Here is a 265,543-nt window from a genome sequence, read left to right as displayed (position 1 = left end):
CCTCCCCTCCCCTTGCCCCCCCACCCCCCACCCCACCCCCCCGCACTGGTATGGCAACCAACTTGGCCCAGCTGGCTGAGGACTTTTCCAATTTAAGCACGGAAAACCTCACATCCCTAGACCCTGCTCTTCCAGAGGACCCAGGTTTGATTCCTATCACCCACAGGCACAAACATAGAGCACAGACACACATTCAAGCAAAACACCCATGCACATCAAAATGAGTAAAAACTTACTTTTATCCATTAGTCTACTCTTCCAAGAAGTTAGGCATTTTGGATTTTGCTTCGGCACACAGAATATTTCCAAGTCAATTCTAGGCCAGCAGGATAGCCCATCAGGAAAAGGCACTTGTTGCAGAGGCCAATGACCAGAGTTCTAGCCCTAGAACCCACAATGGAAGGAGAGACCTGACTCCCCAAAGTTATCATCTGATCTCCACATGGATGTTATGGCACATGTGTGCTCCACTCACTCACATGCAGCATACACACAAAAAATAAATTCTGAGAATACATGTATACAAGAAAATCAGAACTTAACATGTTTAGGCCATTGTCAAGTGTTCTGTTACGATTTGTTCCATGGCAGATAAACAAAACAGATGCCAAAGATTAAGAAAAGTTTGAACGGTTGCCTAAATCCTATCTTTCAGTCTTTTGCATTTTGTTGCCGTTGGGCAGAGAATCAAAGCCAGGACCTTACCATGCTAAATAAGTGTTCTCCCACCCTGATCATTCTCTAGGTCTTTTTTCTCTTCTTCTTATGAAAGGTAGCCTATCATGTCGCAGTTTATTACAATTCTATAGTTTGTGAACTGCTTTATTTTAACGGCCTAGGCCTAGGAGGCCTCATTTCTGGAGAAGCACTGCCACCAAGTGGTAGGTCTCAGTCATGTGTCTCTGTCTCTGTTTGTCTCTCTCTGTCTCTGTCTGTCTCTCTGTCTCTGTCTCTCTCTCTCTGTCTCTCTCCCTCTCTCTCTCTCTCTCTCTCCTGTGATAGGGTTTCTCTGTGTAGCCCTGGCTATCCTGGAAGGCTTTCTGTACACCAGGCTGGCCTCAAACTCATAGAGATTTGCCTGCCTCTGCCTCTCAAGTGCTGGGATTAAAGGTGTGTGTGGCCACTGCCCGGTTTACTTTTTTTAATGTTAATTTAACCCCCCCCATTTTTTTTTAATTGGGGGACTAGGTGGACATGCCCTTGTGTGAGAGACCGACAACAATCTGCAGGATCTATTTTCTCCTTCTAGCATGTGGGTTCTGGGATTCTAATCCCCTAAAACTGGAATTACAGGTAGTTGTAAATCCCCAGGTGTGGGTGAAGGAAGTAAGCACTCTCGGTCTCCGCACCATCTTTCCGGCTCCCTTGCTCTATTTCTCATCTGAAGCCACTTAGAGAAGGCTTGGGTTGTGTACGAGTAGGAGAGTCGCTGTAAGATTAGTCAAAGAGTTATTTAAACTTGTCTTCGGTAGAATGACATATTTATATCATCCAGCAAAGGAGTTGAGAAAAAAATTCATACTTCAATTTCAAACATCTTTAAAGCTCTTGAGAATGTCCTCGTTAGAGGTTGCATCCGGCTTTCTTGCTTACCATACGTCCTAAGCAAAAAGGAAAAAAAAAGGTCATGCAAGAACTGAAGCATAATAGTTGCTTAATAGTTGACTGAATGATCAAAATGTCAAACTAAGAGCAGAAAATGACCGGGGCCTTTCTTCGAGGTGAGCCAGCATACTTTCTGTGTAGAGGCTCCTGTGCCACAGCTTTGTCCAACCTCAAGAACCTATAAAGCAGTCAGTCACCTGTTCATTCAACAAACCCCAAGCTCCTTTTTAAGAAGCCTATGTTAGACACGAAAAATGCAAAGACACGTAAAAGGCAATGTGTTCTCAGAGAGCCTCCCACTGCTGTTGGAGACAGGCAAGCAATATATGCAATATGTAAATGTGCGCAAGAGATTGTGGGGAACTGCGGGGAGAGACAGCTACAGCTGGTGGCAGACGATGGCGGGGCAAGGCAGGGGAAATGACTCACCAACTGCAGGTCAAAGACGAGTTAGTTCCCCAGGCTGGCGCAAAGAGGAGACAGCATTCCGTGTTCATACATGGGCTGGATAAAGCTTTCTGTGTTCAAGGAACTGAAAGTAGGTCACTAGGGCTCGAGCACAGGGTGTATGGAGGGTGGGAGGAGGGGTCAAAACGTCTGGAATGTTCTACTCAGAATTTAAACAGAATGAACTGGGCAGTTGAGAAGTAGAGGTGGAAGTCGTTAAGGAGAGTGGTACAGTCAAATATGTGCCTGAGACAGATAACCCCAGCAGTGTGTGGAAGATGAATTCAAAGGGGATTATACTGGCAGCAGAAAGACCTGTTGTCTCTGGGAGATTACGGGAACTTGATTTAGGTCAATGGTAGTAACAATGAAAGAGAAGGGATGATTGGAAAAAAAGAGACAAAATTAATAGTGCTTGGTCGATGATTAACCTTGAGGGTGAGGGAGAGTCAGGGTGACCCCAGTGATGTCCACATTTCCGGGTTGATGGTGACGAGCCGTGATACTCTCCATTGAAACTAAGAATGCATGTCACTAATTAAAAATTCACCCATCTCTCAGGAGGTGTGGGGAAGGAGGATTTTAAGCTTGAGGCCAGGGGAAGGAGGAGAAAGAAAGGGACAGATAAGAGAACAAAGAAAAGGGGGGATTTGAAATGTAGCCAGTTGCTGAGTTACTTGCCTAGCGAACCCGAGGCCCTGGATTCCATCCTTAGCGACACAATAACTCGGCATGGTGGCACACTTGCTATCCCAACATTAAGGAGAAGCTCTGCTTAGCAGTTTTTTGTGTTCTACTCACATAGTGTCTCTTCACTACTCCATTTCTTTCCTGGTTCCCTACCCAAGAAATACATAGAGCAGAAATTTCTCCGTCCTGGCTGGATTCAATTTTCTCAGGTGTTTTTAGGTCAGTGCAAAGAAAATGTATTGAGACATTAGTATCCCCAGCACTTGATCAATCAAATATATCAGCCTGGGCTTGAGAGATGGCTTAGCAGCTAAGAGCACTCTCTGCTCTTATAGAAGACCAGAAATCTGGGGCTGGAGAGATGGCTTAGTGGTTAAGAGCATTGCCTGCTCTTCCAAAGGTCCTGAGTTCAATTCCCAGCAACCACATGGTGGCTCACAACCATCTGTAATGAGGTCTGGTGCCCTCTTCTGGCCTGCAGACATACACACAGACAGAATATTGTATGCATAATAAATAAATAAATATATATGAAAAAGAAGACCAGAAATCTGTTCCCAACACCCACATCAGGTGGCTCACAACTGCCTATAACTCCAGCTTTAGGTGATCTGACATCCTCTTTTGTCTTCCATTGGCACTTGTACACACATGTGCATACTCACATATGTAAATAAACTACAGCTTTTAAATGTCTATGTTCCTATAGACAGGACATATATTCTGCATATATTCTCATGCATCATTATAGAATAGCTAATCATATATATATATATATATATGTATGTATACTTTGGTCATATAAACCTCAATCAATGTAGGGACTCTTATCTAGGTATCTTATCTATGTGTGCTTGAGGGAAAGGATTCCGCCACAGAATGACAAAGGTTGCTGGTCTGTTGCTACAGCCTATTTAATTCCAGTACCTGCTCTATTGATTGATTAAGGCCCAGCCCCTTTCAGACGTGTCAGATAACTAAAGTGTACTGAGAAAGACAGAGCCTCACAAGAATATAGCAATTCCTTTGCTTACAATATAGTTGGAATGTTTTCATAAAACAAGAGGTGGTACTGGACAGAATAGAACACTGTGCCCACCATAGGCCCAAAGGATGGCACCAACCAGAGATCTCTCGTGGCTTTCTTCATGACTCAGACTTGATTGACGTTTGGTGGGTGAGGCCAAGTTTGTTAAATGTCAATGAGAAATGCCCAGATAGGCAGAGAGGAAGAGGAGGGGAATATTTTAGGCAGGGAAAACAGGATGAGCAAAGGTGTGGAGGTAGGAAGGATACAAAGGTTTGAGAAGAGTGGGTGACTATGACGGAAAAAGAGACAGGGAGTGAATAAGACATAAAGGTTAAACCCAACTCTCTAAGAATCCACAGTGTTATCTGAGCCTGAATATCCACTAACTTGTGTCACCTTTCTTTGGGGATAAATTGTACACACAAAGCAGCGGATTAGGGAACATTTGGTGGCTGAGGATGATTCTTTTGGGTCATCCAGACCCAGTGAGCCTCCAGGTGAATGAACCATTTAAGTGAGCAAAGGTAAACCAGAGGGCCTGGCCAGCTGAATTCTGTCAGGATACAAAATTGTGGACGAACAAACGGCTGTTGTTTGCTATAAAGTCTCTGCTCTTACAGAGATTACATTTTTGTAGCTGGCAATAAGTGGACAAATAAATTAATAAGTAAATAAATAAATAAGTGCCTAGAAGAAAAATAACAAATGGCCGGGCGGTGGTGGCGCACGCCTTTAATCCCAGCACTCGGAAGACAGAGGCCGATGAATCTCTGTGAGTTTGAGGCCAGCCTGGTCTACAGAACAAGTTCCAGGACACCTAGGACTGTTACACAGAGAAACCCTGTCTCAAAAAACCAAAGGAAAAAAAAAGAGAAAAATAACAAATGACATGATTTTAGAGGATGCTAAGTGTACCTGAGGGCTAAAGGAAAAGACTTCTGCTTTACAGATCAAATGTTTAAAAAAGAATTGTGGCATGTGCGCGAGCATGTGTGTGTGTGTGTGTGTGTGTAGTGGCCATGTGGAAATTGGTTTTTTCCTTCTATCATGTCCAAGGATCAAACTCAGGTCGTTAGTCTAGTTGGCAAGCACTTTACCTCCTTAGCTTTCTCTCCAGCTCCAAGAGAAAACCAAGTCAATAAAGAAAAATACTGTCCAGGCAGTGGTGGCGCACGCCTTTAATCCCAATACGTGGGAGGCAGAGGCGGGTGGATCTCTGTGAGTTAGAGACCCGCCTGGTTTACAGCGCGAGTTCCAGGACAGGCTCCAAAGCTACACAAGAAACCCTCCCCACAAAAAAACAAAAACAAAAAAACAGAAAAAAAACAAGCAAACAAACAAAAAAGCAAAAAAAGAAAAAGATGGAAGTTTATTCAAAAGCGTCTGGAGAAAGTGGCTCAGATGTTAAGAGCATTGCTCTTGCAGAGGACCCAGGTTCAGTTCCCAGAATGCATGTGATGACTCGCTCCAGTTCAGGGGATCCAGCCCTCTTCTGACCTCTGCTGGCGCCCATGCATGTGGTGCACAGGTACACACAAGCAAAACACTTATATACATAAAATAAAAATAAAATCTTAAAAAAGAGGTGTTCATGCTTGATGACTCTTTACTGGCCTCAAACTCACAGAGTCTGCCTCCAGAGAGCTGGGATTAAAGGTGTGCACCACCACCACCTGGCCTTTGTTTATTTTTTAAAATTACTTATTTATTTCATGTGCATTGGTCTTTTGTCTGCATGTATGTCTGTATGAAAGTGTTGGATCCCCTAAAACTGGAGTCATAGACAGTTGTGACTTGCCATGTGAGTGATGTCAATTGAATCTAGGTCCTCTGAAAAGCGGTCAGTGCTCTTAACTGCTGAGCCATCTCTCCAGCCCACATTTATTGTTTGTTTGTTTGTTTAAATAAAGTTCTTTCCATAATGCTTTAAAGGTACTAGTTATTGTCTTCTGATCTCCATTTCTTTTGTTAAAAGATTATATATAATGTTCTATCTGCATGTATGTCTGCAGGCCAGAGAGGGTGCCAGATCTCATTACACATGATTGTGAGCTGCCATGTAGGAGCAGCCAGTGCTCTTAACCCCTGAGCCATCTCTCTAGCCCCTGATCTCCATTTCTTATAGTGTCCCTTTGTTTTATAATTATCCCATATATAATGTCTTTATCCTGCCAGCCTCCACCCTCTGCTACATTTAATGTTTTTTTTGGTTTTGGTTTTGGTTGGTTAGTTTTTTGAGATGAGGTCTCACTATGTGTTGTAGTAGCCCACTTGTTCGTTCCCGACTGCTCAGCCCTGAAATAACTACACAGAAACTATATTAATTAAATCACTGTTTGGCCTATTAGCTCTAGCTTCTTATTGGCTAGCTCTTACATATTAATTTAACCCATTTCTATTAATCTGTATATCACCACGTGCCTGTGGCTTACTGGCAAGTTTCCGGCTCATCTGTTCCCATCAGCGGCTACATGACATCTCCTTTCTCCACCTTCTTTCTCCCAGCATTCAGTTTAGTTTCCCACCTAACTTTACTCTACCCTATCTTAGGCCAAGGCATATTCTTTATTTGTTAACCAATAAAACATATACAGAAGGACTTCCCACACCAACTAGGGAATCTCAGCTGGCCTGTAACTCTCTACGTAGACCAGGCTGGCCTCAAACTCATAAAGATTCACCTGCTTCTATCTCTGCTAGGACTGAAAGTGTGCCCCACCACACCCTGCTTCCCCTCTGTTACTTTTAATACAGCTAACTGGGAACATGCATATCTGTGTATAGGTATGTAAATGCAGGTGCTTGCAGAGCTCAGAGGGGTTGGAGTCTCTTGACGAGATTTGTTTGTGTTGATTTCTCCGAGACCACCTACAGACTCTCACCTCGAATCAGTAGAGCATGAGACTCTTAATCTCAGGGTCATGGGTTCGTGTCCCACGTTCGGTGTCAGATATTGTGATTTCTTTTTTCATTTTATTAAAAAAAATAAAACGGGAGTAATTATTAGGGAATAAAACAGTGATTCATGGAGCAATGGAGCCATGAACACCCGCCTCTCCCCAATTCCTAGATCGAGAAGACCCCACAGCCTCTTAGCTCCTCCCTTTTCTCCTCCTTGCATCCTTATAGCTCCCTCTGAATCCGTCAGGAATCTCTATGGTCCACTTCAGCCAGCTGAATGTGGACTCTGCCCCCCGACTTAAGGTTGAACTCTACTGGTGGTCTTGAAGCAATCAATACAAACAAATCTCCCCCAAAAGGATCCCCTGAGCTAGAGTTTCAGGTGGTTGTGAGTGGAAAACAAGCTGTGCTGGGAAAGCCAAGTGTGTAGAGATGATGCTAAAGACAAGCAAGCCTGTCCAGGCCCCGGAACTACAGCTCAGTTCAAATACCAGAAGACATAGAAACCTAAGTAGAAAGACCCAGGGATTAGAATGGGCTGAAGACAGGAGCTAAGTAGGAAGTGCCAGTCTGGGGCTTCCTTTTGTGACTCTGAAGGCTTACATAGAACAACGGAAGAAGGGGGCTTGGAAATGTAAGACTCCTTGTCCACTCCCCTTTCAGCCCCCACAGATTCCTTGTTCTGTAGTGAGGCATGGAAACGGTGAGTGCCCTGGAGAGCTGAACACCCTAGAAAATGAAGCCTCTATTGTGAAAGGCCATCAGCATAAACAGAAGATTCCAAACTTTTTTTTCATTTTGAGATAGCATCATCCTCTGTTTTACAAGCTGGCCTTGAACTCATTATCCTTCTGTCTTAGCCTTGAAAATGTGTCAGGACTGTGGCACCAGGCCAATTTTCTTTCTATTTTTAAATTTAACTTATTTTTAAAAAAGAAAACAAACTATCTTTTTTCATTTTACATACCAATCCCAGTTCTCTCTCCCTCCCTTCCTCCTGTCCCCTCTACCTATCCTCCCAACCCTCTCCATCCATTCCCCAGAGAGAAAAAGGCACATTGCTTTGGGGAAGCTCTAAGGCCCCTCTACTATATCCAGGATGAACAAGGTATCCATCCAAAGAGAATGGGTTTCCAAAAAGCCAGTGCAAGCAGTAGGGATAAGTCCTGGTGCCACTGCCAGTGACCCTGCAGTCTGCCCCAGCCATACAACTGTCACCCACATTCAGAGGGCCTAGTTTGACCTATGCTGGTTCCTCCTTTGTTGGCTGGAGTTGGTGAGCTCTCATTAGTTCATGTAAATTGTTTCAGTGGGTGTCCCCATCATGGTCTTGACCTCTTTGCTCATATTCTCACTCCTTCCATTCTGGACTTTGCGAGCTCAGTCCAGTGCTCCGCTGCGGATCTCCGCCTCTGTTTCCATCAGTTGCTGGATGAAGGTTCTATGGTGACATTTAAGAGATTCATCAATTTGACTACAGGGCAAGGACCAGGCCAATTTTCAATCAACTTTTATTTTTATTTTTAGTGATGTGTATGCATGTGTCTGCCTGTGGGTTTTTGGACATGCATGTAATGCCCAAAGAGGCCAGAAGATGGCATCAGATCCCCACACACCTATAATGGCAGCATTGGGGAGGTGGCAAGTTTGAGGCAGTCCTGGGCTATCTCACACATCACTGTCTCATGTTGTGAGGGAGGTAGGAGCTGGGCTATTTATACACAGATTCCAGAGAGCTTTTATGATGCAGTTTAATCTCTGGCACTCCAGGTCTAAGACTGAAATTTTTAGGGTGGCTTTTTTTTTTCTCTTTCTGGGAAAGCCCTCAGGCACAGAGAGGCAGATACCCCGAACATCGACAGCACCAAAATTTTGAAATGATTCCTAATACCTCTCCTTTTTTCACATGCCAAATTCGGCTCATCACCAAATTCTATCAGCTTTGTAATAAAGCCACAGCTGGGACTTATGGCCACACTCCTTCACCCAGGCCACTGTGATTGCTCCTTCTCCTGGGTCACTCTGCTTCTTCATCTTCCTGTTTTTGCCTCTGCTCCCCACATTGGTTTCCTAGAGCTGCCATAGCTGGATCGTCCAAGCAGCAGAAGTGCAGAAGGTGCACAGCTTCGCCGTGCTGCAGGCTAGAGGTCAAGGTCTTGGCCCGGCCACATTTCCTTTGATGACTGGAGAGTTCGCCAGCTTTCCTGGTCTTGTCTTGGCTTCTGGTGGTTTACCAATGATCTCGGAATCTTTGGCAGGTAGATGTCTCACTCCAAACATCTGTAACTCTAGCTGTCCTGGAATTCACTAGACACCAGGCTGTCCTCAAACTCACAGTTATCTACCTGCCTCCTGAGTGCTGGGTTTAACTCGGGAGGCAGAGGCAGGCGGATCTCTGTGAGTTCGAGACCAGCCTGACCAACTACAGAGCTAGTTCCAGGACAGGCTCCAAAGCCACAGAGAAACCCTATCTTGAAAAAAAAAAAGTGTATGCCACCACAGCCAGCGAATGCCAGTCATACTGGATTAGAATCCATCCTATAGATGCTATGTCATAATAATTAGTTGTATCTACAAAGATCCAATTTCCAAGTAAAATTTTGTTTGGTGCTACTAGGGGCTAGGAGTTTAGCTATCTTCTGTAAGGAACACTAGTCAACCAATTACATTCCTGCCCATTTCCATTGTCTATTCTTAAATCTTATTTATTTATGTATATGTGTGACTGCATGCATATGAGCCCCTTGGAGGTCAGAGGGCATCAGATCCAACAATGGAGTTACAAGCAATAAACTTTCTCTCTCTGGTTTTTTGAGACAGGGTTTCTCTGTGGCTTTGAAGCCTGTCCTGGAACTAGCTCTATAGATCAGGCTGGCCTAGAACTCACAGAGATCCGCCTGCTTCTGCCTCCTGAGTGCTGGGATTAAAGGCATGCACCACCATTGCCCAGCACAATAAACTCTCATAACTGCTGAGCTATCTCTCCAATACCCTTCATATTGTATTTTTAATTTTTTTTTGATTTTTCGAGACAGGGTTTCTCCGTAGCTTTTGGTTCCTGTCCTGGAACTAGCTCTTGTAGACCAGGCTGGCCTCGAACTCACAGAGATCCGCCTGCCTCTGCCTCCCGAGTGCTGGGATTAAAGGCGTGCGCCGCCACCGCCTGGCGTATTTTTAATTTTTTATTTATTTTTGAGACAGGGTCTCATGTAGCTCAGTCTAATTCTCAGCTATGTAATTAAAGATGAGCTTAATTTAATTTTTTTTGAGACAGGGTTTTTTTTGTTTTTTGTTTTTTGTTTTTTGTTTTTGTAGCCCCAGCTGTCCTGAAACTAACTTGATAAACCAGGCTGGCCTCAAACTTGGAAATCCATCTGACTCTGCCTCCAAAGGCATGGGCCACCACTTCCTGGCTGACCTTGAATATCTGATCTTCCTGCCTCTACCTCTTGTGTGTTGGGATTGCTGACATGTATCCCAGCACACCCGGTTTTTACAGTGCTGGAGATCAAGCCCAGATCTTTGAGCATGCTAGGCAAACCCTCTGCCAACTGAGCCACACTCCCAGCCCCAATTTTGATCCTTTCAAATAGCTAATGAGACTTTGGTTTCTGTTTAAATGTTCCCAATAGTTAAGAGTAAACATTCAAATCTTTAGATCGTCTATGACCTCCCTAATGTCAGCCTGTCCATCTTCTCTTCTCTGACTTTGTCTCTCATTCTCTTCATTCAGTCCATTTCAGTCCACAGCTTCATTGTACCTTGCAACCTTATGGTGAGCCATACTCTAAAGATTAAGTGTGTGTATTAAGTGAGGATGCTGAGAACTCTTTCCCCTTTTCGACATCAACGAGCATCATATTTCCCAGTTTGGAGATGGAAGATCTTCCCCAGGAAAATTAACTAAACCAAGAGAAAGCCCACGAAGTCCACAATGGGAAGTTGTAATGGTATTTTCTTTGTGTTTTAACAAATAAAGCTTGCCTAAAGCAGAGCTAAGCCACTAGAGGCCAGGGACTGATGGCACACACCTTTAATCCCAGGATTTGGGAGACGGAGGCAGACGGAGCTCTGTGAGTTCAAGGCTACCCTGGGCTACACAAGATGGGTGCAGAAACAGAGTCAGGTGGTGGCAACTCACACCTTTAATTTCAGTGTTTGGGATTCACACACCTTTAATCCCAGCACTAGGGAGATGGAGACAGGAGCGGTATGGCTGGGCAGAGAGAGGAATTTAAAAGGGAGGGGACAGGAACTCACTGGAGTGTGGAGTCTGAGGTTTGATGGAGAGATACAGTGCAGTCTAGGCAGGCTGAGGATCGCCCCTTTGGTCTGATCTTTGGTAGAGGTCTCTCTAATGGCTGGTTGCTCTGCTTCTCTGATCTTCAGCTTTAACCCCTATATCTGACTCTGGGTTCTGATTAATTAAGACCAACTAGAATTCGTGCTACAGGAAGTAAGTCTTCTCATGAAAAAGCCCAAAGAGACCGCCGTATTCGTAAAGGCCACTGGAAAATAAACCATGCCTCTGTGCACATATTCCAGCTGACTTTAATCAATGTCCCGCTCTCTGCTGGATGTGGTAGTACACATTTGTAACCCCAGCTCACAAAGAGCCAGGACAATGGCGTTTAAGGCCAGCGTCAGTTATTTGAGGAGTTGGAGCCAGCCTTGCCTACTTAACTAAACTATGAGGTAGAGATTTCTTAAAAGACAAAACAAACAAACAAACAAAACCCATATCCTCTAGGCTAGTGAGATGGCCCAGCAGTCAAGGACACCTGCTGCTCCTCCAAAGGACCTGAGTTCGATTCCCAGCACCTGTAACTCCAGTTCCAGGGGATCAGAGAAGCAGATCCAGTTCCTCTGGCCTTCTTGGGCACCAAGCATGCACATGTTGTACAGGTATATATACGGAAAAACATCTATACACATAAAATGTTTTTAAAAATAAAAGAGATAAAGATGCTACTCTTGAGGTCTGTGAGGTGGCTAAGTGGGTAAAAGCATGTGCTACTGAGACTGATGGCCTGCGTTTGATACAGAACACACCTGGTGGAAGCCAACTTCCACAAGTTGTTCTCTGACTCCATGCACGCATGTACTGTGTTACTTGCATGTGAATGCATACATGTGGATGTGTGCACATATGCACATAAACACACACACACACACACACACACACACAAGTAAGCATGTATAAAAAGAACTTAATGCCTCCCCAATCACCATCAAGCTCCTGCAGGATTCAGTAAGCTCCCACTCTTTTCTCTGTTATCGGGTAGTCTGGATTTCTCAAAATCAGTGCTGACACCCTGTCCTCAAACCTTTGTCTTTGCAACTAAAACTTCTGCCTTTGAGTTTGCACTCAGTTTTATTTCTGTAACCACTGGGGTGATCACAATCATCACCCACCCTGAATCATCAGCTGGCCAAGTGTGTCAATAAAGCACTCTGAAGGGACTGGTATCAGCACAAGACCAAGTAAGTTCTCGGTACAAAGGAGATTCATTTGCCTCAGAGAGACAAAGGGCAGGGAATAAAAGACTAAAGCACTGACAGCTGATCCCTGGGACTCCCCTGATATCCAATCTAGCTTACTTGGCAAGTTTCGAACCAATGAAAGACCCTGTCTCAAAATAATGATGAGTGGTACCCGAGGGATGCCACCCGAGGTTATTCTCTGACTTCATACACACATATACCTGCGCATAAGAAAAAAGAAATAAAAGAATGTGAAGAAATTAGAGCCTTCATAAACTGCCTGTAGGAATGCGGTGGCCACCAAGGAAGACAGTTTGCCAACAAATTCAATATAGAGTGATCATATAAGCCAGGAATAATTTCATCTCTAGCTGTATATCCAAAAGAAATGGAAATTTATGGTCACACAAAAAGTTGTGTATGAATGTTCACAATGGTGTTACAGTCAAAACGTGTACAACTCAAGTGTTAGCCAACTAATAGATTGATGGGGGAGTGTCATATCAATCTGTTGATTTCATTGTTTAAGCAATAAAGAAACTGCTAGGCCCATTTGATAGGCCCACCCTTAGGTGGGTGGAGTAAACAGAAGGGAAGGCTGGGAGGAAGAGGAAGTGAGGTCAGACTCGACAGCTCTCCTCTCCGGAGCAGACGCAGGAGAGACGCCATGCTACCTGCTCCAGGGAAGACGCACGCTATGAAGCTCCGACCCAGGATTGACTTAGGCTAGAATCTTCCCGGTAAGCGCACCTAGGGGCGCTACACAGATGATTAGAAATGGGCTAAATTAATATGTGAGAATTAGCCAGTAAGGGCTAGAGCTAAGGGCCAAAGCAGTGTTTAAATGAATACAGTGTCTGTGTAATTATTTCGGGGCATAAGCTAGCCGAGCCGGGCAGGCGGCTGGGGTTTTGGGGACACAGCCCAGCCGCCGCCCCATATTACTACAATAGATAAATAAAATGTGGTGGCAAAAGACCGGCAAGATTGCTCAGTGGGCTAAGCCCCCCTGCCCCCCGTGGCTGAGGACCTAAGTTGGATCCCTGGAACCTATGTAGTAGAAGGAGAAAACCAGCTCCCTCAAGTTATCCTTTGACCTGCATATGTGTGCTGTAGTATGTATGTATACCCAAACCAAACCAGGATAAATAAATGTGGTTAAATAAACCCCATATTTTTTTATGTCTATGTTCCCGTGTCTGTGTAAGTGTATGTCAAATTCCAGTGGATGCCTGCGGAGAGGCCAGAAGAGGGCGTTTTATTCCCTGGAGCTAAAGTTATAGATGGTTGTGAACCAGCTGACAGCTGGCACATGGAAGCTGGAACTGAACTCTGGTTCTCTGGAAGAGCAACAAATGCTCTCAATTACTGAACCATCTCTCCAGCTGCTGTAAACAAGTTTTTAAAATCTGGTATATTCATACAATAAAATATTTGTTATAAAACCAGTGATGTACTGATATATACTACAACATAGATGAATTTTGAAAATATGATAAGTGCCCAGCAGCAGTAGTGGTGCATGCCTTTAATCCTAACATTTGGGAGGCAGAAGCAGGTGGATTTCTGTGAGCTTGAGGCCAGCCTTGTTTTCAAAGCTAGTCCCAGAACATCCAGGGCTATTACACAAGAAATTCTGTCTCAAAAAACAAAACAAAACAAAAAATATGATGAGCTAAAGAAATCAGATATAAAAAGTCACAAATTCTATGATTTTGTGTATATGAAATGTCCAGAAGATGTGAAAATCCACAGAGACAAAGGTAGATTTATAGTTTTCAGGGGCTGTATGGAGGAATGGAGAGTGAGTAACTATAAGCCTTTTTGGGGGGTGATGAGAACATTCTGGAGTTCTAAATAGAGACATGCACCACAACTGCCCAGCTTGAGGTGATGCTTTCGACCAAACACCAAGTACCTCTCTTTGAGTGGTTCAGGTGCAGAATGTGTAAACATGTTTAGTCCCTGAGGGCTCTGCTCTCTCTTACACTGAGCTGAGATCATGAAGGCATTGTCTCTCAAGGGACAATCTCAGTAGTTCAACAGAGAGACTGCATTATGCATTTTGGCTGGAGAAGGACGAGGAACAAGAGGTAGCCATTATTGGGCATGGATTCACTAGATTCCAGACACACAAGAGCACATACTGGACTTAGAGGATTCAGCTTCCTCTTTGAGCAGGTGAGGGGACGTGCCCAAGGTACTTAGAGTTCATTAGTTATAGAATGGAAATTGGAGCCCAGACTCATCTGATTAAAACAAATCTGCACTCAGAGAAGCTGACACTTTGCCCAGCGAGTCTCATCTAGATTCTGACCCCAACACTTTACCATTCACATACTCATTTGTTCACTTATTGGGTCATTCCAGAAGCTCCGCCCCCCGAGGCAATGGGACCTCTACAGGAGCAGGTACAAGGGAGCCACCACTGAGAGAGCAGGCCCTAGCCAGAGTATCATTAAGTCATATTTTGAAAACCTGTACTCCACAAAATTGGAAAACTTAAAGAAAATGGACAATTTTCTGGATAAATGTCACTTAACCAAAATTAAATCAAGACCAGATAAGCAAATTAAATAGACCTATAACTGCTAAAGAAATAGAAACAGTCATCAAAAGTCTCCCAACCAAAAAAAAAATCCAAACAAACAAACAAACAAACACCAAAACCCCAGGGCCAGATGTTCAGTGTAGAATTCTACAAGATTTTAAAAGAAGAACAAATGCCAATACTCTTCAAATTGTCCCACACAATAGAAACAGAAGGAACATTGCCAAACTCTTTTTATGAGGCTACAATTACCCTGATACCCAAACTACAAAGGCATTACTAAGAAAGATAATTACAGAACAATCTTACTCATGAACATTGTGCAAAATACTGGCAAATCAAATGCAAGAACACATCAGAACCATCATCCACCATGATCAAGTAGGCTTCATCCCAGAGCTGCAGGGATGGTTCAACATATGAAAATCTGTCAGTGTAATCCACCATATAAACAAACTGAAAAAAAAACCCACAGGATTATCTCATTAGACGCTGAAAAAGCCTTTGACAAAATAAAATATCTCTTCATGATAAAGGTCTTGGAGAGAGCAGGAATACAAGGAACATACCTAAACATAACAAAGGCAATATACGGCAAGCCAACAGCCAACATCAAACTAAGTGGAGAGGAACTCAAAGCAATCCCACTCAAATCAGGAACAAGACGAGATTGTCCACTCTCTCCATATGTATTCAATACTGTTCTTGAGGTCCTAGCTAGAGCAATAAGACAACAAAAGTAGATCAAGGGGATACAAATCGGAAAAGAAGTCAAACTCTCACTATTTGCTGATGATATGAGAGTTTACATAAGTGATCCCAAAAATTCTACCAAGGAACTTCTACAACTCATAAACACCTTCAGTAATGTAGCAGGATACAAGATTAACTCAAAAAAAAATCAGTAGCTCTCCTTTACACAGATGATAAATGGCCTGAGAAAGAAATCAGAGAAACATCACCCTTCACAATAGCAACAAATAACATATCTTGGAGTAACTCTAACCAAACAAGTGGAAGACTTGTATGACAACAACTTTAAATCTTTGAAGAAAGAAATTGAAGAAGACACTGGAAAATGGAAAGATCTCCCATGCTCTTGGGTAGACAGAATTAACATAGTAAAAAAACCGGCAATTTTACCAAAAGCAATTACAGATTGAATGCAATGCCCATCAAGATCCCAGGAAAATTCTTCACAGACCTCAAAAGAACAATGCTCAACTCCATATGGAAAAACAAAAACCTAGGAGAGCCAAAACAATCCTGTACAATAAAGGAACTTCTGGAGGCATCACAATCCCTGACTTCAAGCTCTACTACAGAGCTACAGTGCTGAAAACAGCCTGGTGTTGGCATAAAACCAGACAGGAAGACCAATGGAATTGAATTGAAGACCCAGATATCAATCCACACACCTACAAACATCTGATTTTTGACAAAGAAGCAAAAAATATAAAACGAAAAAAAAAGAAATCATATTCAACAAATGGTGCTGGCATAACTGGATATCAACATGTAGAAGAATGAAAATAGATCCATATCTATCGCCATGCACAAAACTCAAGTCCAAATAGATCAAAGACCTCAACACAAAACCAACCACACTGAACCTCACAGAAGAGAAAGTGGGAAGTACACTTGAACGTATTGGCACAGGAGACCACTTCCTAAATAGAACCCCCGTAGCACAGACACTGAGAGAAACAATTAATAAATGGGACCTCCTGAAACTGAGAAGCTTCTGTAAAGCAAAAGACATGGTCAACAAGACAAAACGGCAGACTTCAGAATGGGAAAAGATCTTCCACCAACCCCACATCATGGATCAAATTTACATGGGAAGACATACATGGATCTAATTTACATGGGAAGTAGAAAAAGACAAGATCTCTAGGCCTGTAGATGAGTTGATTGCATCACCGAAGAGGCCCTAGAGTGATGGCCAGGGGACAAGAGGACTTAATAGCAAAAAATAATAATTCAAGTATTGGCAGCAGAGGTAAATTCTCTACCCACCTCCTTCCTGGAATTGTGTGAGGTATGGAAAGGGGGGTGAGCAGCCACTGGCAGAGAGATCTGAAGGGGAAGTGGTATTGAGGCACAGCTTCTCAACCACAACAGGAAGCAGAGGGTCGGCTTCCTGAACTGATGAGACACATGGTATTTATTGACTATAGAACTGCATTAGGAAGGGTCACTAGGAAGAGGGTAAAGCGTGCCTCAGAGGGAGCGAGTTTGAGAACAGAATGGAGACCATGGAGTCGCCAACGAAGACAAGGCTGAGATATTTGAGCAGATGCAACACTGCAGTCCTGACCGGAACCACACATTTCACGTTCTGGTTTCTAAACTAAAGAGAACACTCTTTTCAAATGGAGAGAACAAGTGGTAGTCAGGGAAGGGTCCACGAATAAGAAGATAGAAATGTAGATTCCAAGCCGGGCGATGGTGGCGCACGCCTTTAATCCCAGCACTCGGGAGGCAGAGGTAGGCGGATCTCTGTGAGTTCGAGACCAGCCTGGTCTACAGAGCTAGTTCCAGGACAGGCTCCAAAGCCACAGAGAAACCCTATCTCAAAAAACCAAAAAAAAAAAAAAAAAAAAAAAGAAATGTAGATTCCAGAAATAGGAATGTAAAAATAAAGAAATATAAAGTCGGAAGCTTAGGAGAATGAGAGCAAGCTGTTAGCAGCTTTCTCAGAAGCTTAAGGATCAACTATAATCAGTGAGTTACTTTGCTTTACAACCCATAGCTCTGTCTGCAAGGCTGAAGCAGCCCTCTGCAAACTGAGGGACAGCTTTTAGATAACTCCCGCCCCCCCGCCACTCATGACCAGCAATTGATGGGAGCTGAGTTAGCTTTAAAATGATGGGATGTACCTGACTTTTTGGTTGTTCTTTTTCCCTTACCCTTCCCTGCTACACAAAACTGGCGGTATCAGGGGAGTGTAGAGCTTTGGTAAACACCATCAGAAAGTGCCAGAAGAACACAATGGACTAAATACAAACACTAGTTTACCTAAAAAAAAAAAAAAAAAAAAAAAACCTCTGTTAATGGAAATTGCAAAGAAGGGTAATTTATATCTGAGTTTTACCTGAACATTGTAAAAATTCCCTTATTATTGCCTAATGCTTGCTGCTTCTTGCTATAAAAAGGAAGAGTCTGGGAACTATCCTTTGCCACATCCTTACAAGTTCTGTGGTCTCAGCTAGCTGATGAGCTGATAAGCTTTTTGAGCCCCATGGAGATTTTTGTTTTTTTTGTTTTTTTTTTTTTTGGTTTTTTGGTTTTTCTCAAGACAGGGTTTCTCTGTGGTTTTGGGAGCCTGTCCTGGAACTAGCTCTTGTAGACCAGGCTGGTCTCGAACTCACAGAGATCCGCCTGCCTCTGCCTCCCAAGTGCTGGGATTAAAGGCGTGCGCCACCACCGCCCGGCCATGGAGATTTTTGTAATTTTGTATTTTTTCTGGAATAAAGTTTGCTTCTGGTCTAATAGACTTCGGTGGTCTGTCCCCCATCTTTGCACGGGCCCAACAGTCAGGGTGCCTAAACAATGAGGAGAGATTTTGTTAGGAGGTAGGGCTGGGAGAGTCTGCCTCAAACCAGGCCAACAATGTTTAAATAGTTTTATTTTGAGACAGGGTCTCATGTAGTTCAGGCTAGTTCAGTGTGTGGGTAAGGATGACTTTGAACTTCTAATTCTCCTGCCTCTACCTAAGTGCTAAGATTTCAGACATCTTAGCTACCATGTCCAGTTTATGTAGTGTAGAGGATTGAACCCAGGACTCTTGCATGCTAGACAAGGCCTCTACAGACTAAAGCTTCATCCCTAACTCCACCAACCTTGCTTAAATTGTATGAGGAAGTGCCGTGGGGTGGGGAAGGGAGGTCCGCTAACTGGATTGAACTCAGGTCAAGCTTAGAAACTGACTGAGCTATCTCCCTTGCCTACATTTATTTCATAAATACTTTTTGCTGTCCCTGTTTTTTTTTGAGACAATGCCTCTCTCTCTTTTTAAAGATTTATTTATTTTATGTTTATGAGAGCTCTGTCTGCACATACAGCTGCATGCATGAGAACCATCTTGGGTGGTTGCTGGAAATTGAACAGCTAGTGCTCTTAACTGCTGAGCCGTCTCTCCAGCCTGAGACAGTACCTTTTAAAGCATAGGCTGGCCTTGAACTCTTCTCCATCCTCCTGCCTCCATCCCCCAAGGGCTCCACCATATAAGATCTGGTGCATTTATTTATTTAAAATAATTTAAAGCATTTGTGAATGCATGCATGTATTATACGTGTATCCATGGCACTCATGTGGAGGTCAGAGGACAACTTTCAAAACTCAGTTATCTCCTTCCACCCTATTGGCCTTGGGGATCGAACTCAGGTTGTCAGGGTATATATAAAGTGCCTTTACCCACTGAGCATTCTTCCTCATAAGAAGCAGTTAGGGGCTGTAGAGATAGCTTAGAGGTTAAGGACACTTGTTGCTCTTGCAGAGAACCCAGGTTCGATTCCTGGCCTCTACGGAGCTCACACTATCTCTGACTCTGGTTCCATGGGATCCGATGCGGTCTTCTGGCCTCCCAAGGAACAAATATATATATGCAGGCAAAACACCTATACACATAAAACAAAAATAAATCTAAAAATAGGAGCTACCAAGGGAATGCCATGTGATCACACAGGAAGACAAACATCTACAACCAAAGGAGAAAAATCTCAGAAGAACCTGAGTATCCGTGCCTTGATCTTATTAGGATTTCAGTCTCCAACGCCGAGAGAAAATGCATTTCCATTATATTAAGCTACGCAGTCTGTGGTACTCAATGGTGGTCCTAGCAAACTAGAACGAGGGTGTTGTGCCTTTCAAACTAATGGACCGCGCTGTCCCTATTCAGTTGACTAGACTCCCCATGGTCCGGTGTTAACTGGAAGCCCTGACTGGAACCCTTAAGGATTTTGGATCTGCTGGGATACATGCTGCCTTGGAGTGGGTCGCTGCAAAGGCTTGGTGACATGATGACCAGTCTTGGGACCCAGAACCTCACCCCTTTCCCTGCACAGGGAAGGAAGGTGACTGGCGGTGTGTGCCCTGTTGGGTGAAGGAATGAATGAAGGGCGGCTGTGCCTGAGGTATCCAGGGGTGAGAGGGAAGAGGCCATCTGTGGAGGGGAGAGAGATGCCCGAGGAGGAGAGTCTCAGGACGCAGAGGACAGTTGCCTGTGGGACAGCAAGGACTAGAAACCAGCGGCTTTGAGAGGAGGAGTGGCCGAGGAGCGGCCGGCGGGCGAGCCGGCGAGAGCTCGACGCGTCCTCTGGGCTCGGCCCTCAGGGCGCGCGCCCGTCCCAGCCGCACCCCGCCCCCTGCCCCCGGCCGGCTCGCTGGACCTCACGCGCTGCGGGGCCGCGCACGCCCCCTTCGCCGGCCGGGACCCCGGGTGCGCGCGCTCGGCGCCCCCCCCCCCCCGCCTGGCGGGCGCGCGCCGCCTCCCGCTCCCGCTCCAGCTGGCGGCGGCGGCGGCGGGGATTGTTTTTGTTGTCGCTGAGGCCGGAAGAGCCTTGAGAGAGCCGGGTCCCGGTTCCCGGGGCCGGGCGCCGCCGCCGCCCCCTGCCCAGCGCCCGCGTCTTCGCGGCGCCGCCTCAGCGCCAATATTCCCGAGAGCAAGCGTTACACGGCGGCGGCGGCGGCGGCGGCGGGGCCCGGAGCGGGAGGCGCCGGGGACCAGAGCGAGGCGGCCCCCGTCGCCGCCATGGAGGCGCTGGGACCCGGTGAGGAGCGCGCTCAGGCCGGGGCCGGGATCCGGGGCTCGGGAGGGCGGACAGAGCGGCGGATGGGACTGTCGCTGCCCCGCCGCCGCTTGCGGGGACCCGGATGCGGGTTTCCAGGCCCCGGGAAGGAAGGGACCCCATGCCCTCGTCCCCGGGGGGCGGGGACCGCGCCCCAGCTGAAGACACTGGGTCTCTTCTAGACCCCTCTGGAGGAGGTCTGAGGGAGGGAGCTCAGGAGCTGCCCCGAGTCGGCCGAGGGAGGGCGGACCGGACCCGACCTCAGAGCTGTTCGCGGTCGCCGTGAGGCCAGCCGGGGCCTCAAAAGGGACCGTGTGTCCGGTGCAGGCGGAGGCCTGGCCCAAACCTGGGAGGCCTCCTACCTTCGACCTAGGGTGTTCTTGGCGTGGGGCCAAATCCCTTTTTTTCCTCTCAGAGGACGAAGAGAGACCCCTTCACCCCGTCCCTGACAGCCAAAGCGGGAAATGTCCGTTCTTTTTCCACGGCCCTGAAGTTTGGTGTCTGTCAGTTTGTCAGTCCCAGAGTGCTGTGGACTACACCCTGATGACAGGGGAATTGTCAGCCAGGACTCTCCAACACCATTGAACTGGCTTAGGAGTGGTTGTGAGGATCCAGCGAGAAAGTGTTTTTGAAGCTGTGATTCCTTGAGGGTATGGGTGGCCCCTGGTTATCGCTCTCTCTGCCCCAATCCTAGGAAGCTTTTCAGACTCTCAGGAATGCTCTGCGGTTGCAGCCTGGTGCTCCTGTCACAAGCCCCAACAGGTTGCTAATGACTTGGCTAAGTAGGACAAGGTTTAGGGGCAGTGAGGAATTAATTTGCATATTCAACCCTTGTCTATATAGTGGACTTAGTTGTATGCTTTTTAAGTACATAGAAAATTAGATTTTTTTTGAATTTGGAAACTGCAGGTTTGTTTACTTGGAACATGTTTGCGTAACTGAGTAATTAAACCCTATCTTCATTTGCTGCTTGAAATTGAAACGGAATTCAGGGGCCGGCATATTCAAATTTCATAGACCTTTTAAAAATAAATTGGCTTAGCTGGGCACGGTGGCATATGCTTATACTCCAAACGGTTGGGAGGTGGAGGCGGAAGATCAGGAGTTCAAGGACAGCCTCGGTTTGTTTGAGTGAGTTTGAGGTCAGCCTGGGCTACTTGAGACCCTGGCTATAAACAGATCGGAGCCTGCTGTATTGTTGCATACTTACCATCTCAGCATTTGCAAGGCTGAGGAAAAAAGAATCGCAAGAGTTGGAAGGCAGCTTGGCCTATATAGACTCTGTCCAAAAGAAAATGCCGCATTGGTTAGTTATAATTATATATTTGATAAACCCCAACATAGTATGCTAAGCTACTTCAGATGTGTTCCCTCGATAAAAGCAGGCTTATGACCTTAGGACTACCAAAGTTCCACCCAAATCTAATATAGTAATTTCATACTTGTATTGCCCCCACCCCCTGCCTCCATTTTCACACAACTTAATTCCATTGTACTTCAATTTCCTCTTCTTTAAAACAAGGCTAAGATGTGCTATAAGACCGATGTGAGAATGAAATGAGCCGACTAATACAGATGCCCAACAAATGTTTCTTCTCTTCCCTCCCATGAGTAACTTACAACTGAAGCAACTGTTGCAGTTACTTACTGATACAGAGACTATGTAACTATGTGTACAAGCTGGATGTCATGAAAAGAATCAACATGGTGAAATAAGGAACTGCCCAGGACACCAGCTACGCACCCTCTGGTTTGATTTTAGTTTTTTACCGTCTGAGGACTAGCAGTTTTCTTAGAACTGCTCAATTTGTAGGGAACAAATATTCATTAATCTTATTTAAAAGACACCGATGATTAAGTGAAGATTTTACATAGATCTTCTCTGCTGAGTAATATGTTCCTGTCTGAGGTATAGACTCTTGTTTTGGTATCTGACTACCTTGGAAACCTAGTTAGTAACAAGTAATAACAGTTGCTTGTTGAACATGGAATCAGAACAAAGGGAGTGGATGGGTCTTGTGGGATGTTGCTTCCAGGCTGTTGTAGAACGGGAGAAGCACTTTTACTTCCATTAGAGCATGCCTAGGTCTAGTGTGTTGAATCTTTTGAGGGGTGGGGTTTCAAGATAGGGTTTCTCTGTGTGACAGCTCTGGCTGTCCTGGAACTCACTCTGTAGACCAGCTGTCCCTGAACTCACAGAGATTCTCCTGTCTCTGCCTCCTGAGTGTTGGGATTAAAGGCATGTGCCACCACCGCCCAGCTGTGTTGGATCTTCTGCACCTGAACAATCCCTGGTGGCCTTAGTCCTGCTTACTTCTCTGTCACTACCCGGGTTCATCTCCTGTCAGTAACTTAGAAAAGTAGATGACTTTTATCATTCATTTGGGTTATAGTGATTATAACCTTAACTTCTGCATGGTTCTTTTTTGTTTTTTTTTTAAGTTGTTTTGCTTTTTTTGTGGTTTTTGTAGTGCTTGGGATGGAGCCCAGGCCCCATGAATGATAGACACTGCCCTATCACTGAGCTGCTGTCTTGCAGCCCTTTGTAGTGCTTTATAATTTGTAAATACTTTTATATGGGCTGGGGAAATGACTGCGTGGTTAAGAGTACTGGCTGCTCTTCCAGAGAACCTGGGTTCAGTTCCCAGCACCCATATAGTGGCTTGAAACTGAAACTCTAGTTCTAGGAGACCTGAGGCTGCCTTCTAGCCTCCGTGGGCAGTGCATATATATGGAGCACAGATATATGTTGATGGAAGTTTCTGTCCCAGCCACTCCTGTGGCTGTTCAGTCCCAAATAAACACAGAGGCCTATATTAATTATAAATTGTTTGGCCTATTAGCTCAGGCCTATTATTAGTTAGCTATTACAATTTAAGTTAACCCATAATTCTTATCTATGTTTAGCCAAGTGACTTGATACCTTTTCTCAGTAAGGCATTCTCATCTTGCTTCCTCTGTGTCTGGCTTGTGACTGTGTCTCTGCCTTTCCTCTCCCAGAATTCTCCTCGTCTGGTCACCCCATTTCTTGCCTGGCTACTGGCCAATCAGTGTTTTATTAAACCTATATGAGTGACAGATCTTTATAGTATACAAAACATTATCCCACAGCAGACATACATGCAGGAAAAGCATCCACACACCTAAAAATAATTTTAAAAAAGAAAATACCTTAATAATTATGAGTTCATTTGAGCCAGACCAGATGACTTTTAACTGTAAACCTAGCACTTGGAAGGCTGAAGTAGAGGGATTGTTATGAGCCCAAAGCCTAGGCTACCGAGTAAGACCCTATCAAAACAAAAAACAAGAATGAAGAACCTTATAATCCAACCACCCAACCAACCAAAGCCTATTAGTTCATTTGGTCCTTTGGGAAGTAGACAAGGCAGGTATCTGTCCTCATTTTATAGATGAAAAGATGAGGATCAAAGAGTGTAAATGACTACATCAAGACTCAAAGCTCCATGGGGAGGTGAGGACCAGAGTGTGGGATGTCTCTTCCCTACTTTAACACCCTCTTTCTTTGAGGATGATTTAACTCAATATGCTTTGTTTTCAGAAAATGTAATTGTTTTGACTGTCAAAAAGGTGTAGGGTTGCCACCAATATAAAACCAGAATATCTGTGGGCATTATATCACCTTTATGCAGCTGTCATTATAATAGTTAACACTTGGGCTGGAGAGATGGCTCAGAGGTTAAGAGCATTGCCTGCTCTTCCAAAGGTCCTGAGTTCAATTCCCAGCAACCACATGGTGGCTCACAACCATCTGTAATGAGGTCTGGTGCCCTATGTAATGAGGTCTGGTGCCCTCTTCTGGCCTGCAGGCGTACACACAGACAGAATATTGTATACATAATAAATAAATAAATATTAAAAAAATAATAGTTAACACTTATTGGATGCATAGCTGTTACAAAATGCTATGTTAAGCCTTTTATAGACATCATCTCCAGGTATCCTCACTACAGTATTGTGAGATAGATGTACATATTACCACATACCCCTGTTTTATAGAAGAGGAAGCTGAGATATAAAGTTAGCAGGTAGGCCCAACACCATACAACTAGGAAGTGGTAAGACCAGAACCAAACCTGAACCCAACTATTTTAGTTCCTGAGGCTTAGGCACTATGCTTTATTGTTTTACTAGTTTTCCTAATTCAAAGAAAGGGGATTAAATTTTTAGAGTAGCTCACATAACCTTTCTCTTGTCAAAAAAGCAAAACAAACAAACCAAAAAAAAAAAAAAAAAGAAACCCCAACAAAACAAAACACAAAACAACCCAAAACCAGCGACATGGGGCTGGAAAGAGATGGCTCAGTGGTGAAGAACATTCCTTTAGAGGACCTGCGTTCAATCCCCGCACTCACATGGGAGCTAGCAATCATCTCTAACTCTAGTTCCAAGAGGACCTGATGCCCTGTGCTGGAAACACACACATATAAAATAAAATAAACCTCAAAAAAAGAAAAAGAAAGAAAAAGAGACATAAAACATTTTACTCTAATTTTTTTGATGCTAAGGATCAGGCCAGGGGATCATCTTGTACTACCTGTAGGGGCATCCTGTACCAACGAGCCATACTTCCAACCTTCTGTTGAATCTCTGTTATTTCAGAAACTCTGCCTATCCCTTAGTATAGATAATGAAATAATCTGTGAAATCTGGGGAAGAAATGGGAGGCCTTGATCCAGATTCATAGGCCACTCATTTGATCAAAGTTTCAGCTACCAAATTCCTCTTATTAGATTGCTTCTAATTGTATGTTATGATGATTGCTTAAGTGTATCTTTTGCAAGGCTGACGTATCTATATGATTTAATTGGGTTGATTGGTAATTGCCTTATCACACTCAGAATAAATCTTTGTGCATCACAATAGTATTTTTCATATGCTATGTGCTTTTTCTTTTTTGAAAAACAATTGCCACATTTTGCATATTAGGGCTGAAATTTCTGTTTTGTTTTTACCTGGAACTAATTATTTATCCATATTTATCGAATCTATACAACTTGCTGGGTGAAGAGTTAGGTATCGCGGGAACCATAAAATGGAACTCTAGTTCTTACGAGAATTTATGAGTCTACTATAGAAGATGAAATAATTGAACAGCTTACTCCTTTTTAAAATTGTGTGTGTGTGTGTGTCTGCACGCACACATGTGCGTGCACATGCGTGCATGAATCAATCTGTTACTCTTTTCACCATGTGGTTATAGGGATCAAACTCAAGTTCGGGTGCCTTTACTTGCTGTGCCGTCTTGCTGGTCCACAAGTGATTTCTTATACTTGAGCTAAGTCCTACCCAGTGCACAGGGTTTTGTGTATACAGGGGATGGATCTTTCTCAGGAAGTTGCATCTGAGTTACATTTAGAAGTTTTGAATTTAGGAAGAAAATGAACAAAAATTGAATAATGTGAAGAAATATTCAGTACTTTACCTATTATATTAGTGTATAGTGATTTATCAATACAAATTTCATGAAGATATTTGCTGTGGTGTCCTTAAGTGATGTTGGAACAGAGCAGGCAAATATTTCAAAGCTTTTCCTTTTTAGTGAATTGTGTTTGTTTTCAGTGAAATGTTACTTCAGTAAGAGAACTTGTAACTTTCCATTGTAACCACAACCTACTTTGCTCAGTTCCTATTCATAATGGAAAAGATACTTATTTTTTAGGCCAATGTCCACTTGATATTCTCGTTAGAGGGAGATTGGTTAGATAAGTATCTGCAGCCTGTGTCTACAAAATCCTTTCCAGATGAAGGTTAATAGATGTTCTGTTTTGAAATGGGGAATAGGAGTCAAAAGGGAGAAGGAAGACAGGCAGAGAGGAAGGGGAAAGGTGGTAAAATGAGTTGAATAAGTGATGAGTTATTTTGTTTATTCACTCCATAACTTTTAAGAGAATTAAATATGGTAATATTTTCTGTAGGGCTGGGGAGATGGCTTAGTGGGCGGTGCAAGCACAAGGACCTGAGTTTGGATTCCCAGCACCCACGTAAGAAGCACTCGGCAGAAATTGAAGGGACAGTGCTGAAACAGGCAGAACTTTGGAACTCCTGTTGGCTGTCCAGTCAAGGTTAACCAACAAGCTTTAGGTTCAGTGAGCGATCTTATCTCAGAAAGTAAGGTGGAGAGAGCTGGAGAGATGGTTCTCTGGTTAAAAAAACTTGTTGCTATTGTAGAGGACCCAGCTTGGTTTTTCAGCACCCACATGGTGACTCACAACCATCTGTAACTCCAGTTCCAGAGGGTCTGATGCCCATCTCTGATGTCCATAGGCACCAGGCACTCATGTGGTAAATCATACATATATACAGGCAAAATACTTATACACATAAAAAAATAAAATAAATATATCTTTAAAAAATAAGGTGGAGATTGATAGATGAGAATACCTGATGTTGACCTCTGGCCTTCATGCATGCACACACGGGCATGTAACATTTAACACATGCACATGTACACACACATGCGGGTGTGTGCATGTATATATATTGATATATAAATATTTATATGTATATATTTAAAAAATTTAAATGGGCTCTTCTGTGTGGCATATACGGGCCTCCAATTTGCAATGCTCCTGCTTCTTCTTCCTCCTGAATACTGAGAACATAGGCATGTAGTTTTTTTTTTAAAAAAAATTAATTCCTATTACATACCAACCACAGTTTCCCCTCCCTCCCCTCCTCCCCCTTTTCCCTCCTCTTCCCACCCATCCATACCTCAGAAAGGGTAAGGCCTCCCCATGGGGAGTCAGCAAAGCCTGGCACATTCAGTTGAGGCAGGACCAAGCCTTCCTGCCCCATATCAAGGTTGAACAATGCAGCCCACTATATGAAATGGGCTTCAGAAAGCCAGCCCATATAGGCATGTAATCTTGTGTGTTGTGATTGGAGAGCTTCTGACTGAGTACTATTAGTATTTTGACCTGGATGAGTCCTGCTCATGGGTGTTGGTAGCACTCCTGGTTGTGCAGACTACAATGTCTCTAGATACCTGCCTAATGTTCAGGTCAAGAGTCACTATTTTAGACCACTGATTTTGAGGGCTGGGGCCCTGATATTGAGTACATAATGTAGATTAGGTACATAGTAAATGAATTGGGTTCTTTGGTTTTTGAGACAGGTGTAGCCCTAGATGTTCACACAACTTGCTCTATAGACAAGGCTGACCTTGAACTCAGAGATCCTCCTGCCTCTGTCTCCTGAATTTTGGGATTAAAGGCATCTGCCACTACCTTCTGGTTTTCAATCAAGTTCTTGTTTGTTTGTTTGTTTAAACATTTTTTTATTTTGATTTTTTGAGACAGGGTTTCTCTGTGTAATAGCCCTAGCTGTCCTGGAACTAGCTCTTGTAGACATTTTTTTTAATGTTTTATTTATTTATTTATTATGTATACAGTGTTCTGTCTGTGTGTATGCCTGCAGGCCAGAAGAGGGCACCAGACCCCATTACGGATGGTTGTGAGCCACCATGTGGTTGCTGGGAATTGAACTCAGGACCTTTGGAAGAGCAGGCAATGCTCTTAACCACTGAGCCATCTCTCCAGCCCTCTTGTAGACATTTTTAATGATTTATTTATTCTTATTTTATGTGCATTGGTGTTTTGCCTGTATGTATGTCTGTGTGAAGGTGTCAGATCCCTTGGAACTGAAGTTACAGACAAAGTGAGTTTCCATGTAGATGTTGGTAATTGAATCTGGGTCCTTTGGAAGAGCAGCCAGTGTTGTTAACTGCTGAGTCATCTCCAGTCCTTGTTTTGGTTTTAAATTTTTTTTTTTTTTGAGAGGCCACTCTAGAGCCCAGGTATGACTGGTACTCACTCTGTAGCTCAGGCTAGCCTTAATGACAGTCTTTTGAGTGTTAGAATTACAGGTATGTATCCCACACCTGGCTAAATTGTCACAGTTCTAAGAATAGCAGATTATAGATTAGAAATTATATCTTAGTTGGTATTGTTTTGGTTTGATACTTTAAAAAAGTGACTTGATAAACTGCAGTTTAATCTCCTGCTGTTCGTATGGCATATAACAATGTAGGGCTGTTTGTAGGTAGTTAATGGCTGTTCTACAACTACAAGGGCTCTTGATGGCCCTAGGGTTTAGAGATTATTTCTTTTGTTTATTTAAGTGGTAGTAGGGATTGAACCTGAGCCTTGTACAAACTAACCAATACCATCACTGTGTTACATCTCTAGCTTTTTTTATTTTGTTTTGTTTAAACCCAGGATTAGGCAAGTGCTCTACCACTGAGATACATAATGCTTTTTGTTTTATTTATTTATTTCTTGAGACGGAGTCTCACTGTGTAGTTCTGTCCTAGAGCTCACTATGTAGACGAGGCTGTCCTTGAACTCACACAAATCCTTCTGCTTCTCTCTTCTAAGTGTCAGAATTAAAGGTTGCACCATCTCACCTAGCTCCTGGCTTTATTTTTTATTAATATTATTTTTTTTTAATTTTATTAATTCATTTGTATAAGTGTCTTGCCTCTATGTATGTCTGTGCTCCATGTGCATACCTGGTGCCCAAAGAGGCCAGAAGAGGGCATCAGACCACCTTGAACTAGAGTTACAGATGGTTGTGCACCACCATGTGAATTCTAGGAATCAAATTCAAGTCCTTTAAAAGAGCAGTCAGTGCTCTAAACGGCTAAACTATCTCTCTAGTTCCCTAATTATGTTAATGCATTCAGTGTGTGTGTGTTTGTGTGTGTGTGTGTAACACATCTTGCCAGTAGAGTCAGTTCCTTCTTTTGACTATATGGGTCCTGGGCATCAAAATGAGGTTGTCAGGCTTGGCAGCAGAGTTTTTATTTACTGAGCCATATCACCAGGACTGTTGTTAATTTTTTTGAGACAGGGTTCTGCCTTTAAGCTCTTAATTTTCCTCCCTTAGCATCTTGGGTGCTAGGATTACAGGTGTGTACCACCATGTGACCAGGCCTGGCTACATGTTATTTTTAAATGTATATAATTTTGTAAACCTCTGTATGAGATCAATTAATTATAACTGTCTAACTTTCATGTCCTTTATATTAAAAATAATAACATGGTCCTCCCTCCCTCTTTCTTCCTCTCTCTCTCTCTCTCTTTCTCTCTCTCTCTTTCTTTCTTTCCTTTCTGATACAGGGTTTCTCTGTAGCTTTTGGAGCCTGTCCTAGAACTTGCTCTGTAGACCAGGCTGGCCTCGAGCTCACAGAGATCTGCCTGAGGGCCCCCTCTACCTCCTGAGTGCTGGGATTAAAGCTGTGAACCACCACTGCCTGGCCAACATGGCTATTTCTAAGTACCTAGAAATCTAGATAAGTTTAGTATATTTAACACCTTGATTTAAAAAAAAATATGTGTGTGAGTATTTTTCCAGCAGGTTTGTACCACAAGTGTGCCTGGTGCCCATGAAGGCCTGAAGAGGACATCGAATTCTCTGGAACTAGGGTTACAAACTGTTGTGAGCTGCCGTGTGTGCTGGGAACTGAACCCAAGTGCTCTGAAAAAGCTACTGGTGCTCTTAACCTCTGACCCATCTCTCCATCCCCAGAGATCTCAGGGTTTTTTTTTTTTTGTTTTTTTTGGTTTTTCAAGACAGGGTTTCTCTGTGGTTTTGGAGCCTGTCCTGGAACTAGCTCTGTAGACCAGGCTGGTCTCGAACTCACAGAGATCTGCCTGCCTCTGCCTCCCGAGTGCTGAGATTAAAGGCGTGCGCCACCATCACCCGGCCAGATCTCAGATTTTTGTATCAGAACATGTTCAGCAATTAATAAGATCTCAATAATTGTAACTGTCATTATGATGAGGAGAATATTCTCTTCATTGCCAAATAATGCAATATATGTCTTTCACTCTCTTTAGGACCTCCAGCCAGCCTTTTCCAGCCACCTCGGCGTCCTGGCCTTGGAACTGTTGGGAAGCCAATTCGACTGTTAGCCAATCATTTTCAGGTTCAGATCCCTAAAATAGATGTGTATCACTATGATGTGGATATTAAACCAGAAAAACGGCCTCGTAGAGTCAACAGGTAAGGATTAGAAAGAGTAGATGTCTGTATATCTAAGTACATACAATTCACAAAGTTTATCAGTCTCTCAGAAGTAGGCATTATTTTACCCTAGTAATAAGTGTATATGGGATCTTCTTTGGGTTTTGTGGCAACTCAGCTGTATATATTATTGCTCTATCAATAAATACATGTTATTTGATAAAGTGAATATGTCATTGGTCATCATCAATCCAAGTTCACAGAAGTTTATAACTAGAAATGAAGACATTAGTTAGTAGTATATGGGAACTAGAACTATCTGGAGATCCAGATTTTATCACTTCTTACATGAAAGTGTAATGATGTAAGAATTGTCTTAGAGTATTCATTAAAAAAGAAGAAGGCCCGGCGGTGGTGGCGCATGCCTTTAATCCCAGCACTTGGGAGGCAGAGGCAGGAGGATCTCTGTGAGTTGGAGACCAGCCTGGTCTACAAGAGCTAGTTCCTGCCGGGCGGTGGTGGCGCACGCCTTTAATCCCAGCACTCGGGAGGCAGAGGCAGGCGGATCTCTGTGAGTTCGAGACCAGCCTGGTCTACAGAGCTAGTTCCAGGACAGGCTCCAAAGCCACAGAGAAACCCTGTCTCGAAAAAAAACAAAAAAAACAAAAAAAACAAAAAAAAAAAAAAAAGAGCTAGTTCCAGGACAGGTTCCAAAACCACAGAGAAACCCTGTCTCGAAAAACCAAAAAAAAAAAAAACAACAACAACAAAAAAAGTGCACATACACTCACTTCCCTGCCTCCTGCTTCCATGTGGTCATCTCTCAGTGCCTCCTATACTAAGATTCTTGCTTTGCTAACAGTGCTTCTCCTGCCAAGTAAGCTATTTGGTGATCCTTAGGGGGAGTGTTTTGGTTTTGGTTTATCCTTTCTTTTTTATACTCCAATAATTTGGCTTTCTGGTACAGTTCAGTGTTGTGTAAGGTAGGGTATAACTGAGATCAATCATAATAGACCTGCTAATAATAGCTACTTTTAATCTGTCCAACAAACATTATATTCTGTATTAACTTGTTTGTTTGTTTGTTTGTTTGTTTGTTTTGAGATAGGGTCTCTTATAGCCCAGGCTTTGAATTCCTGATACTGTTGTCTCTACCTCCCAAGTACTGTAATTGCAGGCATGTACCCCACACTCAGTATTTGTTTGTTCTTTTGAGATGGGGTCTTAATATCTAGCCCAGACTAGCATTAATTTACAGTGTCCTTGAATTCAGATCTTCCAGCCTTAACCTTCTAAGTGAGGACATGTGTTTTAAATGTGTGTGTGTGTGTGTTTATCCATGAAGACCAGAAAAAGGTGTCAGATTCCTATGATGCTAGAGGCACAGGCAGTTATGAGCTTCCTGACATGTGTACTGGGAACCAAACCTTAACTACTCTTCACTGCTTAGTCACCTCTTTGGCCCCAGAATTTGCTAGACATGCTAAGTTTATGGTTATGATGTTTATTAGATGTATAGAATATGTGAAATTGGATTCAGGAGAGATGTGTATTGGAGATAGGCATTTGAGAGTCGTGAGCATTGTTGGGTTAGAATACAGCTCACAAACAAGGAGCTCATTAAGTTTGGTAAGATAGGGGCTAGAGAGATAGTCAAGAATGCCTTTTGCTTTTGGAGAGGACAGGAATTTGGTTCCCAGCAGCCACATCTGTAGTTCCAATTCCAGACAATCCAGCACCCTCTTCTGGCCGCCTTAGGTATTTTACACACACACACACACACACACACACACACACACACACACACACACACCTTTTTAAAGGTGGCAACACAAAGCACCCAACTTTCACTGACTTTAGCATTCACAACACTGCATACTCAGATATGCCTTTGTCTTATATATTTCCTTGCTGTTGCATTTGTTTTAGGAACTGCATAGAGTAAGTCATAGTATATGTAAGACTACTTAAGTAGAGCCAGGCACTGACTGACAGAAAATATCTCTGTCTAACAGAAACTAGACCAGCAATATTTTTAGAGTGAGAATATTTTATAGCATTCTTTGTCTATACTACCCAGAAACTTTTTGGAATAAAACAAAGTAGTATACAGAGTATTAAATCAATAACATTAGAAAAGGGGATTGATCCTACTCGCTTGAATACCATGCATCTTAGATATATTGATGCACACATTTCTGAGTTCTTTTCTTTTTTCGACAACCATTTCTTTTTTAAAAAAGAACTTATTTTTATTTCATGTACATCCATGTTTTGCCTACATGTGTGTCTATATGAAGTTGTTGGATCCCCTGAAACTGGAGATACAGACAGGTGTGAGCTGCTATGTGGGGCTGGGAATTGAACCTGAGTCCTCTGGAAGAGTAACCAGTGCTCTTAATCACTAAGCTATATCTTCAGCCCTCAAAAACCATTTCTTGATAAGAATTCTGATTTTGTAAGAAACATCATTTAATGGTTAAACATCCTTGCAAAACTTAGATGTCTGAAACTTATTATTCTTGTAAAGTGCTAGTTAATTTATTTGTGCATTTTTTTCTATTATGTGGGTCCTGAGGCTGGCAGCAAGCACCTTTATCTGCTGAGCCTCTCATTGCTCCACCTTTTTTTTTTTATTTTATTTTTTGAGGCTGGGTCTCATGTAGTCTATGCTGGTCTCAAATACAATATTTAGCCATTTGAACTCCTGAATCTCCTGCTTTCACCTTCCCAGTGTTGGGACTACAGATAAGTTAATTTTTTTCATTGTTTGAGTCAGCTTTGTGGCTTTGACTTTTTTCTAGTGGCCCCACACAGAGTTTGGATGAAAGCATGATGACAAGTTGACGTTGCTTTCTGTTGATCACTTCTCAAAGCTAACTGCCACTGTCTCCATTACTGTTAAGGGAGGTGGTAGACACTATGGTACGACACTTCAAGATGCAGATATTTGGGGATCGGCAGCCTGGTTATGATGGCAAAAGAAACATGTACACAGCACATCCACTGCCAATTGGACGTGATAGGGTAAGTGTTAACAGCAAGGAACTCTGGGTTTTAGTACCTACTCCAGATGACCCAATACTCTCCTTTCTGGTCACTCTTCAGTTCTTTTATTTGTTTGATTATTGATTGTGGGGAGGCATACGCAAGCCACAGTGCGTGTGAGTTGGTTGTCTTCATCCTTCATGTCAGGCTTGTTGGCAAGCACCTTTTCTTACTGAGCCATTTGCCAACACCTTCCTCTCCTGCTCTCCCTTTCCTTACTATGGGGCTTGAACTCAGGGCTGTGCACCTGCTGAACTGTGCTCACAGCCTCCTTCACTTCAGTTCTCAGAGTTGTCTTTCATTGTGATGCTGATTGATTGCACTTCCCACAATGATTGCCTCTTAGCCAGCTGAAAATGAAAGCTGAGAGGAGCACTGGGGCACACTGATTCTGTCATCTCTACAGATAGTCTGCATTTTCACACTATACGTAATACAACAGTGGGATTTTTATTACTTCATTTATGAAAATGATACCACAATACTTTCCTTTTTTCTCTCTCTCTCTTCCTTTTCTTTCCTTCTTTCCTTCTTTCTTTCTTTTCTTTTTTTATTTTTGGAGACAGGGTTTCTTTATGTATCTTTGGTCGTCCTGGAACTCACTCTATAGCTGGTCTCAAACTCACAGAAATCTGCCTACTTCTGCCACCTGAATACTGAGATTAAAGACATGTGCCACCATGCCCGGCCACAGCATTTTCTTAAACATCTATTTTAATAGTAAAAACAGTGCCAAGTATGGTAGTACACATCTTTAATCCCAGCACTCAGGAGAGAAAGGCAGGTATAGATCCGTGAGTTCCAAGCCAGTGTGGTCTACCTAGAAAGATCCAGGTCAGCCAGGATACATAGTGAGACCCTTAATTAAAAACAAACAAACTAAAAACAAAGAGGAAAAGGAAGTATTTTTTTTAATTATATGTTTTGTCAGGCAGTGGTGGCACATGCCTTTAATCCCAGCACTTGGGAGGTAGAGGCAGGTGGATCTCTGTGAGTTCGAGGCCAGTCTACAAAATGAGTTTCAGGAAAACCAGGGTTGTTACACAGAAAAACTCTGTTTCAAAAAACACATGTATATATATATAAAATATTTTTATTACATTTATGCACAAGATTGTGAGTGAGTTTGTGTACATGTGGTGGCCACAAGGTCAGAAGAAGGATTTCCTGGAGGTAGAGTTATAGGGTATTGTAAACCCCTAGTATTCTAAAATTAGGGGTACTGAAATGGCTTGCTGGGTATAATCCAAGCTGGACAACTTGGATTCAATTCCTGGGACCATAGGGTGGAAGGAGAGAACTGACTTCCACAGGTTGTTCTCTGACCTCCACACATGTGCCATACCACATACTAACCCCTAAATGTACATGCATATACACATAAATGAATGAGTAAATAAATAGATATAACAAAACATTTTTATTAAGCAGTTAAGAGCATTTGCTGCTATTTCTAAGAACTAAGGTTGGTTTCCAGGACTAACAGGCAGCACAGATGCCTGTAATTCAGCTGCAGAAAGTCTATCTTTCTTTTTTGGCCTCCATAGGAACCTGCATTTATATTAATAAATAGACAAAGAAATAAATACTCTAAAAATTGACATTTAAAAGTATTTTTAAATTTAAAAAGGTAGGGTTGGAGAGATGACTTGGTAGTTAAGAACACTTGCTGCTCTTGTGAGAACCAGGTTCAATTCCAAGCACCTATGTGGTGGCTCATAATCATCTATAATTCCAGTTCCAGGAAACCCAGAACCTTCTTCCTAGTTCTTTGGGCACCAGGCATGCGTGTGCTACATACATGTACACAGGAAAACACCCATACACATAAACTATAACTCTAAAAGGTAGCTCAGTAGTGTGGCACTTGCCTCGCATACGTGAGACTCTGAACTTAACTCTTAGAACCACATTTTTTTATTGGTTTAAATTAAATTTATAGTAATATGTGAACACATGTACCTTCTTTCTACATTTATTAGACACTTCACAAGAACTGAGGCTTCTTGGCTTTCCTGCATGTTTGTACCTTCCAATTCCATTTTCCTTGTTAGCCCCACATTATTATGTGTTACTTTAGATACTTTATGTGTTACCTTTTTACATATATGTTTATGTACATGCTTATTTTTTGCATATCATGGTGTGATTTTTTTCATTAAACAGTATGTCGAGGTATTGTTTCCACTTATATACAGTTATATACAACTTACTCTTTTTTTCTAATTCAAGACAAATGTTTTTGAGCTATATCTCAGCCTGGCTTGAATTCGTGGTCCTCCTGCATCAGCCTCCTGAGTTCTGGGATTATAGGCATGCATAACTACTCCACTTTTAAGAGCATTCACATTGTCGTGCATCTGTCACCACCGTCTATTCTAGAATCCTTTTGTTATCTAAAACAGAAACCTTCTACCCGCTACACAGTAGTTCCATAGTCCTCACTGCCGATTGCTCTGGTAACCACTCCTCTACCTTTTGTTTCTGTAAGCATGACTGTTCTGAGTACCTCATGTAAGTAGAATCATCGATATTTGTCCTTCCATCTCAGGTTTATTTCACTTAGAATAATGTTTGCAAGGTTTATCCGCACTGTAGTATCTCCCTTATTTGTTTATTTTAAATTTTCATGTATTTATTTATTTGCTGTGTATATGCATGCATGTATGGTAAACCGATTCCAGATGTGGCGTGCATGTGGTGGCTAGAGGACAACTTGTAGGGTTGGTTCTCTCCTTTTACCATATTGGGCCCCAGAATCAAACTAGGTCATTAATGTTGGTGGTAACAGCATTGACCTACTATCATTGTATAATATTTTCTATTAAATTATTCCTTTATTTATGAACAGTTACTTTGTTTCCAATGGCCTAAAATTATAAAAAGTATTAAGTATCCATTATGCATATGCCACACGGGATATTCCTGGGGTCTTTCCTACAACCTTTATAAACCTGTTTGTCTGTATGTATTTTTCCCTAGGTTGACATGGAGGTTACCCTCCCAGGTGAGGGTAAAGACCAAACTTTCAAAGTGTCTGTGCAATGGGTGTCAGTTGTGAGCCTTCAGTTGCTCTTAGAAGCTTTAGCTGGGCACCTGAATGAAGTCCCAGATGACTCAGTACAAGCACTTGACGTTATTACAAGGCATCTTCCCTCTATGAGGTTAGTACCCTATTTTGGAACCCTTCCCACAAATGTCAGTCTTTTTGACAGATTGTATTTAGCCATGCAAAGTTTTCAACATAAGTCACAGTTCAAACTTGATTTCAATTCACAAACTGACCTCAAAATGCTTTGTAGGAAGTATTCAAACCCTTCTCTCTTCAGGTACACTCCGGTGGGCCGTTCTTTTTTCTCACCCCCTGAAGGTTATTACCACCCTCTGGGGGGTGGGCGCGAGGTCTGGTTCGGCTTTCACCAGTCTGTGAGACCTGCCATGTGGAATATGATGCTCAACATTGATGGTGAGTTGAAACTCTGTCTGTTAATTTTGGTTTCCGTTTGATTGGTTTGAACCTTTTTCTTTGCCTTGATACTAAGCATCCTTTCTCTGTTTGTAGTATCTGCAACTGCTTTTTACCGGGCTCAGCCTATCATTGAGTTCATGTGTGAGGTTTTAGACATTCAGAACATCAATGAACAGACAAAACCTCTAACAGACTCTCAGCGTGTCAAGTTTACCAAAGAAATTAGAGGTAGGTATTCCTGTTAATGTCATCTTGGAGTGAGTGCAACACAGTGCAGGTGTCTGGGCTTGAGCCAGATAGACCTGGCTTCCCTTGCTAGCCAAATAATCTTAGCAGTGGGACCACAGAGTCTCAGTATACACTTAGACTTGAAAATAAACACCAGAACATGTTGATGCTTATAAAAACTTGTTGAATGAACTAATAAATTCATTTATGTAACTAGGCTTGGCATTGCATGCATGTGATCTCAACAGTTAGGAGGCTGTGGCAGAAATATCACAACTTCAAGACTCATCTGAACTATGTAGAGCTATCTGTCTCAAAAACAAAAATGGGTTGAGTATCATGAATCTTTTTGCCTTTATATGATGAATCTGTCTCCACATTCTTGTAGCTTTTGTCCTGTATTAAGTTATTGACTTCCTGTGTGTATGTGGAGAAAGCTTTGTTCTCTGCATTAGGTAAGGAGAGTATGAGAATTCTTTCCAAGTAATGCACTCCTTGACTTTTTGTTTGCGTTTTTGAAACAGAATCTTACTTTGTAGTTCTGGCTGTCCTGGAACTCACTATATAGACCAAATTGGCCTCTGTCTCACAGACATCTGCCTGCCTTTGCCTCCTGAGTGCTGAGATTAAAGATGTGTCCCACCATGCCTGGCCATTCCTTGACTTTTTGAAGACAACATTTGAATTTTGTTTTTTTTTTTTTTTCGAGACAGGGTTTCTCTGTGGTTTTGGAGCCTGTCCTGGAACTAGCTCTTGTAGACCAGGCTGGTCTCAAACTCACAGAGATCCGCCTGTCTCTGCCTCCCAATTGCTGGGATTAAAGGCGTGCGCCACCACCGCCCGGCCTTGAATTTGGTTTTGTTACTGTGATTTTAATTAAAATTGGTACTCTTATCTTTTTTTAAAAAACTGGGACTAAACAAGCATGGGATCAAACTTGGACCCTCTGAATGTGGCTGACAATTGGGGCAGACTGAGAAGCCAATGATAATGGCACTGGGATTTGTCTCTACTGCATGTATTGGCTTTTTGGGATCCTAGTCTGTTTGGATGCATACCTTCCTAAGCTTGGGTGAAGTGGGGAAGGCCTTGGACTTCCCACAGGGCAGGGTACCCTGCCCTCTTTTAGGACTGGAGGGGGAGGGAAAAAGTGAGTGGGGGAGCAGGAGGGAAGTGGGAAGAGGGGAGGAAGTGGAAATTTTGATTGGTATATTTATAAAGTAATTAAAAAAAGAAAAAAATACTCTTTAGGTCTCAAAGTTGAGGTGACTCACTGTGGACAGATGAAACGAAAATACCGAGTTTGCAATGTGACAAGACGGCCAGCCAGTCATCAAACGTATGTCAATCACATCTAAAATAGTATAGTAGTCACGAAGGATGGTTTATATCTGTAATCTCAGTACTTAGGAGACTGAGACAGGAGGATTGAGTTTGAGGCCAACTTGAGCTACCCCAGGAGACCCTTTAGGTCTCAAAACCTGATAAATCACAAAATGAAAGAAAACAACAAAAGAAACCCAAGTTAACAATGGAATATGGTAGCAATTTGATACCTGAGGAAGTTACAGAGTGTCACTGGCAAAGACCGTCCATACACAGTAGTGTGGTTTGGGGATCACAAGAATCTTCACTTACCACAAAAGCTCTAAAAAAATATTTAGATATTTGTTGAATAGTTGTTCATCTTACCTTTTGAACCAAGTATATTAAACATAGATCAACTTGTATTTAGGAATACAAGAAGAAGTTAATTCATACAATGCCTGCTGTATAGGTGTGAGCACCTGACTTTGGCTCCCCATTACTGACATAAAAGTAAGGCCTGGAGGTGAACATCTGTCATCTTAGTGCCAGTGGAGAGTGACGGGGAGAGCTCCAGAACTTGCTGGTCAGCCAGCCCAGCCAGAAGGTGCACTTGAGGTTCAGTGAGAGACTCTGTCTCACAAAAGTCAGTCGATAGTGATAGAAGATACCTGATGTTGACTCCTGGCATCCGTGTACACACACATGTACACATGCACACTCAAGTGTATACATATGCTACATACAAACAAAACTAAGAATTTTGAAAAGAATGCAGTTGTCATTATTATAATCCTCAGTACTTGATAACTCTGCTAGGGTCTAGCTATCATACAGGCTGCTGTGGGACGACAGATACTTCTTTGCAGATTTGTGTAGTTGTCTTTCCTTTCCTTTATAGTGCGTTGTTACTCCCAGCTATTCCTGTGTGTCCTGACTCCAGTAGCGTGTTCCTTTCCACTTACTCGATCTTACTTTTCTAACCAAACAACTTGTAGTCTATTGAGTGCTGTGCCTAAGTGAGAATGGATTTAGAAATGCCTATAAAATTACTATATGACAGATTCATTGTTCTAATCAGGATCACTAAATTTGTGTCTGACATGAAAAAGATATTGGCTCTTGCTAAGTAAATATTGTTAAATACTTTTTAGGTTTATTTATTAAGTATGTATACGGCATCCACCTGCATGTATCCCTGAAGGCTAGAAGTGGGCACCAGATCTTATTACAGATGGTTGTGAGCCACCATGTGGTTGCTGGGAATTGAACTCAGGACCTCTGGAAGAACAGTCAGTGCTCTTAACTCCTGAGCCATCTCTCAGCCCCAATATTGTTAAATCTTACATTATTTTGGTTACTTAGGAGTTCTTTTTTTGCTGCTATAACTTTGTGTCCATGGTGTTCTCCCCTCCCCTGTGTGTGAGAGTGTGCATGTGTGCACGTGTGTGTGTGTGTGCTTGCACACATCAGTGTGCTGCAATATATGTGTGGAGGTTAGAGGAAAATTTTTAAGAGCTGATTCTGTCTTTCTACTGTACGATCCCAGGGTTGAACTCAGGATATTTGGCTTGCAAAGTGAGAGTTTAACCTCCTAATCCATCTCCCCAATCTGTGTATTTAGTCTTGTCACTTCCAAATCACATAATTTGTCCTGTCTTAGGAATCAGAAAACTTGGGAAATCTTAAAATGTGGCCCTAATAACTATACTCTGTTTATTTAGGAAAAAAAACATTGTCTTAAGCAAATAACAGTTTGTAGATGACCCCAAGTGCTTATTTAAATTTACGTGTCTCTGTAGCCAGCAAGATGGGCTGTAGAGAGAACTCAGTGGTTAGAACTTGTTATTCTTGCAGAAGATATAGGTACAGTTTCAAGCATGGTAGCTCACAGCTGTCCCTAACTTCAGTTCCAAGGGATCAGTGGCCCTCTACTGACCTCTGAGGCACCAGTCATGTACATGGTGATCATAATTACATCCAGTCTGGCCTCAGACTTGAAGTGGTTCTCCTGCCTCAACCCTCTTGAGTACTAGGGTTTCAGGTGTGACTCACTGTGCCTGATCTTTTGTGAAAAAAAATATTAAATTTTGTATTAATTTTTTTGGAATTGTTCTAATACAATACTAAAATGACTTGAATGAAAGTAATAAAACGTTTTCTGGTGATGGTGGTGCTGGGGATTGAAATAAAGGCTTTATGCATTCTGCACATATACCTAATCACTGTACTGTATCCCTAGCCCTAACCCTTGTTCATTTTTTCACAATTAATTTACTTATATGCATGTGTGTACATGCTCTCAGTCTTTCTCCTGTTTCTCCTGCCTCATTTCCGAAATGCTAGAATTATAAGCATGCATCACCATGCCTATTTATGTGGTTTATGTAGTGCTGGATATCGGACACAGGGCTTTGTTCTTGCTAGATAAACTTTCTACCCACTGAGCCACATCCTCCGCCCTTGACCTTTGCTTCTTTCTTTCTTCTTTTCTCTCTCTCTTTCTTCCTGAGACAAGGTTTCCCAGTGGCTATGGAGCCAGTCCTGGAGCTCAGTCTGTAGCCCAGGCTGGCCTTGAATGCACAGAGATCTGCCTGCCACTGCCTCTGGAGTACTAGGATTAAAGGTGTGCGCCACCACTGCCCAGCCTGACCTTTGTTTCTTAAGTGACTAATCAACATAGAAAATGTTAGTAGTTTTTACTTGTTAAAAAAAAAAGTAAAAGCTCTACATAAACTTTCTTTTCTCTAGCTTTCCTTTGCAGCTAGAAAATGGTCAAGCTATGGAATGTACAGTAGCTCAGTATTTTAAGCAGAAGTATAGTCTGCAACTGAAATACCCCCATCTTCCATGCCTTCAAGTGGGACAAGAGCAAAAGCATACATACTTGCCACTTGAGGTAAGTCGACTGGAATTTCCTTTTGCCAATATCTTGAATTAATTTTTCTTTTAAAAAGAAGTGTTCATTCCTTTAATTCCACCACTGGGGAGGCAGAGGCAGATGGATCTCTGTAAGTATGGGGCCAGCCTGGTCTACAAAGTGAGGTCCAGGACAGCCAGGGCTACATAGAGAAATCATGTCTTGAAAGCAAACACATAGTCTTCTAAACTACTGGTAAAATTTAGTCTTTTTGAAGTATTTTGTGCATAGAACTTTCTAATATAACTCCCCTTTTCCCCTGGAATAGACAAAGACTTCATGTATAGAAGCCCATTTCAACAAAACCTAGCTTCTCTTTGTCTCCCTGCAGGTCTGTAATATAGTGGCAGGACAGAGGTGTATAAAGAAGCTCACAGACAATCAGACATCCACAATGATCAAAGCCACAGCGAGATCTGCTCCTGACAGACAGGAAGAAATCAGTAGACTGGTCAGTAAGGCATGGCCTTCAGATTAGCCTGCTGTGAGATAAAAAGCAAAAGAATAAACAATCCCAAGGGAACATAGTTCCTGTTTGGTTTTATATGCAGGCTTTCACATTCCTTAGGTGAAGAGCAATAGCATGGTGGGTGGACCTGACCCATACCTGAAGGAATTTGGGATTGTTGTCCACAATGAGATGACGGAGCTCACAGGCAGGGTGCTTCCAGCTCCAATGCTGCAGTATGGAGGCCGGGTAAGCTGTTTCCACACCACTCCAATTTATTAAAAAAAAAAAAAAAAGCTGCACCTTTGAATTTACCTGCAGTTGTGCTCATTATTACCTTCTGTCTTCTGACTGTACCAAATAAAGTTTTGTTTGTTCCCTCTTCACCACAAAAATGGTCTTAGATTGTAATATCTTTTCTCTTTTCTTTTGTTTCTTTTTTGTTTTTTTTTAAAGAATAAAACAGTAGCCACACCCAACCAGGGTGTCTGGGACATGCGAGGAAAGCAGTTTTATGCTGGCATTGAAATTAAAGTTTGGGCAGTGGCTTGTTTTGCGCCTCAGAAACAATGTAGGGAAGATTTACTAAAGTGAGTATCCCATTTTCAGCTCAGTAATGCTCCTTCTAGATACAAAATACCATCTTTATGTGAATGTGCTGGGCACACTGGCACTGACCCTTGATGCCCATAATAATGCCGTCTGACTCTGCAGAAGAGACCCTGTGCTCTATTGTAAATCTGAGGGTTCTCTGAGAATCCAATTCAGCTTCTACATACTTAGAATAGGAATTTGTGAGTAACAAGGCTGAAGCAATGCTATTTAGGGAAATTCTTCAGTTCTTAGGAGTTTCCATTGGTGTACATCTTTTAGGTAAAAATAAAAATTAGTCTGTTTCTGGCAATTATAACTTAGTAGTGAGCTTGTTTACTGTAGGAAAGCTGTCTAAGAGCATCATGTCACCTCTTAGAGATACAGCTTCTGTGTAAGGAAGTCCAAGAGAAGGGGAAAGAAAAATCAAGAAAGCAGAACTGGGGTGGAAAGAAAAAAGGAATCCTACAAGATGTTGGCAAATACACAAAATCAGTTATGTTGAGGCTAGGTATGGTGGCACACACCTTTAATCCCAGCACTGGGGAGGCAGAGGCAGGTTGGAACTCTGTCAGGTTAGGGCCAACCTGATCTACACAGCAAATTTCAGGCCAGCTAGGGCTAAATCACAAGACCCTGATTTATGCACAGATTGAATTAACGTCTTAAGTTCAAATTTTAAAACTTTAAAATGAAAAAAAATAATGTTGATTTCTTGAACCAAACCTGTTACAAATTGTTTCTAATTCTAACCTTATGGACTCGAGGATGGCATATTCATGTGTTCCCAGCTGAATACAAGCTCACCTCCTCTTCCTTTACTAGCCTTATCAAATTATGTTACCTAAAACTATGTCTTTTTTTTTCAGTTTTGAACCACCTACTTGATTTTTAAAAAATATTTTGAATATAAATGCTATTCTAGTCCCTGAATCTCAATTGAACCAAATTATTTTAGAAATTCAAAATGGAGTTTGGAGATAAAGCTTAATGATAGAATGCTTGCTTAGCAGATTTAAGGCCCTGGGTTTAATTTCCCATACCACAAGAAATAGTAATAAAAATTCAAATTGATGATTTGGTAGTTTACTAATGCAGATTGTTCTGTTACAATTGCAGTGGCACAACTGCCAGTCTATTTTTGGCAACTGCTGAAAGAGCTTTTGTTTGTTTGCTTACGTATGAAAATGAAAGCACTGTGCCACTGGTTCTGTCTTAACAGGAGTTTCACTGACCAGCTTCGTAAAATCTCCAAGGATGCAGGGATGCCCATCCAGGGTCAGCCATGTTTCTGCAAGTATGCACAAGGTGCAGACAGTGTGGAGCCCATGTTTAAACATCTGAAAATGACATATGTGGGCCTGCAGCTAATAGTGGTTATCTTGCCTGGAAAGACACCAGTATATGGTATGAACCTTTTTAATGTTGAATGAGGGATGATTTCAAGTCCTAGGTTTGACAGGATAAGCTAGGTGATGCCTCAGTCCCAACTCTCCATTCTCTGTGGTCTAAGCCGCAGAGACTGCCAGAGTGTGTGGAGGGGACAGACAGCTCAGTTCTAGAGTGCTTTGCTTGGGGGAAAATGGCACGACAGCACTTTCTATTTTCCTCCCCTTTGCCCCCCCCCCCCATTTCTGCCTTTTCTCTCTTTCTTGTTGAGACAAGATCTCGTGTCAGTCAGGCTGGTCTTGAACTCATTCTGTGGTAGAGAATGACCTTTAACTTTGAATTCTACCTCCACCTCCCAATACTCGGATTCTGGGAATGAACCTCTACACCTGATTTATGTGGTGCTGGGGATTGAACCCAGGGCTTCGTACATGGTAGGGAAGTACTCTATCCAGGCCAAGATTTATTCCCTGTTCTTCTTTTGTGTCTATTCACGATAGACAGTGGCCTCTGCTACATATAGCCACATCATCCTCACTCCAAGACCCAACTTGGTAGAGCAGACACTGTTTACAAGGTTGCTGCCACCATGCTTTTCTCTCTACATCTGCATACAACCAGCCATGATGCCTCACCCAGCCTATTGGGACAGGTGACTAGACATAGGGGCAGGAAATGCTGTGTAGGCCTTCCATAGTGCAGGGAACTTGAAGAAGTAGAATATTCTAGTGAAAAGCAGAATATCAGAGTGGGGAGAATAGACGTGGGGGGGGGCTGCTGCTTCTAGAATAGGATGTACTTAATTTATATCTGCTGTTAGAAGAGGGACTCAGGTTCTTCTCTTGGTTACCCCCAAGTAAAGACTGCAGACCAGCCCTTAAGCTTTTGTCAAACACCTCCAACCCTCTATCTTCTTCTTTTGTAACCTCCTATTTATTGCTTATGTTTTGAAAAACAAAGAAAGTAAAATTCAAAAGGCTGGTGTGTGCTCTGAGGAGGGAGGAGCCAGGAGATTAATTCCTTTACCAGACTAGTTCTGAGAAGAAACCTCAAGGGACCAAGCATGTGGTGGCAGGCAGCACCTGAAGAATAAAGGAAGTGGGCTGGCTTCCAGAGCTGCAGCAAGTCAGGAAAGAGGAGGCTGCTCAGTGGGTGTAGCAGATAAAAGTGCTGGCACTCTGTGGTTGGTGAAAGTTAATGTTTAAGACTTTTTCCTTTACTCATATTAGGTGATTAAGCATTTTAAAGGGAACTAATTTATTGACTTATTTTATAGCGGAAGTGAAACGAGTTGGAGATACCCTTTTAGGTATGGCCACACAATGTGTCCAGGTCAAAAATGTTGTCAAGACCTCGCCCCAAACCCTTTCCAACCTTTGCCTGAAGATAAATGCAAAGCTTGGAGGAATTAACAATGTACTTGTACCTCATCAAAGGTAAGGTCATGATTTGTTTTTCATACTTTTATTAAAACCTAAATTACATGGTTTATGATAATGGGCACAGCTTTCAGCCGGATATGGTGGTACACACCATTACTTGTGGGTAAAATAAGGCAGGAGAATTCCAAGTCAGTCTAGGCCACATATAGCAAGACCTTGTCTCAAAAAAAGAAAAAAAAGGAAAGATAGAAAAGGAAAACCAAGGATTTATCTGGGTGTGGTAGTTCATATTTTAATCCCAGCACTCAGGAGTCTGAAGCAGGCCAATGGCTATGAGTTGTCAGGCCACCTGATCTACATAGTGAGCTCCAGGCCAACCAAAGCTATACAGTGAGCCCCTGTCTCAAAAACAAAACAAAACTAAGGTCTGAGATGTAGCTGAATGGTAGAGCACTTGCCTAGTGTATGCAGGGCCCTGGGTTCCATTCCCACCAGTGAATAGAAACCAATAAACCAGACATGTCAAATATGCAACTCAATGACTTTCTTATATAGTGTGTGTAATCCCAGGTAGCACCACCAGAGCGACTTAGAACATTTCCAGATTCTACCAGGCTTTCTCTCCCCACTCCAAATAGGTAACTCCCAGAGCCAAGGCTGTAGCTTATTGGCATAATGCCTGTTATGTGAAACCCTGAGTTACCTACAAACATATAACTCCAAAAGAAACTGCTCTTCTGACCTGTTGGTATAGATTGGTTTTATCTGTTGATCTATTGGTTTTATCTTCCTATAAATGGAATCACTGGTGCAGTGTGCTCTATTTTGTCTATCTGCCTTCCTTCTTTCTTTCTTTCCTTCTTTTCTTCTTTCCTTCCTTCCTTCCTTCCTTCTTTCCTTCTTTTCTTCTTTCCTTCCTTCCTTCCTTCCTTCCTTCTTTCCTTCTTTTCTTCTTTCTTCCTCTGTCTGTCCTGGAACTCATTCTGTACACCAGGCTGGCCTCAAACTCATAAAGATTTGCTCCTGGCAGCACCAATCTACTTCAAAGATGATGGGCATCAAAGAAACTCCACATGGAGTTTACTTTCTTTGTGGCAAAAGCCACTGGGCAAGGAAGTGCTCTTGCCTCAATTACTGATGGTATGCTGTCCAAATTGGACAAGCAGGACACAAAAGACAATGACTACAAAACCTTGTCAAGACAAGGTGGGACAGTCCTTCAAGAATCCTGCTTCACAGAAAAATCTGTAGGATATGCTAGGTCTGTAGTCCAAAGATGGGTGCTTCACCATTGCAGAGGAACTTTGGGTGACTGTCCGGCAGCCAGCTTTGTCATTTCTTGCATTTTTTGGAAGTCACTTGCTCACACTTCTTGCTTACTCAGTTAATATTATTTCCTTCTTGGGTCTCTGAGGGAGTTAAAGACTAGATAGTTATAGTTTTCCTTATTCACCAGATACAGAAAAGAAACTCAATGAAGGGGTGTAAAGTGTATAAGGCTTAGAGATATGGAAAGATAGTTTTGGATGGTAATGCAAGTTATGATAGAAAATAAATTAGGTACAAGACTTTGAACTCACCAAAATAGGATAGATGATGGAGCATTTTCTCTGAATTTGTCAAATGCAAATGATAATGATGTACTTATTGCCTGTATATATTATAATTGTACTTATTGTATATAGTTTTTCTCTTTCTTTTCTTTTCTTTTCTTTTCTGGTTTTTCAAGACAGGATGTTGCTGTAGTTTTGGAGCCTGTCCTGGAACTAGTTCTTGTAGACCAAGCTGGCCTTGAACTCACAGAGATTTGCCTGCCCCTGCTCCCGAGTGCTGGGATTAAGGGCGTGTGCCACCACCACCTGGCTATATAGCCTTCTTGTTTATTTTAGACAAAAAAGGGGGAATGTAGTGATATTTTGTTTGTATTTTAACAAATAATGCTTACCTGAAGATCAGAATGCAGAGCTAAGCCACTAGAGGCCAGGGAATAGTGGCACACACCTTTAATCTCAGGATTCAGGAGACAAAGGCAGAGGGATCTCTGTTAGTTCAAGGTCACCCTGGGCTACACAAGATTAAATCTGTATAAAGAGAAACAGAACTCACACAAAGGTGATCCCAGCATTTGAGATCTCATGCCTTTAATCCCAGCACTAGGGAGATGGAGACCGTAGTGATATGTTTGGGCAGCTAGAGGGATATAAAGTGGGAGGAGACAGAAGCTCAGTGTAGTCTGAGGTTTGGTGGAGACAGATGCAGTCTGAAGCAGTCTGAGGAGCAGTGCAGTCTGAAGGCAGGATCGCCCCTTTGCTCTGAGCATTGGTAGAGATAAAAGTTCTCTCTAGTGGCTGACCCCACTGCTTCTCTGATCCTTCAGTTTTCACACCCTAATATCTGACTCCAGGTTTTATTTATTAAGACCAATTAGAATTCGTGCTTTCAGAGATCCACCTACCTCTGCCTCCTGAGTGCTGGATTAAAGGGGAGCACCACTCTGCCTGTCTTATCTCCCTTTTCTTAACATTGTAGTTGTACAATTCACTCACGTTGTTGCATTTAATTATTTTTCATTGCTATGGATTATTTTCTTATGTAGATAAAATCATATAATTCTGTCTACTCTTTGGTGGACAGTATATATTCATTGTATAGTTCTACAATATTATGTATTATAGAGGTAAGCATTTGTTTCTCTTGTGTAAGATGCTGTGTGGAATTTATGGATTATAGAAAATAGAGTTGTGGAGAATACACAAATTTAGCCATAATAGATACAGTCAGGTATTTTTCCAACCTGTCTGCAACAATTGATATTTCTACTGAGAGGTTTAGTCATTCCATATCTTTATCACTACTTGGCAGTACTTTTAATTTTAGCCATTTTTATTATAAGAAATATTATCTTACTATTATTTCAATTTGCTTTCCCCTGATTAGTGATGCTACACATGTTTGGGTTTCGATTTAATTTGGAGGCATCTTTTGTAAGGAGCTAGTTCAATCGTTTTATCTATCTATCTATCTGTCTCTGTTATGGGTCATTGTTGTTGGTTGGTTTTTTTTGTTTTGTTTTTTTGAGACAGGGTTTCTCTGTGTAGCAGCCCTTGCCTTCCTGAGACTAGCTCTGTAAACCAGGCTGGCCTCAAACTCAACAGCGATCTATCTGCCTCTTATATATTTTTTAAATTATGTACATATGTGTGCAGGAGGTGTTATCACGTGCACATGAAGGCACCAGTACAAGCGCTCACAGAGGCTAGTCAGATCCCCTTGGAGCTGCAGTTATAGGTGCTGTAAGCTGCCCAGTGTGGATGCTAGGAACTCAGATGCTCTGGAAGAGCCATCTACCATCTTGACCCCTGACCATGCCATCTCTTCAGCCTCTGGAACACCTTAGGCTTGGAATTTGATCTTGTATATTTTTTTAAAGATTTATTTATTATGTACACAGTGTTCAGCCTCCATGTATGCTTGCAGGCCAGAAGAGGGCACCAGATCTCATTATAGATGGTTGTGTGAGACACCATGTGGGCTGTTGGGAATTGAACTCAGGACCTCTGGAAGAGCAGTCAGTGCTCTTAACCTCCAGCCCCTCTTGTATATTCTTTATTCTCTTATGTCTTTTAAAAAATTTATTTATTTTTTGAGACAAAGTGTTTTTATGTAGACCATACTAGCCCGCTTAGGCCAAAATGTACCTGCTTAGGTAAGTCTTAGGAACTGCGGGTATGTGCCATCATGTCTGGATCTTGTTCTTCCTTTTGAGATTGGGTTTCATGTATCTGAAGCTGGCCTTGAGCTGGACTCTGCAGAGCTGAAGATGATCTTCCAACTACCTGTCCCCCTGCTTCCACCCACTGACATGAGTGTTGATATAGATACCACCATACCTGGGTTTTTTTTGTCTAGCTTTTACCAGAAAAGCACTCATATTTTTCTTTGATTCCACAGATAGAGGAATCAGTGACATGGAATGAATTTGTGTTTTTAACAGATATTTACCAAGTGCCAAGTATGAGCTAAGGAATGTTCTAGGTACTAGTAATGACCAAGATTTAATAAAATTCCTATTCTTGTAGGGTTTATATTTGTATGGGTCTGTGTGTGCAAATAAAATAAATAAGTAAAATATAGGATATAATTGATAAATATAGGATAATTGTATGAAATAAAACAGAAAAAATAAATTTGATTCTCTTCTTTAAATTTCACAACTTAAAGAGATTTGGGTTTTACAAAGTTTGTGTTCTTTCCTAACGGGCATAGGTCCTCTTTTCTAAGATGGCAGTTATCCTGGTGATATATTTTTCTAGACTCAAAGATTTGTATCCATATGTTTTGAGTGGCACTGTTTTCTTAAATCTGGACAGGCCTTCAGTGTTCCAGCAGCCTGTCATCTTCCTGGGAGCAGATGTCACTCATCCACCTGCTGGGGATGGGAAGAAGCCTTCTATTGCAGCCGTGGTGGGCAGCATGGACGGCCACCCTAGCCGATACTGTGCCACAGTGCGGGTGCAGACGTCTCGGCAGGAGATTGCCCAGGAGCTGCTCTACAGTCAGGAGGTTGTGCAGGACCTGACGAGCATGGCTCGGGAGCTGCTGATTCAATTCTACAAGTCCACACGTTTCAAGCCCACTCGCATCATCTACTACCGTGGAGGGGTATCAGAGGGACAGATGAAACAGGTGCTCCAATCAGCCCCGTGCCCTCCTCCCAGCACTCTTCAGCTTGCCGCTTGAGAACTAAGACCTCCGTCAAACAAAATTCCCCTTCTGTCTCCTAGGTAGCTTGGCCGGAGCTAATAGCAATTCGAAAGGCATGTATAAGCTTGGAGGAAGACTATCGACCAGGAATAACCTACATTGTGGTGCAAAAGAGACATCACACACGCCTCTTCTGTGCAGATAAAACAGAAAGGGTAAGAAGTCGTGCTGAGAGCTTCCTCCTCTGACTGTGGCAGTGACTGTGGTTTTGAGTAGATGTAGACAGTGAATTTCTCTGAAACCGGCTGTGTCTAATTTAGTGACTAAGTTGAACTTAAATGACAAGTTGTGGATAACAGGAGTTTTAAGAATGAATGCGCCTTGCCAGGCAGTAGTGGATTTGGCAGTTGGTCTTTATGAGTTTGGGGCCAGCCTGGTTGATGAGAGAGTTCCAGAGAAGCCAGGGCTATACAAAGAGACCCTGTCTCAAAAAAAAAAAACCTGAAATTTAACCTAATTTCGAGATTCTATTACAGACACGCCCAGAGATATGTCTCCTAGGTGATTGTAGACCTTGTCAGTTGGCAGTCAGTACTGACCAACCATGAGGGCTGTTTGTGTAGTGCTGAGGCGTGGTGGCTAGAAGAGACAGGTCAGGTACATTACGGTGTAATACTTCAAAATGGGGTGCTGTGTGTGTTTACTGGACATCAAACCAAGGGCTTCACACGTGTTTTTTGCTGCTAAAGCATGAGTGATAGTTCTAGGGTGTAAAGCAGAATGTCCTTGGTGATTTTATATCACTGGGATAGTGACTTGGAATGACTGTGGTGTCATACTTATTAACCACACACAAGAGACTTCACTTCTCTAAGCCACATGAAAACTTATAATTTGACTTAGGATTTTTTTCATTCATGTATGTGTGTGTGTGTATTTATTCATTTGTGTGTCTGTGTGAGTGTTTGAGCATGTGAATGTGTATAGGCCAGAAGAGGGCGTCAGTGTTCCCCTCTGTTTGTCTCTGCTAATTCCTGTGAAGCAAGCAGGGTCTTTCCCTGAACCTGGGACTCGTATTTTCTTGGCTAGAAGCTGGTGAACCCCAGTGTTCTTCCTGTCTCTGGTACCCTTCAGATCCAGTGTTACAGGCATTTACTGGGACACTTATTTTGTGATGTAGGTGCTGTTATCCAAACTTCAGTCCTCAGGATTGTGAAGCGTGTGCTCTTACACACTGAGCCATCTCTCCAGCTCCAGGATTTGGAATTGCCAGTTTGATGTTACTGTGAAATCAGTCTGCATTCTGTAGTAACTGCTCTTTAAGTTTTGAATTTGGTAATGTCCCGGAAGGCAATGGGCAGTACAGTATTGTCTCGCAATGCAGCCACCCTCACATGAGTAAACAGTCGATAGTCTACAGTGTTCTATACTGCTTAACTGTGATATTCAGAAGGGTATATGGAGTAGGTGAATTTTTGTTTATGAAAATTTTAATTTATAATGATCTTATTGGGTATAATCCTTTCATAAACTGAAGATCATTCTTACCTATAAAAGGTGATGATGAGGGACTGGAGAGATGGCTCAGGGCTCATCTGTAATGAGATCTGGTGCCCTCTTCTGGCCTGCAGGCATACATACAGACAGAACACTCTAGTATACATAATGAATAAATAAATCTTTAAAAAAAAATGTCATGGTGAACAGCATCTAGGCACGGTGGTTACATAGCCGCAGCTCCAGCATTTGGGAGGATGGAGTGGAAGATCATGAGTTGCAGGCTAGTCTGAGTTATCCTGTCTCAAAGGAAAAAGCAAGTGCCGGAGATGTAGCCAGCATGCCCTGTGTTCAGTTTCTGATACATAGCCTCAGTGAAATAGCATGTCCAAGGCCTGCTTAGGCCACGTGAGTTGCTGTCTAAAGAACAAAACACAACAAATAAAAATAGAACCTATTTCATGAAGTATGGTGAAGAGTAAATTAATAAATGAGTGTTAATTTGGGGTATAATTCCCAGCACTTGATAAAGACATTTTCCATTGATTTTATTTATGATTTGATATTTATGTTTAAAGTGGGTAAGCTATAAGAATATTATGTTGGATGACCTCTTTTTTACTGTTTCTCATGACATTATTTCATCTTGTCTAGGCATAGCAAGGACCAGATCTTTTTTGTTGCTTAATCATGTAAGCTTGCTGGCTCCCCCAATTATTTTCTAGGACAAAAACTGTCTCTTTTCCAAGGATGAGATGTTTATTATTGTTTTGTCAATTGCAAGAGATCCAAGTTCATTTCCCTACAGTCCCCAGATCTACTAGTCAGTTTATATTAAATTTTTGTTCACTAATTGTTCTACTCTGACTCAGTAGTAGTTCTTAGATTTTGATAATACAGATTATCTGAATGCTTGCCTAAAATTGAAGCAGAAAATACCCTGTCACCCATCTTTTATTGTCATGGTTTCTTCTTTGCTCTACTGTAAACTTGCTATCCATGCAGTTCACTGTGGAGTGGAGAGGAATCCAGGATCTGGATGATCTGCCACCACTCCCAGTGCTGGGAATGGAGCTCAGGGCCTCAAATATGGTGGGAAGCAGTTTACCGCTGAGCTTTCTCCAGACCCTGAGCTATCTTTCTTTCCTACAGCTCTGTTCTTTACCATCACTCAGGATTGAAGGTTCCAATTCTTTAGTTTACTTTATACTCTGACCACTATCTCCAGTTCTCCGAACATGCCTCTTGCCTGCCTCCAACTCCAAAATATATCTACTTGCTTATTTATTTACTTTGCTTCACTCTCAGGCTGATGAGAGTTGCTGGCTGAACAAATCACTTATTTTGTCGTGAACCGTGTTATAAACACATGAGAGCAAACCTTTAAACCTTAAATGCTGTGATTTTTTTTATTGTTTTGTTTCCCATAAGTGTTGGTTCCTATCCTTGGTGTCTTGTTTTTTTTTTGTTTTTGTTTTTGTTTTGTTTTTTTTGTTTTGTTTTTCGAGACAGGGTTTCTCTGTGGCTTTGGAGCCTGTCCTGGAACTAGCTCTGTAGACCAGGCTGGTCTCGAACTCACAGAGATCCGCCTGTCTCTGCCTCCCGAGTGCTGGGATTAAAGGCGTGCGCCACCACCGCCCGGCTTATCCTTGGTGTCTTAATGCTAACAAAGACCTATTTTCTGCACAGACAGTACTGTGGTCATCACAACTGCCTTCTGAATCCTACCTTCTGTTTACTGGGAAGATGGGACCTGGAAGGCATGGATTTTCTTGGTTACCTATCCTCTCCTTTCCAATGTGCTTTTTTGTCTCTTTCCTCATTCTTTTCAAAAATTTAAATTGTATTTAATTAATGAGTTAATTTAGAGAGTGTGTATGTATGTGTGTGAGAGAGGACAACTTATATCTAGGTTCCAGAGATGGAATGCAGGTCATTAGACACTGAACCAACTCACAGACCCTCATCTTTCTAAACATCTCTTAACTCTTCTCTCTCCCTCCCTCCCTCCCTCTCTCTCTCTCTCTCTCTCTCTCTCTCTCTCTCTCTCGTGTACGCGCGCTCTTCTACCTTTGCTTTTGTAAGTTTTCTTTTAGAAGAATAATCACCTGACTTGCTGTGAAGTATACCCTCACCTCAAACTTCATACTTTGATTTTCAGGAAATAGGAAATTCAAGAGAGAACTGAAGTGTTGCCTCTGTACCTTCATATCCTACCAAGTCAGAGTCCCACACTGACCTCTTAGCCACACTTGTGACAACACAGCCTTCTCTGGCCTTAACAATATGACTTCTTACTCACCTCTGTGAGTAAAGTCAGATCATCTTTACTTAAGAAAATTAGATTTATTTATCTAATGTGTATGAATGTTTTGGTTCATGTATATATGTATGTATGTATATATGTGCACCACATTCATGCCTGGTGCTCACAGAGGTCAGAAGAGGGGGACAGATTTCTGAGAACTGGATTTACAGATGGGTGTGGGGAGTGTGGTCGCTGGGAACCAAACCCAGGTCTTCTGAAAGAGCAAGTGTTCTTTAACTACTGAGCCATCTCTCCAGACCCTCAGTGACCCTTTTCCTGTTCTTAATAACTCTGTCTTCAGCGTCATCCACTTTTCTAGGCTCACTTATTAACTTCAAATCCATATTTCTGCCCTAGATTGTGCTGTTAGACTCTTGATTTGTACTTTTAATTATCTACCAGACATGTTCACTCAGATACTCTGTGCGTGGTGCACCAGTCTCCACAGACCAGGCTGTGTGGTGGAGATAACAAGAACCCATCCTTGTGGCTGGCAAAGATTCATTTCTTGTTCATACTACACAGTCACTGAGGCCCTACTGCAGCTGTAACCCTGTTGTCCTCCCTTTGGAACCCAGGCTGACAGAATCCATCTGGAACCTTGCCAGTCACAAGACAAGCTGTATGCTGGCTCTTAAAGCTTCTGCCCTGAAGTGCCACATTTTATCATCAAAGCAATTCACATGGCCACTCCTGTGATAGCTGGGTGGAACTGTATAATCTTCCTCCAGGGAGGGGCACAGAAGTATTTGGCACCAGTAATACAGTCTACCATAGGCATGTCAGACAAAACACGTCCAAACTTCCCACTTACTGTTTAATCCCCATCCAGAACCTCCCTGAGTTCTCCTTAGATTCTGTTACTTGGCATCACTGTGTTTTATGTTCGCCAAGCTGGAAAGTTCAGAATCATTTTTAAATTCTTCTCCCGCCTTATTGTCCTTGCCATGTCCAGTTTCTTCAATGGTTCCCTGTGTTCTACCCCCAAATTTCTCTTACCTCAAGTACATGTATTTCCATGACCCTAGGCAGAACTGGTCTGTTGTGCAAGACTCTCCAGCAGACACTTCATTGCCTTTGCTCCTTCATCCTGCAGCCAGGGGTTGCTTTCTAAAACACATCACTTCTCAGAAGTCTTCATGTGCTTTCCATTGCTTACAAAACACCTTCCTCTGCTCCTTCACGCTCTCCCAGGGGAGCCTGAACAGCATATTCATGTCTGTCTTCTTACGTCCCCATGTCCTACTGTGTTCTCCTTTCTGGAATGAGCACATTCAGCCCACTCCTTTTTGTTGTTTATGTTAAGGTATACTACAGATACAGTCAAATTCAACCTTTTTAGAATGTAGTTGTACTTGATGGTTGAAACAAATGTATATAATTCTGTTTATACCAAACCTTTTTTTAAATGTTGTTGAACATTGAACCTAGGGCCTCACACATATAAGCAAATGCTCTGCCACTCAGCATATCCCCTATCCCCATTTTACCTTTTATTTTGAGGCAGAGTATAGCACAATTCTAATTAGTCTCAATAAATAAAACCTGAAGCCAGATATTAGGGGGTGAAGGCTGAAGGATCAGAGAAGCAGTGGGGTCAGCCACTAGAGACCTTTTACCTCTACCAGTGCACAGTCCAAAGGGGCGATCCCGTTCTCAGACTTCATCCTCAGACTGCATCTGAGTTCCTGTCTCCTCCTTCCTTATATTCTTCTCTCCGCCCAGCCATAACACTCCTGTCTCCACTTCCCTAGTGCTAGAATTAAAGGCATGGGACCCAAAGTGCTGGGATCACCTTTGTGTGAGCTCTGTTTCTCTTTAGACAGATTCAATCTCACATAGCCCAGGGTGGCTTTGAGCTAACAGAGATTCTTCTGCCTCTGTTTCCCGAGTCCTGGGATTAAAGGTGTGCACCACCACTGCCTGGCCTCTAGTACCTTAGTTCTGCACTCTGATCTTCAGGCAAGCTTTATTTGTTAAAACACAAACTAAATATCACCACTGCAGGGTCTCACTAATTTGCCTAGGTTGATCTTGAAGTCACTCTGTAGCCTGGGCAAGCCTTAAATTGGAGATTCTCCTGCTTCCATCTCCTGAGTGGCCAGACTTAGAGGTCTGTGTCACCAGAAACAACTTTTTTTTTTTTTGGTTTTTTTGAGACAGGGTTTCTCTGTGGCTTTGGAGCCTGTCCTAGAACTAGCTCTGTAGACCAAGCTGGTCTCGAACTCAGATCAGCCTGCCTCTGCCTCCCGAGTGCTGGGATTCAAGGCGTGCACCACCATCGCCCGGCCAGAAAAAACTTTTATACTCAACCTTTTCCTCTAACTTTTGGCAACACTGATAGGTATTTCCAGCTTATAATTTTTCCTTTTCTAGAAACATGTATTAATAGAAACATGTAGCTTTTGATTTTGGCTTCTCTTATTTAGAATAATGTATTAAAGTATCACTCTTGTTGCTATGTGTATTAGTAACATTTCTTTTTTATTGCTGAGTTCAGATGTGATAATATGGATGTGCTACAGTTTACTCATATGTTTCTGGGCTTAGGGGTGCTTACAGTGTTTTCAGTCTTTATCCCATCATATTTATTCATTTAGAAACAAAGTTTTGCTTTGTACTTAAGATGGCCTCAAACTTCAACCCTTCCTGCCTAAGCCTCCTGAGTGCTGAAAGTCCTGGCGTGTACCACCATACCAGGTTTTGCCTTCCTTTTCAACGCCTACTTACCTTTTAAGACTTAGTATAATTATTCCATCCCTGCCAGCCTTCCTAGTGCCTTCCAGTGACCTGCATCACATTGCACTAAAATACTTGGGTTGTGGAAGGCAGTTTATTCTTTCTGCCCCTGGCTCTTAGACTCAACATTTGCTGTGAAGCCTAACTTGGGTGCTCAAGCAATACTTACTGAGTTCAGTGTCTGGTTTCCATTTCCCCGGCCTCATACATGTAGCTTTAGGCTTTAATCTGTAGAACTCTAGAGTTGGTTTTTGTTTTTTTTGTTGTTGTTTGGTTGGTTTGGTTTTTCAAGACAGAGTTTCTTTGTGTAGCCCTGATTGTCCTGGAACTCACTATGTAGACCAGGCTGGCCTCACTCAGAGATCTATCTGCCTGCCTTTGCCTCCTCCCAAGTGCTGGGATTAAAGGCGTGTGCTACCACCACCTGGTATCTTTAGAGACTTTTTTAAAAAGAGTGTCTGAAAAAAAAAAAAAAAAAAAGAAAGAAAGAAAAAAAAAGAGAAAAAGAGAAGAAAAAATAAAAAAAAAAAAAAAAAAGAGAAAGAAATAAAAAGAGTGTCTGTGGTAAAATAAGATTGGAAATGCCATCCATTCTATTGTCATCTTAAAGATTATACTTAATTAAATGGTGGTTTTTGAGAAATTACATATTAGAAAAGTGTGTATGTAGACTTTGAACCCACAGTCTCACACATAGCAGGCAAGTGCTATACTATTGACCTATACTTCTCCCTCTTTAAAAAAAGAAACCCTTATAAACTGATTTAATGCAGTATTCCTCAAATTTGACAGGAAACACTTACGCACACCTTATAAACTAATACTCCTAAATGACATACTTTCAGAAAAGATGCTAGACCATTCTATCATAAATATACATGTCTGCGACACTGTTTAAACTATAAATTAGGAATAGTAAGAGATTAATAATAGTAAAAGTTATGTGAACCAGATGTGGTGTCTCATACCTGTAATCTCAGCACTTGAAGACTGAGATGACAGGACTGTAAGCTGGAGACTAGCCTGGCCTACAAACTAAGTACATAACAGATCTTGTCTCAAAAACACAGAGATAACAAAAGTTATGTGAACATTGTCACTCTCAGACTACCTCCATGTCTCATTGCGCTATGATAATATTTTGGACCTTGATTGACCACAAGTAACTGAAGCCGTAACTTGAGATAAGTAGGAGATACTGTGACTCAGTTATACTTTCTCTGGTTTGGGTAGATACCTAAGCTTAATATGAATTTGAAAGAAGAATTCTCTGTACTCCAAGTTTTTATATTCATTGTTACGTGAGCGGTAGCTGGAAGGGATGGTTGTTAGAAAGGAGTCAAATATACCCTGTGGGAATGAATGTCTCTGTGCTAATTAAACTTTCTCTTATTAAAATCTACTGAACAACAGAAGACACAGACTGAATAACAAGATTTAATTCTTTTTCTGTTCAGTGCATTTGTGGAGTGTCCGTTCCCCCCCCTCACACACACACACTTTGCCTTTCAACAAGTTTGATTTCAGTGTTTTTGTTGTGGAAGAACCTTAGACTTTTATATCTACAAAGGGTCATCACCAGATATTATAGATGGCTAGATTGAAGCACAAAGATGTTCAGTTCTGTTCACGGTGTGTGGCTGTGAGGACTGGCCTGGATCTGAGCTGTCTTCTCAGTCTCCATCTCATGCGGGCTTCCGGAAATTCTTTGGGGGAGCTTCTGTGACTGACTCCATAAGAGTATGAGTTTTGCTGAACCTGGTGAACCAGTTCAAAGATTTTCATCTTATCTTTTACTGAAAGCTGTGTGTGGCAGGGCCATTGCTTTTCTCTCAAATGAGGAATGAAAGTTGTTTCTTCCGGGGAAGTTTATCTACCTCAGATTTTTTCTTTGTTGCAGTGCTGGGACTTGAATCCAGGGTCAATGAACTCATGTTCATGCTAAGCAAGTACTTAACAACTCAGCTACATTCCCATTCCTTAAATGCTGTTCTCCTTTCTCTGCCTACAGAGTGTCATCTATAAATATGTAGCAATATTGATGTATAAAACTATAGATAGAGCCAGGTGGTGGTGGCGCACTCCTTTAATCCCAGCACTCGGGAATTCGAGGCCAGCCTGGTCTACAAGAGCTAGTTCCAGGACAGGCTCCAAAGCTACAGAGAAACCCTGTCTCGAAAAAAAAAAAAAAAACCATAGATAAAGTCATTATTTGGATTCCCCAAAAGAAGTTGTGGACTCATGCTTGAGAAAGTGCTTTAGGATGGGGCTGGGCTAAGGAAAAGTTACAGTGGAATCCAACTTGGTTATTTTTGAGGTAGGGTCTCAGTGTAGCCCAAGCTGACCTTGCTGACCTTGAACTTAAAACAATCCTCCAACCTCAACTTCCCAAATGCTGAGGTTACAGGTATGAATCACAATGTCTGGCTTAACATCTTGAATTAACCTAGTTTTGAGACTTCACGTAAGAGCAATTTACTAATTTGTTACCAATTAATGCATAAAAGGAAAAAACTGGCCTTAAACTAGCTTGTTACTCAGATGATTAATTGTATTTTTAAAAATTACGTATCTTTTTAACAGGTGGGGAAAAGTGGCAATGTCCCAGCAGGCACTACAGTGGATAGTACCATCACACATCCATCGGAGTTTGACTTTTACCTCTGTAGTCATGCAGGAATTCAGGTAATTTGGAAGCTGACCTGATAGGGAGATATTTGCCAGTTCAGCAGGCAGCTTGAGGAGACTTGTCATTAGACACTATGCTTGGCTGTGTTAACTGCTCTGCTCCAGAGATCTACTTGTAGGTGTGTGAGGCAGAGATATTGTTGAGCTTAATAATTAGATCTCAGTTCCTCTTTTCTCCTAACTAGCCAAGCCCTAACACTCTCCCTTCAGGGAACCAGCCGTCCTTCACATTACCAGGTCTTGTGGGATGACAACTGCTTCACTGCAGATGAACTCCAGCTGCTGACGTACCAGCTCTGTCACACCTATGTGAGGTGCACGCGCTCAGTCTCCATTCCTGCCCCTGCATATTATGCACGGCTGGTAGCATTTCGGGCAAGGTATCATTTGGTGGATAAAGATCATGACAGGCAAGTTCATCAGTAAAACTCTCTTCCTGTTGTGGAAGCATGTTCTAAAAAACAAGCTATGCAGAAAGCTCTTGAAGATTTATATGTCCTTTTAAGGTTTAACCTACAAGGAACAATCAAAACTGTACAAGACTTTGAGAGCTTTTCATGTGACTTTTGGTCCAAGAAGAGCTCAGGCTTGTTTAAACTTGTATTGTGTTTCTAACAGAGTCTCCTTTGGAGCTGCCTGTGGTTTTCACACAGAACTAACTGCATTTCAGTTCTGCTGAGGTCCCAGGCAGCCTCCAAAGGTGGCCAGCATAGCACCCTGGTTCCAGTCAGAGTAGTCACAGCCTGTGGACTCCAATTCATGCATGAGGGAGTCCCACATAGTTCATTTTGCTTCCAGTACAATCCAGAAATGACCAGAGTATGCCAGAGCTTATGGGAAAACAGAAGGGGTGAGTATCCTCATTCCCAGATAGAGATCTCAAAGGACTCAGACATTTGGCCTGTTACTGAGCTACCAATAAATGGCTAAAGGAGCTATTTGCATTAATTTTCTTTCCCAAATGACAGTCTGTGAAGTATAGCGGTTTCTGGGCTCTTCCCCATCCAGTTGCTAAATGGTAGACATTCCATTGCAAGTCTATTCTATAAGGGATTGAAAATACACTATTACAGAAAACACCCAGCTGTGTCTTTGTACTTTGCATTCACCAATATGCATACATTTATTTAAAACATTTATTTGGTACTGTGTGCCAGTACTGTGCTAGGTACTAGAAAATACCAAGATTAGTAAGCCTTGTTTCTTGCCTGCAGGTATTTTATGTTTCAATACGAAGATCTACAGGTGAATAGAAAACTGATAACTGGTCTAACAGTATAGATAGCTTCAGTGGGAGATGAGAGGAAAGGCTGGTAGGGATTTTAGAGCTGGGTGAGCAGGGCTTACCTGTACAAAGGAAAGGCTTTTCCGGGCAGAGAGGATGTGAACATAAAGGGAATAGAACAAGTGGCATTTTGTGCAAGAGTAAGTTTTCTTGACTGGAGCATATTGGAAGGGAACAGCAGGCACAGGACAGAAAACTGTGTTAGAATAAGATTGTCCTTGTTAAATGTAAAAAGCTGTTCCTGGGATAGAATAGTGCGGGCGGGGGAGGAAAGGATGAAATCAAAGGTGATTAGATAATAATCATCATTTAAAGAGAGGTCAGAGGCCGAGGTGTGACTCAGTGATGAGTGTTGTGCTTAGTATACATGAAGCCCTAGATTGAATCCTCAGCACTGAGAAAGGGATGGTTTGCCAAACTCCTATGTTACATAATACCCCGAAGATGAATGTCTAAAGTTGTGAACACTCTGATAGGCATAGACTCATTAATTTAGGAATCTAGTATTAGCAAATAAAAACAAAGTTAAGCCAGTCATGGAGGTGCATGCCTTGGAGGATCTCTATGAGTTTGAGGACAGTGGAGCCTTCATTGTAAGATCCTGTCTCAGAAGAGAAAGAAGAAGGAGGAAGAGGGGGAGGAGAAGAATGCTCTTTTCTTGGAGATTTTATTGCAGTGGAGAAAAAAAATACCCAATAGTACCTAGTAATGTCCCAATTGACAATTTCATGTTGGTTGTGTCTAATACTATAAAAGGAAACCACAACTGTCTATAAAAATATTCTAGGTGACCCTGACCTGAACTTGGGAGTCAGGGAAGACTCTAAGAGGGAAATGACTTGTAATTGAGGCCTGAAGGATGAGTAGGAACGAAGTAGACAGAAGGGACAATAGAAGTCCTTATGTAGGTGCTATTAAACACTTGCTTTTGTGAACATCGTTTTATTTAATTATTGCAACCATCCATTAAATAAGTCGTACTATTTGAACAAGCATGTCTAAGAAAACATAAATCGTTTGAGTAGCCCAGCCTGAGCTCAAGATGTTCTTGAACCCAGTACTGTGTGTGCTACCTGAAACACTGAAGTTGAATGCTGTCTTCTCTTAACACCTGGTTTTTGTTTTGTTCTCATTATAGTGCTGAAGGCAGTCACGTGTCAGGACAGAGCAATGGCCGGGACCCTCAGGCTTTGGCTAAGGCTGTGCAGATCCACCACGATACCCAGCACACTATGTATTTTGCCTGAGAGTCTTGGAAAAGAACTCAACCAATTTGGCATCCCACGCATCCTCAAATGTTTCAGATGCCTACTGCCTCTAGATAGTGCCACGTTGATTTCAGGTGGTCCCCTACCAGCAGCTCGGAACAGTTAGTTGCACTGAATCTGTACTTTGCAGCCCTGTCTGATGCATCAACAAAATTGAGCCATTTTTTAAAGAAAAAAAAAGAAATAGAAACTCATAGATTATGCTTTCTGATGCACTGGACAAAAATTTTACCTCAGCGTGCAAAGGCTGATCAGCCTTGACTTTCTAAAGGACTTGTTTTCAAAGGAGGGTCTCTGTGGGATATTTTGCTAGCTGTGGTATTCACCGCATCTAGTCTTATAAGAGGAGTATTTCCTTTTTCCTTGTTCATTGAGTGGGGTGTATGCATAAGTGGGAGAGAAAAACCAAACGACCTGTTTCATTTCCATGCAACTTTTTAATTGGGTGGGCCCATAGACTTTTTAATGGAGATTTCTGACTTCTCCACTGTAAATGCCTTTAAGGAGCATTAATTTTTGAAAGTTTTACAGAATTTTGTTACTTTCACTGCTTTATCTTACTGATCTCTTCGGGCCTGTGCTGTGGAGTGCAGGCTGCCTGGCAATTGCACTATATTTGGCTGCAGATTCAAACAGGCGGTTCTCTTACGTGTCTGGCTTTTGTGAATGTGTGACATAATCAGATGTGATGTGTGTCACAGGGACAGATAGCACTGCCATGGTCAAAAGTAAAAAGTTTTCCCTATTTGGAAAAAAATTAGCTTTTAATATGTTTCCAAGTTTTTTAAAGTGCCCATTTTATGCTGCTATGTGGTTTGTTAGATCTAAATGATTTTTAAACTTCTCTCATAGAAAGTTAACTTTGGCAATAAGCATTTTTAAGGCCCCTCCCCTTTCTCCCCCAACAAGGTAGTTTTATAGATGAAATTTTGGTATGATTTTATCAACTATTTCTTAATATATCATAACCTGGATATTCTGAAACCAGTCAGTCAATAAAGACATATATTTCCACGCCCTTTAAAATAATTGTTTGGTTTTTTAAACCTATTTTATAGTCATAGTCTGTGACCTGTCACCTTTTTTTCTTTTAAAATAAGCTGGAACCAGGATGCTTCCTGATTAGCCAGGCTTTGCCAATGTATAAGGCACATTGAGTGATGCTGGACTTAAAAAAAAAAGTACCAGCATGTAAAAAGCTCATTTTCCCTGGGAATTAAGGCTGTGCACAGAGCTGCTTACAGTACAGTTCTGTTTGTGCTTCTCTCAGCCTGAAATGTGCTTGGTGGCTTTGCCTTCCTCTTTTTCAGCTAAAACTATGTGGAAGAAGTTGATTTTCCCCCTTTTTCTGTAGAGTCTGGATTCCCTCACAGGAAGACAGGACTCCTTTTCTTGTCCAGCAAAGGGAGTTGGTACAAAGCAAGCATCAATTAGAAACTAGGGGAAATGGATTCTGTATTTAATGTAGATAATACTTTGTAAAGGACAAGCGTTACATAGTCTAGGTAGTTCCACCCAGGGTTTCCCAGCCCACATTTTACTCTGTCCCCAAAGGGCAAGGGGTGAAAGGTAAGAGGCTCTCTGAAGAGCCACACTCCTTGAGCTGAGGAAGGAGCTGGGAAGAGACAAACACAATATACTGAAAACAATTTTGTTGTCTCTGTCTAGAAACCATTGGTGGGAAACACTGGATCAGATGGTGAAGGGTGTTTGCTTGAACTCATTAGTTGATTCAAGATCCAAATCTGTTAAACTAGGCTTCTCAAAATCCCAGCAATACAAAGCACTGTTCTCCTTCAGTCTTTTCAGAAAGTTTGTAAATACATTAATGTTTACATTTCCGTGTGCTGTTGCTCAACAATGCCACCACCAGCGTTAGCTGAACTGGTCTCTGAGAGAGTTTTTAAATGTCCATCGAGTACTTTAGCTCGTGAGGATGAGTGCAGACATCCTTAATCTCTGCAGACAGTGGGGAAAAGCAAGTCCTGTGGCTGAAGCACAACGAAGGCAGGAGTGAAGAGATGGCTGATACTATTTTTTTTTTTTGTGAATACCTCACTTGGATAATACAAATCTGGACATGTTGATCAATGGCTGGCTGCCCCTTTTATTCACACTCATTCAGGGAGAGCACAGAAAATACTCTTCAGCACAGCCGCTCTGGATCCAAGAGGAGGAAAAAAAATGGGAGCTTTTTAGGAGAATGAGGACTCACCTGGAGCCTGTGGCATGAAGAACTCTTGATGGCTGGCTAGCTGGCTGGCCGGCCAGCAGGCACCACACCTGCACTTACTTGAGTGCCGCAGGCTCACTGGTTAACAATGCACAGAAGAAAGTCTTGCCATCTTCCTGCATGATGGAACAGGAAGCAAGCTGGGTGCCCAGAAGCCCTGATCCATCTGCCTGCAGTTGGGTTCCATGCTTGACCTTGAACAAAATACCTGAAACACCTCAATCTGTCCTAGTATGCTGTGGCCTATTAGTGTGGTGTTGGAAGAAAGGCCAGGAGGCCAGTTTTTGTAGGAAAACAGTACCATTAAGGGTGTGATGCTGTTGTTTTGGACAAATGGAAAGAAATATGGAAGAATTAGGACTGTTAGGGAAAAGCTTGCCGAGGGGTGAATAGTTAAGAGGTGATCCCTGCAGAATCAAAACTGCAGTAATACTGTCGCAAGCAAATCTGAATGCATAGTTTTAATTTAATTAGGGTTGACAATTCAAATAGTTCTCCCCTCGAAACTGACTGAATCGTTATGCATGTGTCAATCAATGGGAGGTGTGCATTCTCTAGAAGTAGTGTTAGGCTGTCTGGTTTTCTTAAACGCAGCCTATTTAGGCACTGTCATGTAGTGTGAAAGATTGCAGTATGGCAACGCTGAAGAATAACAGTTTGGGGCTAGGGAGCACAGGACATTAAGAGTGGGGAAGACCCAAATGTTGAAATAATTATGTTTTGTTGTTGTTGTTAGTTGTTGAGTCCTGAGCCGTTTATGAAGTGAACCAGCTGGCTTAACGCAGCTAGCATTCTGGGCAGGCAAACCACATTCACTCCTACTGTAAATTCTATATGCTGCTTCCAAAGGTGATGACTTACAAGCAGGCATGTTCTGTACGGCCTGTATTTTAGCATCTGGTGCCCGATCTATATCCATGCCCTTACCCACCTGACTCAGCTGCCTATTCCTTCCCCTGGGAAAAGATAATCCACTGTTTTAGCAAGGCTCACCCTCTCTACCTAGTCGCCCTCTGTGGATATATTATACGATTCTCTTGCTCATTAGCAAGGTGGCAGCTCCGCTTTCATTTTAAGAAAGTGGAGGTTAAGGGCATTGTATTAATATTGCTTCAACTCCAAGAATTTTTTCTTGTAAAATTAAAGGAAAGATCTTTATTGGCCAACTGTTTTCTTTTCCCTTGCTATTGACAGATTCATATTTTTTCTGTGTCTACTGGCTGAAAATGTTTGTTTGTTCATCTGACTAACGGTGTGGTTTTTGTTTCTCTGTTGTTAGACTTGTAATGTTTTAAAATGTATTTTTATTAATTTGGACTGGATGTCTGTCTCTAGCAATACGAGGTACTTTCTAAGCTATTAAGGAAGGGTTTGTATCCCTGTGTGAAATAAGGTGATGGTTGTTTAAAATTTTTTTTTTTGGCCTGCAGGGATATTTTGTGTTCATGTGTCCAAAAAGATGGGTAGGGGGGTGGGTGGGAGAGATAAATTGGCATTCTGTGCTAAAAGTTGTTTTTCTTGTCAATTGTGTAATAAATATGGAATATATTGTAATGGCATCATACATGGCTGCTTTTAAAAAACAATTTCATCTATTTGAAAATTGGACAAAGAAGAGAAGTGAAACAACTGTGTTTAATTCTGGGTCTCCCTATGTTTAGGAATTGCCATTTGGGAGTTTTTGAAGGGCTCCCAGCACCACTTCGTATATGGAAACTTTGACAAGATTCATCAGGGTTCTAGGTACTGCTCTCAATGGGAAGGGAAGCTCTGATTAAGTGATATTTTAAGGAAACTGGTGAGGTGTGGTGGCTCCCTCCAGTAATTCCAGAAGTTGGGAGGCTGAAGCAGGAACAATATTACGATTCTGAGGCCATCCTGGGCTTTAGAGTGGGACCCTGTGTATTAGCTACTTTTCTCTTGATGGATAAAACATGACCAAAAATGGCCTACGGAAGAAGTGGTTTTTCCTCTGTTTGTGGTTCTAGAGAGAGAGTCCACAACAGCATGCAAATGTGGCAGCAGGCAACCTCAGCAAGAAGCTGAGAAATCACGTCTTCAACCACAAGCTTGAAGAAGAAAGTGATCTGGAAATGAGGCAAGGCTGTAAACTCTCAAAACCTGCTTCCAGGGATGAATTTCATCCAGCAAGCCTGCCCTTGCATAGCCTCCCTAAATAGCGCCACCAACTGGGAGCCAGGTGTCCATATGCTTGAACCTCTTGGGAACATTTTTCAGTCAAACCATTACACTGTGTCTCAAAGACAAGCAAACAAACAAAAACAAAAGATCCAAGAAGACAGTATGGCCAGATGCTTATATTTATGACTTAAGTTCTCTAAAGCTTCCCAAATTCACACAAAACAGGGTTTCCAGTCTCTTGTCTTGTTCGGTTTGGGGGCAAATTCTCCCTGTGTAGGCCAGACTGGTCCTAAACTCTTACTCCTGCCGCCATAAGAACTCCAAGATTACTAACATGAGCTAACATACCCAGCTCATGACCTCTAAAACTTAAAAATAAACCTTTTGCTGAGTTATGATAATAATGCAGAATTTGCCCAATCTGAACTTTATTCTTGGGGACTTTCATTCATCAGGAGAGAAAGTCCTGCATACAACCAATTTCTGTGAAGGTGGCTTCTGGTTTTCCGCTGGCACAGTTTGTCCTGTGCCAGCTATCAGAATGCATCACAAATGAAGTGCCTACAATCTCCACCTCAATACTCAGGACATGGAAGAGTTAACAGCTTCCTCAAACAGTTCATTCTGAATTTGAAGAGGGCTCAGTGAGTAAAGTGCCCACCATACAAGTCTGAGGACCAGAGTTCAGATCCGCAGAACCCACATGAAAGCCAGGTGGACATGGAAGCTTGCCTGTAATTCAGCAATTGGAAGATGGAGACAGGAGCTGGAGAAATGGCTCAGTGGTTAAGAGGATCCAGGTTAATCCCAGCACTTGGGAGGCAGAGGCAGGCGGATCTCTGGGAGTTCGAGGCCAGCCTGGTCTACAAGAGCTAGTTCCGGGACGGGTACCAAAGCTACAGAGAAACCCTGTCTCAAAAAACAAAACAAAAAACAAAAACAAAACAAAAAAAAGGATCCAGGTTCAACTCCTAGCACCCACAATGGCAGTTAGCTACTGAGTATAATTCTAAGATCTGATACCCTCACACAGACTTACATATAAGCAAAACAACAATGCATATAAAATAAAAATTATTTTTTAGAAAAAGAAGAAAATGGAGACAAAGTCCCAGGAGCAAGCTGGTTAGCTAGACTATCCACATTGGTGGCCATTTTGAAACCCTGCCTCAATAAAGTAGAGAGTAATGGATAATCCCAATGTTAGCCTCAGGCCTCCACATAACATATGAGTGCACATGCCTACACACATGTGCACCCATACATATGTGAACATGCACACACACATCACAGATGCGTGCGCAACTGATTAAAAGAGTTTATTCTAACAGGGCATGTGGTGAAGGAAGAGGCAACGTAGCTAACATACGAATGCCCACTCGTCAGGCACTTAACAGGGACATCTTTAATATTAGCAACAGCTCTTGGAGGTTGAGAGTGGAATCTTCATTTTTCAAGAAAAAAAAAGAGCTTGGGAGATATAGTTCCTTTATGCAATGTATGCATATGGCCATGGGTTCAGTAACTAGCATGGCAAAAATAAAACCAGCCAATCAGCTGAGAGGTTAAATACACAATTACTGAGTGACAAAGCTATAATCTAAGTGCATGCTTTCTTTAACTTAATTTCACCGACTGTTGAGCATAAAATGACAGATGCTGCTCCAAACAAAGAATTTGCCACGGGAGTCAAGAAAGGCTTCACAGTTTTAGCGGCTGGGACAGATCATAAAGCACAAGCAAGCTGAGGAAGGAGGTGAGGAGACTCTAGGCACACTGCTCCCTCATAGCAGGTTAGAGAAGCTATAATTGTCTGAATATGGTTTCTTACTCTTCTTCTGGGAGGCAGAATCCTTTTGTTATATGGAAACCGATGAGTTAGCTGTCTTAATAAAGAACAGTTTTATGAGGCAGGAGGATCACTGTCATTTTAAACCCAACCTGGTCTGTACAACAAGTTCTAGTCCAGCCTGAGCTATCACAGCAAGACCCTTCATGTAAAAAAGGTGACGGAGAACTACTCAGCCATGAAAAAAAAAATGGCTGAGGGCTCAGTGATTAAGAGCATTGACTGCTCTTTCAGAGAAATCCAGATTCAATTCCTAGCACCCTTAAGGCAGTTCACTGAAGTTATTCATAACTCCAGTTTTAAGGGATCCTTTGCTCTCTTCTGTCCTCTGTGGGCACGAGGCATACGCCTGGTGCACTGACATACATGCAGACAAAAATAACCATACACATAAAAATTTTAATATTTTTTTCAGATGGCTAAAATCCTGTCTTGGTAACATGGATGAATGTGATGGTTGATATGTTAAAGAAGCCAGGCATAGAACAGCAAGCCCTGCATAATCTCACCTATGTGCAGAAAGTAAAATAGTTGGTTTCTTAGAAGTAGAAGGGATGGGCCAGAGAGGTGGCTCAGTGGTTAAGAGCACTAGACTGCTCTTCCTGAGGTTCTGAGTTTATTTCCCAGCAACCATATGGTGGCTCACAACCATCTGTAATGGAATCAGATTCCTTCTTCTGGTGTGCATGAAGACAGAACACTCATATACCTAATAATGTATATAAATAAATAAATGTTTTGAAAAAAGAAGTAGCGTGGAATGGTGGTTACTAGGAGCAAGTTAGGTGAGCACCACAGGATACAGAGTTTCGGGTGAGTAGAATTAGCACAGGAGCTCTATTGAACAGCTTGGTGAATGTTGGTTTATTTCTTGAAAATCACTAAGAAAGCCAACCTTTAAATATTCTTACCACAAAATTCTGGAAGCCAGAAGAGGGCTCCAAAATCCCTTGAAGCTGGAGTTACAGGTTGGGTTGTGAGATGCTTACTGTGGATTCTGGGAATGGAAGTCAGGTCCTCTGCAAGAGCAGTGTAGACTCTAACCAGGTCAACCACCCCTCCACCTCTACTTCTCCCCCATCACCTTTTTACCGCAATGCAGACAGTTGAACTCAGGACCTCCTTCATGCTAGGCAACCACTGTACCACCTAGCTCTAACCTCAGCCCATTATTCTTAGATTTTTAAGGACTGGAAGGGGGAGGAAATAGAGGTGGTAAGGCTAGCTAAAAGTGAGGCACCGATGATTCACAGGACAGGACCTGAATGGCATTTTAAGTTTAGAAACTGTCTTACTGGCACAGATTGGGCTTTGTGCTAGTTTTGCTGGCAAGAATACTATGACAGCTGGAAGCTGAAATTCTGCTAAGAGAAGCTCAAAGGTTTTGTAATTTTTGCAAGCAAACATGGACGAGGCTTGAACTTGAGCAGTGAGGTGCAGTCAGAGAGAATAGAGATGAGAACGAAAATAGAAAAGACTTTGGTAGCTGAGCAGATATGGAGAGTGAGGGGAGGGAGGTAAACTCATTAGGGATTCCAGCCTCTTATCTGGGTAGGTGGATAAACAATAGTGCCACTAAGAGGATGAACAGAGGAAATCAGCAGGCTTATGGGAAGGAGGGAGATGGTAAATTCAGTTTAAGGCAAATCGAACTGGAGGGCCATTGTGTTTGGACTGAAGAAAGAGATTGGACACATCAGTGTGCCAGTGGTGATTAAAGGCATTCAAGTGTGGTAACAGGACTCCATGCTGAGGAACACAGATGTTTAAAGGCAGACGAAGGGTAAAGGAGTCTGCCTTTCTAGAAACTGAAAGAAAAGAGGACTCCTTGTCAGCTATGGTCCTGCACACCTAAAACCCCAGGACTCAGGAGGCAGCGGCAGAAAGATTACTACAAGTTTAAGACCAGCCTGGTCTAGGTAATGAGTTCTAGCCCAGGAACCCAAATAGTGAAAGGAGAGGACCAATTCTTGCAACTTGCAAATCATCCTCTGACTCACACACACAGATGTAAAATATGTTTAAGTTAGAAAATGCTCTAATAGTCTCTTCTGTTTCGGTCTCAGTTTTTCTGCTTACATGTGGGATCTTTCTCTCTACTTCCTTCATGGTCTCCCTCATCACACTCTTTATTTCTGTCTAGTATTTTCAATTGTTGTTCTCTCTTCAGTTCCTCTCCAGTGTACACATGTCCTCAAACCTCTCCCATTCCGCAAATACAAACTACTCCAACTTCATCGAATACCAGAATTTATTACTTCCCATTATGTCTGATCTTCTAGTAGATCTGTCCTAGGGACTCCTCAGCTCTCTTCAGTCATGATCTGCTCCCTCCAGCCACAGGGATTGCTTTCATCACAATTAATCCTGACTTCCTCGCTGCAAATTCCAATGGACATCTTTCAGATTTTGTGTTTAATTCTCATGGTCCTGGCGTTTGAATCCATGGCTGACTTTACAGGTGTGAGCCATCACTGCCTGACTCTATTTCTCTTTGAGACTGAATCAGTCTAGTGTAGCCCAGGGTGGCCTTGAACTCACAGAGATCTGTCTGTTTCTGCCTCCCGAGTGCTGGGATTAAAGTGTACCACCACTGCCTGGCCTCTATGGCTAACTAGTAGTTTAGCTCTGTACTCTGATCTTCAGGTAATTTTCATTTGTTAGATTACAAACAAAATATCACTACAATAGCTGGCTCATTTCAAAACATTTCAAAAAGGATTCAATTGTACTTCTATTTGTGTGTGTGTGTGTGTGTGTGTGTACTTGTGGAAGTTAGAAGATGGATTCCCTGGAAATGGAGTTATAGGCAGCTGTGAACCTGGGTCTCCTGGAAGAGCAGCAAGTGTTCTTAGCCACTGAACCATCTCTTCCAACTGTCAGCCAGGTGCAATGACAGATGCTTGTCATCACAACTGCTCCATCTCAAAAGAGATAAGAAGTAAAAAGCTTGTCACATTATGTATACAGAAACACAATGGGGCTTTAATGATTATATCACTGACTCTCTAAACAAATTCCAGAATACAGTAACGAGATGTCCTACCTAGGAGAAGAATCTTTCTCAACATTTATTTTTACCTTAATGTTTCTCAATAAAATTTTTATAATTATTTCTTATAGAGTTATTGCAGACCTTTTGTCAAATTTATTCCTCCTGCTGTTTAAAGACATTTTATTAGCATATATTAATTGTGTAGAATAATGCATTTCATAATGAGGTTTTCAATTATTTATTTTACGTGTATGAGTGTTTTGTCTGTATGTGTGTCTGTGTAGCTACCAAGTGTGCTTGGCATCCGCAGAGATCAGAAGAGGGTATTGGATTCCCTGGAACTGAACTGAAAGGTGCTTGTGAGCTGCCATGTTGGTGTTATGAATGGAGCCAGGTCTTCTGCAAGAACAATAAGTGCTCTTAACCGTGTACTCATCTCTCCAGGCCCCATAATGAGATTGTCATACGGGCATATTACGTTCTTTCATAATGTTCACCCCATGTCCCTTTTGGTGCCTGGTGCTGGTTGGTTTTTGTCAAACTGGCACAGACCTAGACATATCTGGGAAGAGGATATTTTAACTGAGAAAATGCCTCTGAAAGATTGGCTTGTGAGCAAGTTGATACGAAATTGTCTTGACTAATGATTGCTGTGGGGAGGCCCATTTCACGGGTGAGAATGTGCCATCCCTGGGCAGGTGGTTCTGACTGGTGTAAGAAGGCAGACCATTTAGTTTGGGTGGTGCTGACATACGTCTTTAATCCCAGCACTTGGGAGGCAGAGGCATGCAGATTTCTATGTGTTCGAGGCCAGCCTGGTCTACAGAGCAAGTTCCAGGACAGTGTCATAAAACAAAACAAGGAAGAAAAAAAAGAAGGAAGGAAAGAAAGGAGGGAGGGAGGGAGGGAGGAAGGAGGGGAGGAAGGAAGGAAGGAAGGAAGGAAGGAAGGAAGGAAGGAAGGAAGGAAGGAAGGAAAAAAGGACAAAAGAGAAGGGAACAAGCCAGAAGCAATATTCCTCCATGGCTTCTACTTCCGTTCTGCCACCAGGTTCCTGCCTCCGGGTTCCTTCTCTGACTTCCCTCTGGAATGGAGTGTGACCAGAGAGTTCTAAGAGGAAATAAGCCCTTTCCTCCCCAAGTTGCATATGGTCCTTTGTTTATCACAGCAAAACTGACCTATTTAAAGACACCCCTGCTGGCCCTCCTCTTCCCAAACAACCCTTCTTCTGCTTCCATGGTATTCACCCTCAAAATATGGGGAAATTAATGAGCAGTAGAGACTATGCCTTCACTCAAGTGCTCTGCCACATTTCCAATCTTTCTTCCTTCTGAAGTTTGTTTGTTTTTTTAATTTTGAGTCAAGGTTTTACTAAATTGCTCCCCCCACCCCCCAGGCTGGTCTTGAAATCATTCTATGTCTCCAGTCTTGAACTTCTGATCCTCTTGCCTCAGTTTCTCAAGTACTTAAAATTATGGGACTGAGCTGCTGGAACTAGCTCATATCCTTTTTTTAGTTTTATCTTTGGAAATAGGGTCTCACATTTCCAAATAGCTCATGATGGATTTGAAACCCTGATCTTCTGCCTCTGAATCCTGAGCTCTGGGATAGCTGGTTAAGGAATTGATGGATGTCATAATTAGGGTTTCATGCTTGTTAGGCAAATAGTATACGAAGTGAGCAATATAGCCTCAGACCCTCATGACATTTAAAACAAATTAAGTTTTGCATACACTTATACCTTCTTAACTATATTGCCATTGTAAATTATCATTACTGTTATTGTTTGTTCTTTTGTTTCATTAGTTTTTTTTTGTTTTGTTTTGTTTTTGTTTTTTTTGCATCAGGGTCTTGTGTGTCCCAGACTGGCCACAAACTCTGTGTGTATTTGAATGTGACCTTGAACTCTGATCCTCCTAGCTTCACTTCATGAGTGCTGGGATTGTAGATGTGTGTCATCATGCCCAGTTTATGTTGTGCTGTGACTAATGGTTTTGTCAATTCTAGGCACAGCTTTATCAAGCCGAGCTACAGCCCCAGCCCTGTTTGTTTGCTTGTTTGTTTATTCATTCATTTATTTGAGACGTGGTCTTATTTTGTAGCCCAGGCCGACCTGCAATTTAGAGAGATTGCCCCGCCTCTGCCTCCTTAGTGCGGGAATTAAAGGTGAGCACCACCATCGCCCTGCTCTAATGTTTATTATTAACAAGAAAGTTTAGGGCCGGGCGGTGGGGCGCACGCCTTTAATCCCAGCATTCGGGAGGCAGAAGCAGGCGGATCTCTGTGAGTTCGAGACCAGCCTGGTCTACAAGAGCTAGTTCCAGAACAGGCTCCAAAACCACAGAGAAACCCTGTCTCGAAAAACCAAAAAAAAAAAAAAAAAAAAAAAAAAACCAAAAAAAAAAAAAACAAGAAAGTTTAGGGCCAGCAAAATGGCTTATGGTTAAGGTTTTGCTTCCAAGGCTGTTGATCTGAGTCTGATCCCCAGCGCTCACATGGAGGAAGGGAAGAGCTGACTTCCAAATATTGTTATTTGGCCTTCACACAAACTCTGTGACATGTGAGTACACACACACACACCAAATGAAAAAAGAAGTTTAAATCTGGGCATGGTGGCTCAGATCCCAGCACTCAGGTAACTAACTGAGACAGGAGGATTGCTTAAAGGCCAGCCTAGGCTATAATAAGTTCAAGAACAGCCTTGTCTCAAAACAAAAAAGGAATTTCTATTTCATTACTCTTCTATCTAGATATGAACATTTGAGAGTTCATTATACCAGTCACTCAAATTTTGTACATGCTTGGACAAGTTCCACAATACAATATTAATCTTATTTAATTTGTATTTGTTTCATTTTTTATTATTTATGGTATTAATTTGAAGTCTTTACAATAGGGCTTTGACAAATATACAGTTTAAGAAACTCCTACTTGGGGCTGGAGAGATGGCTAAGTGGTTAAGAACACTGACTGCTCTTCCAGAGGTCCTGAGTTCAATTCCCAGCAACCACATGGCCATCTATAATGAGACCTGGCGCCCCCTTCTGGCTTGCAGGTACACATGGAAGGAATGCTGTACACATAATAAATAAATAAATATTAAAAAAGAAACTCCTACTTGTCTAGTTTGCTAAAAGATTTTTTAAAATTTTGTGAGTAGGCATTGAATTTTATCAAGTGATTATCCTTCTATATGAGTAGATCAAATTACCATTTAGTCCGACTTTTATAGACTACCTAATAATAGATCAACCTTTTATTTTTGGAATAGACCAAATTTAATAAAGTTTTATTTATTTAAACTTTTTAAAAAAAATGTATGTTTCAAAATAAAAAGAGAGAGAGAAAAAGCAAGCATGGTAGTGTACGCCTTTAATCCCAGCACTCCGGAGTCAGAGGCAGGCGGATCTCTGTGAGTTCGAGACCAGCCTGGTCTACAGAGTGAGAGAGTTCTAGGACAGCCAGAGCTACGCAAAGAAACCCTGACTCAAAAAACTAACAAAAATTTTTTATTTTTTCATCAGAGTCTTGCTTTGTAGACTTGACTGGCCTAGAACTTGCTACATGAGCCAGGCTTGCTGAACTTGCTGTGATCCTCCTGCCTCTGCCTGCTGAGTGCTGCTTCTTTCGGCTCTGAGCTTTGTTCTCATTACAGGAGTAGTGATATACACCTGTAACCCTGCTGTGGGAGGCTGAGGCAGGAGGACTGCCGGTATGAGGCCAACCTGGACTAACTAGGGGACCCTGACTTAAAATCAAAATCAAAATCCAGTGCCAGACATGGTTCCGGTTATTTTTGCAGCCTTAGTGAGTGAGCGAGACCGGCCTGTGACGTTTCTTTCCTGTGCAATCTTCACTGGTTTTGATAAGATGGTTGTGCTGACTTAGCAACTGCTCTACTGGTTTCAGACTAACACAGTTTATAGCAGATATATGTGTACAGGGATCTCTCATCTTCCCCAGCATCTAGCAGAACTCCCCTGCGGCATTGCCTGTCTCTGTGTGTATTCTTGCCTACTGACTCAGTTTCTTCTGTCGTCATAGAGATATCTTAGCTGATGATTCGAAACTTCTATTTTTCTACCCCATTTCTATTTGCTCTACTGTAGTTTTATTTTTTCAATTGTATTTCTTGATATTTGTCAACCATTCAAATTACAGTTTTTGGTAAGACTATGGTTTTCCCAGGGCCACATGTCTGCACGAGGCAGAGCTGAGAATTTACCTGTATTTGCCTTTATTAGCACCTATATTTGTGCTTCAGTCTGCGCTAGGTGGACCTTTAAATCGAGGAGTAGAAAGGTTATGACTATCGATGAATGCTATTAAATTGCTTTCTAGAATATTATACTGATATCAATGGCAACATTTTTTAAATTAGTCAATATATAGTTATTCTGTACTGAATTGTTTTTTTTCGAGGCAGGGTTTCTCTGCGTGTATTCCTGGCTGTCCTGGAATTACCTCTGTAGTTCAAGACTGACCTTGAACTCATAGAGATTTACCCGCTTCTGTCTCCCATGTGCTGGGATTAAAGCCATGTGCCACCACTGCCCAGCTCCATACTGATTTTCTTATGTGTCGTTGATAATTATATGGTTCTGTTTATGTAGACTGTCCTTTTTCTTGGCCATTTGATATACTGAGGCAATATTTACTACAAATATTTCCCCATTGAGCTTCTTTCATATATTAATGGGGGGGGTGAAGGAGAATAATAGGAGTTAACCTTACCACCGATCAACAACTTTATAACTTTCAAGTGGACTTTGGGTTGAGAGTTGGCTTGTTATAGGATAGTAATAGAGCTCAGAGGTAGGGTACTTGCAAGTGGGAAGCCTTTTGGATTCAGTCCCCAGTATCAAAAGCAGAGGGGGAGCAGTACAGATACAGAGAAGAGAGGGAAAAGAACCAAAGCAAAGGAAGTTAAGTTGTCAGTTCGCATTTCCTGCGGGGTTAAGATAGATATCCCTTGGTTGGCTACCATTTTTGGGTTCACTTGATGTAATAAAGCTATATATCTGCCTCTGTTATCGGGTAGATGGTTTTCTCCGGTTTTCCTATAGCTTACCCTAAGCGATTTCTTCTTTTGTCTTCTTCTGCCTCAGCCCGTTCCTCGGTATGGTAACTCATTGCTTGTGCTGGGATCTGACATAACAAACCCATGGTCTTCATCTATTGAACGCAGATCTGTGCCATGAATCTCCTCAGATTGATGCACTTTAAAGTTGGGGATGCCGAGCCCTGGGGGCTTCAGAGTCACCGCAGCTGTTGCTGAAAGTCCAAACTGTGAAGACCGACCCTAAAGTTCAGAGTTATTCGCCGTAGACTGAGATTTTCTTGAATGTAACCATTCTATTCAGGGGCAGCCTGTCCAGTGCTTCTAGGCTCTTCTATCCAGCCAGGCCAAGTTCAGGACTTGGGGGTAAATTCGCTGCAGAAGCCATGGTTTTGTTCTGAGTCTTTTTTATCTCCAGCCTGGGTGTCAGAACCAGGGACAGCTCCTGACGTCTTTGCAGCCCCTCCTCTGGCTTGGGCTAGGGAGAGAGTGGGGAGATGTGGATGTGGGTTCTCTAGCCTCTTTGCTCACTGCTTTCTTGTGTCTTAATGTTAGAACACCAACAGTCTTGACAGTTCCAACCTGGTGTGCTGGTTCTGACCTTTGCACCGTCTGCTAACAAGGCTTTGTCCACCTTTCTTTTATCTCTCTGTCGCTGGGTTAACGTCTGTTCATTTTCCCATGCCTCTAGGAAATTTACCCTGATTATCCTGGACTAGATTAGACTCAACTTCTTATAGTTGACTGGAATGCCAAGCCTGGTAGTTCTTATTACTTTATTTTGTGTTTGTGTTGAGGAACTAGGTCTCTTTCCTTTCCTCAGTTTTTTTTTTTGAGGGGGTGGGATATGCTTCTTATCAGATCAGACACATGTTTTAATAAAAATCATAAATATCTCTCTGCCTATTTCTAGATCACACTGCATATTTGCCATCGTTGCTCCTGGTTATTACTAGTCAATGAATGCTATACGTTGCTGCTTATTTCCTTGAATTTCTCCATTTATTTAAATGGTTTCTTTGTTCACATTTTGTTTCTGTTCTCTCTCTCCCTCCACCCCCTCTTTTTTAAGGGGGTCTCACTGTGTTGTCCAGTTGGTAGCAAACTCTTGGACTCAACAGGTTCTTCTACCCTCAGCGTGAATGTGTGAAGTATGGGCATAGGCCACTGTGTCTGTATTTTACAATGTTATTAATGTTCAGAAGAGGAAAGCACAGATGGCGATACAGTTCTCTTTTTGTTGTTGTTGTTACCATTCTTATTGTTTCAGTTCTGAAAAGTTCTGAGAGGAAAGGTGATTAGACTGATAAACATAGATGGTAGACCCCTTCTGTATGTTAGCTATGGCCTACACAGATGATAGAGCCCTTCTGTATGTTAGCTATGGGCCACACAGATGATAGAGCCCTTCTGTATGTTAGCAATGGACTACACAGATGGTAGACCCCTTCTGTATGTTAGCTATGGGCTACACAGATGGTAGAGCCCTTCTGTATGTTAGCTATGGACTACACAGATGGTAGAGCCCTTCTGTATGTTAGCTATGGACTACACAGATGATAGAGCCCTTCTGTATGTTAGCAATGGACTACACAGATGATAGAACCCTTCTGTATGTTAGCTATGGGCCACATAGATGGTAGACCCCTTCTGTATGTTAGCAATGGACTACACAGATGATAGAGCCCTTCTGTATGTTAGCTATGGGCCACACAGATGGTAGACCCCTTCTGTATGTTAGCTATAGACTACACAGATGTAGACCCTTCCTGTATGTTAGCTATGGACTATACAGATGGTAGACCCCTTCTGTATGTTAGCTATGGGCCACACAGATGGTAGACCCCTTCTGTATGTTAGCTATGGGCTACACAGATGATAGAGCCCTTCTGTATGTTAGCAATGGACTACACAGATGATAGAGCCCTTCTGTATGTTAGCTATGGGCCACACAGATGGTAGACCCCTTCTGTATGTTAGCTATAGACTACACAGATGTAGACCCTTCCTGTATGTTAGCTATGGACTATACAGATGGTAGACCCCTTCTGTATGTTAGCTATGGGCTACACAGATGGTAGACCCCTTCTGTATGTTAGCTATGGGCCACACAGATGGCAGACCCCTTCTGTATGTTAGCTATGGACTACACAGATGGTAGACCCCTTCTGTATGTTAGCTATGGACTACACAGATGATAGAACCCTTCTGTATGTTAACAATGGACTACACAGATGATAGAGCCCTTCTGTATGTTAGCTATGGGCTACACAGATGGTAGAGCCCTTCTGTATGTTAGCTATGGGCTACACAGATGTAGACCCTTCCTGTATGTTAGCTATGGGCCACATAGATGGTAGAGCCCTTCTGTATGTTAGCTATGGGCTACACAGATGGTAGACCCCTTCTGTATGTTAGCAATGGACTACACAGATGGTAGAGCCCTTCTGTATGTTAGCTATGAGCTACACAGATGGTAGATCCCTTCTGTATGTTAGCTATGGGCTACACAGATGGTAGACCCCTTCTGTATGTTAGCTATGGGCTACACAGATGGTAGACCCCTTCTGTATGTTAGCTATGGGCCACACAGATGGTAGACCCCTTCTGTATGTTAGCTATGGGCTACACAGATGGTAGACCCCTTCTGTATGTTAGCTATGGGCTACACAGATGGTAGAGCCCTTCTGTATGTTAGCTATGGGCTACACAGATGGTAGACCCCTTCTGTATGTTAGCTATGAGCTACACAGATGGTAGACCCCTTCTGTATGTTAGCTATGGACTATACAGATGGTAGACCCCTTCTGTATGTTAGCTATGGGCTACACAGATGGTAGAGCCCTTCTGTATGTTAGCTATGGGCTACACAGATGGTAGAGCCCTTCTGTATGTTAGCAATGGACTACACAGATGATAGAGCCCTTCTGTATGTTAGCAATGAACAATGCAAGAACTGAACTGGAGAGAGTGAGCCAATAGATGTCCAGGAATGTATAGTGAGTTACCGAATGACCAGTAAGATGGCTCAGTATGGCAAAGGCACCTGCTGCCAAGCCTGATGACCTAAGTTTAATAACTGTGATCTATATTGTCCTATGACTTCCAATCACATGCTATGGTGCATGTGTGCGCGCACGCACACACACACACACACACACAAAAAAAAAAACTGTGATTTAATCATTAGAAAAGGAGAGCCCCTGAAAGTTGTTTATCAGCCTGAAAAACAAAATGCTCTCTGACTTTCCTTATACCACTTTTCTTAGCCGAGAGTGAAATGCCTAAAGATAGAGGCAATCTGTGGAAAAACTCTGAAAGCTGGACTCCACTCCACTGTATACTTTGGAGACCAGATGAGTGGTGACCAGTTCTTTTCCTTAAAATTAAACACAAGGCTGGGCGATGGTGGCGCACGCCTTTAATCCCAGCACTCGGGAGGCAGAGGCAGGCAGATCTCTGTGAGTTTGAGACCAGCCTGGTCTACAGAGCTAGTTCCAGGACAGGCTCCAAAGCCACAGAGAAACCCTGTCTCGAAAAACCAAAAAAAAAAAAAAAATTAAACACAAGGCTGTGTCTTAACAAAAGGAAACTCAGGCTCTTAGGGAATGCTTCCCACTCCCTTAACCCAGGCCAAGGTCTTGTTATTCTCTGAAAGTTGTTGTTATTGTTGTTGTTGTTTTAATGCTCTATTTGGTTCAGCTAAACCAAATTTACTAATCACACATTTGCTAGACACCGAAGGAGGCAGAAATGCCTCTGATGTGTTCCATGTGTGTGGGAGGCGGATAGACGGCATGGCAGCAGCTGTTACTATGCTCGCATCCTTTCGAGCACTGCTCTAGAGCCTTCCTTGTGAATCCTTTTCATCCTCACAGCAACCCGACGATGGAAGCACGGGATCACCACGTGCTGCACGAGAGAAAACCGAGGTACAGAGACATGAGATGGTATGTCCAGTGTTACAGAGCTAGTGAATGGCAGGGCGAGGATCGAAACCAAGACAGCTCTAGAGTTTTCTTCTCCACTGGAGAGCAGTAGTTCTCAGTATGGTCCTCAGATTAGCCATAGCGGCCTCATCTGGAAAGTTATTTTAAGATATTAAATATATTTGTTAATTTATTAATATATATATATATATATATATATATATATATATTTTGGTTTTTCGAGACAGGGTTTCTCTGTGGTTTTGGAGCCTGTCCTGGAACTAGCTCTTGTAGACCAGGCTGGTCTCGAACTCACAGAGATCTGCCTGCCTCTGCCTCCCGAGTGCTGGGATTAAAGGCGTGCGCGACCACCGCCCGGCTAATATATATTTTTTGAGACAGGGTCTCATTATGTAGTCCTGGCTGTCTCAGAACTCACTCTGTAGACCAGGCTGGCCTTCAACTCACAGAGATCCACCTACCTCTGCCTCCCCAGTGCTGGGATTAAAGGAATGTACCGCCCCGCCTAACTGAAACATATATTCTTTTATCCAACTTAAGACCTATGACTCACACTCTGCAGGCAGGGCACAGCAGTCAATGTTTTAACAAGCCTTTCAGGTAATTGTGATGGTTGCTGTTTGAGAAACTCTGCTGAAGAGAGAGCTAGGCATGCTAAAAATGAGTGTCATAAATTTATCTTACTGGTCTGAGCATGGTCCATTTCCTAAGTCCTAGGCCTTTGCATCTGGTGTAAAGCAGACTTTGAAAACACATAGGAGCTGGGTCTGGTGGCACACAGCTTTCGTCCCAGTGCTTGGGGAGGGATTTGGGGGCTAACCTGGTCTACATAACAAGTCTCAGGCCAGCCAAGGGTACATGGTGAGACCTTGTCTCAAAATATATATGAGTGTGTGTGTGTGTGTGTAAGAGAGAGAGAGAGAGAGAGAGAGAGAGAGAGAGAGAGAGAGAGAGATGTTTGAACTGGGTCTCACTATAATTATCCTGTTGTGCAGCAGACCAAATGGGAAGGATATGATCAATGCTGTGTGAGATTACCAAGAAAGCAGGGGTGATGTTTCTGCTATGGAGGGTATCCACACAGGGAACTATGGGCATGACAGGGAATTGTTTTGAGAGTGTTCAGGAGGTAAGCACGTCAGGACATAGCTAAATAGTACAAATAGACAAGGGAAATGGGCACTGACATTTTTTGGCATGAAGATGCATTCGTTAAGACTGGACAAGTGCGTATATGTCTTGGGTGGGGGAGTGGGTTGGACTTAAATTTGAAGAGTTAGACCCGCCTGGAGCTGTCCAGCAGACAGTAAGTGGTTAGAGATAGATACTGGGCCTTTAGGAGTGGATGAAGCCACGAAGAGGAGAGGGGGAGTAGAACATAAATCTCGGGTTGGAACTGCAGTGAACAAAACAACAGGAGTCATTAAAGAAAGCTGAACAGGACAGGCGTTAGGAGACTTAAGAAAATGAAGACGTCAAGAAAAGTCTTAAAAAAATAAAAAGGACGGTGCATAGTGTCAGATGCTGCAGGGAAATAATGGAAAATTAGCCTTTGGGTTTTGACACAAAAGTCATTTAAGTGATTTGGTAAGAACAAAATTCTGCAGATGAGAACGTGGAGGCAGGTGCTTCCGGGGTCCTGCGGCTAGAGAGCTCTGTTTCTACACTTGAGTTGAAACTGTGACATCTTCCAGAGTAGGCAGGGTCTCTAGCACATCTGTGGTCTCAGCGCCCGGCACGCGGCCTGGAAGAGAGGGTGGCGTCAGTGAGATCAGCGACTAGGGACGCAGAAATACTGACTTCGCAGAGGCAGCCAAGACTTAAAGGATGAGGGTGATTGGGAGAGGTGGGAGGCAGGGCCCCTGGGTGATGATGGGGTGTTGGAGGGGAAGAAAGTCCGGGGAATGAGGTGGGAGCCAGGCTCTGTGCCAAGGGCGGGGGCTGCGGGCAGGTTCCCAGTGACCTGTTTAGGGAAAAGACAGGGCCCCAGGCTGCAGCCGGGGAAGGGGTGTCGCCCAGCCCCGCCCCACTTACGCCACTGCGCGGTTCCGCCACCGGAGCCCTCCCGTCAGGCTGCACGGCCACGGGTGGCCGCCAGGGGCCGCTGCATGGGCCCCGCGCCCCCGCCCCTCTCCATTGGCCTTTGTTGCCGTCGAGCGCCCCGCTTGACTCGTTCCCGTCCGCCCCCTGGGCCCATCGGTCGCGCCTGCGCACTCGCCGCTACTCGGGCGCTCGCAGGGGGAGCTGCTGCAGGCTCCGCGGCGGCGGCAACGGAGGCTGCGGGGGCGACGGCGCGAGCGGCCGGGCTTCGGGGGGGAGCCGAGCCCGGCCCGGGAGCCCGAGCAGTGCAAGTGTGAGGCACCTAGGCCCCTCACGCTGGACTCCTCAGTCTCCCGGCCGCCTGTCCTCCACACGGGTATATGGGATGGAAGCGGGACCCTCGGGAGCAGGTAAGGGCCCTCGGGAGCGGGGAGCTGTGTGTGTTCCAAAGCCCTGGGGGCTCCCGCGGCAAGAGCATGGTTCCAGAGTGAGGAGAGGGGCTCTCAGGAGCTAGGGGGCCCATTTTGAAGGGGGCTGTGTGCAGTTCCGGCGGAGAGCCATGTGAAGATCTGAGAGCCGGGCTGTTTGTCCTAGGAAGCAGTATGCAGTCCTGAGGGTGGGAAGTAATCTGGCAGAAGGGCCTGAATGCACAGGAGTCCTTCCGTGAGGTCTGGGGAGGCCTACGGGGAGGCCCGGCAGGTGGCAGGGGGGCGGGCTCCAGGTGTCCAACAGAGGAGGGGGGCGACACAGATGGGCCTGGAACTACCGCCTGCCAGGGGCGGGGGCTCGGCCGTGCTGGGCTGGGCTAAGCTAATGTCTCTAGGGAGAAGGCGCCAGAGCCGGGCTCTGTGCTCCGCCCTAACTGGGCCTGAAGCGGGGGTGAGGGTCAGGGGGCGGTGGGTGGGAATCTAGCCCAGGGAGTTCCCCCTTAGGCTGGGGACTTGAGTGGTGGCGCGGGAGCATGCGCGGAGGTACCAGCCTAAAGGGCTGCCCTGTGTGGTGGGGGCGTGGCTGTTTGAATACCCCTACCCCTCCTCTGCCCTGTTTGGCTTGGGAAAAGGAGCGCACTGATGTGTGCATTCTCTCTTAGATTCTGTTGGCAGAGTACAAATGGAAATTGCCTTCATCCCTGTCTTGGGGTCTCTTGACACTTGGTCCTTAAGCCCCGCAGTAGCAGTTTGCCAAAGAATGGGTTGAGGTAAACTGCCAGAGTGCCTTTTTCTGCCACATGAGGAAAGACTGGGACCGAAGCCATGCTTTGGGGAGCTGGTTCTCCCTGAAGATAGGCCTTAGAAAAGTGTTGGTCACTGAGAGACCAGACCCACATATTTTTCAAGTTTCTAGACCACTACTGAGGAGAGATGGGAGCTTGTAATCCAAGGATAGTGTCCTTTTTCTTTCTTTCCTTTTTTTTTTCGGTTTTTCGAGACAGGGTTTCTCTGTGGTTTTGGGAACTAGCTCTTGTAGACCAGGCTGGTCTCGAACTCACAGAGATCCGCCTGCCTCTGCCTCCCGAGTGCTGGGATTAAAGGCGTGCGCCACCACCGCCCGGCGTGTCCTTTTTCTTGAACTGGTTCTTTACGCTACAGTGTAATCTCTGTACGTTACAGTGTAATCTGTATTTTTGTGACTCATTTCTCCCAGTGGATCTTTTCCCCTGTCAGGGGCATGTCATTAGACCCAAGGCTGCCAAGCTAGTCTGTTTGATAGACAGGTTGTTGGAGGTGGGGACATGGTTATTGACCCTGATAGTAGTCCTAACTTATTTTTCCTATTTATAGGCAGGAGAAAAGTAGAATAAGAATAGAGGAGAAACCGAGGCAGGACTGCCCAGAGGTTACTGGAGTCCTCAGGATGGGCTGTAGACTTATGATAACTTTTGTGTTCGTGGTCTCTTACCTGTAGTAGAAAGGACAATCTGGACCCAGAATCCTTCAGGTTATCTCGCACCCCTTCCTTCCATTTGGTTTGGGGATGGCAACAGGATTTTGGTTTACTTTGTAAAGATTTTTAGGAAACATCTTTGTTTTTCAGGTATTGATCTTAAAACTCTCAAGTCTCTCATTCAGTGGTCTCTGATGTGTCGTGACTGTGTTTCTCCAAACACAAATAGCCTTGTGAGGTGGAGTATGAATTCTAGCTCTCTAGGCTGGAGACTGCTCCAAACAACCTGTGGGCTAGAGTAGGGTGGTGAGGCCGCCCACGTCCAGACTCGCTGTCCTAGATTACTAATGACTTTGGTTTGATGAATGTCTAGTGAGTTCTGGGGTGATGAAGAAATGGACTTGTTTGTTACAAGCAAGAAGCTTCTAGGTGAAGGGCTGGAGCATGGCCTCAGCTGTGTCAGTGGGAAGATGTTAGTTGCATGGATTTGCCTCATCAAAAGATGCAATTGAAACTCAGGCTGGGAACTGTGATGGAGACCCCATAATTGCTTCCTCCTGGCCCTGGGCAGTAGTACTATTTATTCTCTAGGAAGATGTTGAAGTAGTGCTCTGAGAAGCCTCAAAACCAAGGCACTGTTGCTCGTGGCCCGATGCGCCTTCAATGTACAGGTGTGTTCAGGCATGTGTACTGGCCTGGGAGCGCACTGAGGGTGGAGATGCTGTCAGACTTACCTGTGGCAGCAGCAGTTGCCTGGTGCATGGAGGCCCTGACATAGAGTGCGTGTTTATTAATTGACTCAGAGATCACATTCAAGTGTGAACATATGGTTAAACTCATGTGCATATTCTGTAATTTGTGTCTGTGCATGTGGGTGTTTAATGTTTGTGGACAAATATTTTTGGAGAGATTGGTCTCTTAGCCTCTTCTTACTCACCACCTAACTTACCAAGGACTCCTGCCCTTTGAATAGGCTGTCAGGTTCTCCAGGAGTTGTTGGGGAGGGAGGGTCTGGGCCTTGAGCTCGGTTACTTTTCCTTCTCAGTGCTGGTTGGGGGAGGGGGAGTGTCATTTTTAGGGCCCCTCCCTTCTTGCTTTTGTCTGCAGGGAAGGGCCCCGCCCCTTTCCCCCTAGGCTGGAGCTTTGTCCTCTGTGCTGGGGCCCTCATCTGCATCACAAAGTGACCGTCTGTCCCTGTCTGGGTCTGAGGGGAAGTGTCTTCCTTTCTCAGACTAAAAGCTGGGGGCTGGGCGAGGTTGGGGAGTGGAGAGCTCTGTGCTGCTCTGGTGCTTTCCAGGGGGCTGAAGGGCAGAGAGGTGGCCGTTGCCTCCCGCCTGCTTCCCTAGTTTGGGGATGAAATGAAGATAGACTTGTTCCCCGTTTTTACTCCTGGGGAGGAGAGTGCCCTAAGGCACTGGTGTGCTGTCCCTTTCTGGGGACGAGAAGGCCCTGAGGGGAGTGTCTGCCCCACTCCCTAGCATTTCAGCTCAACTCCTAGTACTGGGGTGGAGGAGAGGCCTTTCTCCCAGGATTTGCCTCCCAGTCAGAGTTTGGAAGGGAAAGCTATCCCCCAGCAAAGAGGTCAAATGCTTCTCCTAGGTAGGGTTTGTCGTTTGGGACAGTTGCAAGCATGCTTGTGTGGTTGTGCACTCTTGCGGTGTGCCTATGGGTGTACTTGTTTGTTTATTTCACGAATATACTGAATACCTGTGTTTATGCTTGGCATCAGCTTGAGTGGTGACCAAGTCAGGGATGGCCCCGTCTTTTGAAACTGCCCAGAGGATAGCGAGGAGTGCCTGTAGAAACTTTAAAGGGCCAGGTTGTACGTGATAGGAATGTTTGCCCGTGGGCTTGTCTGCAGTCTCTGTTGAGTTCATTCTGGGACAGGTATAGGTGTGAGTAGTTCAGGTCCCTTGTAGCTGCTTTCTGAAGGCCCCATTGCCTTTCGGTTGGACTAGGATTTCCCTCTGTAGAAAGGGGCTGGGGCTGACTTGACCAGTGGTTGGAGGGAGACCAAGTGCCTCAGCTTTGGTAAGCTTGTACGTCCCACACTTGGTTCTGGCCTCTTCCTGACACCCTTGCTGAAGATACCCTCCAGGCCCTCCAGGCCCTCCTACCCCTTTCCACCCCAGTCTTTTGTGTCTGTTAAGAGAGGAGGTTCTGGACAAGTTTATCCCTCTCTCCTTCCACCTGGGCTGGTCCTCTACTGGCAAGAACAATAGTAGCTGAGGACAAAGGCTTACTTAGTCACACACACAGAGCTAGAAAACAACACTGGGAATAGCAGTCAGGCTGGCCTCTCCTAGCCCTTTCCCAAGGGTCCCCTCTGTCTTGAAATCGATCCCCTCTGCTGTCTGGCCCCTCTGTGTAGAAAGATTGAAGCATGGGAAGGGTCTTATATTCTCCTGACTCAGTGTCTCCCTTACTGTTCTTCCTCCTGCCCATAGCGTCTAGCTCTTTCCTCATTCTTCATTGAGACAGTCCCTCCCTATCCCCCAACTATCTAGCCCTCACTCCTTTTCCTGGCCAGTTCAAGCCATCTTCTCCTGTGACCTCCAGATCTGATCTTTTCTCCCACCCCTGCCAATTTCTCTTTATTTTCGTCTCCCTCCTGCCTTGTCTTCCTTTATCTCCCTTCAGCTCCAAGCACTCCACATCTGACTTAACCCTGTCTCAGACATTCCCAGTCGGGGCTCTCTCGGGGTCTTTTTCCTGTCCACATTAACAGAGGATGTTATTACAAAGTCCTGACACCATTTTGTGTTCTGGGTGGTGATGGGTGAAGGGGCTCCTAGCCGAGAGCAGAGCATTCTACTCTGCTAGATAACCTGGATCTAGAGATAGGTGTCTCAGTCTAATATACAGAGAAGGAAGGGTTTGTAAACTAGCAACCAGATTTGGCCCGTTCCCTTCATGTGATAGGAACTCACTACACATGTACTTGATGAAGTTTAAGAGCCTGGGAATGTCTGAGATAGTGGAAGGAAGCCCCCTGCTGGGCTGAGAAACTGGAGAGAGACCCCTGCTGTCTGGGTCTGGGTCTGAGAGGCCTGTGCTTTCTCTAGGTCTGGGTCTGAGAGGCCTGTGCTTTCTCTAATCACAGCAGTTAGAAGATTGCCAGATCCGTCCTCACTGGCCTCTTTGTCTTCATAGCTGCAGGTGCCTACCTGCCGCCCCTGCAGCAGGTGTTCCAGGCACCTCGCCGGCCTGGCATTGGCACAGTGGGCAAACCAATCAAGCTTCTGGCCAACTACTTTGAGGTGGACATTCCTAAGATTGACGTTTACCATTACGAGGTGGACATCAAGCCGGATAAGTGTCCCCGCAGAGTCAACCGGTAAGCGATGCACATGGATGACACCAGTCCAGCCTATTAGACAGGGAAAGGGGGCATGTTGGCTAGAGGACATTGTATGAGCGGCGTACAGTGCCTAGCACAGTCCAGCATTGTTGAAATGGATGAGTAGAGACAAGAATGAGTCTCGGGGAAAGGAGCTAGTAGAGGAGAGGTTTAAAGGCAAGGCTAGAGATGGCAGGAATAAGAGTGGAATATTCTTGCTAAGGCAGCAGGATGTTGTGGGATGCACAGTGGGAGGGATTAGTCTTAGAAGAGGCAGATTAAACTGATTATGACTTGAAACCATATTTACATTAAAAACCTTAAGAATTGGCAGTGAAAAACTATTGTCCCCAGAACATTTTTGAAACAATATGGAGTGTATTTTCAGATTTTTTTGTGCATGCAGAAACATATGCATATGTAATATTAATGTACAACCCTATATACTTTATTCCATATTGTCCATTTTCCTTTTTAGCTAATATATTGGAAAATAGTACGCATTAGTATGAGTATATCTGCGTCATTCTTTTGTATATTCCGTGGAATGGCCATATACCTTGCTTGGTTTATTGAGGGATATTTAGATTGAGTCTAAGCTTTTGCTACAAGATTGAAACTGTTAAGTATTATATAAAGATACATATTTTCACTAAGTAAGTGTATCTGTAAGATAAAATCCTAGGAGTGGATTGCTGGTACTGTTTAAATTGAGACTTTGTCAATTTTTAGAGGCAGCATCATCTAGGATGTCAGAGTGTAGGTTTTCAGGCTACACTGTAGACCTGCAAATCAGAAGCTGATTTTAATAAAACCAATTTTCATTCACCCCAACCTTGCAAGAATTCAGAGGTTCTATTGCATATACTTACACCAACCTAGTGTATTTGATTCTTTTTCTTTTTCGCGTTTGAATAAGTAGATAGTTGTATCTTGATCTAATTTTAAATTGTATTTCTCTAATGAAAGAAGTTAAAACATGTTTCTATATATGTGTATATAATAATCTGTGAAACATGTATATAAAAATAAACGCATATGTAACAATCTATGGAAGAGGTGTTTCAAATGCTAGTAGAAGGGTGAGTACCTATGTAAGCACGTTTGTGTTTGTGTCTGAGAACTCAAAGTGGCCTTAGCTGCTATTCAATGCTCTTTTCATTGATGTTAGAGCTTTTTGACAGAAGGCTGTTAGAAGTTGGTGGGAAAGGTTTCATATAATCAGTCTATGAGGGATGTAAGTAATCAAGATGAATTTCTGGGTAGCACTAACCTGGTTGAGATTGTAACCACTTGCTTTGCCATTGTTTCTAGTGGACTATTGTGAGTATGTTTGATGTTACAGCAGTCCTTAAGAGTTTGGTTTAGAGAGTGGAAGGACAGATAGTTGGGAGTCTGAAAATATGATGGCTATGCGGGACGTAAATAGGAGAATGCCGGAAGTGAGACTGGGGACAAGGAGATAATGGAGAGAAGACAGTGGTAGAATTTCAGAGAGCTGGAGAGATGAACTCGCTCTCTCGCTCTCCAGTTTACTGTACTTCTAATCTGGCTAGCTCTTTCCCCATTGTGTTTTTGTTTGACAGACAGGGAATTAGAGGCTGTGGAAGGTTCAGGATAGACCTGGGAACGAGCCCTTCTTCCCTCGAAGGTCTTGGTGGTCTGAGGACCAGCAGCAACACCTAGGATGTCAAAATGTGGCTTTTCAAGCTACGCTGCAGACCTGCCAATCAGAAGCTGCTATTAAGGAAACCTCCTGGTGATTCATAGGAATGTTGAGGCTTGAGAAGTTCTGCCGTAGAGTAGATGTTACGAGTGAGCATAGTAGATGGGACAGTGCCTGAACCTTGAGCAGTTTCTAGAGGCCTGCAGTGATACACTCAGACTCCACATGCCACGTCTGTCTTCCACAGGGAAGTGGTGGAGTACATGGTCCAGCATTTCAAGCCTCAGATCTTCGGGGACCGCAAGCCTGTGTATGATGGAAAGAAGAACATTTACACTGTCACAGCTCTGCCCATTGGCAACGAGAGGGTAAGGCTAGGGATGTGGCCAGGCGGGCGTCGGGTCTGCAGTGGGCCAGAGCACATGGACACCACCTAGGGTCTTGTAGTCCAAGGATCCTTTTTTTCTTTTGTTCTGAAAAGTTTATTTGGGGGACATAGAGGCTCAGGGTTGATGCTTAGTGTACTGTGTGCCTGTCTCCAAACAGATCAAGGTTAGACTGAAAACATAGACCCAAAGGATTTCCTTCCGAGTCGAGAGGGCCAGAAACACTGAAGCATCATCCTTGGAAAGAGGGCTGTGGGTTTTTTATGCTGTAGGTTTTTTGTTTTGTTTTGTTTTGGTTGTTTTTGTGAGCCCCTGGTGACTTTAAGAGTTATGGCGTGTCTGTGGAATAGGAGCCAGTGCATGGGGCAGGAGGACCAGGCTGTGGGAATGTGACAGTGACCCTTTCCTTCTTTCTGTTCTGAAGGTTGACTTTGAGGTGACAATCCCTGGGGAAGGGAAAGATAGAATTTTTAAGGTCGCCATCAAGTGGCTGGCCATTGTGAGCTGGCGTATGCTGCATGAAGCCCTGGTCAGTGGCCAGATCCCTGTGCCCTTGGAGTCTGTGCAAGCCCTGGATGTGGCCATGAGGCACCTGGCATCTATGAGGTACTGAGTATAGTTATTATTTAAGCTACAGGTGTTGGCAAAACTGCTGCTGGGGGAGGAGGGAGTGAGTATGGATTAAGGTCCCACAGTGTGTCACTGGGATAAAGAAACTGAAGTCTTCCCATATGTCAGGCAAGTATATATATACATTTAGATGGTTAGATCCCTGGCCCTATCCTTAGATACTATCCCTGCAGGGCAGAGAAACGGTAGAAACTTGTACAAGGTCAGTCTTACTATTGACCCAAGAACAGAGCTGGCTTTAAAGCCCTGGTGTCCTGCCTTCCAGGCCAGGGCTCCTCCGTGCCCAGGATGCCTCACAGGGTGGGGGCCTGTGCCCGAGGGACCAGTTCTCTGCCTGTCCCTGCCAGGTACACCCCTGTGGGCCGCTCCTTCTTCTCACCGCCTGAGGGCTACTACCACCCGCTGGGGGGTGGGCGCGAGGTCTGGTTCGGCTTTCACCAGTCTGTGCGCCCTGCCATGTGGAAGATGATGCTCAACATTGATGGTGAGTTGGGAGAGCTATGGAGCCAGGGGCACCCTAAATCCAGTGACCACACTCCCAGCCTCATCCCTCCCAGCTCTGCAGCCGCACTCCTAGTCCTGGCATACCCTGTCCCTGTCCTGGTACCCTGCCAAGAAGAGGGTATTAATTGTAATGCCTTTATTTTTATTTATGTATATTTTTTCTGAAAGACTCTGAGCCAAGCTATCTCTCCCCTGTCCCCACAGTCTCAGCCACTGCCTTCTACAAAGCACAGCCAGTGATTGAGTTCATGTGTGAGGTCCTGGACATCAGGAACATAGATGAACAACCCAAGCCCCTCACGGATTCCCAGCGTGTCCGCTTTACCAAGGAGATAAAAGGTGAGGATCCACCCAAATGGGGAAGGGAAAGCGCTGCTTTCTCTGACCCTAACAGGAAATCTCCCTGGGAGAGGCCAAGCAAGGGACCGTGAGCAACCTGTTTCAACCTTGACAAGTAGTGTGTGTGTCTCAGGCCTGAAGGTGGAAGTGACCCACTGTGGACAGATGAAGAGGAAATACCGCGTGTGTAATGTTACCCGCCGCCCTGCTAGTCATCAGACGTAAGTTGCAGCATTGCTAAGCACGGTCAGCTGGTAGCAGAGGGCTAAGTTCTGTAACCCCATTCCCTTCTCGGGTTGTCCTTCAGAATAAGACTTGCACTGGCCTGTGCTTGCAGATAAGCGATGAGAATTTGGTGTCCTCTCCCTGACCTTCCCAGATTGTTTGAGCACCCCATGTGTTTTACCTTCTTGATCTCTTGGTTTCTTCCTTGGACCTATTCTGTAAAGCATGCGCGGTCCACCGATTACTGTTGGGTTTGTAGATAAAGAACATTTCAATAAATGTTCTGATAAAACAAGTCAGGATCCCTGGGTGAGCTGTAAGGAAATCATCAAATTGCAGCCCCTTTTGTGGTGCCAGGCTGTGTTGGACTCTTGTCTTTGGTACCTATTCTGTCCAGGCTTTAGAATACAGATGAGTCTGATACAGTTGACTGATGTGGAACTTGTGTATCCAATCCTTGGCTTTTCCAGGGAAGCCTCATGGCACTTGCTTTCCCATGAGTGACATGGAGGAGGAAGCAAGGCCTGGTGCCTTCTTTGGTTGGATCTGCAGAGAGGTAGGGGTGGGTGCTGAGTTACTTCCTTCCCTTCCTCCAAACAGGTTTCCCTTGCAGCTGGAGAGTGGGCAGACTGTGGAATGCACCGTGGCACAGTATTTCAAGCAGAAATACAACCTTCAGCTCAAGTATCCCCACCTGCCCTGCCTGCAAGTTGGGCAAGAACAGAAGCATACCTATTTGCCCCTCGAGGTAAGGCTACCAGAGATGGTCATTGGGCCTGTTGAGCCAGTCATCGTCTCCCCTCCTCATTTTCAAGTTTGGAAAGATGATGTTCTAGGAAGGTTTAAGGTTATCTTCATGTGAAATATGGATTTTCTAGTTGCTAAATTCCTTTTCCCCAGCTTTGTTCTCATGTTCTTTTAGGACTGCTAGGCAGAAGGGCAAGCTGTCTGTCTGTCTGTCTGTTTGTCTGTCTGTCTATCTATCTAAGGCAAATATACATCCTGGGTCTATAGCCCAAGCTGGCCTTAAACTTACATTTAGACAGGGATGACCTTGAATTTCTGATCCTCCTGTCTCTACCTCCCAGGGGCTGGGATTCTAGATATATACTACCATACTCAGTTTATGGGGTGTTGGGAATTGAACCCAAGGCTTTATGCATGCTAGGCAAGCACTGTGCTGAGCTGTGTCCCTAGCCTTGTATTTATTGTCAGGATGGAGATTTCAGATATTCACATACATGTTATCTCTTCATTTCTCTTTCCTGCTCTCTACAGTTAAGAATGATGAGTAACTTGAAAATACAATTATATCTTATTCTGAAGAAACTGGAGATAAATATTCCCTGTTTCCTCAGTGGTTAGTGTGCTCTCTTCTGGGAAAGTTTCAAATCTCCAGATTTTCGTGCCTCTGTACTTCACAAACCTTTGAGATACAGCAGTCAACAAGAGGATAGTAATACTGTCTAAGTCACAGAATGCCAGTGTCGAGTCTCCTGGCAAAGTCTCGTGTAGAGTTTCCTACCGCCTTATTCTCTGGTCCGGTGTGTGACCGTGAAGCATCATCAGTGTGCCGTTAGGACAGGCCTCACCTGAGCTGGTTTAAAAGGCAGAATCTCCATCTATCTAAAGGGGGAGTCGTCTGTACATTAGAGTTGGAGATGTGCTCACACAGACCCCCACTTATTCCAGCAGTAGGGTTGGGTAGCTTCTGTGAACTTAAAGCTCAAGTTTTTTTTTTTTTTTTTTTTTGAGCTTCTAGGGTTCCAAAGCCTAATCCAAGAAAGGGAGACTAAAGGGAGAAGAAAGCAAAGCCAGATCTCTGGCTTGTTTACTAGCAGCTGATGTGCAGAAAGGGGGTGGAGGCCGTGTGTTCTTGGAGGTTAAACTGAGGTCCTTAGAGACAGTTCCAGCTAACTTGGTATGTACTGCGAGCTGGAAGTTTGTAAACAATGTTATTTATGTGAAACGGTAGTTTTCAGGGTGAATTATTTATATAGTTGTATACCTTGATTTGTATTGTTGCTTATTTAACAAGTATTTATTAAGCTCATAATATATGTTATATATAGTTTTAGGTACTAGCAGTATAGAGATTAAGTAGGTTCCTTCCTCTCATGGAACTTGTGTTCTTCTAGAAAGACAGACAAGAAATCGATAAGCACCATATGTAATCTCAAACGATAATGAGTGCTGTAAAAGTAATAAAACAGGCTAAGATGTGAGAGGTCAAGTGACTATTTTAGTTATCGTTGTCAAGGTTGACCCCTTCTAGGAGACATTTGATCTGAGACCCAGATTATGGCTACCGTTCTTTTTTTTTTTTTTTTTTTTTTTTTTTGGTTTTTCGAGACAGGGTTTCTCTGTGGCTTTGGAGCCTGTCCTGGAACTAGCTCTGTAGACCAGACTGGTCTCGAACTCACAGAGATCCGCCTGCCTCTGCCTCCCGAGTGCTGGGATTAAAGGCGTGCGCCACCATCGCCCGGCTGGCTACCGTTCTTGTAATAATAGCAGGGACAAGGTTTCCTGGCAGGAGGGACAGCTACTAAAGTTCCAAAGCAAGACAGTCTGGATCTTTCTAAGGGACAGAGGACTGTCATATATTAGGGGGAAATAAGCAGTAGGAGATAATGGTGGAAAAAAAGTGGAGGGTTAGATTATATTAGGTGTTGAGGAGGATTTTAAAACATTTTTAATAGCTTTATCAAGACATAATTGACATTATAAAAATGTGATAATATATAATTCAGTGGTACTTAGTATACTCACAGAATTATGCAGGCATCATGACTATTTAATTTCAGGGCATTTTATCACCCTCAGAAAAACCCCATACTTCTTTCCCTAATGGCCCCTAGTAACCATTAAGCCATTTTCTATCTCTGGATTTGCCTGTTTTAGACAAATTACATAACCAGAATCATACAGTCTATGTCCTTTTTGTGAATGGCTTCTCTTTCTTTCTTTCTTTCTTTCTTTCTTTCTTTCTTTTTTCTTTCTTTTCTCGAGTTTTTGAGAAAGGGTTTCTGTGTGGTCCTGGCTGTCCGGGGACTCGCTCTGTAAACCAGGTTGTCCTCGAACTTGCAGAAATCCACCTGCCTCTGCCTCTAAAGTGCTGGGATTACAGGTGTGCACCACTGTGCCTAGCTGTGAATGGTTTCTTTCACTTGGCATAATTGTTCTAAGATTCATCCTCATTGCGATGAGGGTTGTTCCATCATGTGGATACATCATTTTGTTTCTTCATCATTGATGGGCTTTTTGACTGATAGAAGGAAAATCCTGCTGTAAGCATTCATTTACTTGTTTTCTCTGAACACGCTTTCATTTCTCTTGAATGCATACATAAGAGTAAATGTATACGTAGCTATTTAGCGTCCTGAGTGCTGCCAGATTTGTCTCCATTTTGCAGTCCTGTGAGCAGTGAGTGGGGGTTTCAGTTTCTAGTCAGGAGGGGTTTTATTTTAATTATACTGGGAATCCGTGGAGGGTTTAAGCAAGAAAATGAGAATAACATGAAGCCCCATATATAGGAACTAAAAACAACCAGTGCCACCAACCTAGGTCTTTGTGGTCCTTATGCAGCTGTTCAGGCCACTGAGACCCAGCAGAATCATTTGTTCGTGTTCAAGTCAGTTCATTCCTGCACTGATCTTTTCTTTTTCAAATTGTAGGCAGCTGTGCACAGCATAAAAGTTACCATTTTAAGCATTGAGCATGGAGCTCTGACATTAAGTACATTCACTTTGTCGTCTGTGTCTCATCACTGTCCATCTCCAGGAAATTGTCCTCATCTGGAATCGGAGCTACACCCTCTAGGGCCCAACCCCCCTGCCAGCCTTGGCAGCCTCTGTTCTACTTTCTCTTTCTAGGAATTGACTGCTTCTCTAGGTTCTTTATGCAAGGAGAAGCCTATATTCATCCTTTTTGACTGGCTTGTTTCACTTAGCACGATGTCCTCAGGGGTATCCATGTTGTTGTGGTGTGTTAGGATTCTTCTCCTATTTAAGGTGCAATACACAATATCATATTTGGTTTATATTTTTTAATGCTGATGGACACTTGAGTAGCAATACCATGTTCCACAGCAGCTTCACTGGTTTGTGTTCCCACCAGCAAGGCACAGTTCCGGTTTTAGTCCTTACTTGGTTTTCTGGCTGTGTTAGTTGTAAAGCTGTACCCGCCTGTGGAGTGCCACTACTTGAAAGCATCTTTAGGAAAGTAAATTCCAACAATCCTGGGTGCTCATGTATATACCTTGAAATGTGGAATTTAAACGCAGGTGCCCGTGGCCTGGCTTTCCTTCCTATAGTTTTGTATGAATGCTGGGAGCTAGGACTAATGCCAGTGCATACAGAACATTGTTCCTACAGAACAAGTTACTTTTTCTTCTTGACTTTAGAACATCTTGAGACAGCTAGTGATTTTTATTTGTTTTTATCCATAGCTGAGATGAAAGAAGTTGAGTCTCAGAGCAGTTAAGAGATGAGCCCAAGGTAACATCATTTAGAAGTACAGAGCTTTTCTTCAAACACAAGTTTCCTGAGACCAGTTGGCTTTCTACCCTGTTATAAACTTTCCTCTCCTTGTGTCCTGATTAGAGGTCAAAGTCTTTTTTGTCACTAGACCTTGCTTTTTGTTTTTGTTTTAAATATTTATTTATTTCATATGCATGGTGTTTTTGTCTGTATATACTCTATGTGAGGGTGTCAATTCCCTGGGACTGGAGTTACAGATGGTTGTGGGCTGCCATGTGGATGCTGGGAATTGAACCCAGGTCCTCTAGAAGAGCAGCAGTATTCTTAACTGCTGAGCCATCTCTCCAGTCCCTAGGCATTGTTTTTGATCTCCATCTTGTGTGCAGAACAGTGGAACCAAGTAGCATCATGTTCCTCATACTAACAAGGAACACTGCCAGTTAATAGAAATAGTGATTTCTGTGGCTGGAGATACAGCTCAACCAGTACAGTGCTTGCTTAGGATGCATACGGCCCTGGGTTCAGTCTCTGCACATACCCTGCTCTCACACACATACCCCTTGTTCCCCAGCACACACAAAAGAAAAATGAAATAATGATTCCTGTACTTTCTGTACCTCAGGGGCTCAAGAATTTTTAGCTGTCTCTGCTCCTGGTTGGTTGCAGCTGGAGCAACATACTTCCTGCCATAGGAGAGCTGCCATAGGAATCTGATTCGCTTAGATTATATTGGGTTTTTAATATTCAAAAGAGCTGTGTACTTAGTCCTTGGGTAAATAATAATGTATGCTGTAATTTATTGAGTGCAATGTTCCAGAGCTGTGCTCCGCTCTTTAAGTGTTTTATTTAATTCCTGGACACCCTATGGGATTGTAATTATTCTCATTTACTACATGAGACCTGATTGATCACAGACCTGGATCCCAAACTCTTGGTCACAGTGTATTTTTTTATACACAACTCTGTAGTCCTCTCCCCCATGTTTGAATGCTAAGCTACTGTATAAGGACAGGCTGTGCTCAGGCCATAACTACTTGTCCCCTCATTTCCTCAGGTCTGTAATATTGTGGCTGGGCAGCGGTGCATTAAGAAGTTGACTGACAACCAGACCTCAACCATGATAAAGGCTACAGCTAGGTCGGCCCCAGACAGACAGGAGGAGATCAGTCGCCTGGTCAGTGGGACTCCTGAGCGATGCATGCTTGTTCCCTGAGCCTTTGGGGCCCTCGGTAGCATAGATGTTTTAATGGTGGGTCCAGCAAGACCTCCCTTCAGGAAAACCTGTCTGTATTTATTGTTTGTGACTTTTCAAGGTTGCTCTTGCTTCTTGAGCCTTTAGCTACTTCTTTCTCTTTTTCCCTCCTTTCTGACTCAGCTCCCACTTGCACTTCCACTCCCTTCATTTCCTGTTTCTCCCACCCCCTCTTTAGGGCTAAGTTTTGGCAGCCTCAGCTTCTCTTCAGGGCTCTCTCCTCGAGACCCAGAACGTGAGCAATCTTGCCAAGCTGCTGGTCTCCTGAGATTCCCCTTCTTTTGCCCTGCAGATGAAGAATGCCAGCTACAACTTAGATCCCTACATCCAGGAGTTTGGGATCAAAGTGAAGGACGACATGACGGAGGTGACGGGGCGAGTGCTGCCGGCGCCCATCCTGCAGTATGGCGGCCGGGTGAGCAGGGTCAGGGCCAGACAACATCTGGGGATCTGGGGGCAGTTGGGTTACATAGCTTAGGGGCTGTTGTTCCCTCCTCCCATGGCTTTACTGAGGCTCACCTGGGTGCCCCCTCTGCCTGTCCCTAGAACCGGGCCATTGCTACACCCAACCAAGGTGTCTGGGACATGCGTGGGAAACAGTTCTACAATGGGATTGAGATCAAAGTCTGGGCCATCGCCTGCTTCGCACCCCAAAAACAATGTCGAGAAGAGGTGCTCAAGTAAGGATGGAAGAGAGTTGGGTTTGGGGGTGGGTGAGTGGGAAGCATCCCAGACCTGTTGACCCCACAACCTCTAGAGTCCAGACTGACCTGCCTTTTTAAACTCTGCTTTTTTTTTTCCTACTCACATTTCTGCCTATTCTCTTCTGTCTGTGTGTGGTCAGAAGACTTCAGGAGCCATATCTATGTCAGAGATGAACTTTAGGGTATGAATCACCTAAGGGAGGCCTGAGTCATTTTATTGTTCTAATTATCATAATTGGTAATAAATAGTAGTGGTAGTAACTATAATGTTTATGCTAACATTATACACTTACGTGACTAATTTATGTTCTTTCATCTTAAGCGTGAGTAGGTGGTGTCTTAGTTGCTTTTCTGTTGCTATAATGAAACACCACAGCCAAGGCAATGTATAAAATAAAGACTTTATTGGGCTCACGGTACCAGAGGAGGAGGCCATGACCATCATGGCTGGGATGTGGCAGTAGGCAAATGTGATGCTGGAGCCTTGGCTGAGCCTTTACATCTGAGAGGGAGCAAACTGGGATGGTGTGTGCTTTTGAAACCTCAAAGCCCACCTTTCAGGGACACATCCTCTAACCAGGCCACCCCTCCTGAAAACAGGGTTACCATCTGGGCCCAGGCTTTCAAATATCTGAGCCCATGGGGGCTATTCTTACTCAAACCAAATGTGGTAATATTTTAAGACACTGAGGCTGAAAGAGGTTAGATAACTTGTCCAAAGTGCGCACATCAGGAAAGGTTCAGAGTTAGGATCAAATCAGATATGAGCTTCAAAACTTATATTTCTAATTAGAAACTTTTTTTTTTCTATCAAGGAGCAGCAGCTGGTCCTCTGAGCTGTGCTCATCAGTACATAGTTGAGTCAGATCCAAGTGACCTGAAGTAGGTGTACATGAGCTGAGAGGCTGGGAGTAGATGGCAGCCAGGAAGGAAAAGATAATTGTCAAATAGCTTAAGAGAAGTTATCAGCCTGTTAGAGTAGATGTTAGAGAAGTAACAGCCTGAATGAGCAAACAGAAAACTCACTTGACACTTTTCCTATAGGCTTTAGTTTTTTTTAAAGTTTTATTGAGTTAGCTTAAAACACCAAAAAGTGCACATACGTAAAGGTATGGTTTAGTTTAAGTGGTAGCTCTATACATGGGAATCGGGTCATTGTATTCTGGTAATGAGGAAGTCAGTGGAGCTGACCATTTTGACTTTGACAAAGGTAATGGAGATTTGTGCTCTTTCTGTCCTTGATAGAATTACTTCTATCAGCTCCTGCTGGACCCAGGCCTTCCAGGCCCTTGGCCTCCCTTCCCCTTCCCACACACAGACACATAGCCCCCACCATCATAATTGTAATTTCACTGGAATTTTTTTATTTCCTTATTTGCTCTTTAGTGTCCTCTCCTGGATTCGTTAGATTTAGGCCAGGCGGTCCTGCATTAGATCTAGCATCGCGGCAGCACTAGAAGGGCCCCCAGCTCTTTGCCCTTATGTCATAATAAGCCCATTGGTACCGCTATCCTTTTCCTACTCCTTGTCCTGCCCTGGTCTAAGTTTTGTTTGCTGGTTGTGGCTTTTTTGGTTTGCCAGGGACTGATAAGCCTAAGACCTCAGGTTTGGAGGAGTTCAGTGCATCAGGCTCTCTCTTCTCGGTGACCCCTACACGTAGGGCATAGGAAAGTGACTTGTGTGTCTGGATCCGTGGTACCTGATTTAATGCATACTTCTGGGCCAAAGATAAAGATTCCTGCGTGTTCAGCCATGAAAACTGTGGCATGTAGAGGAGACTCTAGGGAAAATATGCATAGAAAGTAGAAACTGGGAATAGAAAAGCTGGGAAGTAAAGGAAGCCAAGGCTCCTAAGTATAGAGGAGGACATAGGATTCAGAGCACAGAAAAGAATCCTTTCCACCAAGTGGGGAGACGGAGGCCGCCGCGGAGCTGGGGAAACGAGTCCGTCCTTTGTCTGGCTTTATTGCTGTAACTGCATCACTGAGGGTAAGGCCTTCCGTAGTCTAGATATTTCAGTACTTTTTGGTTCCTAGCATTAGACATAGTATCCCAGTCATAGTCTGGTATTGGCGGGAAGAAAGGGAATACCCACTCTTGAAGTAAAGACCCAGTATTAATGAAATCTGGTTTAAAAAAAATTTTGATTAATGTTTTGGTAGCTATCCTATAGTTGTATGTGAAGCAGAGTAATGGAAGAAATACTGTTAGCAGACCGTTAAAGCCTTATTGCTTATTTACAGGAGGCAGTGGTTAGCTTATAGTGCATTTTCATTCTTTTATTCATTCCAGTTTTTGAGTGGGGATGTTGAGACAGTAAGTATTCTCGGGACACAGTATCACTCTGAATCTCTCAGGCTGGCCTCGAATTCATGGTAGTCCTTCTGACTCAGTCTCTCAAATGTCAGGATTATGAGTGTATGTATGCCTTGAGACCTGCAGATTGTAGGGGTTTTTTTGTTTGTTTGTTTGTTTTTGTTTTTGTTTTTTGAGACAGGGTTTCTCTGTAGCTTTTGGTTCCTGTCCTGGAACTAGCTCTTGTAGACCAGGCTGGCCTCGAACTCCCAGAGATCCGCCTGCCTCTGTCTCCTGGGTGCTGGGATTAAAGGCGTGCGCCACCACCGCCCGGCGCTGTAGGGTTTTTTTTTTAATGTTATTATTTATTAGTTTCTATTTGTTTGTTTAAAAGTTTTTTTTTTTTTTGAACAATGCAGCTCCAGACATGATACCTCAATGTGTATAATCCCAGCACTCAGAACACACAGACAGGAAATTGCCTCATGTTTGAGGCTGCCTGTTGCTATGTATTGTGAATTCCAGGCCAGTCAGGCCTGTGTAGTGAAACCCTATCTCACAGTGATGGTGCACGCATTTAACACTAGCACTCAAGAGGCAGAAGCCAGCTAATCTCTGAGTTCAAGGCCAGCCTGGTCTAGAGAGTGAGTTTCAGGATAGCAAGGACTGTTGTATAGAGAAACCTTGTCGTGGGGGGAAAAAAAGCCAAAATTAGGGGTTTTGTTTCTGTGATAAACACCATGACCATAAACAACTTTGGGAGGAGAGGGTTTATTTTGCTTCCAGTTCCACATCACAGCCCGTCGCTGCGGGAACTCGGGGCAGGAACTGAAGTAGAAGCCGTGGAGGAGTGCTGCTTACTGACTTGCTCAGCCTGTCCTCTTATGCACCAGAGGGCCACCTGCCCAGGGCCTGGACCACCCCCTTCGGCTGGGCCCTTCCCCAGCAGTCACCGTTTTCTCAGGCTCCCTCCTCTCGGGTGGCTCCAGCTTTTTGTTGTTTATGAAAAGTTAGCCAGCACAATAATAATGTAGAAATAATATAGTCCACACCCACATAGTCAGCATTCACAGTTTCTTCATGTTTACATCATTCTTTTTAAAAAATGTAAACTTGACATTCTCTGATGTCCTGCATTGCAGTTTCATGCTTCTCTAATCATATGGCTGCTGGTGTGAATTATAATCTTATTACCCAGGATTTTTTATGAATGTATATATGATTTATATTTACACAAAATATGCTGTTTCTACCTTACATATTTTTATTAAATATGTGAAAAAATACATCCTGAACTGTCATTGATATGAATGTGGTATATGTTTTTGAAACATTCATTTCTGTCCTCTTTGGTTTTTTTTGTTGTTGTTGTTGTCTTATGTAAGAATTTTTTAATACAGTCTTTTCTCATTTTGTATAGCTATCCCCATTCCCACTCCTTCCCCTCCTCCTACCTCATCCTTTTCCTGACCCCACCCTCCTATCCACTCCTCAGAAAGGGTAAGGCTTCCCATGGGGAGCCAACAAAGTCTGACACATTACTTCAAGATAGGTCCAATATCTAGGCTTGAGGTAGGTCCAAGACCCTCCCCCTATATCTAGGCTGAGGAAGGTATCCCTCCAAAGAGAATGTTCTCCAAGATGCCGTTTTAAGCACTTGGGATAAATCCTAGTCTCACTGCCAGTGGCCCCACAATCTGCGCAAGCCTCACAACTGTCCCTCACATTCAGTGGGCCTAGTTTGGTCCTATGCAGGTCCCCATCTAGTCCTGTCCCGTCTCTCTCAGACCCTCCCCCCATTAGTCTGGAGTCAGTGAGCTCCCACTAGCTCAGGTCAGCTGTTTCTGTGGGTGTCCCCGTCATGGTCTTGACCCTTTTGCTCATATTATTGCTTCTCTCTCTCTTGAACTGAAGTTTAGCCCAGCCCTTTCCTGTGGATCTCTGTATCTGCTTCTCAGTTGTTGGGTGAAGGTTCTGTAATGACAGTCAAGGTAGTCATCAATCTGATTATGGGGAAGGCCAGTTTAGGCACCCTCTCCACTGTTGCTTAGAGTCTTAGCTGGGGTCATTCTTGGAAATTCCTGGAATTTCCCCAAGTACCATGTTTCTCGCTAGCCTATTAATGGGTCCTTCAATCAAGATATCTCTTTCCTTCTTTTGCCTCTTTGTCCTTCCCTCTTTTTGAGCATCCCCTTTCTCTCATGTTCTCCTCCTCCCTCCCCTCCCCCTCTCCATCCACCCTTGCTCCCCCTCCACCCAATTTTCTCAGGAGATCTAATTTGTTTCCCCTTCCCGCAGGATCCATGCATATCTCTGTTCTCTTTGTCGATTCCTGCTTTTATTAAGTTTTTTACTCAGTGGTGTGTGTGTGTGTGTGTGTGTGTGTGTGTGTGTGTGTGTGTGTGTGTGTGTGTGTGAATCCAAGGCCTTGTACCTACCAGACAAGCACTTCACAGCCAATTGCTTTTTCTTTAAATAATACGATTTTTAAAAATTAAAATACTTGACACTCATTTTTTTTATATTTATGTAGCTACATCCACCCTCTTTACCAACTCTGTTGCCTTTTTCAGGATTAATATTTGGCTCTTTGCCTTAGGGAGTGAGTAGGGGGTGGGAGGAGCTCATCGTTTCCTTGAGCACCTTTTGCGCGTCCATCACTGGTTGACCCTGTTTACTTGTGGCAGAGAAGCCTTACACTTAGGCATCTGTTTGCTTGTTTTCCCCTGTGGACATGTGATAAGTACAGCTATCCACAGCTCTCACTCAGACAAGGTGAGAAGGAAGACAGAGCCCTGAGAATTCCCACAAGTCCCTGTCTGCTTTCTTCAGCTCCTTTAGTGCTCTCTTTAGTTGAACAAGCTCTGTCTTGCTTTCCTCTACTTTAAATGTAATTTTTACATCAACTATGGTTGGGTCATTCATGTTAGAATCTCACAGTGCTGAAGACCCAGGATGGAGGCCTTTGGTCCATCAGATCCAGTGGGGTTTATCACATCCTGCCATGATCGTGTTTGCGCTACAGGAACTTCACGGACCAGCTGCGAAAGATTTCCAAGGATGCGGGGATGCCCATCCAGGGTCAGCCTTGCTTCTGCAAATACGCGCAGGGAGCAGACAGCGTGGAGCCCATGTTCCGGCATCTCAAGAACACCTACTCAGGACTGCAGCTCATTATCGTCATCCTGCCCGGGAAGACGCCAGTGTATGGTACAGTTCTCCTGGGGCCGTCATCATAATGATAGGATTCGTTTCACAGTGGCCTTCTGGGGCTTCTAGAGAGACAGTGGAGAATTTTGGCTTTAGCCAGAGATCTTCATTAATGTCAGTTTTTTGTTTGTTGTTTTTTTTAATTGGAGAAATATTCTGTCTGAGCCCTTGAGTCTGTGTTTTCCGAGGCTCCTCTGCGACAGGGTCTTTCTGCCAGGCCGAGGGTACAGAGATGGGTCAGGCCAGATAGCGGTCACTTAGGAGTGGGCTATTAGGACATTAGGAGCTCAAGCTGTATATGTAGTGTTTCTGCTGCTGTTCTGCCCAGTGGCTTAGGCTAACATTTCTCCCTGTTTCCCCTTTATTATTTACCAGATGACTGTAACTCTCTTGCTCTGTTACTTCACTTCTCTGCTTTTTCCATTCAGTTTTGGTGCCTTTGGGACATCCTACTTCTCAGCCTTTAAACATCTTCAGAGGAGCTGTCCTGAAGCCACTGCAGCAGTTCTGCAGCGTGTCTGGGGCTTTCTCCTTGGTTTACATTCTAGGCGCATTTCCTCACCAGCACTTACTCTTTAGCCTGCGTCCCTCTGCCTCGTCCCACCACTGCCCCGCTTAATACTGTTACCATCTTAAAACCAGCCCTGGAATTCTCTTCAGTTCCCATTTGTTTGTCCTCTCTCCTTCTACAGGTTTATTGGTCATCCCTTCTAGTGTGTGTGTGTGTGTGTGTGTGTGTGTGTGTGTGTGTGTGTACATCTCCGCCATAGTATGTGCGTGGAGGTTGGAAGATAACTTGAGGAGTTGGTTCTCTTCTATGAAACGGGTTCCAAGGTTTGGGCTTGAGTCGTCAGGCTTTGTGAAAAGTCTTCCCCCATACACCCCTACTGAATCCCCACTAGTCACTAGTCCCTCATACCTTTCATGAATAGATTAACAGGTCAGACTTTTTTTTTTAAACATTTATTTATTATGTATACAGAGTTCTGTATGCCTGTAGGTCAGAAGAGGTTACCAGATCTCATTACAGATGGTTGTGAGCCACCATGTAGTTGCTGGGAATTGAACTCAGGTTCTCTGGAAGAGCAGCCAGTGCTCTTAACTGTTGAGCCATCTCTCCAGCGCCCCAGATCAGATTTTTTTTAAAGCAACCACAAAACCCCAAAACTAGTTGGGCAGTGGTGTGGTACATGCCTTTAATCCCAGCACTCGGGACGCAGAGGCAGGCAGATATCTGTGAGTTCGAGACCAACTTGGTCTACAAGAGCTAGTTCCAGGACAGGCTCCAAAAGCTACAGAGAAACCCTGTCTCGAAGAAAAAAAAAAAAAACTTCACTGGTTTTCCTTCAGTGCTGCATACAGGGCTTTCAGCTTTCTCCTTCATTGTTCATGTAACAAACCTACTACAAAGTCACTGAGAACCCAGCCTTAGTCCTCCTTATACCAGTCAACCAATTTAGGCGAGTTGCCCAGCTCCTCTGAGCTTCCTGAGTTGGTTATGTAAAAGGCAGCGTCTAGCAGAGACCTTGGCAAGAGCAGGCGCTTTAGATGCTCATTCTGGGTTGGTGCTTTCCTCTCTGGTTGTGTTTTTCTCACGGCATTTTCCTTTCACTTGGAATGCGTATCTTACCCTTAAAATTTTCTCCTCCTTTCAAAACCTAGTTTAAATTATACTTCATTTTCTAATGACTTTTCACAAAGTATCACCACAGTGTAACAAATATGCCTAGAATGTTGCTACCACTGGGGTCCCTCACTACAGCCCCCTCCCTCCAGGGGGGACCATTGTCCTCACCTCAAACACTACTCTGAATTACTCGAAAATACTGTCTTCAGGTAGACTGTTGTTTGCTCTTCTTTACTGCCGTGGGAGTCATGTCTTCCTGCTTCCGTTGCTGGGGTTATGGGTTCAGCCATCACGTCTGGCTCAGGGTACATTTTTGCATGTTTCCCCTCTGCTGGGATTGTCCTCTTTGAAACACCTCTTTCCCATATCTCAGTTCAGTTATTACATGCTCCTTATTACCCCTCTTATACATTCTTATAGCTCAGTTTACCACTGTTACATTTCTTTGTGGTTTTAAAGATTAGGATTAGATATTAAGCACTGTAAGAATAAGGACCAGGAATCCTTGTTTCTGGTCATGGTATTCCCTAGAACTTCATTTACTGTGTAACATCTAGTAGACTTTCAGTAAATTTGCCATGCATTCATCAGTTTTCTCTCTGCCCGTAGCTGAAGTGAAGCGTGTTGGAGATACACTCTTGGGAATGGCAACACAGTGTGTGCAGGTGAAGAATGTAGTCAAGACCTCACCTCAGACCCTGTCCAACCTCTGCCTCAAGATCAATGTCAAACTTGGTGGCATTAACAACATCCTAGTCCCACACCAGCGGTATGAACTCCCATTCGCTTGCTTTTGTCAAGGTAACCTGCTGGGGATTGATGAAAAGACAAGAACCGCCTCCAAACAGAGTGGCTGAAGCAGAAGAGGAAGAAAACTAGAATGGGGACTGGATGGTACCAGCCAGAAAAGACGCAATTCCTCACCATTTTGTTTTCTCTCCTTGCTCAGCTCTGCTGTTTTTCAACAACCAGTGATTTTCCTGGGAGCAGACGTTACACACCCCCCAGCTGGGGACGGGAAGAAGCCTTCCATCACAGCGGTGAGTGATTCTTTAACTCTGAGTCCTTAAGCATGCTCTTGAGTTCCCTGTCCAGCCAGTTGCGCCATCCCTGTTACCCCCTAACCTAACCCTGAATGGCACCATTTAGAGGGAAGAGCCGGAGTAGGATCTGGGATGTGGGGCACTGAGACCACAGCCTGTAGCCAGAAACTTTGTCTCTCAATAGCTTTCTCTACATTTGTGTTTTTCTTTCTCACTTCAGTTTTAGGGAGGATGAGGAAGTGACTATGTATCTTTTCTCTGAAATCTCTTTTAAGGGATTACTTAATTGTAGGATTGACCTTTCTTTTTACTTTACTTTGACCATTGGTCCATCAACTGGGTTAGCTGTCTCTCTACTCTCTACAGTTTCTAGAGCACTTAATTTTTTTCCCTTCACCTTTTGTGGTGGGTATCAGACCCAGAGCCTTGGTCTGCTAGGAAAGCATTTTATCCTGAACTAGAAGTCTCATCCCTAGGGCACTTAATTTGACAGAAACAATGAAGAAAGAAAAACAATATAAAATGCAGCTGCATGAATGTGGATCAGTTGAATGACCTTGTCTTTAGGGCTCACGTCATTCTGATGAGCATAGGTGTTTTCCAGGTACTGCAAGGGCACTAAAAGCAAACATTCTTGTCACATATTAAGTGAATTCTGCTTTTGTGGCAGCACAGATTGAAACCAGTGTTTATTGGACCCTAAACCCTGTTCAGTGTTTCTGCATGGAGACCAGGTAGCTACTGTCCTCTGCTGCCAAGACTCCTGGTCTGAGAACATCCCAAGTGGACTCGCCCAGTTATACAGCATTCTTTCTCAGCAGTCCTTCCCCAGGCCCGTTGTGTCACAGCAAGGGAAGGCGGTATCCCAGAGGCTGGTGCTTTCTTTGTTGTCAGGTGGTAGGCAGCATGGATGCACACCCCAGCCGATACTGTGCTACTGTGCGTGTGCAGCGCCCACGGCAGGAGATCATTGAAGACTTGTCCTATATGGTGCGGGAGCTGCTTATCCAGTTCTACAAGTCCACCCGTTTCAAGCCCACCCGAATCATCTTCTACCGAGATGGGGTCCCTGAGGGCCAGCTCCCCCAGGTATGGTTCCTAGTTCTTGTTGCAGTCAGAGGGCTACTTTTTCAGAGCTGGTGGTGCTGGGAGAGGCCGTGGATCACAACTGAGGAGCAGACTAGTGTTCATAGACCACTGTTTCCACACGTGCGTCTCAGTGCCCTTTGGTGGTTAGTGTTGAACCATTTAGACCAGTGGCTCTTTTTCTTTCTTTTGAAGCAGGGTCTCACTATGTAGCACTGCTGGGCCTGGAACTCACTATGTAGATCAGGCTAGCCTCACCTGACAGAAATTCCCTGTCTCTTCCTCCTAAGTGCTGTGATTAAAGATGTGAGCCACCGTTGGCAGCCAGGCCGGTGTTAGCACCGCTTGAATACCCCCTGGAGCCTCATTTCACAGAGCATGTTAAAATTCAGCTGTTTTCTCTAAGCTGTCAGCAGCTATTAAGCTCCACTGAGACTTCCGTGCCTTCGTTTTTTTCACTTAATTATCAGTTACCATAGTGGCCTGAGGTAATTCCTACTAGTAAAATCAATAGATGTGGTAAAAATGAGACTTGGGGTGTTAAAACTTGTTGAAGTCTAGTTTTAGCTAATTGCAACGTTCATCATTTATACCATACAAATAGTTCTTTTTTCTTGTAGCCCAGGTTGGCTACACACTTGTGATTCTCCTTCTTCTACCCGCTCAGTGCTACGGTTCTAGTTTGCACCATTATGCTCAGTTTATGAAATTATTTTTCTGTTATGTTCCTTGAGATTGAACCCAAAGCTGTGTGCATACAAGGCATGTGCTTTGCTTTAGTTATATTCTGGTCCCTACCTGTTTTGACTTTCTGTATCCATTGCCTATTGTAGCATGTCTAGTTTCTTATAATCCTGATACAGTTTGTTTATTTTTTAAATTATATTCATCCCCCTCTATATGCATTGCAGGAACTGGACATCTACTTTTCTCTGGTGTTTTTAACCCTGTCTACTCTTAGAAATCTTGATTTTAAGTTTGGATAATTTATTTACTTATTTAGCTACTTACTTATTGGCTTTTTGAGACAGAGTTTCTGTATATATCGGCTCTGGCTATGCTAGAACTCACTCTGTAGACCAGGCTGACCTCAAACTCACAGAGATCCCCCTGCCTCTGCGTCCTAAGTGCTGGGATTAAAGGTATACACCACCACTGCCCAGAGTCTTAAGTTTGAACATTGTAATCTGTAGGGTCTTCTCTGTGACTTTTCTCCTGAGCACTGGGACTAAAGGTGTGCACCACCACACCTTTCTAGTTCCGTGTCTTAATGTACTTCTGTAAGATCTCTTTTTGCACGGAGACCAGATGGGTACTGTCTTCTGATGCCAAGACTCCGAGGTTTTCTAGGAATATATCAAATGAATATGGGCACCAGGACCTCTCCTTTCTCTCCTTTCTAATTTTTGAGCATCAGCTTAGAAAGCTTATGTGCATAAAGCCATATACAAATTGTAATGTTTTTAGTTCGGTGATGAACTAAAAAAGGCCTTGGGTCTTCTCACTCTCTACCTTGTGCCTAGATTCTTCACTATGAGCTGCTTGCCATTCGAGATGCCTGCATCAAACTGGAAAAAGACTACCAGCCTGGGATCACTTATATTGTGGTGCAGAAACGCCATCACACCCGCCTTTTTTGTGCTGACAAGAATGAGCGAGTGAGTGAGGACGTGCTGAGGTCGCCAGTACTCTCATCCTGTCTCCTTTACCTTGAGAGAGAAAATGTCTGGGAATTTAGTTGTTTTTCCTGTGTGTCCTCCCTGGCTCTGTTTTCCCCATGGCTTTTTGGGCCATCCTCCACCACATTCCTTCCCTTAGTCCCTCCTGCTCCCCTCCTTCCCTTATACTTCCTCTCCTCCTCCTAGCTCCCTGGCCTAGACCCTATATATAGACCAGCTCCCAGAGAAGGGAAAGGGAACTACCATTTATTGAACTTCTCCTATGTGCCAGACACTGTTCAAGGAATCTTCCTCACAGCAACTCTGTGAGGTAGGTACTATTAATATCTCCGTTTAACCTCAGAAAGGTTAAATGACTTGCTAAGATCACAAAGCTAGTAAAGAGCAAAACCAGGATTCAAACACTTGACTTAGAAGCCTAGTATTTCAAGACCTAGTTCCCCGTGAGAATAGAAACTTCTTTGTTCTTGGAAATCTGGGAGATTGAGAGTAGAATCCAGCTAAGGCCCTAGTCAGGTCTTGGGATCTTGGTTGTGTTTGTCTCTACAGATTGGGAAGAGTGGTAACATCCCCGCTGGGACCACTGTGGACACCAACATCACCCACCCGTTTGAGTTTGACTTCTATCTGTGCAGCCATGCAGGCATCCAGGTAGCTGGACCATGTCCTGGGGTTTTCATTGGGTCAAGTCTTAGCTGGTTATTCCTCCTGCATCTAGACTATGTCTCTTATGGCTGAGTATATTAAAAGCAGAACTACTGTTAGTAAGCCCCAAGCACACTTGCAGGTTTCTTTATAATATTTGTGATTTTGTGTCTTGTGTCTTCATGGAGGGGGTACAGTATGGTCATCCAGCCTAGCCATATTCTTGTGTCTTCATGGGGGGATACAGTATGGTCATCCAGCCTAGCCATATTCTTGATTAGTTTTGCTCTTTTTTCAGCAGCCATCCCCTCTGCCCAATCAGGGACCACTAACCTCCTTTTCTTCCTAGGGTACCAGCCGCCCATCCCATTACTATGTGCTTTGGGATGACAACCGTTTCACAGCAGATGAACTCCAGATCTTGACATACCAGCTGTGCCACACTTATGTACGATGCACACGTTCTGTCTCTATCCCAGCACCTGCCTACTATGCCCGCTTGGTGGCTTTCCGGGCACGATACCACCTGGTGGACAAGGAGCATGACAGGTAAAGACTGTTTTCTTTTTGCTTCAGCCTCTCCTACCAATCCTTTCAACTTTAGTTGATAGAAGGAAGTGGATGTTACCCTACCTAAACCTGGTTTGGTGTTTTCTCTTAATTTGGTGTGTGAATTGGCACTGTAGGGATGAGTGAGGGAATTAGCAGCAGTTCAGTTTGCCAGGAAGGACTTTTCATATTTTTCTTTTTTCTTTTTCAGTGGAGAGGGAAGCCACATATCGGGGCAGAGCAATGGGCGAGACCCCCAGGCCCTGGCCAAGGCCGTGCAGGTTCACCAGGACACTCTACGCACCATGTACTTCGCTTGAAGGCAGAACGCTGTTACCTCACTGGATAGAAGAAAGCTTTCCAAGCCCTGGGAGCTGTACCACCCAAATCCAGAGGAAGCAAGGAAGAGGGAGGTGGGGTCGGGAGGAGTCTAGGAGGCCTTGTTTCTATCTACAGAGGGGATGTAAGGGTGGGAAGAGGACCAGCAAGACAGACTACCAGCCAGAAATCTCTGATAGCAACCTCATGTCCTCCACCCCCTCCCCATCTTGTCACATCTGACCCCACTGGACCAAAAGGGGCAGCCCTGGCGCCCACCATACACATAGTTGTCTCACGTGACTCACAGTGCTAAAGACTCGTGCTTGACAGCTTACTCGGGTCAGCTCTGCAGTCCTGTGGTCAAATCTGCTATGTTTGGGTTTGGTAATTCTAGATGAGAAAGTGAGGGGCTTGAGAAAGTGGGTGGGAGGAGGGAAGGAATTTTTAGGAGCCTTAATCAGAAAAGGTCTAGATTTGTTTAAGAAGAAAAATGAAAACAGACTCAGATCAATATTTTAGGATACTAGATGTTTTCATGGGTTCAGAATCCAGTTTGTAGGAAGATTTTTAATGCTAATGGTTTGGGTTGCTCCTCCCCAGCTGCCACCCCCCCCCCATTATTCCTCTCCATATTTTCTACCCCATATGCCTCTTCCCTGACAGACATCCAGCCCCTAGTAACACTTAAGGCACTATGGCACTTAGCTCTGAAGTGACACGACCCTGTCTTCCTTCCGCCTGCTGGTGGGTAACAGTGCCTTCCCTGTAACGGTAATGCTGCAGAACTGCAACCTTTTGTACCTTTCTTTGTGGGGTGGGGTGTGGGTGGGAGAGGAGGCAGGGAGGGAGGGGAGAAATAGCCCAACGCCAGCAAGCCTCCAGCCAGAATGCCAGCTACTTTTCATTTGAAGGAATTGACTTCCATTCATTGAGCTTTTAAAAAAAAAGATCACAACCTCAAAATGGTTCAAGTCCATTGCCATTTGCACTTTCAGACGTGACAAGTCTCCGAGCTGCTGAGATGACTGGCCCTTGGCCTTTCCCCTTGGCCCCATACCCCCACCCCCCTGCCAGGGCTAGAGTTACTGCGGTAACATTTCCCATTCTTCACTTCCTTTTCCCCTGATGGTCAAGTCTCTTTTGTTTCAATATTTCTTAACTGGGGTGTCTTATAACAGAAGATCTTTAGGACTAAAATAAGAAAACAGAAAACTAAATGTTATTTTTATACCATAACTTGAGTCTATTGCCAAAATCTGGAAATCTCTCTCATACTAGATGAGTTTGCATCCCAGAACCATGGAGCCATCAGAAGGAACTGTGACCCTGACTTATATTCTGGCCTGGCTAAGTAGTGGGTGGTTGTGTCCCTAAGATGGGGCTCAGCCTCTGTCTTCCCTCTCTCTCGGCAGATAGTACTCTTTTCTTGCTAAAGCCTCCCTCCGCTGCCCCATCCTGCACTCTTTCTCCTAAGTGAATCTTTGCTTTTTCTGGACTGGACTGTCCTCTGATGCTTTGACTAATGGAGATTCTGGCACGTCCCCTGGACAGGCTAGAGAATTCTGCTGCTCCCTATTGCTTCTGTTTACACAAATGAATTTTTCCTGTTCCCCACTAGGGCATGTGAGTGGGTGGCATGGGCTTTTCTTTTTCTCTTCCTCTCGAGATACTGGGGTTCAGCTATTTTGCAGGACTGGAAAAGAAATGGGTTCTAGCTTTGTCCTTGCTGATCTTGAAGCAAGGTGCCCTCTTTCCTTGACTGTTCTTTTTCTCTTCCTGCACTGCTGCTTGGGATGGGGAATTTGAAACTTGTTGTACAAAGTCCCCTTCTGAGGAGTCTGAGCTTAGATTTGCCCTACTCTGGTGATGAAGCCATGATATTTAGATCTAGCGCAGGCTTAGAGGCCAGCTGGAGAAAGGAAGATCTGAATCCTGGCCTGTGGAGTCAGATCCTCTCCCCAGTAGCCCTTGTACAGACTCAGATTTGCTATGCAAACAGTCCAGGTTCAGTTGTGGCTGGCTACATTGTTTAGTAACTTCCCAAAAGGTAGCACAAACATTCCTTATGGAAAAGCCTAGGACTGTTTAGCAGTTCCTCTTGTATTTTTTTCTGCTGTCTATAATATGGAGTGCCCCATGGGCACGAGCCCAGCTGAAGAACAGAACAGAGGGCTCTGGGAAGAGGCAGCTCACTGGAGAGCCTACATTCCTTACACAAGTGCCTAAAGAGAGTGATGCCAACACTCCATCTGCCCTGTCCATCGCCTTCATATACAGTCTACTTCTTATTCCGTCACCCTTTGAGGGGGAGCTCTCCACAGATGTGTGCTGTCAACTTGGGTACATTTGGGGGCTTGGATAGGGCACTATTCCTGGAGGGTCCAGTCATTCACCAGCATTTGCAGATGCCCATAGGGAACAGGTGGCTGTCACAACTCCAGCAACAAGTTTTTGTTCTCTTCTTTTTTCTTTGCCTCACTCTCTCCAGTTGGGTTTCAAGCTAGGGATTGAAAAGCAGTTTTAGTACTTTGGTATTTATGTGCCATTTGAGAAACAAAGGCAAGAGAATCATGGGCCTGATGGCCCCCACATCTGTAACTCCATAATCTCAGCTCTAAGACCGAAACAGGAGATCCACAAGTTCAGGGTTGGCCTGGGCTGCTCAGTGTATTCCAGGCCAGATGCACTATGTAGCAAGACCATGTCTCAAAATAATAATAATAGTTAAAAGGAAGCGAGAAAAGTAACTTGGGTGATACAACTTATTGCTGTGATTTAAAAAAAAAAGCAAACCAACAAATCCTTGAGATTTAGCTACTACTGACCATGTGGGTTCTCCTCATTGAAAAGTAGTACACACACATTAAAAGCCGTGTTGCAGCAAGGGTCAGCTCGTTTGGATTTGGTTTAAGTGGTGCATTGTGCCAAGCTCCACGGAAGCACTGGGAGGAGTCCAACTTCATCTTAGACCTCTTTCTCCTTTTCCCTCTCCCTCACTGTTTGGCTTTCCTTTTCCTCTTCTGGCTTTCCCTGGCTTCCTTTTCCTTTTCCCTCTTTTCTCAGCTTGCTTGCTGGCTGGCCTTCCTGCCTGTCTGCCTGTGTGATAATGAATTCTCTGCATGGCTGCAATGATCCCACTGTTAGTTGGCAAGGTCAGGCTTAGCTCATTGACTACAGAAGACCAAAAACCTGTTTCTCGTGCCCAGGGTGTTAACCCTGGGTCGCACTGTCCTCAAGCTTACACTAGGTCAGATCAGGGGGCTCGTCTAACTGACAAAATCAGTAGGGTTCCTGGCAGTTTCAACACCTCTCCATTCTGTGGACCTGATTGCACTCTGGTTTCTAACTCTGCTGCTTTTTCTCACTACCTGGGGCCTCTCTCTGCTGAGAATGTCCTAGAGTTGAACTACTTGGGTTTTATAGAGCCGGCTGGAGGATGGCACAAGAAGAGTAAAAAGAATGGAGAGGGTTTGGACAGGAGGTGGTAAAGGAGAGTGTGGCTTTGTATTGGGTCCAGTGGCCACTGGTTGAGGTGCTATTGCCAGCCACCTGGGATCAGCCTGGAGCTGCTGTGACTGGGAACTTGGGCTTGGAAGATGACTAAAGTCCAACATTAGTAACTTAGAAGTGTGGAACTACTCAACAGTCTAGTTCTCTACTGCAACATAGTTTCTCCATGGCCTCCTCTCTGGCTGAGCAGCAATGTTTTTAACCAGAATTGTGTGAATGATGCCAGGGACACAGTTTCCTTTGCTGGCCCTGCCAATGGAATGTCTACAGGGCTACTAAGTGTGGTCAACCTGGCATCAGGCATCACAAAGGAGGATGAAGGTTCTTCTCTTTCAGGGTAAAAGTCACCTCTCACCTAGCCAGAAGGCAGTCTGGGAAATTTGTGTCAGGAACAGTTTTGTTTTGTTCTTTTAATTTACTGGGCTTTGGGTAACCCAGGATGGTAGTTAAGATGCCTTCCTTGGGCAGGGATCATGGCAGGGATATGCAAGGCAGTCTTTCCTACTTGGCCTTCTAAGCAGACTGGGAAAGAGGGATTCTCTGGTTTTCTCTTTCTCCCCACTTACTAGGACTTGCCTTCTCCCTGAGCCAGGAGAGGCTGGGTTGGTGCTCTCCCCTTACTCTGCTCCTACTGACTTAGAACCTCTGGCTGCTGTATGATAGCCCAGGAAAGGGAATGGGAAGAATGGGCTCAAAACAGAATAATGTAAGGAAGGCAGATTTCCTTCCTTAAAAAGGGAAATCAGAAAGTCTCCAAGAACTGTGTAAGTAAAGACAATGTGTCTCAATGCACTGAGTCCTCTGGTGTCATAGCAATAAGGAAAAATGAAATGACCTCCAGTGCACACAGGCCAACCTGGTTGGCCGTATGATGTTGCACTTGGCAGCCATGTGGTGGGCATGTGTGACTACTCTGGGGTTCACTTTATTTTCTAAACTTTTTATTCCTCTCAAGTCCAGCATGGATGGGGAAACATCCCTTGAGCCCCGCAGCTGTGTACTTGTTTGCATTTGTTTCCCATTGAGACTTGTGTTTGTGTCCTGCTTTGAGCTGTACCTTGTCCCGTCCATTGTGAGATTATCCCAGCAGCTGTAATGTACAGTTCCTTCTCAAGCAAGCAACAGCAGCAGCACAATTCTGTGTTTTATAAAGACAACAGTGGCTTTTATTTCTAAAGTGCAGTCTCTGGTTTTTTCTTTCTTTTTTTTTTCTTCTACCTGCAAAATAAACTTAGGATTAATTACATCATTGATAGGCTTTAGGATGGAATACTAGATTGTCATGCCATCATACTTCACGAGGCCTCTTTGTATTCTTCATTTCACAAGTGTGCAAAACTCCGTGCCAGAAGTACTGTGGGAAAGATAGGCACAACTCCAAACTGATAAAAACAGGATGTCTTCAGAGTTCCTTGGGGAGGCCATTGGTGACAAAGTCTTCCAGGGCAGAAGATTATAAATGGCTGGCCCAAAGCTGTAGCTGTGAAGATGGAGAGGAAAGGGCAGATTTGAGAAGCAGGGTGTAAAGTTAACAAGACATCGTGACTGATGGGAGAGTCCAGTAGCAGATCTAGAGTTCGTGTTTCCACTTGAGCATGAGTAGACTGAGCATTCTTATCAAGAAGGGATCCGCGAGACCACGGAAGGAATATGGTACATCTGACGAAAGACAATTAGCCTGGTATACAAAGAGGGGCTTTCTTTGAGGGTCTTGTTACATATCCCTGGTGAACCTCAAACTCAGAATCTTCTGAGCTCTACCTCCTGTGTCCTGGAATTTGAAGCCCACAGCATCTTGCCAGTCTTTGGTGTTTTGAGATTCCAGTCAGGAACAAAGTTAAAGTTTCCAATAAACACACCCTTAGGTTGCTTAGGCAAAATATCAAACTGCTGTTAGAGGTGCTAGAGCCACCTGGGCTGGTTTAATAAAGGAACAAAATACCAGAACAGAAAGGAAGTCCCAGCCACACTTGCTCAAGTTAGCCTACTCTCCATTTGTCTTGTGTCTACAGTAAAACTGATCATCTCTAGTACTCAAAAATGCATATTAGGGGAAAAATAATAAAGTCTGAGATTAGGACTTGCAAGTTGTCCATCAGATAATACCACCATCCTTTTCAACTCCCTCTTGTTCTTAGGTAAAAAAAAAAAAAAAAAAAAAAAGCAAATTCTACTTTTGTCCCTAACCAGTTTCATGGATTGTTTGCTGGTACAGCTTGCTGTACTTATTAAAACTTGTCTTCCCCAGGGACTGCGAACCCCTACTAATAGAAACTACATTCCATTCTGTCATCTTTGGATAATAGCAGATACCGGGAAAGTTATATTTAATAATGAAACAAGTCAGACATCATGAGTATGATACTGAGATAGGTGTGGTGGTGCACACCTACCTTTAACCCCAGCATTCAGGAGGCAGAGACAGATGATCTCTGGTCAAAGGCCAACCTGGTCCACATGGTGAGCTCCAGGTCAGTCAGAGCTATGTAGTAAGACCTGCCTCAAAAAGAAACAAAGAAAAGAAAAGCAAAAAAAGATAGTGAGTACCCAGGATGGAGTCAGCAATCCTGAACCTTTGGGGAAGCTGAAATAGAATCTTCCTGCATCTTCAGGTAGGCAGAGCAGAGCAAGAAAAGACCTCTTCATGTTGGGGAGTTAGCTTTTCAAACACTTTCACCCCCAGCTGTAGACAATCCTTGGTTGTGTACCTTAGGCTAGTGGCATAGTTGTCAAACTTGTAAGGGCTGGCATCTTCCCTGGTACTACTAAAGCACTGCGATTTCTGAACGCTGGGGAAGATGGTTCAGAGAATGGTCTGGCAGAGAGCCCAGTGAGGAATCATCACTGGCAGACAGTGTACATATACTAGGTCTAACAGTTCTCTGGAGGCCAAGTGTTATGACTGTGCAAATCATAACACTGAGCCTGTGGGTACCCTGTCAGGTTCCTGGGGGATATACTCATCTAGACACTGTGACCCTTTCTTAAAGCTTGGTTGAACTCGAACCACATATTCCTAGTTGGAATAAGATAAATTTATCACCATGAGGAAGACACAAAGAATGATTTGGGTTTTGTTTATTTTTTTTCTTTTGAAAGACTTCACGGTTTGGCAGTTAGTTGCTTCTCAAGCTTTCATGTACTGGCCCTGGAGCTCCAAGTTTTGATTGAAGGCTTATTTATGTATCTCTAGATACCCCCCTCTTTAAAAAAAATTTTTTTAAAAAGAGCCTTTATTCTTTTTCTTTAATTTTATTTATTATGTCTACAGGGTTCATGCCTACATGCCAGAAGAAGGCACCAGATCTCATTGTAGATAGTTATAAGCCACCATAACTGGGAATTGAACTCAGGACCTCTGGAAGAGCAGCCAATGTTCTTTTTTTATTATTATTATTTTCGAGACAGGGTTTCTCCGTAGCTTTTGGTTCCTGTCCTGGAACTAGCTCTTGTAGACCAGGCTGGCCTCGAACTCACAGAGATCCGCCTGCCTCTGCCTCCCGAGTGCTGGGATTAAAGGCGTGCGCCACCACCGCCCGACACAGCCAATGTTCTTAACCTCTGAGCCATCTCTGCAGCCCTAGATACCCTTTTATAAGCACTGCTTGAGCAGCTTTCCTTCTGCCTCATTAGCGAAAATATGACGTAGCATACACCCAGAGGCAAGTAAGGATGGACATTGTGGATATCGCTTGCCTTAGCCCCTAGAACCCTATGGCAGTTAGGGTTTGGAGGTTAAAGTTACAGTGAAAAACAGGACTCCTAAACCTCAACCATACTTCCCCAGACTGCTGTCTGTATTACTTCAATATCTGAGTGTTCATTTGTTTGTCAAGACAGGGGTTCTCTGTGTAGCCCTGGCTGTCCTGGAACTGACTCTGTAGACCAGGCTGGCCTCAAACTCAAAAATCGACCTGCTTCTGCCTCCTGAGTGCTGGGATAAAAGGTGTGCGCCACCACCTCCCGGCTTATTTCAATAGTGTTGAATTACAATATTAAATTGTTCCTTGCCGGGCGGTGGTGGCACACGCCTTTAATCCCAGCACTCGGGAGGCAGAGGCAGGCAGATCTCTGTGAGTTTGAGACCAGCCTGGTCTACAGAGCTAGTTCCAGGACAGGCTCCAAAGCCACAGAGAAACCCTGTCTTGAAAAACAAAAAACAAAACAAAACAAAACAAAACAAAAATTGTTCCTCATTTTCCTGGCATTGTTTTGGCTGTAGCCTGAGGAAGGCTCATAAGCTTGGAAGATATACAGAGGACATGAAAGAAGCAATCCTTCAAAGCAGCACATCAGGAGGGAAACGTAGGAAAAGTGGGGTTGCTGAAGAATGGGGGTACACATTTTCAAGTTCTCCATTTATGACCGGCAACTGCTTTTCCTAGGAAGCAACAAGGCCCTTGTGGTTTACCTGTTAGGAGCATACTGTCACTGTACTGAACTACAGAAGCCTAACTGTGATCTGGGTGGTTTACCTGTTAGGAGCATACTGTCACTGTACTGAACTACAGAAGCCTAACTGTGGTCTGGGTGGTTTACCTGTTAGGAGCATACTGTCACTGTACTGAACTACAGAAGCCTAACTGTGGTCTGGCAGTATCCGCAGGGGTCATTCTTGAGAGCCCTCAGCAACGCTTACCTTCCAAAAGCAGGCAGCTTGCAGCTTTTTTCTTAGAGAAATAGAACTGGTGAGGTCTGTGATAGGTCTTTGGACCTTGGGAAAGGTCTTGGAGGGCATGGCTACTTTGAAGTACTTGACCAATGTTTTATACAGTATATCTTCATCTTCATAGTAATCATGTTCCATTATATGTTACACAATTGTGACTGAATTACCTAGATAAGGAAAATAGCTTCACACAACAGGAAGTTCTGATTTAGTTAAGCCACTATGCAACACCAAAGAACAGGGTTGCTTTTTATTTATTTATTTATTTATTTATTTGCTCTGCTAGCCTTTGTAGTGTTGGTTCATGAATTGCTCTCAGGATGGCTACTGTAATTCCAGGAAGGAAATGATGACAAAACAATTTCTTGGGGGCTGGAGAGATGGCTCAGAGGTTAAGAGCATTGCCTGCTCTTCCAAAGGTCCTGAGTTCAATTCCCAGCAACCATATGGTGGCTCACAACCATCTGTAATGGGGTCTGGTGCCCTCTTCTGGCCTTCAGGCATACATGCAGACAGAATATTGTATACATAATAAATAAATAAATAAATAAATATTTAAAACAAAAAAAACCCAATTTCTTGTAGAAGTCAGAAGGACTTGTTTCCCTACCCTCTCAAGTGTTTTATTCTAAAACAAGGAAATCTTCCCCTGGATGCCCTAGCAATTCAGGCTTTATATCTCATCGGCTTATTTTCCCATGCCACTGTCAAAGCCAAAATGACCTCTTATATGACTTAGATGGGAGTTACCCTTTAAATCATAAGGATTAGGAAGGTTAGTTATGTCTAACAAGAAAGAAGCAGATGGGCTGGAGAGATGGCTCAGAGGTTAAAAGTACCGGCTGCTCTTCCAGAGGTCCTGAATTCAATTCCCAGCAACCACGTGGTCACTTACAACTATCTATAATGAGATCTGGTGCCCTCTTCTGGTATGCAGGCATACATGCAGGCAGAACACTGTATAGTTAATGAACAAATAAATTTTTTAGAAAGAAAGAACGAGCCGGGCTGTGGTGGCGCACACCTTTAATCCCAGCACTCGGGAGGCAGAGGCAGGCGGATCTCTGTGAGTTCGAGGCCAGCCTGGTCTACAAGAGCTAGTTCCGGGACAGGCACCAAAGCTATACAGAAAACCTGTCTCTAAAATAAAAAAAAAAAGAAGGAAAGAAGGAAGAGTGGATATCCAGGCTTATGGTGAGAAGCAGAGAGCCTCTGGTCTTGGCTCTTTGCATCCTAAAACCCATGTTTTATATTATGTTCCCTGCGAGTGCCAAGTCATTATTGCAGAAACCACTGGTAGAGACTATCGTTTTCTAGATTGTGTCTTAGCTAACACAGGAAGTAGTGGAGGACAGATGCACTATGGGTAGTAGAGTAATGGGAACAAACACAATGGGAAGAAAGTGAGCACTCTTCTTCATCTCACTTGTGAGCTCAGAGGTCTTCCTGCTTATTAAAGTGGGTAGTTGGGCACTCTATCCTTTGAGTGCCCTGAGTATTTGGTACTTCATTGTGCTTTGCTCTGGTGTTGATCGTGTATTCATGTACTTACTTGCTATCCTGATATCTTTGTTAAATTCTTCTTCTATTTTACTCATTTTAAATTTGGATTGTCTCATTGAGCTATAAAAACTTTAAAAATTCACCGGGTGGTGGTGGTGCATGCCTTTAATCCCAACACTCAGGAGGCTGAGATCAGAGGATTTCTATGAGTTTGAGGCCAGCCTAGTCTACAGAGTGAGTTCCAGGAGAGGCTCCAAAGCTACAGAGAAACCCTGTCTTGGGGGTAAGGGGGTATAAAATTCAAGTTCTTTGTTGGAAAAATGTGTATGATATATATCATATATATGCATAATATATATGTATATCACATTTGTGCATAATATATGTGTGTATATATTATACATGTATATATATTACATATATTAATTTTTCCTAATCTATGGCTTGCCTTTTCATTTTGAATAGGAAAAAGTTTCCCATTTTCATGTCCAATTTATTAGTTCATGCTTTTTGAATGGTATTTAAAGAAAATTTTCATTTCCTGGTGGCCGCTGAAGTGCTCAGTGCTCAGGGAGCACTGACTTCTCTACATCTGAGATTTTGTATTTTATAGTTCTTCCTTCCGAGAACAATCAGTGCCCTGTCCTTGAAGCCCATCCATCTGTCCATCCATCCATCCATCCATCCAAATAGTTATTTAATGTGCTCTTCTTTTTTTTTTTAATTTAATGTGTTCTTATTTTTTTATTTTTTTTGGTTTTTTGAGACAGGGTTTCTCTGTGGCTTTGGAGCCTGTCCTGGAACTAGCTCTGTAGACCAGGCTGGTCTCAAACTCACAGAGATCCGCCTGCCTCTGCCTCCCGAGTGCTGGGATTAAAGGCGTGAGCCACCATCGCCTGGCTCTTAATGTGTTCTTATAGGGCAGCAATAAGCATTGTTCTCGGCACTGAAGCTGAGGTAGTTAACAAGATACACAAAACCTTGTGTCCTTTGGAAGTGCGTTACCTCAGAACAGTGTTTGGTCAACAGAAAGCCTCACATATCTTTGCCTTGGCAAGAATCTCCAAGACTGCCGGGCGATGGTGGCGCACCCAGCACTTGGGAGGCAGAGGCAGGCGGATCTCTGTGAGTTCGAGACCAGCCTGGTCTACAAGAACTAATTCCAGGACAGGCTCCAAAACCACAGAGAAACCCTGTCTCGAAAAAGAAAAAAAAAAAAAAAAAAGAACCTCCAAGACCTTCTTGCTTCCCTGCTTTAAATTTTAATTCATGAGACTTTCACACGGGCTTACTCTACAAAGGTGTGGTTCTGCATAACAGAAGTAGATAGGAACATATCATAGACACTTGTTGGATTTTATTGAATTTAAGGCCTAAATCTTGTTACAGTGTTCAAAGAGATGGTACCTTGGGGCTAGAGCAATAGATCAGTGGCTAAGGGCACTGTCTGCTCTTCCTGAAGACCTAAGTTCCATTACCATCACCCACACAGCTGTTGACAACTGTCTTAACTCTGGTCCCAAAGATCTGACACTCTCTTCTGGCCTCCATGAGCATCAGACACCCATGTGCACAGAGTTGTGTGCAGACCAAACACTCATACACATTGAAAATAAAACAAACAAACCCACTCAGTCTGTGACTATGCCGTGTTTTCTGGAAGAAGCTAGATAAGCTGGCATTCATTTGAGGGACTAGTTCCAGAATCAAGAGGTGAGGGTATGATAGGCCCTTCCATGGGTTTGGGATTTACTCTTCAGGCTTAGATCATGACACCCCCCCCCCAAAAAAAAACCAGTTTCTCTGTAGTTTTTGAGCCTGTCCTGGAACTCATTCTGTGGACCAGGCTGACCACAAACTCACAGAGATCCACCTGCCTCTGCCTCCCAAATGCTGGATTAAAGGCGTGTGCCACCACTGCCTGGCCTCTGGATTACCTTTTAAGATGTGGTGCTGCATCTGGTTATTTGATATTTTAAAATTAGGAAGGGTGTTTCAGTCAACAGGAAGAAGAAAGCAAGGCAGAATTGCTGTATCAGATGGGCTTGGAGCCCCCTCCATTTATTATATAGTAAGCACATCCATTAAGTGCTTCAAAACTGTAACCATAGTAAAGATTTTTATTAACATTTGGGAGGTTTCTTCTGTGCTGTCTGTGCATTGTACATGTTGGTCTTTCAATTCTTCTGATGAGAAAACTGAAGTTCAAAGAGATAAAGTGACTAAATCCAAAGTTAATGGGGAGGGAAAGGATAATGAAAATAAAATATGTATATATATATGTATATAAATATGTATATACACACATGTATTTAAAGTCAAAACATTACTGATTCATTGGGACCCAGGGATTATAATGAATCCTTGCTAAACCCGCATAAAATAGTATCTGGATTCACTGAGCCAAGTATTTTTTTAAGGATGTACTGCTTGCGTGATAAAGTGCTGGATCTAGTCTCCGGGTTAGATTCATTCTAATGGGTTGGAGGCAGTTCATAAAGTAGTCCACAACCTAGACATCGGGAGAAAGGTTTCCTAGGGAAGGCTAGCAGGGTCACCCACCATAGACCGGTGGTTCCAGGAAAGGCCGCTGGAGAAGACTTAGGTCAAAGTTTGGCATGGGATGGGAAGGGGAGAATTCCTAGCCATGGGATCCCAAAGGCTCCAATTCAGCAGAAAAGCACCTGACCAGTTCGGGGAAACTGGAAGCGGACCAGTTTAGTCGTAAAACAGTCTTGAGGAGTTCGGAGGAAAAAGACCGGGGCTCCTTAGCTAGGTGTTTTAGTGCCAGCAAGGAGTTTAGGTTCCTCAAGGGGATTCAGAGTGTTTAAACCAGAAATAATTCCTTGTAGTACTCAGGTAATGTCCCGTTTCTTAATCATTTATTTTAAAACTATATTGGACTTTATTTTTAATCCACCTCAAAAAAAGGCTGTTAAAGCAACTTTGCGTACTTAGCGAATCTCCTGTGGTGGTTACCGCCCGGTGCCTGTGCTCCAAGCGGGCGTGGCACGCGGAGCTAGGAGGCAGAGGACGTCCTCGGCTGGTCACCCGCCACTCTCAGGTAGGCTGTCCCTCAGGTGAGCTCCTCAGGCTGGCAGCGACATCGCCTCAGACAGCGGTCCCGGCTGGTCCCCGACCGGAGACTGTCACGGGGAAGAGGCCGGCCGCTCGCCCGGGATTGTCACCGTCAGGCACAGCGGGAGCAGGGCGGCCGCGCGCTCACGGCTCCGCCCCGGCCGGGCGCCCGCTCGCCCGCCCACAGCTCCCCAGAGTCCTCGGCCGCTGGCCGAGCCGGCGTGGACGTCGTCGTGCCTGCGCGGCTCCGGCTCGGGGCGAGCTGCGGACCCTGCGAGCGGGGCGCGGGGGGTGGGGGAGAGCGGAACTGACGAGGGCGTGCTTCCGGGGGCGGCTGGGGAGAGCGAGCGGCGGCGGCGGCGACGGCGGTGGCCGGTGGGTCGGGGAGCGAGCGGTGCACGCGTCAGCAGCTGCGGGCGACGCAAGTTCCGGACCGGGTTCAGCGTCCTCGCCTCACGCCCCTCTCTGTCCTCGCCTGACAGCGGCTCCTCTGCCCGGCCCGAGGGCGTCCCTTCGTCGCCTCAGCGGCGGCACCGTTCTCTCGTGAAGCACTCCCCCCAGCTCCATGAATGGAAATCGGCTCCGCAGGTGAGTCGGGGCCGCCGGACGGGGCGGGCGAGGTCGTTACCCCATGGGTGTCCCCTGAGCATCCTCGCTCCTTCCACTTCGGGTGCTGTCAGTGAAAGGAGTAGCTGGTTTTCGGGCCCGACGCGGGTGGCTTCTCCACAGTCCCGCACTACTCTCCGGGGGCCACTGAGTTGGCAAAACTACCCGGAGGGTTGAAGTTTGGCTTTATCCCGGCGATGTCATCCCTTAGAGTGCTGCTCCCCTGAGGATATGGAGGAGTTTGCCCTTGCTTTTGTAATTCCAGCTGGAAATGTTCAAGACCGTGCGTATCCTTTAACCGGGTCGCGTGTTCCATGCAGGCTGGACAGTCAGTCACCACCCTTTCTCCCCTCTTAGAGTAGCGTGAGGATACTCTGAGATAACCGATGGGATTGAGTTTGAAATTGGTGTCCGGGCAACGTCAGATGCAAGATGGCATTGCTTGCATCCGAGATTCCCAGCGGCTGTGGCAGTGTGGCATGTAGTCTCTGAGGCGCTAAGAGATGCTCTCTCAGTCTGCATCCCTGCTTATGTGAGAAGGTAGATCTTCAGAATGCGGCCGCTGTTTCCCTACAGCAGCGCTTGGCATATACCTGGAAATCCGGATTTAGAAAACAGTTTTGCCTTTTGAGAGAGAAAAAAAAAAAATGGCAGCCTGCGCAGGACTTGTCTTTAAAAAGGAAAAAGAAGTCAGCGCTTCTAAAGTAACTGAGAGAGCGACATGAAATAGGTGTTACATAACGGTTTGCTTACCAAGTGATCGCCCTTGTTCCCTAAATTTGAAAGTTCTCTTCATCCACAAGATCAGTAATGTATAGTTTCCATAATAATTGGGGACTGTCTTGTTGTTGTGGTATAACAAATCCCATAATTTTTTTATCTTCCTTTGCCAATTTGAAAGGTCCCCAAATATAAGAAAACCTAATATGAAAGAAACTAGTGACATAATTGTCAAGTGTATACAAACAGGCATTTCCTTTATCACATGGAATTTCTTCACAGTTTCTACCATTTTTTCCTTCTATGTTCTATCTTCCTTCATATTTTCTAAAATGCAAAATCTGTCTAGACTGAAGTTTTAGACTCTTATTACCAATTTGTGTATTTCCAGCCTGTCTTTTCCTTGTTCTTAAACTTTACGTTTTATCTGTACTGTTCTTACTTTATAAGATAACTGATTATTTCCAGTGATCTGATTTTTTTTTTATTTTTTCGAGACAGGGTTTCTCTGTAGCTTTTTTGGTTCCTCTCCTGGAACTAGCTCTTGTAGACCAGGCTAGCCTCGAACTCACAGAGATCCGCCTGCCTCTGCCTCCCGAGTGCTGGGATTAAAGGCATGCGCCACCACTGCCCGGCGCAGTGATCTGATTTTTATATAGCTACCTTGTCGTCAAGCCTGAAAAACTAAGCATGAAAGCAAATACTTGGTTAATCATCTGTCTAAAACTTTTGAAGGTATTTCCCCCAAATTAAGTATTTTCACATGAAAATATTGACAACATTCTAGAAAGTACTTGTGATATCAGACCACCTAGTCAGCTGATACACTTAGGGAAAATGAATTTTACCTTTTCTTTTTAGGTATTCTTTTGATAAAATATAGAGTAATTGATGTGTCTTCACATCAGGTATAGTTAAGATTTATCAACTAGCTTGGGCATGGTGGCTCACACCTTTGGTCCCAGCACTTAGGAGGCAAAGATGGTTCAATCTCTGTGAGTTGGAGGCCGGCCTGGTCTACATAGAGAGCTCCAGGACAGCCAAGGGGGGCTACATAGTGAGACTCTGTCTCAACAAACAAACTAAAATTAAAACAAAAAGTTTTGTCAATCCGGCTTGGTCATCTTGGAACACAGAGTTTATTCTTCAATAAAGTTTATCTGTGATTGGCTGTTGTCTAGTATCAGGATCAAGAATGTTAACATCAGAAATGGTTTTTTGGGCTAGGCATTGTGGCACATACCTATAACCCTTGTACTTGGTAGGCAGAGGCAGGTGGAACTCTATGAGTTCAAGGCTAGCCAGGACTACATAGTGAGACCCTGTTTTAGAGAAAGAGAGAAAGAAAGAGAGAGAGATTTTATTGTTCTTACATCTTTTGTGTAATTATTAATGGTGAATGTGAAATTGGAAATATACTTAGGAAAATTGACAACTAGATTTTTTTAATTCAAAATTTGACAAATACATATTTTGGTTTAAAATTTCTTAGATATATGGATTGGAGAGTTGGCTCAGCAATTAAGAGCACTGTCTGCTCTTGCAGAGGACCAGGGTTTGATTTCCAGCAACATGTGGTGGCTTAAAATTGTAACATGAGTCTCAGGGGATCTGGCGCCCTCTTATGACATCTAACGGCATCAGGCAAGCATATGATGCACATACATACATGCAGACAAAACGCTCATACACATTAAACAAAAAAATAAATCTTAAATTAAAAATATTTAGACATATGCCAGGCAGTGATGGCACACACCTTTAATCCCAGCACTTGGGAGGCAGAGGCAGGCAGATCTCTGTGAATTGGAGGCCAGCCTGGTCTACAGAGCAAGTTCCAGGACACCTAGGGCTGTTACACAAAGAACCTTTGTTTTGAACCTGCCCCCCCCCCAAAAACTAGATATAGATGTTCTTTAATAGCCCGTTAGGTTAGTACTGAAATTTTTGGCTCTCAACTTCTGTTTTTCTTTTGAATGGATCTTCTCAGGAATCACTTGCTGATAGATTGTTTATTATGTGAATACATAGAAATCTTAAATTTATGTAGTGCAATGGAGGATGTTAAATATAAATATCATGTAATGATTTCATGATGGAGCATTCCTCACTAAAAACATTTATCCTTCCTTTCCTGTTCACATGAAATATCACAAGGGTATTATTTTATTTTATTTTTGAGACTAGGCCTCATTGCATAGATTAAAGATGTGTATGACTGCCTAACTTTGTATGGGATTTTTTGATTTTTCTTATACAGCCCACCAATTTAGTACCATGTATCTTAGGATTTCTATTGCTGTGAAGAGACACCATGACCATGGCAACTCTTATAAAGGAAAGCATTTAATTGTGTGGGCTTACAGTTTCAGAGTTTTAGTCCATTATCATCATGGCAGGACACATGGTGGCACACAGTCAGACCTGGTGCTGGAGAGGGAACTGAGGTTCTACATCTTGATCAGCAGGCAGCAGGAAGAGAACTGAGACACTAGGCTTGGCTTGAGCATCTAAAGCCTCAAAATCTGCCCACAGTGACACACTTCCTCCACAAGGCCACACCTCCCAATAATGCCAGTCCCTATGAGCCTATAGGGCCATTTTTATTCACACTACCGTCCGAACATTGATTTAATCAAAAATAGAGTAATTAATTTTTTGTGTAATAATTTACATGCATATCTATGATTCCTTAAGGGTACTTCTGATGGAACTATGTTTCAGGTCTAATTATAGTTGAGCTGTATTTCTGGTCTACAACTGTACTTTGTGTCCAAATAAAGTGAGATAGGAAAACCAGGAAATGGTTATTTAAATGCTACTTATATTTTGAAGTCTAGTACATTAGTTTATATTTTTAGGTAAAGTCCAGCTGTTGTTCAGAAATGAATTATACTTAAATGTAAATATTCTCCACTAATCTGTGGGAAGCCTGGGAGTTTCAGTTATAGATTGCTTTCGAGCACACTCAGAATTCCATTCCCAGCATTGGAGGGGTGCTGTGGGTGCTGTCGCTTGTATTTTAAATAAACGCTGATTGTCCAGTAGCCAGGCAGGAAGTAGAGGCTGGGCGACCAGGCAGGAAGTAGAGGCAGGGCAAGGAGAACAGGAGGATCCCGGGAAGAGGAAATCTCAGTCTGCAGTTGTCATCCAGACACAGAGGAAGCAAGATATGACTGCCTCGCCAAAAAAGGTACCAAGCCATGTGGCTAACACAGACAAGAATTATGGGCTAATATAAATTATAAGAGTTAATAAGAAGCCTGAGATACTAGGCCAATCCGTTTATAATTAATGTAGACCTCTGTGTGATTTCTTTGGGACTTAATGACTGCGGAAACTGGGAAGGACAGAAACAGTCAACAGAGGGGAAGATGTCGAAGGAGGGAAATCGTTTATTTTTATCATAAGTTACTAATATGTAAGCCAATTTGTCATGGCTTATACAATCTTGCAGAAAAGGGAAATCTTAGCTAAACTTTTTTTTAAGTTATTTATTTTTACCTTATGAGTGTTTGACTGCATATATGTATTGTGTATACCACATGTGTGCCTGGTGCTCACAGAGCCAGAAGAGGGAATTGAGTCCCCTGGAACTGGAGTTATAAAGTTTAGTGAACAGCCATTTGTGGGTGCTGGGAACTGAACCTGGGTCCTCTGCAAAAACAGGAAGTTCTCTAACTGCTGAGCCATCTCTCCAGCCTCCTTAAGTTAAACTTTTAATTCCTCTCTGAACATAGTTGTCCTAGAACCCTGTATTTCTTTATTAATAAAAAGGCTTTTTTTTTTGAGTCAGTTAGAAGCTAGCAAGATGACTGCCTCAGTGGGTAAAGGAAAAGGAAAAAGAACTTGCCACCAAGGTCAACTGAGGTCTCTCACTTGGTGGAAGGAGAAAACTGACTCCTAAAGTTGTTCCACCAATACAGACATATGTAGATACAGGCATGGGGGTGCACGTGTACAAAAACACTAAATAAAGTGCAGGAAAAGCAAAGCTCATTTGAGACTACATTTCAGAAGAACAAAAGCTGGATGCAAAGGAAGCTAGAACTAGATCAAGAATGAGACACGGAGTCCGTCATAATGGAATGGCCCTCTCCTGCCTTCTCAGCACTCCGGAAGGCTGAGGGGAGAGCTGAGATTCGGAAGCCAGCCAGGGCTACATAGAGAGACCCTGCCTCAAAATAAGAGGGAGGATTGAAAGAGGAGGTTGAGAGTGGTGGATTCACAATCACTAATATACACAGTGCCATTTTGGAAGTGTTTATTGTCATATACGATTTTATACTTATGATTTGTTTTGAGGGGGAAAATGTCATATTGCACCTTTGTGTGTTGGTTGGGAATTTGGAAATACTAAGGGTTTTTTCCTACTGTATTATCACTGAAAATTTTGTTTGTGCTGTCCTGAAATGACTGTTACAACATTTTAGCATTTGCTATTTAAGACTGACAGCTTGAGCCGGGTGCTGGTGGCGCACGCCTTTAATCCCAGCACTTAGGAGGCAGAGGCAGGCGGATCTCTGTGAGTTTGAGACCAGCCCCTGGTCTACAATAGCTAGTTCCAGGACAGGCTCCAGAACCAGAGAAACCCTGTCTCGAAAAAGCAAAAAAAAAAAAAAAACAACAACAACAAAAAGACTGACAGCTTGAATTACAAAAAACATGCAAGGTTATTTTGATTATTGTTTCAGAATTTAATTTTTCTATTAATGATAGGGTACCCTGAGAGACTATTAGGAGACAAGAAGCATCATTTTTCTTTTCTTTTAAAGAAATTATAAGTTTATAATGTGGAAAATAGTTTAGTATATTTTAACCTTTTCATATATGCATATAATGTACTTTGATTATAGCCACCCTTTTTCCTCTTAAAGAATTTAGGGCCCACTATGGTGACAAACCACTTCTGCCCTGCACTGGGAAGGTGGAGGCAGGCTCTCTGTGTTTATGACAGGCTAGTCTGCATAATGAGCTTCCAGTCAGCTAGGGGTATATAATGAGATCCTGTCTCAAAAACTAAAGACTTTAAAGAACAGGTCAAAACAAAACAAAAAAAATTTAACCTTAAAATGTAGAGTTTTTTTAGGGGGTTGGGGGAGTGTTTTAAGACAGGGGTCTCTGTGGCTTTGAAGACTGTCCTGGAACTAGCTCTTGTAGACCAGGCTGGCCTCGAACTCAGAGAGTAAAATGTAGTTTTATAAACATAATGAAGATATTTAAAAACAACCATGAGACTATCACTATGATACAACCAATACTCACTTTTAAAATTCAAGCTAGAAACTAGTCAACTATCTGTTGTGAAAACTAGCTAAAATAAATAAAAAGATAAATAGATACTGTTTCCTTTTATTCTTTGGGCAAATTTTGCCTAATAAGTTGGTATTAATATGTATTAGCTGTGTTTTTCATTGGGAACACTGCATTTGTTTGGGTTTTGTAGGCCTGGCCTGACAGTATGCAAAGAGGCCTGGGAATAGCCCCTGGAAGAGTTCCCTCGTGTATATGGAAAAACCCTAGCTCGGAGGAAATTTTTTCCAAATTGTCTTTAGCTCTTGGATTCTAGTTGAAAATTATTTTACTTTATAATATAAATATCTGGTTTCATTTGGTTTCTAAATTCTTAAAATCCTTACTTTACCTGAAAGACTGAAGTCAGTGTTTTTGTTAATCTAACAAAACACTCTTTTACAGCTCTTAAACCTTAGAAGGTAATTTGTTTTAAATAGTTAATATATAAGAGAAAAAAGCCAAAGTGATAGTTATGTTTTCAGGAAAGTAAAACTAAAAAGATAATTTATTTGCAACTGACTCCTTTTCTGGACCTGTTTGGTCTGAGAGTGTTAGGATGAACAGCGTTTACCAGACACTCCTACTTTCTAATTCAGATACTCATAGACCCTCATTCTTGACTCATTAACAGAACAGATGTGAGAAAGAATATTGTGTGTGTTCTAACCATAATGACTATGCTGTTAGGATACATGAACAGCCTTTCTGTACTTGGAGTTTCTGCGGTTTTCTGCATTGTCTATGTTAATATTAATGACTTTCTTTGGCTAGCCAATGCTTAAAAAAAAAGACTATTGAGATTCACACAATTAATGCTTTCTTTTTTATAAATGTAGAGTTTTGTAGTTTGCTTAACAAACAGTAAAATGAATGAAAAGATAAATAAGTACTGCTTCCTTTTATTCTTTGAGCAAAGTTTGCTTAGTAAGTTGGTATTGACATGTATTAGTTTATTTATATATATATCAGTTTATAATTATGTTGATTTTGTGATTTGGTTCACAGCTTTGACTGGAATATCAGTTTAATAAAATAATCTGAAAGTTTTAATTTTATATCAGACACTTATTTTATTCACTTCATAATTGTCAAATTCTTGGGAAATCAGAAGGTATTTATAGACTATAAACATGAATAAATGAGACATTTTTAGATTTTTTCATTTTTAGAAGAAAATTTGCAATAAAAATTTCACAATAAATGTATGTACTATTTTTAATTTCATTTTTGCTCAAATACTATTTTTGATGCTCTATTCTATTTGATTTTTAAATCTCCTAACAGCATAAGTTATGCGTGTTTATTTGAATTTTCAAAATGGTTAATGGATAGATTGCAAAATGGGCTACTTAATGTTAGCTCTTATTGTCTTTTTTTGTTTATTTGTTTGTTTGTTTTTCGAGACAGGGTTTTTCTGTAGCTTTAGAGCCTGTCCTGGAACTTGCTCTTGTAGACCAGGCTGACCTCAAACTCACAGAGATCCGCCTGTCTCTGCCTTCCGAGTGCTCTTATTTTCAAGGGAGAAAATTCCTTAAAATATTTTTCCCTATATTAACATCTGAGGCAGTTAACCCTTAACAGGTTTAATACTGTACAAGAGATTATTTAGGCGTAGGCAGTATGACTGTAACTGCTGTCTGTTTGGATGAGTTTATGAATAATTGAGTGGAATTTGGAATAGCAACTCTGAGCGTACTAGAAGTTCCATGCTCGTGTGTCCGGTTAGTCATGAGGCCAAATGTATAAAATCACATGCATTTCATCACGTTGAATTTGGAGATGAACTTAGTACACTTACTTTTCCACTGAGCCATCATCTCCCTAGCCCCCATTTTACTTTTTATATTAAGTTTTATTCTTCATTTTCTTTTTCATTGGTTTTGCTGTTGGTCCCTGTTGCCTGGGTCTGCTCTGAGCTAGCTGACTTGAGTTTGCACAGTGGTCCTTCTGTCTATCCCTCCCAGAGCCTAGCTACTTGTTTTTAATGAAAAGAATAAAATGAGAGGAAGAAATAGAAATTCTGAGGATAATGTCGTCTTTCGGAACTAAGTTTTACATCTACCAGCTGTACCTAGAGTTCTAACCTACTCTAGTTGACAAGGGTATATAAAGATGGCTTTTAACTGTGGGACACTTTTTTTCCCCTTCATACAGGACCCATTGGGGCCCAGCCCCTACTCATAGTGCCCAGAAGACCTGGATATGGCACTATGGGCAAACCCATTAAACTGCTGGCTAACTGTTTTCAAGTTGAAATCCCAAAGATTGATGTCTACCTCTATGAGGTAGATATTAAACCAGACAAGTGTCCTAGGAGAGTGAACAGGTAAGAATCATGAAGTCTAACTGCCATTTGCTGTTTGTATTTGCCTTAGTAAATTATATGTGTCTCTCTCTTACATGTTTGAATAACAGTGATAAGACATAACACTTTTTTTTTTTTTTTTTTTTTTGGTTTTTCGAGACAGGGTTTCTCTGTGGCTTTGGAGCCTGTCCTGGAACTAGCTCTTGTAGACCAGGCTGGTCTCGAACTCACAGAGATCCAAGACATAACACTTTGACATGGTATACACAGAATGTATATACATGACAGGAATACATGGTAATTTGTTTTGAAATTTTTACTTCAGCAGTGGATGATAAATTTGTAAACTTCCTTCAGATTATTTCATTATGTATGAGTTTCCATGCTATTCATGTGGTAATAGAAAAGGTCCAGGTCATATCCACATGTTGTTTGAAATCTGGTCAAGTATTCTGAGCATGTCTTTTGTGTTGCTGTTTGTAGGCGGACTTTTCTGTCCTGCCAGCCACTTCCCAAATAACCACACAGATTTAATACTAATTATAAATGCTCGGCCAATAGCCTAAACTTGTTTTTAGCCAGCTTTTATAACCTAACCCATTTCTATTAATCTACCTGCTACCCCAGGGCTCATTTACTTTACGTAATATTTCCCATCCTGCTCGCTCCGCATCTCATAGCATTTCCCCAGACTCCTCATTCTTCCTAGTATTCTCTTAGTCTTACTCTCCTGCTAACCTTATCCTGCCCAGCCATGGGTCAGTCAGCTCTTTATGAACCAGTGGGAGTAACATCTTTACAGTGTACGGAGATTGCTCCGCAGCAGCTGTCCAATGGGAGTAACATCTTTACAGTGTACTGACATTGCTCTGCAGCCGCTGTTAGTTCATTTATGTTTGTGGGTTTTTTTTCTCCACACTTCACCTACCATTTTTGTAATGCTCTCTTTAAAACGATGGTGGCGGGAGTATATGCCCTCTCTCACATTTTTAAATTAAAAAATAATAAGTAAATGAAAAGTAAAAGGAATTTGTAATTTAACAGTATGACATGTAAGAAATATGATTGTTGGATTAACTTTTCTTGGATTTACCGTTCTAACTACAAATATTTCTGTTATAACTGAAAGTGAATGAGCGCTTAGTCATTCATTATATGATGTTAAAACAGTAACTATATGAATGTCAAGATTAAGAGTCCTCTTGAGGGCAAGAAAAATTCTGGAATGTAATGTTAGAAATAACCTCTTAAGAGTTCAGTTAATCCAATATAGATGAAATCCAGGAAGGTAAAATGACTTAAAAACACACTTTAAGCCGGGCAGTGGTGACGCATGCCTTTAATCCCTGCACTTGGGAGGCAGAGGCAGGCGGATCTCTGTGAGTTCAAGACCAGCCTGGTCTACAAGAGCTAGTTCCAGGACAGGCTCCAAAACCACAGAGAAACCCTGTCTCGAAAAACCAAAAAAAAAAAAAAAAAAAAAAAAAAGTGGAATCAGAACTGCAGAAGCTTCACTTGGAAGAAAATGAATTTAGTTGGTCTAAAATAATTAGACCCTGGGGGCTGGAGAGATGGCTCAGAGGTTAGGAGCACTGACTGCTCTTCCAGAGGTCCTGAGTTCAATTCCCAGCAACCACATGCTGGCTCACAACCATCTGTAATGATACCTGGTGCCCTCTTCTGGCCTGCAGGTGTACATGCAGGCAGAACGCTGTATACATAATGAATAAATAAATCTTAAAAAAAAAATAATTAGACCCTGTCTGCCCATCTATCCAAAGTGCATCTGTGTGTGTGTGTTTATGCCATAGCTGGGCTTGGTGGCACACACTTTTAATTCCAGCACTTAGGGGGCAGAGACACATGGACCTCTGTGTGTTCGAGGCCAGCCTGGTCTACAGAGTGAGTTCCAGGACAGCTAGAGCTGTATAGGGAGACCCTGTCCCAAATAACACAAAACAACAACAGTGAAGCCATTATAAAGTGAAGAAGGTAGAGAAGAGCAAATGTCGTAGGGGTGTTGGTGAGTCGTCCTGGTCTTCTTGACTGGGTTTGGAATCACGCAGGAGACACTCCATTCACATTTATAAATGTGGAAATTTTTAGAGAGGGTCAGCTGAGGGCTAAAGACCCACCCTGAATGTAGGTGGTACCATCCCAAGGACTATGGTTCCAAACTGAATGAAAGAGGAAAAAGGAGGAGGCCGGCTGAGTAGTAACATTCATTTCTTGACTTTTCTGAATGGACATAGTGTGGTCAAGCGCTTCGTGTTCTTGCTGCTAAGACTTGTGTGCTGTGGTGGATTGCACCTCTCAATCTGTGCACTAAACAAACCCTTCTGAAATAGTTTTCTCAGATATTTGTCACGACTGCAAGAAAAATAATGCAAAAAACTAGTACTCATGGATTTGTTGCCGTGATAAACGTCATTGTGGGGAGGGGAGGGAAGAGTAAAAGTGCCTACCACCAAACCTGATTGCTGATGACCCAAGTTTGAGCCCTAGGACCCACATGGCGGAAGGAGAAAACAGACTCATATCTCCACATATGTACCATGGCATGCTTCCCCACACTTACAAAATTAATAAAATAAAAATGTAATTTAAAAAAATAAAAAAAACCACATGTGGTTAATAGGCTTTTGGAACTGGTTAATAGGAAGAATGATGCCCCAAGCCTCAGATGCTGGACATGGAGTACAGGGTTTGCTGTTTGTCCTACTGGGTTTTGGTCTTGCTGTAGTCCAGTCTTCCCTTGTCTTCCCAGTCTTCTCTTTTGGCCTGGAAATTCTCTCCTTGTGCTGTTGTTTGGAAGACTTCGGCTACAGAAGCCCTAGAATGCTGTCAGCAGATCTTCTGAGCCATTTTGAAGGGACTTTGGAAGCCCAGAATGCAGATAGCAGAGGCCTAGTTATAAGGTTTCTGGAAGCCACCCAATCCAGAAATAGACTATTTAGCTTATTTGTGTCATATTATGGCAAAAAAAAAATCTGTCTGAATTCTGCCTGTGTTCTGAAAATTTGACTGAGAATGAATTAAAAAGTAATGGACTGTATTGTTTGGTGGAGGGAGTTTCAAGACAGGTGGCATCCAGGCTGTGACATAATTCCCTCTCACTGCTCTTCATCAGAGCTACAGTGAGCACAGAAAGGTACTTCAAATGTGCAGCTTGGTGAGGAAAGGAGGATGAGCAAGTTCAAAGATACATGTAAGAAGGATATGTTAACATTGTCAAAGAAAGTAAGGTCAGTAAAGAGAAATCTCAGAGCAAGGTGACGGTTACACACGCCTTTAATCCCAACATTTGGGAGGTAGAGGCAAGCAGCTCTCAGTTCGAGACTAGCCTGGTCTACAAAGTGAGCTTGAGTTCCAGGACAGCCAGGGCTACTCAGAGAAACCCTGTTTTAAAACACACACACACACACACACACACACACACACACACACACACACACACACACAGAGCCAGGGCTACTCAGAGAAACCCTGTTTCAAAACACACAGCACACACACACATACAGCCAGGGCTACTCAGAGAAACCCTGTTTCAACACACACACACACAGACAGAGACTTTATCTCTAAATAAATAAATCTCTCGTCTTGTACTGGGATAAGAGGAAGGTGCCAGGAGTCTAGAAACTCACCATCAAAGAGTCCAGCTTGTGAACATGCAGCTCCTTTGAAAGGAGAGAGCCTTAACTGAGGATCCGTGAAGAATGCTGCTGCAGGGATTCCCTCGAAGACAGCCCACCTTCTCCATCCCACCCTGCCCATCCACTCCTGGGGTGGGTGGGAGAACTGGCCTTGAGGTCACAAGAGCAGGAAAGCTGTCCCTGCCCCTCACCAGCTACAAGACTCAGGAGAGCGGGCCCTGGGTAATAGAGCAGCCAGTCCTGTTGGCTTGTCTGTCATGTGGCGGTGGGGGTGGGGAGAGATGCCCCCTTTACTCATTGCCCCTTACCACCGTACTCATCTGATATGTGGCATGGGTGGAGGAGAGATGTCCTTCCCTCACTTCCCTCCTCACCCATCAGTGGCTGGTACAGGTCACGGGAGTGGGAGGGCTGTCCCTGCCCCTCACCAGCTGTACTGCCTTAGAGAATGGTCCCTGAACCATGCTTGGGCAACACAGTGGAGCTGGCCCTTTGGTGTAGGTATGGGAAAGCCAGCCCTGAGGGTGTGAAGGCAGGAGAACTGCCCCTGCCCCTTGCTCATTGCTACAGGGGGTGAATTAGCTCTAGCAGTGCTCACCCTAGTGATGGGGACAGGGGAGAAGTGGACTGTGGACCAATCCTGCAGCTGCCCAGGCCTAAAACCAGGGTTATGACTTGGCCCGCGTCAACAAACCCCCCATCTATGATCTGGAGTGTGTGAAGGGACCTGACCCACAGACCCAAAGCTGCAGGATCTCCACAACACAGGCAACTACAGGATATCCAAGAAAAGTCCCACCAATAGTGTAGAAACCAGAGGCCTAGATTCTACCAAATCAATGACTCTTTACAATGAACACTTGTGAGTAAAGATACATGGACAAAAGGCTTTACTGTGTGACTCACTGTGTCATTCTACAGCTTCCATGATGAGATTTTTAATTTCTTCCCTTTTTTCTCTCTCTCTCTCTTTTTTTTTTTTTGATTTTTCGAGACAGGGTTTCTTCGTAGCTTTTGGTTCCTGTCTTGGAACTAGCTCTTGTAGACCAGGCTGGCCTCGAACTCACAGAGATCCTCCTGCCTCTGCCTCCCGAGTGCTGGGATTAAAGGCGTGCGCCACCACCGCCCGGCCCCTTTTTTTCTCTTAAATAATGTTTTATTGGGGAAGGTGTTTATAGGGCCAGAGGGCAGATGCAAAGGGACAGGGAAATGAATGGGATCAAAAAGCATGATGTGAGAGACACATAGACTAAATAAAAAGAAAGTTAAAAAGAAAGAAAACACTGCCCATGGAAGTGTTTTCTTGGGTTCAGCACCAGGGTGCACAGAAGCCACTTCACCTGTGGCAGCAGAATACCAGACTACATCTTGGTCTGACAGCACAACTTGGTGGAAAAATTCAAAGGTTGCCTGGTTCTAAAACTTTGTACTGAGTTTCCGGAAAGCCACTGAGGCTACACAGTACAGTGAAAATGGCAGTGCCAGAGTCCCTACAAAGGGGCCCTGAGAGCTCATTGAAAGTAAAATCTAAATTGTTGACGTTAGAGATGCCAGGACCTTGAGAAGCACACCTAGAAAAGCTGCAGGCTTAGGGTCAGCCAGCCCAAGGGAGGGGTGGGGCTACCCAAGGCAATTGAGCTCAGTTCAAATGACTGTGAGTCACGGGACCACAGAGTTTGGTGTTTTCCCTGCTTGGTAGCAGTCTTTGGCCTAGTCTTCACTTCCTATTCTGATTCCTCTCTTTTCTTAACATTTTCTTTGTAATGTTATTTGTTGGGGATATAGGACTTGGGTTTTTATTTTACAACAGCTCACAATTAAGAGATTGCCTTGAGTCTCGGAAGACACTTTCGACTGGGGTGTTTGGAAAGTGTTAGAACTGTTCACATTTGGGGGGAACACCTCTAGATTAACTAAATGCATTTTGCATCATAAGCTGCTACAACCTTTGAGGACTGGGGATAGAATACTATGGATAAAAATAACGTGTTTCACTGGGTAGTGGTGGTGGTGCACACCTTTAATCCCAGCACTTGGCAGGTAGAGACTTCTGTGAGTTCAAGGCCAGGCTGGTCTACAAGAGCTAGTGCCAAGACAGGCTCAAAGCTACAGCAAAAGCTTGTCTCGAAAAGTGAAAATAATAATAATAATTTTTATGTTGACAAAGGGTGGACCTGTGATGGTTAGTCTTTGTTGCTGGTTGGCTGATGTGTGCCTATGACCCCAGCACTGAGGAGACTGAAGCAGGAAGATAACCATGAGTTAAGAGGCCAGCCTTAGGGCTGGAGAGATGGCTCAGTGGTTAAGAGCACTGATTGTTCTTCCACAGGTCCTGAGTTCAATTCCCAGCAACCACATGGTGGCTCACAACCACCTGTAATAAAATCTGGTGCCAACTTCTGGCCTGCAGGGACACATGCAGGCAGAACATTGTAAACATAATAAATAAATCTTTATATAAAAAAAAGATGCCAGCCTTAGTTAAATAGTGAGTTTGAAGTTAACCTGGTCTACATCTAACAAGTTCCAGGCCAGCCTGGACTATATAAGGAGATTTGCTTCAAGGGGTAGGGATAATAGGAACTAAATAGACCTATTACAACCTCCCATCCCTTTTGAGACAGTATCTTACTCTGTAGCCTAGGCTTTTCTCGATCTTTCAGGGATCCTCTGCCTCAGTCTTCTAAGCGTGGGGATTACGGGCATGTACCTGTTCAGTTCCTTTTGAACATTACCAAAATAGTTAGAGGTTAAGATGCAGCAATTAGTTCTGGCTAATATTTTCAAAATGGATAAAGCTACATCAAATTGTCTCTTATTAATGTAAAGATTGTGTTGCTACCTTCTATAATATCAAATGATCTTTGTAAATAAATGGCTAGAGATCTCTAATACTTAATGAGGCATTTCTTGTACTGCATAAACAGATATTTAGCACTAAGGCATTAATCATAATTCTCGAGTAGGTATCCTAGCCAAATGAATTTCCACTGTAGCCGGAGGAGTTCTCTTGGAGAAATACCCAGGAAATGCTCATGAGTCATTCCATGAGTCAGCTTCTCTGCAGAGTTACTCTCTAGACTTATTTTCTGCTTTTGGGTGTATGCGTTGTTGGCCTTGTCTCCTTTTTGCGTTGTTGTTGTTTTGATTAAAAATGACTACTTTGTGGCTCAGCAGTTAAGAGCTCTGGCTGCTTTGGTGGCTCACAACCATCTGTAACTCCAGCCCCAGGGAATCTAGCATTCTCTTCTGGCCTCTGTGAGCACCAGGCATACACATAGTGCGTAGACATATATACAGGCAAACACTTATGTACAGAAATAAAATTTTAATTATAAAAAACAGAAAAATAATGGACATTTGGTAAAAGAAGGTGGGCTTAATAAGTAAATTTAAAATATATATGTAATAAGTGTATGTAATAATATATATATTTTTTAAATTTATTATATATACAATATTTTGTCTACATGTGTGCCTGCAGGCCAGAAGAGGGCACCAGACCTCATTATAGATGGTTGTGAGCCACCATGTGGTTGCTGGGAATTGAACTCAGGATCTTTGGAAAAGCAGGCATACACTTAACTGCTGAACCATCTCTCTAGCCCCTATTTTTTTTTAAAGAAGTGAGTGGTCACAATAACTAAAATCAATCCATATATTTTAGAAAATAAGACCTCAGGCGATGTGGGATTCCCCTCTGTATGCTATGAATATGTTTTATTGCCATTGGTTAATAAATAAGCTGCTTTCAGCCAATGGCTTAACAGAATATAGCCAGGCTGGAAAAGATGTATGGAGAGAGTAGGCAGAGTCAGGGAGATGCCATGTAATTCATATAAGCTGCCACCAGAGGAGACAGACGCACTGAAACCTTGCTGGTAAGCCACAGCCACATGGCAATACACAAAATAATGGAAATGGGTGAAATTAAGATGTAAGAGCTAGACAATAAGAAGCTAGAGCTAATAGGCCAAGCAGTGATTTAATTAATACAGCTTCTGTGTGGTTATTTTGATTCTGGGCAGGAAGGAACGAACAAGCAGCTTCCCCTTACTCAGGTTTATCCAGTATTTAAATGTTGAAATTAAATACTTGTTCATTAAATTATAATTTACAGTCTGTGTTCCACAGCATGATGGCATCATCAGACTTTGTACTAAGATGTAGGAAGTGATAGTTGAGGTAGGAGTGGGAAGGAGGCTGTAGCCCTTTATAAGACTCAACACAATCAGGTTAAGTTCCATTTTTAGAGTAAGTGCCAGAAAAATTCTTAATTTTAAACTGTAGTTTGAAGTTCTAGGAAGAATAAAGAATATTATTTTCTGTAAGAATTCTCCTTTCCCCTGAGTTAATTTTGTTAGTGAAAGGAAGCCATTAAATTTTGGTAAAACTTAGCTCCATTTACTTAAATTTTCTTTCCAAAGTTATTTTTATCAAACAATCTTTTTAAGTTAAAATGTTGGGCTTATTGGCCTGGTGTAGTGGTATACACTTTTAATCCTTGCACAGAAGCAGAGGAAGTTGGATCTCTGTGAATTACAGACTGCCTAGTCTGCATAGTGAGTTCCAGTATAGCCAGAGCTATACCATAGGACCCCATTTAAAAATAAAAATTGCTGACAAAATGACTTAAGTGGGTAAAAGCACCTCTGATGACCTGACGTTCTGAGTTTCATCCCTGAGGCCCATATGGCAGCAGGTGAGAACTGATTCCTCCAATTGTCCTCTGGCCTCTACATGTATGCCATGGTGTGTGCACCTACCTGCGTACATACATACATACACACACACACACACACACACACACACAAAAGAAATAATTTAATTAAAAAATTTAAGTTAAAATGTTATGTATTTTATTTGTATAGTTTCACTTCTTATAAAGCTAAGTGTTGTGGGGAACGGCGGGGCTGCATCCCGCCACCTGGCTAGCTTTACACCCGAAATAATTACACGGAAACTGTATTCTTTTAAACACTGCCTGGCCCATCAGATCCAGCCTCTTATTGGCTAGCTCTTACATATTGATCTAACCCATTTCTAATACTCTGTGTAGCCCACAAGGTGGCTTACCAGGGAAGATCTTAACCTGCGTCTGTCTGGAGTGGGAGAATCATGGCGACTCCTGACTTGGCTTCTTTCTCCCAGCATTCCGTTCTGTTTACTCCGCCTATCTAAATTCTACCCTATCAGAGGGCCAAGCCGTTTCTTTATTAATTAACCAATGAAAGCAACAGATAGACAGATGACCCACCTCCATCAGCTAAGAAATTGTCTAACGATATACTCCAGTGTTCTGCTAAAAATTCTACATTTGAACAAAAAAAGACCATATTCCCACCTTCCCCATTTATATTGTTATAACAAAAGACAAATAATTGCTAGAATTCATTCTTGATATTAGAATGTTTAGAAGCTAGATGTGTTGGCTCAGACCTGTTATACCAGCAGTTAGGAGGGAGCCTGAAGTAGGTGGTTGATATGAATTTGAGACCAGCTTGGGCTATAGAGACTGGAGACATTGTTGATGTCTCTGTTGCCCAGGTGGTCTCCACAACCGTTTAGTTATACTGCCTTGCATAAATAGCGCCAAGGATTGGAGAAGAAAAAAACTAAAGACATTAAAAACAAAAAACTTAGGTAACCCAAGTCGTAGGACTAAGTCTTAGTCTGAGGTGGTAAAGAATGGGAAGTGAAGGCTGGAGTTAAGAATGCTGCAGAGGTGGGGTCGGCAGGTCATGAGGGAGGAGACCAGCCAGGTTCAAAGTTTGGATATTGAGGAGGGCATAGGCACCATAACCAGATTTAACTCTGGAGTAAATTTTTTTGAATTCAGCCGTAGATGTTTTCCGCTCAGCTTTGAAAGGCCACTGAAGTAAATTTCTACTGCTAGAAATTTATTAAGGAAATGCTGTGTGCTATATCAAATCAGGATGCTTTTATCTCCCAAGGATTTTGGCCCTACCATCTCAATCTCCCTACCATCTCAATCTCCCTACCATCTCAATCTCCCTACCTTCTCAATCTCCCTACTTTCTCAATCTCCCTACCTTCTCAATCTCCCTACCTTCTCAATCTCCCTACCTTCTCAATCTCCCTACCTTCTCAATCTCCCTACCTTCTCAATCTCCCTACCTTCTCAATCTCCCTACCTTCTCAATCTCCCTACCATCTCAATCTCCCTACCATCTCAATCTCCCTACCATCTCAATCTCCCTACCTTCTCAATCTCCCTACCTTCTCAATCTCCCTACCATCTCAATCTCCCTACCATCTCAATCTCCCTACCTTCTCAATCTCCCTACCTTCTCAATCTCCCTACCATCTCAATCTCCCTACCATCTCAATCTCCCTACCATCTCAATCTCCCTACCTTCTCAATCTCCCTACCTTCTCAATCTCCCTACCATCTCAATCTCCCTACCATCTCAATCTCCCTACCATCTCAATCTCCCTACCTTCTCAATCTCCCTACCTTCTCAATCTCCCTACCTTCTCAATCTCCCTACCTTCTCAATCTCCCTACCATCTCAATCTCCCTACCATCTCAATCTCCCTACCATCTCAATCTCCCTACCTTCTCAATCTCCCTACCTTCTCAATCTCCCTACCATCTCAATCTCCCTACCATCTCAATCTCCCTACCTTCTCAATCTCCCTACCTTCTCAATCTCCCTACCATCTCAATCTCCCTACCATCTCAATCTCCCTACCATCTCAATCTCCCTACCTTCTCAATCTTCCTACCTTCTCAATCTCCCTACCATCTCAATCTCCCTACCATCTCAATCTCCCTACCTTCTCAATCTCCCTACCATCTCAATCTCCCTACCTTCTCAATCTCCCTACCTTCTCAATCTCCCCTACCTTCTCAATCTCCCTACCTTCTCAATCTCCCTACCTTCTCAATCTCCGTACCATCTCAATCTCCCTACCTTCTCAATCTCCCTACCATCTCAATCTCCCTACCATCTCAATCTCCCTACCATCTCAATCTCCCTACCTTCTCAATCTCCCTACCTTCTCAATCTCCCTACCATCTCAATCTCCCTACCATCTCAATCTCCCTACCTTCTCAATCTCCCTACCTTCTCAATCTCCCTACCATCTCAATCTCCCTACCATCTCAATCTCCCTACCATCTCAATCTCCCTACCTTCTCAATCTCCCTACCTTCTCAATCTCCCTACCATCTCAATCTCCCTACCATCTCAATCTCCCTACCTTCTCAATCTCCCTACCTTCTCAATCTCCCTACCATCTCAATCTCCCTACCATCTCAATCTCCCTACCATCTCAATCTCCCTACCTTCTCAATCTTCCTACCTTCTCAATCTCCCTACCATCTCAATCTCCCTACCATCTCAATCTCCCTACCTTCTCAATCTCCCTACCATCTCAATCTCCCTACCTTCTCAATCTCCCTACCTTCTCAATCTCCCCTACCTTCTCAATCTCCCTACCTTCTCAATCTCCCTACCTTCTCAATCTCCGTACCATCTCAATCTCCCTACCTTCTCAATCTCCCTACCATCTCAATCTCCCTACCATCTCAATCTCCCTACCATCTCAATCTCCCTACCTTCTCAATCTCCCTACCTTCTCAATCTCCCTACCATCTCAATCTCCCTACCATCTCAATCTCCCTACCTTCTCAATCTCCCTACCATCTCAATCTCCCTACCTTCTCAATCTCCCTACCATCTCAATCTCCCTACCTTCTCAATCTCCCTACCTTCTCAATCTCCCTACCATCTCAATCTCCCTACCATCTCAATCTCCCTACCTTCTCAGTCTCCCTACCATCTCAGTCTCCCTACCTTCTCAATCTCCCTACCATCTCAATCTCCCTACCATCTCAATCTCCCTACCATCTCAGTCTCCCTACCTTCTCAATCTCCCTACCTTCTCAATCTCCCTACCATCTCAGTCTCCCTACCTTCTCAATCTCCCTACCTTCTCAATCTCCCTACCATCTCAGTCTCCCTACCTTCTCAATCTCCCTACCATCTCAATCTCCCTACCATCTCAATCTCCCTACCTTCTCAATCTCCCTACCTTCTCAATCTCCCTACCATCTCAGTCTCCCTACCTTCTCAATCTCCCTACCATCTCAATCTCCCTACCTTCTCAATCTCCCTACCTTCTCAATCTCCCTACCTTCTCAATCTCCCTACCTTCTCAATCTCCCTACCTTCTCAATCTCCCTACCTTCTCAATCTCCCTACCTTCTCAATCTCCCTACCTTCTCAATCTCCCTACCTTCTCAATCTCCCTACCTTCTCAATCTCCCTACCTTCTCAGTCTCCCTACCTTCTCAATCTCCCTACCATCTCAGTCTCCCTACCTTCTCAATCTCCCTACCATCTCAATCTCCCTACCTTCTCAATCTCCCTACCATCTCAATCTCCCTACCTTCTCAATCTCCCTACCATCTCAATCTCCCCCACCATGTTGTTGTTTAGAGTGGTTTGGGCTTCTAGGAGTTGGTAAACTTTTTTGATTAATTTGGCAGTGGCATATAAAAATGGACTTTAAAATAATGGCCACAAAAGGAAACTTTTACTATGTAGCCCTGGCTGTCCTGGAACTCTCTGAAGACCAGGCTGGCCTCAAACTCAGAGATCCCCCTATCTCTGCCTCCCAAGTGCTAGGATTGAAGGCGTGTGCCGCCAGTGCCTGACTCATAAAAGGAAATTTTAATTAGCAGTCTCTGAACGAACCCAAAGAAAGTAGGTGAATCAAATCTTTGGTGTCACATTACGTATGAAAGACATGATATTGGGTTAAAAGAGTTTCAGTAAAATACAAAATTTGAAAAGTTGAGTGGAAAATAGAGATTTTTGTGCTATGTAAGTTTTTGTGGGAATCAAGTCAGCTTAGTTTTCTTTTTTTCCTGGAAAATGCTGATTTCCTTTTCTCCCTTTCTCCCCACTCATCTGGGCTAGATTTTAATCTTTTGGTTTTAGTTTAAATCATACCAGCACTGTACAAGTGTAATCTCGTTGTGATGTATTGAGATTGTAGAAACAGTTCCTTTCTAAACATTAATTGGCTTGGATCCTTCTAAATGCCTTTTCACTGTCTTTAAGAACTTGTGAGTAGAGCCAGGCTGCGGTGGTGCACACCTTTAATCCCAGAACTCAGGAGGTAGCCTGGTCTACAGAGAGACTTCTGGGACTGCCAAGGCTTTATACTGTCTAAAAAAGAAAGGAAGGAAGAAAGGAAGAAAGAAAAGAGCCGGGTGGTGGTCTTTAATTCCAGCACTCCCGAGGCAGAGGCAGGTGGATCTTTGTGAGTTCGAGTCCAGCCTGGTCTATAAGAACTAGTTCCAGGACAGGCTCCAAAGCTACAGAGAAACCCTGTCTCGAAAGAAAGAAAGAAAGAAAGAAAGAAGGAAGGAAGGAAGGAAGGGAGGGAGGGAGGGAGGGAGGGAGGGAGGGAGGGAGGAAGAGAGGGAGGGAGGGAGGGAGGAAGGAAGAGAGGGAGGGAGGGAGGGAGGGAGGGAGGGAGGGAGGGAGGGAGGGAGGAAGGAAGAGAGGGAGGGAGGGAGGGAGGGAGGGAGGGAGGGAAGAAGAAAGGAAGGGAGGGAGGGAGGGAGGGAGGGAGGGAGGGAGGAAGGAAGGAAGGAAGGAAGGAAGGAAGGAAGGAAGGAAGGAAGGAAGGAAAGAAAAATTGTATTGATTTGTAGGTATTTGGTATAATTCTCTGTAGTCTATAATTTCATAATGTAAGTCTTTAATGCCTTTCCATGTTACTATATATTGGTATCAAAATGTTTGCGGAATTAAAATAGAGTTTTTTTTTCTTTTTCTTTGTTTTTTGAGACAGTGTTTCTCTGTATAACAGTCCTGACTGTCCAGGAACTCACTCCGTAGACCAGGCTGGCCTCAAACTTACTGAGAGTCACCTGCCTCTGCCTCCTAAGTGCTGGGTATAAAGGCGTGTACCATAACCGCCTGGCTAGAGTTTTCTCCTTGTGGTGCTGGGGAGTGAGCATGGGGCCTGTGCATATGAGGCAGACACACTACCCCTGAGCTCCAATCCCCAGCTGGACACTTCATAGCATCTCACTGATTAGGTGACATTGTTGAGTGGGTAGTGTAGGGAATATAGATGTGTTTGTTACTCTTCAGAAACTCACCATAGGAATGAAGAATATAATTGGATACAATAGGCTGATTGTTCTAAATAGAGATACAAACAAGATGTATTTTAGCACAGTACAAAGAACATCTTACTGTTTGAGAAAGAAAGGTAAGCAGTCAGGGAGTGCTTAGAGAAGATGAAAGGGATTTTTAATCAAATGCTAATAATATTTTTCTGGTCAACAGTATCCCAGAATGATTGGTTTACTGGATTCATTCTTGTCTTTGGGAATATGTGTCATCCTTTGCCAGTGGGCTGTCTTTCTGCTATCTTAAGCTATGGTTCTGAAACCAAAATCTTATTTTGAAGTCATTAAACAGTGCCTTGAGCTAGTTCATATTTTTGCATTTCATCTTGCAGAGGATTATGAGAATGTGTTTTTCCCTTCCTTAGGGAAGTAGTTGACTCAATGGTTCAGCATTTCAAAGTGACTATATTTGGAGACCGTAGACCAGTCTATGATGGGAAAAGGAGCCTTTACACAGCCAATCCACTTCCTGTGGCAACTACTGGGGTAAGATATGTTTCTTTGTTGTAAAGCTATATTTGTGCTATATCTCCTTTTATTTCAGTCTTTTTTAGATTTATTTATTCTTATGTGATGAGCATTTTGCCTGCATGTATGCCTGTGCATCATGTTTGTGCAGTGCCTGAGGAGGCCAGAAAAGGGTGTCAGATCCCCTATAATTAGAGTTATAGCTAGTTGTGTGCAGCCATGTGGGTGCTGGGGACCAGTTCTGGGTCCTCTGCAAGAACAAGTGCTCTTAACCACTGAGCCATCTCCCTGTATCCAGAAGCTATTTTGTTGTCCCCACCCAGTCCTGTAGCTGCTTATAAAATAATTCCTCAGAGGCTATAAATTAACTATGATTGTTTGGCTATACTACTTCCTGCTGATGGGAGGCACTGGCAATCTTATGGGGATCCTGAGAAAATTTAGGATTATGGTCAAGCCCTGCCTGGGATATTTTGTGTGGTTTGTCCATCTCAGCTGGTAGTCTTGAAGCTGTTGTGGATGTTGAGTCACCTGGGTCATCATTGCCATTGGAGACCTTTCCAGGGATCTTGCTTGATCAAACCATATTAGCCTGTAAGGAACTCACAGCTTTTTATCTTCTGTGGAAACAAAAACAGAACCTTTTTTCAAAGCAACATATCCTTAGACTCATTTAGATGCACACCTTCTTAGACCTGGATGGAGAGGGGAAGGCCTTGGACTTCCCACAGGGCAGGGTTCCCTGCCCTCTCTTAAGGAGAGAGGGAGAGAGAGGTGAGGGGGGGGAGAACAGGAGGGAAATTGGAGGAGGGGAGGAAGTGTAAATTTTTGAATGGAAAAATTAAAAAAAAATTTAAGATTAAATATATATATATATGTTGCTTTAACTTAGTAGCCCCTATAATCAATTGTTTCTTAGCATATAGCTCATTAACAGTCAAAAAATTTTTAAAAATACAGTAAAATACATAATCCAGGCTCTCTGTGTATTTTCCATCTTTGTGTGTCTTATTTTTTATATTATTTTACTGTCTCTTTGAAGATTTTTTTTAAAGTATTTTTTTCTGTAACTGCCTATACTCTTTTTTTCTCTCTCTCTTCCAAGCCTACATACATTTTTTTTAAAAAACACACTATGACTGTTTAGAGCTTTCTTTTTGTCTGATTCTGTCTTTATTGTATATCTGTAATCTTTTTTTTTTTTTGGTGATAATTTTAAATTGTTAAGTGGGCATGGCTAGGACCAAAGCAGCAGATTTGGCTGCTTCACCCCACTCAGCTTTCCAACATGGCAGAGGTATGTTTACCACCGGCTCTGGGAGTCATGTTTAACACCCCAGCTGTGGGAAGCAGTGGGTCCACACAGCCACCAAGTTGTAGCATGCTGCCCACAAACCTCATTCAAGTGCTCTCCTGAGAGAGCCATCTGTGCTGCTAGCATGAACCAGGAAGCCATCTCTTAAAGGCGCCATGCATCTTCTTGCCATCAACAAGCAAAGTCTATCTGAAAAGATGTGGCTACCAAGAAGCCAGTTATGACTCTGTGTCTAGAATCCCTTTTGTTTTAAGCCTTCTCAGACTTTATGTGGATGTACCTGCCCCACATTGGTACCATTTGTAGCTGGAAGCTCTTCGGTTGTCCCTACCAGGTCCTGCAGCAGTTTATCAAATGATCACTCAGAGGCTATTTATTAACTATGATTGTTTGGCCAATTGCTTAGGCTTCTTACTGGCTAGCTCTACATATAAATTAACCCATTTCTGATAATCTGTGTATTGCCACGTGCCCTGTGGCTTACCCATATTGCTCTGGTATCTTACTCCTCTGGTGATTGTTGGCATCTCCTCTTAACTCTGCCTTCTTTTTCCCTGTATCTCTGCTTGGATTTCCCACCTCGCTATATTCTGCACTGCCATAGGCCAAAGCAGTTTTATTCATCAGCCAATATCACAGCATACACAAGGACATCCCACATCACTCCCCAACCCCTATATCTCCCTTTAAATGATCTACTACCATTTTAAATTATAACCCATACTAATGTGATCATTTTTCAACTTCTGTTGAAATAATTTCAGGTTTACAGAAAAACCTAAAGAACAATGTAGAAAAGTCACATACACTTTACTCAGATTCGCCAATGTCCTTAATAATTTGTTGCTCTGATTTTAGAATTTTTTCTTACTCTCTTTTGCTCTTTCATGAAACAAAAATACATACATACTTTTTCCTAGCCTGTTCATAGTTGGGTTATGTACATTATGCCCCATTAATAACATTTTAATATGTATTATTTCCTAAAAATAAAGATTAAAAACTATAGTATATTTGCCAACTTAAATAAATTTATTATTGGCATAATACTTTTGTCTAATCAACAATCTATATTCTAGTTTTTCCCATTGTTTTCATTATGTTCTCTAGTGTCTTCCCTTCCCCTAATAAAGAATTCAGTCCAGGATCATGCTAATAAACATCACATGACTTTGGTCTTTATTGTAGAATAATTATCTTGCCTTTTTCTTTTCTTTTATGATGTTAACATGATTGAAGACCATAGGCAAGTTATTTTTAGACTGCTCCTGAATTGTGGCATCTCCTTCCCCCCGGTTACATTTTGTTTATGTATAATTTAGCCAGAACATTGTAGAAGTGTTCTTCTTTTATCAGTGCCGTTTACCCACAGATACATAATATATATTTGTTCCATTAATGGTGATGGTAACTTCAATACTTGGTTAAGTTGATTTCTGCCTTTTCCTACTAAGATATTCTTTTTCTCTTTGTAGTTAGTATCGAGGGGGAAGTGTTTTTGTTTGTTTGTCTTTTGTTTTTTACTTGTATTGTACCGATATCATCTTAATCTCACTTTTTTTTGTTCCTTTTGTTTTTTGTTTTTGTTTTTCAAGACAGGGTTTCTCTGTAGCCTTGGAGCTGGTCCTGTAGACCTCGAACTCATAGAGATCCGCTTGCCTCTGCCTCCTGAGTGCTGAGATTAAAGGCGTGCATCACTAGCACCTAGCTCTTCTTCCTTTTTTTTTATAGCTACCTAAATGTTAGTGTATTTAAGTAGGTTCCAGTGTTTCAGAATGATGAATAATACTGCCATGAATAAACTATGTATTTGAATTTTAATCTATTAATTTGACATTAAGATTTTTTTATTTTTGCTTGTTATCTTTTTATAAGTTAAATTTTAAATAATTAAATCTATATTTTTCAACATTTACACTTGGGTCTTGTCCCATCAACAGGTAGATTTAGATGTTACATTACCTGGGGAAGGTGGCAAAGATCGACCTTTCAAGGTGTCAGTCAAATTTGTATCCCGGGTGAGTTGGCACCTGCTACATGAAGTGCTGACGGGACGGACTTTGCCTGAGCCACTGGAATTAGACAAGCCAATCAGCACTAACCCGGTCCATGCCGTTGACGTGGTGCTACGACATCTGCCCTCCATGAAGTAGGTGGTTCTGGCTTCTTTCCTCCTTAGAGTGAGTAGTAGAAGCCTTTCTCAGTTAACCTTTGTATGTTCCATGCTTTTCATTATTTCATTTGTACAATAGCAAGTAAAATATACATCATTAGCTTAGCTAATCTAGTGAATTATTCTACAGAGTTATTTCTAACCATTTATATTAGGACCTATAAGTCTTGAATAACTGATATTTCAGACATATTATGAACTCAAATCACCTTGTTTTAAAAAAGATTGCATATTTTATACATAGTATCAGATTGTGTTGAAATTGCTATTCTTGGGCAGGAGATAGAATTCAGGCTGGGGTCTTTACCCAGCATACTTGAGGTCCTGCATTCAGGCTCCTGCATGGAAAAAAGGGAGAGAGGGATACTGCAGTTTAAAACCACACTACCTTTACAAATTCCTGGACCTGCATATGTCAAGTAGCTTTGAAACAATTAGTATAGCTATCTGGAAACATTTGTAGAAATCGCTTACTCTTTAACATTTTAAAGTTGCAATGCTCTTGTTTTTAAGAAAGTATTTTAAGGAACAAGTGAGGTAGCACACACCTTTAATCCAAGATTTGGGAGGTAGAGGCAGGCAGCTCTCTGTGAGTTCAATGTCATCCTGGTTTAATATAGTGAGCTGTAGGCTGCCCAGAGCTATACAGTGAGATGCTGTCTTAAAAATGATAATAATAAAATATATTGTTGTGTAAACTAACAGATTCTGAAAATAGACAATTTCAGAGAAGGATGCTGATGAATTTCTTCATTTAGAATAGCCTTTTGCTTTCGTGTGTATTTGTAATTGTAAGTATCATAAGTTAATTGTCTTTGCTTTCGTGTCCTCTGTCCTGCTGATTTAAGTATTAGCATTAGAAGGAAAGGATTGAACATGCCATTTTAATTTTTGTAGATATACACCTGTGGGGCGTTCCTTTTTCTCAGCTCCAGAAGGATATGACCACCCTCTGGGAGGGGGCAGGGAAGTATGGTTTGGATTCCATCAATCTGTTCGGCCTGCCATGTGGAAAATGATGCTAAATATTGATGGTAAGGGAACTAAAACCATATTATGAATTGGGTAGTCAGTTTCTATATGGCATGCATGTGTGGTTTTATTTATACAGTTGTGTTACTGATGTCTTAAAGTAATACTTGGACATGTTTTATGACAGCCTAATAAAACCTTAATATTTTTATTATTTTTCATTTGTAAATCCTTCATGCAGAACCTGTCTGAGAATGATGCTAAACTTGAAACAGGCACATGAAAACGTGTAAAAACCCTGGTGTGATCATTTGAGAATTTTATCTTACCAATAATTCATATGTTAAGAGAAATGTGTTGGTCATAGTGGCCGTAGCCAAGTGTTCCTGCTTTCTTAAAGCATGACTGACTAGTTTCATTTTTAAGTGCTTTCCTTCAAATGCCCTCAAGCTGATACAGAAGTAAAAGAACAGCATGTTGAACGCCATATGTATGTAGCCATTATTCATTTTGTCAGGGTTTTTTCTTTTACCTTTGTTAATCTGTCAATATTTCCTCCTCTCTGCAAATATTTTAGGTCCCATTCCAGAACGTCATGTTATTTTGTCACTGCTACATACACCACTAAAAAATTGGGATGTTTTCTTATTCATTAGCAATATCATTTTTTATGTAAGAAAATTAAAAAAAAACTCCAATTCCCAGTCCAAGATTATATTTCCTTGATGGTCCCAAATATGTCTTTTTCTGCTTAATTGATTCCAATTGGAATGTAAACAAGATTTACACATCACATTCCTTCCCATCCTCTTCTTTTCTTCTTTTTAAAATTTCATTATCTTCTTACTGAAACTTCTTATTGAAACTGTATTATTATAGAATATCCCCAAATCTGTGTTTGTCTTTTGTTTTCTTAGGACTTGTTTCTATATCTCCTATATTTTCTGATAATAAGGTATCCCTAGAAGTTTAATTCACTTTGTGTAGAAAGTGAGATATGTGTGTGTGTATATGTATATACATGTGTGTATACGTATATACACACACGTGTATGTATTGTGTTTTATATTATGTCCTGCTTGGAACAAACAGTGAATTTAGAGGCGTAGCCTTTATAAACCCCAGTCAAACTTGGTAGTTACTGATGTATTCATTGCTCATTGCTCCCAAGTCATTTATTGCACTAGGAATTACCAGCTGGTGACTTTTCTCATTCTCATTTGATGTTTCTCATATGGCACAGCCATATAGTCCAGGTTCATCATATTTTTTGCTTAGTAGCTAGAGTTAGCCCTCCCTCCATGTAGATCTTTACAGATAACACAGTTTCCTCATCTTTTCCTAGTTTTTGCCATTGTAAAACTAATTAGAGATAATATTTAGCCAGTTCCCTTAATATGTGTACTATGGGTATTTTAATTAATTTTTAATTTCTTGCTATATCCAAATATTACTTTACTTTTTTTTTTTTTGGTTTTTCGAGGCAGGGTTTCTATGTGGTTTTGGAGCCTGTCCTGGAACTAGCTCTTGTAGACCAGGCTGGTCTCGAACTCACAGAGATCCGCCTGCCTCTGCCTCCCAAGTGCTGGGATTAAAGGCGTGCGCCACCACCGCCCAGCTACTTTACATATATTTAGTGTATGTGTAAGATAAATTTCTGGATATGAGACTAGTAAGTCAAGGGTAAATGTTATTTATAATTTTGATCAATATTTCTAGATTCCCCTCCATAAAGGTTTTAAGTGTTTTTCATCTACTAGTCAGAATACTTGTCTCCTTATACATGTGCCGTCGAACTCCTAGATTTTTCCCAGTCAAATTTGCTGTTTTAAGTGGTTTTTTGCTTTGTTTTGCATTTTTTGGAAAGAAGTGCTTATGTGTGACTCAGCCTGGCCTAAAACTCACTGTATGGTCCAATCTGCCTTTGTACTCCAGTCTCAGCCTCCTAGCTGTAGGATTATAGGTGTGAACTCCTAACTGTGCCTGACTTAAAACTAAGCAAACAGTTCTTAACTAATATGAGGACCACTTGTGATTCATTCTTTCTTACTTTTACATTTATTGTTCTTTTTAGCTACTAAGGACAGAGCCCAGGGCCTTGGTTTTGCTAGTCATACACCTTACCAAAATTTTGGATTATGCATATTTTTCCTTTCTTTTTTAAAATTTATTCTATGTTTGAGAATTTCATACATATATAAAATGTATTTTGGGGCTGGTAAGATGGCTTAGAGATTATGAGTATTAACTGCTCTTCCAGAGGTTGTGAGTTCAATTCCCAGCAACCACATGGTGGCTCACAACCATCTCTAGTGAGATCTGATGCCCTCTTTTGGCATGCAGGCAAACATGCAGACGGAACACTGTATATATAATAAATAAAAATAATAAGTTATTTTTAAAAAAATGTATTTTGACTGTATCCACTCCTTTTTTCCCCACCTCTAATTTCCCTAACACTCCATTCCCATTCCATCTTCATGCCTTTTTTTTTAAAATAGCCTACTATTTTCAGTTAGTGCTGCCACTGTTTGCAAGGACTTGGGCCATTCTCTGGAGCCACACATGACCCAGTGAGAAATCACTGTTCCCCTTCCAGCAGCTTTCAGCTGTTATTAACTCCTCCGCTAGGGCGGGGCTTCCTAAGTTTCCTGAGCCTCTCCCACCCGTATTGAAGTTTTGACTGAAGGTAACATTGTTACTGTGAGTGCCATGGCCATGTCACATCCAAAAGGCAGCATTTCACAGCGTGCTTTCCCATCCTGCAGTTCGTAGGATTCTCTCCTCTCCCTCTCCTCTTCTGTGATAGTTCTTGAGCTTTGGGTTCAGGGGAGTTGACACAGATGTCCCTTTTGGGGCTGAGCTCTCAGTCACTTAGGTCAGCACTTCCACTAGTGAAGAGTGCATTCGCTGCTGCCCTCTGCCCAAAGAAGCTTTTGTGACAAAGGTTTATAATTGTTATTTGTCTTTCAGTCTTTGGAAGGGTGGGCAGTTATTTTGTTTTCATTGATTTCTGTTTTGATACATGAAGTTTGCTTGTTAGCACACACACACATTCTTGACTTGTAATGTGTGATAAGGCTACTGTCATGTTTTCAAAACCATTCTTACTTGTTTTGTGCTATAGCCTTTCGAAATTCTGTGTCCTCACCCAGTGTGTAAGAAGACAGAGTATTTTAGCTAAGATCTTATTATTTCATCAGTTAAATTAAAACAAATTGGCTTCTGTAAGGTGTGGAGTCTTGCCTTGAATCCAAAACCATACTACCTACTTCTGTCTTGTTGCTTCAGGAAACTAAGGCTTTCCTCACATACAGTCTATGTAATCTTGGTATTCCTGGGTATTCTCTGCATTTTGTTGCTATTAAATGGGTTTAACATTTAATGGTACTTTTTAAGTATTTAATATAACTGGTTCTTATTTATAAACATGAAGGCTTTTAATTTCTATATATAACTTTCTGCCTTATTGAATTCCATACTTTTATAGTATTTTTTTCAAGTGATTTTCTTGATGTTTCTATGTTACAGTTATATGGTCTGTACATAGTAACAGTTTTGCTTCTTCTTTTATTCTTGTCAGATTATGTTGCCTAGTTTAGGTAGGATAGTAACAAACATCAATGATTATCCTCTTTATTCCTCATTTTAGGGGAAAGGTTTCCAAGGTTTCTCTATTAAGTATTATGAACATATGCATGTTTTTACTATTATTATGTTAGGGACATTTGTTATGTGTTGTTGTTAAGGAGCATTGCCCAATTTTCTTTTTTTTTTAATATTTATTTATTATGTATACAATATTCAATCTGTGTGTGTTTGCAGACCAGAAGAGGACAGCAGACCTCATTACAGATGGTTGTGAGCCACCATGTGGTTGCCGGGAATTGAACTCATGACCTTTGGAAGAGCAGGCAATGCTCTTAACCACTGGGCCATCTCTCCAGCCCTGCCCAATTTTCATAAGTACTTTGATCAAGAATATATGTTAAGGGCTGTAGAGATAGCTCAGTGGTTAAGAGCATTGCCTCTTCTTCCAGAGGATCCAGGTTCAATTTTCGGCACCCTCGTGGCAGCTCTCAACTCATTCGTAACTTCAGTTCCATGAGATCTGGCACCCTCACACAGACAAAATACAGTACACATAAAAATGAAAGCAAATAATTTTTAATTAACTAATTAATTAAAAATATTAGTATCGAGGCTGTCTCTGATTACATTCATAAGTCACATTCACTTACTATAAAATAATTATTTTACCAATATTTTATTTAATGTATAAAATTTTATAAAACAGTTCTTACCATCTCAAACTTTTTATTTCTGTCATTTCCCCTACTTTTTATTTTTGTATATTTGTGTTTGTCCTTTTTTTCATGATTAGTGGCTAGCAGTTTAGTCAACTAATTTTTTTAAATTTAGATTTATTTTATTATTTTAAATGTATAGGTGGTTTTCTGCCTGCATGTATGTGTATGTTCTTCTTGCATGTTTGATGCCCCTGTAGGTCAGAAGAGCAAGTCAGATCCCCTGGGACTTGAGTTACAGATGGTTGTGAAACTCTGTGGATGCTGGGAATCAAATCCAGAACCTCTATAAGAGCAGCCAGTGTCCTTAGTCACTGAGACATCTCTCCAGATACCAACCCCCGATTCTCACCCCCCCCACGACAGAAAACCTAATTTTTGTTTAATTATTTTAGTTCTTCCAACTTTGTTTTCTATAATTTCTCTTTCATTTTATAAGATTTTTCTTCTTCAGTTAGCTAAATTAAAGTTACTTTTTTGAACTAATCAGTAACCTTTATTTTTTCTTCATCAGTAAAAATATTCAAAAAACAATAAAGTTTCTTCTAATCACTGTTTGAGCTTCTCTGCACAGCCTCTGAATTGTAGTTTTTTGGTTTTTTTTTTTTTTTTTTTTTTTTGGTTTTTCAAGACAGGGTTTCTCTGTGGTTTTGGAGCCTGTCCTGGAACTAGCTCTTGTAGACCAGGCTGGTCTCGAACTCACAGAGATCCGCCTGCCTCTGCCTCCCAAGTGCTGGGATTAAAGGCGTGCGCCACCACCGCCTGGCTGAATTGTAGTTTTTCACCACATAATTTTCTAGAAACTGCAGCCTTCATTTTTATTTCATTTATTTATTTATCTATTTAGCTTTTCAAGACAGGGTTTCTCTGGCTGTCCTGGAACTCACTCTATAGACCAAGCTGATCTTGAACTCACCATATCCACCTGCCTCTGCCTCTTGAGTGCTGGGACTGAAGGTGTACCTCTCCACTGCCTGGCCTGCTACCTTCATTTCTATTACCCCTGTAACTCATATTGTTTCAGAGGCTTTTTAAATCTTTTTAATGTTTTTATTCCTTCAGGAGACTTCTTAAATTTTAAGTTATGATCTAACTGCTTTCTGTTTTGCTATAAATTTCAAGTTTCAACATGTTGTTAATCAGAGAATGTGGGAGGTCTTTGTTGTTGTTGTTCTGCAGCTTTCAAGACTCAATCCTCAGTTAGTTAAAAAACATCTTAAATATCTATTTTTATATTTTGTGTGTGTGCACATGAATATGTGCTTGTACGAGAGCATGAGTGTGGAGGTGAGAGTCTGCCCTCTTTTATTTTCCCGAGATAGGGTCTCACTATGTAGCCCTGACTGATTGTCCTAAAATCCCTCTGAAGACCAGGCTGCTCTGTTGAATTCACAGAGATCCACCTCCTCCCAGTGCTGGGATTAAAGATGAGCATCACTGTGACCAGCCTGCCCTCTTTTTCCATCGTGTAAGTCCTGGAAATTGAACTCAGCAATCTTGTTTATATTCTCTCTCTTTCTCTCTCTCTCTCTCTCTCTCTCTCTCTCTCTCTCTCTCTCTCTCTCTCTCTCTTCTCTCTCTCTCTTTCTTTCTTGATTCTCATGGGTATATGAAGTGCTAGAATTACAGGCCAAAGTGCCCAGCTGTGTTTTATGGTATTTGCAATACAAGAAAAAGACCTTTTCCTTTTCCTTCTTTCTTCCGTTTCTGTCATTGTTTGTCTGTGTGTTTGGTTTTTATTAGGGTATCAATATTTACCCCTGGCTGGCCTGGAACTTGCTAATGTAAACCAGGTTAGCCTTGAACTCATAACGATATACCTTCCTCTGCCTCCCAAGGGCTGGGATTAATGGTGCCTTCACCTGCTAAGCCTTTTTCCAGCCCCGATTTTGCCTAAATTTTTTTTAAATCTTTTTTTTTTATTGAGAAAATGAGAAAAAAAATCAAGTTTCCACCTCCTCCCAGCCTCCCATTTCCCTCCCCCTCCTCCCACCCTTCTCCCCCTCCTCCCACCCTTCTCCCCCTCCCCCCACTCCTTTCCCCCTCCCTCTCCAGTCCAAAGAGCAGTCAGGGTTCCCTGCCCTAGGACTTGCCTAAATTTTTTAACTTGGCTTTTAACTTTAAGTCATATCTATTATATATGTGGTACAATTGTTGAGTTTGTTTATTCTACTTATTATATTTGTTTCTAATGGTCTTACATCTTTAGCGCATATACTAGTTATGCTTCATTCTGTCCCCTGTGTGTACCATTTGCGTTCATCTTATGTCTGCCATTAAATATGTTAGTGCTTACTACCAGGCCTTTCACTCAAGTGTGGCCTGTAACCTGTTGATTTCAGTTCATCCTCCAGTTGTTTCTTCCAGAAGGGTTCATCTTAGTGAAAGTTGAGTTTGCGCATTATTGTGTTTAATTCTAAAGAAGATTAGGGCAGGAGGATTGCTGAAAATCCTAGAGCAGCCGGGCGGTGGTGGCGCACACCTTTAATCCCGGCACTTGGGAGGCAGAGGCAGGCGGATCTCTGTGAGTTCGAGGCCAGCCTGGTCTACAAAGAGAGTTCCAGGACAGGCTCCAAAGCTACAGAGAAACCCTGTCTCGAAAAAAAAAAAAGAAAGAAAAAGAAAAGAAAGAAAATCCTAGAGTAGCCTGAGTGACAGAGTGAATTCTAGACCATTTGGTACTACCTAGTGGGCCTTGTCTTGAAAAACTGAAAGAATTTTAATGTGCAGCCAGTGTTTTTTACTGTACCTTTTGGTATGTGTTTACTATATTAATTACTTAGATCTGCTTAACTTTTTTTCTTTACATTTACTTAATGTGTGTGTATATAGATGTGTCTGAATGAGCTCATGCCATGGTGTATGTGATGGTCAGAGGAGAGTGTGTGAGAGTTGGTTCTCCATCCACCTTGTGGGTCCTGGGATAGAATTCAGACCATCAGGTGGTGGCAGGCCTTTTTACCTGCTGAGCTAGCACACCAGCCCTCTTCCTTGAATTCTAAAGTATTTGCTCTTAGGTCTTTTCATGATTTCATTAAGATCTTTTTAGTAGGTAATGGTGGCACACACCTTTAGTTTTAGCACTAGGAAGGCAGGGACATGCAGATCTCTATGAGTTCAAGGCCTATATAATGAGTGTCATGCCATCCAAGACTACATGGTGAGACCCTGGCTTAAAAGAAAAAAAAACGCCGGGTGGTGGTGGCACACACCTTTAATCCCAACACTTGGGAGGCAGAGGCAGGTGGATCTCTATGAGTTCGAGGCCAGCCTGGTCTACAAGAGCTAGTTCCAGGATAGGTACCAAAGCTACAGAGAAACCCTGTCTCGGAAAATAAAATAAAAAAAAAAACAAGAAAGAAAGAAAAGAAAGAAATTTAATAGAGTTTTACCCTTAAGAAATGTTAAATTTCATTTTCATCTTTTGTCATATTGTCTGTTTAGTTTGTCAGGTGTAATGCACTGCTTTTTGGTATTTTTAGTTTGAGAAAAGACTCTCACTGTATAGAATAGCCCTAGTTGTTCTGAAACTATCCTCCTTCCTCAGCCTTTGAAGTGCTAGGATTATAAGATGTGCCTCTGCATCGAGCTTTATAGTGTTTATATACTGTCTTTGCATGAATGCTTACTTTTTTGTAGCTCATATTTGAATGAAATGTATTCACTCAAACCACTGGTAGAAGATGTAGGAAGAATGTTAGTTGCACTTTAGCATCAAGATGAGTTTCCAGGTTTCTCTTGTTGAAGGCTCCATCCAGAAGGGGGGAATGGAGTCATTCTTTAAACTACATCTTCATCTCCCATGCTTTCCAGTAACTTCCATGATTTAACTGTTGCAAGTTGCTCTTCATTTGCAGCTTTCCTACACAATTATTTCAAAATAAGAAATTACAAAAAATGCTTCATTTATAATTTTAAATAATATTTAAAGATTAATCAGTTTAAATTAATTTATTATTTATTTACTTACTTATCTTTTTTAAAAATATTTATTTATTTATTTATTATGTACACAATATTCTGTCTTTGTGTATGTCTGCAGACCAGAAGAGGGCACCAGACCTCATTACAGATGGTTGTAAGCCACCATGTGGTTGCCAGGAATTGAACTCAGGACCTTTGGAAGGGCAGGCAATGCTCTTAACCACTGAGCCATCTCTCCAGCCCCCTTACTTATCTTTTTATTTTAGGTTTTGAGACTGGGTTTCTCGGTGTAGCCCTGGCTATCCTAGAACTCACTTTGTAGACCAGACTATCCTGGAACTCACAGAGATCCACCTGTGTCTGCCTCCTGAGTGCTGGGATTAAAAGCGTGCGCCACCACCGCTAGGCAGAGACTATGATTTTAAACCACTCTCCTCACACTCTTATGCCTCCTTTTTCTTTCCCATCAGGAGCCCCATTCCATCTCAGTTCCAAACATGACCTTTAAGCTAAGATTCTTTCTCTCTGGGAATGAAAATATACTGTTTCCCCATAGAGTCTTTGTACTTCCTGTCATTCTGCAGTTGTCTACGTTCAGATATGACTTCTTGTATAGATTTTGCTAGTCCTGAATACTTGGGCTGTATTTACTTACAGTGTGGCATTTTCTTGGCTTTTTATCTCCTGGTTTTATCAAAATGTACTTTTATTAATATTCTCTTTGTTGATCTGTACAGTATCTAGGAAAAAGATGAGAAAATGGGACTAAATTGCTGTTATGTTTCTACCAGAACTTGAAAGTTTAGCTTTGAAAATTATTAAGAAGGAGTTTCTAAATAATCTATTGGTCAAACAAACCACGAAGGATATTTGAGTTTTGAACAGAATGATAATTAATAATATATACCAAAAGTGGTATGATTGATTTAAACTTAGAAAGAATTTAAAACTTTACTGACCTGTTAGAATAGAAGAAAAGCATCAGTAACTGGAGTATTTATCTTAAAATGTTAGAAAATTAAACACAAAGACACTAGAAGGAAACAAGAAATAAAAACAGGAGTTAATAAAATAAAAAGGAGTTTAAACCTGCTGGTAGGCAGACTTACTGGGGTTCTTACGAAAGGTAGTGACGCAATCGTATTTGTTTTCCAGAAAGAGACCTCTGGCAGCAGTTTGGAAAATAGATAGAGGAGAAAAGCTAATCTGAGAAGCCAGTAGGGGCTTTTCAATCACTAGCTCAGGTAAGAGATGCTAATGCTCTGATGTGGGATGGAGAGGAAGGGACATATTCATTCCAAGGAAAGGCTTAAGAACCATGTCCACAAAAGCAGAACTTTGGGTGTAGTTACTGGCACATGGAACTGACTAGAAATAGACCAGAAACTACTAAGCTTTTAAAGAAATTATACTTACAAATAAACTATAAGCCTGGTATATCAAATCTATCAAAAGTTTATCCAAAGAAGCAGAACTGGTAGGAAATACATAGAGAGTCAGTTTGTACAGTTGTGATGAAGCTGATCTGAAATCCTTAGAGAAGGTGACAAGAATAGCGTTCTTGGACATAATCTAAGCTGCTGGCTGTAGATGGAGCTGCTTCTTTCCTTCTCTTAGGCTCATCCACATTATCCTAGATAATGTCCTTTATGTTCAGTCACCTAATTATGAGCTTTGATTACATCTATAAAATAACTTCTCAGCAACGCCTATATTAGTGTTTGATTGAAATAAATAAAAACTAATAGCCTAGCCAAGTTGATACGCTAAGAAAAACATAAGCTGAGTGTGATAGACTTAAACCTGTTAGTACTCAAGAGGCCGAGGCAAAATTTATATATTCTTGTAAGTTTAAGGCCAGTCTGGGCTACATAGTGAGTCTGAGAGCAACTTGAGCTACAGAACAAGAAAGACTCTGCCTATTTGTTTATTTACTTATTATTTATAAGCCCTATCAATAGTTGGCTGAATTTTACTACGATTTTTTTAGTCATTGAAACAAGTCTAGAAGCAGTACCATATATGTTCTAAACTAGTTTTTTGTCTAGCATTTTTTTTTGTCTAAAAGTCTATAGTGGTGAGTGCTGAAGTTAGAATGCTAGACCAAACATGGTGACTCACCTGTGATCCCAGGACTCAAAGAGTGATCGGGATCCGGAGTTTAAGGTCACCCTAAGCTACACAGAGAGTTTGAGGTCAGCCTGGGATAAATAATGAGACCTTGTCTTTTAAAGCAAACAGTGCCTAGTGTGGTACTGTCTGCCTGCAATTCTAGCTCTTAGAAGACCCAGGCAGGAAGGGAAGGCTCAAGGCCAGCTGGGCTGCATAATGTGAGTCTTTAGGAGAGATAGCGTAGACAGAAACAGAAAGGGGAGGGTAAAGTCATGATGAATTATAGCATTTAAGGAAACAAGTGAGCCAAGAGTTGCTGTTACAAGCAGTATGGGAACAAAAAGAAAAAAATAAGTAAAATCCAGTTCAAAGTTGAAGTCAACAAAAGTGTATTCAAACATTAGATGATTTCAATTTAACGAGACTTTGGCAGTAAAATAAGAGCAAGAAAGAAAATCAATGCTATGATTTTTAGTCACTATCGTGTTTTCTAACTTCTGTTCTTCTTACAGGTTTCAGTCTACATGTTACTTCCTTAAGAAGCAGTGTTTGACACCCTTCTCCCCCAGTCCAGCCACCCCCAAGTCTGAGTTAGGTATTTGTCTTATGTATTCCCACAGCACAGTGTACGCCCCCTATAATGGCATGTTCCTCCCTGAGATATCTGCTTTCTGTTCTGCGTCTCCTGTGAAAATGGACATAGAGTGTTGTCGTTCGCCAGTGTACGCTCCATGCCTAGCATAACTCACACCAGGCAAAGAATGAACACATCCAAGAGCATGGAAAAGGAATGCCCAAAAGGCTTGGAAAGCAGAAACATTTACAGGACAAAGTGATAGCCAAGCTGAATAAACAATATAATATAGGAAAAAGATTTGTAGTTTAGGTTGAAAGGAATAAATTTTCTGAAGTCTGTAAAATACAAAAATTTTACTGAAAGATGTGAAACAAACTTCAAACCCCCCCCCCAAAAAAAAAAGAAAAGAAAAGAAAAGAAAAAATGTTGTATTTATTTAGAAATCCTAAGATATAAGTTATCCCAAAATAAACTTTTAAGTACAACACTAATTAAAACCTAATGGTCTATGTTAGGATACTTCCTAAGTCTGTTTGGTTTTGAAACAGTGTTTCACTAAGTAGCCCAAGCTGTCCTAGACTCTACATAGAGCAGAGCTCTGCCTCCCAAGCGCTGGGATTAAAGGTTGCACAGTCACACAAAGCTTGATAAGTCTGTGTTTGTATTGAAGGATAAATGATCACGAGAAACCAATACAATTTTAAAGAAAAAGGAATTGCCTTCTTAAGTGTGAAACACTAACCGTTAGATACAATGCTGTAAGTGCAGCGACAGACAGATTAATGACTCGGAGAGAGAACCTAGAAACAAAGCAGCTGTGCATTTATGAAAACTTTGTAAATTGTGAGTTGGCATTTCAAGTTAATGGGGAGAAGGAAAATAATAAATTATATTTAACAGTTATAAACATTTTGAAAAAATATTTGGATCCAGCTGGGTAGTGGTGGTGCAAGCCTTTAATCCCAGTTCTTGGGAGGCGGAGGCAGATAGATCTCTAAATTTGATGCCAGCCTGGTCTCCAGAGTGATTTCCAGGATGGCATTTGTCCCATTGTCCAGCATTTGTAATCCCATTGTTGGGGTGTCAAAGCGGAGAGGATCCCTGGGGCTTGCTGGCCAGACATTCTACTGCATCAGTAGATACTAGATTCCTGGAAAGACCCGACAAAAACTCAAGTGGGGAAGACACCTGACGCTGACTTCTGTCCTCCACATGTGCACGCGCGCGCGCGCACACACACACACACACACTAACCTAAGCAAAAAAAAAAAAAAAGACAGAAAAGTAAACTGTCAAAAGTTGGAGTTTGTATAAATCCACGAAGTTAAAATAATAGAACGTTTGCAGTTCATAGAACAGAGCTTTATAGACTCTAAGGATAAATAAACAGAAGAATGGGTAGTTCTCAAAGAAGAAGAACCAATGACTAATACATAGATTCTCAAATCCACTAATAATCATGAAATTACAAGTAGAATCAATCAAGATACCATTTCACACATCCGATCTGTACAGGTTTTTAAGTCTTATAAAATCATCACATGCCTATACTCCAACTATTTGGGTCATCAGAGAGATTATTCAAGTTCAGACGCTAGCTTGTGCAGCAAGTAAGACTCAGCCTCAACAAAAACATATAGAAGGCAACAAATGTTGGTGAGGAACTCACATGGTTTAGAAATATGCTTTAGTATAACTATTTTAAAGAATAGTTTTTGTTGGAATGGTTTGTTGAGGTGTTTTTTTTTATTTGGTTTGGGTTTTGGTTAATTGTTTTAAATTTAGAGACAGAATCTAACGTAGGCCAAGCTGGTTCTACAGAGAGAGTTCCAGAATAGCCAAAGGTGCACAGAGAAACTCTGTCTCAAAAACAATAACAACAACAAAAATTATGGCATCTTGATTAAATGAACATAGTGCCTGAAATTTTAAATGTTTCTCCCCTTCTAAGCTTTATTAAGATGTGATTGACAAAGCTGTGTATGTTTAAGGCATACAATACATTTGATAATATATGTTCCAGGGTTGGAGAGATGGCTCAGTGGTTAAGAGCACTGGTTGCTCTTCCAGAGGACTGGATTCAATTCCAGCACCCTGTGGGTGGGCAGCTCACAACTGTCTGTAACTCTAGTTCTAGGGGCCTGACCCCCATGGCAAAACACCAATGCATATAAAATAAAAAAAATAAGATAATATATGTTCCATGTGGAATCATCACCTTCTGCAGCACCCCAATACCTCACATACTAGTCACATTTGTGTTCGCTTCTGAGACCATTTGAGACCTACACAGTGAATATGCGCATAAATATACCTTAATTATATATATATACTGTATTAGTTAAGTACACATTAGTTCTTAGAACTTAACCAATACCTGAACATCCGTGCTCTTTGACCACTGTGTCTTCATTTTTCCCACCTCCAACCCTCCCAGTAGCGTGGTAACTACCATTCCACTGTTTCTGAGTTTGGATTCTAAAATTCCACTTCTAGGTAAAACCAAATAGTAATTGTCTTTCTGTGCCTGGTATATTTCACTGAACATACATGGCCTCTAGATTCATCCATGTTGTCAAAAAATTACAGGACTTCCTTCTTTTTTAAAGAATAATAAACTCTTTCACACACAACACAATTTTTTTTTGTTTTTGTTTTTTGTTTTTTTTTTTGATTTTCGAGACAGGGTTTCTCTGTAGCTTTTTGGTTCCTGTCCTGGAACTAGCTCTTGTAGACCAGGCTGGCCTTGAACTCACAGAGATTCGCCTGCCTCTGCCCTCCAAGTGCTGGGATTAAAGGCATGCGCCACCACCGCCCAGCCACAACACAATTTTTTAAAATCCATTGATGTGTCAGTAGCTATAGGTTGTTGGTGTATCTCCGCCATTCTGAATGGTGCTGCAATGAAAACGGGAATGCAGATGTCTCTTTGACATAGTGGTTTTTAATTTGCTTTCATTATAAAGCCAGAAATAAGATTGCTGTACCATAAGTAGTTAAATTAAGTAATTTTAACGGTACATAGAGAACCACAACCTTGTACATGTTAAGCAGATGTCCTACCACTGACCTGCATGCCCAACAGTTTATAATATTTAAGTAACTTAATACATTTTCCACAATACCTGTACCAAGGATTTACTTATTTATTGCCAGTAAAATGCATTAATAATGTAAAATTAATGTTACTATGAACAATAACAAGAACTGAGAAGTGTTGTTCTGGTCACCTTACTTGTTAAATATCATTTCTTTGTTGCTGTGTGGTTTTGATTTTACAACCCTTGTACCTGTTTACAACACTAAACTAAACAACATTTACTAAAGTTGAAATTAACTAGAGTAGGCTGGTACTGAGCAATGTAAATACCACAGGGAAGCGGGGTTCCGGTGGCTCCATGGATAGTCACCTGCTCCCAGGCTTGACCACCTGAGTTTGATCTCTGGGACCCACAAGATAGAGAAAGAAAACTGACTCCTGCAAGTTGTCCTCTGACCTCCACATGCACACTATGGTGCATGCGCGTGCATGCACACACACATACACATACATACACACACAAAAATAATAAATAAATGAATGAATTTATAAATAAATGTTTTGGATTTTTTTAAAGGAAATACTACAGAGCTGATCCAGTGAGGACAGGCGTCTACTGCCAGGCTGGTGACACCTAGGCACACCAAATCGATAGATCAGAGTTTAGGAAGTACTGCAAAGGGAAGTGCTGAATGCAGTGGGCCGTGCAGAGGAGCCATTGCACTCTCAGTGGCTGAGAAACACTTCCTAAGGAGATGACAGGTGGGGGAAACAAGTTGGCATTGGAGCGTGGAAAAAGACTCTAATTAATCTTTAAACCTGTGACCAAAGGTATCTTGAGAGAAATTGTTCGGTGGCATTTGGTACCCGAACTCTCAGTTAAGCAGGTAAACACTATATTTTACTAATCTAAGACTCAGAGTTTTTTTTCCCCATATTCAACTTCTCTGAGATTGGGCACTGTCTTAGAATTAATGATTTGTCCCAGTTTGATTTCTTTTTATTGGTGTTTGTCGTATTGCTGTCAGTGGCACCTTAGAATTCAATTAAATTCAGAGAAATTGGCCCATTTTGAGGTCACCCCATTAACTGCTTGGATTTTATTGTTGTAATTCATATGTGTAAGAAGCATCCTGTCCCTTAGGTAGAGTTTGCTTTGTCAGGATTGGGGCTCAGGGGTACTAGGGACTAATCTGGGGCCTGTTGCATGCTAAGAACATACTACTACTGAGCCACATCCCAAACCTTTCCTCCAAGCATTTTATGTTATTTTCTCACATAAATTCCCACCATAGAAGTGAGTGCAGTGGTGCACAATTATAATTATGTCCACGTGGGCTGAGGTGGGAGGATCACTTGAGAGTACTAGCTCAGAATGAGCCTGGGTAACACAGAGTGACTGACTCCATTTCAAAATACACTCCCCAAACACAGTTATGTTAGCACATACCCCAAACTGAGTAGTACAGAGACCAAAGGCTGTCTGCCAAAGCTCCACATGAGCCTCACTTAAATGTCGAAGTCTGGTTCCACAGTTTATGAGTGTGATGTAACTGTACTGTATCACTTAAGAAGCAGGTTCTTGAAAGGCAAGTCTTACACCTTAGACATCTTAGCTTCAAACAGATTATTTTACACACAGAGTAACTCAGTGGTAGGGCATTTGCTTAAGGTGTAAATTCCTGGGTTCCTTCAAAACAAAATCTTTTTAAGATTTTTCAATAAAAAGTAGCTTTCTTTAAAACGTTCTTTATCAAGCCGGGCGTAGTAGCACATGCTTGTTGCCTCGTCTATTTAGAATATATCAAATAGACAAACTAAACATTTGTTGAAAATAAATCTTAAATCTATTTTAAAATAATTCTTTGGTATACTGTTATTTTCCCTTTTGTTTTGCACACTAATGGATGTGTTTAATTTTCCATAAGGATTTAAATCTTCTCTGGGCATGGTGATGCATAGCTATAATCCTAGCACTTGGAAGGAACATCAGGAGTTCAAAGTCATCTTCATCTATATAATAAGTTCCAGACCAGTCAGGGGAAAAAAATTTAGTCTTACCTGAGTATTTGATGCTACAGGACATAGAAAATAGTGTTTTCCAGAGCTGATCAATATTTTAATTTTATAATCACCAAAGCTGAGAATGTGGCTTGGTAGAAATATGTAGTACAGAATAACAGAAGACTTGTTAGGAATATTTCCGGAATTATTGGAGGCTCTGTCCCAATCCCAAACCAAAATTCTTTTAACAATTTTTTTTTAGACTCTAGCCAGCAATTTAGACTGTTTGTTTGTTTGAGACAGGCCCTTGGCTCTTGAAACTCACCTGTAGACCTTGAACTCACAGAGGATCCGCCTGCCTCCCACCTCCCAGGTGCTGGGAGTAAAGGCATTGGATGCCACGTGCAGCTCAACCATCAGTCTTAAAAAGCAAACATTCTAATATAATGGAACTTGAAGGTACACTAATTTGATTTATGCTAGGGAATGACAAATATTAATTTTATTTTTCATAACTATATTAAAGTATTCTAAATAAAAGAAAACTTGGGCACACAGTAAAATTTCTACAGTTCTTCACAGCATACAGCAGTCCCTGATTTGAGCCAAAGTATTTGAGGCAGCGTTCGTTAGAATGACTTGGTGCTATGGTAGATGTAGCTCAGAGTTCTCGTGCTATGGCACGGGCAAGCACTTAAGAAACAGTGCAGATTCGTCACAGGCTAGATACTCAATTTTCAGTCATTGAGCCAGAAGCCTTTTATTGTTGCCAAAAATTTCACAGTCCCCATATTCAGTCAGACTCACAGTTTATTGTGATCAAAGCCAGGGTTATCCAGGAAGTCTGTCCTTATGTTAGAACAGCGTGGTGGTGATAAGAATATCAGTGCAGCCTGCAGATCAGTTTCTTGACTCATTTCTGTTTGACCAGGCTGGCCTAGAACTCAGAGATCTGGCTTTCTCTGCTTCCAAAGTGCTGGCATTAAAGGCGTGCGCTACCACCACTGGCTTGAGTGTGCCTTTCAAACTTGACTTACTGTGTGGTCCTTTTGAGATCACACTTGATTGTTGTCTTAGACATTCCTTTGTCAAGTAATTCAAAAACATTAATAGACAAGAAGAAGAAGCTGACATCAGGGCAAAGTGGTGAACGAAACTGCCTCCCAGTGGTGGTGGGGATATTACTCCAAAACACAAATTAACTAAAGACACTGTAAAATACAGTGAGTGGTAAATGAAAAATTCACATGGAAAACAACAACAGATCCCAGCCCAGAAACAACAAAAAGATTATAAAATAAAACAAAATGCCAAAATGGGCTGGGTTGAGGCAGAGGAATTAAAAGTTGGAGGTCATTCTCTGCTACATTGAGTTGAAGGCCAGTCTGGTGTACATGGACCCTCTCTGGGGAAAGTAAAAACTTAAACCACACACCTAGAAAATAGGAAGGTGGGACACATCCCCATAGATTCAGAAACCCTTATCTGAAGGGTCGGTGGAGTGATGCCTGGCTCTCCTGTCTTAGCCTCAGATGGTGATTTTAGCAGGTTCTCTCCTGGTTTTACACCATAAGAACCAAGTTTCAACTTGCTCTTTCAGGCGTCCTGCTATTGACACCTTGGGAGCCTCTCAGCCAGGGCAGAGGTCCATTTCTCAATGTTTTTGTTGTTGTTGTTTGTTTTTCTGGCTTTTTAAACGTTTATTTATTTATTTAGTGTATATGTATGTACACATACATACATGCATGTACTCATGTACACGTCATAATGCACATGTACAGTTCCAAGGACAACCTACAAGAATCAGTTACTTCTCAACCTCCGCCTTGTGGGTCCCAGGGATTCAATTCAGATCAAGGCTTGACTTCAAGTGCCTTTATCCTCTAAGTCATCTTGCTGACCCAAAAATCTCTTGATTTTTTTGACATAATCATTCATAGTTCTATTTTTCCTTCTTGGGACTGCCTTTGCTATAAATCTAACCATTCTGGTAAATTGCAAGTTATTTTAATTTTCATTTTATTTTAAGAATTCTTCCAATTACGCCTGATTTTTCCAGTGACCCTATTGGTCATTCAAGCACATATTGTTTAATTTCCATGTACTTGTAGTTTCTGTTGCTACAATGTCCAGTTTTGTTTCATTACAATCTGGTAGAATAAATCATTGAAGGCTTTTATATTTTGCAAAATCTTGCTCCATTTAGAGAATTTTCTGTGGCCTGCTGCATGTATATTCCACAGCTATTGGGTAAAATATTTTGTAGATGATTTTTTAATGAAAATGAACCTTTAGCTGGGTGGTGGTGGCACACGCCTTTAATCCCAGCACTTGGGAGGCAGAGGCAGGCGGATCTCTGTGAGTTGAAAGCCAGCCTAGTCTCCAAAGCTACAGAGAAACCCTATCTTGGAAAAACCAAAAAAAAGAAAAAGAAAAAGAACCTTTAATTATAAAGTAATTTAGATTCATAGGGAATTAGGGAGGGGAGAGTTCTCGTATACCTGGTAACCAGTTTTCCCACTGTTAGCATTTACATTAATAAGAGAGAAAGAACATGTGTATCCGATCATTAAAGCTTATCAATAGCATCTTTCTGGTAATGATAAATGTGGCATGTAAGTGTTTATTTAGTTGCTACTGCTGCTCCCAGCTATACTCAGGCTTGCTGCTCGGTTCCTGTTCTTTTTTTAGGAATTTAAGAGAAAAGGGTATATAAGAGGCAGTTTTTAAACACCTTACTCACATACTGAAAAGTGTCTTTTTTACGCTCCTTAACAAAGTTAACTGATAGTTATTCAGGGGATGAAGCAGTAGGATCTCTTGAGGCCGGCGAAGCAAGACCCCCTCTTAAGAGAAGCAAGCTTCTGTGCCAGAACTTCCCTTTCAGGAGCATGGGAGCACTTCTCCATTTGTAGCTGTCGTCTTTGCTCTGGCTCAAACCTAGGGCATGTATAGTGCCTGCTAAGCCCTGTTCTATTTGTATAGTTTATATACTATAAAGTCCACCCTTTTGTCTTTTTAGTCTCATGGGGTTTTGTTTGTTTATTTGTTTGTTTTGTTGTTGTTGTTTTGTTGGATTTTTGCGGGGGGGGGGTGTAAGACAGGGTTTCTCTACAGCTTTGGAGCCTGTCCTGGAACTAGTTCTTGTAGAGCAGGCTGGGCTCGAACTCACAGAGATCCACCTGCCTCCCAAGTGCTGGGATTAAAGGTGTGTGCCCCCACCCCCTGGTTTTTAATCTCAGTTTTGAGTTACTTTCTGAAATTTTCCTAAATCTTCTAGCCCTTTGCTCATTTTTTAATTTCTGTGTTTTAGTAGTTCTTTCCTGCTTCCTGGAAACTAATTTTTTAATAGCATTCCATTCTTGTTTTACAAGTGCAATAGCCTCTTTTAGCTCTCTGAGCATAATAGTTTATTTTGGGTTTTTTCCTATATTTACTTACGTTTCCCTTCTTGGTTTTAGTTTTGAGTTTTGTTTTGTTATTTGAACATGTCCTTTTTGTCTCCTGGCTCAGTGGGAGTCTAAAACTCTGAATGGAAGCCCTTCATGCACAAATGAGGCTTGTTAACTTCATCACAGGGTAAAATCAGAGGCTGGGATGTGTAATTTTTAAGTCTCTTCTGAGTAGGTCAGGTTAGTCAAAAACACCTGTCTAAAAACTAGACAGTCTGCTCGTCCACATTCTGAAAACCAAGTTGGAGACTGGAACCAGAAGAATTTCTGTGTCAGCATTTCATGTGTCCAGTCATTTAATCCGTGGCTTGTGGTATGGGCCTGTGCCTTCAGCTATGCCTGGCATCCTCCTTCCAGAGAGTTTTTGTTTTGATTTACCTTTTTCAAAGAATGAGCCTCCAGACATCTGCAAGGACACAGGGTAGCTGTTCACTAGTGTGGGCTCCGTTAGGGGGGCCTCAGAGTCTGCCTACCTCTCAGACTGCTTTCCTCCTTATATTTTTGCACTATCTCGCTTGGCTCTTAGATTTTTTTAGATTTTTTTTTTTTTCCGAGACAGGGTTTCCCTGTGTAACAGCCCTTGCTGTCCTGAAACTAGCTCTTGTAGACCAGGTTGGCCTCAAACTCACAGAGATCTGCCTGTCTGCCTGTATCTGCCTCCTGAGTTCTAGGGTTAAAGGCATGTGCCACCACCGCCCAGTGTAGATCATTTTTTTCCATTACTGCCTGTGTATCTGTCAGAGTAGCTGAGCTTAAGTCTAACAGTATGGACACAGGTGGACTGTGTCCAATGTGACTTTGTTTTTGAATTTTATTAATTACATGTTTTTATTGCATGGTAGGGACCTGTGCTGCAGTGCATTGTGGAAGCCAGTTCTTCCACCATGTAGGTCCCTGGGATGGAACGTGTATGATCAGGCTCCGTAGCAAGTGCTTTCACCTGCAAAACCACCTCCCTGGCCCCACCATCGTAACTCAATGCTGCTCGTGAGAGGTCAGAGATTGAAATCATTGTGAAAGAATTATTATAAGTGATCCAAGTTGCTCAAAAAAGTTATCTAAGAAAGAAATGTACATTCCTCATGACCCAACAGTGTCACTCACAGAGAATCTGTTCCAGAGGTGTGCATACACGAGTGTGTGTGTGTGCCCAACGTGCACAATGGCCCACATTTATAATCTCAATACTTGGAAGCTGAGGTGGGAGAAATGTAATTTTGAGACCAGTCTGTGCTATGACACCCTATTTCAAAAGAGTGAAACGGGATTTAAAACAAACAAACAAACAACACTAACAAAAAAGAAGCCCGGCATGGTAGCCCATTTCTATAATCCTATCAAGCAAAGGAAAAAGCAGGAGAATTACAAGTACAGCCTTGACTACAGGATGAGTTCCAGGCCAGCAAGACCATGTCAGAGAGAGAGAGAGAGAGAGAGAGAGAGAGAGAGAGAGAGAGAGAGAGAGAGAGAGAGAGAGAGAGAGAAAACCAAGACAGAGGGACAGAGGTGGCACACATCTTTAATCCCAGCACTCAGGAGGCTGAGGCAAGTGGATCTCTGTATATTCAAGGCCAGCCTGAACTACAGAGCAAGTTCCAGGACAGCCAGGGCTACACAGAGAAACTCTATCTCCAGGAAAAAGAAAAAGGAAGGAAAGAAAGAAAGAGACTATTGATGGAATTTTTAATATCCTAGGAAAGGTATCAAGCCAATTATTAGCCACAATTAGAATAGTAGTGTATTTCTCAAAGAAAAATCACACATCAATGAAAATTTTTAAAAATTATATTGATATGTTGATATGATTGAGTTAGAAATAAGCTTTAACTAAAATCTGGGAAAATATCACAATTTATTTCCAGTCACATAAAATTCAAGAACAGGGACATCTGAACTAGATTTACAATATTCATATTGTAAATCCATGAAGAAAGAAGGCACTAATCAGAAGTTTAAAAAAACAAGTGGTTTCTTTAGAGTGCACTGTTAGGTCTGGGAGAGGTTTTGGGAAAGAGGCGTCTGGGTATTAGCAGGATGAGCTGCGTTTTTGTTTTGGGTTTTTTTGTTTTTAGCTTTTTTGGTTATTTTTTGTGTGTATGAGTATTTTGTCTGTATTTATGTATGTGCATCAAGTGTGTGCCTGGTGTTTCTGGGGGTCAGAAGTGTTGGGCCCCCTGGAACTGGAGTCACGGATGGTTGTGAGCCACTGTGTGAGTGCTGGAAGTCAAACACTGGTCCTCTGGAAAAGCAGTCGGTGCTCCCAATTGCTGAGCCATTCTCCAACCCCTAGTGGTTCGTTTTTAAGTAACAAAATTGGGGCAAGCAGGAATTGCAGCATGTAACCCTTCAGCATCCCTCCCAGCAATATCCGCCTAGCATTAAATTATAGGTGTGATCAATTTTTTTTGCCAGGATCCATCATATATTGCTATATTTTTGATTATTAATTTGAATCCAGACATTCTTGGTACTAAATGTTGCAAATACTTAATTCTTTTTTATTTTCATCTGTACTTTTCTGTTGTGTCTGATTTATTTACCTATATTTTATTTTGCAGTGCTAGGAACAAAATCCAGGGACCTGTACACAGTAGGCAAGTTCTCTAACCACTGAGCTGTATCCCCCAGTCCTCCCAGGTTTCAGTTTGGGCACAGTGAAAATCCTAATCTCATTTCCATGAGACTTCATACAGTGTCTTCAAAGAATTCTTGTACAAATAATTACACGGAGAGTATAACTGCCTACAAGCAGTACATCGGTGAGCAAACGACATGAGTGGAAAATTACTCAGAAGTGGAAAAGGCTGCTCTGGGTTACTACCATATTTCAGGCACAAGTGGGTGCCGTGCATTAGTAATTCCCAGTGCTCTGAGAAATGTTATTTCTATTTCTGAGTCTGTATTTATGTCTGCGTATATGCATATATGTGCCATGTTTTGTTGTGAGTATCCAGATACCAGAAAAAGTTGTCAGATCTCTTGGACCTGGAGTTATGCCTGGATGTGAGCTCTGGGTACCAAACTCAAGCCCTCTGGAACAGGTGTGAGCTCCTTTAACTACTGAGCCATCTCTCTAGCTCCAGAAGTTTTTTTGTTTGTTTTTTAACAGATGAATAATTAGATGCTCAAAGGACTAGAAATGAGGATCAGTGGCATAGCACTTGTTTATCATGCACCAAGCCAAAGGTTCAATTCCAAGTACCACACTAAATAAATAAATGACACTCAGAAAAGTAGTGCGTGCTGGGTTAGAATCAAACTCCTGCAAGTTGATTTGATTTCCAACCCTTCTTTCATTCTGTTTGTGTTGTGTTTTCAATGTCAGAAGGATTTTTTTCTTAACTGGGTTTACTTATTTATTTATTTTCCAAGACAGGGTTTCTCTGTAGCTTTGGAGCCTGTCCTGGAACTCATTTTGTCGACCAGGCTGGCCTCGAACTCACAGAGATCCACCTGCCTCTGCCTCCCGAGTGCTGGTATTAAAGGCGTGCGCCACCACCGCTCAGTTTAACGGAGCTTTTTAAACATTGTTTCCTCGTAAAGCACTGTTTAGTGCACCCAAGGCCCTGAGTTAATCCCTAGTACAGTCAGTTGATTAGTTAATTAATTAATTAAACAAACATGCAATAAGTGAGAAAAGTAAAAGATAAGTTTCCAACAGAAGCAGAAAGTTGGGTTGGGAACAGAGTTCTGTGGGAGAACGTTTAACTAGCGTGTATAGGTCTAACTTCCGTTCACAGCACTAGGAAAAAACAAACAAAACAGTTTTATCTATTATCAATGAGTAAATCTAGTATGTGGATTTTAGGATATTTTATAAAAGTTTAATGAAATTAGCCATAATAAACTCAGTAATACATTATTTCACAAATTGAACTCACTCATAATCTCATTGCCCAATTTGATAATTTTTTCTCCAATTGTCTATCTAGATACAATCTTCTCAAACTTTCTTAACTTCTGTTTTTCTCAATTTAACTGAATTCTGGTGCCTTCTCATTTATTTTAATTTGTACTATATATGTGTTTATAATTTTGTTTGTTTGTTTTGCTTTTTCAGGACAGAGTCTCATTGTGTAGCCCTGGCTGTCCTGGAACTTCACTGTGAAGACCAAGCTGGCCTTGAACTTGTAAGATATGCCTGCCTTTGTCTTCCAAGTACTGGGATTAAAGGCATGTGCCACCACTACCCGGCATGTGTTTATAATATAATTTTTCTCATTTTGTTGATTGATGTTTAGGTGAATACCATATCTTTTTAATTATATTTTTATTTATGGAGGAATAAACTTGGAGGACAACTTGGAGAAGTCAATTCTCTTCTTCTACCTTGGGGCTCCTGGAGTGAAATTCAGATCCTCAGGCCTGGTGGCAGGCACCTTTACACACTGAGCTAGCTTGCTGGCCCTTGTCTTCTCTCACAAATCATGCTAATTTCTTAATTAATTAAGAGTTCTAATGAGCCGGGCGGTGGTGGCACATGCCTTTAATCCCAGCACTCAGGAGGCAGAGGCAGGTGGATCTCTGTGAGTTCGAGGCCAGCCTGGACTACAAGAGCTAGTTCCAGGACAGGCTCCAAAGCTACAGAGAAACCCAATCTTGAAAAATAAAAAATATCAGAAAATTAGGAAACAACCTTCGTCAAGACCCAGTAATACCACTTTTGGTTTGTTTTTTTTTTTTTTTGGTTTTTTGAGACAGGGTTTCTCTGTGGCTTTGGAGCCTGTCCTGGAGCTAGCTCGGTAGACCAGGCTGGTCTCGAACTCACAGAGATCCGCCTGCCTCTGCCTCCCGAGTGCTGGGATTAAAGGCGTGTGCCACCATCGCCCGGCGGTTATATATCCAAAGGATGCTCAATCTTGCCACAAGGACATGTGCTCAACTATGTTCATAGCAGCTTTGTTTGTCATAGCCAGAACCTGGAAACAACCTAAATGCCCCTCGACCAAAGAATAGATAAGGAAAATGTGGTACATTTACACAATGGGGTAATACACAGCAGAAAAAAATAACAACATCTTGAATTTTGCAGGAAAATGGGTGGATCTAGAAAACATTATTTTGAGTGAGGTAACCAGGACACAGAAAGACAATTATCATATGTACTCACTTATTGGTTTTTAAACATAAAGCAAAGAAAACCAGCCTACAAACCACAATCCCAGAGAACTTAGACAACAATGAGGACACTAAGAGAGACTTACATAGATCTATCTTCATGGGAAGTAGAAAAAGACAAGATCTCCTGAGTAAATTGAAAGCATGGGGACCTTGGGGGAGGATTGAAGGAGAGAGGGGAGAGGCAGGGAGGGGAGCAGAGAAAAATGTAGAGCTCAATAGAAATCAATTTAAAAAAGAAAAGAAAAATTTAAAAAAAGTTGTAATGAATGACTCAGAGAGAGCCTAGAAACAAAACAGCTGTGTATTCATGGAAACTTTGTAAACGTCTGAGGTGGCATTTCAAGTTAATGGGGAGAAGGAAAATAATAAATTGTATTTAAACAGTTATAAACATTTTTAAAAAAATAATTGGAAAGCCGGGCGGTGGTGGCGCACGCCTTTAATCCCAGCATTCGGGAGGCAGAGGCAGGTGGATCTCTGGGAGTTCGAGGCCATCCTGGTCTACAGAGCTAGTTCCAGGACAGGAACCAAAGCTACAGAGAAACCCTGTCTCGAAAAACAAATAATAATAATAATAATAATAATAATAATTGGATCCAGTCGGGTGGTGGTGACTCATACCTATAACCCAACACTTAGGAGACAGAGACAAGCAGATCTCTCAGTTCGAAACCAGCCTGGTCTACAGAGCAAGTTCAAGAACAGCCAGGGCTACACAGAGAAACCCTGTCTCGAAAACCAAAATCTAACAAACAGGTTTACTTGTTTCATTTAATGTGTATGACTGTTTTGCCTGCATATATATGTGTGTGTGTGTGTGTGTGCACCATGTGTGTGCCTGGCACCCATGAAGAAAGCATCTGATGTCCTAAAACTGGAGTTTCAGATGGCTGTGAGCCATCATGTGAGTGCTGGGGATTGAACCTGGGTGCTCTGCCAGAGTAACGAGAGCTCTTAACCATTGAGCCATCTCTCCAGCCCCTTGCCTTACTCTTTCTTAAGAGTGGTCATGGCTATTCTTGCTTCATTCTTTTATTGTTTTCTTTGTTTTATTCTTTAAGGTAATTGTAGTATTAGTTTCTTGGTTTCCATGGATAACCATTGCATCCTATTTGACACTTGTTCGGTCTTATTGGTAGTTGTTTTGAATATGCTGATAAATCTGAGAATAAATGTACATGGATAGGGTATTTTACTGTTAGAGTGTCTACAATATTTCTATATTAAATATACCTGTTACTTTTGTAATTCTTACACATATTTTTGCTTAGACTTCATCCCAAGTACTTTCAAATTTTTGTTGTGGGCCAGCAAGAGGATTCATTGGGCAAAGGCCCTTGTGTCCAAACTTATTGATCTGAGTTTGATCCCCAGAACCCACATAGTGGAAGAAGAGAACCAACTCTTGCAAACTGTCCTCCGACTACCAAGTTTTTGCACTGTGGCATGGCACATGCTCCATGCACCTCACACACACGTGTGTAATAAGTAAATACATTTAAAAATATGTTGATTGCAAAGAATATCTTTTTCATTAAATTTTGAGTTGATGGCTAGTTTGTAAAAATGCAAATTTATTTTTGTAATCTTAAGTCTGGCAGAATTTCTACTAATTTATCTACAGAGTAGTTTTCTATATAGTTACACTGATGTATAATTATTTGTTTTCCATTTTCTTCCATTTTTACTTTTTATTTCTCTTAATTTGCTTTACCGTGCTAATTAGTAACTTGCATTAAACAAAGTAGGATTTACCATGGATTTTTGTTAGATTGATCAAATTAAGGAAGGCCCCTTCTGGCCCTAGTACAATAAGAATATTAATTACAGCAGTGCAGGTTCTATAAAGTGCTTTTGTGGACCACTATTTATAAAAATTATTATATGCTTTCCCTCTTTTTTAAGATTTATTTATTTATTATGTATACAATATTCTGCCTGTATGTTGCCTACAGGCCAGAAGAGAGCACCAGATCTCATTAGGGAGGTTGTGAGCCACCATGTGGTTGATGGGAATTGAACTCAGTACCTGTGGAAGACCAGCCAGTGCTCTTAACCTCTGAGCCATCTCTCCAGCCCCCATGCTTTTATGTTATGTTTTAGGTTTATGTCAACATAGAACTTTTGGTTAATAGATATCATATGTTTATTGTATGTTTGTTTTATAGAGTTTTTAAATGCTATTAACTTTTTTCAAGAGTAATTAGCTTATTTGTGAAAGGGAAAGAAGGCATAAAATACATATAGGCTTATGAAGTATTAGGAATCATCTGGCACCATGATACATGCCTATAATATCAGCTTGGGATGGGGCAGCTGGTCTGGTTGATGGCGTTCAATGGGTAGAATGCTTGCCTGGAACACAGAGAGCCCTAAGTTCAGTCCACAGTACCACATAAACCAGACATGGTGCTGCAGGTCTATGATCTAAGCACTTGGGAAGTGGAAATAAGATGATCAAAGAAGTTCAAGATCATACACACATAGCAAGTGAGGCTAGCCTGGGCTCTATGAGACACTGTCTTAAAAACAAAACAACAAAAGTTTGAAAGCTCCACTCAAAGTTACCCTTACTTAAGACCCTGTGCACTGATCGCAGCCAATCCTTTTTTCTTATTTTACATCCCAGCAGCAGTTTCCCCTCCCTCCTCTCCGTGGGAGGCCTGCCCTTTCATCCCATCCTTTTCAAAGCTCTGTCTCACAAGGCTTAATATTCGTGCCAAATGTCCATGTTGTTGTGTGCAGTTTAGAAGATGGCAATCGATGAGGCGATTAGCAGGGTAACAGGAAAATGCAGTAGAAGTCATTGTAGGACGTTTGTATGGTTGTTTCAGCTGTGGCTTGGGAAACATTACATGGGACTGGTGGTACCCAGTGAAGAAAATCCACCTTTAGGGTTAAAGCGAACATGAAAGAGCATGTTCTTCATGATATATTTCTCTTATCTGTTTATTTCTGTTTTTAAAAGTAACCCAGGCCAGCATGTGCTGAACTAATTAAACGTCATGAAAATTAAGTGTACAGTGTATATATACATATATACATAATATATACATACATATATATATATCACTGGCATATTTTTGGTTTTTTGTTGGTTTTGTTTTTGTTTTGTTTTGCTTTTTGAGATGGGTGTCACTATGTAGCCCTGATGACCATGTAGAACTCATAAAGATCTGCCTACTTCTGCCTCATGAATTCCAGGGCTAAAGGCATGAATCACCACCACCTTCATCTTTGCTGGCATTTGCTTGTGCACAGAAATAGCCCCACAATTTTTCAGTAAAAGAATGTAATGTAGGGCTGGAGAGATGGTTCAGTGGTTAAGAGCACAGTCTGCCTGCCTGAATTCCATCTTCAGTACCCACATTGGGCAGCTCATAACCACCTGCGACTCCAGCTACAGGGAGTTCAAACTCTCTCTGTCCTCTGAGGCCACTGCATGCTCAAATGCAATGCCTTCCCATAGACACATATACATCCATAATTTTTTAATTAAAAAATATGTTAAATGTGGTGTATACACCTTTAATCCCAGCCCTTGGGGTTAGAAGGAGGTGTGTCTTTGTAAGTTTGAGGCCAACCTGGGCTACGTATTGAGTGCCAGACCAGCAAATGCTTCAAAGCGAGACCCTGTCAAAAAAAAAAAAAAAAAAGGAGATGTGTGGTCTACTAACCATCTTGTAATCTTGTAGTTCCAAAACCCAGAGATAAGAAACCACTTTTAAAATAATCATGCTGGCTAGTACACAGGTCGTTAACCTCCCAGTTACTCAGGATCATTTGGCAGATACCCCTGCTATGACCTGTGACTTGGGTTTAATATTGTCTTCTTAAGTCCTTACAAGGTAATGTATGCTCTCTCTAGAAGAAACTAGCATGGTAGCATAGGAAGCCTTATTTAAGAAATAATCCACTCTCTTCTCTGCTAAAGGGCTTGGGCGTTCTTTGGCTTCACAAGTTCTTGTCTCATAGAACCCTTCACTTGTGGTGAAAGAGGTAGATTATAAAAACTATGGTATTTTTGTTCTTATACCTCAGAAATCCAATTGCTTTATTTTGGAAAACACACACGTGTGTGCTGGGGGTATAATATATGTCATATGGATTCATATAAGGGACCATTTTTAACTGTACATAGTTAATTATGGAAATTTATTGATGAAGTTTCTGGGTTTTTAAATGTTAATTTGTTACAGGCCATGGGAGTATACAGCAGGTGACAAATAGTGTTAAACAGTCCGACCTACCAGATGAGAGATTCTCTAATGGGAAGCCCCACTTGGAAAAGCCTTGGGGTCACTGGCCGCAGATAACTGTTTCTGTCTGTAATTTCTCTCATGTAATTTCTCTTCATTTCTTTCCTAAGAACTGCTTTGGGTGTTTTTCCACTGCTTGTATGTTTATCTCGTTAAAATTTTCCATTTACTGGGCACATATATCTGTGGATGGTCAGGAAGATGATCTTGATATGTAGAAAATATGCTAGGATATGCTTCATAACTAGATCTATTGTCTTACTAGGATTTCAAGGCATTTAAAAGCCTGCTTTGTTCTTTTTACTCAGATCAACACAAGAAAATAACAAATTTCTCCTCAGCCTAAGACAAAATGCACACAATTAGCTCATTATCACCTCAGAGCACGTTCAGACTAGACTAAAGGATTTTGTAAATGGATCATAAGTTTTAAACTTTACAGTTATTCACAAGGTCAGAGTTGCAGGCGTCTAAACAAGGTTATTAACACAAAGAAGCTAAAATATCATGCCAATTCTTCATTTGCTAAGTCTAGCTGATAAAAGAACTATGTCTCATAGCCTGTCTCACTGGGCACCATGTGCCCGCCCTCTGGTCACAGTCTTACTTCAGAAACCTTGAAGCTTTGCGTTGCCATGGTAAAGGGTCCGGCCCTTACTGCTCACCCAAAGGAATGTGCTTTTTACCAATGAGATGTGACTCTTGTAACTTTTTATTATTACTTCAAGCTTCCTGTAAAAAGTGTATTTAAGCTAGGTGAGCAGGGAAGCAGAGAGAATTGAAACAGTGAAATAGAAAAAGATTTAGAACTACAGAATTAGGACAAGAAAATTAGAGAGGCAGAAGAATAAAGACCATGACTTGAACAGCATATGTGTTGAGTTTATTCTGTAACCCCTCAGATAAGAAATCTTCTAAGTTCCTTTAACTATGCTGTGGCTTCTAACCTGAACCATGGAAGGTTGTTTTGTGAGCTGAAATTAATTTCTACTATCTGTGTTTTCTCTTAGTTTCTGCCACTGCCTTCTACAAAGCACAACCTGTAATTCAGTTCATGTGTGAAGTTCTTGACATTCATAACATTGATGAGCAACCCAGACCTCTGACTGATTCTCATCGGGTCAAATTCACTAAGGAGATAAAAGGTGAGTTAATCAGCATTTAGAAGACTATACTTTCAGCATCATTTCTGAAGTTTGTTACTAATTAGCTTTTTAAAACAGCCTGACTATAAAATGCATGGATGAGAAAACTTTCTATTAAAGTGTTTTTATAATTAGGATCAATCTGTGTGATATGTCCAATAGAATATAGATTAATTATAAAATGTTACATCAGATCCAGTGCTGTAGCTTCTTAGATAGTGGTTAGATGAAGACTGCTGAGCAACCCAGCTATGTTTTCGTTATTGTGAACACTGTCCTGTACTAGCTGGAGAGATGAGTGTGTCTCATGGGAAAGTGTTTCTCTAATACTATCTTTCCCAAGTAAGAATCTTATCTTTAAAATATTTTAACTTTAGAATTTGACTCACTCTTTGAGCATATTCTGTTTAATGATCTCATTATTTTTCTAAAATTACAGTTTTTTTTAAATCTTATATCTTTGGAATTTGAGAATATAGAGTTCACCGGTTTTGTGTAATGTGCATTATAGAGGGACTATCTTCGTAGCTAAGATTTTTACAGTGGTGTTGCAGCATATGTTCATTTCACTGAGAAAGTTGTATCTATGGTCCCTCAAATTAAAATCACTTTAATAGTGTTCCGATATTATATTCTGTGCGTACTTGCTCCTTCTGTATATTTTTAAGTGCATAAACCCATGCACACTGTGGTTTATCAGCAATTTCAGGGATTTTTAAAAAGCAGTTTAATTGTGTACAATCCCCTCCTTATTTATGGCTTTAGTATCTAATCCTCCAGTAAAATGTAACCCCACTGTGTTTAGTGTAGTATGTAGTCATGAAGGAAAACCAGATATTGTCTAATAAGGAGTAACAAACTGTTTATATTAAATGCTACATTGTAAATAAACAGAAATAATTATGTTGTTTTTATTTTAAGATTTTACCTATTTGTTGCAGATAATTTTCAGCTTGTGGTTTGAAGGAAGCACTCAAGTTTGTTCACTGAACATCTCTCAGTCCCCAAACCAATTAGAGTAGGTGAATACATCCTGCTTGTTCAGTTCTCATCCATCCTTTGCCATTCAGTAACAACAGAAAGGCGACAGTCATTGTAACAAAGCCTTAGAAGGAAAGCCCTTCCTGTCTTGTTAATGAGCATCCATCTATCTCAAGCCCTATGAGTGCCGAAATAAGACACTGTTAAAGATGACTGTTTTGCAACCATATCATTGTCCTTTCATAATCTGTTTTAACTGCAGTTAGCACTGTCAGGAGGTTCGTGCATTACCTGCCATCGTATATGTGATCATCTAAATGCCATGGTTTCTAGTGGAGTTGCTGCTTAGTTACCACCTCTGATATCATGCAATCACTTACATTACTGTGCGGTAACTATGCAATCAACTCATATCACCACTCTATCACAGAAAATACAAGATGTACAGAACAAGGATTCAGCTGCTGCCCGGAGAGCATGGACTCGATCCTAACTGCAACTGCTCAGGGGCCCAAAGAAATGACTGAAAAATTGACTAGAAAGCATTATAAAGTTGATGTGATAGTGAAGGTAAAGCCAAGTTTATAGGTTAAATGTCTATTAAAGCCGAACATTTTGGTTGGATGGAGGGTTTGGGGAGGGACCTGGGCAGAGAATTATCTATTCCATTCTTTATAATTTTGACTTTTTGCTAGCCCCTGGACTTGGTATAATTGTTAGGTACCCTTGATCTTAAATTTGGGGTATAAACTGTGGGTTGTATCTAAACCAGGGTATTTAAATCCATTAAAGTCAAGAAGACTGTTTTTAAAAAGAGGGGTTTTTAAAGTGCATCATGTATTCCTATCATAGGAGCTCAAAAAAATAGAGTTTTGTGTTCAGTGATGTTTGGGTTTAAGATTTAACTTACATAAGGGATTTGATGATAGCTACTAAATAGTGTCATAAATTATGTCATAATTAATATAAATTTTAGTATATTGATTGAATTCTAATTAAACTTACTTCCAACTAGTTAGTAATAACTTTGGAGTGTTTTTTTTTAATTTTTAAAAATTTTTTAAAAGATTTATTTATTTATTTATTATGTATACAGTGTTTTGCCTGCATATCTGCCTGCAGGTCAGAAGAGGGCACCAAATCTTATTACAGATGGTTGTGAGCAACCATATGGGTGCTGGGAATTGAACTCAGGACCTTTGGAAAAGTAGTCAGTGCACTTAACCACTGGGCCCTCTCTCCAGCCCCCCAGAGTAGTTTTTTTAACAGTAATTCTTGGGACTTACACAGCAGAAATATTGGGGGAGATGTGTGATAATTTTATGTATTTATAAGCACTAATTTGCTTTCAGTAAAAACTTGTTTTATGAGCTTGTTGAACCTCATTTATATAAAAATATTTTATATAAAACTATATTTTTTAAATCCTGGGAAAAACTTGAAAATAGTTAACTGGTTCAAATAACAGAAACTTATTTTATTACTTCCCCCTAAACATAATATTTTTATGTTGCTTACTTCATATTATTGCTGTTTCCACAATTGTGGAAAAAACCATATTGTGATTTTTTTGGCCTTCTTAATCATAACATAATAAATATTTGAAATCTTAATTTTAGAAATGTATCTATAATGAAAAATTACTTCTCAGTGATTTGATTTTTTATTAAGAATACTTTTAAAGAAAAACCATTTACTATCCTAATTTGTGCTGATATATCAAAAGAAAATTATCATTTACTATGAGTATACTTTATATTTGGTACTATAATTAGGTAAGAAAACAAATTACACTGTGTTAAGATTTCTCTTTCATTTTGTACTGGATAGTTCTTTGCTGAGTTGGGAGGTACAACTCTGCACTCTCTAGAATATTTGAAAGTGTCCAGCCCCTACTCACCAACTGCCAGTGATATCACCTAGTTTTAAGAGTCACAGAAGTCTTCCTGGGGCTGGGAATGTAGCTTAGTGGTGAAGCACTTGCCTAATGTGTGTCACAACCTAGGATTTGCACACACACACACGCACACGCACCCCTTCTCCAGGCATTACTCAATGGCCAGGGAGAGGTGGGCAAAGTCACGTTCAGATGAGAATTACTGCACCATAGGAATTACAGATATAAAAGTGAAATTGCTTAAAGTGTAATAACCATAATTTCTATTCAGAAACTAGAATTCCTCCATCTGTAACCTTCTAGACTCACTCTTCAGAGCCAGGCCAAACTTTAGGTTTGGACGTGTTTTTCTGTGAAGAGTAGCTTTTATATGTTAACTCCTTCAATGGTATATTGTATTGTTAACTCCTGGGCTACTGCATTGGCTAATATGGCAGCCAGGAGTTTGTGTAACTAATTTTATTAAAATTAAACTTTCTCTCTATCAGGCACATTAGCTGATTTCATGGAATCAGTAACAAATTCCTAATGATTGCCATGTTAGCACAAACAGAAACGTCATCTCAGGACACGGTTTCTCAGCGCTGCTTAAGAAAACCCTGCTGGGAATGGTGGCACGCACCTTTAATCCCAGCACTTAGAAGGCAGAAGCAGGGGGATCTCTGAGAGTTCAAGGGTAACCTGGTCGCAAGTTCCAGGACAGCCAGGACTTCACAGAGACTACTGTTCCTCCCCCACCCCCAATAAATAAAAATAAGAAACTTCCTGAAGACTGTCAATTGATACGTCAGGCATGGAGGCACACCCTTGTAATCCCACACAACCGGGGAATGAGGAAGGTAGATAAATTCAGGACCACTGTGGCAACTCAGGCATACCCTGTCTTAAAACAAACTGTAAAGGCTCCAGGGAGGATATAGCTTCGTGGTAGGACCCTTGCCTGGTATACACAAGGCCCCGAGTACCTGAAAAAATAATTTTTTTCTTCAGCTGAAGATTTAAAGCCCATTTCTTTACTTTCTAAAATTGGTCTGGAATCCTTGAATCACAAATGAACTACAAAGATCTAGAAATATTTAAAATTACATACTGGAGAAGTGGTTCAGTGGTTAGGAGCAATGGCTGTTCTTCCAGAGGACCCAGGTTCAATTCCCAGCACCCACATGGCAGATCACAACTGTTTGTAATTCCAGTTCCAGAGGATCTGACACCCTAACACAGACATACACGCAGGCAAAACATCAATGTGTATAAAATAAATAAATCTTAAAAAAATTAGTTGCAAAACTATATGTATACATTTTACCGAGAGTTTATTGCTTTCATCAGGTTCTCAAAGGGGTTGGTGACTCCATAAGAAGGTAAATATCACCTGCTTTAAGAATTATTTGGGGGCCAGAGAGATGGCTTAGTGGTTAAGAGCACTGACTGTGCTTCCAGAGGACTCAGGTTCAAATCCCAGCACCCACATGGCAGCTTACAACTGTCTGTAACTCCAGTTCCAAGGGATCTGACACCCTCACACCAATGCACATAAAATTAAATAATTGAATTCTTTAATCCCAGCACTCAGGAGGCAGAGGCAGGTGGATCTCCGTGAATTCAAGGCTAACCTGGTCTACAAGCACTAGTTCCAGGACAGGCCCCAAAGCTACAGAGAAACCCTGTCACCAAAAACCAATAAGTAAACAAACAAATAAATAAATAAATAAATAAAAAAGAATTACTTGGAGGATCCCCAGGGTGGTGGCACACACCTTTAGTCCCAGCACTCATGAGACAAAGGCAGGTGGGTCTTCTGTGAGTTCTAGGTCAGCCTGGTCTACATAGCAAGTTCCACTACAGCCAGAGATACATAGAGAGACCCTGTTTCAAAAACTACAAAAGAATTCTTTGGAGGGTTGACAAGATGGCTCAGTTGTTAGATTCACTTGCCATCAAGCTTGGCAATCTGAGTTTGGTCCCTAGAACCCACATGGTGAAGGAAAAGAACCAATTCCTACAAAGTGTCCTCTGACCTCTACGTTCATTTGTGCATGGTCATACACACACACAAAATAAATAAATAAATAAATAAATAAATATTTCTGAGAATTAAGAATTATTTAGCTTCCATTCTAGTAGCCACTATTGCTAAGAAAAATTAATAAATAAAGAAAAATGAATAAATTTAAAATGCTTAATAAAAAAGAAAAGTAGTTGGCACTGAAAGGTCAGTCATTATTAGAACGATTATTAGCAATGTCATATTTAAAACATCCTAGTATCACATTGCTCGTGACACAGATTTTTCTGCCAGCTCAGAACTGAGATTTTTTTATAGTAGTGAACAACCTGGGTAAGTTTTTTTCCTGAAATTTCTGTAACCTTCATTTTTCTTGTTGGGAACAGGTCTGAAGGTTGAAGTGACTCATTGTGGAACAATGAGACGGAAATACCGTGTTTGTAATGTAACAAGAAGGCCCGCCAGCCATCAAACGTAAGAAAAGCTGGTGTCTCCCACACAGCCATGTGAGGCAGCTCACTCTAAGTAAGGGGTGGGTAGTTTGCTAGCTCACAAGAGGATAAGGGTTGCTCATGTCAGCTCTTCTTTTTTCCAGCTTTCCTTTGCAGTTAGAAAACGGCCAGACTGTGGAGAGAACTGTAGCACAGTATTTCAGAGAAAAGTACTCTCTTCAGCTGAAGTACCCCCACCTTCCCTGTCTGCAAGTGGGGCAGGAGCAGAAGCATACGTACCTGCCGCTGGAAGTAATGTCTTTAACTGCTTATGGCTACTTCTGTTCGTCCTCTCTGCGTGCGTGCACACCTGTGGGTGTGCGCGTGGGTGTGGGGTGTGCACATGTGCTCGCGCCATGAGTGAGTGTGTGTGTGTGTGTGTGTGTGTGTGTGTGCACGCATAGGCCAGAGGAGGACATCAAGAGCCTTCCTGTATTACAATCCATCTAGTTGTTAAGACAAGGTCTCTCAGTGAATCTGGAACTTACTATTTGAGCTGGGCTCCTCTAGAACCCTCCAGGATCCTGTTCCCCTTCTTCCCGCAGCTCTGAGGTTATAGGCGTGCACCACCATGCCTAGCTGTTCACATTAGTGCTAGGGATCTGAACTCGGTCCCTATGCAGCAAGCACTTGACCCACAGACCTGGCTCTGTTCACCACTCTTCTAGGGTCTTTTATGGCCTGTGATGTCTCTGAGTCTCACATTTATTTGGAATTTGAACAATTTTTAATTCTGATTTTTTTTCTAAAATTTCAGTAAATAAAATAGCTTGTATCTTAGTCAGAGTGCCTGTTGCTGTGATGAAACATCACAACTGGCAGCAGCTTGGGGAGGGGGCAAGGGTTTGCTTGGCTTACACCTTCACATGGCTGTTCATCATCAAAGGGAGTCAGGACAGGAGCTCAAGGATCCTGGAGGCTGGAGCAGATGCAGAGACCATGGAGGGGTGCTGCTTACTGGCTTGCTCCCCGTGGCTTACTCAGCCTGCTTTCTTAATAGAACCCTGGACCATCAGCCCAAGGATGGCACAACCCACAACGGACTGGGTGCCCCCTCGTCAGTCACTAATTAAGAAAATGCCTTACAGCTCTACCTACAGCCTGATCTTATGGAGGCATTTTCTTAATGGAGGTTCCTTCCCCTGCGATGACTCTAGCTTGTGTAAAGCTGACATAAAACTAGCCAACACAGTATGAAGAAAGCTCACCTATAGTTCTACCAGTTAGCGTTTTTGCTATGCTTCTTTCAGTCTTTTTTTTTTAAGATTTATTTACTTATTATGTATACAGTGTTCTGTCTGCACACCAGAAGAGGGCATCAGATCTCATTACAAATGGTTGTAAGTCATCATGTGATTGCTGGGAATTGAACTCAGGACCTCTGGAAGAGCTGTCAGTGCTCTTAACCTCTGAGCCATCTCTCCAGCCCCTTGTTTTAGTCTTTTGATCCTTTTGTGTACCTTTTACCTAATTGTAATTGCATGTTTGTTTGTTCTTTATTCTTTTATTTAACATGAGAATAAAAGAAATAGTTTAATAAAGTAGATTTTAAAATTATATTTAACATGATTGGCATTGAGTGAGTGAATTCTAACACAAATATATGCATTGTATGAATTGTTCTATTTCTAGGTCTGTAATATTGTGGCTGGGCAACGATGTATCAAGAAACTAACCGACAATCAGACTTCTACTATGATTAAGGCAACAGCAAGATCTGCACCAGATAGACAAGAGGAAATTAGCAGATTGGTTAGTACATAACTCTAGAAATAGGAATTTAAAGTGTAATTAGGGTGAGCTACTCAAAAACCATGTCCTTACCAGCTGATGCCATACTGCCATTTTATGAAGTGACAGGATTAAAAAGGATCATGGAGCAGGTGTGGTGGCTCCCAGGACTTGGGAGGCAGAGGCAGGCCTCTGTGAGTTAGTTTGTGACCAGCCTGGTCTACAGAGCTACTTCCAGGATAGCCAGAACTACACAGCTGACTAACTGCTGATTCATTCTGGGACTTACCACTTCCCAATTCTAGGCTCTTGTTATGTATTCACACAACAGATAAAATTAATAAAATTACTATCATTAAGAGATTGCAGCAACTAGAAAATGTTTGTTACACATTACATAAAAATTATATTAGTATATAGGGCCTTGGAAATGATGAGGTAGACTTGTATCAACATCTTTAAAATGATGTTTCAGGGTAATAGAATTACAATCTTTCTTTTTGGCTGTCTTGGGACTCACTCTGTAGATCAGGCTATCGTTCAACTCAGAGATTCACCTGCCTCTACATCCTAGTGCTGGGATTGAAGGTGTATGCCACGACCACCTGACTTCTTTTCTTTTTTTAATCCTGTTTATTTATGTTTTACGAGTGTTCTGCATGTATACTTGCATGCCAGAAAAGGGCACTGGATCTTATTATAGATGGTTGGGAACTACCATGTGTGTGCTAGGAATTTAAGTCAGGACCTCTGTAAGAGCAGCCAGTGCTCTTAACCCCTGAGCCATCTCTCCAGCCCCTTATTTTCTTTCTTTTTCTTTTTTTAATTGTGATTTATTATTTTTGTGTGCATGTGTATGTGTGTGAGTATGCATGTGCCACAGCACAGCTGGGAAGGTCTGAGCACAACTTGCTGGAGTCATTTCTTTCTTCATGGGGGCCCTGGGGAGCAGGTGTTGAACTCGCGTCATCAAGCTTGGGGCCAGGCACTGTGCCCACCAAGCCATCTTCCTTCCGATTTTTCTATGAAGATCCTGCATTACTTTTATGATAAAATATTTTAAAGTTAAAAATATACAATATTACCTGTTCATTTCTAAAAGCTAAATAGAAGTAAGTAAATAGATTGAGGGTGGAGAGACGGCACGGTAGTTAAGAGCACGTACTACTTTGGGAGAGGGCATGCATCAGGAGGCTCACAGGTGTCTGTGGTTCTAGTATAGGAAATCTACCACTGTCTCCTGGACTGCATGGGCACCCGCATACACACACACACACAAATGAAAATATTTTTTTAAATTAACTGATAGAATACTCAAAACGGGGTGAAGTTTTTTGTTTTGTTTTTAAGGAATACCTGGATCTTGTGTTACTCTTCCCTGAATATCATTTAAACTGTCTAATCAAACAAGGGGTAATCAATAAATATTAATATATTTCCCAAAACAATTGACTAGCACTTTCAGAAGCTTTTTTGGGGGGTTTGTTTGTTTGTCAAGACAGAGTCTCTCTATGTAACAGCCCTGGCTGTCCTAGAACTCACTCTGTAGATCAGGCTGGCCTCAAACTCACAGAGATCCACCTACCTCTGCCTCCCAAGTGCTGGGATTAAAGTCATGCAACACCACACCTAGCATTTGCTCAGGTTTTAATACTACTTTACATATTTTGTTTTTTAAAACAGTTTCTGTTGTTTTATTAACCAAAAATTGAAAATAGTTTGATAATTATTTGTCAAATGCACAGTTGAGGGACTAAGTGTTGCCTAGCACACAAAAGGCCATGGTTTCAATCCCCAGCATCATATGGAACTATTGTGGTAGCACATACCTGCAGTCTCAGTACTCAGGAAGCAGAAACGAAGATTAGTTCATGACCAGTTTCAGCCATATAACAAGTTTGAGTTTAAGATCAGCCTTAGCTACATAAGAGTGAAAGACAAACACTGTATCTTATTGCTATGATGAAACACTATGACCAAAAGCAACTTGGGAGGGGCAAAGAGAGTTTATTTCATATCATTGTCCATCATCAAAGGAGTCAGGATAGGAACTCAAACCTGTGTGCAGGAACCTGCAGGAACCTGTGCAGAGGCCATGGAGGGGTGCTGCCTACTGACTTGCTCCCTATAGCTTGCTCAGCCTGCTTTCTTATAGAACCCAGGACCACCAGGGATGGCACCACCCACAACAGGCTGAGCCCTCCTTCATCAATCACTAAGAAAATGCCCTAAAGCCCAATCTTATAGAAGTAATTGCTATTCCCTCCTTTCAGATAACTCTAGCTTTTGTCAAGTTGGCAGAAACCTATCCAGCACACCCCGTTCCTAGAGACCTTACAGATACTGTTCCATGTGCTTCAGTAGATGGCAGAGAGGAGAGAGGCTATGTCTGTGCTCAGTGTTCTGAACTGTGAACATCTGAGGGACTAGCAGCCTGACATTCACTGAAGCACCCTGTGGGACCCCCTCTGTCCTAGTTGCTGGCTGGCCTGAGGCATCCGATGGCCTTGCACATGCTCACTGAGGTAGAGGGGGTTTCAAGAAGATGAGTGGCTAAAGCTGCTTGTCGTGTGAGCCTTGGGCAGAATGCCCAGCTGTGCCAGGACAGAGCAGATACACCTCAAGGTCATGGGCTCACAGGTGTGTCCACTGCTACCTGACCAAGAACCTACTGAAACCCCTACACAGGTTTCTGTTTGGAGAATCCAGGTTCTGGGATGTTCCACACTTCTGATTCTAGAAGCCCAAGTCTTAAATTGTGAGCTATATCTTTCCAAAATAAGTGTAGTAAGGATTGACCGACAGGCCAGTGGAAGTGGTACGAGGGGCATGGAAGGACCTCCAAGATTCCATTCAAAAGTTCCCATCTGCCCAACTGCATGTGGTATTAGCTATAATAATTACATAAGAGGGGAAAACTGGCTTCAGATGCTATAGCAAATGTCCCAAATAAATGTGATCATTCTCAAAAAAACAAACAAACCAAAAAACCGATCAGAAATTCTCTCAGGACTGGAGAGATGGCCCCGCGGTTAATCACTTGCTGATGTTTTAGAGGATTAGGTTTGTTTCCCAGCACCCACAGGGTGGCTCATAATTGCCTGTAAATCCAGTTCCAGGGATCCAACACTCTTCTGGCCCCTGCAGACGCCAAGCATGCACAGAATGCTCATATATTGGACATTCATGCAGACACAAAAAAGTCTCCACTTCCTAAGCTAACAAAAATGCCCCTTTGCTTTATAATTCTATAAAGGGTGAAGGATAGTTGTTACATCTTGTCTAGTTAGGAAAATAAAGGGTGAGTCTCACCCTAGATTTTTATCTAATTGTATGATAATACATTGTTAAAAGTCTTCTAAAGCTTGAAAGAGACAGTGACACCTCTGTCTATAAAAATTGTAACTAACAATTCTAACTCATTAATTACAGCTCAACTGCTCAGTATCATCGACTGATTAAAAGAACAGGCTTGGGTTTGAAGTCTTGTTTCCTCTCACTGTTATTGGGTGTCATTTATAGCACCTAGTTATTTAACCTGACTACCATTATTTGTGTCTCTGTAAAATACGGATTATAAAAGATCTATGCACGCTGGAGAGATGGCTCGGTGGTTAAGAACGCTGACTGCTCTTCCAGAGATCCCAAGTTCAATTCCCAGCAACCACATGGTGACTCATAATCATCTATAATAGAATCTGATGCCCTTTTCTGGCATACAGAGCACTCATACATAAAAGTATAAATGTAATAATAATAATATATCTATGTGGCTGGGCAGTGGTGGCGTGTCCACCTTTAATCCCAGCATTCAGGAAGCAGAGATAGGTGGGTCTCTGAGCTCGAGTCCAGTCTGGTCTACATAGTTAATTCCAGGGCAGCCAAAGCTACACAGAGAAACCCTGTCTTGGGGGAGGGGTGGGGGGAAGCACACAAAAAATCCCTAAGAAAACAAAAATAAAGCAAAAAATCTAAAAACTATATGTATCATAAGGCAGTTGTGAAAAAAAATGGTTAGGCACTTATCACCAAGCCTGCCATATAGTCAATCTTCATAAATGCTATTTGGTCTTCTTTATACAGAGACACTAGCAGACACCAAAAGTGGTTGACAGGTTTGAAGAAAAAAATTCATTACCACCTAATTTAGAAAGTGGTTTTTCCTACTTATTGTAGGAAGATTGTGTTTAAGTATTTAGATTATATAGTTTTCTAAATACACTTTTTACCCAGACTTGACACTGCCATCTCCTTGCAAATTGTCTTGAGGACAAGTAAGTATGCTTTGAAAAATAGCTAATAGCATACCTTAGAGTAAGATACAACGCTGGACAACCACCTATTCTTTCTTTGGATATATGCATGAATATGTTATGTAAAATTTATAATCTCTCAAAAAAACAAAAAAATAACCTATAACTGATGCTGACTTTCTGTCTGTTTTTATTTTGACTAATTAAACTGTGCCCATCCAATCATAGAGGATTTTTGGTTTGGGTTTTGGTTTGGTTTGATTTGGGTTTTTTGTTTTTTTGTTTTGTTTTATTTTGTTTTTCGAGACAAGGTTTCTCTTTGTATCCCTGGCTGTCCTGGAACTAGCCCTGTAGACCAGGCTGGCCTCCAACTCACAGAAATCTGCCTGCCTCTGTCTCCCAAGTGCTGGAATTAAAGAAGTGCACCACCACTGCCTGGCCAATCAGAGGGTCTATCCCATTTTAGATAGGTGTTTTTCTCTCTCCTGAAATAGCTTAATTATTTAAAATTATCATTTTCATGGGTCAAATAGTTAAGTGTATTATTCAACCTAATATATATATTTCAGTTTTGAATAATTACCAAGGTGTTCATAGACTTCCCACAGTCCCTGACTCTCAGTCTGCAGGATCGTATTCTCTGCTTTAGAGTCAGGGCTCCATTGATTCTAATGACAAAGTGTATGGTTGCCGTAGTGAAATAAAAAGTGGAGGTCCTAGCAAGAAAGGCAAGCGGGTCAGGGACAGACTGAGAATAATGACAAACCTTTTCTGTTGTTAGGTAAGAAGTGCAAATTATGAAACAGATCCATTCGTTCAGGAGTTCCAATTTAAAGTCCGGGATGAAATGGCCCACGTGACCGGACGTGTACTTCCGGCACCTATGCTGCAGTATGGAGGACGGGTAAAGTCTATCAGCAGCATTTTAACCATGCATGTGTAATTTGCTAAGTATGGGGAGAATGGTCTCTAAGTCTTGAACCTATTATTTTATTTTATTGTTCCAACAATTCGTTAGGTGTGTTACTTCTTCACTTGAGTTTGGCATAATTTTTTACATTTACTTATTTATTGTGGGGGTGGCGCACATGTGGAAGTCAGGGTGATTGAGGAAGTTGGGTCCTCTCCTTACACCATATGAGTTCTTGTGTGTGGCAGATATGTCAAACGCAGGTAATCAGGCTTGGGGACCACAGCTGCCTTTACTTGCTGAACTACCTTGCTGGCCTCTTAGATTTTAACAGTATAAATAATATCGATTTAGAAAAATCAACTTCACGTAGAGTATTAAGGATGTTAGCAGTTCAGCGATTTGAAACGCTTACTTGAGCTCACTGGGATGCATTGTCTGGTAAAGCTCTTGTTTTTCTGTTGTGTTATTTGTCTTACAGAACCGGACAGTGGCAACACCGAGCCACGGCGTGTGGGACATGCGAGGAAAACAGTTCCATACAGGAGTTGAAATCAAAATGTGGGCCATAGCTTGTTTTGCCACACAGAGGCAGTGCAGAGAGGAAATCCTGAAGTAAGCCGCCACCTTGGTTTGCTCTGGAGACCTTTGGTGTCTGGAATTTAAAAAAAAAAAATTTTAATTTTTATTTTTTGGTGGTACAGGGATGAACCCAGAGCCTTGTATATCCAATGGGCTGTACGGGGAGTGAACCCAGAGCCTTGTATATCCAATGGGCTCTACTGGGGGTGAGCCCAGAGCCTACCCAGGGCCTTGTATATCCAATGGGCTGTATGGGGGGTGAGCCCAGAGCCTTGTATATCCAATGGGCTGTATGGGGGGTGAGCCCAGAGCCTTGTATATTCAATGGGCTGTACTGGGGGTGAGCCCAGAGCCTTGTATATCCAATGGGCTGTACTGGGGGTGAGCCCAGAGCCTTGTATATCCAATGGGCTGTACTGGGGGTGAACCCAGGGCCTTGTATATCCAATGGGCTGTATGGGGGGGTGAACCCAGAGCCTTGTGTATCCAATGGGCTTTATCGGGGGTGAACCCAGGGCCTTGTGTATCCAATGGGCTTTATCGGGGGTGAACCCAGGGCCTTGTATATCCAATGGGCTGTATGGGGGGTGAACCCAGAGCCTTGTATATCCAATGGGCTGTATGGGGGGTGAGCCCAGAGCCTTGTATATCCAGTGGGCTTTATCGGGGGTGAACCCAGGGCCTTTTATATCCAATGGGCTGTATGGGGGGTGAACCCAGAGCCTTGTGTATCCAATGGGCTGTACCGCTGAACTCCACCCCTTGCCCTGAGTTCCAACTTTAAATTATTCATCTCATGCTCTAACCAGTGTCGCCTCTGTATGGAGATATTTAACCAGTTAACTTTTAAAACTGTTTCTTTCATCTGGCTGGGATCACCTATCATTCCAGTTACATGGGAGGCTGAGGCAGGAGAATCATAAGCTAGCAAGACCCAGTCTCAAAAATAGTGTGAGTGTGTGTGTGTGCATTGTTTGTGCATATAGAGGCCAGAGGTTAGCCAAGATGTCATTCATCAGGCATTATCTACTTCCGTTTTGACCAGGGCCTCTCTGGCCTAGAACTCACTGGATTATTTAAGTGAAAAGACAAAACTTGATAAGGAAAGGATAAGTTCATGCTGAAGTTTCAAAAATATATGTTAAAATATATATATATATGTTAAGAATGGTATTTTTATTCTTGAAATTGTAAGGCCTGGTGCTGTGGCGCACACCTTTAATTCCAACACTCAGGAAGCAAAGGCAGGTGGATCTCAGAGTTCAAGGCCAGCCTGGTCTATATAGCAAGTTCCAGGACAACCAGGGCTACACAGAAAAACCCTATTTCCAAAAAAAAAGGAAAAAAAAGAAAGAAAGAAATTACAATGAAATAGATTTGTGTAAATTTATTTGTTATACTTGAGACTTCAAAATTATGCCCATTGGTTAAGATCAAAAATGTATTAAATTTGGGAACCCTGACTGCTCTTTGGACTGGAGAGGGAGGGGGAGAGGAGTGGGGGGAAGGGGAGAAGGGTGGGAGGAGGGGGAGAAGAGTGGGAGGAGGGGGAGAAGAGTGGGAGGAGGGGGAGGGAAAGGGGAGGCTGGGAGGAGGTGGAAATTTGTTTTTTTTTCCTTTATTCTTTTATCAATAAAAAAAATAATCAAAAAAAATGTATTAAATTATAGGGTCTAGTAACATCCTCAGTTCCAATGGGGATCTTGTATGTGCGTATATATGTGTATACATGTATTAGGTGTCCGTGTGCAGATATGTATGTACATGTTGATGCCAGACGTTGATTTTAGGAGTCTCCCTCAATCGCCTTCTACCTTCTTGAATCTGGAATTCATTAATTCAGTTAGACTGCTGTCCATCAAACTGCAGGGAGCCTCCCTTCTTTGCTTCCCCAGTGCCAACAGTGCAGACATGCACAACAGAGCTTTTACCAACCAGGCTTTCTCCTCAACCCCACTAGGGACTGTGCATAGCCACAAAGGATTGAGGGAGGTTTCTACAGGTGTCTGGTCCCTCTGTTGCCTTTAACATTAGTAATCTGGTAACCTTTTGCCTATGGAACAGGCATACAAAATAGTCTATGCTTCATCCTCCCTCCCTCTCTTCTTCCTTCCCTCCCTCCCTCCCTCCCTTCCTTTCCTGGAAGTCTTGGCTGTCCTGGATTCGCCTTGCAGAGTAGACTGGCCTTGAATTCACTGCCTCTGCCTCCCAAGTGCTGAAATTAAAGGTGTGGGCCACCATGCCCAGCTTCCATTTCTTTCTTTAAACTTTTCATTATTATGTGGTCGGTTTGGAGCTGGAGATACAGTTCAGTGCAGCATAAACACACACAGATCATGGGTCCAATCCTTAATACTACACATACAAAAGATAAAGTATATTTAGTGGTTTTACCTTCTTTAGAGGTTTCACGGACCAGCTGCGGAAGATTTCCAAGGATGCGGGGATGCCCATCCAGGGTCAGCCTTGCTTCTGCAAATACGCGCAGGGAGCAGACAGCGTGGAGCCCATGTTCCGGCATCTCAAGAACACCTACTCAGGACTGCAGCTCATTATCGTCATCCTGCCCGGGAAGACGCCAGTGTATGGTAAGGACATTTTAAATCTGCATTTTTCAGGAGTGAGAGTTTGCCTGATTGCTAATGCACTGGCCTAAGACGCACACAGATCTGGGTTTGATCTCAGCACTGCAACAACAGAACTACTGCATTTCCCCCTCTCCTGCTTAGCATTGCTTTCAGAATTAGATAGCCTAACATTTCCAAATGCTAATATATATATATTAAAGATTTATTTCTTATGTATACAACATTCTGCCTCCATGTATGCCTGCACGCCAGAAGAGGGCGCCAGATCTCATTACAGATGGTTGTGAGCCACCATGTGGTTGCTGGGAATTGAACTCAGGACCTTTGGAAGAGCAGCCAGTGCTCTTAACCACTGAGCCATCTCTCCAGCTGCTAAAATATATTTATACCATTGTATTTAAAACCACGTATTACCTAAATGCAAAGCCTGTAAACTAAATAGCACAGAAAGAGACTCTGAGAAGTGAATTTTAGTACCGAAAAGAGACATCACAAGCAATAGTTGAAGGAAGAATTGTGTGGTCAGAAAGCCTTGGGGTAATTGAGTAGCAGGATGAGGTAGCAGGATCAAAGCACAGACTGTGGAGATAGACTCTCTGCTCAATGCTCAGATATTGCCAGTTGTACTTCCTCTCTGGTGTGGCTGAATTACCTAACTGTATAAGCTCTACTTTCCTCACCTGTGGAATTGAAATGCTTTCTTTTTTTTTTTTTTACGTTTTTAAGATTTTCTTTTTCTTTTTCCATTTATTTATTTATTAAAGATTTCTGTCTCTTCCCCGCCACCGCCTCCCATTTCCCTCCCCCTCCCCCAATCAAGTTCCCCTCCCTTGTCAGCCCATAGAGCTATCAGGGTTCCCTGCCCTGTGGGAAGTCCAAGGACCACCCACCTCCATCCAGGTCTAGTAAGGTGAGCATCCAAACTGCCTAGGCTCCCACAAAGCCAGTACGTGTAGTAGGATCAAAAACCCATTGCCATTGTTCTTGAGTTCTCAGTAGTCCTCATTGTCCGCTATGTTCAGCGAGTCCGGTTTTATCCCAGGTTTTTTCAGACCCAGGCCAGCTGGCCTTGGTGAGTTCCCGATAGAACATCCCCATTGTCTCAGTGTGTGGGTGCACCCCTCGCGGTCCTGAGTTCCATGCTCATACTCTCTCCTTCTCTGAAATGCTTTCTTAGAATCACTTAGATTTACAGAAAAATTAGCAGTCTAGTGAGTTCCCATATGTCATCTGCCCTTTGCATAGTTTTTCCTACACAGCCATTAACCTTTTTCCTTAATGCAGGACATTTACTGAACCAACAGTACCCATATTGTTAAAAGTTATTAATTGTGACTATTATTAATGCATTGCCCGCAGTTTACATTAAAGTCCACAGCATAGGTCTGGCAGATATGTATCCATTATTACAGCACCATACAGAATAGTTTCACTATTCCTCCTCCCTCTCCCCTCCCCCCTCCCTTTTTTCCTTCTGGTTTTTCAAGACAGGGTTTTGTAGCTTTCAAGCCTGTCCTGGAACTAGCTCTTATAGATCAGGCTGGCCTTGAACTCATGGAGGTCCACTGGCTTCTACCTCCTGAGTGCTGAGATTAAAGGCATGCACCACCACCGCCTGGCCCTCCCTCAATTCTTGAAACCACTAATTTTTTGTTTTGTTTTTACTATTTCTCTAGCTTTGCTTTTTCTATATTGTCATAAAGTGGAGTCATTTTGTATGGAGTTGTATGGAGTTATCTTTCTCCCTTTTTTATGTTGGTTGGTTGGTTGGTTGTTTGAGACAGGGTTTCTCTGAGTAGCCCTGGCTGTCCTGGACCTCGCTCTATAGACCAGGCTTGTCTCAACTCAGAGAGATATGCCTGTTTCTGCCTCCCCAAGTGTTGGGATGAAAGGTGTGCGCCACCAATGCCCACCAGGCTATGCAGTCTTTCTAATATGCTTCTTTCACTTATCAACACACATGTAAGGTTCCTTCACATTTTCTTAGGGAATGATAGGTCATTTATTTCTTGAATTAATATTTCCTGATGTGAATATAATACTATTTATTTGCATATTGAAAAATAGAATTGAAAGCCACAAGAATATTGTGACTACAAGTGCATTAAAGTAAGTGAGAAAATTACAGGAAAAGAAATAATAAAATGATGATAAGGGATTATATATGCTATTTTCTATAAATTTTTCCTTTATAATTTTTTATAGTTATAATTTTTCCTTTCCTTCATCATAAAAATAGCCATAATTATGACAAATTGCTCAAACAAAAGACAGACTAGCAGGGGAACAACAGTCTGTTTATTAGTGTGTGCAGTACATGTCATACATGAGAAAAGTGGCTCAAAGCGATGGTTTAGGAATCTAGCTTATAATAAATCAAAGGGCAGTAAACTTTGAGAAATAACAACAGCCACAAAAATTAGGACACTAGCAGTTAGGATATGGAAAGCACGACTAGAGGGTAGTCTTCTCCAGCCACCTCACAGCCGCCTCACAGCCGCCTCACAGCCGCCTCACAGCCGCCTCACAGCCGCCTCACAGCCGCCTCACAGCCACCTCACTGCATCTGATCCAGGCAGAAGTGGAGGAGGATAAACAGATCGTTTATCTTTGTAAATCCGCCTGCCTCTAAAAGATACTTGGCACACGCCTTTAATCCCAGCACTCAGAAGGCAGAGGCAGGTAGATCTCTGTGAGTTTGAGGCCATCCTGGTCTACAAGAGCCAGGATAGGATCCAAAGCTACAGAGAAACCCTACCTTGAAAAACCAAAAAAAAAAAAAAATGGGTTAGAGAGATGGCTCAGAAATTCAGAGCACTAGCTAGCTGGGCAGTGGTGGCGCACGCCTTGCCTTTAATCCCAGCACTCGGGAGGCAGAGGCAGGCGGATCTCTAGGAGTTCGAGGCCAGCCTGGTCTACAACAGCTAGGAACCAAAAAGCTACCCTCTACGGAGAGGGCTGGAGAGATGGCTCAGAGGTTAAGAGCACTAACTGCTCTTACAGAGGTCCTGAGTTCAATTCCCAGCAACCACATGGTGGCTCACAGCCATCTTTAATGAGATCTGGTGCCCTCTTCTGGCATGCAAGCATACAGGGAAGGAATGTTGTATACATAATAAATAAATAAATCTTAAAAAAAAAAAAAGAAATTCAGAGCACTGGCTTCTCTGCAGAGGATCTGGGTTCAACTTCCAGCACCCACACGTGACTCTCAACCATCTGTAACTCCAGTTCCATGAGATATGATGCCCTTCTTCTGGGCTTCTCAAGCATCAGATACATAAGTGATACACAGATGTGTAAGCAAAACAGCATACACATAATTTTTCTTAATTAAAAATTTTGATTTGATTTTATTTTAAATCTTGTGATGTATGAGTGTCTGTGTGGCTGTATTCATGTAAGTCCTGGTATCCATGGAGTCCAGAGGTGTACAGTTTCCTGGAGCTGAACTTATAGTTGTCGCAAGCCTCCTGATGGGAATGGTAGAACCCAGACTCAGGTTCTCTGTAAGACTAGCTCTAGTTCTTAGCTACAGAGTTCCTCTGCATCTTTTTAAATATTGTACTTTAATTTACTCTTTCATAATTTAATACATGCATACAGTATATTCCAGATCCTCCTGGAGCCACCCCCTTCTCTGCATCTTTATTATCTTCAACTTACTGATCCTTTAAAATTGAGAGAAGTATTTTCTCTTTTCCTTCAGTTTTAAAAATATACTTTTCTGGGTTGTCAAGGTAGCTCAGCAGGTAGACGCACTTGCCATGCAAGCCTGAATGTGATCCCTAGCGCCCATGTAAAGTTGGCAGAGGAGAACCAACCCTCAGAGTTGTCCCCTGACCTTTACATGTGCACACATCACACACATTATACACGCGTTCATACACACGAGAGAGAGAGAGATAATGAAATAAAAACAGTGTGATCTTTTATTTTTTTTCAAGACAGAGTTTCTCTGGTTATCCCTGGCTATCCTGGAACTTACTCTGTAGTCCAGGATGGCCTCAAACTCAGAGATCCACCTGCCTCTGCCTCCTGAGTGCTGGGATTAAAGGTGTGAGCCACCATGCCTGGCTAAAAGTATAAGCTTTTAGATATACTTTTCATATGCAAAAAATAAGCCAATAGAAGAATTCTAAGTCACTGCTTAAAATTTCCCTTTTTTTTTTTTTTTCTTTTTGGTCTGCTTAAAATTTCCATGCATTGCCGGGCAGTGGTGGGACACACCTTTAATCCCAGCACTTGGGAGGCAGAGGCAGGCGGATCTCTGTGAGTTCGAGACCAGCCTGGTTTACAAGAGCTAGTTCCAGGACAGGCTCCAAAACCACAGAGAACCCTGTCTTGAAAAAACAAAACAAAACAAAATTTCCATGCATTTTAATAGCATTGTTTCAGTATTGGTCTAATTTCAGGTGCCCTATAATATAACTTGGTATATTTAGGGTATCCTTCATAGCTTTATTGCCAGTGAGTGAATTCACATTCAGGTGCCTCCTTTTCTGACTGGGTTACTTGCCTTTGTTCTGTAGCGGAGGTGAAACGTGTAGGAGATACACTTTTGGGAATGGCTACACAGTGTGTGCAAGTCAAGAATGTAATAAAAACATCTCCTCAAACTCTCTCAAACTTGTGCCTAAAAATCAATGTTAAGCTTGGAGGAATCAATAATATTCTTGTACCTCATCAAAGGTAAGCTATTCTATTTCACTATCTGTTTTTCTACGTAGGCCTAACTGCTGTCAGATATTAGAAGTACCCTTAGTGACTCTCCTGTGAACTATATAGACGATTTAACAAGGGTAAGAGATTGTTGGAGCTGGAGACATAACTCATTGGTTAAACACACGCCTTTAATTCCAGCCCTCGGGAGGCAGAGGCAGGCAGATCTCTGTTAGTTTGAGACCAGCCTGGTCTACAGAGTCCAGGACTGCTATAATGAGATTCTGTCTTGTTAAGCAGGAGGTGAGCTCATAAATGAGGTGAAGAATTTAGCCAATGTGTTCAAAAATCCATAAATAGAGAATTTAGCCAACATGTTCAAGAACTAAGAAATAGTCAATATCTCTTAAAACTATTTTTAACCTTTATTTTATATGAGTCTCTGTGCACATGTATGTGCAGTGCCTATGGAGGCCAAGGAGAGGTGTTGCGTCCCCCAGGAATGGAATTACAGGAAGTTTTGAGCCACCATGTGGGTGTTGAGCATTAAACTCCAGTTCTCTGGGTAAGCAACTGCTGAGCTATCTCTCAGCCCCAGGCTTTTCAATTTTAAAGGATGAACTTTTAAAATACAAGGCAATGATAGGACTTTATGAATATTAAATATATATTCAAATTTTATTCTTTGGGCCAGGAAATAGTAGACGCCTATAATCCCTGCCTAAAAGTGTAAAATAGACTGAAACTGAAAGTCAAAGGCTTGCTGATCCATTTTGTCCTCAAGTCTCATAGACTTAGAATCTAAGTAGATTTTTTATATTAATAAAATTTAATGATGTACTATGAAGAAATATACCATTTTGTCCCCATTACATAGAATATTACTATCAGTTGTCCTTTGCAACCCAATACCACTGTTTAAAACATGAAAGTTCACACAAAACATCACAGAGATGTAACAGACTAGAGATTCATGAATTAAGAGTTTGTCAGGCCAAGTATAGTAGTACATGCCGTTAATCGCAGGACTTGGGACGCAGAGACAGGCAGATCTGAGTTTAAGGCCAGCCTGGTCTACAGAGTGAATTCCAATACGACCAGGGCTACACAGAGAAGCCCTGTCTTGAAAAACAAACAAACAAAAGAAAAAGGTTAGCCAGTGGTTCGGGTCTGTGAAGCTGTCTATGGCGGTAGAGGGTGTCCCTGGACTGTCAGTGGCTTGCAGTTACATTGCATCATGTGAAACAGACGAAACAAATGAACTGTCTAACCCTTTAAAAACTGTGTTTAAGACCTTCTGTGTTCCAGCAACCAGTGATCTTCCTGGGCGCAGACGTCACTCACCCACCTGCTGGGGATGGGAAGAAGCCCTCCATCGCTGCTGTGAGTTCCCCAAACCAGTCTGCCATATCTTAGTCCACACTAATAGCAATGCTTTGGTTTCCACATTTCAAAATTTGATATTTGATATTTTCTTTTTTATCAATTTTTTGGGTTAGCATACCAAGAATTTCTCCATTGCTTCTACATAACCTATGTGCCAGTATTCTTGTTCTCAGTCACTTTCGTCCTTCGTTGCCCTCGGCAGTACCCTCCCCTCTCTAGCTGGGCCCTGCATTCTCCCAGTTAGTGGCCTTGTGTATATGAAATATATATAAAATAAGATTTAAAATTTAGGTTCTATGTATGAGAGAGAACTCATGTGGTCTCAGACTTTCTGAGACTCGCTTGTTTTACTTAACGTAATGATTTCCATTGTATCCATCTTCCTGAGCATCACAATTTAATTTTTTTTTTTTTTTTTTTTTTTTTTTTTGGTTTTTCAAGACAGGGTTTCTCTGTGGCTTTGGAGCCTGTCCTGGAACTAGCTCTATAGACCAGGCTGGTCTCGAACTCACAGAGACACAATTTAATTTTTTTTTAAAGAGATTTATTTATTACGTATACAATGTGCCTCCTGCATGTACACCTCCACGCCAGAAGAGAGCACCAGATCTCATTACAGATGGTTGTCAGCCATTGTGTGGTTGCTGGGAATTGAACTCAGGACCTCTGGAAGAGCAGCCAGTGCTCTTAACCTCTGAGCCATCTCTCCAGCCCCTTAATTTTTCTTTATAGCTGCATAGAGGTCCATTGTGCGTACATGTATCACATTTTATTTTTAGTACATTTATTTATTTATTTATCTATCTATTGGGGACATCTGTGTGGGGGTCAGAAGTCAGAAGATAACTTGCAGAAGTTGGCTGTCCCCTTCCACCAAGTCTGACGATCTGAGTTCCATCCCTGGCGTCCACCCTAACCCAGATTACTGGCCCACATTTCCTGCTAGTAGACATCTAAACTGGTGTGGTTTCCTAGCGGTTGTGAATACTGCAGCCATAAACCTGGAAGCACAAGTATCTGTGTGGTCTGTGTGACCTTTAAGTTCTTCAGGTGTGTACCCAAGGCTGGTATCACTAAGTCTATGATAGTTCTGTCTTCAGTACTTTGAAAAACCCGTCAACTAATTTCACTTGTGGCTGCCCACGTGTACATTCCCACCAAAGACAAGTAAGTTCCTCCTTTGGCACGTTCTAGCCAGCATTTGTTGTCATTTCTGTGTTGGTGGCAGCCATCTGACTGGGTGAGATGGAATCACAGCGCTTTTTAGTCTCATTTCCCTTAAGGTTAAGGATATTGAACCCTTTCCAAGTCTGTTTATTGGTTATTTGTGCCCCCTCTTTATTATTGCATTTATTTGTGGGCACACGTGGAGACAGAGGACGACTGAGGGGTTAATTCTCCTTCTACCAAGTGGATCCCAGAGATCCAATCCAGGCTGACGGGCTTGGCTGCCTGGCCTTCACCTGCTGAGCTCTCTTTGGCCCTGTGTTTCTTCTTTTCAGAAATGTCTGTTTACTTAGCCCATTCATTGCTTGGATGATTTGGGTTTTCTCTTTTAAGATTTCATTTTTATTTTATGTGCATAAGTGTTTTACCTGCATGTGTGTCTGTGCAGCACATGTGGGCAGTACCCATGGAGGCTAGAGGGCACTGGATCCCCTCCAATTGAAATTGGAGTTAACAATTGTGAGCCACCATGTGGGCGCTTGGAACTGAACCAGGTTCTTCTGCATGAGCAGCCAATGCTCTCAACCGCTGAGCCATCTCTCCAGCTCCTGATTTGTATTTTGTTTTGGGGTGGGGGTAAGTGTTTAATCTTTGCAGTTCTTTAATGATTTCCTTATAATCAACTTTCATTATTGCCCTTTGGGTTTAAGAGTTTTGCCAAGATCGATCATTCTGGTTTGGAGGTACAAGTTCCATATAACACACCTATTAAATCTGTTAACTCCCTTAGTTCTTCTATAACCTTTGTAATTTGCCTGCTTGTTATTTCGATAACTATGCAACCTCTACCTCTCCATATACACACACTCACATATAGGGGAAGCATGTACGTGTGGGCCCAAACACATGCAAAATGTGGATATACACACATGCACATTACACACCTGAAAATGGAGAAAGAAAAAATGCTGTCCAATTGCTTTTGACACTATTCTAGGCTTTTCTCTTTGCTGAGAGTTGTCTGATTTTTGTTACTTTCAAAGTAAATCATGAGAAACAGTAAGACTAAAGTAAAATACAGATGTAAATGAAGATAGTCTTGTTTTGATTACTAATTTTTTTCTCACTTTTTCCAACCAGGTTGTAGGTAGCATGGACGCCCATCCAAGCAGATACTGTGCCACAGTAAGAGTTCAGAGACCTCGGCAGGAGATCATCCAGGACTTGGCCTCCATGGTCCGGGAACTGCTCATCCAGTTTTATAAGTCAACCCGATTCAAACCTACTCGCATTATCTTTTATCGGGATGGTGTTTCAGAAGGGCAGTTTAGACAGGTTGGTTGCCTAGAATATATTTAGACCATAAATAAACCAAATGCTATGTTTATGATGGGGTGTCCAGTTCTAAAGGTGAACACCTGAAATTAAAAGTTCACAAAATCAGAACTGATGCTTCTGTAGAGTTTCCTCTTTAAAATGTTCCTATGGAGCCAGGCAGTGGTGGCGCACACCTTTAATCCCAGCACTCAGGAGGCAGAGGCAGGCAGATATTCGAGGCCAGCCTGGTCTACAGAGCAAGTTCCAGGACAGGCTCCAAAAGCTACACAGAGAAACCCTGTCTTGAAAAAAAAATGTTCCTGTAAATATGTGAGCCTTCATTGCTCTGCTCATAGTTAAAGTGAAATGCAGAAGCATATTGAAGGAAGTGATGTTAAGAAAGCCTGAGACAGGGCTGGAGAGGCGCCTTAGCGGGTAAGAGTGCTTGCTGCTCTTGCAGAGGACCAGAGTTGGGTTCCTAGCACCCACATCAGATGGCCTCAGGGGATTTGATGCCCTCTGTTAGCATCCAGGGCACCTGTAGTCATGTGCATATATTCACACTCACACACAGTCACATGACTTAAAATATAATTGATCTAGCCAGGCAGTGATAGTGCATGCCTTTTATCCTAACCCTCCAGTGGCAAAAGCAGGTGTATCTGAGTTTGAAGCCAGCCTGATCTACAGAATGAATTCCAGGATAGCCAGGATTATACAGAGAAACCTTGTCTTGAAAAAACCAAAAACTAAATGAATGAATGAAAGTTGATCTTTAAAAATAAAAGAAGTCATGAAGTTACACCATTATCTTTTTTTTTGTTTTTTGTTTTTTCGAGACAGGGTTTCTCTGTGGCTTTGGAGCCTGTCCTGGAACTAGCTCTGTAGACCAGGCTGGCCTTGAACTCACAGAGATCCGCCTGCCTCTGCCTCCCGAGTGCTGGGATTAAAGGCGTGCGCCACCACCGCCCAGCTTACACCATTATCTTACTTTGAAATAAGTAAAAGAAAATTAGCTATGTTTACTCTTTCTGTTGTATCTTCTCTAGGTATTATACTATGAGTTACTAGCAATTCGAGAAGCCTGTATCAGTTTGGAGAAAGACTATCAACCTGGAATAACCTACATTGTAGTTCAGAAGAGACATCACACACGATTGTTTTGTGCTGACAGAACAGAAAGGGTAATTTTATGTCTGTCATAATATTGTTACAAGCCATCAGGATCCTACATCTGTCCCTCCCTTTCCCTTTCTCTCTTTCCTCCCTGCCCCTTTTTCCCTCTCTCCTTTCCTATCTCTATCCCTTCTTCCTTCTTCCTTTCCCTCCTCCCTTTCTTTTTGTGGTGCTGGAAATCATACATAGAGCCTCATTATGCCAGGCTGTATACCCTGAGCTGTATACCCAACCTGAAAACTTTAACTGATTTAATCTTCCCAAACTCTATTCAATTATTATTATGTATAATAGTAAATATTATATATAATGTCTATTATTATTATCATCATCCCTATATTGCAAATAAAGAAGCCTGCTTGAACTATGTGAAGCTGTCTCTGAAAACAATAATTGAAAAGAATAGAGATCTGGAATGATAGTTCGGGACTCTCATTGGCTGCTCTTAAAGCTAACATGGGTTCAATTCCCAGCACCCACATGGTAGCTCACAACCATTTGTAACTCCAGTCCCAGAGAATCCGATACACATGTACATGTAAGCCAAACACCAATACGCACAAAATAATAAAATAATTTTTAAAAAACTAGGGGGGAGATGGAGAGATGGCTCAGAGGTTAAGAGCACTAGCTAGCTGTTCTTCCAGAGGTCTTGAGTTCAACTCCCAACAACCACAGGTGGCTCAGAACCATCTGTAATGAGATTTGGTCCCCTTTTCTGGCCTGCAGGGATACATACAGGCAGAACACTGTATACATGATAAATAAATAAATCTTTAAAAACAAACTAGGAACTAAGACTACGTGAGGGCCGTAGTTAATAGATGCTTGAGTAATATTTCAGGCTGAAAGTAGTAGAATATGGGTCAGTTTATGTATTTGAATGTTTTGAATGTACTTTGATACATTTTTTAATTTTTTGTCTCATTGATTTAAAATTTGATCCAAAAACATCTAGGTTGGGAGAAGTGGCAACATCCCAGCTGGAACCACAGTTGACACCGACATCACGCACCCATATGAATTTGACTTCTATCTCTGTAGCCATGCTGGGATACAGGTAAGCCTGCTCGTAGGCCAAAGGTTTTCATTTAGAACTTCATTTCTCATGTGGTTTTTTCAGAACCTCAGCAAAAAGAGAAATAATACTCTGTCTACGTTCCTACTTATTTCTACATGTAACTTGTAGCAAGTCGATTTCTTCCTTTTCCTTTCTTTGAGAGGGAAATATTTTTATGAAAATAGCAGGATTAGCTTTAATAGAATGAGTCTCCCTACATTTGACCTTTAATTTAATGCGAAACTTAATAAAAGCTTACAGGGCTGGAGAGATGGCTCAGAGGTTAAGAGCAGTGGCTGCTCTTCCAGAGGTCCTGAGTTCAATTCCCAGCAACCACAAGATGGCTCACAACCATCTGTTATGAGATCTGGTGCCCTCTTCTGGTGTGTAGGCATGCATACATTCTGCAGGCAAAATACTATATACATAATAAACAAATGTTTTTTAATTTACTTATTTATATTAATTTTAATCTTACTGTAGAAGATAGTATGTTTTGCTATGGCATTTTCAGACCCATGTGTCATTCTGCTCTGGATCCATTCCCCTCCCCCACCAGCCTTCCACTTCTTTTCCTTCTGTTGTCTCCCATGCAACCCCACCTTCATGTCATGTTATCTGTGACCCTCTCTTTCTCCCCATCCCTTGATATCTCTTCCCCTTCTTGTTATCTGCTTTCTAGTCTTATGACCTACACATGCACACATGTGTAAATTACACATTTATGTATGTGTGTGTGTGTACACATACATTATTTTAAATCTCGGTTTCACATATAAAAGAAGATATCTGGTGTCATCTTTTTTAATCTGGTTTATTTTGCTTAACATAACGACTTCCAAAGTCATGATCTCATTTGCTACATGACTGCATACAGTTCCACTGCTTGCTGCTATGGTGGCCCAAGCTTGTAATCTCAGCACTTAGGTAAAGGCAGGAGGGTCAGGAGTTCAAACCCAGTCTTGGCTATATAGGAGGTTTGAGACCAGCTCAAGCTTCATGAAATCCTGTCCCAAAAAAAACATATGTACCACATTTTCTCTATCTATGCATCTGTCCATGGACATCCAGTCCAGACTCATTTCCTAGGTATGCTTACTGCAGCAAAAACATGAAATGTGTGAGTATCTGTGGAATAAATTGGCTTAGCGTTCTTTAGGTATAATCCCAAGAGCGGTGTAGCTGGATTATATATTTCATATTATATATGTTAAATATTTTCTTCTGGCCAACAAACCTCTCCACCAACACAGATAATCCCAATCAAACCAAATTAAACTGAATTAAAAGATGCCCATGTTTAAAAGATAACAATATTCCCAGGTGGCCCTGGGAAAACATGGAGCGGGGAAGAGAGAAAAGGGGAGACCATGAGTAACCCGGAGACCATGTGTTCATCCTCTGGGGGCAGTTTAAATAGCCTGTGGAAGTGGTCTTGACCTTCCCCGAGGAGGGGTCACCGTTTGGTATGCTTTCTCGGAGGTGGAGTTTGAACTGAGGCAACACCCAGGGGAGGGAGCTTATGCCAGGAGCTGGGGTGAAGCCCCGAGCCAAACATGAGTATTTTCAGTTCCATTTTCAGTGTTCTGAGAAACATGTCTACTGATTTCCAGTGACTCACAGTTTAACCTTCCTCCCAACAATAAATACAGTTCCTCTTTCTACACGTCTTGCCAATATTTTTTGGTGCTAACCATTCTGATTGGGTGAGATAGAATCTCAGAGAACTTATTTTAATTTTCCTTAAGGATAAGGATGTTGAACACTTTTTCAGATTATTGGTATTTATATTTCTTCTTTCGAGACATGCCTATACAATACATTGGTCCAACTGAAGGTTATAGATTTTTTTTATCATTATTTATATATTCTAGATGTTAATCCACTCTTTGATGTGTGGTTGACAGATTTTTTTCTTCCATTCTATAGGCTCTGGGTTGCTGTTTAAATACCCTGTGGGACTGGTCTTGACCCTCTCTGGGTAGGGTTTACTGTTGGGCAGGCTTTCTGGGGGTGGAGTCTGGACTGAGGCAGCTCCCAGGGGAGGGGGCTTGGGATGGAACTTCCACTCAAACATTCCAGACTCTGGATATATGGATGCCAGAGGGTGGAGTGATGCTTGAACCCAAACAGGTCCCACCAATCAAACTCAGGCAGTCAAGCTTGGTGACAAGCACCTTTACCCACTGAGCAATCTTGTCAGCCCCTTATTTTGTTTTTAAGAAATTCATGACTCAAAATAATAATACAATAAAAAAATTAAGCTGGGCAAGGTGATGCATGCCTGTTAATAATAGTGCCTTCTGGGAATTAAACTAGTTTCAGTGGGTTGTGCATTTTAACCTAGTATACATTTAACTTGTATTACTACCTACCATGGTAGCTTTACAAAAACAACTTTAAAATGTATTTACTGCATGTGGGCATAACTTCTGGAAGTTGGGTCTCGCCTACCTTCACTAGTGTTCCAAGGGTCACCAGGCTTTTCCACAAGAACCTTTACCCACTGAGCCATCTGCAGTCCCCATTGTAGCTTTTTAATAAGTATCACAGAGGGAAACAGAGATTCTCTGTTGATAAGGTGTAGAAATACTGGTTTAACAGGTTTTTTTATTTTAGAACTTTGGGAGGCCATTGTTATGCAATTAGTCACGATGAGTCTTCGACCCAGAAGTACTTTTTTATCTGGAAACCTTTGGGACGTCTGGAAACTTCTGTTCTAGTTCACACTGACTAAACGTTGTTGTCGGTCTTTCCACGTCTTCCCAGTTTTATTGTGTTTTGTTGTGTTTTGTTGATACTAGGGATTGCACAGAGGGTCTTCCACGTGTTAGACAAGTGCTCTACCGGCACTATTTTTACTTTTGTTTTTGTTTTGTGTTTTCAATACAGGGTTTCTCTGTGTAACAGCCCTGGCCATCCTGGAACTCACTTTGTAGAGCAGACTAGCCTTGAAATCAGAGAGATCCACCTGCCTCTGCTAACGGCATACACCACCATCATCTGGCTTTACTTTTTGATTTGAAGACAAAATCTCAGTAATTTGTCCAGGCTGGCCTTGAATTTGTTCTATCATCCATTTATGCCTGTACTAGCAAGCCCAACTCAAGAATTTTCTAATTAATTTGAAATTTTTAAAAAAAAAGTCTGCAAGATGCTTTCGTAGTTAAAGGTCCTTGCCAATAAACTGAGTTTGATCCCTGACACCTATAGGGTAGAAGGAGAAAACTGACTCTCAGAAGTTGTCCTCTGACTTCAACATGCACTCACACTGATAAATGCAATTTCAATTTTTGTTGTTGTTGTTGTTTTGTTTTGTTTTTCAAGACAGGGTTTCACTGTATAGCCCTGACTGTCCTGGAACTAGCTCTGTAGACCAGACTGGCCTCGAACTCACAGAGATCTGCCTGCCTCTGCCTCCTGAGTGCTGGGATTAAATGCATGCACCACCATACCTGGCGTAATTTAAAATTTTTTATGAGGAGGCTAGAGAGGTGGCCTTTGCTGATTGCTCTTTGGTAAGACCACGGCTCAATTCCCAGCATAAAAGCTCACAACTAACTGTGGTGCACAGACACACATGTAAGCAAAACACTTACACATAAAATAAAAAATAAATCTAAAGAAAATGTTTAATAAACATGAGTCTCAGTTCTTACTAGTTAAAACTGAAAACCCAACAGTTTCTAACTCTGTAATGTAAGCAATATAAAAGCTAAAAGCCAGGCGTGATGGTGCACGCTCACACGCCTCGTACACAGAGGCTGAGGCAGGGAGGATCATATCAATAAAATAGAGGCAGGGATATAGCTTAGTTCCGTGCTGACACATTCAAGACTGGTTTAATCCCTAGCGTTGTGAAAAGAAAGGAAAGAGACAAATGACAAAACTTCCAAAAGATGAACTACAAATGCCCAATAATCATGACAAAAGCGTTTAATCTCACTGGCCACCAGAAAAGTGCAAACTAAGCCTACGCTGAGATTCCATCTCACCCCAGTCAGAATGGCTGTCATTAAGAAAATAATAAACGGGCTGGAGATACCGTTCAGATGACAGACTATTTGCCTGGCATGTAGGAAGCACTAGGTTTAATCCGCAGCACCCCATAAGCCATGAGCCTGTGCAAGTCTGTAACACCAGCACTCTGGGAGCAGAGGCAGAAAGACAAGAAGTTCAGGGTCACCCTTGGCTACCCCGGGAGATCAAGGACAAGCTAGGGTGCTAAGACCTCATGTGGGGCGGGGGGGTGGAGCACAGCAGCGGGGTACCGGTGACAGAGACACAAAGGAGCTCTACATTGCTGTTCATGTAAATCAGTGTGTGGAGGAGCCTCAAAAACAGTAAAAATAGGCCTACCACCCAGCTCTACCACTCCTGGGTATTTACCCACAGGACTCCAAATCAGTGTACCAGAGATACTTGGACGCCAGTGTTTATTGCAGCTCTATTTACAATAGCTAGTTATGGACCTAACCTAGGTGTCCATCAACCATGGAATGGAAAGAAAATCTGAAGTATATATTCACAATGGAAAATTTCTCAACCGTAAAAAAGAGGTATTATTTACATGAAAATAGATGCAATTAAGTTTCAGAGAGAAAGCTATTGTATTCCTTTTTTCATCTGCAGGTCCTAGGTTTTATAGGGAAGGGCTGGAGAGATGGCTCATAGGTTATGAGTACTGGCTGCTCTTCCGGAGGACCTGGGTTCAGTTCCCAGTACCCAGCTGTAACTCCAGTGGAGCCAGGGCTTTCTTCAGCTCTCCACAATCACCCACCATGCAGGTGGTGCACAGGCACACAAGCAGGCAAAACACCCATACACATAAAATCAAATGATAATAATAAAAAGCGTTTAGGTTTTATATAGCTGTGTAAAATCACGAATGTATATATGACATGAAAGTAGATGTGAAACTGTCTAGGGGAGCAGTGGAGAGAAGAGTGGGGGGCAGGTAAAGCAGAGAAAGGGAAGGGGTACGAAGGTAGCATGTTCAAAGTTATATACTTGTCTGACAGTGTTCTTAATAAAACTAAGTACATAGACAACAAAAATACACCAATGAAAAATGTGTGTTATTATGTCTGTGTGTGAGTGTTAATATCGCGGCAGGGTGTGCCTGCTATTGCACAGATGTGGAGGTCAGAAGACAGCTTTGTGGGTTCTGTTCTCTCCATCCACCTTCATGTGGGATCTAAGACTCTAACTCAGGACACCAGGCAATGCAGCAAACCCTTAGCCAGCGAGCCGTCTTTCCAGCCCACCAATGAAAATCCTACAAAGAAGAAGTTTATCAATCCCCAGAATGTACCCTTTCTTCTCCATAGGGAACCAGCCGCCCTTCACACTATCACGTCTTGTGGGATGACAACTGCTTCACCGCGGATGAACTCCAGCTGCTGACGTACCAGCTCTGTCACACCTACGTGCGCTGCACAAGATCTGTCTCTATCCCTGCACCAGCGTACTATGCTCACCTGGTGGCATTCAGAGCCAGATACCATCTTGTGGACAAGGAGCATGACAGGTAACGACAGGCATGAAGAGTGGGGATTCTCGAAGCAAATCAAATAGTCTGATTTCCTTAGGCCGTTTCTATAAGCACTTCCATGTATGTCTCTGTCTGTCTGCCTAAAGTCTTGCGGTTCAGAACCCAAGTTCCACAGGCTGCCAGACAGCCAGTGCACTGCGTGAAAGGTGATGACAACTGGTGGCCCCAAATAAGGTTTTCTACTAAAAATACTGTGTGGACTTCCTAATAGTAGAATGACCTGGGGCTGGAGAAATGAATGACTGCTCCCCTAGACCCTGAACCTGGGTTCAATTTCCAGCACCCACGTGGTGGCTTACAACTGTCTGTTAGTCCATGGCACCAGGCATGCACATGGTGTGTGTGTGTGTGTGTGTGCGCAAGCAAAATACCCATTCACACTAAAAATTAAATAAATCTTTAAAAAAAAACATAGAATCATCTAGTAACTTAGTTGCTTCCCAAATTACCCAAGGAAGTTATTACTTGTAATATATGTATGAGTGTATATATAATATAATATATATATTAGACAAAAATGATATGATATCTGGGATTTGTTTCTAATTAATCCTGAAAAAATGAAAGAGCCAAAGTAAAATTTTCCATGTTGAAGATGTCTAAATGATAGACACAGTTCATTATATCAGTTTCTCTTTTCAACTATTTTTGGAATTTTCTACAACATGTAGCATCTTCAGAATTATTACATTAGGACATAAGGTTTATGCTTGTGTTCATTAACCCTTCTCTTCCAGTGCTGAAGGAAGCCACGTTTCAGGACAGAGCAATGGGCGAGATCCACAGGCTCTTGCCAAGGCTGTGCAGATTCACCAAGATACCTTACGCACAATGTACTTCGCTTAACAAGTCCGAGTGTGTTCTCTGAGAGGACGAGCTGAAAGACGAGTCAACATACAATGTATGTTTCAGTGGAGTCTACTCACTGGGGATGCTCCAGCCACACAGAGGCCAACACTATATAGGGGTCTGGTCCTTTTTCTGGTCCAAGGAAAACTGTTTACTCTGTCAAGGAACACAGCACCATTATGCACTAGGAAACCAGCCAGCTGCTTTTCGGCAGTCTCCTGTAGGAAGCATAGCGGTTGTTTATTTCCACTTCTTACGGTCTAACCCTTTTAATGCCTTTACCTCAAGTTGCTTGGCAGCACAACTATCTTTGCAAAAAAGTAAAGAAAAAGTGAATGATGGTTTAAGAACACACACCTACACAAGCAATGATTGTTCAGTTACATGTGCAGAAAAAGTAATGTGCATTTGTCTATTCTTGTAAAGGAGTCTGTATTTTAAATACACACATGTATACTTCATGTGCATATATATCTAGATCGAGACAAAGATATATATGTATCTGTGTCTCTATTTTATAGTTCATTCCACTGGGGAGCTTTCTTTCCCTCGTATCCCTCCGTATGCCACTGTCATTTCTTTCACTACCTACTTGCCTTCAGCATCTACTTTTGTCCCTGCCGCTACAAATGACACTCATGTTCATATTTATGACCCACTTGAAGTAAAGCATGGCAAACCAGATTTGTTTCCGTTTAAGTACCCTACTCCTAACTCCTATCTCTTACACGATCTGAATCCTCGTCTCCTGAGGCCATATTTGCCAGTGTCTGCTTCTTCTTGTCCTGGACTTAACCTTTGCCATGTGTGCACTGTGTCTAGAAGCGGGGCCACCCGAGTATCCCTTTCTGCAGTGAGCGTGTTAAAGCTGCTATAAATACGAACCCTTGTCAGAAGTCTTTCTGATCAGGGACAAATGTTCTGAAGCCTCTGTTTGTGTGAGTTATACCTGGAAATCCCTCAAAGCTTTTATAAAGGGGAAATATTTTAAAAATCTGAAACTCTATAGGACGGAAAGAGAAAAGGAATTAGGGTTTTGTTTTATGCTAGTTTACTCACTACCCTCATACCTTAATGTGATTTTCATATATACATTTTATATATGTGTGTGCGTATAGATAAACATACATGTATGTTGAAGTATAGCTCCTTTTGCTTTTATACTCAATAGAATAGTGCTTTAATGATCATAAACTGCATTGGCTACACCTTTTATAGAAATGTAACCATGTTTAATAATAGACTAGTTTTTCTCTCTTTTAGTGCAATAATCAGTTTTAAAGGAAAGTTGTATCTGTCGTCTTCACCACGGACAACAGGAACAGGCACCTCTGTCATTTAAAAGGGGGCAAAGTAATACAGCCTTAATTTCAGAAGGAGAGCTTCATAATTTTCAGTTTTAAAGCACGTCCAGGAAGTAAAACGACTAAATGAGGCTCACCTGAGAGATGGAAACACAGTTGCACTTCAGCTGGAAAGAACAGCAGTGATGGTCAGGCAGCGGTGGTGCACGCCTTTAACCCCAGCACTCGGGAGACAGCCTGGTCTCCAGAGCAAATGCCAAGACAGCCATGACTATACAGAGAAACCCTGTCTCCAAAAACAAACAAAAAAAGACAGTGAACACCTTAAGGTTTAAAGATTTTTTAATTATTTAAAATAGATCTTGATTGTTCAAGAATTGTGCTTCTTTGACCAAAAGAAATCGAGCAAATACTGGGTGGGGTTTTTTCCTGTCTTTTCACCAGTGTAACTTTCTCTTTCAAACTAAGATGACAATGACAAAGAAATTTAGGACTTTGGCCATGTAAAGTTAGCTAAGTTTCTGAACATGGGGGAAATCTTTAAAAGCTTATTTTTCTCCACTTCTTAGTCAATAACTTTCGTTGATCACTTTTAGGCTGCCAACGCTGAGTTACTCAGTGATGTAGGGTTCAGGGAACTTTGTACTCTGTAATTCATGAAAATTGCATCTGAATTTTCTCTGTTCTTATTAACACACTGGTTCGGGGACAGACACTACAGTTTGCTGTGGGCGCTGTCAGCCTTTCAGGAGCTCCATCTGCGTGTGGAAAGTGATGGACCTAGATCTTCATTCGCTCTCTGCCTCTAATCCACTGCTAGTGCCCATTGACTGCACTTTGAGCCTGAGCTCTGAGCCCATGTCCTCCCATAGGTATGAGGTCTTTTGTCCTCCTGACAGAAAACTAAGAAAGTACTATATTTTTCCTTTCATTGCTTTGAAGGATCTAAGCTGCAATTCTCAATGCCATTTCAAAGCACTTTACAAAGGATATTTGTGTAACTTGTAAATTCTTTTCCCTTCCAAAACTTTCCCATCTCCTCCCTGGCCAAAGGAAAATTCCTTGAAACATGTTTGGGGTTGGTTTGTTCGCTTGCTTGCTTTGGAGACAAAGTCTCCCTATATTGCCATGCTGGCCTCCAGCACCTGGGCTCCAGCAGTCTTCTGGCCTCCGCCTCCCTGGTAGCTGGACCATAGGGTTCCTACCACCGTGTCTGGCTGTTTGGGAAGATGGGCAAGAGAAGAGAATAGTGCAGCCTCTGTCTGTGCAGTGTAAGTAAAACATCTTCCTCTGTCTGCGGCTTCTGCACATATTCATGTGAGGGACCTAGGGAGCGACATGGACACCCTGTCTTTTTCCTGACCTTGGATCTCACGTGTGCCAGAGTGAAGCCCTTGCTTTAACTCTTATTTGGAAGGATTTTTTTTAAAGGGGAAAGATTTTTTTTCTAAAATATAAGGTTTTATCTTCTGAATGGTTTCTTTTTTAGAATGCTCTTACATTATTCAGTCTTGCTAGTTTAAGATAATTAACTTAGAAGAATATGTATAGTATATTTCTATTTTCCGTCGACTAAGAAATTGGTATACCAAACTCAATGCCAACAAACTTTGTGTTTAGAGTTTTAAGGTAAAAGGCTTATGGAAAATACTTCTTAAAATTTGTAGTAATTATTTTTGCACTTCTGGATAGAATTCCTAATCGTTTTCTCAAGTTCCTTTTTTAGTTTAAACCTCATGAAACCATAGTAACTTTTCGTTTCTGTCCCTCCTCTTGCTCACTAGCTCGTGAATGTTGGCCTGCGGGTTTTTATGGCATATCTCATAAGGCTGATCAAAACAAATACCAGTCTAAACAACCGAATAATTGGTTTCCATGTGAGGAAGAGTTGGGAGCTTAATGTATGTTCTGGATGGCAAATGTGTCTCTGCAGTGTGCATGTTACATGGTTCTGTATTGTAATGTGTAAGCGCTGGTATTGAGACGTGTGTTAATGATTCTGTAGCTGCTATATTTACTTAGGGAGAGGCGACATTGCTGCACTAACCAATAAGATGTGCCAGATGCCAGGCTCGCATCCGACCCTTTGGATTTGTTAGGAAGTTTAGGGACATAAATTATGAAGGTGACAGCTCTTGCTCCAATCTAGTAACAGAATACCTTTGCTTTAGAAATGTAAGTTTTGGGGTTTTGTTTGTTTGTTTGTTTGTTTTTACATTGACAGTTCACGGCTGGTACTTGAGTCTTCTCAGTCCTGAGCTTTGGCATGTTTTCACAGAAATGTGGATACCTGTCATTTTATTACTAGTTATCTTTTGACAGGTTTTTCAGAAAATAATATGATCTGGAAAAATCCCTTCTCTACACATGAACTATGAATTTACTTTTCTTCCTGAAGAGAATCTAGAAGGGATCCCATAGGAGTGTCCTGTGTGTTTGGGATGGCTCTTGATAAAGATTTATCTCTACCTCTGACCTAGAGACTCCCCCCTTCTATAGAGCCATGCTAGATTTCTGAGCCAGGCTCTCTATGGTCCCCACAGCATAATATTGACGTGCATGGTGCCCTGTGGATCTTAGGATGGCAGACTTGAAGTGTGTCTTGGGAAATAAGAAAGCAACTGCTGCTGAGTAGAAATGGCTCCAAACTCTCAGTCAGGCAGTGCAAGCACTTGGAGGCCAGCAACAGGCGTGAACCCCAGAGAGACATCTGCCTGAAGCACGTGCTAGGACTTTTCATGTGCTTAATTTTTACGAAATTCAAGGAGCTGGCCGCTTGGACACCAGTAGAGTCTTTGTTCTCTTTCTGTTTCAAACTTTGATAGTAATATTTTGCCAAGAAGTTTAACTGATATCTCTGTATAATTTCCACTGGGTGTCATTAAACTGAGTTATACATTCAACTGAGCCGGGTGTAAGGTACACTTATAATTCCAGCCTTCAAGAGAATCAGGAGTCCACGGCCAACCTCAGCTACACGAGACCATGTTACAAAACAAGAGCAAAAAGTCCATTTATCTTATCCCTGTAGGTATTCCTCTGTTGCAGAGAAAGGCTGCTCTTAATAGTTCCATGTAGTTTACTTACCTCTTATGAGATCAGTGAGTTTGTCAAAGACAGACAGTTCACTTGTCCAGTGTTCCTGACTCAACTGCTTTATGCATGTGAAGGGTTAGGCCTTTTCATCCTTCTGGGGAATTTGTAGGTATTTTTGAAGCTTTAATAAAAAATAGTCAAAGAGCTTTATATCACATGAGGTCATCCTGAGTGATGCTGTACCCTGACTTAGAGGGTCTTTATAGTCCTACTTCCTTTCCACCTAACACATAAGCATTTCTGTGGTTCTATAAGAGCCAAAAGCTGAGGGGCTGGAGAGATGGCTCAGCGATTAAGAACACTGACTGCTTCAGTTCCCAGCACCCACCTGTCTGTGAGTCCATTCCAGGAGATCCAACACGCTCACGCAGACATTCATGCAAGCAAAACACCAGTGCTTATGAAGTAAAAATAAAAATAAATTAATTATTTTTAAAAAAGAGTTGAAAATTAAGCCATGAATAAGTTTGTAAAAGTCGGTACAGAGGTCAGGAGATGGCTCAGCAGGGAAAGACACCACCAAGTCTGAAAACCTGAGTTCAGTCTTTGGGACCCAAATAGTGGAAAGAGAACCAACTCGTATAAATTGTCCTCTGACCTCCATACACATGCCATGGCGCCACTCCTGTGGGCTCAAGTACATGCACACGTGCACGCACACACACATACTCACACATAAATGTAACTTTTTTTTTTGATTTTTCGAAACAGGATTTCTGTGTAATATCCCTGACTGTCCTGGAACTTGCTCTGTAGACCAGGCTAGCCTCAAACTCATAGAGATCTGCCTGCCTCTGCCTCCCGTGTGATGTGGGATGTCCTTCTGTGTATGTGTCACTTTTATTGGTTGACGAATAAAGCCAATGGTAGGATAAAAGGGTAGATTACTGAATCTACTGCTAAACCAATAAAAGCAGCACACACACAGAAGGACATCCCACGCCACTCGAGTGCCAGGACTAAAGGCGTGAGTGACCCTCACACCCAGAGGCTGAGGCCAGAGGGTCTTGAGTTCAAGACCAATATGGGCTACATACAATTTGAGGCCAGCCTAGGCTACATAGCAATACTCTGTCTCCAAATTTTTGGTTTGGGCAAACCCAAAAGAAAAGAACAAAGACAAAAGAAATCAGAGGGGCTGGAGGGATGGTTCAGTGGTTAAGAGCACTGACTTCTCTTCCAGAGGACCTGGGGTTTAATTCCCAGCACCCATGTGGCAGCTCACAACTGTGTGTAACTCCAGGATCCAGCACCGGCACACAGACAAAACCACCAATAAAATTAAAAAAGAAATTAAAAAGAGAATTGTTTCTAAAAAAAAAATCTATGATGATATGACACTGTGATTAATTAAACCCAAGCTGGGTTCCAGGGGGAAGAAGGTGATCTATATATAAATAAAATATAGTCACAAAGGGGAAAAAAATACTTTTACTTTTTTCATAGTTCTAAAAATGTTACATTTAAGTTTATAATTTTCCCTGTAAGTTGGCAGTTTTTAAATGGACAAGGCTTCTGTTGATTATCCATGGCCAGTTGAAATTTACCTCACACACCAAAAGGAGTGCCCTAGAGTTTTATATTATTAAATCTTAAGAGTCTTTTGTTTTTAAAACATGGAAATTAATGACTTTAACTTGAATAAAAGGATGGTAAACTTCAGTATGGAGGGTTGGATTACCAGTACGAGACCCTGTGAAGTTACAGGTAACAAACACTATGACAAAACTAGGATCTTCTCAAATCATCTGGCCAGCCAGTAAGCTCCCTCTCTTTTTGAAATCAATGTCTAAGGTCACCAGAATCTCTTACTGTTCTATATTACGGTCTCAATAAAGAGATTTTTTTAGGGTAGACACTGAATGGTTTGTAAATTATTTTCCAAATCAAGGCGGTTCTGAGAAATTGCCTTTTCTGAAGATGGTGCTGTAGATTTTTATTTTTTAAATAGCATAAAGCAAAAAAATTTTAAGATAATTTAGAATACCACAAGTATGACAGTTTCATATAAATAATGTTATTTGTTGTCATGAATTTGGTCTAGAGAACCAAGGGGCTTTTATGTAGTAACATGTCTAAGTTAATGCTCACCAAATTGATTTTGTAATTTTGAAAATATAATTTTTAATTCTCAGCTATGTTTGAAGTAATCTACAATGTATGTGAGATAACAGGTACAGTAATAAGTGCCCCAAGGCAAAGGGACCGTGCCAGGAACTGCGTATTCTGAGCTACTTTTCCTGTACAGTTACCCCTGACCCGACCTTTTCCATTAAGAGAGAAAGCAAAATGATTACCGCCCAGTCTTTAGGGAAATTCTGTTTTTAGGCAGTAGTGACGGTTTTAGATGACCCCTGTCTTTCCAGGGTGGGAGGACTGGAGAACGGCTGGAAGAGAGCCAGGCTGGTTATTTAACAACAGACCGTGGTCTGAGGGTTTGTAACTCCTTGGTAGAACACATGCTTAGTTAGCATATGCAAAGCCCTGACTTCAACCCTAGCACTAGGGGAAGAGGAAAAATGCAGATTTGGACTGTGGTGGGGGATAAGCAGAGTGAGACCCATTTGTGTTAGAAGACAGCTTGTCCTGATACCATGACTCAGTAAACAACATAAATGGTCAGCTTAACCAGTTCCTGCGTGTGAGTTTAGTGAGCGTCCCTGCAGAAGATCCCTAGACTGAGAAACACCACACCTAAGCAACCTTGTACTGCCGCATCACGTCATGATGGCAGTAGAATTACACTGATTGTCTGCTGTGTACTTTGTCTCTTTGCACATCGAATGTTCTCATTTTTCTAATGTCTTAATAGCAATTATTAGCTTATTTTTAAGGTTAATTTTTCTATCGTGATGTTCATATTTATTGGCAATCTGTGTGCAACTTTTGTATTTTGCCCTAGATGTTGGACTTAAGGATTTTATTTTTATAGATATTTCTAGCTTTTCTCTTTCTTTGTAAAATTAGCAGAAATTAAGATGGTGTGTTAATATATAAACCAAACTACTAATTCTATGGAGTGTGAATTTTTACCAATAAACCATTAATGCTATTTTCTAATTTAGAATATTTAATATTTTATATACTGGGCATTAAAGACAGTTTTTAGGTGGCTTCCTACGTGTAGATAGGAGGGGCTTCTCTGCAGGTTAGGTTTGTTTTTCTCCTTCACTTGGAGCAGACTAACACTAACAAACTGGACCGATAGAGTTCTTTTTTTAGCTTGAGGCTCATTGCTCGAGACTGTGATTCCTTTTTATAGTCAGGAAGACAAATAGAAAAAGATAGACCAGTCATTGATAATTGACTTTGAAATGAGATTTTCCTTCCTGTAATTATTTGGAAGATTTGCTACCCTGAACTTTCCTAGAATAGTTTAAAGTTGATTCAACCCTGAGTATCAGTAAAGAAAAAGAGTGTAGGTATCTGCAAAGGGCAGGGACTGAATAATAGAGTATGTCAGCTAGTTGCAGTTTTTCTAAGTAAGCCAGGAGTGGTGGTGCATGGCTTTAATTGCAGTACCTGAGAGGCAGAGACAGGCAGATCTCTGTAAATTCCAGCCCCGCCAGGGCTACACAGTGAGATCTTGTTTCCAGAAATAAAAAACTCAGCAACAGAATCTTAACTGAGCAGTAACATGAACTAACTGGAAAGCAGTGAAAAGTATGACTATAGAATATTAATTTCGTGTGTGTGTGTGTGTGTGTGTGTGTGTGTGTGTGTATAAAATTACTGCAGTTTTGGGGGGTTTTTGTTTTGTTTTGTTGTTGTTGTTGTTTTTGGTTTTTCGAGACAGGGTTTCTCTGTGGCTTTGGAGCCTGTCCTGGAACTAGCTCTTGTAGACCAGGCTGGCCTCAAACTCACAGAGATCCCCCTGCCTCTGCCTCCCAAGTGCTGGGATTAAACGCTCGGCTTCAAAGCAGTTTTTAGTGGTTCAATATAATATTGGTATATAATTCCTTTAAACATAAGTATGTGAGGGGCTGGAGAGATGGCAAAGAGGTTAAGAGCATTGCCTGCTCTTCCAAAGGTCCTGAGTTCAATTCCCAGCAACCACATGGTGGCTCACAACCAGCTGTAATGAGGTGTGGTGCCCTCTTCTGGCCTTCAGGCATACACACAGACAGAATATTGTATACAAAGTAAATAAATAAATATAAAAAAAAAACATAAGTATGTGAGAAAAATGTGTTCCCTCAAGAAGGTAAAATATTTCCATTTTATTTTTACACTCTGAATTTGCTTGATAAAAAATTTTTCTTTCCTGGGAGAAATTGAAAGGCAGCTTCCATCCCTTCTTGAATTTTTCAGTGTCACATTATTGAGGCTAAATGCATTTTGTTTCTCTCACTATATCCTGCTCTTCCAGGGAGAGGGAGGAAAATGGGAAGATATTTTTATGACATGTAAAAACTTACACTGTAAACTGAGTCGGCATGTGATTCCATGTGGACATTAGCCAAATCATCTCTCTGCGTTTTTCTGTTACATACTTTGCTTTATAATGTAGCTTCTGGATGCCTCCCTTCACCCCCAGATTAAGTTCTCATTGACTGTCAGTGCCCTGATCATTGGGGCGTGTTAGCTATGAGTAGAGACTGTTTCAAGTGGGTCCGGTTTGTTTTGTTTTGTTTTGTCTCTGCAAGGATAGATAGATTAGAGATAGATAGGTTAAGGATGTGCACTGTTTGTGACTTCAGTTTTATTGTATGTCAGCGTTCTGCCAATTAGATGGGCATATAATTCTTTTAGACTAATGTTTTTAAGGCTATCTGTAATCCAGCTTTCTTTATTTTCAGAAAGCTTTTGGGTACCTGAGCTTCTGTGGTAGTCTCCACATACCCAGATGCCTGGCATCAGGGCTACATTAACAGTGAAATACTGGACAACTTCCTTTTTATAGGCCACCTCTTCAGAGCCAAGTGTCTGGGCAGTAAGGCATAGGAACTGTCCTCTGTAAGAGACGGTCGAGTAGCCGCCTCTGTGTTTATTTTTCCCAGTCCCGGACTGTGTGCAAGTCTGTAATTTTGTTTACCGTTTACATCAGTGTCTGAGACTGTAGTTCATACAGATGAGTGCTTGGCTTATGTGCACGAATCCCTGAGTTCAATCCCCAGCACCTCACTGGGCTTGGTGGTACACTCCTATAATCCCACTCAGGGATCAATAGCTCGAGATTGTCATTGATTGCATACTAAATTGGAGGCCATCCTAGGATACTTGTAACTGGCTGTGTCAGAGACTAGAGAGGGAAGTTACTCTGCTGGTTCATGCCTAAAGCTTTCTCTTCATGACTTTTGTTTGGAGAAACAAGCAGAACTCCCTGGAGTTAGCCACTTGATAATCTTCATCTCAAAGAAGGAGTGGCTCGAATGTATTGTGTGTGTGACCCCCACCTTTATTATCTGTGAAAATGGAACCGAGCAGTGCGAGAAGGAAGCAGGGATCCTAGAACCTGGATAGTTCGTATTTTCCAAGTTCTCAAAACCGCAAATATTAGAGCCGTTGTTGCTGTTTGATACAGATGTCAGAAAAGGGTTCATAATGGAGACCTGTATTAGCTGCTTGTCTCAAACCCAGAGCTGCGCCGGCTCTTGCCGAGTTTGTTGTTGTACAGTGAGGGATAGCGTGAGGTGTTTATCCTTCAATAGAAGCCTGGCGTTGCCTGCCATAGCTTTGGTGGCTCTCTCTTTAGAAAGCACCAAGCTGGGCCTTGCCAGACTCTTCTGTAAGGATTTGGGGAAAACACTGGTGGGACAGAATGAAGGCGGGATCTTGATATAAATGGTTCCATTGGTTAATGCATGCAGTTTCTTCCGCTGGCGCTTTGTTTTTTGTAGCAATAGAGTTGATCTCTGACGCTGACTGGTCCTGGGCACCTCCCTTTCCAGTCACTGCTGATGAGCCCTTGCCAACCTACACGCGTCCTTTTCCCATTCAGGAGGGCGCACAGAGGACTAGCAGTACCCTCAGTGGTTAAGCACATGCCTCCAAGCACAGACCTGCCCCTAGCTTGTCCCCTCCTAAACCACCATCAAGAACAGCAAGCTTGAACTGGTGGAACCCTCTAGAATAGAGATGGAAAGTTTTCCGGGTGCCTTCTTAGCCTGGGCACAACTTTTTCTCTTTAAACAGAAAACAAAAAAGTTCACAGGCGGTTTACATAGAACTCTACCGTGAGTAGATAATAGTCTTCAGAGTGCCTGGGAAGCAGGATCATTTGCCAGAAGTTCCTGCATGATCAAAAGACTATTTTAACCGGGCGGGCGTGGTGGCACACACTTTTAACCCCTGCACCCCGGGAGGCAGGGTGATCTCTGAGTTTGAGATCAGCCTGGTGAATATCTTAAGCTTCAGACCAAGAAAAAAAGTTCTGACTTATTTTGATACATGGCTTCTTAAATATATTTTTAATAGGTTGAATGAATTAATACTTTGACAACTCACTCAACTTACATATTTATTTGTTTGACTAAAGTTGTTATATAGATATATTTATCACACTTGACCTCTTGGTATGTAAAAAATTCTATACAAAAAAATAATATTTTAGAGACTAGAAAGAGATGCTTAACTGTTAAGAACACTTACTGTTCTTGTCAGAGAAGCAGAGATGGGTTGCCCAGAACCCACATTGACAGCTCACCAATGCCTGAAACTCCAGCTCCGAGAGATCTGATGCCCCCTCCTGGCCTTAGTGAGCACACACACACATGAATAAAACTATAAATTACATATATGTGTATATAAACACACACATACATGCATGCCAGGCATGGGTCATACATTTGAGTTTCTGGCCAGCCTGGGCAGTTATAAGGCCCTTTCTCTAAAAAAGAAAGAAAAAGAATTCAACTCATCTCTGATCAGGCCTAGGTTTGATGGGAGACATATGGTGTTTTCAGATGTGACTTTGAAAAGGTCTCAACTAGAAGAGGACTGTGGAGATATTATGTGTGCCTTTGAGAGTGGAAAGGGCCTAGAACATGAGCCAGAGACTTGGGCGTCGTCACACTAGCTCCACTGTCTCCCTGTCGTGATGGTCCCAGCCCTCACCTACCTCGCCAAGTCTCGAGAATCAGTCTGTTGGAACCCTTGGCTTGCACAAAGGAAGAGCTGTTCAGCAGCTCCAAGTGTAGGGAGGTCTGAACGCCTCCTCCGCAGCCGGCCTCTGTGAAAGAGATCACTTTATGAATCAAATATGAGAAGCTTGACGGCATCGCAGTGCGGTGCTCCAGGGTGTCCTGTTCTTCCCTCCAGATGTCCAGCGCGTGGGCACATGTATTTTTCCTTGTAATAACCCCTAGCAAAAACGTGAGTTTTCAAAAACCGAATTCCTCTCGGTGGTGCTAAACTGGTTGCAGCTGTATTTTGAGTTAATGATGAAGCCACTGGGCACTCGGATTTTAACTCGACCTGTGTCCAGGCGCCTCTGCTTCACATCTGCCCAGCTGCTGTGCCGCAGGGCTTGTCCTGCGTTTCTTGGCAGATGTTGGGTCGCTTTCCCTTGGAGAAGCGAGTAGAGTGCCGACTTCAGTACAGAACTGGACTTTGCTCTTACCTTCCAAATTTCAGCTGTCACTTCTCTATAAAAGCTAGAACGTAAGCCAGACACGGTGGGGCACCCGAGGTCCCAGCATGCAGGAGGCTGCCGCAGGCGGGTCACAGGTCTGAAGTAAGTGAGACCCTTTCCCACAAGTCAGAGAAAGGTGGGCTGCAGTGATATTGTATGCACGACCCGGGCACCTGTGGAATGCCAGCAGGGCCTTACGCTTCAACAGATTTCAACAGGAAGCCCATTTCCTTGTAAGAAGGGGCTCCAGTTTCTAAGAAATCACAAAGGGCATAGCACCACAGGTATAAACAATTCCTTTGCAACAAACAAGTTTATTGCTTTTGTTTTTATTTGTAAAAAAAATGGATGTGTGTTAAATATACAGGGTATGGATGAATTCAGTGTTTCGTCTTAATCTCTCCTGTTTCTGACCTCCTGTTCTTGCAAGCATCTGGGCCTTTCCAACATCTTGCTAACAAAGCGGGTATCTGTGGTTCGTTTAATAGAACAATTAGATTACAAGGTGAGACGCTGGGGAGCTTTATACTTAAAGATAAAAAGCTGGATGTGGTGACTCACATCTGTAATCCCAGCACTTGGAAGGCAGAGGAGGAGGATCATCCAAATTCCAGGCCAGCCATGGCTGTGTAGCAAGACCTTGTCTCAGAAAGAAAGAGGGAGGGGGGGGGGGCCTCCAGCGTGCCGTGTGATAGCTAACACCGATACATCATCAGAACACTGTTAAACGGGGCTTCCTGTCATGTGTCACTTTAATGCCTGTCTCAGTTATGGACCCATAAAAGTATTACTGTAAGTAAATATCATTTGTGTGATCAAATATGTGGGTGCATCCGTAGCTGCGGGAAGCAGCGGTGTGTGTACACGTGTGTCTGTAAGTACCTGATAATATATGAGTTGAGTTTAAGTAGACGAAATAATGTGTTGTTTCTTCCGTGTCGGGAAGACTAAAATGGCAGTATGACCATTCCACTGCAACCCCGGCCCTCTCCAATACAAAGCGTCACTCACTGCTCTGGCTTCACACACTGCTCCGGCTTCACACAAGTGATGGCTAAAGAACTAACATTCTTCTTACTGGGACCTTTCTGAGGAGTGAACTGTGAATGGTCAGACATGCGGGGAGGTGGAGCCACCTGTGAAATGTCCTCTGTGTGGACAGCCTTTTAAATCTTACCCTTCAGTCACCGAGACCGTGTGTGCCTATTTGTTCTGCAGATGTGAGCTTCTGCTCCAGGGTGAATAACAGAATGTTTTGAAACTAAGATATTACATAAATTCAGAGTAACCTCCTCCACCCTCTTCTCCTGCTCCCTGCTCTTGCCAAATATTTCTACTGACCCAGGGCACAACCACAGATGGGGCTCCGACCTCCTTCCTCATCATCCTGTCCCAAAGTAGCCCCGTCGTCTGCCTGACCTCACCTCGTAATGTCTGTTGGCTTTTCCGAAGAGCGGTTTGCTGTCATGTCTCACCACAGCCTCTCATGACGCTTGTCTGGCTGCTGCCTTTTTACAGACTTGGCTACACGCTGACATCAGCTAAGACGGTGGAGTGGGTCTGATCTGTAAGTTACTCTGGGACCAGAAAAGATACAAAATGCTGACCTTAGCTGCCATGTTTGTGAGGAGCAATTGGAATTGTGTTCGGAGTGATGCGCATGGTCAGTGTGCCGTTAGATCCACCCGGTGCTGGATTCTGTCACTGTGCACTGGGGCCAGGCTCTGGTTTGTCATGGTAACTCCTTAAAGACGATGTGTGATTATGACAAGCAGAAAGCAAATAAAGTTTTAACCAGAAGTGCTTGTCTTTGCTATTTCTAACTTGGTATTAAATTTTCTACTTTGAACCAAACCATCTTACCCTAAAAAAAAAAAAAAACAACGATTTCCCAAAATGACTTCCCCTTCTGTGTGAAGCTGAGCTTGAAGAAGCTAGTTTCAGACAGTTTGGTCGTATGTGACACCACGTTAAAGAAGTACTCATGAGTCTTCCTGAGCCAAATGTCACCAAAATGTCCTGGGACCAAGTCGTTCCACAAACAAGAAGGGTTCTATGTTGTGTTTGTTTTTACTCTTTGATTTAAAAAATTAATGGTTTTATTGTTGCTTATCTTGTTTAAAGTGTAACTTCCACTGATACCTGCAATAAAAAAAATAATTTAAAAACCTGTTCCAGCCTGCTGTTGTGTCCTTATCACTATGACGCTGCAGGATTAGGTGAGGGGAGCCATCTGCTGCAGTAGGAGGGTCAGAGTTTACACGCATGGAGTCCTGGCGTCAGATATTCCCCCTGAGCAAGTTCCCATGTGCTTCAAAACCTTTTAATTTAAAAAAACAAAAAAACATAAGGACAGGGCTAGAAACATGGCTCAGTGGTTAAGAGCACTGGCTGCTACTCATCCAGAGGACCCAGTTTCAATTCCCAAAACCCACGCAGCAGCTGACAATCATCTGTAATGAGATCTGGTGCCCTCAAGAACACATGCAGGTGGAATACTGTATACATAATACATTTTTATTTATTTATACAGACTCCTAAAACTTGTTCGATCTGAGTTCTCTGAGATCCCTACACAAGAAAACATCAGACCAAGATGTTAGAAACCAGCTCTCGGCCAGGCGTGGTGGCGCACACCTTTACTCCCAGCACTGGGAGGTAGAGGCAGGTGGATCCCTGTGAGCCTGAGGCCGGCCTCGTCTGCTTAGTGAGACACTGTCTTAGGAAACCAGAAATAAAATAATATAAAAAAGTCTCAGAATCAGTTCTCAAGCCTCCTAAAACAGCAATTTCCACCCAGCAGAGTTGAACTTAGTAGCAAACCTCAGCTGAAATCTTGGCTGTAATCTGTGAGGCAAGCTAGTAAGTTGTTTAGAATAGAAAGGGACCCTGGGCAACTACAAAGGGCAAACCCAAGAACGGAGGGCAGGGTCTTCATGTTTACAGCCTGCTGTTGTCAGGGGTCTTTTGTCAGAGAGAGAGGGCCGTCAACACTCAAGAAATCACAACCTAGTGTCCAGTTAATTTTTAGTGTTCTCCCACACCTCCTTGCGCGTTTGTGAGCGTCTGTCTAGCCACTGTGTCCACTCACCGAGGGCTCCAACAGCTCCTGCAGCGCCTCTGGATCTCACTCAAGCACCGGCTCCTCTTAGTGCTGGGCCCGGATGCACCTCCTGCCAGATCTGCCTCTGCTGCCTGGAGGGCTTTGAGAAGTGCGCCCTGTGCTGTCTGCACAGAGCCCTCTGACCAATGTAGCTGCGGCACCTGATGTGGGGGACCGCCCCAAACCACCTGTGAACAGCGTGGGGCGCACAGATCTAGCTATTGCTTTTTTACAACTCTGATCTATTCTCTACACCTCTTTTTTTTTTTAATGAAATATGTAAGTGATAGTGAAGTTGGACTTGATTCTTTTTTTTTTTTTTTGCTTTTTCGAGACAGGGTTTTGGACTTGATTCTTTAAAAACATGTGTCATGGGTGGTGGGGAGGTGGTCCAGCTGTTAAGGGCGCTTGCTGCTCTTTCAGAGGAACCAAGTTTGGTTCCCAGCACCCACGTCGGGTGGCTTACAACTGCCTGTAACTCCAGCGCCAAGGGATCCAACATCGTCTTCTGGACTCCTGTGGCCGCTGCACTCATGTGGTAGACATACACACAAAGACACGTGAGTAAAAATAATAAGTATTTAAAAATAAAATTCTAAATAATATCCTCATAATACCCATCACCATTAAGGTACACAGTAGAGTACTTAGCAAGAAGGAGAGATGTTGTGCTAAGTAACACTGTATCTGCCTCTGGGCATTGCAAATGCAACTCTAAAGAAAGAAATGTTAGGGCACAATAGTGCAGCTGGCCTCTCCACACACCAAACAGGCTGTGCAAGCAATGCACAGTGTCCTCTACGGACATTTAACACAGCTGTAGTCGGTAGCTGGGCTTGGGCGATGCTCACTGAGACATACTTTACTATCAGAATACATCAGCTGAACCAACACTTTTAAGTTCTTTAGGGAGCCGGTGACCACAGAATTAGCCCCATCTCTTTTGATTAAATATCAGTGGTTAAGAGCACTGATTTCTCTTCCAAAGGTCCTTAGTTCAATTCCCAGTAACCACATGGTGGCTCACAGCCATCTGTAATGAGATCTGGTGCCCTCTTCTGACCTGCAGGGATACATGTAGACAGAACACTGTATACATAATAGATCTTGAAAAAAAAAATAAAAATAAAAGTTATGCATTCTCAATGGGCAATGGCGGGGCGGCACACACCTTTAATCCTAGCACTTGGGAGGTAGAAGCAGGCAGATCTCTGTGAGTCTGAGGCCGACCTGGTCTACATAGTGAGTTCCAGGACAGCCAGTGCTGCACAGGCTGGGGGTGTGGCTTAGCTGAGAGAGAACTCACGTAGCATGCACAACGATGGGCAATCCCTGACACGCACAAAGCAGGCGTGGTGATGAGATGGCAAGCATATGGAACATCTTAGCCACCTGGGACTCCACTTGGTTTGGGCCACAACTGTGCACATGTCCCTCTTCTAACAATGCAGCTGACAACCTAGGACCTCCTCCTGCATCAAGCTGCACAACAACCACCCCGAAAAATGGCATGTTTCTGTGCCCCTAATAGCCATTCATGACCTCTTTCATGGACAGCGCTGATTCAGGAATATTCCTAGATATTTGAGGATACAGAGTGAGCAGACCCATCCAGCCTAGACTGGCTGAAGGTCGATGTACAGTCAGGCAAACTATGACCTCTGCGTGGACTCTGACGGAAGTCCCTAAGCATTAAGCAAAATTAAGTATGTGTAAGATTAAAGCCAGATGCATCATGGGAAGGAACTGTGCAGTAGGAAAAAGCATATATAACTCAGAACTAGCAATCAAAATATAGAAGTACCCAAATCTTTTTTTAAAATATTTATTTATTTATTATGTATACAATATTCTGTCTGTGTGTATGTCTGCAGGCCAGAAGAGGGCACCAGACCTTATTACAGATGCTTGTGAGCCACCATGTGGTTGCCGGGAATTGAACTCAGGACCTTTGGAAGAGCAGGCAATGCTCTTAACCACTGAGCCATCTCTCCAGCCTAGAAGTACCCAAATCTTGTATCAGATTTCCTGCTTCTTGATCTGTCTCTAGGATCATTCATAATCCAGAAGGCTCCTGGGCAGTCAGAGTCTGCAAAACCAAGGTTGGGAACAGCAGACCTATGTGTCTAAAGGACATGACCTTCATCAAGCCCCTTATCTAGAACAGTGGTTCTCAATCTGTGGATTGTGACCCCCTTAGAGGTTGAACGACCCTTTCCACAGTGTTCACCTAAGACCATCAGAAAACAGATATTACATATGACTCATAACAGTAGCAAATTTTATGGTTATGAAGTAGCAATGAAAATAATTTTATGGTTGGGGTCACCACAACATGAGGAACTGCACCAAGGGCCGCAGCATTATCAAGGTTGAGAACTGCTGATCTAGAATCTAGCTCCGGGAGCCCTAAACCTGGCGAGACTGCTGCCCAGCAATTCCGTTAAAGAACAAAGGCCCACCATCGCTGCCTCCTCAGGAGTCAATGCAAACAGGCCTGTCAATCACCGCCTAGACAGAACCAAGTCCCTTGGGAAAAGCCGCTTGTTCTGGAGACCGGCACAGTCGTTATCCCTTCGCTGGTTGATGGGGAATCTTTGCCAACCAATTATCTTTAAGAGGTGGGACCAAGCTAGGGTGTGGCTTTCTGGACCTGGAAAAGAAAAACGGTTCATGGCCCAGGTCTCTCTGTGGTTCCCTCGCAGCACAGCTGGGCTTAGACTTCTCGTTCCTGTTTCGTGAGTTTTCCCCTTATAATAAATAAAAATATAATTGTTTTATCTTTTGGCTACCCTGGTTATTTCCCGAATTGAGCTAACTTCTACAGCTGGTATCCACACTCAGTCTTAGGAATGTACCATCCTCTACTCCGCGATAAATTGTGCCCATACTTCACACTGTGCTGTGTGTCTTGTCTTTGGTAGTGGCGTAGGGTGGGGGGGGGGGGGTGTCTGTTAAAAAAAAAATCTGCTCTATCACCAGTCTTTCCTGAGCTTATTCATAACAAATCTGCAGGAAGGATTCTCCTACAAGCAAGCACCTCCCACTTCTCAGGTGGCAGCCCCACCCTCCACTTGCCCGCCAAGTCCAGACATCTCTACCTATCTCTACACTTGTGGGAATAACACCTTCTGCCCGGCAAAAAAAAAGAAAAAAAAAACCACCCAACTTTTTTATGATTTCAAACACTAGTAAAATTGTTGAGCAAAGCAAAGTCAATGGAATGTGTGCTAGATACAAAGCCTAAGGTATATTTTTTGTTACTCCATCCATTTCTGCAAGGAGACGAAAACAAAGCGAGCCGGAGCGCGAGGCCTTTACTCGACACACTAGCCATACTTTTAAAATCTTGTCGGTGTAAACCGTTGTTCAAACTAAAATGTCTAGTCCCTAGATTCGCAGGTGGAGCTCAGGTGGTACCGCGCAGGGGCGCAGGTGACTCCGCGAGGAGGGGGCGGTTGCTAGGCAACCAGAGACGCAAACAACAGGCGTTCCCAGACTGGGGCACCGAGGGCGAAGGAGAGCGGGGAGATCAGGTGAGAGGAACCGGATGGTGGAAGTATCCTGTGGCCGCCCTCCTAACCCAGACCTCTGGCCGGTGTGTCGATTGAAACCCCAAAGGCGGAGCCTGCGCAGGCAAAGGGTCCTGCCAAGACTCTGATCCCAACTCCTCCTACGGAGCGGCCAGCCTGCTCCTCCTCTGTACCAGGGCGGGGCAAGAGACCCGGCGCCCAGGTAGTTGGTTTCAGCCTGGGTGCGCGAGCCCAATCATACCACCCTGGAAGGGAAACAACGCTTCTTCTCCCAGATCCCCTGTGAACCGGGCCCACAGCCTAGGAAAGAGCTGATTGTTGGAAGTAGGGGTGGTAACAGGGTTAAGGGGTATGGTCCCTGCCATCCCTTCACTAGGCATTTGGCGCTTCCTACACACACACACACACACACACACACACACACACACCACGGGCTCTCTTCCTTCCTTTCCACGCCCCTGGATCTGCAGGGCTTTGTGCCTGAAGATGGACCGCTAGGAAATATAGCAGATTACTAATTCCTCCCAGGAAATTGAGCTGGGGACCGAGTTGGATCCCTTCCCAACAGGCTCTGCGGAAAAGGTCTTAGAGCCAAGAGTACAGGATCGGGGTTCAGAAAGGCACCTCTCTTTTCTTCTGCAGGTGGTGGTCTGGAACAGGCCTAAGGGTCTCAGACCCTTGGCTCCTTAGCCATGGCTACACTCAGCGTCAAGCCCAGCCAGCGCTACCAGCTCTCGGACTGGCGCACCAACAGCTACCTGTTGTCCACCAATGCGGAGAGACAGCGGGATGCTTCCCACCAGATCCGCCAGGAGGCCAGGATCCTTCGCAATGAGACCAACAACCAGGTTGGGGGGCCACTCAGCAGCCCCATGGGCCATGGGAGGGCCCTCAACCACAGACCCTCGTTTTTATTTGGTTCCATCTCTTCCAGACTGTATGGGATGAACATGACAATAGGGTCCGCCTGGCAGAGAGAATCGATACGGTCAACCGGTGGAAGGAGATGCTGGACAAGTGTCTGACAAGTTTAGACGCTGAGATCGACTCGTTGACACAGGCAGGGAGCCGGGGCCGGGTACCAGCGGGCTCTGATGCAATGGCCTGCCCCTCCCATCCCACTTCCAGATCTGGGAAGCTATGCTCCCCTCTACCAAAGTGAGGATCGCAGCGATCTCGCAGTGCATTGCCCCACCAGCCCCTGTGCCCTTCCTTTCTAGATGAAAGAGTCCGCAGAGGAAAACCTGCAGGCCAAGAACCTGCCTCTGGATGTAGCCATCGAGTGCCTGACCCTGCGGGAGAGCCGGCGAGACATTGACGTCGTGAAGGACCCCGTGGAAGAAGAGCTGCTGAAAGAGGTGGAAGTCATTGAAGCCACCAAGAAGGCTCTGCAGCAGAGGACCACCCAGGCCTTCCAGCAGCTGTGGTGAGGCAGAGAAGGGCCTGAGCACACTCACGCACTCAAGGCATCACGGGTTTTGTGGGCAGAGAACCCGGGCTTCTGGCAGAAGCCACGGCTTGTTTACAGCCTGCTTTCTGCTGCCTACTCCTTGTTAGGATTCTGCTCCTAGGCAGCCATTGTTCTGTAGCTGAAAGCACCTGTCGCTGCCCTCAGCACCTTATCGTAAGTGTGTGTGCGCGTGTGTGAAGCCACACGCCCGGGCTCTGTGTCTGTGGGACACTCACGAGGCCGTGCTGCTGTCTCAGATTCAGCAGCACCTGCATGGTCATACACAAACACACAAACACACACACACAAGCCCTCAGTATTTTCACATACCACTGTACCGGCTGCATCCCAGAACCCCGGGGGGGATGGCGCCAATGCAGTTTTCTTCCCCAGCCTCCTGCAGGAAGTCCGGCAGCAGCTCAATTCTGACCACCGGGACAAAATGGAGACACTGGATATCGACAGGGGCTGCCTCTCTCTCAACCTCACTTCCCCAAACATCTCTCTGAAGGTTAACCCCACACGAATCCCCAAAGAGTAAGAGAAGTATTTCAGTCAGCCCTTCCTCTGTCCCTTGGAGGCCACATCCTGCAACCCCACTGTTTCCTCTCCTCCACAGCTCCACCACGCTTCAGCAATGGGATGACTTCAGTAGGTTCAACAAGGACCACGCAGAGGCCGAAATGAAAGCAGCCATAGAGTTGAGGGAAGCCATTGCCCTAACTATCGCTCAGGTGACTGAGACAAACCGACCTTTATGTTTCCTTCCCCACTGACCATATGTCAACCATATGTCAGCCCCTTCCCGACTTAAACAGCAGCCTCACTTGGCCATGGCCCTCTTCTTGCCTGGCCCCCTCTTGTCACACAGACCAACAATGAACTTGAAGCTCAGAGGGTTGCAACAGAATTTGCCTTCAGGAAGCGGCTCCGGGAGATGGAGAGTGTGTACAGTGAGCTCAAGTGGCAAGAGAAAAACGTGAGTCTCTCCCTGTCCCTTCCTCCCCTGCTGTGAGGCAAGGCACTAGGTGCCCTGCTCGGGCCCGAGGGTGCGTCTTGCTGGTGGATAACAGTATGTCTACCACAGACCTTAGAGGAGATAGCCGAGCTGCAGGCAGATATTCGGCGCCTGGAGGACGACCTACGTAGAAAGATGATGAACTTGAAACTTGCACACACCCGGCTGGAGGCCAGGAACTTCCGGTCCAATGTGGAACTCTGCCGGGACCAGGTACGATGGTCCCCACTGGGGACCGCCCTCCTCTGCTAAGGAGTCCTCAGTATTATCCCTGCCCAGGTTCCTGGGGGAGCAAGCATTCTGGCCCAGGGCAGCCCTGAGGCCAGCTGAAGGGCAGCGTGGCCGAACTGCTAATCCCATCCTGCCCTTCTGCCTCCAGCCCCAGGATGGTCTCATTGATGAAGTCCACCAGTTGGAGGCAACCATTAGTGCCTTGAAGCAGAAGCTGGCCCAGACACAGTAGGTTTAGAGAGGGGAGGAAGAGTGGGAGACACTGCCCAACCATGGGACCTTACTGCCTGCGGGTCCCTGTGGGCTTTAAGCTGGTGAAATGATCTGGCCCTTGAAGCCTCATGCAGGGCTGTGAGCTCTCGATGCCTCCGCTACAGGGATGCCCTGGATGCCCTGTTCAAGCACCTGGCCCGGCTGCAGGCTGACATTGCGTGCAAGGCCAACTCCATGCTGTTGGACACCAAGTGTATGGATGCCAGACGCAAGCTGACGGTGCCGGCTGAGAAATACGTGCCCCAGGTGGATACCTTCACGCGCACGACAAACCGTGTACTGAGTCCACTCAAAACTTGCCAGCTGGAGATAGCCTAGCCTTGGTGGCTGCGGGAGGAGGGAAGGTTGGGTCGGAAATGAGGAGGGAGCAGTGAATCTAATAAAGATGGAATTTCTTTTTTTTTAATTTATTTATGAATTATGTATACAGCGTTCTGCCTGCATGTACACCTGCAGGCCAGAAGGGGGCACCAGGTATCATTACAGATGGTTGTGAGCCACCCTGTGGTTGCTGGGAATTGAACTCAGGACCTCTGGAAGAGCAGTCAGTGCTCTTAACCTCTGAGCCATCTCTCCAGCCCCATCTGGAATTTCTCAGACCAGGCTTTTCTCTGATTCCCATGAAGGTGGCTGAGAGAGAGGGAAAGAGACGCTCCATTTGGGTGATGGAGTGGCCTAGGCTTCAAAGGGGTCAAAAGTCCAATACGACAACATTGGAGTAGGCAACATTCTTGTTCAGGTTCTTTTCAAAGGGACCTCCGCGACACTTCAGGGGGCGGTAGGTTTGATTCGTGTCGCCCTTTACAAATGCGAGGGTCGCCGGAGCCAAGCCTACGGGGACTGCGGGGCGCTGCGGCGCCAAGCCGCTGGGTGGTGCTGTAATCTGGGACGCACACTGAGACTCCGGGTCACAAGGGGGCGCTGTGGGGATGCGGGGGGCGGGAGGACCGCGGAGGCGGCAGCGTCGGCGCCGGAAGTGGCGCCTAGCCCGCGCGCGGATGGCGGCGGCGGCGGCGATGATGACGGCGGCGGGCGGCGGCGGGGCCGGTGCGGCCCGCTCTCTCTCGCGCTTCCGAGGCTGCCTGGCTGGCGCGCTGCTGGGAGACTGCGTGGGCGCTGTCTACGAGGCCCACGATACCGTCAGCCTGACGTCAGTCCTGCGTCACGTGCAGAGCCTGGAGCCGGACCCGGGCACGTCGGGCAGCGCGCGGACAGGTGGGCGGGGCGCCACCCGCCGGGTCCTCACATCTGGGCGAGGGTCGTGCGGCGAAGCCCCGAGTGTGAAGGTCCCTGTGACCCGATCGGTTCTCCCCAGCTCTCCCGGTAGTTAGGTCTCCCGCCGTGTCCCCTGTCAGAGCGCAGGCCTCGCCTAAAACCTTAGCATGAGCCAGAGCCCACTCGTCCGGTTCGGTGGTGGCCAGTTTTCTCACGCTGCTGGCCTGATGTGGGCGTCGGCGGGCACTGTCCCCAGCCTGTGAAGATAGATCCCTTCCCTCCAGCTCCGGTCCAGATGTCAGCAGAGGGCTCGGTTCTTCTTGGAGCGTGTGGAGAACAGTCAAAGCGGGCTGTCGTCAGATCCCCGGAGGACACCTTAAGTCAGAGGCGTTTAGAGATGGAGGAAGGAGAGGCAGGAAGACAGTCACAGAACCAGAAGGAAGAATTTCAGGATGGAGGCACTGGTGTGCTTCAAAAAAGTGCTGCTGGTAGTCTTGGTCCCAGAAAGCCATGTCAAGTGTGTCGAGGAGAACATGGAAAACGGGTGTTAATGAGAGCAGAGATGAGGCAAAGACAACTATTTTTATTTCATTGTAGTTTGGTAAGATTTTTTAAAAAAAAGCTGTGCTTTAGGTTGAGTGATAGTTGGAACTCTATGGCTGCAGAAAACCCAACATAAGGACTGAGTGAAAAGAGCTCACACAACTGAGGAATCCGAAGGAGGTTCTGGCCTCGGGTCGGGCTCAGGTCCAGGAACTCAGCCCATCTCCTAAAGGCCTGGTTTGTTCCTCTCTGCCTTGAGATTGCTTTTAGGGGATGATACGTTGACAGCACTTTCCCTCCATGTGGCCCCCGTAGCCCTGGAGTAGAGGTTCTCCTTTTGCTACAGTACCTACAAAAGCTGCAACCCGAGTGTGGGGCCTTTCCCTAAATAAGCAAGTGACAATAAGAGATGGGTGGCTGATAGTTACCATGTGGTTAGGCAGAGGTCGGCCTCCTGGTGGGCTGGGACTGAAGAAAGGGTGCCCCCCTCAAGAAGATCAGGGCACAGTGGGTAAATGAAGGGTGTGTGATTGAGGATAGGAGACTGGGAAAAGAGCAACCTCTCACCTCAGGGACTGGCTGAGGGAGACTGGGAAAAGAGCAGCCTCTCACCTCAGGGACTGAGGTGGCTTTTATCTTTGGCCAGGCTGAGGGAGACTGGGAATGCAGTTACTGTTATGAAGCTAAGATGTAGGATCCACCAAAAAAGAAGGAAAATGGAGTTTGGGCTACATGGAAGGAGTGGACTGGCTATTTGAGGAATCAGGGAGGCACTTATTAGGAGAGTCTGTTCTCTAACAGTCTTCTCTTAAGTGAGGCCACATCACTGCCCCTAGCAGGTTAGTAGCCTCTTTGAGTCTGACATGTTAGAAGTACGAGAACCTGCACCTGTCATCCCAGTGCTTATGAGGAAGAGACAGGAATCTGTCTATTCTAGGCCAGACAGTACTACACAGTGAGACCCTGTCTCAAATACAAAACAAAAGGGACAGGAGAGATGGTTCAGCAGCTAAGAGCACTGGCGTTCTTCTAGAGGACCCAGGTTCAATTCCCAGCATCCACATGGCGGCCCACAACCATCTGTTAACTCCAGGCTCAAGGGATCTGATACTTTCTTCTGGCCTCTCTGGGCACCAGGCGTACATGTAGGGTGCAGACTCGCAGGAAGGCAAAAATACCCATACAAATCAATTTAAAGAAAGGGGATGTCAGAAAACCTGCAGCTGGGGGGAAAGGAGATGAAGTGGGTAGGGAGCTACCCTGGCTGGAAGGACTTGACCCAAGTGCTTGTACAAGGGAGTCTGTGAGGTGGAAGATAGTGAGCAAGGAGGGGGCCACACTGGGAAGAGTGTAGATACCAAGCCCATGAACTGAGACCTCTTCCTGAAGGCAGTCGACAGCTGTTTGATCAGGAGAATGAAGGGAAGAAGGCAACCTCTTCTTACTGAAGAATTTGTGTCAGCATTGGAGGTGGAAAGCAGGAGAGCCCACATGGGCCATACTGAGATAATTAGCGGTGAAAGAAGGGAGTGGAAGGGCTCCCTTCAGAAATCAGCAGGGCGTCATGACCCTTGGGGAGTAGCCAGTTGTTGCAAATCCCAAGGCTAAAAAGTGCAGAATTCATAGCTGGCAGGAGGGAGGGGTAAGAGGTCAGCTGTTGGGCATTCCCCCAGAGCCCTTTGGGACGCTCTAACCCTACCTCCCTCTTCCCTGCAGAAACATTGTACTACACAGATGACACCGCCATGGCCAGGGCCCTGGTGCAGTCCCTACTGGCCAAGGAGGCCTTCGACGAAGTGGACATGGCTCACAGGTGAGGGATGTGATCCTGGCGTGAGGCCAGGCAGGCAGTGGTGCTGCACCCCTCAAGAGAGGAACTATACCTGTGCATACCCAGCAGGGCCTCTTCTCAAGGCTGACACCAGCTCCCTGAGCTGAAGGTGACAGCACGGTCAGTACAGGCACCTGGGCACTTCGCACCTCCCCTTCCAGCCCTGCGCAGCCCTTTCTTCTAGCCACGGGAGACATCTTTGAAACTGCCTTCTTTCTCTTTACCAGGTTTGCCCAAGAATACAAGAAGGACCCTGACAGAGGGTATGGGGCTGGAGTCATCACTGTCTTCAAGAAGCTCCTGAGCCCCAAGTGCCGTGATGTCTATGAGCCTGCCCGGGCCCAGTTCAATGGAAAGGGCTCCTATGGTAATGGAGGTGCCATGCGGGTGGCAGGCATCCCACTGGCCTACAAGAGTATCGAAGACGTACAGAAGGTACTGGACAGGCGGGTCACAGACACCCCTTTCCCGACTGATCTGTAGAGAAGTGACAGTGGCTCATCCTCTCCACAGTTTGCCCGGCTCTCAGCCCAGCTGACCCATGCCTCCTCCCTGGGTTACAACGGTGCCATCCTGCAGGCCCTGGCTGTGCACCTAGCTCTGCAGGGTGTTACATCCAGTGAGCACTTCCTCGAGCAGCTTCTGGGCCACATGGAGGAGCTGGAAGGTGATGCCCAGTCGGTCCTGGATGCCAAGGAGTGAGTATGGGCTGGACCTGGGGCTGAGGGGGTCAGAGTGTGCAGGTCAGGGGTGGGTGTTGGCACTGCAAAGCCGGGTCTTCCTGTCTTCACTGGCAGCTGTATGCAGTGATAGGAGGAGGCCCTTTGTCTCAGTGGATTCATGGCCCTCGGTGTCCGAGAGAACAAAACATCTCTGGTCCTCTCCCAACACTGGGTGGGACCTGATGTCCCCATTCCTCTTAAGGGTCCCTTCCCCTACCTGTGTCTCTGCCTGTTCACTCTGACCTCTGAAATCGTTTCCCAAACCCCAGGTTAGGTATGGAGGAGCGTCCTTACTCCAGCAGGCTGAAGAAGGTTGGAGAGCTGCTGGACCAGGACGTGGTGAGCCGAGAGGAAGTGGTGTCTGAGCTAGGTGGGTGGACCCTGACTGATATATTCCCCAGCTGTCCTCAGAGGGCTACTGGGACAGCTAGAGCGCTTTGTAGGGCCCCTGGCAGGGCTGTGCACATGGTGCCTGCAGCCTTAAGGATCAGTGTCCTCAGAAACAGCAGCCAGTTGTCGGTTTGTCTACCAGTGTGATTATGGATGTTAGTTTACCTGGTGCCTGTGCCCTGGGCACCACAGAGTGTTTTACAGTGACTCACATCTCAGTAGCTCTGGGAGAGAGCAGGAATCACAGCCAAGGACAGGCCTTACTGCGATCTTGCCTGGCCACCAGCAGGTGTGGTGGCCCCATGGTCTGACTGTAGAGCCTGAGGTCTCAGGCATGGCCCTGCACAGAGCTGGGAGGGCTGGCTCTTGGCAAGGGCAGGACGCCTGTGGCAGGGAGGGAGGTCAGGTTCCCATTTCCGGCTTTCCCACAGGGAATGGCATTGCTGCCTTTGAATCTGTGCCCACCGCCATCTACTGCTTCCTGCGCTGCATGGAGCCTGATCCTGAGATCCCCTCCACCTTCAACAGCCTGCAGAGGACGCTCATCTACTCCATCTCACTTGGTGGTGACACAGACACCATAGCCACCATGGCTGGGGCCATTGCTGGCGCTTACTATGGGATGGAGCAGGTGCCAGAGAGCTGGCAGCAAAGCTGTGAGGGCTACGAGGAGACGGATGTCCTGGCCCGGAGCCTGCATCGGGTCTTCCAGGAGACTCTGTGAGGACACAACCTCAGTGGCCTTGTCAGGCCCATCGGGACCAAGGACAACTCAGGTTGCAACCAGAGTCCCTTTAAGCTTGGGACTGGAGTCTGTGGGACAGTGAGGAACTGGTGCCTCCTTGAAGCATTCTTTTCCATCTAGGACATGGACTTCAGTAGGTGGACTTGACCTGCGGATACACCATATCTCCCTGTTGGGTTTTAACCACTGTGACAGGACAAAGCCAGCAGGTTGTGTGGCTCTTGAGACTGGCGTCTGCATCCAGCCCATCCATTGCCGACCTGGCCTGGCCCCTCTCTGGAATGGGGCTCCTTGACAGCCTCTGGTGGGAGTCACAGCAATAAACGTTTTTTTGTAAATTCCAGCATATCCTGCGTGTTTCCACTGGTAGACTGTCTTAAGTAGTGACTCCCTGCCTGCTACTCTTCTAGTACTGGGACCCCAAGACTGCTGTGTTGTGGGGCAGTCTTGTCCTTCCAACCAGGGAGGACAGAGTGGGCCTGATCAGTGACTTTTCTTATTGGAGGTCACACACTGCTGTCAAGGCTTCTGGGCAAATACCTTGCTTGAGATTGAATAGAAACGGGCCGATTGTTCTGACCTGGATGCCCTGTAGAGTGGTACAGAGCACCCACCTCTGATGGGAGTGGGGTGTCCCAGTGAACTGTGTTGTATGCCTCCTGTGTCTTGGGGCCCAGGCTGAAGGCCTTGGTTTGCAAGGAAGATTTTTATACTATTTGTTACAAAGGACAGTTGATGGTAGGAGTAGTGGTGTACGCCTTTAATCCCAGCACTGGGGAGGCAGAGGCAGGCAGATCTCTGTGAGTTTGAGGCCAGCCTGGTCTATGTAGTGAGTTCTAGAACAGCCAGAGCTACAAAGTAGACCCTGTCTTGGAAAAAAACGGAAAAAAAAAAAAAACAGAGTTGAAAAGACACCTTCCCACAAACCATGAGTATGATCTCTGAGCATCCTCGCAGGTTCAGTGAAGGGACAAGCATGCGCAGCTAGCTCAGGGGTTGGCCTGAGGCTGCAGGAACATGAGACAGGCAGCTTCCATCAGCGTAGGCCAGTAACAGGCTTTTATCAGGTCTGCTGTCCTAGGTCCCCTGGCAAGCTGTGGACAGGTGCTTTCTGCTCAGGACAGCCCCCCTACCCCGTCCTCAGGACCAGAGAGCCACAGCTTCATTCATAATTTGTATCAGATGTTGTAACTTGGCCCTTGGGGTCCTGAGCCAATTGCCATGCTCCACTGCTCCCGAGAGCTTGCAGGAATGTTCCGGTGAAGTTCAACCCGCTCCAGCCACTGCCCTTCTTTGGTTTCATAGAATACCTCCAAGTGTGCGGTGGTGCTGAGGCAGCAGGGGAGCCTCAGGAGCCTGCACAGGACGCTGTAAGGAAGGGTGCACTCCTCAAGAGGCCAGAGAAGTGCCTGGACACCGTGAGGCATCTCTGGACTGAGGTCAGGGTCACAGCAGGATTTCTACAACAGGTTTTATTGGGGATGGTCCATACAGTCAGTACTGCAGTTTTCAGAGAGAAATCCCATTTTCCTGATTCCCCAGTGCGTTTTCCCTGAACCTGACATGGGGCTCATGATAAGTAGAGAGAAACTTCCTACACCAGGCTAGAAATGAAATCACAAGTGGAAAAACCCTAAATTAAAAAAAAAAAGCCAGAATACAAAAATGCACAAGGTTAAGTGTAGTCGTCATGTTAAAGCCTGACACTGTCAGAATTGCTCAATGACACCTACAGCTCCCACCCACAAACACTGCAAAATCGCCACCGTTCCCTAAAGGCTTCAGGGTAGAGTCCAGCAGCTCCGCTCTGATACAACTGTTGGGGCTCCCTCAGAGTCTACTAACCACTGCCCATCAGAACTCATCCCTAACACGTCAGATTAGTGGCTTTGACCCCGGGAAGGAGGAGGCTGAACAAAAGGCCCAGCAGGGATGCTCCGACTCACTAATTGGTTCTCTTGGGCAGAAAAGCACACTGAGCCCTGGACAGAGCTTTTCCTTGCTGGCAGGGGCAGGCTCCCCCTTTGGGAGCGGAAGTAAGCAGTTAACTAGGCTGCTTTGCAGGGGAGGAGGCTGGGCCCTGGGCCCTCAGCCCATCGGCAGGCACAGCTGAATAGACACAAACTGGAGCACAAGATGGGTTGCCTCTTGAGTGTCCCAGATTCACACTCGGTACAGTGATGCAGGTGAGAACTGAGGAAGGTCATGGACCACGGAGAAAGCAGCCATCCTTACACAGGTAAGAGTATCGGCCATCCCTGCCCCCAGCATTGACCCCAGCCTGAACTGGGGGCCAAGGAGTTAGGAAGCAAGCTCGCCTGTTTCCCTGCAGGAGCATTGTGATTAGGGAGGGTGGTGGAAGCCTCCAAAGCCAGCTCATTCCAGCGGGGCCTGCTGGCATCCTTTCTTTCAGAGCCTCAGCCTCTTGGGCCCTACCCTGCTTAGAACAGGAAATTGGAAGCAGAGGGCGGAGAGAAGGAAGTGCCCACAGATGAGCCCCTCCAGCAGACACTAAATCTCTACAGCACAGTTCTTATTAAGTCTTTACCGTGTGCCTCTGCGCAGAGGGCCAGAGACAGGCGCTCTTGAAGACACTCGGTTTGGGGTTGGCAAGGGTCCCCTAACGGTCTGATGATGAGAAAATTAGCCTACCCCCAGCGGGTGAGAGGAAAGAGGGAGGGGCACTCGTGTCTGCTGATCACTTGTCCTGGTTGGCTCTGCAATCGCAGGGATACTACAGAGTTCCATCTCAGCCCAGGGCTGTCCACCCTCACGTTAAAAAGCCGGCGCCAATGGGGATAGCCAGGGAAACAGAAGAGCTACCAGACTGCCTCAGATCCATGCCCCTGTCCCCTCACAGACCTCTACAGACGGTTGCTTCTGGAGTCTTTCAGGGGCCAGTAGCAAAGGCCACACAACTGTCCCCACCAGGATCATTCCGGGGGTCTAGTCAAACTGACTGCCTCCAGGTCCCCCATTCCCTTCTTCCTTCCCCCCAAAAGGAAACAAAGACTTCAGGGAACCTAATGTCATTTGCTGGAGGCCTCCAGGGAGCTGGAAGAGGCCCAGTGAACACAGGCATCACCCCTGGCCCGTTCCGTGCGTCTAATGCCAACAGGAAAATCATCTCTCCCAACAGCTTCCAGGGCTCACATGGGGGCCGGACTGAGTGCTCCAGGGTGCTGCCTGCAGACCAGGCAGGTCCAGAACAGGGTACAACCCCTACAGTGCACCGGGGGAAAGAAAATTAGGCCAACCTCTTCCAGAACCCACTTTGGCCTACAGACGGGGAAAACAGGTCCGTCTCCTCGGGCCAAGGCCGCCGCCGCCTCTGTTGAGCTGTTGGTTGTTTTCTTCAAATGGCAGTCTCTAGAACTGGAAAGGTCTCTCTATCGCTAAAGAGGAGGAGGCCAGGGCAGCAGGGCCCCCCACGGGTTATGTGGGACAGAGCAAGAATCCTGAGAAGGAGGAGTGGATGTACTCAGTGGAGTAGAGGCCGTTGGCCTGGTCTGAGGGCATCTGCACCCACACCTGGTCATTGGGCCGCAGCTGGAGCACAGCCCCTCCAGACGCCTGGTCCAAATAGCCCTTCTTGTACTCGTCGTAGGTGTAGGTGGCCGGCACGTTGTTCTTGTACAGGGCCACCCACACATTGGTGCCCTTGACATGCACGTGGTAAGCAAAGTAATAGACGCCTCCCACAGGGCAGGTGAAGATACCAGTAGCTGGGTTGTAGCCGCTGTGACCGTTGTAGAGAGTCCGGTCAAACCTAACTGGCATGCCTGAGGCAGGGAAGGGGGAGGTGAGCAGAGCTGTGAAGGCCGGAGTAGCCTGTGCTGACAGCTCCCCCAGCCCAAACTGTGGCTTTCCCCCCTTGCCCAGTACAGCCCCCTCCACTCCACCGTTGGGCAGATGCAAGCCTGCAATACCAGTCTCGTCAAAGGCTCCAGGGGCACCAGGAGGGCCAGGAGGCCCAGGGGGCCCAGGAGGACCTGTGAGTCCTGGGGAGCCAGGGACTCCAGGGGGTCCTGTGGGCCCAGCAGTGCCAGGTTCCCCCACTTTTCCCTCTCCTGGAGGCCCTGGAAGGCCTGGTTCACCCTTTAGGCCTGGCAGACCCTGGGGCCCAATAGGGCCAGCTGGGCCCTGCAGTCCTGGGATTCCAGAGGGGCCTCTCAAGCCAGGCTGCCCAGGAAGCCCCAGGTCACCTTTCTGTCCAAGGGCTCCTGCCACCCCTGGCCCTCCAGGGCGACCTGTAAAACCTGGCTCACCCTTGGGTCCAGTTGGTCCAGGGGGTCCGTGAGGTCCAGGAAGTCCCCTCTCACCAGGGAGCCCAGGCTTCCCTGCCAGACCATTAGGCCCTTGGTCACCCCGAATGCCAGGCACTCCTGGGGGACCTCCAGGTCCTACCTCTCCCTTGGGTCCAGGAGGCCCACGTCTACCAGGAAGCCCTGCAGACCCAGGAAGGCCAGGTGGACCCCCAAGGCCCTGTGGACCCTGCTCTCCTGGCTCCCCATCCTCTCCTGGCTCACCTCTGTCCCCCAAAAGCCCTGGGGCCCCAGCTGGGCCCCTATCTCCCTTAGGTCCTGGTTTTCCTGGCATCCCATAGCCAACAGGGCCTATCAGTCCAGGGGGGCCCCGGAGCCCTGGCTCCCCTTTAGCCCCTGCTGGGCCCTGTGGCCCTGGTATCCCTGCTGCCCCTGGCACCCCCACACCGTCTACCCCAGGGGGGCCTTTTGGACCCATAACTCCTGGCTCTCCCCTAGAGCCTGGAACCCCAGGGGGCCCAGAATCGCCTTTGTCTCCTGGGGCTCCTGGTATCCCATCCAAACCTGGTTTGCCCAAGCCAGCTGGACCAGGTAGCCCGGGGGGCCCAGGGGCACCTGCCTGCCCAGGGGCCCCAGGAAGCCCTGGCTGGCCTACCCCATTATCCCCCTTGAGACCCCTATCACCTCGGGGTCCAGGCTCTCCCTGGGGTCCTGGCTCCCCCCTAAAGCCTGGAGGCCCTGGCATTCCCTGGGCACCTGGTTTTCCAGGGACAGTAATGCCTGAAGGACCAGGAAGGCCAGGGGGTCCTGGGGGTCCCCGGAGGCCCTGGTCCCCTCGTATCCCTGGCTCTCCCCGCAATCCTGGCTGTCCTGGTGGTCCAACCTTGCCTGGGAGCCCTGGGGGACCAGCCTTGCCCATCCGGGAGAAGCCAGGGGGGCCAGCAGGGCCTGGCTGCCCATGAAGCCCAGGTTTTCCTGTGCCTGGCTTTCCTGGGAAGCCAGGAGGCCCAGGGGGACCCCGAGGTCCTGGCTTCCCAGGGGGGCCCGGCTCTCCTTTCAAGTCCATTGGCAGCAGCGGCAGAGGCATTTCTGAAAGAGAGAGAAGGGGACAGTCAGGGCCTGGTCAATAGAAGCTGGGAACCTCATCTACCCATTCCCCTCGGGCAGTGCGAAGAGCAGTAGGGGGAAACGAGGCTTTGCACGACTCGGAGAGCCCACTCCCAGAGCTCCTCTCCACAGTGGAGGAAGTCCAAAGGGGTCCAGTTGCTGTCCCGGGGATTGCCGCAGGTGTCCTGCTCCAGGACTTCCCTGTGCCCAACTAACCAGTCAGGCCCTGCCCAATGAACTTAGAATATGTATGACTGCAAGACTTGTTGGTCAGCCACCAGGTGGCACCAGGAACCCGCTTTACAGACCAGTCAAGTACCTTCCTGCACCCCCATATGGAGACTACTGAGAAGCCCTGGCCCGGCCATAGGATGAAAATGTGGAGTCGGGATTTCTGCTGGGCACTGAAAAGCTAAGGTCTCAAGGGTCTGGGGGCGCTTAGGGAGCCAGGGATCTGGCTTAGGTACTGAGTAGGGAGGCTCTCACCCAGGTACTGGCCCTTGCCCTCGCGGAAAGGTGGTCCCACTGGTCCTTTCTGCCTGGGCTGCACGTACTTTACCGGGGCATAGCCTGCTGCGCCCCCAACTCCACCACCAGAGGACACTCTTGGCCCACACCCCAACAGCAACAATAGCAGCGAAGGCAGGGTCATCGGAGCCCCCTGCATGGCTTCTGTGGATGCACTGCAGAGAGAAGGAGAAGGCGTCACTAAACCCGCCACCAGGACCAGGGGCTCAGCTAGAAACTCAGTTGTTATCAGAAAGCAAATCTCCAAGGCAGGGATCTGAAAATAAACCTCTCCCGAGTGCATCTGTCTCCCCCAGGCTAGACTTCGCAACCAGACAGAACCTTCTGGAGAACCAGTGTGGTGATACTTTGTGTTTTAACAAATAAAGCTTGCCTGAAGATCAGAGTGCAGAGCTAAGCCACTAGAGGTCAGACGGTGGTGGCTCACACCTCTAATCCCAGCACCAGGGGGGTTGAGATAGGAAGTGATATGGTTTATGGCTGGGTGGAGAGAGGAATATAAGATGGAAGGATGGGGCTGGAGAGATGGCTCAGTGGTTAAGAGCATTGCCTGCTCTTCCAGAGGTCCTGAGTTCAATTCCCAGCAACCACGTGGTGGCTCACAGCCATCTGTAATGAGGTCTGGCGCCCTCTTCTGGCCTGTAGGCATACAGACAGAACATTGTATACTAAATAAATAAATATTAAAAAAAAAAAAAAGATGGGAGGAGACAGGAGCTCAGATGCTCAGTCTGAGGTTTCTTTGAAATAGCATTCAGTCTGGAGATGCAGTCTGAGGATTCATAGGGACAGGATCGTCCCGTCGGTCTGAGCATTGGTAGAGGTAAGAACTCTCTAATAGCTGGCTGCTCTGCTTCTCTGATCCGTCAGCTTTCACCCCCGTTATCTGACTCCGGGTTTCATTTATTAAGACCATTTAGAATTGGTGCTACAAACCAGCTTGACCTCAGCACATCCCTTGCTAAAGCAAACCCCTGCCGTGTACCTCTTCCAGGTACCACTGGGGCTTTTCAGAGATGTAAATACACTGGCATATTGGTGTCACTGGAACGCGCAGATTCCAGATGATGATATAGGGGAGGCAGGTCTGGGATTTGACTTGGGTCCTCATGATTCTCCATCACGTTGACATCCTTCTGGACTCCATCCTGCCAGGAACCAAAGCCTTATCTTTGGGCTCGCCATCCCTTCCTTTCCCACCAACCTTTACTCTGTGAGCCAGGAGTCCTAACAGGACAGCTCCCAGGCCCCTGGTCGTAGTTCCAGGCCCTTGAATCTGCTGATTCTCCCAGTGGTGTCAGTTTTACCTCTGCTCATCCTTCAAGGCCCCTTCCTCCAAATGCCTTCTGCCAGTTCACACACAACTTTGTGCCCCACCCTGTGCTATCCATACCACTAAGCTGAACTCAAAGAAAAAGGCCCAGGGTCTGGATTCTCCAGCTTGATTACTCACTAGAGAGGGATCTGGGCAGATAAACTCGGGTAATACATAGAATATGCAACTGTTCATGGCATTACATTATACATAACAGCCCCAAGTGAAGGCAAGTCCATCATTACCTGACCAGGATGCTACCACAAAGTGTGTGCTTTCCACACAATGCACTACTCTGTGTGTGTGTGTGTGTGTGTGTGTGTGTGTGTTGGCCTTTTAAATTTATTTATTTTACATCACAGCCATAGTTTCCCCTCCCTCCTCTCCTCCCATTTCCTCTCCCAAGAACTACTTTTTTAAAATGCCTTTTTAATTACGTTTTATTTATTTATTTGAAGGAGGGGCACATGTGTCATGGTATGAATATCACAGTCAGAGGACAACTTGCATGAATCGGTTCTCTCTGTCCACCATGTGGATTCCAGGGATCAAACTCAGCTCATCAGGCCTGGCAGCAAGTGCCCTTACCTGCTGGCATCTTGCCAGCCCTAGACATGGTTTTTAAAATGGGGCACAGAGGATGGGAAGAAGGGCTGAGGAGTTAAGAGCACTGACTCACTGCTCTTCGGACAACCCAGGTTTGGTTCTACACACCCACATGTAGGCTTACAACCATCTGTAGCCCCACGCCAAGGAAAAGAAACAGTTTTCTTTGCTTCTCTGTGCAGCTCTGGCTATCATGGAACTTACTATGTAGACCAGGCTGGCCTCAAACTCAGAGATTGATCTGCCTGCCTCTGCCTCCTGAGTGCTGAGATTAAAGCCAAGCCGTGTGCCAACCACCTCCTGGCCACTGCCGCCGCCTCCTCCTCCTGACAGGTTCTCATACAATCCAAGCTGGTGTCAACTTGGTAGATAGCTGAGGACGACTTAGAACTCCCGACCCCCCTACCTCTACCTCCCGGGCGTTGGGATTGCAGGTGTAAGGCACCACACTCGGTCTTAGAGGGTGCTAGGGATTGAACCCAGGGCTCTGGAGCCACATTCCCAGTCTATAGATGTGCTCCATGTAGAGTATGTCCTTAAGGAAGTCATTGTCACAAAACAGCTACCAGAAGAAACAGCAATGAGAAAGAAAGTACAAGGATGCTCTTCCCAAAGACGCTCCCTTGGAACAGATAAACAAGGTCACCGCAGGGGCCTGTGATGCAACTGTTAGGAGCACTGACTGTGCTTCCTCAGGACCCGGGCTGGGTTCCCAGCACCTACACTGTGGCAACTCCAGCTCAGGGAACCCAGTGCCCTCTTCTGGCCTCTGTGAGTACTGCACACACATGATGCACAGTCATACATGCAGGCAAAACACCCACACACATGAATAATAAAAAATTATTTTTAAAAATGTTCAAACTTTAAAAAAATCAGCAGAGCGATGGCACATGTCTTTAATCCCCACATTTAGGAAGCAGAGGCAGGCAGATCTCTGAGTTTGAGGTCAGCCTGGTCTACAGAGCAAGTTCCTGAACAGTCAAGGCTACACAGAGAAAACATCTTGGAAAAAAAATTAAAGCCTTGGTCATGCCTCCTCTGGACTCTTCACACATGAAATGCATTCGCCACCCCTCCCTGCTTAAAATCACCTAGCTCTTAGCAGGAATGGACAGAGGGCTGCAGAGAAGCTCCACGGAGCCCCTGCCCCACTCCTGGGTTCAAATCCAAGCACTACCACTCATCAGCTCCGTGACCTCAATGGACCCCTTACACCCTGAGCTTCAGTCTGACAGTAAGACCCGTCACTGTGGGTCCCTTTGTGCCAAGCTCAAGCTGACCTTCTCACGGAGCCCAGTGAGTCCATGTGAAGGTGACCCTGTGCCATGGACATGGAAAGAGAATTACAGGAGCTTCCTGCAGCTTGGTGTGGGGAGGGGGCTTCCCCAGCATGTGTGAGGCCGTGGGTTCCACCCTTAGCAGAGGGGGAAAGGAGAAGAAGGAGGGAGGGTAGGAAGAGGGATAGGGAAGAGACACTGCTTATAAACGTCACCATTGGGGCTGAGGCTGTGGCTGTGGCATCAGGAACCTCCCTGAGCACAGGCTACCTGCCTCACTGGCTGTGACTGATGCCAAGACCCAGCGAACCTGCAATGTACATACAGGTCCGGCTCTTCTTAGATGCTGCTGGTGATCAGCCCAGAAGCTGCCCCAACAGTTCACATAGAACATTCACTACAGCCCACGAGGATGCTACTGTGTCCAGAGCAGAGGAAACGGATTGAAGGGCTTCATCAATGGGCTCAGATAGACCCTAAACCTGGGCAGGGAAGCCCTGCCCTCTACCCGCCTCACCTCGCCTGAGCAAACAGAGCAGGCCCTCTTGCACTAGTTGTGCGAGCTAGAGCACTCAGAGAGAGCTGTGCCCACCTGTCTAGAGCCAGAGTGTTCTGTCTGGCAGGTGGGCAGGGGTGGGGGAGCAGAGGGGAAGCGTAGAGGAAGGGGGCTGAGTATAAAGCTGGTTAACAGAGGGAGCCAAGATGGCTGCCGGCTTGCATCACCATCAGAAGAGATCCAGAACAGTCCTGATCTGGAAAGGAAGTGGTAATGGACGGCAGAGTCAGGAAGGTACCCAGGCAGGTGTGGTACCAAAGGAAACACCCCAGGGCTAGCTGGGAGCAGGACACCAGCACCCAGAGCTTTGAGATCTGCTGGGTGTGGGGTCCTACAGTAAGTGCCTTTGACTCCTCCCCATAGCTCCTAACACTCCAACAACTTCTACCCAACACTGATATGTGGTGCAAGAGAGAGAGAAGGAGAGACAGACAGATGGACAGACAGACAAAGACAGAGCCAGGGACAGAGAGACAGAGAGAGACTCCCTCCAGGAGATCAGGACAGGTCTGATACCAGGCATGTCTTTGGAGAATGAGGGAAGTGATGGAGGCGGCATGACTTAGAAGGTTTTTGTTCAAACAATGACTTAATTTCTGTGGCCCTCTCCACGAGGAAGGTGCTGTCAGGCCTGTCTGCAGGTGAGGAAACAGACTCAGAGCAGCACAGCGGTGCTTGCACAGGGTGGGGGACAGCAACGACAAGGCTAGGGCAGAGAGGCCTGTGACAAAGCCATGCTTTAACCACTAGGGTTTCCTGCCAGGGGAGCCAGGCCAGCCAGCAAAGCAGCCGGCGCCAAGAGCCTGTTCAGGGGCTGAAGAAAGAGGCAATGACCTGGAGGTGGCGCTGTGTGGACCTGTGTGCCAGGCCGCAAGACGCTGCGCTTGCTTACTGCGCCCCCTTGGTGCTTCTCCACCTGCTGGAGACACCCGGCGCATTGGCTGCCTCACCCAGCCTTGTCTGTGGAGCCAGGCTCAGCTCTTCCGTCCTGATTTAGCTCTCCTCCTCTCCCCGTCCCCACATGGCCAAGCTGGCACACAGCGAGGCTCCACAATGTGTGACCAACTCAATTCACCGTCAGACTTAACACACAATGCTAGATATGGTGGCACATACCTGTAATCTCAGAAAACAGGAGGCAGGGGCAGGAGGGGCACAGAAACGTCTAGGTCATCCTTGACTACTTGGCAAGTCTGAGACAAGGATGTCTCAATCAACCAATCAAGAACACAGCAAAAACCCGCGCTCCAACCTTTCCCCAGCGACAACCTGAAGAGCGTCTCTGCACAGACGTGTCTTGCTCCAGAAGAGTGGAACAAAGGGGACAATTTTTCTGTTACTTGTTCTCCCAGATGGAATTATTGCCTAACTTAGAGAGTCAAAGATCAGGTGGCAAGTCCTGAGACTCCAGCCATCTCTGCCCACGACTGGCTGTGTGACCTCGGGCAAGCCATCACCCTCTCTGGTGACCTCTCCGGAGGTGTGGACAGACCAAGGCTAGGGCTGGCAGGGGTGCGGAGCCTCGGAGGTGGGACGCGTTCAGGAGACGCTGATTCAGGGGATTGAGCCCTGGCGGCGGCGGGGCAGACGCGGTGTTTGGACAGCTGCAAGTCCTTAACGGGGATTTCCCCCCTTTTCAACAAATCGCCATAAAACACCATTCCGTCCAAGTCAGCGTTTTGGGGCAGCCTGGCCTCCTCCCAGGGAGGCGGAGGAGACAGGCTGGGAGCGGGTGCCCCGGGGCTTCCAGACCCAGGTGGGAGGAGGCGCAGGCCAACCGCTCCCCTCCCCGGACCCCTCCTCCGGCTCGGGTCTCAGGTGTGTCACCGCTCCATCCCTCACCTCGGAGCGAGCTGTCTCGTCCGAGGTGCAAAGAGGCCCGAGGGAGGGCGCAGGGTGAGGCTGCTGTGACCCCGCCCCGCGGTGGGGACGGGTGGAACCCGACCCGAGCAGAATCCAGGCCCCAGCACCCCAGACGGCGGCTCCGCGAGCAGCGGCGGGGAGGCGCGGCGGCCGCTCCGCCAAACCACAGGTATGCTGCGAGCCGCTTCCTGTGGAGGAGACGTTCAGCAGAGCCCCTGCCCGGTGCCTGGTCCCCACTCCCCCAGCCTCTTCCTTTCTCCCTGGTCTCTTGGCGCTCCTGTCTTCCCTCACCTGTCAGGTGACGGCATCTCCCAGCCCCTCCTAGAGCCAGGCAGCGCCTTGGCCTCCCAGCGCAGGTACTTACAGCTGGGTGATACTGGGCAAGTGATTTAACCTTTCTGAACCTCAGTGTCCTCAGCAAAAAGATCAACTGAGGACCTTCTAGGTGTGCTGTCTTGGCTTGTCCCTTGAGGGCCAGGTCGTTCTGCCCTCAGTCCAGCCACATACCCTCCTGATGCAAAGTGACATCTAGCCTCCATCCAAAGCCTAACGTCTTGAGAAATGAAGTCTGAATTCCATTTCCTGCCCTTCTAGACCTTTCTCTGGTTAGTCGAGACAGAACACCAACCAGGTTTGTCTGTAGAGACCGCTGAAGACAACTGAACTAAGGACCCCCGGGGTGAGCAGAGGACACGACCCCAACCTCAGGCCCTCAACCTCCACTGTAAACTCTAAACTCTCCCCTTCCCTGAGTCCCAAAAGGAAAGTGGTCTCCTACCCAAGGCCAGACCCCACCTCAGGAGCTTAGGGTGGACGCCAACCCTGTGGCTTCCAGTCACTTGCTCCACCTGTCCTCAGTTCAGGCATATCCCTGCGCGCCCCGAGGCACCGTTCTCTTCCTCCCTTCCCTGACTAGCTTCGACCCTCTTCCTCTGCCTGCGGGCAGAGCCAGAGCCAGGCTTCTCCCCCACCCCCACCCCCCACCCCCGCCGCTCTGGCTCGGGTTCATGGCCTCTGGACTGTCCTGGTAGTTCCAGGTATCCCTGCGGCTGTCCGCAGCTCCAGCTCCAACACGGAGTCCCGGCACACCTGTCTCCAGCTTCCCCCTCCCACTGTTCTTTAGCTCCGCCTCCCACGCTGCAGTCATTTCCTCTCGCTGCTTCCTATTCCCCCAACCCCTGGTGCCCAGGATAAAAATCTGAACATCATTGCTGGCCCTTCCTTCCTTATATGGTAATGGTGGCTCTACACCCCTGCAAAGCCTTGGCAGGATTAGGAGAGACTACCCTCCCTTCCAGCCCACTTGGTCCTTTCCTGAAGGCTCTTGGGAGGCCACCATCCTACATCCTACGCAACTATATGTTAACACCCCTATTCCTTTCCCTTCAAGCACCTCCCGATTTGCAGAGCTGGACCTTAGTCCGAGGATGGGCGAGGATGGGAGGAGTCACAGGTGGCGATGCTTAGGCAGCGGTGATGGTGACAGGCACACAGGTCTGAATGGAAGGGCAGACGGATGCTGGTGCTTGCTGGTCAGTTGACAAGGCCTTCTGCAAGGCCAGTGTGGACAGCCATACTTGTGAATGCTGGACTTTAGCTCTGTGTTTGCTTCCATGGATGAGGTGTGTGGGGGTCTGAGTGCCTACATCTCTCTGACTCAGCCCCCTAGTTTATTTTATTATTTTTTAAATTTAAAAAAAAATTTTTTTTTTGGATTTTCGAGACAGGGTTTCTCCATAGCTTTTTGGTTCCTGTCCTGGAACTAGCTCTTGTAGACCAGGCTGGCCTGGAACTCACAGAGATCCGCCTGCCTCTGCCTCCCGAGTGCTGGGATTAAAGGTGTGCGCCACCACCGCCTGGCCTTCAGCCCCCTAGTTTAAATGTGTGGGTAAGGGCTGCCCTAAAGCTTGAGAGCTGCCCGGGACCTCATCACCCAGGTGGGTGTCAGCTCAGGAGCACACCTATGCTCACGGCATCTCTCCTACCAGGCTGCAGTTCCCACACCCGGCACACAGGGGACCTCGGTCTAGGGAACAGCCCTGGAAGGAGACTCGAGGGAGATGGCAGCAGGGTCACTAGGAGGCAGGGGCAGATGCTGGCAGAGGGATGCAAACTGAGGGCAGAGCACATGTCCATCCTAGCGGGGAAGGCTGCACAGTCTCAGAAAGGACGAGCCACCTAGCAGCACACGGAAGGGGAAAGGCACTACCTGCAGGTCAAGCCTGGACTCGTGGGTGGAGCTGGCCGTGCTTCAAGCCCGCCACAGCCCTGGGTGTCCTCAACTCCTTACCCACCTTCCCATAGTTGCCGACGAGACCCTCTCTGCCTAGGACCCTTTTCTTCCTTTTTCTTCCAAACACACTTCCCAAAGTCCCTGCTGAGTGCCCCTTCCTTCAAGCAGCCTTCCCAGCACCTCCCCCTCAGGACCACCTCAGCCCCTCCCTTCAGCATCACTCAGGAAGTACTCAAGAGAGCCTACAGCTGGGATGTGGGGGATGGGGCTGGGGCTCCAGGGCAGGCCCTGACCTGGCCACCTTCCACCTGGGACCCAGCCCTAGGCATTCTGATCACGGCTCTCTGTTGCCCTTCCTGATTCCTTAGGCTTGAGCCACAGAAGGCTAGCTCTCCCTCCTTACAGGTGACTACATTTAATGCCCCGCCCCTGGCCTCGGCCCACTTGAGTCTAGACACCTGTTATCCCCTGGAGGAACATCTCCTTGCCACCAAGCCTCCAGCCAGGGAGGTAGGAATCTCCAGGCTGAGACAGATGACCCCTTGGCCACTGCACCCTCTGGCAGGTAACCAAGAAACTGGCTCCTTCCATCAGGGACTATGGGCTCAGCGGGTGGCATGCTGTCCTGGCTTCCAGCAGAGGTCTTGAGCCTCTGACCAAAACAGACTGGAGGGTCTCCAGACGCAGCCACCCAGCCTCAGCCCCGGCAGGCCGGACCTCCTCAGCCTCCAGCTCTTCGCCTTCTGGTTCCCATTTGCAGCCTTTTCCGGAGCGCCACCCTTGGCCGCTGTCGCTCCAGCCGGCCAAGATTCCTGGGCCTCGCGGCTTCCCTGCGTGGTGGCGGCGGCGGCAACAGGAGAGGCCGGGTTGGACAGAGAGGGAGCCGGCGGGAGTGCGGCCAGGCCACTGCACTCGGGCACAGCCAAGCAAACAGGGCCGCGCCAAGGAGCGGGGCTAGATAGTTCACAAATGAGAAAAAGCTGCTTCCGACTTGGGCCGGGGTTTTACAGCGCTAAGAGCTGAGGTCACCTGCAGGAGAAGCCGTCAGCAAGGGCACCCTGGACCTGGGAGGGAGTGGCTGCTGCTGCTGCTGCTGCAGGAACCAGTGAGTTTACAGGGAGGCACACACCTTCTCTTCCAACTTTGGGTGTCAGAAAATCCCGTCCAGGTCTAGCTTACCTTTTTGGGTTTTTTTTTTTGGTGGGAGGGGCCACGAAGGTCGTAGCAGAAGCAGGGCCTGGTGGGAATGAAGGACAGGGGCAGTGAGAGCATGCCTGGAGAAAGCGTGGGAAACCTCCCATGGGTCCTCATCCCCCTCCACCCCCAGGTAGCAGTGGCACCTGACCAGGAGCCCTGCTAGAGCGGCCCCCTCCTCAGCCTGGTGCCAGGGACCCATTTCCCCCTAGGCACACTTAGTGACAGTCCTGCTACGAGACACCGAGGAACCCCTTTAAGATGTGTGCCCAGCTGTTCTGGCTAAGTCCTTTCTCTACATTAGGATTGACTGGGGGTGACCCTTAAGATGGGGAAGTGGTCTGACTAGAGAAGTTCATTCTGAGGTCTCCACCCCTGCCCTGGAGAAGCTGGGAGCATCAATCAAAAGGCCATCACAAGACTGGCTAGTCCTTAATCGCAGTACTCAAGTGGATCTCTGTGAGTTCGAGGTCAGCCTGATCGACACAGTAAGACCCTGTCTTAAATAAACAACCCACTCCCAACACACACAGTTGGCTAAGATCCCTAGGCAGCACAGAGCAGAGATCACTGTCCTTCCACCTCACTGTGAGCTTCCCTAAGGCTTCTTGGAGGAGGAAGGGACATTCAAGCTGAACTCTGAAAGAGGAAGAGAAATCTGAGCAGCAGATGAGGTGAGTGGAGAAATTTCAGGAAGTTGCTTGGGGGATCCAGGGATGGTCTAGAGATCCGTGGGAGATCAGGAGATGGTCTAGAGATGCTTGGGGATCCAGGGATGGTCTAGAGATCCTTGGGAGATCAGGAGATGCTCTAGAGATGCTTGGGAGGTCTGGGGATGCTCTAGAGATGCTTGGGAGGTCTGGGGATAATCTAGAAGTCTGTGAAGTCGGAGACCAGCAGGAACTGGGAGTTGGGGTAGCAGGGAGATGAGTTTTGAAAGTTACACTTGCATCCACTAGAAATCAATAGGGAGGGGGCTGGAGAGATGGCTCAGTGGTTAAGAACATTGCCTGCTCTTCCAAAGGTTCTGAGTTCAATTCCCGGCAACCACATGGTGGCTCACAACCATCTGTAATGAGGTCTGGTGCCCTCTTCTGGCCTGCAGTCATACACACAGACAGAATATTGTATACATAATAAATAAATAAATATTAAAAAAAAGAAAAGACATCAATAGGGAGCCATTGAAGGCAGTGGAGTTGGGGAGGTGGGTATGGCCAGAGCTCTGAGTGGCAGAGTTCCCCGGTTGTGCCTCAGCTAAACAGGGTACCAAGGTTCTGTCAGAAGCTGTAGCTCAGGGCTCAGGATGTAATGTAGTTGGTAGAATGCTTGCCTAACACACACAATCCCCAGGACTGCGTAAATCAGATATAGTGGTACATGCCTGTCAACCCAGCACTTGCAAAGTGGAGCAATAGACTCAGGAATTCAGCTCATCCTCATCCATACCGTGAGTTCAAGGGCAGCTTGGGCTACATGAGACCTTGTCTCAAAATATTTGTAAAATTCCCTAGCCTAGATGAGTTTGGGGCTATTGTCCAGACCCAGACATGACTCCTGGGTGGATAAAGAGGGGACACCCAGCCAGCCCACCTGGCAGGAAGAACTGATGCTTCGTCACTCTCTCCCCCAGCTGCTTGCTTGCTTCTGCCCGATCCCATGGAAACTCTGACAGCCTGGCCTTCTCTGTGGCTGCACAAACAGCCTGATGCCAAAGCCTGCTGCGCCTCCTGGCTGGCTCTCCACCTTGCTGAGCCCTGAACACCCTGACTTCAGTAAACACCAGAACCTCAGCAAGGCCACTTTCTGAGCTTCTGGCATGGCTGCTGTGACCTGGCTGCTGGGCCTGGGTAGGCAGTTTGTACCACTCAGTGCAAACCTCCCACCCACCTACCCCACTGGGGTTGATCTAGGCTGGATCTGAAGTTTGGATCTGAGAACAGACTGAAGGTGTGGTATGTGGCAATGCCCCAAACACACACAAGGGACAAAGGGGGTTAAAATTAAAAAAGCTAGGGAGACAGGATAGAGCTCACTAGCCAAGCATAAGGCTTGGATTCAGTCCCTAGCACTACATACGCATATGTACACACACATAAATGTACACATATACAAATACATATATATGCACACACATATACTCACATACATATGTACGCATATACATATACTACACATACATGTGTATGTATATACATATACTACACATACATATGTACGCATATACATATACTACACATACATATGCACACATATACATATACTACACATACATATGTACGCATATACATATACTACACATATACATGTACTACACATACATATGCACACATATACATACACTACAGATATACATGTACTACACATACATATGCACACATATACATATACTACACATACATATGTACGCATATACATATACTACACATACATATGTGCGCATATGCATATACTACACATACATATGTGCGCATATGCATATACTACACATATACATGTACTACACATATATATGCACACATATACATATACTACACATACATATGTACACATATACTAACTAGTGCTGGGGATGCAGTTCACTTGGCAGTGTTTGCCTAGCATGCTCAAAGCCCTGAATTCAGTCCCCAACACTACTTAAACTCAAAGAGTTAGCATATACCTGTAATCATAGGATTCAAGAGGAAGAAGCCAGAGGATCAGAGATTCAAAGTCATCTTCAGCTACGTGGCCTGCATATGATGTTCAAGGCCAAGTGATCTTTACCACTGAGCCAGCACCACCCCCTTTAAATTTGTGCCCAGGCTCATATGTACACTCAAGTGTTTGAGGTCAAAGGACAAGTCTGAGGAACTGATTCTCTCCTTCCACATGGGTTCTGGGGATCAAGCGTGGGTCACCGGGCTTCTCCCGCAACCATTTGTACCTGCTAAGCCATCTTGCTGGCCCAGGCTTTGAACCATGGTCTGTACAGGTGCCTTCACTTGAGAGGGCTGCCTGGGTTCAGCTGAGGAAAACCTTGAGTATCAGGGTCAGAGACCTGGGCCCAACCTAAAGCTGGCTCCCCCTTCCTCTACCCATGATGCAACCGTCAGAATAGTCTCTAAATCCCAAGAACACCTAGAAAGAACAAGGTCCTCAGTGGCTCAGTCCCCAGCACCACTAAATAAATAATAGACCTTAAATCCATACTATACACAAACCAGCACTGGCCATGTCCCAGACATAACTTTAAAAAACATTTTTATTACATTTTTTATTATTGTGGGGGAGGGCTAGGCATGCCACAACTCACAAATGTGGAGGTCAGAGATAATTTTCTCTTTTCCTTCTCTTTCTCTCTGTTTTCTTTTTTTCAAGACAAGGTTTCTCTGCATAGCCTTGGCGATCCTAGAACTCACTCTGTAGTCCAGGCTGACCTCAAACTTAGAGGTCCTCTGCCTCCCGAGTACTAGGATCGAAGGTGTGTGCCACCACACCTCGTGATCAGACAGAATTTTCAGGAGTTGAGTTCCCCTTCCATCATATGGGTCCTGACATCAAACAGATTGCCAGGCTTGGGGGAAAGCACTTTTACCCACTGAGCCATCTCACCTCCCCTTTGCCCCCTCCCCCAGCCCTGCGAGGCTGGGATTGCTGTCCCACTTCACTGGGGAAGAGCACGGAGGCCCAGAGGGGCCACATCTACTCTCCAAGGTCCACCTTAGGGGAGGCAAATCTGGCCCATCCTTAAGTGCCCATATAGTTCCTATACTTGGGCTTCCTAAAGATTAGGGTTCTGCTTCCCAAATCCACTCTACCCTACCCAGGCTGCTGCCTCAACCCAGGTAATACTACTCTAGATAGGCAAAGCTGGGCACAGAGTGGGCAGCCTCTACTGAGGGCATCAGGAGTGCACTCCCCCCCAAGATGCTACAAAAGTCAGAAACTGGGTGCATAGCTGCACCATCGCCCTGGCTGTGCTTTCTTCAATGCTTCTCTGTTCTCAATGCCCTAATCCTCTTCTTCCACCTCTCCATGGTGACATCTCTCCTTTGCACAGCTAAATCCCATACTAGATATGGGAGGGTCAGGCTGAACCCCCACCTAGCAACTTCTGAGAGCCGCAGAGTCCCCAAGTAGGCTAGCCTGGTGTCAGGACCTGAGGGCTGGGGGAGGAAAACTCAGCTCGGTGCTCATCAGAGGAGGGTCCATTTCTATGTCCCACTGTGGGCAGGTCCTCACTATAGTCTCAATTTAAAAATTCTTGGCTTAGATTGACGTATTTCCATATGTGTGTTTTTCCTGCAGGTATATATGTTCACACCTACATGTCTGCTGCCCACAAAGGCCAGAAGAGGGAGTTTGGTCCTGGAATTGGAGGTATGGGTGATTGTGAGCCATCTTGTCAGTACTGGGAATCGAACCCTGGTCCTCTGTAAGAGAAACAAGTGCTCGTAACCACTGACTCATCTCCCTAGACCCAACAGTCTCATTTTTAAAACTCATGAGCTCAAGAATCACTCAAGAGCTGCATGAATGTGGTTTGGTTTGGTTTGGTTTGGTTTGAGGCAGGGTCTCCCCCCCCCTTTTTTTTTCGGTTTTTCAAGACAGGGTTTCTCTGTAGCTTTGAAGCCTGTCCTGTTGGCCTCAAACTCACAGAGATCTACCTGAGGCAGGGTCTCCTTAGCTGGCTTTCAATTCAGTTGTAGCTGAGGATAATCTTTGAACTGCTGACCTTCCTGTTTTACATACCATAGAAGGTGGCTTTTTTTGGTTGTGTATTAGTTTGTTTTGAGACAGGGTCTTGTTATGAAGCCCAAGCTGGCTGCAAGCTCACAGTAATCCTCCTGTGTCAGCACGCTCGACTATACTGCACAACTTATTTTTTTTAATATTCATTTATTTATTAAGGATAAAGGGTTGGGTGTGCCATGGCCAGTGTGGAGGTCAGAAGACAACTTTTGGGAGTCAGTTTTTGCCTTCCGCCATGTGGGACTTGTGTGTCCAATTCAAGTCATCACGCTTGACACTGACCAAGCTTGTTTACTTGCTGGGCCATCTCGTCAGCCCCTTGTATTCTTAGGACCTCACGGGTCAGCGTCTTTACTCCTTCATCAGTGATATGTAAACAGTCTCTGCTTCCTAGAATCTGTGTGAAGATTAAACACACTGCTTTTGAGCCTGGTGTTGGTTGGCATGTGCCTTTAATCCTAACAGGAGGCAGAGGCAGGCAGATCTCTGTGAGTTCGAGGCCAGCCTGGTCTACAAAGCTAGGACGGCTAAGGCTACACAGGGAAACCCTGTCTCGAAAAAAACAAAAGCAAGCAAGCAAGCAAGCAAACAAAAAACCTACCTTTGTATCCTGGACTTAGTCTAAATTGTCACACAGGAACTCAATCCATGTCCACTGCAGTTACTTAATAGATCTCCACCATGATATCTCCCAGCAGACATGGGCTCTAAACCCCACTTTACAGATGAGAAACTGAGGCACGGGGCAGGGGGCACTTGCCCAAGTTCATCAGCAAGCCACTACAGGACCGTCTCAGAGCTCGGTGCCGAGCTGGGTAAGTCCAAAGATGCAAAAGACAGCCTTCCATCTTGTTCCTCCGGCTGAGGCATAGTGTTCCCAGAGGGGGGTGTCTCCACATCCCCTCAGCACATCTCCAGCTTGGCTCACCCCCAGAACTTCCACCCCCTCCCCAGTCCCTGCTGCCACTGCAGGAGGGACCTCTGCATTCCTGGCTAAGCAGCAGATTTGCTGTGCTCCAGGAACTATGAGAAGAATGTTTGCCGCGAACTAATAAGCCCGTGGTCGCCTGTCAGGAGTGTGGCCTGGAGGGCCCATGCAAGCTCTATAGCAGCCAGCACAGTGGGAGAGAAGGCGGCTAGACAGAAGGGAGAATTTCCTGGTCTTAAGGACTGGGATGCTGGAAGCGGTGGGTGCCAGAAAGTTGGCCTCAGCCAGGCGTGGTGGCTCACGCCTGTAATTCTATCTCTCAAGAGGCTGGGGCAAGAGGACGGTGGGTTTATGGTCAGCCTGGGCTACACAGAGAGATTCAGGTCAACCCGAGCTACATAGGGGGACCCACAAAAAAAAAAAAAAGGAAAGAAGAGTGTGGGCTCCTGGGAGCGCACAGAGGAGAAATGGCTTCCCACCCACAGTTTCCAGGGAAGGCCAGGCCAGTATCACCAGCTCATCTCCAAAGAATGGCCACTGAGGTCTCACCGCAGCCAGTCAAGGCCCACAGGTGAGGCCAAGAGCCTGGGCTCAGAGCCCTTGCTTGGAGGAACTGGTGTCCCTCACTGCCAGGTGTCCCTGCTAGGGACCACTAAGAGGTCTCAGATACCCTTCCTTTCCAAACTCTTTCCATAGGCTTGACTTTCTGGTACCTCTCGGGGAGGGAGGGGAGAAAAAAAGGGGAAAAAAGCCATCTTGTGTTAGAGAGATGCCTAGCATGCTGAAAATGCTGAACCTGAGGGTCCCCAAAGCAAAGAAACTCTGGTTAATGCGAAGGACTAGAGATGGTGCCATCACTCCAGCCCTGCTCAGCAAATCGGCTGGCAACTAACTAACAGGGCCACCCCTTCCCCTGCCTTGCACTAGTGCTACAGGATTAGAACTACATGAACAGAGGGTTAAATTCCCAACCAACTCTTAACTGTTACACTCTCTCAGAGAAACAGAAAGAGGGCCGGGCGGTGGTGGTGCACACCTTTAATCCCAGCACTCCGGAGGCAGAGGCAGGCGGATCTCTGTGAGTTCAAGGCCAGCCTGGTCTACAAGAGCTAGTTCTAGCACTGGCTCCAAAGCTACAGAGAAACCCTATCTTGAAAAATCAAAAAAGAAGGAGAGAGAGAGAGAGAGAGAGAGAGAGAGAGAGAGAGAGAGAGAAAGAGAGAAAAGAGGAATTGAAATTATAGGGTGTCTGGGCTGGACAGATGGTTCAGTGGTTAAAAACACTAGCTGCTCTTCCAGAGGACCCAGGTTCAGTTCCCAGCACCCACACGGTAGCTCACAACTGTCCGTGATTCAAGTTTCCTGGGACTCAACATTCACTCTGGCTTCCAACAGTACTGTATGCATGTGGTGCACAGATATGCACTCAGGCAGAACAGCCACACAATAAAGACATTTTTAATTTATATTTATTTTATATATATTGCTATTTTGCCATAGGTGTCAGGTCCCCTGGAACTGGAAATTACAGACCATTATGAGTTGGCATGTGGGCTCTGGGAATTGAACCTGGGTCCTCTATCTAGAAGAGCAGTCGGTGCTCTTAACCACTGAGCCATCTCTCCAGCCCCAATAAATACATTATTTTTAAAAAGAAAGAGAAACATTAGCATGTCGGGTAATATGATGAGGTTCTCTCCACCCCGGCTCCCCGCTAGACCTGTGAGAGAAAGCAAACTGTGGAGAAAAGTCCGGCCTTTGCTGTCACTTCTGCTTCTGGCTGCTGTGTGGCCACAGATGATCTGACCTGAGTCTCTAATCCCATCCCAGATTTGGCCAGTAATGCTGGCCTGGCTCTCCCCATGAGGTGCTTACCAGCTGCCTGTCCCCATCACAGGCCTTTCCACTCTCCCAACACAGGCACACCCATCCATCTGTATGGGAACAGTTAGTGTCCCATTCAAAAGTTCCTACGTTTTGTATCTGGATGATACGGGGTCAACACTCCTATGTGCCAAAATTCAACCAGGGAGGTGGGATGCACAAAGGGTCAGAAAGTTCCGAGAGCTATCTCTATGACAAAAGTAACCTCAGGTCACTCCTCCCGGTCACCTTTCCACAAGCAAAACATGACCCCAGAAAGGGGTTTTGTCAATAGGGAAGCTGAGACACAGAGACGGCAAGGGTCAACTCTTCAAACTGCATGTGTATTGGCTATACCCTTCCTACTCTGGAGCGACCAGAAAACAGAGGGATTGAGACCTCTCTTTCAGAGAGCATGGCTTCCCTGGCTCAAATCTGCATACCTGTGTGCACTTCCTGGCCTTGTAGACACACCCAGGCTCCTGTACATGCTCAGTGACCCCCAACTCAATGGCCACACCTAGCTCCAGTCCCCACTTACTTATAGCTTATAAAACTGGAAGCCAATCTCATGTCTTCTGTGCACCTGTCTCCTGTGGGGACGGGCCACAGTGCTGTAACACAAGGCTCCCAGCCCGCCCTCTGCTGTCTCCGTAATTATACGAGTACATCGTCATGAACCCCTTCCTCTCATCGTCATGGCAACCACCCACTTTAGCTACCATCACCTTTCTCCTCACACCACCTGGTCCTCCTCCAAGATCTCCCTGCCTGGAAGAGGAAGCTGTTCCCTTCATCAGCCAGTCACTCCCAGCTTACACCTAGGCAGCTCACACCCGGTCTCTAGAGAAATAGCCTTAGAATCCTGGCTTCAAAATAGTATGCTCCCTCAACTCCCTACTGTGTGGCCCCACTGACAAAACTCTATCTTTGAGAGCCTGCGTCACCTCTGACCCTCTCTCCCCATACTCAGCCCTGCATTTGGCTTGCATAGGACCTCACCTCTTTGTGTGCCTCAACGGGCACCCAGAGATCACAGCTGTACCCCATATGAGAGATGCCTGTGCCTCTAGTTCATCCACTCAACTCTGTAAGTACCTTAGGACCAGCTCACCTGAGGCTCTACTTTCCTATAGAGAGCCCCATGCCTGTCACTGGGGTTCTGGAGAAAGCTGAGGGCCAGCAGGGCAGGGGAGTTGGGCTCACATCCTTTGGCCTGGCTAGGGCCCAGTGCAGGGAATTGGTAGGGTTTGGGGGCTTGGGCTGACAGCTGTGTGTATTTGGCATTTCCATTCCCCCGCCCCCCCCCCGCTTGCTAAGAGACACATTCCCTTCCCATTCTTTCCCTTCCTCTGGGCCAGAGTGGAAACACTCATGTTCACTGGGGTAGACCAAGTGAAACCAGAGAGATCCTGGTGAGCAGAAGAGTGTGAACCTGTGTGTGCACACTATCCTGTGGAAGTATGCTTGGCTCCACCACATGGGGCTTGCTGTGAGTCTGTTGGAGATTGCGTGTGCACATGCGTGCCACTGTTTTAGCATTTGTGGTAAGACTATGGTCTTGTGTGTCTTAGTCTTTTATTCGGTGTGTGACTGTGTATGAGTCTCAGTGGGAGGGAGCGTGGCTGCATCTGACTGGTTTGTGCTGCTTATCTTTTTAAGGGATTCTAGTCCAAGTCTCCATCTGGGTTCATCCACCCCAAGAGAGGCTAGCCCTGAATCTTTGTTCCCACCAAGACCGCTAGCTCTCCCTGTGACCCCCACAAAGGGGGTGGGCTTCTCACTCAGGATAGTGAGGATCTGCTATCTTAGTTATCTCTGAACCCCCTCCAACACCCCTGCCCCACAGCCCACCATAGGTTCTGGGAAGTTGCTTTACTATAGCAGGCAGTGCCTCAGCAAAGAAGACATCAGGGCCAGCAGAGCACCCTGCAAGTTCAGAGGCATTTCTGTGTGAGGAATCTAGCCTGTTCTTCTGCACAAGGTGTCTCTAGCAGATACATACACAAGTGCACATGCACACTCCAGGCAAATTCAGAGGGATCTGTCCTGGGTTCAACTCCAGAAGCTTTTTGGTTCTCTATCTGGGAGCCTCCTGGGATCTGTGTGGTGGAGATACCAAAAAGCTGTTCCAAGGACCTGGGACCCCAGCCACTATTGGCCAGGCACAAAACCCCCTCAATCCCTACAAGTCTCAATGGGAATGGGGGTGCAGAGCCTCTGGCAGGGACATTCCTCAGAACCTCAGCCTCCGGTGTCGGGTAGAGGCTGCCAGGTTACCCAAAATAGAAAGAACTTGGGGTAGAGACAGAAAACCCAAGTAACTTGGAGGTTGCTGGAGAAGCAGAAATGGCAGAAAGATGGGAGAAAGATGGGGTGAGGTGGAAGCTGAGTCCCCTCACCTCCCCCTCTCCGCTACCTCACCACGAAGGCAGTTTTGCTATTCCCATTTTATAGGTGAAGTGACACCCCGAGTCACGGTTTTGGAGGAGGAAACAAGGGGCTCTATCTTCGTTACATCCAGGGAATGGGTGGGTTTCCCCTCATCCTCTGGCCAACCCCCAGCACTAGTCGCCCCAGGTCCTGTCCCCACACTAGGGCCTGAGGCGCCGCGCCCCGTCCGGGGTGGACACCTGACCGCAACTAGCCTTCGTAGCCCCCCAACCCGAACCCCAGCAGCACTGCCCCCTGTTTACCTGCAGGGAGGCCTCCGAGGGGCGCTCCGGCTCTCGAGGGCAACCCGGATGGCGCAGGCTCGGGGCCGGGGCGTCGTCGGGGTCCGGTCCGAGCCCCTGGAACTCTGCGTTGCTCTGCCCGCTACCCCGCGCCCCGGCCGAGTGGGCGGGCGGCGGGAGGGGCGCGGTGGGGCGGGGCCTCCGCCCTGCTCTTTCCATAGCCACAGCCAAGGGCTCACGCCCCGCCCGCAGCACAACCCGCCGGCAGCCTCAGAGCTCCGTAGACCCCGGCCCTAGACGGCTTCCTGTCAAGGGAACACTGGCACTGAAAAAGAGGGTGGGGTGCATGGAGTGGTCTGTGGGGTACCATTCCTAAGGAATCCACACAAGGCTTCCCCAACACGGTGACCTAGGTTGAGCCAAGAAGACTAAGGGGGACAAGAGGAGATCATGATGGGCCGGTTGATCTTGGGGAGCTG

General features: G+C 43.9%; 6 protein-coding genes, 1 non-coding gene and 1 pseudogene across 13 annotated transcripts; 7 read left to right on the top strand and 1 right to left on the bottom strand.

Moving 5' to 3' along the window:
• Window positions 1-20,261: 20,261 nt before the first annotated feature.
• On the top strand, window positions 20,262-62,788 carry LOC142833374 (protein argonaute-4). Of its 2 annotated transcripts, XM_075944686.1 has the most exons (18): window positions 20,262-20,482; window positions 30,364-30,529; window positions 33,397-33,517; window positions 36,521-36,702; window positions 36,868-37,004; window positions 37,101-37,235; window positions 38,487-38,574; window positions 41,292-41,439; window positions 41,792-41,911; window positions 42,029-42,157; window positions 42,365-42,498; window positions 43,722-43,906; window positions 45,165-45,324; window positions 49,641-49,956; window positions 50,055-50,189; window positions 59,102-59,203; window positions 59,417-59,616; window positions 61,630-62,788. In XM_075944686.1, exons 1-18 carry the CDS (start codon window positions 20,464-20,466, stop codon window positions 61,736-61,738), a joined length of 2,586 nt encoding a protein of 861 aa, XP_075800801.1. In that variant the 5' UTR covers window positions 20,262-20,463; the 3' UTR covers window positions 61,739-62,788. The 2 variants fall into 2 exon arrangements, with proteins under 2 accessions (XP_075800801.1, XP_075800800.1); XM_075944685.1 differs by lacking the exon at window positions 59,417-59,616 and having other exon boundaries at window positions 20,335-20,482; window positions 61,630-61,760.
• Window positions 62,789-82,148: 19,360 nt separating this feature from the next.
• On the top strand, window positions 82,149-110,681 carry LOC142834469 (protein argonaute-1). 2 transcript variants are annotated; one of them, XM_075947126.1, is made up of 19 exons: window positions 82,149-82,437; window positions 87,065-87,248; window positions 89,165-89,285; window positions 89,728-89,909; window positions 90,281-90,417; window positions 90,642-90,776; window positions 90,910-90,997; window positions 91,602-91,749; window positions 96,534-96,653; window positions 97,024-97,155; window positions 97,278-97,411; window positions 102,756-102,940; window positions 105,177-105,336; window positions 105,517-105,607; window positions 106,505-106,699; window positions 108,220-108,354; window positions 108,925-109,026; window positions 109,370-109,569; window positions 109,781-110,681. In XM_075947126.1, exons 1-19 carry the CDS (start codon window positions 82,413-82,415, stop codon window positions 109,887-109,889), a joined length of 2,583 nt encoding a protein of 860 aa, XP_075803241.1. In that variant the 5' UTR covers window positions 82,149-82,412; the 3' UTR covers window positions 109,890-110,681. The 2 variants fall into 2 exon arrangements, with proteins under 2 accessions (XP_075803241.1, XP_075803240.1); XM_075947125.1 differs by having other exon boundaries at window positions 82,269-82,437; window positions 97,024-97,146.
• A 12,273-nt stretch (window positions 110,682-122,954) lies between these two features.
• Window positions 122,955-227,035, top strand: Ago3 (argonaute RISC catalytic component 3). Of its 5 annotated transcripts, XM_075946872.1 has the most exons (19): window positions 122,955-123,238; window positions 131,426-131,597; window positions 145,778-145,898; window positions 149,136-149,344; window positions 150,266-150,402; window positions 180,147-180,281; window positions 185,551-185,638; window positions 185,760-185,907; window positions 187,288-187,407; window positions 192,421-192,543; window positions 193,031-193,164; window positions 195,535-195,719; window positions 200,252-200,411; window positions 201,674-201,764; window positions 204,075-204,269; window positions 205,301-205,435; window positions 206,386-206,487; window positions 211,818-212,017; window positions 212,779-227,035. In XM_075946872.1, exons 1-19 carry the CDS (start codon window positions 123,220-123,222, stop codon window positions 212,885-212,887), a joined length of 2,583 nt encoding a protein of 860 aa, XP_075802987.1. In that variant the 5' UTR covers window positions 122,955-123,219; the 3' UTR covers window positions 212,888-227,035. The 5 variants fall into 5 exon arrangements, with proteins under 5 accessions (XP_075802987.1, XP_075802988.1, XP_075802991.1 ...); XM_075946873.1 differs by lacking the exons at window positions 211,818-212,017; window positions 212,779-227,035 and adding an exon at window positions 209,380-209,592; XM_075946874.1 differs by lacking the exons at window positions 122,955-123,238; window positions 131,426-131,597; window positions 145,778-145,898; window positions 149,136-149,344 and adding exons at window positions 159,727-159,815; window positions 161,196-161,278 and having other exon boundaries at window positions 150,318-150,402.
• On the top strand, window positions 180,302-180,405 carry LOC142834542 (small nucleolar RNA U3; annotated as a pseudogene).
• On the top strand, window positions 189,705-189,828 carry LOC142834531 (small nucleolar RNA SNORA17). Its single transcript, XR_012907622.1, has one exon. It is a non-coding gene; the product is annotated as a small nucleolar RNA SNORA17 (small nucleolar RNA).
• Window positions 227,036-231,445: 4,410 nt separating the features above from the next.
• Window positions 231,446-234,875, top strand: Tekt2 (tektin 2). The gene is made up of 10 exons (XM_075945353.1): window positions 231,446-231,502; window positions 232,142-232,347; window positions 232,434-232,559; window positions 232,720-232,925; window positions 233,343-233,486; window positions 233,569-233,683; window positions 233,821-233,928; window positions 234,037-234,180; window positions 234,347-234,426; window positions 234,576-234,875. The coding sequence occupies exons 2-10, from the start codon at window positions 232,192-232,194 to the stop codon at window positions 234,787-234,789; spliced, it is 1,293 nt and encodes a 430-aa protein (XP_075801468.1). The 5' UTR covers window positions 231,446-231,502; window positions 232,142-232,191; the 3' UTR covers window positions 234,790-234,875.
• A 560-nt stretch (window positions 234,876-235,435) lies between these two features.
• Adprs (ADP-ribosylserine hydrolase) lies at window positions 235,436-240,263 on the top strand. The gene is made up of 6 exons (XM_075945926.1): window positions 235,436-235,686; window positions 237,946-238,042; window positions 238,288-238,495; window positions 238,574-238,758; window positions 239,052-239,152; window positions 239,604-240,263. Exons 1-6 carry the CDS (start codon window positions 235,470-235,472, stop codon window positions 239,894-239,896), a joined length of 1,101 nt encoding a protein of 366 aa, XP_075802041.1. The 5' UTR covers window positions 235,436-235,469; the 3' UTR covers window positions 239,897-240,263.
• Window positions 240,264-241,374: 1,111 nt separating this feature from the next.
• On the bottom strand, window positions 241,375-265,228 carry Col8a2 (collagen type VIII alpha 2 chain). Its single transcript, XM_075945762.1, has 4 exons — window positions 265,086-265,228; window positions 254,850-254,907; window positions 245,776-245,972; window positions 241,375-245,271 (listed from the first exon to the last, which is right to left on the bottom strand). Exons 3-4 carry the CDS (start codon window positions 245,954-245,956, stop codon window positions 243,353-243,355), a joined length of 2,100 nt encoding a protein of 699 aa, XP_075801877.1. The 5' UTR covers window positions 245,957-245,972; window positions 254,850-254,907; window positions 265,086-265,228; the 3' UTR covers window positions 241,375-243,352.
• Between the last annotated feature and the right edge of the window lie 315 nt (window positions 265,229-265,543).

The sequence above is a fragment of the Microtus pennsylvanicus genome, chromosome 13 (assembly GCF_037038515.1).
Source record: "Microtus pennsylvanicus isolate mMicPen1 chromosome 13, mMicPen1.hap1, whole genome shotgun sequence".
Taxonomy (NCBI): Eukaryota; Metazoa; Chordata; class Mammalia; order Rodentia; family Cricetidae; genus Microtus; species Microtus pennsylvanicus.
This window is presented reverse-complemented; position numbering and strand designations above follow the sequence as displayed.

What these genes read in the sequence shown, in the direction of transcription:
- Ago3 (XM_075946872.1), top strand. An exon ending in ATTCACTAAGGAGATAAAAG is followed by an intron (nt 180,282 to 185,550) that starts GTGAGTTAATCA and finishes TGTTGGGAACAG; the next exon opens with GTCTGAAGGTTGAAGTGACT. An exon ending in TGCTGCAGTATGGAGGACGG is followed by an intron (nt 192,544 to 193,030) that starts GTAAAGTCTATC and finishes TTTGTCTTACAG; the next exon opens with AACCGGACAGTGGCAACACC.
- Adprs (XM_075945926.1), top strand. Translation starts at nt 235,470, where the DNA reads ATGGCGGCGGCGGCGGCGATGATGACGGCGGCGGGCGGCGGCGGGGCC. An exon ending in GAAGTGGACATGGCTCACAG is followed by an intron (nt 238,043 to 238,287) that starts GTGAGGGATGTG and finishes TCTCTTTACCAG; the next exon opens with GTTTGCCCAAGAATACAAGA. An exon ending in GGAAGTGGTGTCTGAGCTAG is followed by an intron (nt 239,153 to 239,603) that starts GTGGGTGGACCC and finishes GCTTTCCCACAG; the next exon opens with GGAATGGCATTGCTGCCTTT.
- Tekt2 (XM_075945353.1), top strand. Translation starts at nt 232,192, where the DNA reads ATGGCTACACTCAGCGTCAAGCCCAGCCAGCGCTACCAGCTCTCGGAC. An exon ending in GCAATGAGACCAACAACCAG is followed by an intron (nt 232,348 to 232,433) that starts GTTGGGGGGCCA and finishes CATCTCTTCCAG; the next exon opens with ACTGTATGGGATGAACATGA. An exon ending in CAGAAGCTGGCCCAGACACA is followed by an intron (nt 234,427 to 234,575) that starts GTAGGTTTAGAG and finishes CCTCCGCTACAG; the next exon opens with GGATGCCCTGGATGCCCTGT.
- LOC142833374 (XM_075944686.1), top strand. An exon ending in ATACATACTTGCCACTTGAG is followed by an intron (nt 41,440 to 41,791) that starts GTAAGTCGACTG and finishes GTCTCCCTGCAG; the next exon opens with GTCTGTAATATAGTGGCAGG. An exon ending in AGGAAGAAATCAGTAGACTG is followed by an intron (nt 41,912 to 42,028) that starts GTCAGTAAGGCA and finishes CACATTCCTTAG; the next exon opens with GTGAAGAGCAATAGCATGGT.
- LOC142834469 (XM_075947126.1), top strand. Translation starts at nt 82,413, where the DNA reads ATGGAAGCGGGACCCTCGGGAGCAG. An exon ending in AGCGGGACCCTCGGGAGCAG is followed by an intron (nt 82,438 to 87,064) that starts GTAAGGGCCCTC and finishes TTGTCTTCATAG; the next exon opens with CTGCAGGTGCCTACCTGCCG. An exon ending in CGGGAAGACGCCAGTGTATG is followed by an intron (nt 102,941 to 105,176) that starts GTACAGTTCTCC and finishes CTCTGCCCGTAG; the next exon opens with CTGAAGTGAAGCGTGTTGGA.
- Col8a2 (XM_075945762.1), bottom strand. Translation starts at nt 245,956, where the DNA reads ATGCAGGGGGCTCCGATGACCCTGCCTTCGCTGCTATTGTTGCTGTTG. An exon ending in GGGCAAGGGCCAGTACCTGG is followed by an intron (nt 245,272 to 245,775) that starts GTGAGAGCCTCC and finishes TCTCTCTTTCAG; the next exon opens with AAATGCCTCTGCCGCTGCTG.